Source organism: Myxine glutinosa, chromosome 6 (genome assembly GCF_964187855.1).
Source record: "Myxine glutinosa chromosome 6, kmMyxGlut1.1, whole genome shotgun sequence".
NCBI lineage: Eukaryota > Metazoa > Chordata > Myxini > Myxiniformes > Myxinidae > Myxine > Myxine glutinosa.
The window spans coordinates 3288755-3577112 of record NC_136266.1 but is presented as its reverse complement, the minus strand read 5'-3'; the positions used below and the strand labels follow the sequence as shown (position 1 = coordinate 3577112).

The 288358-nt window shown below is 42.4% G+C and overlaps 3 protein-coding genes and 2 long non-coding RNA genes across 6 annotated transcripts in view; 3 read left to right on the top strand and 2 right to left on the bottom strand.

Moving 5' to 3' along the window:
- LOC137429547 (transmembrane protein 120A-A-like) overlaps window positions 1-21042 on the top strand; it is a 184594-nt gene extending 163552 nt beyond the window's left edge. Inside the window, exon 12 of one of the 2 annotated variants that reach the window (XM_078779564.1) lies at window positions 20818-21042. In XM_078779564.1, coding sequence (XP_078635690.1) covers window positions 20818-20850 — 33 coding nt within the window. In that variant the 3' untranslated portion in view covers window positions 20851-21042. Of the gene's footprint in view, window positions 1-20742 lie in introns of both variants that reach the window. The other variant, XM_078779563.1, reaches the window with a different exon arrangement.
- LOC137429545 (uncharacterized) lies at window positions 2498-25674 on the bottom strand. Its single transcript, XR_013623756.1, has 2 exons — window positions 25591-25674; window positions 2498-2942 (listed from the first exon to the last, which is right to left on the bottom strand). It is a non-coding gene; the product is annotated as an uncharacterized LOC137429545 (long non-coding RNA).
- LOC144892557 (uncharacterized) lies at window positions 10306-16674 on the top strand. The gene is made up of 3 exons (XR_013623755.1): window positions 10306-11669; window positions 12057-16553; window positions 16594-16674. It is a non-coding gene; the product is annotated as an uncharacterized LOC144892557 (long non-coding RNA).
- Window positions 25675-50101: 24427 nt separating the features above from the next.
- On the top strand, window positions 50102-288027 carry LOC137429544 (histone-lysine N-methyltransferase SETD1B). The gene is made up of 20 exons (XM_078779562.1): window positions 50102-50569; window positions 58395-58549; window positions 91472-91570; window positions 99520-99630; window positions 99964-100123; window positions 104397-104506; window positions 107158-107793; window positions 125249-126187; window positions 127216-128178; window positions 128470-128646; window positions 157528-157642; window positions 158769-158923; window positions 217413-217599; window positions 219810-220139; window positions 229682-232234; window positions 262866-263053; window positions 263213-263350; window positions 267778-267897; window positions 283855-283992; window positions 287853-288027. Exons 1-20 carry the CDS (start codon window positions 50497-50499, stop codon window positions 288024-288026), a joined length of 7521 nt encoding a protein of 2506 aa, XP_078635688.1. The 5' UTR covers window positions 50102-50496; the 3' UTR covers window position 288027.
- On the bottom strand, window positions 179252-180599 carry LOC137430981 (uncharacterized). The gene is made up of 4 exons (XM_078779561.1): window positions 180359-180599; window positions 179995-180241; window positions 179741-179896; window positions 179252-179611 (listed from the first exon to the last, which is right to left on the bottom strand). The coding sequence occupies exons 1-4, from the start codon at window positions 180409-180411 to the stop codon at window positions 179375-179377; spliced, it is 693 nt and encodes a 230-aa protein (XP_078635687.1). The 5' UTR covers window positions 180412-180599; the 3' UTR covers window positions 179252-179374.
- Window positions 288028-288358: the final 331 nt, after the last annotated feature.

The following is a 288358-nucleotide window of genomic DNA, read 5'->3' as shown; positions in this document are numbered from 1 at the left end:
GGCCCCCGTACGACGGGCCTTTCCGCGTGCTGGAGACCGGGGCAAAGCACTTCACCCTGGACATCGGCGGTACTCCTGACCGCGTTTCTGTAGACCGCCTCAAGCCGGCCCACCTCGACGTGGACCATCCACCGCCAGTGGCCCGACCCCCGCGTCGGGGCCGCCCCCCTGCGGGCGGACCCCCGGCACCACCCAGCCCCGCCGCCCCCCGGTCCTGCTGCCGGAGGCATCCCAGATGGCATCCCTGCATCCCAGACGCCGCCAGTCGCCAGGGGGCGCTTCGGCCGGGTCATCCGTTTGCCCCGCAAACTGACCCTTCAGGTGCGCGGGGATTCTGGGGGGGCGCGTGTGGCGGACACGAAAGCACTGACGTGGTGACATCACCCCGCACACCAAGTGGGGATGGGCCACGCCAGGGAGAGAGGCGTGGCCTCACGATATACGCGGAGCGCGCAGCCCTGAGCAGCTTAGTGCTGCAGTTTGAGTACTTTGAATAAAGACTCTTTTATGAACCGCGTTGTCTGCTTGCTCTTTGCGTAAGAATTAGCGTGCGCAGCATCGCGCTTTAATATCATATTTACCTACCTTTATCACAAAATCAAAACCAGCATTTTCAGTGTCACAACACCAGTTGGTAATTAAATGTTAACAATGAACAATATTTTGTTACATAACATGTGCAATTGACTTGCTTCAAATGTTTATTCCTATTCATATTGTCGTGTCTGGGGGATTAACACCCCTGCATGACGGATGACCAATCGAGCTTGAACTCCGAGGCGTACCCAAACTATGGCGGTGTTATCTCTTCAACACGCACAAGGGTGGAGGGTGACGAGGCTTACCTGCATGGGTTTCACTTGGCGTCCTCAAACCCACGACAATTAAACAAGACAAACGAGAGATTAAAATTCAACAAGTAATACAACAACAACAACAACAGGCATTTTAAGGCCATTTTCCCTGCTAGAGCGGGGGTTAGCCTTGCGGTGCCCATGACAATCTTCTCCGTTTTGCCCTATTTTCTGCAACTCCCCTTGTTAACCCCCTTGCCCGCATTTCTTCTTCCACCACCTTTAGCCAAGTCTTTCTCGGTCTTCCCCGTCCTCTACTTCCTTCTACAATCATTTCCATCACTCTTCTCAAACAGTCACTTTCATCATTCCTCAACACATGACCAAAGCATCTCAAACTGTTTCTCTTCACAGCATCCATCACAGGCTCCGTTCCCATCATCTTTCGCAATTCATCATTTGTCTTCCTCTCTCTCAACGATACTCTGCACATCCACCGAACCATTCGCATTTCCACCCTTTCCAACCATCGTTGCTGCTCTACGTTCATCACCCATGTCTCGCTCCCATAAATCATAACACTTCTCACACATGACGCATCCACCTTTCCCTTCAACTTCAATGACACTCCCCTCCTTGTCAGCACGCCACTCAGTTCCCGAAACTTCTTCCATGCACATCTCACTCCAGCAACTGTTGCCGAGTCTGATCCACCTTCTCCATTCAGCATGTCTCCGAGGTAACAAAATGTTTTCACACCTTTCAGCTTCACGCCGTCTCCAAGATCAAACTCAACATTTCCTCCATCTGCAGCGCCCTCTGTGCACACCTTACACTTGAAGGTATCTGTCACACTGGTTAATGACCCTCTCAGACCACGACATTTTTGATGAACCCACTCAGCACACATTGTACATTGAATGGAGTTCACTCCGACACCCTTCCTGCACACAGCACATGGCCACTTCCCAGTTCTTTCCACCTCACCACATGCTTTACCACTTGCCATCACCTTCGTCTTTCTGATATTCACCTTCAGACCTTTTGTCTCCATACATTCCTTCCATTTGTTCATCTTCTCCTTCAGTCCATCCATACTTTCTGCCATCAACACAAGATCATCTGCATACAACAACTCCCACGGTAAACCCTCCTTCACGTTCTGAGCCAGCACCTCCATCACAGCTACAAATAGTAGTGGACTTAGTACCGACCCCTGATGCACTCCCACCTTCACCTCAAACTCACCACTGTTCCCGTCCTTCATCCTTACAGCTGTGTGCGCTCTTTCATACATTGCCATCACTACTCTGATCAACCATTCCTCCACTCCTAACTTCCTCAATGCCCATGTCACGACTTCGCATGGAACCCCATCGAATGCTTTCTCCAGATCAACAAACCCAAGAAACAACTTCTTCCTCATCTCCATGTACTTCTCCTGCAACTGCCTTACAATAGAAAGCGCGTCTGTCGTTCCTCTTCCTAGCATAAATCCAAACTGCATTTCGTCGATCTGCACTTTCTTCCTTGTCCTCCTCTCCAACACCCTTTCCAATACCTTCATTCAATGCTCCAATAACTTTATCGCTCGATACGAGCCACAGTCCAGAGGTTCACCTTTCCCCTTGTATAGAGGGACGAGGGTACGCAGTTGCCAATCCACTGGAATGCGGCCTTCTTTCACCACCAGATTACCGATCTCAACAAGTAATAGGTTTAATAAAAATAAATGCCAGGGAACAAAAATGTACGGTAAACTAAGATTCCTAAATTGAGATGTCTCTACATGGACACAGGAAACAGACACAGGGATAAATAAAATAACGAAAGTAAAAATTAATGTGGTGCGTTTGGCAGCTTAGTACTCAGCTTTGCGCAGCCCTCGAGCCCTGTCGGCCCTCGAATGGGTCCACAAGTCCTTGCGCAGGAAAACGGCTTGGCGCAAAGTTGCGTTCCCCACCAGCCGCAGCCGTGAAGCGAACAGCTCCTCGCTCCTTCCTCATCCTACGCTCCACAAAGCACCGAGGTCTCTCCGGTAGACACGGCACGGCACACAGCCGTCACGAAGGCAGCACCACCGGGATCCGAGAAAAGATGCGTCCGCCCCTCCACGCAGCCAGGAACAGAGCGAGCGCGCGAATGCCACTGCCAAGAGAGAGACAAACTGTGAATGCTCGCGATGCCAGCCACGAACTAAGAGCGAGCACGAACTGCGACCGCACGCGATGAATGTCTGAACCAGAAGAGAGAAGAGAGCACAATGCATCCGCTCGTAATGAAAACCCAGCACCCAGAGAGAATCGTGCGCCTGCACGCTATGCCAGCCACGGACCGAGAGAGAGAAAAAAACGCGTCCGCTTTCCATGCAGCCCTCTCTGTCGAGAGCACAGGGAGAGAGAGATGCATCCGCTTGTAATGAATATCCGAACCAAGAGAGGGGAAATGGCGGGACATGTCCTTTTTACTCCTCGGTCTCGAACGTTCTCTGATGACGTCTGCGTGCGCTCCAATCAGCGAGTGCCACTACATCGTTCCACGGCCATGACCAATCATCACCTCTCGGGGTGGGGCCTCACGGCCCTTCTTGCCGGCCCTTGTGGTGACTCGGCTGGTGGCGTCAGTGGTCGTGTTCGAATGTCATGATCCGGTGACTTTATTTAGTGTACTTAGTATAGGTGCGGAGTGCATGGCTGGTGTTGCAAGTGTCATAAGGAACAAAGGGAAAACCCTACAGAGGCAATGAGTGTACCCTCTACTTTTAGCTCTTACACAAGCCTCAATCTTGTATACAAAAAACAAAAACAAACAAACAAAAAAAAAACAGGGAATCTACCCTTATACCCTAACTAATTAGCATAGCTCCACCCCTCGCATGGAGACAAATATACAATCTTACCGGACACACTGAGCCGATTTATTTACACTGAGGTGTTCTTACACGACATTCGAAGGATGGTAATCTATACACTTCTACCTGGTCAAGGTATTTCATTGCCTACCCCCCACAAACGTAACAATATGTTTCAATGTTGTTGTTGTTTCGTATGCAGCCTCTGGCCAGCACCCTAACTATTAAGCCAACACCAGGTTCATATATTGCAATAAAATTTGTTATTATTCCTATATACTCAAGAAATTTGGATTGGAGATCAAAAGATGAATACGAGGCAAGATTACAGAAGGTCCACTTTTATTTCTGATTAATTGACATATGTGGGAAAATTACACGCCGAGACCAGGAATCAAACCCAGGTCCTCTGGTGAACTGTACCAGTGCTCTGCCATCTGAGCTATCCCATTTCTAATTTTCCCATTTTATTTCTCAGTATTTCTATGTATACATGTTTTACCGTTGTGGAACAATAGCACTTTTTAATGTTAAGTGTCCCCATTTTAGATAAGCATAAGTATTGGAGCAGATGACTGACAGGTGTTGCTTGTTACCTCCGCCACTGAAGGAAGATGCATTGAGGTTATCTTTTCACCCCTGTTTGTTTATTTGTGAACAAGATATCTCAAAAAGTTGTAGACGGATTCAGACGAAATTTGGCAGAGTGGTAGTGTATGTGACAAGGACAAAATGATTAGATTTTGGTGAAGATCTGCATATGGATTCGGATACTAGGATTATTTAGTTTTTAAGTGATTCTTCACCATTATTGAGAGATCGGGCGAAAAGCGATATATAACATGATATTTAAAAAGTTATGGACGAGTTATGACTAAACTTGGTGGACGAGTTTATTTGGTGATAAGAACAAACCGATTAGATTTTGGTTCAGGTCCGAATCCAGATCCGGCCCATCAGTGGGATACAAAACAAACTGTTTCGTCTGGCGGAGGTGTGCTCTCTACCAAGTGCCGTTCTAGTTGCTTCGGAGTTTTTATTGCATTGATTGTTTACAAATAAGAGCTGCGAATGTCTAGTGTTGGTTTTACCATTTGCTTTTGCCTTGGGCGTCTACCTTTGGAGTCAGTAGGCGTAAACCAATGTGAAGAGCAGCGAACTGTATGAAAAAAAAAAAAGTGGAGTTTGCGTCAAGTTGCATGCAATGTGGAGTTCACAACATGGAATGTTGCATGCAACATGGGGTTTGTAAAATGGAGTGTTTTCATGCAATGCTTTTCTTGCCCAATCGAGGATGCCTTGGAAAAGACAAAAAACAAAAAGCCTTTTTCTGTCATATCGTTGTTCTTTTGTTGTTTTTTTTCATTATTTCTAAACAAATGTGCAATTTTGACATGAATAACAAGTATATTTGATATTGTGATCTATTAATACATCTTTTGACGCGATAATTTTACAATACCTCAGAGGTAGTGAACAAAACTTGAAAAAAAGCATTTTTCTGTCATATCGTTTTTCGTTTTTTTTTGTATACTGAATCGAGGCTCGTGAAAGAGCTAACATTTACTTCACAAACAAATCAACCAGACAAACAAAATATATAAAAATAGGGAGCGGAAAACAAGATGGGGAGAGAAGGGGAAGCACACAAACACAACATTTGAGAGCAGGGAGATGTGTGGAAGGGAGAGGGCTTGGGGGGAGGAGGCGTGGGAAGGGGGGGGGGGGGGGAGCGAGAAATATAAAACACAAGGACACCAAGGACTTCCAGGACAGAAGTTGGTATTTCAAAAAAGTGGAATTGGGGTGAAATTAGCGGGGGTAGAAAAGATCAAGGTTTTGGATGGGGGAAGATAAGAGATGGTGGTGAACAGCTGTTTTAAAGACCTGGAGGGTGGAGTGGGATTGAAGAGAGTGAGGGAGTTTGTTCCAGATGCGGGAGAAAAGAGGAATGAAGGAGTGAAGGTGAGCAGAGAGTCTTGATTTTGGCAGTTTGACCATAAGAGGGTTGCAGGCAGATCTTGTGCGACCTGTAGGAATATTTGCGGGACAGAGCCCAGAGAGAGCTGGGGGGGCAAGGCCGGAGAGGAGTCGGTAGAAGACGGAAAGACCACAAACCTGCCTGCGGTGAGTGAGTGAGAGGCCCTTGGATTTAGCTTCATCTTGCCCAATTTTTTTTTGTTTTTTTCATTATTTCTAAACAAATGTGCAATTTTGACATAAGTAACAAGTATATTTGATATTGTGATCTATTAATACATCTTTTGACGCGATAATTTTACAATACCTCGGAGGTAGTGAACAAAACTTGAAAAAAAGCCCTTTTCTGTCATATCGTTGTTTTTTTTTGTTTTTTTTTTTCATTATTTCTAAACAAATGTGCAATTTTGACATAAGTAACAAGTATATTTGATATTGTCATCTATTAATACATCTTTTGACGCGATAATTTTACAATACCTCGGAGGTAGTGAACAAAACTTGAAAAAAGCCTTTTTCTGTCATATCGTTGTTTTTTTTCATTATTTCTAAACAAATGTGCAATTTTGACAAAAATAACAAGTATATTTGATATTGTGATCTATTAATACATCTTTTGACGCGATAATTTTACAATACCTCGGAGGTAGTGAACAAAACTTCAAAAAAAGCCTTTTCTGTCATATGGTTTTTTTTTTTTTCATTATTTCTAAACAAATGTGCAATTTTGACATAAGTAACAAGTACATTTGATATTGTGATCTATTAATACATCTTTTGACGCGATAATTTTACAATACCTCGGAAGTAGTGAACAAAACTTCAAAAAAAGCCTTTTCTGTCATATGGTTTTTTTTTTTTTCATTATTTCTAAACAAATGTGCAATTTTGACATAAGTAACAAGTACATTTGATATTGTGATCTATTAATACATCTTTTGACGCAATAATTTTACAATACCTCGGAGGTAGTGAACAAAATTTGAAAAAAAGCCTTTTTCTGTCATATCCTTGTTTTTTTTTTGTTTTTTTTCCATTATTTCTAAACAAATGTGCAATTTTGACATAAGTAACAAGTATATTTGATATTGTGATCTATTAATACATCTTTTGACGCGATAATTTTACAATACCTCGGAGGTAGTGAACAAAACTTGAAAAAAGCCTTTTTCTGTCATATCCTTGTTTTTTTTTTTGTTTGTTTTCATTATTTCTAAACAAATGTGCAATTTTGACATAAATAACAAGTATATTTGATATTGTGATCTATTAATACATCTTTTGACGCGATAATTTTACAATACCTCGGAGGTAGTGAACAAAACTTGAAAAAAAGCCTTTTTCTGTCATATCGTTTTTTGTTTTTTTTTGTATACTGAATCGAGGCTCGTGAAAGAGCTAACATTTACTTCACAAACAAATCAACCAGACAAACAAAATATATAAAAAGAGGGAGCGGAAAACAAGATGGGGAGAGAAGGGGAAGCACACAAACACAACATTTGAGAGCAGGGAGATGTGTGGAAGGGAGAGGGCTTGGGGGGAGGAGGCGTGGGAAGGGGGGGGGGGGGGAGGGGGAGAAGTATAAAACACAAGGACACCAAGGACTTCCAGGACAGAAGTTGGTATTTCAAAAAAGTGGAATTGGGGTGAAATTGGGCTACACAGCTGACTCCGCACGTGAAAAAGCTGAATGCCTCAACTCTGTGTTTGCCTCTAAATCTTGTGTCCCAAACCCATCCCTCTCTGTACCCACCATACCCAGTCGTACCCTGCTGCTCCTGGACTCCGTGTCCTTTCCTCCCGACAAGGTGGAAAAGTTTCTGTCAACCCTCGACTCTGATTCTGCAACTGGACCCGACGGCATCAGCCCACGGGTCCTAAAATCCTGCTCTGCTGCTCTATCTCACCCTCTCTCTGTTCTCTTCACCCTCTCTTTTGCTCAAGGTCAACTGCCATCTGCTTGGAAATCAGCCAACATCACCGCTTTGCACAAAAAAGGTGCAAAAACAGATCCTAGCAACTACAGACCAATCAGCCTTCTCCCAATTATCAGCAAAGTCATGGAATCCATCATTGCTTCGGATATGAAATCTTTCCTCTTCTCCAATGGCTTGATCTCTGATCATCAATTTGGTTTCAGACCAGGTCACTCTACTCTGGACATGCTGCTTCTGCTGTCTCAACAATGGATGGAGGTCCTCAATGCCAAACAGGAAATTAGAGCTGTCTCCCTCGACATATCACGTGCCTTCGACACGGTCTGGCACCCCGCTCTGCTCACCAAACTCTCCTCCTTTGGTATCCATGGAAATCTCCACGCATGGCTGGCGGACTTCCTCTCTAGTCGTTGTCAACGTGTGGCCCTGAATGGGTTTCTCTCATCTCCTCTTCCTGTTCAGGCTGGAGTTCCCCAAGGCAGTGTTCTGGGCCCCGTGCTTTTTCTGGTCTTCATCAATGATCTCTCTGACTCTCTCGAAAATCCTCTCTATCTCTTTGCTGATGACTCCACTCTCTGCCGCTCCATTCCTCTTCCCTCAGATCGGCAGTCTGCTGCCTCCTCACTCTCTGAAGACCTGGACAAAATCACAGACTGGTCAAACAAGTGGAACATGTCTTTCAATCCTGACAAATCTCACACTCTTACTATGTCTCTCCGAAAAGATCGACTGGACAACCCTCCCATCTACTTTCTCAACAATCCTCTCCAAGAAGTTCTGTCGCTCAAGATTTTGGGTCTCACTATCTGCCATGATCTTTCTTGGGAAAACCACATTTCCAAGCTGGCCTCCAAAGCCAGTCGCCGACTGGGCATCCTCCGTCGTGCGAAGTCCTTCCTCGGCACACCTGAGCTCCTCACCACATACAAGGCTTTCATCCGCAGCCCAATGGAATACTGTTCTCCCCTATGGGCCGGTGCTCCTGCCTCACACCTAGCTCGGCTTCACGCTGTTGAAACCAAAGCTTTCAGAATTATTGGAATCTCCCGCGATGAAGCTATCTCTGAGGGCCTTTCACTCACTCACCGCAGGCAGGTAGGTGGTCTTTCTGTCTTCTACCGACTCCTCTCCGGCCTTGCACCCCCAGCTCTCTCTGTGCTCTGTCCCCCAAATATTCCTACAGGTCGCACAAGATCTGCCAGCAACCCTCTGATGGTTAAACTGCCGAAATCTCGGCTCTCTGCTCACCTTCACTCCTTCATTCCTCTTTTCTCCCGCCTGTGGAACAAACTCCCTCACTCCCTTCAATCCCACTCCTCCCTCCAGGTCTTTAAAACAGCTGTTCACCACCATCTCTTATCTTCCCCCATCCAAAACCTTGATCTTTTCTACCCCCGCTAATTCACCCCAGATCCACCTTGTTTGAAATTCCAACTTCTTTCCTGGAAGTCCTGGCAGTGTCCATATGTTTTATACCTCTCCCACCGCCCCCTTCCCACGCCCCCCCCCCCCAAAGCCCTCGCCCTCTCTCAGATCTCTCGATGTCTCCATGTCTCTCGGTCCCTGCTCTCAAATGTTGTGTTTGTGTCCTTCCCCCTCTCTCCCCATCTTGTCTACCGCTCCCTATGTTATATGTTTTTTGTGTCGGTTTGTCTTTCTGTGTGATTAATGTTCGCTCTTTCACGAGCCTCGACCTTGTATACAAAAAACAAAAAAAAAAAAAAAAAAAAAAAATTAGCGGGGGTAGAAAAGATCAAGGTTTTGGATGGGGGAAGATAAGAGATGGTGGTGAACAGCTGTTTTAAAGACCTGGAGGGTGGAGTGGGATTGAAGAGAGTGAGGGAGTTTGTTCCAGATGCGGGAGAAAAGAGGAATGAAGGAGTGAAGGTGAGCAGAGAGTCTTGATTTTGGCAGTTTGACCATAAGAGGGTTGCAGGCAGATCTTGTGCGACCTGTAGGAATATTTGCGGGACAGAGCCCAGAGAGAGCTGGGGGGGCAAGGCCGGAGAGGAGTCGGTAGAAGACGGAAAGACCACAAACCTGCCTGCGGTGAGTGAGTGAGAGGCCCTTGGAGTTAGCTTCATCTTGCCCAATTTTTTTTTGTTTTTTTCCATTATTTCTAAACAAATGTGCAATTTTGATATAAATAACAAGTATATTTGATATTGTCATCTATTAATACATCTTTTGACGCGATAATTTTACAATACCTCGGAGGTAGTGAACAAAACTTGAAAAAAAGCCTTTTTCTGTCATATCGTTGTTTTTTTTCATTATTTCTAAACAAATGTGCAATTTTGACATAAGTAACAAGTATATTTGATATTGTGATCTATTAATACATCTTTTGACGCGATAATTTTACAATACCTCGGAGGTAGTGAACAAAACTTGAAAAAAAGCCTTTTTCTGTCATATCGTTTTTTTTTTTTTCATTATTAGCGCTGAGGAAGCGCCTCTAGCGAATGACTTCCAGCCAGTGTAACGCGAATTCCAGTCACAGGAATTCTGAGATCATATAAGTGTGACGTGGCAGTTCCTGATTGGTTCGTGTTGGGGAACCCCTTCTCGCTGGCGACGTGACGTAAATTCGCGCACGCGCACTGGTGAAGCGCGAGATTCGGCCCAAGGTTCTTATTATTATTATTATTATTTTTGTATACAAGATCGAGGCTCGAACCATGATCGAGGCTCGAAATTCCATGCCCGAACCTCAGCGCAATCCAAGAGGATTCACTTGTTAATACATCTTTTGACGCGATAATTTTACAATACCTCGGAGGTAGTGAACAAAACTTGAAAAAAAGCCTTTTTCTGTCATATCGTTGTTTTTTTTTTCATTATTTCTAAACAAATGTGCAATTTTGACATAAGTAACAAGTATATTTGATATTGTGATCTATTAATACATCTTTTGACGCGATAATTTTACAATACCTCGGAGGTAGTGAACAAAACTTGAAAAAAAGCCTTTTTCTGTCATATCGTTGTTTTTTTTTTTGTTTTTTTTTTCATTATTTCTAAACAAATGTGCAATTTTGACATAGATAACAAGTATATTTGATATTGTCATCTATTAATACATGTTTTGACGCGATAATTTTACAATACCTCGGAGGTAGTGAACAAAACTTGAAAAAAGCCTTTTTCTGTCATATCGTTGTTTTTTTTCATTATTTCTAAACAAATGTGCAATTTTGACAAAAATAACAAGTATATTTGATATTGTGATCTATTAATACATCTTTTGACGCGATAATTTTACAATACCTCGGAAGTAGTGAACAAAACTTCAAAAAAAGCCTTTTTCTGTCATATCGGTTTTTTTTTGTTTTTTCCCATTATTTCTAAACAAATGTGCAATTTTGACATAAGTAACAAGTATATTTGATATTGTCATCTATTAATACATCTTTTGACGCGATAATTTTACAATACCTCGGAAGTAGTGAACAAAACTTCAAAAAAAGCCTTTTTCTGTCATATCGTTGTTTTTTTTCATTATTTCTAAACAAATGTGCAATTTTGACATAAATAACAAGTATATTTGATATTGTGATCTATTAATACATCTTTTGACGCGATAATTTTACAATACCTCGGAAGTAGTGAACAAAACTTCAAAAAAAGCCTTTTTCTGTCATATCGGTTTTTTTTTGTTTTTTCCCATTATTTCTAAACAAATGTGCAATTTTGACATAAGTAACAAGTATATTTGATATTGTGATCTATTAATACATCTTTTGACGCGATAATTTTACAATACCTCGGAGGTAGTGAACAAAACTTGAAAAAAGCCTTTTTCTGTCATATCCTTGTTTTTTTTCATTATTTCTAAACAAATGTGCAATTTTGACATGAATAACAAGTATATTTGATATTGTGATCTATTAATACATCTTTTGACGCGATAATTTTACAATACCTCGGAGGTAGTGAACAAAACTTGAAAAAAAGCCTTTTTCTGTCATATCCTTGTTTTTTTTTTGTTTTTTTTCCATTATTTCTAAACAAATGTGCAATTTTGACATAAGTAACAAGTATATTTGATATTGTCATCTATTAATACATCTTTTGACGCGATAATTTTACAATACCTCGGAGGTAGTGAACAAAACTTGAAAAAAAGCCTTTTTCTGTCATATCGTTGTTTTTTTTTTCATTATTAGCGCTGAGGAAGCGCCTCTAGCGAATGACTTCCAGCCAGTGTAACGCGAATTCCTGTCACAGGAATTCTGAGATCATATAAGTGTGACGTGGCAATTCCTGATTGGTTCGTGTTGGGGAACCCCTTCTCGCTGCCGACGTGACGTAAATTCGCGCACGCGCACTGGTGAAGCGCGAGATTCGGCCCAAGGTTCTTATTATTATTATTATTATTTTTGTATACAAGATCGAGGCTCGAAATTCCATGCCCGAACCTCAGCGCAATCCAAGAGGATTCACTTGTTAATACATCTTTTGACGCGATAATTTTACAATACCTCGGAGGTAGTGAACAAAACTTGAAAAAAAGCCTTTTTCTGTCATATCGTTGTTTTTTTTTTCATTATTTCTAAACAAATGTGCAATTTTCACATAAGTAACAAGTATATTTGATATTGTGATTTATTAATACATCTTTTGACGCGATAATTTTACAATACCTCGGAGGTAGTGAACAAAACTTGAAAAAAAGCCTTTTTCTGTCATATCGTTGTTTTTTTTCATTATTTCTAAACAAATGTGCAATTTTGACATGAATAACAAGTATATTTGATATTGTGATCTATTAATACATCTTTTGACGCGATAATTTTACAATACCTCGGAGGTAGTGAACAAAACTTGAAAAAAAGCCTTTTTCTGTCATATCGTTGTTTTTTTTTGTTTTTTTTTTTCATTATTTCTAAACAAATGTGCAATTTTGACAAAAATAACAAGTATATTTGATATTGTGATCTATTAATACATCTTTTGACGCGATAATTTTACAATACCTCGTAAGTAGTGAACAAAACTTCAAAAAAAGCCTTTTTCTGTCATATCGTTTTTTTTTTGTTTTTTCCCATTATTTCTAAACAAATGTGCAATTTTGACATAAGTAACAAGTATATTTGATATTGTGATCTATTAATACATCTTTTGACGCGATAATTTTACAATACCTCGGAGGTAGTGAACAAAACTTGAAAAAAGCCTTTTTCTGTCATATCCTTGTTTGTTTTCATTATTTCTAAACAAATGTGCAATTTTGACATAAGTAACAAGTATATTTGATATTGTGATCTATTAATACATCTTTTGACGCGATAATTTTACAATACCTCGGAGGTAGTGAACAAAACTTGAAAAAAGCCTTTTTCTGTCATATCCTTGTTTTTTTTCATTATTTCTAAACAAATGTGCAATTTTGACATGAATAACAAGTATATTTGATATTGTCATCTATTAATACATCTTTTGACGCGATAATTTTACAATACCTCGGAGGTAGTGAACAAAACTTGAAAAAAGCCTTTTTCTGTCATATCCTTGTTTGTTTTCATTATTTCTAAACAAATGTGCAATTTTGACATAAGTAACAAGTATATTTGATATTGTGATCTATTAATACATCTTTTGACGCGATAATTTTACAATACCTCGGAGGTAGTGAACAAAACTTGAAAAAAAGCCTTTTTCTGTCATATCCTTGTTTTTTTTTTGTTTTTTTTCCATTATTTCTAAACAAATGTGCAATTTTGACATAAGTAACAAGTATATTTGATATTGTGATCTATTAATACATCTTTTGACGCGATAATTTTACAATACCTCGGAGGTAGTGAACAAAACTTGAAAAAAAGCCTTTTTCTGTCATATCCTTGTTTTTTTTCATTATTTCTAAACAAATGTGCAATTTTGACATGAATAACAAGTATATTTGATATTGTGATCTATTAATACATCTTTTGACGCGATAATTTTACAATACCTCGGAGGTAGTGAACAAAACTTGAAAAAAAGCCTTTTTCTGTCATATCGTTGTTTTTTTTCTTGTTTTTTTTCATTATTTCTAAACAAATGTGCAATTTTGACATAAATAACAAGTATATTTGATATTGTGATCTATTAATACATCTTTTGACGCGATAATTTTACAATACCTCGGAGGTAGTGAACAAAACTTGAAAAAAAGCCTTTTTCTGTCATATCCTTGTTTTTTTTTTCATTATTTCTAAACAAATGTGCAATTTTGACATAAGTAACAAGTATATTTGATATTGTGATCTATTAATACATCTTTTGACGCGATAATTTTACAATACCTCGGAGGTAGTGAACAAAACTTGAAAAAAAGCCTTTTTCTGTCATATCGTTGTTTTTTTTTTTGTTTGTTTTCATTATTTCTAAACAAATGTGCAATTTTGACATAAGTAACAAGTATATTTGATATTGTGATCTATTAATACATCTTTTGACGCGATAATTTTACAATACCTCGGAGGTAGTGAACAAAACTTGAAAAAAAGCCTTTTTCTGTCATATCGTTGTTTTTTTTTTTGTTTGTTTTCATTATTTCTAAACAAATGTGCAATTTTGACATAAGTAACAAGTATATTTGATATTGTGATCTATTAATACATCTTTTGACGCGATAATTTTACAATACCTCGGAGGTAGTGAACAAAACTTGAAAAAAAGCCTTTTCAAACGTTTGTCGCAGCCTAAATATTCCTGTTCTAACGACTTCACCAAAAGTAGCTCACATGACATGGCAATGCGATGGGGCTGCCCCAGCATGCAATGTGTTGCAGGAGCCACATGAAAACCGATTAAAATGTAACATTACACCAATACTTGGGGAGTGCGGGGGAAGAGATAGCTTCAACATCAAATGTACAACATGGGAGTGAATGGACATGCTGGTTTGTTTTACAGTACATGAGCAGCGTTGTTTGTGTGTAAGGTACAAGTTGTGCTTTCACAACAGTAACTCGATCCCAGAGTCAAAATGAATTCATACAGCCTGGGGCGCCATGCTCATTGTTCTGACATTTGTTTTTGTCCTTTTACATTGTTTGTTATCAATTCATTTCCTTCATTGTTATTTGATCGTGAGAAACTGAAGGTGCTCCATTCCTTTTATACTTCATTTTGGCCAAATGATTACACTTTACATTGTAGATGAAGTACCATCTCAAAATATCCTTGGAGTGAGGGCCGTATACGGTAGTCCTGCAACAACTCCGAGCGTTCCCTCACAAGGAACCTCAACGCAGGAGGAGGTCGTTGGGCACATCAAAGCTTGCTCAATGGTTGGTGGTCCGACCTTCCATTGTCAGAGCAGACACCAATTATTAGGCCACAGGATTTGTTACATTGATCAACTCATGTGTTTAGAGATAGACTTTGGCTTGTAAACGGAGGTATAACATCATGCGTCACGGTGGATAACCACCCAAATGGCCAAAACAACCAATGGAGGGCCTTTGGGACATGTCAATAAGAAACGAGACATGAACTAACCAAGAGGGACACGAATGTTGGATCATTCGCGAGAGAATGAAATGTGCCTCATAATCATACAGCAGTAAACAACCATGCCGGGCATGGTGTTTGCAAACAGTCAACCATGCTTCATGCGGTGTAAAGGAAGCAACAAAAACAAGGTATTTGGTGGACGTCCGAGAAGGTAGGCTTATGCTGACGTTCCCTGGGAAAGGTGTGTCCACCAACAAAGAAAGGGAGGTGATCAGGGTTGTGGAATACTTGGCAAAAGGATAAAAACATTTTTTGCTTTCACAAAGAGGACCATTTATTGCTGCAAAGAGGCCAACAGGTAACAGGTAACAGTTTCCCGTTTTGGCTACAGGGAATACCATCAGAGTAGGCAGTGTAATTCTCACAACACAACATCGATGGTGATGCACAGCAGGAAGGAAAAAAACAACAACCGCAGAACGACACTTTTAGATGTCAGACATCGACCGACATGCCTCCGCCTACATTATTACATCATTATACATGTACCAAGTTTCATTTAAATCTCTTCAGCTGTTCTCAACTATCACATTTTTGCCAGACATGACCTCTGACCTTTGACCCCCAAAATCTAATCGGTTTATCTTTACCTCATTATACACACCTGCACCAAGTTTGACTTGGATCCCCTTCAGCCGTTCGAGTTATCGCGATAACGGAAACCTATGACGGACGGACAGACAGCCGGATAACCCAAAAACAATGCCTCCGGCGACTTAGACGGTGTAGGCGGAGGCATGTTTGAGGCCTGCGACAGACTCGGTGGTGTCGTGGTTAGGTTTGCCCTGATTCTGGGAGCTCGGCGGTGCGAATCGTGGCTCAATCACAACAAAGACTTAAAAGATGGTGCGGGCTTCTTCCTTGGGCTTCTTCCTTGCTCAACGCTTAGCATTTAGAGGGCAGAGCATCAACAAACAACCATAAGTTGACAACCATTGAGTAAGCTTGATGGGCTTAATGGTCTCCTCCTTATAAGGGAACTAATCAATAAGAACAGGAATGTTCCCTCGTCTTGGCAACTGCAGAGTGGAATGAACAAATGAACGTGAGAAAGAATGCATTCGAGTGGAGAGCTTGTGCAGGTTGGCATGAATGCCATTAGAGAGAGGAGAGCTTGTGCAGGTTGGCATGAATGCCATTAGAGAGAGGAGAGCTTGTGCAGGTTGGCATGAATGCCATTAGAGAGAGGAGAGCTTGTGCAGGTTGGCATGAATGCCATTAGAGAGAGGAGAGCTTGTGCAGGTTGGCATGAATGCCATTAGAGAGAGGAGAGCTTGTGCAGGTTGGCATGAATGCCATTAGAGAGAGGAGAGCTTGTGCAGGTTGGCATGAATGCCATTAGAGAGTGGAGAGCTTGTGCAGGTCGGCATGAATGCCATTAGAGAGAGGAGAGCTTGTGCAGGTTGGCATGAATGCCATTAGAGAGAGGAGAGCTTGTGCAGGTTGGCATGAATGCCATTAGAGAGAGGAGAGCTTGTGCAGGTCGGCATGAATGCCATTAGAGAGTGGAGAGCTTGTGCAGGTCGGCATGAATGCCATTAGAGAGAGGAGAGCTTGTGCAGGTTGGCATGAATGCCATTAGAGAGAGGAGAGCTTGTGCAGGTTGGCATGAATGCCATTAGAGAGAGGAGAGCTTGTGCAGGTTGGCATGAATGCCATTAGAGAGTGGAGAGCTTGTGCAGGTCGGCATGAATGCCATTAGAGAGAGGAGAGCTTGTGCAGGTTGGCATGAATGCCATTAGAGAGAGGAGAGCTTGTGCAGGTTGGCATGAATGCCATTAGAGAGTGGAGAGCTTGTGCAGGTCGGCATGAATGCCATTAGAGAGAGGAGAGCTTGTGCAGGTTGGCATGAATGCCATTAGAGAGAGGAGAGCTTGTGCAGGTTGGCATGAATGCCATTAGAGAGTGGAGAGCTTGTGCAGGTCGGCATGAATGCCATTAGAGAGAGGAGAGCTTGTGCAGGTTGGCATGAATGCCATTAGAGAGAGGAGAGCTTGTGCAGGTTGGCATGAATGCCATTAGAGAGTGGAGAGCTTGTGCAGGTCGGCATGAATGCCATTAGAGAGAGGAGAGCTTGTGCAGGTTGGCATGAATGCCATTAGAGAGAGGAGAGCTTGTGCAGGTCGGCATGAATGCCATTAGAGAGAGGAGAGCTTGTGCAGGTTGGCATGAATGCCATTAGAGAGAGGAGAGCTTGTGCAGGTTGGCATGAATGCCATTTGAGAGAGGAGAGCTTGTGCAGGTTGGCATGAATGCCATTAGAGAGAGGAGAGCTTGTGCAGGTTGGCATGAATGCCATTAGAGAGAGGAGAGCTTGTGCAGGTTGGCATGAATGCCATTAGAGAGAGGAGAGCTTGTGCAGGTTGGCATGAATGCCATTAGAGAGGAGAGCTTGTGCAGGTTGGCATGAATGCCATTAGAGAGAGGAGAGCTTGTGCAGGTTGGCATGAATGCCATTAGAGAGAGGAGAGCTTGTGCAGGTTGGCATGAATGCCATTAGAGAGAGGAGAGCTTGTGCAGGTTGGCATGAATGCCATTAGAGAGAGGAGACCTTGTGCAGGTTGGCATGAATGCCATTAGAGAGAGGAGAGCTTGTGCAGGTTGGCATGAATGCCATTAGAGAGAGGAGAGCTTGTGCAGGTTGGCATGAATGCCATTAGAGAGAGGAGAGCTTGTGCAGGTTGGCATGAATGCCATTAGAGAGAGGAGAGCTTGTGCAGGTTGGCATGAATGCCATTAGAGAGAGGAGAGCTTGTGCAGGTTGGCATGAATGCCATTAGAGAGAGGAGAGCTTGTGCAGGTTGGCATGAATGCCATTAGAGAGAGGAGAGCTTGTGCAGGTTGGCATGAATGCCATTAGAGAGAGGAGAGCTTGTGCAGGTTGGCATGAATGCCATTAGAGAGAGGAGAGCTTGTGCAGGTTGGCATGAATGCCATTAGAGAGAGGAGAGCTTGTGCAGGTCGGCATGAATGCCATTAGAGAGAGGAGAGCTTGTGCAGGTTGGCATGAATGCCATTAGAGAGAGGAGAGCTTGTGCAGGTTGGCATGAATGCCATTAGAGAGAGGAGAGCTTGTGCAGGTTGGCATGAATGCCATTAGAGAGAGGAGAGCTTGTGCAGGTTGGCATGAATGCCATTAGAGAGAGGAGAGCTTGTGCAGGTTGGCATGAATGCCATTAGAGAGAGGAGAGCTTGTGCAGGTTGGCATGAATGCCATTAGAGAGAGGAGAGCTTGTGCAGGTTGGCATGAATGCCATTAGAGAGAGGAGAGCTTGTGCAGGTCGGCATGAATGCCATTAGAGAGAGGAGAGCTTGTGCAGGTTGGCATGAATGCCATTTGAGAGAGGAGAGCTTGTGTAGGTTGGCATGAATGCCATTAGAGAGAGGAGAGCTTGTGCAGGTTGGCATGAATGCCATTAGAGAGAGGAGAGCTTGTGCAGGTTGGCATGAATGCCATTAGAGAGAGGAGAGCTTGTGCAGGTTGGCATGAATGCCATTAGAGAGAGGAGAGCTTGTGCAGGTCGGCATGAATGCCATTAGAGAGAGGAGAGCTTGTGCAGGTTGGCATGAATGCCATTAGAGAGAGGAGAGCTTGTGCAGGTTGGCATGAATGCCATTAGAGAGAGGAGAGCTTGTGCAGGTTGGCATGAATGCCATTAGAGAGAGGAGAGCTTGTGCAGGTTGGCATGAATGCCATTAGAGAGAGGAGAGCTTGTGCAGGTTGGCATGAATGCCATTAGAGAGAGGAGAGCTTGTGCAGGTTGGCATGAATGCCATTAGAGAGAGGAGAGCTTGTGCAGGTTGGCATGAATGCCATTAGAGAGAGGAGAGCTTGTGCAGGTCGGCATGAATGCCATTAGAGAGAGGAGAGCTTGTGCAGGTTGGCATGAATGCCATTTGAGAGAGGAGAGCTTGTGTAGGTTGGCATGAATGCCATTAGAGAGAGGAGAGCTTGTGCAGGTTGGCATGAATGCCATTAGAGAGAGGAGAGCTTGTGCAGGTCGGCATGAATGCCATTTGAGAGAGGAGAGCTTGTGCAGGTTGGCATGAATGCCATTAGAGAGAGGAGAGCTTGTGCAGGTTGGCATGAATGCCATTAGAGAGAGGAGAGCTTGTGCAGGTTGGCATGAATGCCATTAGAGAGAGGAGAGCTTGTGCAGGTTGGCATGAATGCCATTAGAGAGAGGAGAGCTTGAGCAGGTTGGCATGAATGCCATTAGAGAGAGGAGAGCTTGTGCAGGTCGGCATGAATGCCATTAGAGAGAGGAGAGCTTGTGCAGGTTGGCATGAATGCCATTAGAGAGAGGTGAGCTTGTGCAGGTTGGCATGAATGCCATTAGAGAGAGGAGAGCTTGTGCAGGTTGGCATGAATGCCATTAGAGAGAGGAGAGCTTGTGCAGGTCGGCATGAATGCCATTAGAGAGAGGAGAGCTTGTGCAGGTTGGCATGAATGCCATTAGAGAGAGGAGAGCTTGTGCAGGTTGGCATGAATGCCATTAGAGAGAGGAGAGCTTGTGCAGGTCGGCATGAATGCCATTAGAGAGAGGAGAGCTTGTGCAGGTCGGCATGAATGCCATTAGAGAGAGGAGAGCTTGTGCAGGTTGGCATGAATGCCATTAGAGAGAGGTGAGGTTGTGCAGGTCGGCATGAATGCCATTAGAGAGAGGAGAGCTTGTGCAGGTTGGCATGAATGCCATTAGAGAGAGGTGAGGTTGTGCAGGTTGGCATGAATGCCATTTGAGAGAGGAGAGCTTGTGCAGGTCGGCATGAATGCCATTAGAGAGAGGAGAGCTTGTGCAGGTCGGCATGAATGCCATTAGAGAGAGGTGAGGTTGTGCAGGTCGGCATGAATGCCATTTGAGAGAGGAGAGCTTGTGCAGGTCGGCATGAATGCCATTAGAGAGAGGAGAGCTTGTGCAGGTTGGCATGAATGCCATTAGAGAGAGGTGAGGTTGTGCATGTTGGCATGAATGCCATTAGAGAGAGGAGAGCTTGTGCAGGTCGGCATGAATGCCATTAGAGAGAGGAGAGCTTGTGCAGGTCGGCATGAATGCCATTAGAGAGAGGTGAGGTTGTGCAGGTTGGCATGAATGCCATTTGAGAGAGGAGAGCTTGTGCAGGTCGGCATGAATGCCATTAGAGAGAGGAGAGCTTGTGCAGGTTGGCATGAATGCCATTAGAGAGAGGTGAGGTTGTGCAGGTCGGCATGAATGCCATTAGAGAGAGGAGAGCTTGTGCAGGTTGGCATGAATGCCATTAGAGAGAGGAGAGCTTGTGCAGGTTGGCATGAATGCCATTAGAGAGAGGTGAGGTTGTGCAGGTTGGCATGAATGCCATAAGAGAGAGGAGCGTATCAGGCAGCACTGCACCACGTACGGAGGGCAATGGCTTCTTCCCGATGGTTCAGCACCTGGTTTTTTTTTGGACCCACCGCCACATTGCTTCCTCAGTGCAGGTACATGCTTGGGATGTTGAAACAAAGTTGTGGTTACAGATGATAGAATGGAATGTACTGTTGAAGATTCAAGCAATGAAAACATTCCTTTTGTGCACTTTTCTTTAATGGCTGCCCGATGGGAGCCATTACATGTGTTGAATATCTGAATGGAAGAGGCAAAGGATATTCTATTTTAACATCTTAACTTAAACTCATGTCCTCACTCCCTGACAGGTGCCTGTACAATCCTTCACTTACCTGCTGCTGTTCATGGGAAATGCCTCAACCACGCTGCGTGTGCTTTTCCAGAAGCTTCGAGAGAAACGCCAGAAGACTTCATGATCCTCTCCTGGCTAAATATATCCCTGAACCCACAGGAATCCGATACCTTGCATCACCCATGTTGGCAATCTGTCCAGCTGTCGCGGAGCCCATGCTGAATCTGCTCTCCATTCACACTCCTCCCTCATACTCTTGACCATCTGACTTTCCCTTTCTTGCACATTTGGAAATAAAGAATACTCTCCTCACCAATATTGTTTACACTGGGATTTTCATGAAGCCATGCGCGTTCAGCACACCTTCAATATATTTTAGTAAAAAGAGCTCTCCGTTCAGACACCAGTAATCATGCAGGTACTCTTCAATATCAATATTACATCTCTTCCATAGGTACCACCATCCTGAGCCCACAAACGGAGTTTCCTCTTATCCGCACATGTGCCTTGCATGAGTAACCCGGATCAATAGTGGATCCTTAAACAACCTGAGACAACTATTTTTTTTTTTTTTTTTTGTATACAAGATCGAGGCTCGTGAAAGAGCTAACATTAATCACACAAAAAGACAAACCGACACACAAAACACAAAAAACAAGGGGAGCGGCAGACAAGATGGGGAGAGAGGGGGAAGGACACAAAAGAGAGGGGGAAGAGGGGGAAGGACACAAACACAACATTTGAGAGCAGGGACATCGGGAGGACTTGGGGGGAGGTGGGAGAGGATTAAAACATATGAACACTGCAAGGACTCTGGGGTGAATTACCGGGGGTAGAAAAGATCAAGGTTTTCGATGGGGGAAGATAAGAGATGGTGGTGAACAGCTGTTTTAAAGACCTGGAGGGAGGAGTGGGATTGAAGGGAGTGGGGGAGTTTGTTCCAGAGGCGGGAGAAAAGGGGAATGAAAGAGTGAAGGTGAGCAGAGAGCCTAGACTTTGGCAGTTTAACCAGAAGAGGGTTGCAGGCAGATCTTGTGCGACCTGAAGGAATATTGGGGGGACAGAGCACAGAGAGAGCTGGGGGAGCAAGGCCGGAGAGGAGTCGGTAGAAGACAGAAAGACCACCAACCTGCCTGCGGTGAGTGAGTGAAAGGCCCTCGGCGTTGACTACATCGCAGGAGATTCCAATGATTCTGAAAGCTTTGGCCTCAACAGCGTGAAGCCGAGCAAGGTGTGAGGCAGGAGCACCAGCCCAGAGGGGGGAACAGTATTCCATTGAGCTGCGGATGAAAGCCTTGTATGTGGTGAGGAGCTACTATTTCAGCTCAACTAGTTCATTGCCCTCACAAATTGCAGGAAAACTTCCAAGTCTGCCATGACATGCTCATCGTTTCCTCGTTCTGTATGGTAAACGGGCGCTTCACAAGGAATGATGTTGGGATGGGGAGCTCGCCAAGCTGCACTCCTTCAAACTGGGCAAGCGACACGAGATGCTGCACGTGACATGGTGCCTCTGGAGAACCACCCAAAGTTTCTTGTTGTACCTTATTCGGTTTCGGCAATGCACAGTTTGACACCAAGTTCCGTCTGTTGCGGTGACTGCAGCCAAAATGAAGATTTCCAAACACGCATGGTGTCGAAACAACACCCAGACCGCACCGCTTGTCTGCAGACACAGGACATCTATATCGGAACAAAATGGCAAACGTGGAACCCAAACAGGGGACGATCCGGTGAAATGGGATGAAAAATTAACGGAAATGCAAATCATTCCAAAATGAAGGTCGAGTGGAGGGAGTAAAACGGGGAGGGTTTGGCAGCCGAGGGCCTGGCTACCATGGTGATTTGCCGATTTAGGCTCACATGATTTTCCTGTGCCGTTTCCACGTACCTGCGCTTTCTACCATTGCTTCGACGACATCTCGAACGTCTTTTGCTCTGTACGCGAGGAGCCGCACATTCCAAACCTCAACGAGAACCGATGGACGGTTGAACACGAGACGAGATCAATGGTTTCCGACACGAGATGCAGTCGAACTGGTGGAATTGTATTCTTTTACGATCACTTGGAGGGCAGCAAAACGAGCAGGATCCAATTTGGAATCTTGGCATGATCCCTCTCCAACAAGAAGCCCCTTGAGTCCTGTTTTTGATTTGCAGAGAAACCAGTCACCACACAGCAAATGCTCCATATGCCACGAGTCCTTTTCATCACTTTCTGCTCCAAGGTTGCTGCGAGATCACAATGAAAAACTGCCAATGGAATACTCGGAAACGTGGAGATTAACCGAGTCGGGTTCATGGATGGTGCCGCTCCACATTGCTGGCATGGTAAATATAACCCGAGCCAGCCTCGGGTGGAGCGGCACCCCACCAGCCCGCTCAGAACCGTGGAAATAACCCGACGCTGGTTCGAGGAGCACACTGCGCACAACCTGCACGGAACCGAACCCCCTCTACCCTCCAAAACCCCCCAAAAACAACAACAACAAAACAACCTCAGTTGGGATGGGGAGCTCGCCAAACTGCACTCCTTCAAACTGGACAAGTGACGCGAGTCTGGTTTGGGAAGTGGGTCCCTCCGCCCTACTTGAAGCGATGTTAACTCGAGCTTGAAGATAGCACACGCCACGTCACCTTGCTCAGAAACGTTCAAATTACCTTAGCCGCATCCACCCACCCAATACCTAGAGCAAAATATGAGCAGGTTCCAGGAGCACGCCGCCTACACATACTCAAAAAGGAGTAAATAACTCCGACCAGGTTCTCGGGAGGAACTCTCTCCATACTGATCAGAACCGTGTAAATAACCGAGCCAGGTTCGGGGAGGGACTCTCTCCATACTGATCAGAACCGTGTAAATACCGAGCCAGGTTCGGGGAGGGATTCTCTCCATACCGATCAGAACCGTGTAAATAACCGAGCCAGGTTCAGGGAGGGACTCTCTCCATACCGATCAGAACCGTGTAAATAACCGAGCCAGGTTCTGGGAGGGACTCTCTCCATACTGATCAGAACCGTGTAAATAACCGAGCCAGGTTCGGGGAGGGATTCTCTCCATACCGATCAGAACCGTGTAAATAACCGAGCCAGGTTCTGGGATGGACTCTCTCCATACTGATCAGAACCGTGTAAATACCGAGCCAGGTTCGGGGAGGGACTCTCTCCATACTGATCAGAACCGTGTAAATAACCGAGCCAGGTTCGGGGAGGGACTCTCTCCATACCGATCAGAACCGTGTAAATAACCGAGCCAGGTTCTGGGAGGGACTCTCTCCATACTGATCAGAACCGTGTAAATACCGAGCCAGGTTCGGGGAGGGACTCTCTCCATACTGATCAGAACCGTGTAAATAACCGAGCCAGGTTCGGGGAGGGACTCTCTCCATACCGATCAGAACCGTGTAAATAACCGAGCCAGGTTCTGGGAGGGACTCTCTCCATACTGATCAGAACCGTGTAAATAACCGAGCCAGGTTCTGGGAGGGACTCTCTCCATACTGATCAGAACCGTGTAAATACCGAGCCAGGTTCGGGGAGGGACTCTCTCCATACTGATCAGAACCGTGTAAATAACCGAGCCAGGTTCTGGGAGGGACTCTCTCCATACCGATCAGAACCGTGTAAATACCGAGCCAGGTTCGGGGAGGGACTCTCTCCATACTGATCAGAACCGTGTAAATAACCGAGCCAGGTTCTGGGAGGGACTCTCTCCATACTGATCAGAACCGTGTAAATAACCGAGCCAGGTTCGGGGAGGGACTCTCTCCATACCGATCAGAACCGTGTAAATAACCGAGCTAGGTTCTGGGAGGGACTCTCTCCATACCGATCAGAACCGTGTAAATAACCGAGCCAGGTTCGGGGAGGGACTCTCTCCATACTGATCAGAACCGTGTAAATAACCGAGCCAGGTTCGGGGAACGACTCTCTCCATACCGATCAGAACCGTGTAAATAACCGAGCCAGGTTCGGGGAACGACTCTCTCCATACTGATCAGAACCGTGTAAATAACCGAGCCAGGTTCGGGGAACGACTCTCTCCAGACTGATCAGAACCGTGTAAATACTACCGAACCAGGTTCGGGGAGGGACTCTCTCCATACCGATCAGAACCGTGTAAACAGAACCGTGTAAATAACCGAGCCAGGTTCGGGGAACGACTCTCTCCAGACCGATCAGAACCGTGTAAACAACTCGAGCCAGGTTTGGGGAGCTCGTGCCCCACCCTCCTCCATTACTCGGCCCAGAGCCAGCATCCTGCGGCAAAAGCAGGCCGAGGGGCCACAAGGAGGGGGCGTTTGAAATGTGTCAGAGATAAAATGGCAAAAAACGAATGGCTCTGGAATAAAACGAGCAAACAAAAAAACAATACAAGGTAGATATAGATGGTTGATGACGTAACCACGTGTGCCATGAACACTTCAAGTCGGACAGCATCGTTAAAAAAGAATGTGAACAACATTTGACGTCCGTGGACGTTTGAAAATATTGCATCCGTCGGGTTCATCTGCTTTGTTATCAAATGGAGACCGTTGGTCCATCATGGATGGTCTTGCCACGAACAGAGGTAGATTCCGTGAAACATGGCAGCTCATTATGGCGACGAAGACCAACATTGGCGACCAAGAGCAAGAATGGCGACCAAGACCAAGAATGGCGACCAAGACCAAGAATGGCGACCAAGACCAAGAATGGCGACCAAGACCAAGAATGGCGACCAAGACCAAGAATGGCGACCAAGACCAAGAATGGCGACCAAGACCAAGAATGGCGACCAAGACCAAGAATGGCGACCAAGACCAAGAGACAATCGGCTGAATAATCGTGAAACTGAAAAAATAATAATAATAACAATCCTCACCCTTTGTGCCAAATGTGTCTCCAGTGTCTCCATTAAAGTCACCTCACCCGGAAACGTCATATTCCTTCACCTTTGCTGGTGTGTCATCCATGTCAAGTCATCCATGCCCATGTCCGTGTCCCATTCCTGCTCCTCTATCTAGTGTAATCCCGGGACATCTGAAATGCTCCCTCATAGCAGCAATCTCGACATGGACTGATGCCGGGACTAGCGCCGGCGCAGGCAGAGACCCCACCCTCACCCTCCCCCGCCCCCACCCTCACCCATCCCCCTCCCCCGGCCCCACCCCTCCCCCCGACCTGGGACGGTGTTCGGAAAGAAGGCGACAAATGCACATTTCGAGGCGGGACACGCGAAAAGGCAGGAACAGTCAGCAAATGGCAGCTGCTGAATATAAAGCAAAAGAGACAGAGAGGGAGAGAGAGACCGCCGAGGTATAAAGATGGGGCCGTGAATCGTGACACGGATCACAAGGAAGGTACAGCGGGCGCGAGGCACGGCCGCGGGACACCTGGAATACAGGGGACGGCCGCGGGACACCTGGAATATCGGGGACGACCGCGGGACACCTGGAATACCGGGGACGACCGCGGGACACCTGGAATACCGGGGACGGCCGCGGGACACCTGGAATACCGGGGACGGCCGCGGGACACCTGGAATACCGGGGACGGCCGCGGGACACCTGGAATACCGGGGACGGCCGCGGGACACCTGGAATACCGGGGACGACCACGGGACACCTGGAATACCGGGGACGACCGCGGGACACCTGGAATACCGGGGATGACCGCGGGACACCTGGAATACCGGGGACGACCGCGGGACACCTGGAATGTCGGGGATGACCAAGGGACACCTGGACTGCCAGGGACGACCAAGGGACACCTGGAATGCCGGGAACGACCACGGGACACCTGGAATACAGGGGACGGCCGCAGGACACCTGGAATACCGGGGACGGCCGCGGAACACCTGGAATACCGGGGACGACCGCGGGACACCTGGAATACCGGGGACGGCCGCGGGATACCTGGAATATCGGGGACGACCGCGGGACACCTGGAATACCGGGGATGACCGTGGGACACCTGGAATACCGGGGATGACCGCGGGACACCTGGAATGTCGGGGACGACCAAGGGACACCTGGAATGCCGGGGACGACCGCGGGACACCTGGAATACCGGGGACGGCCGCGGGACACCTGGAATACCGGGGACGACCAAGGGACACCTGGAATGCCGATGACGGGCGACGTACACCTGGAATGCCGATGACGGGCGACGTACACCTGGAATGCCGGGGACGGGCGACGTGCACCTGGAATGCCGATGACGGGCGACGTAAACCTGGAATGCCGATGACGGGCGACGTACACCTGGAATGCCGGGGACGGGCGACATACACCTGCAATGCCGGGGACGGGCGACGTGCACCTGGAATGCCGGGGACGGGCGACGTGCACCTGGAATGCCGATGACGGGCGACGTAAACCTGGAATGCCGATGACGGGCGACGTACACCTGGAATGCCGGGGACAGGCGACATACACCTGCAATGCCGGGGACGGGTGAAGTACACCTGGACAGCCGGGGACGGGCAACGTACACCTGGAATACCGGGGACGGGCGACGTACACCTGGAATGCCGGGGACGGGCGACGTACACCTGGAATGCCGGGGACGGTCGACGTACACCAACCGTTCCGATCGTGTTCTCCAGTCTCACCGAGAGGTTTTCGACGCCGTGTCCGCCATCTTTGTCTCGGATCCGTGGCGGGAACGTTCTCGCCTCCGCAATGGCGCATGAAGTGATAACTCGAAAGAACGTGTAGGAATGATACTCCTGTGGCGGACATGAAAGCTCACTGGCGTGATGGCATCATTCCGCGCACCAAGTGGGCGGCGGCCACGCCCGAGGGGTAGGCGTGGCCGCGGGATATACACCGGGCGCGCAGCCCGGAGCGCTAGAGTGCTACAGTGGAGCTCTTGTAATAAAGACACTTTGAACTTACCGCGTTGTCCGCTTCCTCCTTGCTATACAAGTAGCGTGCGTAGCACCGCGCTTCATTGGTGACCCTCCGACGTTCTGGTCAGCCGTCGCTGACCACCCGAACCCGCCACAGCAATGGCAACCAACGCGGTCCAAATCAAACTCCCCGAGTTCTGGGAGGCTTAAGCTGAAGTTTGGTTCTTGCAGGCAGAAGCCCAGTTCCGACTACGAGGCATCACGGTGGACGAGACCATGTACTGCCACGTGGTCGCCTCCCTCGGGCCCGGCACGGCCGCTCGCGTCGTGTCGGTCCTGAGGAACCCACCGGCCGACGGCAGGTACGAGGCGATCAAGCGTCTCCTCCTCGCCACGTTCGGCCTCACGGTGGACGCACGGGCCGACCGCCTCCTGGACCTCCCCGAGCTCGGTGACACGCGACCGTCGGTCCGCATGGACCATATGCTGTCGTTGAAAACCCCGAACGCTCTATTCCGGGAGTTATTTCGACGCCAGCTGCCGGCACGAGTATGCCTCGCCTTGGCCGGTTCTGCGATGACGGAACCCCGAGCTCTCGCTGCCGAGGCCGACAGGTTCTTCGCGGCTTTGGACACGCAGGCGAGTTTTGGTGCGGCCATCGCGAATCCCGAGGCTGATGCACACCTCGTGGCTGATGCTGATGCACACCTTGCGGCCGCCGCCACACCCCACCCACCACCGCCGCGGAGAAAACCGCGGCCTCCGCCGCCTCCGCCGCCAACCTGGTGTTTTTTCCACGCCCAGTTCGGCCACGAGGCTCGGCAATGTCGCCCGCCGTGCTCATTCGGCAGGTCGGGAAACGCCCGGGCCGGCCCTCGGTAGTGGGACTGAGCGCCGGCCATTCGAACAGCCTACTGTTCATCACGGACACCTTATCCGGGCGCCGTTACCTGTGCGACATGGGAGCGCAGGTGAGTGTCGTTCCCGCCGGTACGTCCGACAAGCAGACTGCGGGCCGGGGCCCCGCGCTGCTTGCTGCCAACGGTACGTCCATTCGAACATACGGAAAACGCTGCCTTTCTCTGCGGTTCGGAGGGCAGGTTTTCCGGTGGTCGTTCGTCACTGCCGACGTGCCTATGGCACTGCTTGGCGCGGACTTCCTCTGTGCCAATGGCCTGTTGGTGGACGTAAAGCACAGAAGGCTTGTCCAGGCTGAGACATTCAGCTCGCTCGCTTGCGCGCTGCCCGCCTCGTTGAGCAGCTCCCGGAGCGGCTCGCCGAGCGGCTTGCTGAGCGGTTCGGTTCCGGCCAGGTTCATCTGTACGCTTCCGGCAGCGAACGAATTCACCCGCCTCCTCGCCGGCTTCCCGGCCCTCACGCGGCCCACCTTCTCGGCGGGGGCCGTCAAGCATGGGGTGGCCCATCACATCCCCACCGTCGGGCCACCGGTCTACGCCCGGGCACGCCGCCTCGAGCCGACGAAGCTGGCGGTGGCAAAAGCGGTGTTCGCTACCCTGGAGCGACTCGGCATCGTGCGGCGCTCCGAGAGTGCTTGGGCGTCGCCGCTCCACATCGTGCCAAAGCCCGGTGGCGGATGGCGACCGTGCGGGGAATACCGGCGCCTCAACGACGCCACCACCCCCGACCACTACCCCGTCCCCCACATTCAGGACTTCTCCGCCCGGTTGGCGGGCATGTCCTTCTTTTCAAAGGTGGACCTCATACGCGGCTACCATCAGGTCCCCGTCAGGCCGGAAGACATCCCGAAGACGGCGGTCATCACGCCATTCGGACTTTTCGAATTTCTTCGGATGCCCTTCGGATTGAAAAATGCGGCTCAGGCGTTCCAGCGACTAATGGACAGCGTCTTGCGCGACTTGGATTTCGTCTACGTCTACCTGGACGACATCCTCGTCGCCAGCGCGTCCTGCGAAGAGCACCTCCACCATCTCCACACGCTCTTCGAACGTCTGGGCCAGCATGGCCTCATCGTGAACCCCGCCAAGTGCCGGTTCGGCGTCGCCGACATCGACTTTTTGGGGCACCGCGTCACCAGGCACGGGGCCGTCCCCCTACCGGCCAAGGTGGAGGTGGTGAAGGGGTTTCCGCGCCCCCGCACGATCAAGGGGCTCCAGGAGTTCCTGGGCATGGTAAACTTTTACCATCGGTTCCTGCCCCGGATCGCCCAGCTCCTGCGCCCCTTGCACGAGGCCCTCCGAGGGAAGCCGGGCAAAGGTGACGTTACCTGGACCGAGCAGATGGACGCGGCGTTCGCGGGCGCGAAGCTCGCCTTGGCTAATGCCACTATGCTCGTGCACCCGGCGCCCGATGCACCGATCGCCCTCTCCACCGATGCCTCGGACTACGCGGTGGGCGCGGTGCACGAGCAATGGGTGCGTGGTGCCTGGCAACCGCTGGCGTTCTTCAGCCGGCAGCTTCGCCCGCCCGAACGCCGTTATAGTACCTTCGACCGCGAGTTGCTCGGGCTTCACCTGGCGGTCAGGCACTTCCGCCATCTGCTCGAGGGCCGTGCGTTCACGGCCTTCGTCGACCACAAGCCACTGGTCTTCGCGATGGGCAAGGTCGCCGAGCCGTGGTCGGCCCAGCAGCAGCGTCACTTCTCGGCCGTGTCCGAATATACAACGGACATCCGGCACGTCGCGGGGAAGGACAACCCGGTGGCGGATTGCCTTTCCCGGTCCGTCGCCCACGCAGTCCACCTTGGCATCGACTATGCCCAGATGGCGGCGGACCAGGCCGCCGACCCCGGCGTCCAGGCCTTGCGGACCGCCGTCACGGGCCTCCGCGTCACCGAGGTGCCATTCGACGGCGCGGGCACGGCCCTCTTGTGCGACGTCTCCCTCGGGCGGCCTCGCCCCATCGTGCCCACGGGCTGGCAGCGCCAGGTTTTTGACGCCATCCACGGCCTGTCCCACCCGGGCACGAAGGCCTCCCAGAGGTTGGTCGCCGACAAGTTTGTCTGGCATGGCCTCCGGAAGGCCGTCCGCGGCTGGACCAGGACGTGCCTCGCGTGCCAGCGCGCGAAGGTGCACCGGCACACCCAGGCCCCATTGGCCCCGTTTACGGTGCCGGAACGTAGGTTCGACCACGTGCACGTGGACCTGGTGGGACCTCTGCCCCCCTCGCGGGGTTTCACCCATGTCCTGACAATGGTGGACCGCACCACCCGGTGGCCGGAGGCCGTGCCTTTGGCGGCGATGACGGCGGCGGACATCGCGCAGGCGTTCATCGCCACCTGGGTCGCCCGGTTCGGCGCCCCCTCGGACATCTCGTCCGACCACGGCCCCCAGTTCACCTCAGAGCTCTGGGGGGGGGGGGGGGGGGGGGTCGCGCGGGGGCTCGGGGTCCAGCTGCACCGAACCACGGCCTACCACCCCCAGGCCGACGGCCTGTGCGAGCGGTTCCACCGCTCGTTGAAGGCCGCGCTCCGGGCCACCCTCCGCGACGGCGGCTGGGTCGACAGGCTCCCCTGGGTCCTGCTGGGCCTCCGGACGGCGTCCAAGGACGACCTACGCGCATCCGTGGCGGAGTTGGTCTTCGGACAACCGCTGCGGGTGCCGGGCGAGTTCCTCCCCGACCCCACGGCACCATGGTCCGCGGCGCAGGAGCGCTCCGCGCTGCAGGAGACCGCCCGGAGGTTCGCCCCGGTTCCGACGGCGCACCACGGGCACCCGCCTACGCACGTCGCCCCGGAGCTTCGCACCGCGGAGTACGTCTTCGTCCGGCACGACGCCCACCGGACACCACTGCGGCCCCCGTACGACGGGCCTTTCCGCGTGCTGGAGACCGGGGTGAAACATTTCACCTTGGACATCGGCGGTACTCCCGACCGCGTCTCAGTGGATCGCCTCAAGCCGGCCCACCTCGACGTGGACCACCCACCGCCGGTGGCTCGGCCCCCGCGTCGGGGCCGCCCCCCTGCGGGCGGACCCCGGCACCGCCCAGGCCCGCCGCCCCCTGGTCCTGCACCCATCCCGGGTGCAGCAGGAGGCATCCCAGCTGGCATCCCTGCACCCCGGACGCCGCCAGTCGCCAGAGGGCGCTTCAGCCGGGTCATCCGTTTGCCCCGCAAACTGGACCTCCAGGTGCGCGGGAATTCTGGGGGGGGGGGGGGGGGGGGGGGCGCGTGTGGCAGACACGAAAGATCACTGGCGTGATGGCATCATTCCGCGCACCAAGTGGGCGGCGGCCATGCCCGAGGGGTAGGCGTGGCCGCGGGATATACACCGGGCGCGGAGCCCGGAGCGCTCCAGTGCCACAGTGGAGCTCTTGTAATAAACTCTTTGAACTTACCGAGTTGTCCGCTTCCTCCTTGCTATACAGGTAGCGCGCGTAGCACCGCGCTTCACTCCACACACCTTTACCTCCATTCTTATCAGGTTTATCAAGGGAAAGAGACAACACACGTACCAAGAGAGGAATGACAACACCACACGCAACATGAGAGGGATGACAACACCACATGCAACATGGGAGGAATGACAACACCACACGTACCATGAGAGGAATGACAACACCACACGTACCATGAGAGGCATGACAACACCACACGTACCATGAGAGGAATGACAACACCACACGTACCATGAGAGGAATGACAACACCACACGTACCATGAGAGGAATGACAACACCACACGTACCATGAGAGGAATGACAACACCACACGTACCATGAGAGGAATGACAACACCACACGTACCATGAGAGGAATGACAACACCACACGTACCATGAGAGGAATGACAACACCACACGTACTATGAGAGGAATGACAACACCACACGCACCGTGAGAGGATGACAACACCACACGCACCATGAGAGGATGACAACACCACACGCACCATGAGAGGATGACAACACCACACACACCATGAGCGGAATGACAACACCACACGTCCCATGAGAGGAATGACAACACCACACGTACCATGAGAGGAATGACAACACCACACGCACCATGAGAGGAATGACAACACCACACGCACCATGAGAGGAATGACAACACCACACGCACCATGAGAGGAATGACAACACCACACGTACCATGAGAGGAATGACAACACCACACGCACCATGAGACGAATGACGACCCCACACGCACCATGAGACGAATGACGACCCCACACGCAACATGAGAGGAATGACAACACCACACGTACCATGAGAGGAATGACAACATCACACGCACCATGAGAGGAATGACAACACCACATGCAACATGAGAGGAATGACAACCCCACACGTACCATGAGAGGAATGACAACACCACACGCAACATGAGAGGAATGACAACACCACACGTACCATGAGAGGCATGACAACACCACACGTACCATGAGAGGAATGACAACACCACACGCAACATGAGAGGAATGACAACACCACACGTACCATGAGAGGAATGACAACACCACACTTACCATGAGAGGAATGACAACACCACACGTACCATGAGAGGATGACAACACCACACGCACCATGAGAGGATGACAACACCACACGTACCATGAGAGGAATGCCAACACCACACGCAACATGAGAGGAATGACAACACCACACGTACCATGAGAGGAATGACAACACCACACGCAACATGAGAGGAATGACAACACCACACGTACCATGAGAGGATGACAACACCACACGTACTATGAGAGGAATGACACCACCACACGTACCATGAGAAGAATGACAACACCACACGTACCATGAGAGGAATGCCAACACCACACGTACCATGAGAGGAATGACAACACCACACGTACCATGAGAGGAATGCCAACACCACACGTACCATGAGAGGAATGCCAACACCACACGCAACATGAGAGGAATGACAACACCACACGTACCATGAGAGGATGACAACACCACACGTACCATGAGAAGAATGACAACACCACACGTACCATGAGAGGAATGACAACACCACACGTACCATGAGAGGAATGACAACACCACACGTACCATGAGAGGCATGACAACACCACACGTACCATGAGAGGAATGACAACACCACACGCAACATGAGAGGAATGACAACACCACACGTACCATGAGAGGCATGACAACACCACACGTACCATGAGAGGAATGACAACACCACACGCAACATGAGAGGAATGACAACACCACACGTACCATGAGAGGCATGACAACACCACACGTACCATGAGAGGAATGACAACACCACACGTACCATGAGAGGAATGACAACACCACACGCAACATGAGAGGAATGACAACACCACACGTACCATGAGAGGCATGACAACACCACACGTACCATGAGAGGAATGACAACACCACACGTACCATCGACACGTACCATGAGGGGAATGACAACACCACACGTACCATGAGAAGAATGACAAGACCACACATACCATGAGAAGAATGACAACACCACACGTACCATGAGAGGAATGACAACACCACACGTACTATGAGTGACCACACATGTACCATCGACACGTACCAAGAGGAAGCATTAATTTGAAGAAAATATTCAGGTGAAAAGAGCAAAATGTTGAAACCGGTAAACCTTTGTTTAAATTGTAAACAAAGGCTGCTTGTTTATTTACAACCTACAACACAAACAAAGGCTGCTTGTTTATTTACAAACTACAACACAAACAAAGGCTGCTTGTTTATTTACAAACTACAACACAAAGAAAGGCTGCTTGTTTATTTACAAACTACAACATAAACAAAGGCTGCTTGTTTATTTACAAACTACAACATAAACAAAGGCTGCTTGTTTATTTACAAACTACAACACAAACAAAGGCTGCTTGTTCACTTACAAACTACAACACAAACAAAGGCTGCTTGTTTATTTACAAACTACAACATAAACAAAGGTTGCTTGTTTATTTACAAACTACAACATAAACAAAGGCTGCTTGTTTATTTACAAACTACAACATAAACAAAGGCTGCTTGTTTATTTACAAACTACAACACAAACAAAGGCTGCTTGTTTATTTACAAACTACAACACAAACAAAGGCTGCTTGTTTATTTACAAACTACAACATAAACAAAGGTTGCTTGTTTATTTACAAACTACAACACAAACAAAGGCTGCTTGTTTATTTACAAACTACAACACAAACAAAGGCCGCTTGTTTATTTACAAACTACAACATAAACAAAGGCTGCTTGTTTATTTACAAACTACAACATAAACAAAGGCTGCTTGTTTATTTACAAACTACAACACAAACAAAGGCTGCTTGTTTATTTACAAACTACAACATAAACAAAGGTTGCTTGTTTATTTACAAACTACAACAGAAACAAAGGTTGCTAGTTTATTTACAAACTACAACACAAAGAAAGGCTGCTTGTTTATTTACAAACTACAACATAAACAAAGGTTTTTTTTTTTTTTTGGTATACAAGATCAAGGCTCGTGAAAGAGCGAACATTTATCACACAGAAAGACAAACCGACAAACCGACACATAAAACAAATAACATCGGGAGCGGTAGACAAGATGGGGAGAGAGGGGGAAGGACACAAAGACAACATTTGAGAGCAGGAACCGAGAGACATCGAGAGATCTGTGGGAGGGAGAAGGTTGCTTGTTTATTTACAAACTACAACATAAATAAAGGCTGCTTGTTTATTTACAAACTACAACACAAAGGTTGCTTGTTTATTTACAAACTACAACATAAATAAAGGCTGCTTGTTCACTTACAAACTACAACATAAACAAAGGCTGCTTGTTTATTTACAAACTACAACATAAACAAAGGCTGCTTGTTTGTTTACAAACTACAACATAAATAAAGGCTGCTTGTTTATTTACAAACTACAACATAAACAAAGGCTGCTTGTTTATTTACAAACTACAACATAAATAAAGGCTGCTTGTTTATATACAAACGACAACACAAACAAAGGCTGCTTGTTTATTTACAAACTACAACATAAACAAAGGCTGCTTGTTTATTTACAAACTACAACACAAACAAAGGCTGCTTGTTTATTTACAAACTACAACACAAACAAAGGCTGCTTGTTTATTTACAAACTACAACATAAATAAAGGCTGCTTGTTTATTTACAAACTACAACACAAACAAAGGCTGCTTGTTTATTTACAAACTACAACATAAACAAAGGCTGCTTGTTTATTTACAAACTACAACATAAATAAAGGCTGCTTGTTTATTTACAAACTACAACACAAACAAAGGCTGCTTGTTTATTTACAAACTACAACATAAACAAAGGCTGCTTGTTTATTTACAAACTACAACATAAACAAAGGCTGCTTGTTTATTTACAAACTACAACATAAATAAAGGCTGCTTGTATATATACAAACTACAACATAAACAAAGGTTGCTTGTTTATATACAAACTACAACATAAACAAAGGCTGCTTGTTTATTTACAAACTACAACATAAATAAAGGCTGCTTGTTTATATACAAACTACAACATAAATGAAGGCTGCTTGTTTATATACAAACTACAACACAAACAGAGGTTGCTTGTTTATTTACAAACTACAACACAAACAAAGGTTGCTTGTTTATTTACAAACTACAACACAAACAAAGGTTGCTTGTTTATTTACAAACTACAACATAAATGAAGGCTGCTTGTTTATATACAAACTACAACACAAACAAAGGTTGCTTGTTTATATACAAACTACAACATAAATAAAGGCTGCTTGTTCATATACAAACTACAACATAAACAAAGGTTGCTTGTTTATATACAAACTACAACATAAACAAAGGTTGCTTGTTTATATACAAACTACAACATAAACAAAGGCTGCTTGTTTATTTACAAACTACAACATAAACAAAGGTTGCTTGTTTATATACAAACTACAACATAAACAAAGGCTGCTTGTTTATATACAAACTACAACATAAACAAAGGCTGCTTGTTTATATACAAACTACAACATAAACAAAGGCTGCTTGTTTATTTACAAACTACAACATAAACAAAGGCTGCTTGTTTATTTACAAACTACAACACAAACAAAGGCTGCTTGTTTATTTACAAACTACAACATAAACAAAGGCTGCTTGTTTATTTACAAACTACAACATAAATAAAGGCTGCTTGTTTATTTACAAACTACAACACAAACAAAGGCTGCTTGTTTATTTACAAACTACAACATAAACAAAGGCTGCTTGTTTATTTACAAACTACAACATAAACAAAGGCTGCTTGTTTATTTACAAACTACAACATAAATAAAGGCTGCTTGTTTATATACAAACTACAACATAAACAAAGGCTGCTTGTTTATTTACAAACTACAACATAAATAAAGGCTGCTTGTTTATATACAAACTACAACATAAATGAAGGCTGCTTGTTTATATACAAACTACAACACAAACAGAGGTTGCTTGTTTATTTACAAACTACAACATAAACAAAGGTTGCTTGTTTATTTACAAACTACAACATAAACAAAGGCTGCTTGTTTATTTACAAACTACAACATAAACAAAGGCTGCTTGTTTATTTACAAACTACAACATAAACAAAGGCTGCTTGTTTATTTACAAACTACAACATAAACAAAGGCTGCTTGTTTATTTACAAACTACAACATAAACAAAGGCTGCTTGTTTATATACAAACTACAACATAAACAAAGGCTGCTTGTTTATTTACAAACTACAACATAAACAAAGGCTGCTTGTTTATTTACAAACTACAACACAAACAAAGGCTGCTTGTTTATTTACAAACTACAACATAAACAAAGGCTGCTTGTTTATTTACAAACTACAACATAAATAAAGGCTGCTTGTTTATATACAAACTACAACATAAATAAAGGCTGCTTGTTTATATACAAACTACAACATAAATGAAGGCTGCTTGTTTATATACAAACTACAACACAAACAGAGGTTGCTTGTTTATTTACAAACTACAACATAAACAAAGGTTGCTTGTTTATATACAAACTACAACACAAACAGAGGTTGCTTGTTTATTTACAAACTACAACATAAACAAAGGTTGCTTGTTTATTTACAAACTACAACATAAACAAAGGCTGCTTGTTTATTTACAAACTACAACATAAATAAAGGCTGCTTGTTTATATACAAACTACAACATAAATAAAGGCTGCTTGTTTATATACAAACTACAACATAAATGAAGGCTGCTTGTTTATATACAAACTACAACACAAACAGAGGTTGCTTGTTTATTTACAAACTACAACATAAACAAAGGTTGCTTGTTTATATACAAACTACAACACAAACAGAGGTTGCTTGTTTATTTACAAACTACAACATAAACAAAGGTTGCTTGTTTATTTACAAACTACAACATAAATAAAGGCTGCTTGTTTATATACAAACTACAACATAAATAAAGGCTGCTTGTTTATATACAAACTACAACATAAATAAAGGCTGCTTGTTTATATACAAACTACAACATAAATGAAGGCTGCTTGTTTATATACAAACTACAACACAAACAGAGGTTGCTTGTTTATTTACAAACTACAACATAAACAAAGGTTGCTTGTTTATTTACAAACTACAACATAAATGAAGGCTGCTTGTTTATATACAAACTACAACACAAACAAAGGTTGCTTGTTTATATACAAACTACAACATAAATAAAGGCTGCTTGTTCATATACAAACTACAACATAAACAAAGGTTGCTTGTTTATTTACAAACTACAACATAAACAAAGGTTGCTTGTTTATATACAAACTACAACATAAACAAAGGTTGCTTGTTTATATACAAACTACAACATAAACAAAGGTTGCTTGTTTATTTACAAACTACAACATAAATAAAGGCTGCTTGTTCATATACAAACTACAACATAAATAAAGGCTGCTTGTTTATTTACAAACTACAACATAAATAAAGGCTGCTTGTTTATTTACAAACTACAACATAAATAAAGGCTGCTTGTTTATTTACAAACTACAACACAAACAAAGGTTGCTTGTTTATTTACAAACTACAACATAAACAAAGGCTGCTTGTTTATTTACAAACTACAACATAAATAAAGGCTGCTTGTTTATTTACAAACTACAACATAAATAAAGGTTGCTTGTTTATATACAAACTACAACATAAATAAAGGCTGCTTGTTTATTTACAAACTACAACATAAATAAAGGCTGCTTGTTTATTTACAAACTACAACATAAATAAAGGCTGCTTGTTTATTTACAAACTACAACATAAATAAAGGCTGCTTGTTTATTTACAAACTACAACATAAACAAAGGTTGCTTGTTTATTTACAAACTACAACATAAATAAAGGCTGCTTGTTCATATACAAACTACAACATAAATAAAGGCTGCTTGTTTATTTACAAACTACAACATAAATAAAGGCTGCTTGTTTATTTACAAACTACAACATAAATAAAGGCTGCTTGTTTATTTACAAACTACAACACAAACAAAGGTTGCTTGTTTATTTACAAACTACAACATAAACAAAGGCTGCTTGTTTATTTACAAACTACAACATAAATAAAGGCTGCTTGTTTATTTACAAACTACAACATAAATAAAGGTTGCTTGTTTATATACAAACTACAACATAAATAAAGGCTGCTTGTTTATTTACAAACTACAACATAAATAAAGGCTGCTTGTTTATTTACAAACTACAACATAAATAAAGGCTGCTTGTTTATTTACAAACTACAACATAAATAAAGGCTGCTTGTTTGTATACAAACTACAACATAAATAAAGGCTGCTTGTTTATTTACAAACTACAACATAAATAAAGGCTGCTTGTTTGTATACAAACTACAACATAAACTAGAATCCGGGCACTCGGTAGAGCGCATACCTTCGCCGCAGCTACTGTTCTGTACTTGGCATGGGAGTGTATGCGATGTGAAACTTTATGTGAAATGCGATCGATTTTTAAAAATCAGAATTTGAGCAAATCTGTTTCATTCGTCTGTTAATATGCCTCCCCGATTGACAAATCTGCAATTTGAATTTCATTTGAGGTTGAAATGATTGCGGGAGATCGCGTTATAGTGATGACGTCTTGGATGGACATCCTCTTCTTCAGTCGCTCATAACTTTGAGTGAAATACGATCGAGTTAAAAATAGTCAGAATTTGAGCAAATCTGTTTCATTCCTTTGTTAATATGCCTCATCTCTTGACAAATCTGCAATTATAATTTTTTTTGAGGTTGAAATGATCGCGGGAGATTGCGTTATAGTGATGACGTCCTGGATGGACATCTTCTTCTTCAGTCGCGCATAACTTTGAGTGAAATACGATCGAGTTAAAAATAGTCAGAATTTGAGCAAATCTGTTTCATTCGTTTGTTAATATGCCTCATCTATTGTCAATCTGCAATTATAATTTTTTTTGAGGTTGAAATGATCGCGGGAGATCGCGTTATAGTGATGACGTCCTGGATCGACATCTTCTTCTTCAGTCGCTCATAACTTTGAGTGAAATACGATCGAGTTAAAAATAGTCAGAATTTGAGCAAATCTGTTTCCCAAAATCTAATCAAATGTGTCCCGTATAATAACCAATCATCCCACCAAATTTCATGCAATTCGGTTGAATACTTTTTGAGTTATGCGATTAACATACACACACACAGACATACAAATAAATACACAGCGATCAAAACATAACCTTCCGCTTTTGCGAAGGTAATAAAGGTTGCTTGTTTATATACAAACTACAACACAAACAAAGGTTGCTTGTTTATTTACAAACTACAACATAAATAAAGGCTGCTTGTTTATATACAAACTACAACATAAATAAAGGCTGCTTGTTTATTTACAAACTACAACATAAATAAAGGCTGCTTGTTTATATACAAACTACAACATAAATAAAGGCTGCTTGTTTATATACAAACTACAACATAAATAAAGGCTGCTTGTTTATTTACAAACTACAACATAAATAAAGGCTGCTTGTTTATTTACAAACTACAACATAAACAAAGGCTGCTTGTTTATTTACAAACTACAACATAAACAAAGGCTGCTTGTTTATTTACAAACTACAACATAAACAAAGGCTGCTTGTTTATTTACAAACTACAACACAAACAAAGGCTGCTTGTTTATTTACAAACTACAACACAAACAAAGGCTGCTTGTTTATTTACAAACTACAACATAAACAAAGGTTGCTTGTTTATTTACAAACTACAACACAAACAAAGGCTGCTTGTTTATTTACAAACTACAACACAAACAAAGGCCGCTTGTTTATTTACAAACTACAACATAAACAAAGGCTGCTTGTTTATTTACAAACTACAACATAAACAAAGGCTGCTTGTTTATTTACAAACTACAACACAAACAAAGGCTGCTTGTTTATTTACAAACTACAACATAAACAAAGGTTGCTTGTTTATTTACAAACTACAACAGAAACAAAGGTTGCTAGTTTATTTACAAACTACAACACAAAGAAAGGCTGCTTGTTTATTTACAAACTACAACATAAACAAAGGTTTTTTTTTTTTTTTGGTATACAAGATCAAGGCTCGTGAAAGAGCGAACATTTATCACACAGAAAGACAAACCGACAAACCGACACATAAAACAAATAACATCGGGAGCGGTAGACAAGATGGGGAGAGAGGGGGAAGGACACAAAGACAACATTTGAGAGCAGGAACCGAGAGACATCGAGAGATCTGTGGGAGGGAGAAGGTTGCTTGTTTATTTACAAACTACAACATAAATAAAGGCTGCTTGTTTATTTACAAACTACAACACAAAGGTTGCTTGTTTATTTACAAACTACAACATAAATAAAGGCTGCTTGTTCACTTACAAACTACAACATAAACAAAGGCTGCTTGTTTATTTACAAACTACAACATAAACAAAGGCTGCTTGTTTGTTTACAAACTACAACATAAATAAAGGCTGCTTGTTTATTTACAAACTACAACATAAACAAAGGCTGCTTGTTTATTTACAAACTACAACATAAATAAAGGCTGCTTGTTTATATACAAACGACAACACAAACAAAGGCTGCTTGTTTATTTACAAACTACAACATAAACAAAGGCTGCTTGTTTATTTACAAACTACAACACAAACAAAGGCTGCTTGTTTATTTACAAACTACAACACAAACAAAGGCTGCTTGTTTATTTACAAACTACAACATAAATAAAGGCTGCTTGTTTATTTACAAACTACAACACAAACAAAGGCTGCTTGTTTATTTACAAACTACAACATAAACAAAGGCTGCTTGTTTATTTACAAACTACAACATAAATAAAGGCTGCTTGTTTATTTACAAACTACAACACAAACAAAGGCTGCTTGTTTATTTACAAACTACAACATAAACAAAGGCTGCTTGTTTATTTACAAACTACAACATAAACAAAGGCTGCTTGTTTATTTACAAACTACAACATAAATAAAGGCTGCTTGTATATATACAAACTACAACATAAACAAAGGTTGCTTGTTTATATACAAACTACAACATAAACAAAGGCTGCTTGTTTATTTACAAACTACAACATAAATAAAGGCTGCTTGTTTATATACAAACTACAACATAAATGAAGGCTGCTTGTTTATATACAAACTACAACACAAACAGAGGTTGCTTGTTTATTTACAAACTACAACACAAACAAAGGTTGCTTGTTTATTTACAAACTACAACACAAACAAAGGTTGCTTGTTTATTTACAAACTACAACATAAATGAAGGCTGCTTGTTTATATACAAACTACAACACAAACAAAGGTTGCTTGTTTATATACAAACTACAACATAAATAAAGGCTGCTTGTTCATATACAAACTACAACATAAACAAAGGTTGCTTGTTTATATACAAACTACAACATAAACAAAGGTTGCTTGTTTATATACAAACTACAACATAAACAAAGGCTGCTTGTTTATTTACAAACTACAACATAAACAAAGGTTGCTTGTTTATATACAAACTACAACATAAACAAAGGCTGCTTGTTTATATACAAACTACAACATAAACAAAGGCTGCTTGTTTATATACAAACTACAACATAAACAAAGGCTGCTTGTTTATTTACAAACTACAACATAAACAAAGGCTGCTTGTTTATTTACAAACTACAACACAAACAAAGGCTGCTTGTTTATTTACAAACTACAACATAAACAAAGGCTGCTTGTTTATTTACAAACTACAACATAAATAAAGGCTGCTTGTTTATTTACAAACTACAACACAAACAAAGGCTGCTTGTTTATTTACAAACTACAACATAAACAAAGGCTGCTTGTTTATTTACAAACTACAACATAAACAAAGGCTGCTTGTTTATTTACAAACTACAACATAAATAAAGGCTGCTTGTTTATATACAAACTACAACATAAACAAAGGCTGCTTGTTTATTTACAAACTACAACATAAATAAAGGCTGCTTGTTTATATACAAACTACAACATAAATGAAGGCTGCTTGTTTATATACAAACTACAACACAAACAGAGGTTGCTTGTTTATTTACAAACTACAACATAAACAAAGGTTGCTTGTTTATTTACAAACTACAACATAAACAAAGGCTGCTTGTTTATTTACAAACTACAACATAAACAAAGGCTGCTTGTTTATTTACAAACTACAACATAAACAAAGGCTGCTTGTTTATTTACAAACTACAACATAAACAAAGGCTGCTTGTTTATTTACAAACTACAACATAAACAAAGGCTGCTTGTTTATATACAAACTACAACATAAACAAAGGCTGCTTGTTTATTTACAAACTACAACATAAACAAAGGCTGCTTGTTTATTTACAAACTACAACACAAACAAAGGCTGCTTGTTTATTTACAAACTACAACATAAACAAAGGCTGCTTGTTTATTTACAAACTACAACATAAATAAAGGCTGCTTGTTTATATACAAACTACAACATAAATAAAGGCTGCTTGTTTATATACAAACTACAACATAAATGAAGGCTGCTTGTTTATATACAAACTACAACACAAACAGAGGTTGCTTGTTTATTTACAAACTACAACATAAACAAAGGTTGCTTGTTTATATACAAACTACAACACAAACAGAGGTTGCTTGTTTATTTACAAACTACAACATAAACAAAGGTTGCTTGTTTATTTACAAACTACAACATAAACAAAGGCTGCTTGTTTATTTACAAACTACAACATAAATAAAGGCTGCTTGTTTATATACAAACTACAACATAAATAAAGGCTGCTTGTTTATATACAAACTACAACATAAATGAAGGCTGCTTGTTTATATACAAACTACAACACAAACAGAGGTTGCTTGTTTATTTACAAACTACAACATAAACAAAGGTTGCTTGTTTATATACAAACTACAACACAAACAGAGGTTGCTTGTTTATTTACAAACTACAACATAAACAAAGGTTGCTTGTTTATTTACAAACTACAACATAAACAAAGGCTGCTTGTTTATTTACAAACTACAACATAAATAAAGGCTGCTTGTTTATATACAAACTACAACATAAATAAAGGCTGCTTGTTTATATACAAACTACAACATAAATGAAGGCTGCTTGTTTATATACAAACTACAACACAAACAGAGGTTGCTTGTTTATTTACAAACTACAACATAAACAAAGGTTGCTTGTTTATATACAAACTACAACACAAACAGAGGTTGCTTGTTTATTTACAAACTACAACATAAACAAAGGTTGCTTGTTTATTTACAAACTACAACATAAATGAAGGCTGCTTGTTTATATACAAACTACAACACAAACAAAGGTTGCTTGTTTATATACAAACTACAACATAAATAAAGGCTGCTTGTTCATATACAAACTACAACATAAACAAAGGTTGCTTGTTTATTTACAAACTACAACATAAACAAAGGTTGCTTGTTTATATACAAACTACAACATAAACAAAGGTTGCTTGTTTATATACAAACTACAACATAAACAAAGGTTGCTTGTTTATTTACAAACTACAACATAAATAAAGGCTGCTTGTTCATATACAAACTACAACATAAATAAAGGCTGCTTGTTTATTTACAAACTACAACATAAATAAAGGCTGCTTGTTTATTTACAAACTACAACATAAATAAAGGCTGCTTGTTTATTTACAAACTACAACACAAACAAAGGTTGCTTGTTTATTTACAAACTACAACATAAACAAAGGCTGCTTGTTTATTTACAAACTACAACATAAATAAAGGCTGCTTGTTTATTTACAAACTACAACATAAATAAAGGTTGCTTGTTTATATACAAACTACAACATAAATAAAGGCTGCTTGTTTATTTACAAACTACAACATAAATAAAGGCTGCTTGTTTATTTACAAACTACAACATAAATAAAGGCTGCTTGTTTATTTACAAACTACAACATAAATAAAGGCTGCTTGTTTATTTACAAACTACAACATAAACAAAGGTTGCTTGTTTATTTACAAACTACAACATAAATAAAGGCTGCTTGTTCATATACAAACTACAACATAAATAAAGGCTGCTTGTTTATTTACAAACTACAACATAAATAAAGGGTGCTTGTTTATTTACAAACTACAACATAAATAAAGGCTGCTTGTTTATTTACAAACTACAACACAAACAAAGGTTGCTTGTTTATTTACAAACTACAACATAAACAAAGGCTGCTTGTTTATTTACAAACTACAACATAAATAAAGGCTGCTTGTTTATTTACAAACTACAACATAAATAAAGGTTGCTTGTTTATATACAAACTACAACATAAATAAAGGCTGCTTGTTTATTTACAAACTACAACATAAATAAAGGCTGCTTGTTTATTTACAAACTACAACATAAATAAAGGCTGCTTGTTTGTATACAAACTACAACATAAACTAGAATCCGGGCACTCGGTAGAGCGCATACCTTCGCCGCAGCTACTGTTCTGTACTTGGCATGGGAGTGTATGCGATGTGAAACTTTATGTGAAATGCGATCGATTTTTAAAAATCAGAATTTGAGCAAATCTGTTTCATTCGTCTGTTAATATGCCTCCCCGATTGACAAATCTGCAATTTGAATTTCATTTGAGGTTGAAATGATTGCGGGAGATCGCGTTATAGTGATGACGTCTTGGATGGACATCCTCTTCTTCAGTCGCTCATAACTTTGAGTGAAATACGATCGAGTTAAAAATAGTCAGAATTTGAGCAAATCTGTTTCATTCCTTTGTTAATATGCCTCATCTCTTGACAAATCTGCAATTATAATTTTTTTTGAGGTTGAAATGATCGCGGGAGATTGCGTTATAGTGATGACGTCCTGGATGGACATCTTCTTCTTCAGTCGCGCATAACTTTGAGTGAAATACGATCGAGTTAAAAATAGTCAGAATTTGAGCAAATCTGTTTCATTCGTTTGTTAATATGCCTCATCTATTGTCAATCTGCAATTATAATTTTTTTTGAGGTTGAAATGATCGCGGGAGATCGCGTTATAGTGATGACGTCCTGGATCGACATCTTCTTCTTCAGTCGCTCATAACTTTGAGTGAAATACGATCGAGTTAAAAATAGTCAGAATTTGAGCAAATCTGTTTCCCAAAATCTAATCAAATGTGTCCCGTATAATAACCAATCATCCCACCAAATTTCATGCAATTCGGTTGAATACTTTTTGAGTTATGCGATTAACATACACACACACAGACATACAAATAAATACACAGCGATCAAAACATAACCTTCCGCTTTTGCGAAGGTAATAAAGGTTGCTTGTTTATATACAAACTACAACACAAACAAAGGTTGCTTGTTTATTTACAAACTACAACATAAATAAAGGCTGCTTGTTTATATACAAACTACAACATAAATAAAGGCTGCTTGTTTATATACAAACTACAACATAAATAAAGGCTGCTTGTTTATTTACAAACTACAACATAAACAAAGGCTGCTTGTTTATTTACAAACTACAACATAAATAAAGGCTGCTTGTTTATTTACAAACTACAACATAAATAAAGGCTGCTTGTTTATTTACAAACTACAACATAAATAAAGGCTGCTTGTTTATATACAAACTACAACATAAATAAAGGCTGCTTGTTTATTTACAAACTACAACATAAACAAAGGCTGCTTGTTTATTTACAAACTACAACATAAATAAAGGCTGCTTGTTTATTTACAAACTACAACATAAATAAAGGCTGCTTGTTTATTTACAAACTACAACATAAATAAAGGCTGCTTGTTTATTTACAAACTACAACACAAACAAAGGCTGCTTGTTTATATACAAACTACAACATAAATAAAGGCTGCTTGTTTATATACAAACTACAACATAAATAAAGGCTGCTTGTTTATTTACAAACTACAACATAAATAAAGGCTGCTTGTTTATTTACAAACTACAACATAAACAAAGGCTGCTTGTTTATATACAAACTACAACATAAATAAAGGTTGCTTGTTTATATACAAACTACAACATAAATAAAGGCTGCTTGTTTATTTACAAACTACAACATAAATAAAGGCTGCTTGTTTATTTACAAACTACAACACAAACAAAGGCTGCTTGTTTATTTACAAACTACAACATAAATAAAGGCTGCTTGTTTATATACAAACTACAACATAAATAAAGGCTGCTTGTTTATATACAAACTACAACATAAATAAAGGCTGCTTGTTTATTTACAAACTACAACATAAATAAAGGCTGCTTGTTTATTTACAAACTACAACATAAACAAAGGCTGCTTGTTTATTTACAAACTACAACATAAACAAAGGCTGCTTGTTTATTTACAAACTACAACATAAATAAAGGCTGCTTGTTTATTTACAAACTACAACATAAATAAAGGCTGCTTGTTTATTTACAAACTACAACATAAATAAAGGCTGCTTGTTTATATACAAACTACAACATAAACAAAGGCTGCTTGTTTATATACAAACTACAACACAAGACCCGTCACTTCGTTCACGGAAATCCCAATCTTTGCAGCGATGGATAATCTATGGGGAAAGGAAAATAAAGGATTCCTGGGAGATCCTGCTCTCCGTGCAGGGATAACCAACGTCACGTGTTGCCATTTGCAGTTTTGACACGTGTGTCCATGTACACAGAAAAAAAAAATGGATCATAAACATTCCCGGGAGTTACCGGAATCCACTGTGGTTGGATTTATTGAAACCCGTTAATCCATTCTCAAGTTACAACTCGACAAACAAACAGACAGACATGGGTCCTTTTATAATATGGATGTCTGTGCATGGAGTGAAGCAGTTGAAACCACAAAAGGGTGGGTACATCCATCATAGGGGAGGGAGGGAGGGAGGGAGAAGAGGTGTGGTTACAACCATCAAAGGGGAGGGGGAGGAGGTGTGGATACATCCATCATAGGGGAGGGGGGGGGGGGGAGGAAGTGTGGATACATCCATCATAGGGGAGGGGGGGGGGAAGGAGGTGCGGATACATCCATCATAGGGGAGGGGAGGAAGTGTGGATACATCCATCATGGGGGGGTGGGGGAAGGAGGTGCGGATACATCCATCATAGGGGAGGGGAGGAAGGAGGTGTGGATACATCCATCATAGGGGAGGGGAAGGAGGGTGGATACATCCATCATAGGGGAGGGGGGTGGGGGAGGAGGTGTGGATACGTCCATCAAGGGTGACGTTTATGGGGGATGGGTGGATGGATCGCCCACGAGTGACGTTTGCCGGGGTTGGGTGGATGGATCCCCCACGGGTGACGTTTATCGGGTTGGGTTGATGGATTCCGCACGGGTGACGTTTACCGGGGTTGGGTGGATGGATGCCCCATGGGTGACGTTTAGTGGGGTTGGGTAGATGGATGCCGCACGGGTGACGTTTACCGGGGTTGGGTGGATGGATCCCCACGGGTGACGTTTACCGGGGTTGGGTGGATGGGTCCCCACGGGTGACGTTTACCGGGGTTGGGTGTATGGATTTCACACGGGTGACGTTTACTGGGGTTGGGTGGATGGATACCCCACGGGTGACGTTTACCGGGGTTGGGTGGATGGATCCCCACGGGTGACGTTTACCGGGGTTGGGTGGATGGGTCCCCACGGGTGACGTTTACCGGGGTTGGGTGTATGGATTTCACACGGGTGACGTTTACCGGGGTTGGGTGGATGGATACCCCACGGGTGACGTTTACCGGGGTTGGGTGGATGGATCCCCCACGGGTGACGTTTACCGGAGTTGGGTGTATGGATTTCACACGGGTGACGTTTACCGGGGTTGGGTGGATGGATCCCCCACGGGTGACGTTTACCGGGGTTGGGTGGATGGATCCCCCACGGGTGACGTTTACCGGGGTTGGGTGGATGGATGCCTCACGTGTGACGTTTACCGGGGTTGACGAATACACATCGATGCAGTGATACAAAAGATGAGAAGGCATCCCGGAGACTTTGTAAATCCATTGAAGAGCCACTTGAGCTCGGTCATCGTCGCCATGTTTGCTCCGTCGATGGTGGCGCGGCTGAGTTGGCGGGTGGGGGCGACAGGGTGACATTGTGTTCATTTGTGGTCTCGGTTTTCACGACAGGTTCAGTTTTCATGTCGCATTCATCACCGGGCGGGTTCATGCGACGGAGGATCCTCGGGTGGATCAGTGTTTAGAGATGGGGACTCATGGAGGATCTGAAACATGGAAAATGATGACATCGTCGCCCATAATAACCACATCCTTCAAATGACTGGATTGAAACCACAAACCGAGGTTCGAAACACGTGAAACATTAATTATTGTTAGAATTCCCAACTAGTGTAAAAAAACGAGGAAAAAGGTTACCTTTGATAAAAACTTTCATTTAGGGTTGCGACACCTTTAAGATCCCAAAGCGGACAGAGACCCACGTTGGGATTCAGCAAAAGCCCCTGAAGACGTTCATGGCCAAAGGCGAATGTATTGGCGAATTGATGCAAAATCCCGGGATCATTTGCGGTGGAAACGGTTCCTTCAGTGGTCAAGCAGAGCCGGGAACAGGGAGAGAGACCACACGGTCCACGGTCCCGGGTCAACCCGAAAACCCCTTATAACCGAAGGACCCGCGACGACCATTCTGGGAAACTTTTTATCAGATTCGACAAGAGCACCGTCGTCCACCCCGCCGGGCTACGGGTCCTGATGGCGGCACCGGGACCTCGATTCGCTCGGATTCCGCCCGCACGTCCCCAACACCAAGAGCGACCCACTGACGGCGTCATCCGACCCAGCGAAGCTTTTATACTCGTCCTGGTAAACAGTCGCGCGCGATTCCCGCGACGCGATTCGCCACGACGGGCCCACGAAGTCGTCTCCACCGGGTACGATCGGCACGGCTCGGCTCGACTCGTCGTCGCCGTCTCACAGAGAGCGTCCGTTTCCTCGACACGAAATGCACATGATGTTGGCGAACACGTCGAGGAAAGTGAAACGTCGCCGAAGATGACAAAGAGAAGGCTGTTGGTGACGAAAGTGCGGGCCCAGAACGGAGGACAGGATATGTTGTTGCCCAAGTGTATCAAGTGAAAGCTCTTGTGACGCTTCGCCTGAAACCTCCGCTCTCGTTTGCTTTGGGAAACGGCCGTCGCTACCTGAAAGGAGTCCAAGGTGCTCCAGACGTTGCTCAGACGAAGCGGTTTGGAAGAAGCACGGGGTAAAAACCCCTCTTGGTTGCACTCCTCCTCTTCCCCCCCTCCACGTCCGTGTCTCCGCGCCGAGAGCACGGACGGGACGGACAGAGAGGGAGACAGAGCGGACGAGCGAGAGGAGGACACGGAGCGGCGGCTCCAATGCTCGTGATCTTCGGGCCCGGCCGCTCACGCGTCCCGCGGCTTCGGTCATGTCCCTCGGAGGCTGGAGACCGGCGGAGAGTTCGCGGCCGATCGACGGGGCTGCCAGAAGAACAGCACCGGGTAGGTGGCGGACGCTTGGCGCCCAAGTGGGACGTTGCTTCTCCCTCTTTGGATTGACGATGTGTATTCATGCCGCGGATACTTCTCTCTCTTCTCTTCTTTTCTCTCTTCAATCTGTTTCTTTCTCTCTCATTGGAGAAGAACCGTCTCTCCCTTTCGTTCCCCATGCTATGTTAGTGTGTACTCTTCGCATTCTGCGTGCTGTACGTTTGACTATGAGTGACATGCTTTTCATACCGCCCCCCCCCCTACCAGCCCCAATCAAGATACTTGTGACATGCAACCCCCTCAACCCCCAAAATAATACTTGTGACGTGCAACCCCCTCCATCACCCCTAAAGGATACTTGTGACGTGCAACCCCCTCCACCCCCTCTCAACCCCCAAAATAATACTTGTGACATGCAACCCCCTCAATCCCCCCAAAGGATACTTATGACATGCAACCCCCTCAACCCCCCTAAAGGATACTTGTGACGTGCAACCCCCTCCATCACCCCAAAGGATACTTGTGACGTGCAACCCCCTCCAACCCCCTCCTCAACCCCCTCCATCCCCCCCCCCTCAACCCCAAAAATAATACTTGTGACATGCAACCCCCTACACCCCCCCATACGATACTTGTGACGTGCAACCCCCTCAGCCCCCTAAATGATACTTGTGACGTGCAACCCCCTCAACTCCCCCCAAAGGATACTTGTGACGTGCAACCCCCTCAGCTCCCAAAATAATACTTGTGACATGCAACCCCCTCAATCCCCCCTAAAGGATACTTGTGACGTGCAACCCCCTACACCCCCCCCCCATAGGATACTTGTGACGTGCAACCCCCTCAGCCCCCTAAATGATACTTGTGACGTGCAACCCCCTCCATCCCGGCAAAGGATACTTGTGACATGCAACCCCCTCCATCACCCCTAAAGAATACTTGTGACGTACAACCCCCTCAATCCCCCCCCCTCAACCCCCAAAATAATACTTGTGACATGCAACCCCCTCAATCCCCCCAAAGGATACTTGTGACATGCAACCCCCTCAACCCCCCTAAAGGATACTTGTGACGTGCAACCCCCTCCATCCCCCCCATAGGATACTTATCACGTACAACCCCCTCAGCCCCCTAAATGATACTTGTGACGTGCAACCCCCTCAACTCCCCCCAAAGGATACTTGTGACATGCAACCCCCTCAGCCCCATAAATGATACTTGTGACGTGCAACCCCCTAACCCCCCTCCCCCAAAGGATACTTGTGACGTGCAACCCCCTCCATCCTCCCCCAAAGGATACTTGTGCCTTGCAACCCCCTCCATCCTCCCCCAAAGGATACTTGACGTGAAACCCCTCCACCCCCCCCCCCACAGAATACTTGTGACATGCAACTTCCACCCGCCCCCCCAAAAGATACTTGTGACATGCAACCTCCACCCCCCCTCCCCCACCAGCCCCAAGCAAGATAATTCTGACATGCAACCCCATCCCTCCACCCCCCCCCCCAAAGGATACTTGCGGCATGCAACCCCCTCACCCCACCCCACAAAGGATACTTGTGACATGCAACCCCCCCCCCCCCACCAGCCCCAAGTAAGATAATTCTCACTTGCAAACCCCCCAACCCCCAAAGGATAATTGTGGCCTGCAACCCCCCCCCCCCACAACCCCACAAAGGATACTTGTGACATGCAACTTCCACCCCCCCCCCCCACGACCCCACAAAGGATACTTGTGACATGCAACTTCCACACCCCACCCCCCCAAAGAATACTTTTAACATGCAACCTCCACCCCCTCCCACCAGCATCAAGCAAGATAATTCTGATATGCACCCAACCCAAAGGATACTTGTGACATGCAACCCCCTAACCCCCCTCCCCCAAAGGATACTTGTGACGTGCAACCCCCTCCATCCTCCCCCAAAGGATACTTGTGCCTTGCAACCCCCTCCATCCTCCCCCAAAGGATACTTGACGTGAAACCCCTCCACCCCCCCCCCCCACAGAATACTTGTGACATGCAACTTCCACCCGCCCCCCCAAAGGATACTTGTGACATGCAACCTCCACCCCCCCTCCCCCACCAGCCCCAAGCAAGATAATTCTGACATGCAACCCCATCCCTCCACCCCCCCCCCCAAAGGATACTTGCGGCATGCAACCCCCCCACCCCACCCCACAAAGGATACTTGTGACATGCAACCTCCACACCCCCCCCCCCCCACCAGCCCCAAGTAAGATAATTCTCACATGCAAACCCCCCAACCCCCAAAGGATAATTGTGGCCTGCAACCCCCCCCCCCACAACCCCACAAAGGATACTTGTGACATGCAACTTCCACCCCCCCCCCCAAAGAATACTTTTAACATGCAACCTCCACCCCCTCCCACCAGCATCAAGCAAGATAATTCTGATATGCACCCAACCCAAAGGATAGTTGTGACATGCCACCCCCCCGCCCCCAACACCCCGTTGCCCCCACGCCCTCAAAGGATACTTGTGTCATGCAACTCCTCTCCCCACAGAATACTTGTGACGTGCAACCTCCACCCCCCCAAAGTATACTTGTGGCATGCAACCCCTCCCTCCCCCCCCACACCACAAAGGATACTTGTGACATGCAACTTCCACCTCCCCAAAGGATACTTGTGACATGCAACCTCCACCCCCCCCTCCCCCACCAGCCCCAAGCAAGATAATTCTGACATGCAACCCCCCCATTCCCCCCAAAGAATACTTGTGACATGCAACCTCCATCCCCCCCACCCCCCACCAGCATCAAGCAAGATAATTCTGACGTGCAACCCCCTCCCCCACCGCCCCCAAAGGATACATGTGACATGCAACCCCCCCGCACCCCCCAAAGGATACTTGTGTCATGCAACCCCTCTCCCCACAGAATACTTGTCATGCAACCCCCCCAAAGGATACTTGTGTCATGCAACTCCTCTCCCCACAGAATACTTGTTATGCAACCCCCCCAAAGGATACTTGTGTCATGCAACTCCTCTCCCCACAGAATACTTGTCATGCAACCTCCACTTCCCCAAAGGATACTTGTGTCATGTAACCCGCCTCCCACAAAATACTTGTCATGCAACCCCCCCAAATAATACTTGCGACCTGCAACCCCCCACCATTCCCCAAACGCTAATTGTGACATGCAACCCCCTCCCCACAGAATACTTGCCATGCAACCACTCCAAAGGATACATGTGACATGAAACGCACCCAAAGGATAGTTGTGTCATGGAATCCCCCGCAAATGATACTTGTCATGCAACCCTCCTCCACACAAGATAATTGTCTTCCACCCCCACCCCCCAACCTTCTGCCTGCAGGGTACTTGTCATGCAACTCCTCCTCCACACCCAAAGGATACTTGTGTCACGCAAGCCCCTCCCCGCAGGATACCTGTCAGGCAGTTCCCCCAAAGGATACTTGTGCTATGCAACCCCCCTCCCCACAGGATACCTGTCAAGCAGCTCCCCCAGAGGATACTTGTGTCATGCAACCCCCCCACCCCACAGGATACTTGTCATACAACTCCCACCATCCCCCAAAGGATACTTGTGACATGCAAACCCCTCCCCACAGGATACCTGTCAGGCATCTCCCCCAAAGGATGGCTGCGTCATACAACACCGCCTACCTCCCCCCACCCAGAGGATGCTTGTCATGCAACCCGATCAAAGGATACTTGTCATTGAAACCCTTCAAAGGATACTTGTCTCATGCAACCCCCATCTCCGCAGGATACTTGTCATTGAAACCCTTCAAAGGATACTTGTCTCATGCAACCCCCATCTCCGCAGGATACTTGTCATTGAAACACTTGAAAGGAAACTTGTTTCATGCAACCCCCCAAAGGATAATTGTGTGAAGTGTCCAGCAACACCCCCCTCCCCCACCCCAAGTGATACTTGTGTCATGTAACCCTTCTCCACGCAAGATACTTGTCAAGCAACCCACCCCCCCAAAGGAAAAGATACTTGTGTTCTGCATCCCCCTTCCCCCAGGATACTTGTCATGAACTCCCCCAAAGGATATTTCTATCAATCAAACTCATTCCCTCCTTCCCATCCCCTATGCAGAGGGTACTTGCCATGCAACATCCCCGAAGGATACGCCCAAGTTGTCATGCAACCACACTCCCCATAGGATACTTGTGACATGCAACCCCTACCCCCCTCCCCCACCAGCCTCAACTCCCCCACCCCCCAAAGGATACTTGTGACATGCAACCTCCATCCTCCCTCCCCCCCCCCCCCAAAGAATACTTGTGACATACCGCAAAGGATACCCCCAAGTTGTGTCATGCTTGTGTTGTGTTGATTTGGGTATTTGGGTAGTTTTGAGTTGTTTCCCCCAAGCAAGTCAGTTGTGACATGTGTCCCTCCCACAGGGTGCTTGTGACATATACCCTCCACTGCAGGGTACTTGTGTCATGTACCCTCCTTGGCCTAACGGGGCACTTGTGTCGTGAACATCCCCCACCCCAGCGCGCATTGCCTCCCCCGGGGTCCTACGCGTCCCACCCACCCCAGAGCCCTGTCCATTTTCCGCTCACCTGGATCCTGCACGTTTTCTGCTCACAGTTGTGCTCCGCAATATCAGCTCACCGGTGTCTGCACATTTTCAGCTCACCAGGGTCCTGGGTGTTTTCAGCTCACCGGGAACCTGCACATTTTCCGCTCACCGGGAACCTGCGTGTTTTCAGCTCACCGGGGTCCTGCGCATTTTCCGCTCACCGGAATCCTGCACATTTTCAGCTCACCGGGGTCCTGCGCGATTTTCCATTCACCGGGGTCCTGCGCGATTTTCCACTCACTGGCACCCTGCACGTTTTCAGCTCACTGGCATCCTGCACATTTTCTGCTCACCGGCATCCTGCGCATTTTCCGCTCATGGCATCCTGCGCAGTTTCCGCTCACTGGCATCCTGCGCATTTTCCGCTCATGGCATCCTGCGCACTGCGCAGTTTCCGCTCACCGGCATCCTGCGCATTTTCCGCTCACCGGCATCCTGTGCGTTTTCCGCTCACCAGCATCCTGTGAGTTTTCCGCTCACCGGCATCCTATGCATATTCCGCTCACTGGCATCTTGCACATTTTCAGCTCACCGGCATCCTGTGCATTTTCCGCTCACCGGCATCCTGCACGTTTTCAGCTCACTGGGAACCTGTGATTTTTCCGCTCACTGGGAACCTGCATGTTTTTTGCTCACCAGCAACCTGCACGTTTTCCGCTCACCAGGAACCTGTGCTTTTTCCTCTCACTGGGAACCTGCGTGTTTCCCACTCACTGGGAACCTGCATGTTTTCCGCTCACCGGGGACTTGCATGTCTTCCGCTCACCAAGAACCTGCATGTCTTCCGCTCACTGGGGTCCTGCGCATCTTCAGCTCACTGGGGTGCTGCGCATCTTCAGCTCACCGGGGTCCTGCGCATCTTCAGCTCACCGGGGTCCTGCGCATCTTCAGCTCACCGGGGTCCTGCGCATCTTCAGATCACCGGGGTCCTGCTCCTTTTCCGCTCACCGGGAACCTGCGCTTTTTCCGCTCACCGGGAACCTGCGCTTTTTCCGCTCACCGGGAACCTGCGCTTTTTCCGCTCACCGGGAACCTGTGCTTTTTCCGCTCACCGGGAACCTGCGCTTTTTCCGCTCACCAGGAACCTGCGCTTTTTCCGCTCACCGTGAACCTGCGCTTTTTCCACTCACCGGGAACCTGCGCTTTTTCCGCTCACCGGGAACTTGCGCTTTTTCCGCTCACCGGGAACCTGCGCTTTTTCCGCTCACCAGGAACCTGCGCTTTTTCCGCTCACCGGGAACCTGCGCTTTTTCCGCTCACCGGGAACCTGCGCTTTTTCCGCTCACCGGGAACCTGCACTTTTTCCGCTCACCGGGAACCTGCGCTTTTTCCGCTCACCGGGAACCTGCGCTTTTTCCGCTCACCGGGAACCTGTGCTTTTTCCGCTCGCCGGGAACCTGCACTTTTTCCGCTCGCCGGGAACCTGCGCTTTTTCCGCTCACCGGGAACCTGCGCTTTTTCCGCTCACCGGGAACCTGCGCTTTTTCCGCTCGCCGGGAACCTGCGCGTTTTCCGCTCACCGGGAACTTGCGCATTTTCCGCTCACCAGGAACTTGCATGTCTTCCGCTCACCGGGAACCTGTGCATCTTCAGCTCACCGGGGTCCTGCGCATCTTCAGCTCACCGGGAACCTGCGCATTTTCAGATCACCAGGGTCCTGCGCGTTTTCCGCTCACCGGGAACCTGCACGTTTTCAGCTCACCGGGGTCCTGCGTGTTTTCCGCGTTTTCAGCTAACCGGGAACCTGTGCGTGTTCCACTCACTGGGAACCTGCGCTTTTTCCGCTCACTGGGAACCTGTGTGTTTTGTACTCACCGGCAACCTGCACATTTTCCGCTCACCGGGAACCGGCGCATTTTCCTCTCACTGGGAACCTGCGTGTTTTTCGCTCACCGGCATCCTGCACGTTTTTCTTCACTCACTGGGAACCTGCGTGTTTTCCACTCACCGGGAACCTGCGTGTTTTCCACTCAGCGGGAACCTGCGTGTTTTCCACTCACCGGGAACCTGCGCGTTTTCCTCTCACCGGGAACCTGCGTGTTTTCCACTCACTGGAAACCTGCGCATTTCCGCTCACCGGGAACTTGCATGTCTTCCGCTTACCGGGACCCTGCATGTCTTCCGCTCACTGGGAACCTGCATGTCTTCCGCTCACCGGGGTCCTGCGCATCTTCAGCTCACAGGGGTCCTGCGCATCTTCAGCTCACCGGGGTCCTGCGCATCTTCAGCTCACCGGGGTCCTGCGCATCTTCATCTCACCGGGGTCCTGCGCATCTTCATCTCACCGGGGTCCTGCACATCTTCAGCTCACCGGGGTCCTGCGCATCTTCCGCTCACCGGGAACCTGCGCGTTTTTAGATCACCAGGATCCTGTGCGTTTTCCGCTCACCGGGGTCCTTCACATTTTCAGCGTTTTACAGCTCACCTGGAACGTGCGTGTTTTCCGCTCACCGGGAACCTGCGCATTTCCACGTTTTCAGCTCACTGGGGTCCTGCGCGTTTTCCGCTCACCAGGAACTTGTGTGTTTTCGGCTCACTGGGAACCTGAACTTTTTCCGCTCACTGGGAACCTGCGTGTTTTTTGCTCACCGGCAACCTGCACGTTTTCCGCTCACCGGGAACCTGCGCTTTTTCCTCTCACTGGGAACCTGCGTGATTTTCGCTCACTGGCATCCTGCACGTTTTTCGCTCACTGGGAACCTGCGTGTTTTCCAATCACCGGGAATCTGTGCGTTTTCCACCAGAGTCCTGCGCCTTTTTCCTGTGACCGATGCCTTCCCTCAACTCCTTTGGTGGTGCTGCGATTTTCCCCCCTGCGGGGTCCTGCCAGTCACCCCTTCCCATGCCAGAGCCATACGTCACACCCCCTCCCCACGCCAGAGCCCTGTGTCACACCGCCTCCCCACACCGGAACCTTGCATCTCACCCCCTCCCCATGCTGCAGTCCTGCGTCTCGCCCTCTCCCCACGCCGGAGCCCTGTGTCTCTCCCCCTCCCCATGCCAGAGCCCTATGTCTCACCCCCTCCCCACGCCGGAACTTCATCTTTATCTCTTCCTTTTTTTCACACCTTCTTTACTCCCGTCTGTCCTCCCTCCCTCCCTCCTCCCCAAAAAACAGATTTTATTTTAATTTCTTTCTTTTTGTTGTTCTTCTTCATGCATTTGCTTTCATGCATCAACCAAATCCATCAATCATTCTCCCCCTCTTCAGTTTTTGGCTCGTGTTCCTTTCCCCATGTGCAGTGAATGGCGTTGCCGATGCAGGCCGTGCAGGAGGCGACGTCCGACGGACCGGTCCGCAGCACCAATGGAGGAGTTACAAACTGTTATTGGATCCAGCGCTCAAAAAAGGACAACACAAGCTGTACCGTTATGATGGCATCCATTTCCACCCTCAGGTGTGCACCTACAGTTCGTTGAAGATTTCTTTATTTACTTATAACACGTTTTAGTTAAGACTGAAATATGATCATTATCTTTGTTTTTATCTGCACCCAAAAGGGTTTTTAATTATGGGATGAATGAAAGATCAGCCAAGTAAATGACATATTTCACCAATAAAGCACTATAACGTTTGCACTTTTATTATTCTATTGTACGACAGAATCTTCACTGGACAAATCAAAATAGGTAACATTGTGCATTGTTTAAGGCTAGTAGAGTATGTACTTATTTTGTTTATCCTTGCCAAGCCGATGCTTTGCTCACGAGAGGAATTGGAGAGTAATATGAGAAGAGTGATCTAGGTCCGTGTGAGGCAAAGAAAATGCCTATAAGAGCCCCCACATCCCATGGGGATGACTATGTGTCGTTGATCTGCGTACCCATATGCAAGAGAAGCCTCATACTCCACCAGAATTATGATGTGTACTTGTGCTGCATACCTAAGTGCAAGAGGAAACGTATGCATACTGAAGGGAATAAGGTACTTAGATGCATTGGAGATAGAAGAGTCCAGAGATAAATAAAAAAATTCAATGTTGGAGGCTCCGGTTACGGACTGTGTAGCCCTCATCGATGCCAGGCCTTAAATAAAAGAGAAGAAAAATGTATGATGAAAAGTGTATGGTGTTTGTTTGTGAGAAATAGAGATCAAAGCTAGTCCTGTAGCGTTAGTTTGAGTGAGACAGAAAGTAAGACCAACAATCCTGACACGGAGAGTGTAAGATGGTTCTGGGCACCACTTTAACACTCCTAAGTCAGGACGGTAGCACCACCCTGGGTGCTTGCTGTCTCCAACCTACTACCTAAGAAAGGCATATCATACCTACTACCTAATGGGCAGGACTTGCCGGTAGTTTGTGTGTGGATCAGTGATAGTATCTGATATTGGTGTGGTGCAGGTATGATATGCCGAATGGCCTCCTCCTGTACCAAAGTTCCTTGTATACCCTTGTACATATCCTTGTATGTGTACCGAGCTGCCCAACCAAGCCACTCAAGAACATTTATTTTCTTCTTATTCGGCCACTCCCGTGTGACTTTAGCTTTGTGCTCCGGATCGTTGTCCTGCTGAAATGTGAATCTTCTACGCAGTTTCAGATTAAATGGCTGACTCGAGCAGATTTTCATCAAGGATTCCCCTGTACTTTGCACCGTCCATTGTCCCTTCTATCCTGACAAGCTTGCCAGTCTCTGCTGATGAAAAGCAGCCCCATAACATCATGTTGCCACCACCATGCTCGACAGTAGGGATGGTGTTGACTGGGTGATGTGCAGCGTTAGGCTTGCACCAGAAGGAATGCTTTGAATTTAGACCAAAAAGTAAAATTTTTGACTCGTCTGACCACAAAAGGTTTCTCCACATGCCTGCAGTATGATTAAGATGCTTTTTCACAAACTCCATACGATCTTTTAGATGCATCTTTTTCAGTAATGGCTTCTTTCTTACAACCTGTCCATGGAGAGCAGCTTTGTGAAGGAAAGGAGACATTGTTGATTGATGGGCACTGACCCCCATCTTGGGCATAGAGTCTTGCAGATCTTTCAGTCATTGTTGGATTTACAGTGACATCCCGAACCAGTTTCCTCCTTGTTTGGATGGGTGACCTTATTGGGGTAGATCTGGGTGGTATGATACGTCCTCCTCTTCTTGATGATGGATTTCACTGTGTTCAAAGGGATAATGAGTGACTTAAATCTTACAACCCTCCTGAACAGTGCTACTCCACCACTTTATGTTTCACTTCTTTAGAAAGATCCTCGGTCTTCATGTTTACGTTGGTGGTTGAATGAGTGAGTTGCACCTTAAAATTCCTTCGATAAGTGGTGGAGCTTAATTTTTCAGTTAAACATCTGATTACACACAAGTCAAACCTATTACACTTATTTTGTAACCTTTCAAACAAAGAATTTGTTCTTGAAGTGATTTAGGGTCAATTCGGCAAAGGGTTTGAATACTTGTTTGAATAATCTAACGTATTTACATTTTATCTGAATTTTTTTTATCATTATCACTATGAGGTAGTTTGTGTATAGTCTACATATTTAGTTTGATTTGAAAGCATCATGAAATAAGCTCAAGTGACATAAAAATGTGAAAACTTTGGAGGGGGTATCTTGAGGCCACTGTACCTTAAGCCGCTCTAAACCGTTAATCACTACAACCTCATTCTTGCAAAGCGAACCTTCTTCAAATAAATCACAAACACTCTGCCTACATGGAGCACGACATACTTGTGCATAATTATTTTATTGAAAAGGAATGTTCTGATACATAGCTGTGTCTTGGTGCTCTGCACTTCTGTATGAAATGCTATATTTATTTTGATATGAGCACAACGTTGGATGAAAAACACAAAGCCGATAGACAAATGTTGTATAATTTGTCTTTGATACGAAATCCAAAGTTGAGAGAAAAAGTTGATAGGTTTTTAGGGAAGAGGATAAAAACAAAAACAAAAACCACCTTTAGAGGCCATTTTTCCCCGCAAAGCGGGGGTTGGCCTTTTTCGGGAACCGTGGTTGTTGTTGTTTTTCGGTCCCCTTTTTGAAGCAATGTTTTACGGCCGGATGCCCTTCCTGACGCCAACCCTTTTTGCCGCCTTTAACGACAAACAGGGAAGAGGATGATAAATGCAAAAGTAAAATTAGGGCTTTGTCACTAGAACGGCACTCGGTCGAGAGCATACCTCCACCTGGTTGGCCATACACTCAATGGTGAAGAATCACTTAAAAATTATACTAGCCGGATCCAGATTCGGATCCTCACCAAAATTGAATCGATTCTTCGTTGTCACACACACAACCTGTCCAACAGGTTTCATCGAAATCCATCCATAACCTTTTGAGATATCCTGCTATGTATCGTTTTTGGCCCTATCTCCCAATGGTGAAGAAACACTTGATAATTAAATAATTCTCCTATCCGAATCGATATTCAGATCTTCACCAAAATCGAATCGAATCGTCCTTGTCAGACACCCAACCGGTCCACCAAGTCTCATCCAAATCTGTCCACAACTTTTTGAGATATCATGCTATGTATCGTTTTTGGCCCTATCTCCCAATGGTGAAGAATCACTTAAAAAATTCTAGTAGCCGGATCCGAATCCGGATCTTCACCAAAATCAAATCATTTCGTCCTTCTGACATACGCTACATCTCTGCCAAGTGTCGTACAAATTCGTCCACAACTATTTGAGATATTTTGTTCACAAACGGACAAACAGACAGACAGGGGTGAAAACATAACCTTCATCCACCTTTTGGTGGTGGAGGTAATAAGCTGTTAGCTGATGAATTACATATGCCAATAATCACAAAGTTTGAAGGAAGGAAGGCTTATTCCAAAGCAGTTGATTACATATGATCTGCTGACTCAATTGAACTTAACAATGAGAAGGGATACAAGTATACCTTAACCGTTATTGATTTAAGGAGTAAATATGCATGGATTGTTCCTTTGAAAATTAAAAAGGTAATACTCTTATGTTAGCCTTTCAACATATCTTCTTTCCATATATATATATATAACAGAAAGTTTTTGTTTGTTTGTTTGTTTGTCTGCATGCGCTAATCTCCTAAACGGTGAAAGATAGGAGGAAACCTCTGAAACAAAAAATGTCGGGACTGGCCCCGGGAAGGTTATAGGCTGGGTGGTGAGGCCGGTCGAGGCCGCCTGGACCGGGCTGGGCCCATTTCACAATTAAAAGCTGAGCTGAATTATAATAGTCAATCTTCTACGGCTGCGGGTAAAAGCTGAATTATAGTAGTAAATTCATTCAAAAAGAACCAAAAATTCTGGGACGGGCCCCGCGAAGGTTATAGGCTCGGTGGCTAGGACGGTCGAGGCCGCCTCGGCCGGGCTGGGCCCATTTTGCAATTAAAAGCTGAGCTGAATTATAGTAGTCAATCTTCTACGGCCGCGAGTAAAAGCTGAATTATAGTAGTAAATTCATTCAAAAAGAACCAAAAATTTCGGGACGGGCCCCAGGAAGGTTATAGGCTAGGTGGCGAGGCCAGTCGAGGCCACCTCAGCTGGGCTGGGCCCATTTCGCAATTAAAAGCTGAGCTGAATTATAATAGTCAATCTTCTACGGCTGCGAGTAAAAGCTGAATTATAGTAGTAAATTCATTCAAAAAGAACCCGGGCAACACCGGGTGCAATCAGCTAGTATTTAATAAAAGCAAAATAAAACCAAAGAAGTTATGGACTTATGAGGGAACAGAAGAGAGTTATATCACAAAATATTTTTGAATTTCCTCAAATATAACGATATTGCATTGTGTAGCACTTTTTGAGGGAAAAGCAGTCGTCATCGAGCGTTTTAATCACTCTTTGAAAGAGAGACGAAACAAAAAATTTACTGATTTTAATTTTAACAAAGATATTTAAACCAAGAACCAAATTCCAACATGCTGTCTATAATAGTAAAAGGGTGTGTGTGTGTGTGTGTGTGTGTGTGTGTGTGTGTGTGTGTGTGTGTGTGTACGTGTGCACGTGTGTGTGTCGTTGGTTGTTATCTCCATTTGTGGGTTTCAGGAGGTGGAACAGATTCCTCCCAGGACCCGAAGTATCCACCTTCTCTTCAGTAAGGGATCCTGGTTCATGGACCAAACTGATCAACATTTTCACTTTTTTTTCCAAGGGATCTTTTCAGGATCGTCACTGAACCCCAGATTGCCTCCAGTTGTAGTTCATTTGTGGTAATATTCCCGGGGATCGTTTTTAAAATCTCTGTGAGGTTCTTCTTCATCATTCCTGTTGCTCCAATTATCACTCGTACAATTTTGATGCTCTTCAGCTTCCAACATCTATTGACCTCATTTTTGAGGTCCTGGTATTTGGTCATTTTCTTGATTTCTGCGTTGTTAAGGCCAAAATCACTGGGTACTGATATCTCAATCATCAATGCTGTCTTTTCCTTTTTGTTCCTGAGTACAATGTCCGGACGCGATGCTATGTTTTCTATGTTCACGCTCAATGGAATCATCAGGTTGTATATGAGCACGTCGTCCTCATTTTCAATGATTGCCCTTTGTTCGTGTTTCCATGAGTTTTCTGGTCCTGGGATGTTTACATTTTTGCAGATTTGCCAATGAATCGCTTGGCATACTTTGTTGTGTCGTTGTGTGTAAAGTTGTTCTGATAATAGTTTTTTGCATCCTGAGAGCAGGTGACTCGTACTTTCTGTTTCTGTCTTGCAGAATCTACACCTGTCCGTCTGGCTCAGTCCCGCCATCTTTTTAAATCCATTGGTGTAGTGTCCTCGATCTTGGGCATTTATTATGATTCGTTCTCCGTCCCCGCTGAGCTGATCTCTTCTTCGCCATTCCAATGAGCCTTCCTTGTCTATCCCCTCTCTGTCCAATTATTTTTTGTATTTTCCTGCTCTTTTGCCATTCTCCCAGTTGTTGGTGTATATTTCTTGATATTTCTGTTGTCTTTTTTTGTTGTTGTTGGGGCTGTATTTGTTACTGTTACATTTTCCTGTGTGGCATCTTCTGTTGACACCTGTTTTTGGAAATTATTTGCAAGGTGACTTTGGGATGCTTTTTCAGGTTTTGTTGTGTTCATGTTTGTTTACAAATTGCATCCGATAGTCTTTTGAGCATTTTACATACTCAGCTAGTCCTACACTCATCGCTCTGTGCACCTGGATGAGTTCCATCAGGCCGCTCCCTCCCTCTCGTCTCAGCAGGTACATTCTCGGGATGCACTGGTTTTTGTAAATAATTTTGTGGATGGTGAGGAGTTTTCTTGTTTTGATGTATAACTTGTTGATTTCTGATTGAGCCCAGTTTATTATTCCGCAGCTATATTGGAACACTCGTACTGCGCGCTGGTTTATGGCTTTGATTTTGTTTCTTGGGGAGAGGTATGTTTTCATGATCAGCTTTGTTCTTCGTAGGTATTTTTGGCGATTATTTTGCGCAATTGTTTGTGACATATTTGGTGGCCCTCTTCTACTCCGAGGTACAGTCGTGGCCAAAAATATCGGCATTCTTGCACTTTTTTTCAAATAATGCACCATTTATTTCAGAAAATTGTTGAAATTAAAAACTATTTTGGGATCCACATATGTATTTCTTTGGTTTGCAGTGGAACAAAACAAAAAAGCTGAAAAAATTATTAAATCTGAGCTTATTCCACATAGACGTCCTAAAATGGCCCGGGCAATATTATTGGCACATTTTAGAAGTTGTTATAAATAATTAGATTTCAAGCAGGTGATTATCCTTTACTTTTGAATTGAACTCACTTGTGGTAAGCTGCAGGTGCCTGCAATATAAAAATCACTCATTCAACCAGTTTAAATAGAGAAAAGGAGTCATTCTGCTGTTTTGTGTCACTGTGTGTACCGCAATGAGCATGGAGACAACAACAACAACAACAACAACAACAGGCATTTTAAGGCCATTTTGCCTGCAAGAGCGGGAGTTCGACCATGACAATCTTCTCCATTTTGCCCTATTTTCTGAATCTCCCCTTGTTAACCCCCTTGCCCGCATTTCTTCTTCGACCATCTTTAGCCAAGTCTTTCTCGGTCTTCCCCGTCCACTACTTCCTTCTACATTCATTTCCATCACTCTTCTCAACCAGTCACTTTCATCCTTCCTCAACACATGGCCATACCATCTCAAACTGTTTCTCTTGACAGCATCCATCACAGGCTCTATTCCCATCATCTTTTGCAATTCGTCATTTGTCTTCCTCTCTCTCAACGATACTCCACACATCCACCGAACCATTCACATTTCCACCCTTTCCAGCCGTCGTTGCTGCTCTACGTTCATTACCCATGTCTCGCTCCCATAAATCACAACACTTCTCACACATGCAGCATACATCTTTCCCTTCAGCTTCAACTACACTCCCCTCCTCGTCAGCACGCCACTCAGTTCCCGAAACTTCTTCCATGCACATCTCACTCTAGCAACCGTTGCCGAGTCTGATCCACCTTTTCCATTCAGCATGTCTCGAGGTAACAAAATGTTTTCACACCTTCCAGCTTCATGCCATCTCCAAGATCCAACTCAACATTTCCTCCATCTGCAGCTCCTCTGTGCACACCTTACACTTGAATGTAGCTGCCACACTGGTTAATGACCCTCTCAAACCACTACATTTTTGATGAACCCACTCAGCGCACATAGTACATTGAATGGAATTCACTCCGACACCCTTCCTGCACACAGCACACGGCCACTTCTCAGTTCTTTCCACCTCACCACATGCTTTACCACTTGCCATCACCTTCGTTTTTCTGATATTCACCTTCAGACCTTTTGTCTCCATACATTCCTTCCACTTGTTCATCTTCTCCTTCAGTCCATCCATACTTTCTGCAATCAACACCAGATCATCTGCATACAACAACTCCCACGGTAAACCCTCCTTTACGTTCCGAGCCAGCACCTCCATCACAGCTACAAATAGTAGTGGACTTAGTACCGACCCCTGATGCACTCCCACCTTCACCTCAAACTCACCACTGTTCCCGTCCTTCGTCCTTACAGCTGTGCGTGTTCTTTTGTACATTGCCATCACTATTCTGATCAACCATTCCTCCACTCCTAACTTCCTCAATGCCCATGTCACTACTTCACGTGGAACCTATCGAATGCTTTCTCCAGATCAACAAACCCAAGAAACAACTTCTTCCTCTTTTCCATGTACTTCTCCTGCAACTGCCTCACAATAAAAAGCGCGTCTGTCGTTCCTCTTCCTGGCATAAATCCAAACTGCATTTCGTCAATCTTCACTTTCTTCCTTATCCTCCTCTCCAACACCCTTTCCAATACCTTCATTCCATGCTCCAATAACTTTATCGCTCGATACGAGCCACAGTCCAGAGGGTCACCTTTCCTCTTGTATAGAGGGACGAGGGTACTCAGTTCCCATCCACTGGAATGCGGCCTTATTTCACCACCAGATTGCAGATCTCTGTCATTCTCTTCACACCCCAATTTCCCGCTGCCTTCAACATATCTCCCACAACTCCCGTCAGCCCTCCCACTTTTCTACTCTTCATTGCTTTTATCGCTTCCTCAACTTCCTTCTCGGTTATCTTCTCTGCCAGTCCTAAAACTGGGTTACTCTCTATGTTGCCATCCCATTCATTCTCTGCATTCAACAGTATTTCCATATATCTCTTCCATCTTCCTTTAATTCCATCTGGGTCCACAACGATTTGTCCCACTTCATCCTTCAAGCAACTCACCCCCATCACATCACACGTCTCTTTTGCTATCTGCTTTGCAATCCTGAATACCGCTCTCTGACCCTCTTCCAAATCCAAGCGTTCTCCGAACATTTTCCTGCATGCCTCCTGCGCCTTTGCTACCTCTTTCTTTGCAGCCTTCTTGGCTGCCTTATAACTTTCATGCTCTGCCTTTTCTGCCCCCATACCCTTTGCCTTCTTCCACTCCTTGAACTTCTTCCTCTTCTCATCAATCTTATTTCCAACTTCATCATCCCACCACCATGTTTCCGAGTGCCTTTTGTCCAGTGGTCCTTTTGTCCATCCACATACCTCACCAACAGCTCCCAACAGACTATCTTTCATTGACATCCAACCACTTTCAAGCTCAACCACATCATCCTCTACCATACTCAGGCTCTCTTTTAATGCCTCCCTCACTGTCACCTCTTTCAACTTCCACATGGAGCATGGAGAAACGAAAGAAAACCAGAGAATTGTCTTAGGAGTTCAGACACAAGATTGTAGTCAAACATGGACAATCTCAAGGCTACAAGTTCATCTCCAGAGACCTTGATGTTCCTGTGTCCACTGTATGCAATGTTATCAGGAAGTTTAAGGCCCATTGCACTGTAGCCAACCTTCCTGGACATGGCCGCAAGAGAAAACCTTATCGAAGATTGCAGCGAAGGATTGTTCAAATGGTGGAGAAAGCACCTCGATCAACTGCCAAACAGATTCAAGCTGACCTTCAGACACAACAAGGTATGACAGTTTCAACTCGCACCATCCGTCGCCAACTCAATGAAAGGGGATTCTATGGTAGAAGACCCAGGAGGACCACACTGCTGAGAGAGAGAGACATAAGAAAGCCCGACTGGAGTTTTCCAAAACACACCTGAACAAGCCAAAAGTCTTCTGTGAGAATGTCCTGTGGATAGATGAAACCGAATTAGAGATTTTGGGTTAAGCTCATCATCTCTATGTTCATATGTTTGAAGATTGCAGCGAAGGGGACCACATCTCTGTTGTGAAAAGAAACCAAGTCCACAACTTTGTCCCATAGGTAGGTTTAATCTCAATCAGATCTTTAGCATCATCCTGTAAAATACAATCATGCTATAGATATCAGGATCTTGGCATCGTATAGGGAGGATCGATTAATTAGTCAATGCAAGCAAGCCTAGAATACATGTGCGGGTACGTACCATTCAGGACTACATGTCATAGTAAAATGTCACAGGAGTGGCTCAGCGTCGCGGACGTCCGAGGTCTTATAGACGCCCCTCTGCGGTTTAAGTGGGCATCACTCCTGGGTTCAACTTTGATATACATTTTCACTACATTCTCCCCGCCGTTAGAACTACACTGCCGCTAGGCAGTAATCAAGCGTGCGTCAGCATTAATTGATTGGGGACGTCATTCCGTGTCAGTCGGTCCATCCGTAGCGGTCAGGGTGGCGAATTACCCTGCCAGCACGGGTCCGGAAACTACCGGGTACGGCCTCCCCAAGCCCAGAGTCCCCTGCTTCGGAGTAGCCGCTGGAGGCAGGTGTCGGAGGGGGCACCTCAGGGCCTTCATGCAGGGGTGTATTTGACGAAGGAAGGGACGGCAGATGTTCCATAGAGGAAGCTTCGGGAGAGTCCATAGACTCGTAGATCGGTTCGTCGATATCCCCATAAGGGTCGATGACCCCACATGGGGCGAGATGGCGTACGGAGACAGTGGACTCGCGTCCATCTGCCGTCATCACACGAGCATGCTCGGGATTAGCCTGGAGTACCTGCACCTTATCCACTAAGGGGTCGTACTTGCTTGTGCGAACCGCACGTTTGAGATAGGCCGGCCCCGGCTCAGCGAGCCAACTGGGTAAGGATCGGATACTACCCGAGCTTCTAGGGTGGTGGAACAGTCTCTCGTGAGGAGTCTGGTTTGTGGCCGTACATAGTAGAGCCCTGATCGAGTTCAGCGCCGCAGGTAGTGACCAAGCCCATTTATCGAGGCCACGGCCGAGGGTCCTAAGACTTAGCATGACGGCCCTCCATATAATCCCATTGAAGCGTTCGACCTGCCCATTCGCCTGGGGCCTGTACGGTGTGGTGTAACTCGAAGCGACATTATTTTGGAGCAAGTAACCTCTCACTTCCTGCGACAGGAACACCGCACCCCGATCGGTATGCACGTAGGCCGGATACCCGAACATAGAAAACAGATTCTGCAGGCACCGTATGACCGTGGCAGCCGTCACATCCACGCACGTGTTAGCAAAAGGGAATCGCGAGTACTCATCAACGATAGTGAGCAGATAACGATAGTTACTCGACACCGGCAGCGGCCCTTTGAAATCCATTGCCAATCTCTCCCACGGTCTAGTAGCCCTAACCAGCGTCCCCATGGGAGGGTTGTTAAAACGCGGTTTGAGTTCCGCACATATAGCGCAGTCGTGGCAGATCCGGCGGATGTCCTCAATCGAGTACGGCAGATTACCAGTACGCACAAAATGAGCGAAACGCGTCACCCCAGGATGACACATAGTGCCGTGCAAAGCGCGCAGACCCTCCAGAGTTATGATACCCGCACACGTAGCTGGCCTCGATAAGGCGTCGGCGACCAGGTTATCCTTCCCCGGGCGATATTTGATGGTGTAGCAGAAGTCGGCGAGTTCGATACGCCAGCGAGTGATTTTCTCATTCTTAATGCGTTGAGCATGTAAGGTGTCGTACATGAACGATACGCTTTGTTGGTCCGTGATGATTTGGAAGCATCGCCCGAGTAAGTACGGTCGCCATCGCCGAATCGACTCAACAATCGCGTAAGCTTCCTTTTCGACAGACGAATGCCTCCGCTCAGTGGAGGTGAGAGTCCGCAAAAAGAAAGCCACAGGGCGCCCCCCCTGGGAGAGTGTCGCCGCTATCGCATGATCCAAGGCATCACTTTCTAAGAGGAAAGATTCGCTCTCGTCGATCGTCGTCACAGCGGCGCCAGCGATGTCGGCCTTAAGGCCCCCGAAGGCTGCCAAGGCGGCTGGGCTCATGGGGAACGTGTCGCAGGCCACAAGGGGGCGGAGCTTTGCGGATAAATTTTGCACCCACTTCGAATAGTGGGCGAACAGCCCAAGAGCGCGCTTCAGCGAAGCTCGATCGCTAGGCGGAGCCATATCGAGCAAAGGTCGCAGACGCTCCTTATCTGGAGCGACAGAGCCATGGGTCATGGTGTACCCCAGAAGATCTATCGTGCGTAGAGAGTAATGACACTTAGCCTCATTAATGGTTAGGCGATACCTCTGCGTGACCTCGAGGAAGCGCTTCAGATTAGCATCATGATGCCCCTGGTCATACCCACAAACCGTAAGATTGTCCAGATATACAAAGACATCTGTCAAGTTCTCCTTAGTAACGAGGTCGTCCATAGCCCTCTGAAAACAGGAGACCCCGTTCGTCACCCCAAAAGGTAGTCGGGTGAACTGGTATAACCTTTGACCCGATTCAAAGGCGGTATAGATGCGATCAGCCCTAGAGATGGGGATCTGATGATACGCACTATGCAGATCGAGAGTGCTTTAGACTGAGTACTGGGCCACCTGTCGTACCAGCGCGTCCATCCCCGGTAACGGGTAGGCGTCCAGCTGTGTAAAGCGATTAACCGTCTGTGAATAGTCGATTACCATGCGTCGGCAATGGGCTTCACATCGCACCACGAAGACCTGGGCCCGCCACGGCGACCGGATAGGTTCTATGATACCTTCCTTTAAGAGCTGGGCCGTTTCCTCCGCAATGAATTGCGCGTCGGCTCGTGAGTAGCGCCGTGACTTCACCGCTACAGGAGTGCAGTCAGTGGTCAGGTTGGGTAACAGCGAAAGAGGCTCAATTTCCATTTTCGTGAGTGCACACACAGCAGGCATGTCAGTCCCACCGAATTCCATTTCCAAACGTCCATGTCGCTTAAGAAAATCATGTCCTAACAGAATGTCAGCACATAAAGCAGGCAAGACCATGAGATGTACATCTGGAAACATGCGTCCCTTTATCACAAGCTTCAATCGACATTCCCCTTTTGTGCTGAGCCTAAGCCCCTGGGAGGCCATGAATATCCGTCGTGTTGTCCCGAGGACCGGCCACCCATGTTTACGCACCAGTCGATGATCGATAAAACTATCCGTAGACCCCGTGTCGACTAAGGCCCGCGCAAAAATGCCTTCGACCATGAGTGGCATAATGGCCTGAGCAAGGCCGGAAGATCCGGCAGGTATTGAGCCATCCGAGCGAGAAGATCACGCCTCGCGTGTGGATCCCACGCCGGCTGCAGTTTTCCGGTCGTTTGAGCAGCCTCCGGAGGGCACTCGTGTCAAAGGCATAGTTGGTCGTGCCAAAGCAGGAGTTTCAGGAGCTTGTAGTCCGTATGAGCAGCCGTCAGAGGGCGCTCGTGTCACGCGAGAAGGATCGCAGCCAATTGTAGTTTCACGTGCTGAGGCAAGAGCGTGTAGTTCGTATGAGCTGCCGTCGGATGGCGCTCGTGTCACGTGCATTGTTTTCCGCGTCAAAGCGGGAGCTTGTCGCTTGTTTGAGTAGCCTTCGGAGGGCGGTCGGATGCCAGTCAAGGACGGTCGCTCCGCGGTCGGTCGTGTTCGCGCCATTTGTTTTGGCGGCCCGATGTATCTCACCAAGGTCGAGCGTGCAGCCAGGGGCCCACGAGGAGGAGGACCGCTCATCAAAGTCGGGTGAGGCGCCCCGCTCTGTGCTCGGTCCGTTGGCTCGGCGATAAGCCCATTCAAGGTCGCGCGAGTTCATGCGCCCCGCGCGGTCTTTCGGCAGACTTTTGCAAAATGTCCTTTCGTCGAACACAAATGGCATATTGCTTCCCGAGCCGGACACGCCGACATGGGATGCTGTCGATTGCCACAGAAGTAACACGTAGCATTTCGTACAGGCCTTGGCCTGGCCGCCGTAGCCGCAGCCAAGCCGGAATCCGAGTCCACCTCGGGATCGGCCAGGGGCTCCGCTAGCGTGGTCGAGTCCGCTCCCGTATCCTCGGCGGTAGCCCTCTCCGGTCGCGCAAGTTGAGAAGTCCCCGCGACGACCCGTGTGTGGTCATAGGCGGTAGATTGTTCCCAGGCCTCAGTGTAGACGTGTGCCACCCGTAGAGCCTCCGCGAACGTCAGGTCAGCTGTCTCCAAAAGTCTTAGCCTGAGAGCAGGAGAGCCGAACCCAGAGACGAAAGCGTCTCGGACAAGATCATCCTGGACTTGCTCGTGAGTGCGGACCTCTTGGGTACTGTCTGCAAGTAGTTGTTGTAGCTCCTGAGCGAAGCGGTCTATCGACTCGGTGGACTGTTGCCGCCGCGATGAGAGCAGATACCTGGTGTACACCACGCTCTGTTTTTTAATGTAAATTCGCTTTAGCTCCGCCACAGCGGCATCGTACGTCGTACGTCGTTCAATGCTCCTGTAGACGTGGTGGTCCACTTTAGTCTGCAGCACGTCCAGTTTAGTTTCAGCAGTGGGAACGGTATCCTGGGCTTTGAACTGGTTCTCCAGTGACCTGAGCCAGTGAGTTAACTCCGAGCCCGAATCCGCAGCTTGTGGATCGGTGCTGAATGTCGGTACATAGATCATCTTGTGTCCCGCCATTTCCGTCGATCTTGATTGAGATTAAATGTTGTGAAAATAAACCAAGTCCACAACTTTGTCCCATAGGTAGGTTTAATCTCAATCAGATCTTTAGCATCATCCTGTAAAATACAATCATGCAATAGATATCAGGATCTTGGCATCATATAGGGAGGATCGATTATTAGTCAATGCAAGCAAGCCTAGAATACATGTGCGGGTACGTACCATTCAGGACTACATGTCATAGTAAAATGTCACAGGAGTGGCTCAGCGTCGCGGACGTCCGAGGTCTTATAGACGCCCCTCTGCGGTTTAAGTGGGCATCACTCCCGGGTTCAACTTTGATATACATTTTCACTACAATCTCTATGTTTAATTATGACGTCATAGGTTACGTGGTACGGGCACCATCTTGGAAAAACCGAAATACTTTGCACCTCTTTATCTCTGAAAGTGCTGAATAGAAAACATTGATACGTGGCTCATTGTAAAGAACTCTTCATTGGGAATAACATATCTTAATGATGATGTCATAGGTGCCTCCATTATGATGTCATAATTCGACAAGTACAAAACTTTATCCAACCTAAGATGAAATTTCGTGAGCATTTATCTAGGGATAAATTGGTGGAGAAAAAAAAAATGACTTCATCAGTCACGTGGTTCGGCTGCCATATTTGTTTTAACACAAAAGCCTTAAAAAAAACACTAAAAACACGTCTTGGTGAGGGTTTGCATTTGGTGAGAAGAGCTTTAAATCATCCATGTATTGTAAATGTGTCACCTTTCCTATTTCTTTGAATGTTCGTCTATTGGTTGTTAAGGTGTAGCCGTGTCCTTGTTCATTGATGAGGTTACTTAGTGGATCCAGAGCCAGACAATACAGAAGTGGGGGCTGGTGGGGGGGGGGGGGGGGGGGGAGACTCTCCCTTGAAGATTCCATGCCATATCCTCACATCTGGGATTTCGATATTTCCATCTGTGTGCTGTAATATCGATGAGGTATTCCAGAGTTCCATTGCTTTCTCAATCAGTTTGATTATTTAAGGATTGATTTTGTATATTTGCATTTTATCATCCACGAATGTGGGACACTGTCAAAAGCTTTCTTATTGTCTATCCAGGCGGTGGACAATTTAGTTCTTCACATTTTGCAATTTTCAAGTTTGGCCTTGTTCAGTAGTAGGTGATCAATTGTTCAATAACACCCTCTCTTACATCCCTTTTGTTCTGCCTCTAAACCTCCTTGCTGTGTTAGATGATGGTACATCATTTATGTGATTATTCCTGTCAGCAGTTTGTATGTTAGTGTTAGTATGTTGGTAGACATGTTATCGGCCGGTATTTGTGGGGAAGTTGGGTTTCCTCCTATTTTGGGGTGAGAAAGTTGTTCCCTTCTACGAGCCACTCATCCACTGCCTTTTCCTCTTGGATCAGTTCATTAAATATCCTGGCGTAGTGATTGTGAAGAGCATCAAGTTTGTTTTAGCCAGAAATTTTGAATTCCATCTGGGCCTGGGCTTTTGAAGTTTGGCATTTTTTGAAGTTGTTTTCCAATTCCCTCTTCATCAATAAATCAATGGGGGAATTTCCTCGAGATGTTGCTTCTTCTTTTCCAAGTTTGGGATCCATTCTGACTCCTTGTTATGTTCTTTTTGATCTTCAAAAATTCATTTCAAGAATTTTTCCAGTTTTTCTTTTTCAGGGGGAGTTGACGCATTCTGCTTTTGTTTCCCCAATTCACGGTAAAATCTCTGTGTTACTTTCAAACATGTGGTTTTATTTTCTCCTGTTGTTTCCTTCATAGTTTAAAAAAATATTATTTGCTCTCATTGATATTTTGAGGTTTTTTTCAGCACCCAAGCACTCGAGGTCTTTGTCTTCGATTTTATGTTTGTTTTTTATTCTTTGGATTCTCTTTTTTAGTTTTGTGTGTCCGTTTCCTTTCCTGAACTGTTGTATTTGTCCTACTTCCTTCCGCAGTTGCTCTCTTTGTGTCTCTAATCTCTGTCTCCAAGATGGAATTTGGGTTCTATTTGTCGGGCCTGTTTTTTTCTCTTTCTGGTGTTGCTTGCCCGTTACTTTTTCTTGAATAAATAGTGCCGCTGCAAAACAGACGACATTGATTTCCTTCAATGTGGATGATTTTGAAACCATTTTTCTAATTGAATGGTTGGTTCATCTCATTAAGATTTCTGTCCGTTTATTGTTTTCTATGCGGCAGATTTCACCCCTGGTTTTGGGCTAGCGGCTAGGGTGCCGGCTTAGGATCCTAGGATCCTGGGTTCGAATCCCGGTCAATCGCTGAATTAACGCCAGGGGGGTTGACTCAGCCTGTCATCCTTCCGAGGTCGGCAAATTGAGTACCAGTTCACTGGTAATTCCCTGCTTGTCGTTAAAGGCGGCAAAAAGGGTTGGCGTCAGGAAGGGCATCCGGCCGTAAAACATTGCTTCAAAAAGGGGACCAAAAAACAACAACAACCACAGTTCCCGAAAAAGGCCAACCCCCGCTTGCGGGGAAAAATGGCGCTAAAGGTGGTTTTATTTTTATTTTTATTGTTTTCTATGCGATAAAGTTTTGGTCTTTCTCTGAGTGTTATCAATTGCATCTCTTCTATTTTGTTGGCTAACTCTTCTTCCAGTCTATGCTGCTCAGCATCATCTTTACCTTCCTCTTCTCCCTCATTCTGATGCTCTCCCTTGCCTTTATGCCCATCACCATCTGCCTTTTATTTTCTCCTTCTTTTGTGCCTGAGTCACGTGGTCCTTGTCTCTGACAGTCTTGCCCCTCTTCAAGGGGGACACCGTCATTATTTTCTTTTCCACACTTTCTTCGCCACCTTTGGACAGACTCTATGTCGGGGTTTGATCTCCCGTCTCTTTGCACAGCTAAAACGTCCTCTCCTGCCATCTTGGCCAAATCCCTGCCATCCCTGTCTTCACCTTCAAGCGAGCACTTAGCTCCCCTCACTCTAATTACCCTCGCCAGAGGAGAGGGTATTGCATTTGAGTCCGTTTGTTTGTCTGTTTGTTTGTTTGTTTGTCTGTTTGTCCGCACAGAATAAATATGATTTTCTCTGCAACTGTTGGTCCGATTGACAGGAAATTTTCACCATAGGTGCAACTCCACCTGTATATTTTTTTAATGATAATTATGACGTCATAGGTCATGTGGCTTGGCCGCCATTTTGGGAAAACCGAAAGACTTTGCACCTCTATATCACCGAAAGTGCTGAATAGATAAAATTGAGACATGACCCATTGTAAAGAACTCTCCATGGGGAATGCAATATGTTCATGATGATGTCATAGGTGCCTCCATTATGACGTCATAATTTTACAAGTACAAAACTTCATCCTATCAAGATGAAATTCCTTGAGCATCATGTAGGCATAAATTGGTGAAGAAAAAAAATAATGATGACGTCATCAGTCTCGTGGTTGGGCCGCCATCTTGGAAAAACCCGAAAAACTTTGCATCTCTATATCTCCGAAAGCGCTGAATAGAAAAAATTGAGACATGGCTCATTGTAAAGAACTCTCCATGTGGAATAACATCTGTGAATGATGATGTCATAGGTGCCTCCATTATGACATAATTCGACAAGTACAAAACGTCATCCGATCAAGATGAAATTGCTTGAGCATAATCTAGGAATAAATTAGTGGAGAGAAAAAAAAGAATGATGACGTCATCGGTCATGTGGTTCGGCCGCCATATTTGTTTTAACACAAAAGCCTTAAAAACCACTGAAAATACATCCTGGCGAGGGTTTGCAATCTCTGATTGCTCTTTTTCTTGTTTAACTTGCCACTTATTGCCTTACCCTAGATGCCATATCTTTTATTCTATCTTGATGTAGATATATTTTAATTGTTGAAAAGACCTCAAATTTATCAATGGGGACTCTCTCTGTCTTAGTGGCCAATTTCGTTTTTTCAGCTGGTTTCTGAACCCTTCACCCTTAACTTTACTCTCCCACGCCTCATGTATGGAATATATTGCATTGGAGGATTATCTTCTTCTCCTCAACACTCCAGGTTGCTGTTCAACACTGTAGTTTTATTGTCTGGAGTATTGTCTTTGATGGTGGTGAGACAGTTATCACCTTTACAGCTTCGGGCTTTGGTGCATAATCATCTTTTCGCAAGGTGATCTTTTTCCTCACTTGAGAAGGTGCAGTCATTATTTTTAACAGCGCACTTTCCTGCTGCTCTGAGTGGCCGCACAGACATAGGGGCTCCCCTATAGGAGGCCTGTGACTCTTTCCTCGAGATATTTTTCTTCTTTTTATCAACACTGATGTTCCGTTGTTTCCCTGTGCCCCATCTTTCTCACCTCCCATTCTATTGAAGGCCCCTCTGCCCGCCATGCAGCTCACCCAAGAGTCTGGACCATGCATGAGTCACATGACATCCCACTCCGCTCACTTTACTCCCACCTTCATTGCCTGGATTGACGTCTGCCGTGAGAGTCGATACCCTGGAATTTCCTGGCTCCTCGATCAACGTATCACCACGGTCCACCTTGCTGCGCCTCCCCGACTCCACATCCCAGTGGGAGCTTTAACCACAGCCATGCCACTCCCATCCCCCTTCAATCCATCGCTTCTGGCGTCCAGAGTTTCCCGCGGTTCATCAGAGCCACGTCTGTTCACAAAGCGCCATCTCAGTATATCAGACCCGGTGTTAGCAGTGCTACGCAGGCATTCACGTTCATGTGTTTCTCTCTATTCACAGCCCCTCCCATCCCCCTTCAATCCTTCGCTTCTGGCATCTGGAGTTTCACGTGGTTCATCAGATCCACATCTGTTCACAAAGCACCATCTTGTCTGTGTGTGTGTGTGTCTCCTCCATAACTACAAAACCATGAAACCTAGTGGCTCCATAATTGGCATGCATACTTCTCAACCTTCAAGAGTGCATGAATGAAAACTGGATGTATGGGTGTGTTTCAACACCCTTTTTGAAGATGACTAACAAGATGATCATAACAAAAAATCAAAAAAAGCCTTACGAAAATGGTGGTCCACCATCTTAGTCAGCCCACTGTGACATCGCTGGGCTCTTAAGCCGCCATTATGTTTCGGCCTATTGAGATTGTTCACTCACTAACGGGGAACATGAGCTGGGTTTAGACCATCATGAGTCTCCCCTCCCCCTTCTCTCTCTCCCCCACTCCTCTTTCCCTCTCCCCTACCCCTCTCAACCCCACCTCCCTCCCCACCCTCTCTCTTCCCCCACAACCGCACCACTCCTCCCTCCTGGAGTGTATATCATAGTCACATGTGGTGAGGCTTCGTTCTCCTCGCCCTCCTTTTTCCGTTCCCCCCTCCCTTCTCTCTCTTTCCCCTACCCACCTCACTCTCGTCCCCCATTCCACTCCCTCACCTCTCCCTCCTCCCTCCTCTATACCCCCCCCCCCCCCCCCGCTCTCTCCCCCCTCCTCTTAATATTCCTGTCACAAAGCGACTCCTCAATACCCTGCAACACCAAGTACCTTTGCTACTTTATCAATATACTCGATGGTGATGATTGTCATAAGAAAATGAAGCTATTTCCTAAAATAGAACATAAACAGATATTCATTGGCACTCTATATAAGTTTAAGGACCAAATATGCTAGGAATATGATTTTGAGATGAAAAAACAAAAGTTTCCTCACATAGGGATTTTACATATTTTATTAAAAGTCTCGTCTGAAGGTACCAAAGATGCTAGGGGAGGGAATATGACGGTGTGAATATGCATCTTCAAAATTAATGCTAAGATTGGAGAGGGAATGAATATGCTAAGATGCTGGAATTGGAGGTGGGAAGAATATGTGAAGGTTTACAATTAATGCGAGTGTGTTAGAGGGGTAGAATATGATGGTATGAATATGTTAAGATGCTATGGGATAGGGAGGAGGGGGAAATGCTAGGAGGAAGAGTAAATATAATTATGTGGTGCAGAATCAAAAGTTTCCATATATATGGATATACATGATAAGAGATGCCTCAGAACCAACATTCTCACACTACTACCAAATAACCACATTTAGGAACTTGTATCACCAAAAACCACATTTAGGAATTTGTATCACCAAACAACCCCATTTTGTTATTTGTATCACTAGGGCGTGCCCGTACGTGGGTGCAAAAAAACATGCGTGCAAACAACAACAACAAAAAAAAAACTTTGAAACCACGTGGCAGTAACGACCACAGAACCCCCCCCTCTATTTACATGAAATGGTTTGGTCCATTCGCAAAGCCAAAGCGAACGGCTTGCGAGTACGGTAGAACCCCCCCCTCTATTTACATGAAATGGTTTGGTCCATTCGCAAAGCCAAAGCGAACGGCTTGCGAGTACGGTGACCATACCTTGGGAACCACTTGTCCGATTAATTTCAAACCTTGAAAAGGCACATCCTCGGGTCCCCAGCAATATACCTGGCAAGTTTCAAGTATATCGGACCCGTGGTTGTCGAGAAACAGCGGTCACAGACAAACACACACACACACACACACAGACACACACACATACACACAGAGATTACTGGAATTATAGATAGACTAGGGCGTGCCCGTACTATATATATATCTAAAATTATATCCCCCCCCCTCTATTTACATGAAATGGTTTGGTCCATTCGCAAAGCCAAAGCGAACGGCTTGCGAGTACGGTGACTATCCCCCCCCTCTATTTACATGAAATGGTTTGGTCCATTCGCAAAGCCAAAGCGAACGGCTTGCGAGTACGGTGACCATACCTTGGGAACCACTTGTCCGATTAATTTCAAACCTTGAAAAGGCACATCCCCCCAGCAATATACCTGGCAAGTTTCAAGTATATCGGACCGGTAGTTGTCGAGAAACAGCGGTCACAGACAAACACACACACACACACACAGACACACACACATACACACAGAGATTACTGGAATTATAGATAGATTAAACAACCACATCTCGGAATTTGAAACACCAAACAACCACATTTAGGAACTTGTATCACCAAATTACTGCATTGAGGAATTTGTATTACTAAAAAAACACATTAGGAACTTGTACCGTGGGATCCCGCTATTTGCAGGAGATACGTTCCTGGTTCCTGGAAAATTCCACGAATTGTGAAACCACGAATGGGGGGGGGGGGGGGGGGGGGCTGTAGGCATTGTTTCAATGGGAAAAGGGGGGGATTGGTTCCCGAGTCGTGAAAATCCGCGAATAGAGAGGAACAAACCGCGAATGGCGAGGCAAAATCTGCAAATGGTGAGGCAAATCCTTAGAAGGTCGATGAAAATCCCGCGAATGTCGACGATAATCCTCGAAAGTCGATGAGCATCCCATGAATGTATGCCGCAGCATTTTTTCAATGGGGAAAAGGGAGATGGGTTATAGGTTCCCAGCGGTTCCTGATTCATAGAGGAAAATAATTTAATTTCAAAATGTTTTCGACCGCAAATGCACATGATTACAGTTTCACAAAAAATGCGTATCAATAAAACAAAAAGGACAACTTGAGGTACCATTTCCAATTTATTGAAGGAATGCGCTTACAGTTTATTAAAAGTGCTTAACCAGCTTAACCATACTGCACCGTGAAACAAAAAACCACAACAACATAATGTACCGTTTTAAAGTTTTATTTTACAAACACACACAACTTTCAAATGATGATGATGGTGTTGATGATGGTGATAAATTAAAATCCCATGAATGCCTAGAACTTTGAGAGCGACCGAAATGGTGGTGCTGCAACATCGTGTACTAAGGGAGAGGCAGGAGAGGCAGGAGAGGTAGGATAGGTAGGAGAAAGTGAGAATACTGGTGAGGACGCTGAGAGGGCAGCATGAGAGGGTGTTGATGGTCTTGAGGTGAAGGCAGCAGGGCTGAAGTAATGTGTGATGGGGAGCTGCCTGACAGATTGCCCAACATTTTGATGCAGCTCTTTGTATGGGAGCAGCACATCATCCAAGCCCCTCTTGACGTTAAGGTACCTCTCCACAACTGGGTCAGTGTCTTGCACCCTGTCGGCAATCGCTCGCATGTCCTGCAGCACCTCGCCCAGGAACCTGACTGTGAGGTTGGACCTCGGCACCTCTTCCTCATCACTGCACGCCGCCTCCTCCTCGGAAACCTTTGGAATAGCCTCCAACTCATCCTCGGTGAGCGGGTTTAGGGAACGGTTCAGCATCATCGGTTTCAGCATGAAGTCCCTAGTCTATGTGTTGTCCTCGATCCATATTCTGAGAGTCCTCTCCATCATTTCTATGTCGACATTCCGGAAATGGGTGACCACCTTCGTACTCAATGCAGCGCTTGCTGAAACTCTCTCACAAATTGCCTTCTCATTCTTCCGTATGTAGCGAACGATGGATTCGTTGACGCCATAATGCCTGCCCATAGAGGCCGTACTCTCTCCTCTCGAAAGGCGGTTGAGAAGATCCACTTTCTGGCTCAGGCTCATCACTTTCTTCTGCCTCTTGGTAGTCGACGCATCTCCGGCACTGGTCTTGTGCTTGGGAGCCATAATTGAATGATGAGCAGAGTACAACACAACACAACGTGCATTTTAAGGCCATTTTCCCTGCGAGAGCGGGGGTTAGCCTTGCGGTCCCCATGACAATCTTCTCCATTTTGCCCTATTTTCTGCATCTCTCCTTGTTAACCCCCTTGCCCGCATTTCTTCTTCCACCATTTTTAGCCAAGTCTTTCTCGGTCTTCCCCGACCTCTACTTCCTTCTACATTCATTTCCATCACTCTTCTCAACCAGTCACTTTCATCCTTCCTCAACACATGACCAAACCATCTCAACCTGTTCCTCTTCACAGCATCAATCACAGGCTCTATTCCCATCATCTTTCACAATTCATCATTTGTCTTCCTCTCTCTCAACGATACTCCGCACATCCACCGAACCATTCACATTTCCACCCTTTCCAGCCTTCGTTGCTGCTCTACATTCATGACCCATGTCTCGCTCCCATAAACCATAACACTTCTCACACATGCAGCATACACCTTTCCCTTCAGCTTCAACGACACTCCCCTCCTCGTCAGCATGCCACTCAGTTCCCGAAACTTCTTCCATGCACAATCTCACTCTAGCAACCGTTGCCGAGTCTGATCCACCTTCTCCATTCAGCATGTCTCCGAGGTAGCAAAATGTTTTCACACCTTCCAGCTTCACGCCGTCTCCAAGATCCAACTCAACATTTCCTCCATCTGCAGCTCCCTCTGTGCACACCTTACATTTGAATGTAGCTGCCACACTGGTTAATGACCCTCTCAGACCACTACATTTTTGATGAACCCACGCAGCGCACATTGTACATTGAATGGAGTTCACTCCGACACCCTTCCTGCACACAGCACATGGCCACTTCCCAGTCCTTTCCACCTCACCACATGTTTTACCACTTGCCATCACCTTTGTCTTTCCTATATTCACCTTCAGACCTTTTGTCTCCATACATTCCTTCCACTTGTTCATCTTTTCCTTCAGTCCATCCATACTTTCCGCAATCAACACCAGATCATCTGCATACAACAACTCCCACGGTAAACCCTCCTTTACGTTCTGAACCAGCACCTCCATCACAGCTACAAGTAGTAGTGGACTTAGTACTGACCCCCTGATGCACTCCCACCTTCACCTCAAACTCACCACTGTTCCCGTCCTTCGTCCTTACAGCTGTGCGTGCTCTTTTGTACATTGCCATCACAACTCTGATCAACCATTCCTCCACTTCTAACTTCCTCAATGCCCATGTCAATACTTCGCGTGGAACCCTATTGAATGCTTTCTGCAGATCAACAAACCCAAGAAACAACTTCTTCCTCTTCTCCATGAACTTCTCCTGCAGCTGCCTCACAATAAAGAGCACGTCCGTCGTTCCTCTTCCTGGCATAAATCCAAACTGCATTTCGTCGATCTTCACCTTCTTCCTTATCCTCCTCTCCAACACCCTTTCCAATAACTCATTCCATGCTCCAATAACTTTATCGCTCAGTTCGGGCCACACTCCAGAGGGTCACCTTTCCCCTTGTATCGAGGGACGAGTGTACTCAGTTCCCAATCCACTGGAATGCGACCTTCTTTCACCACCAGATTACAGATCTCTGTCATTCTCTTCACACCCCAACTTCCTGCTGCCTTCAACATGTCTCCCACAACTCCCGTTGGCCCTCCCGCTTTTCTACTCTTCATTGCTTTTATCGCTTCCTCAACTTCCTTCTCAGTTATCTTCTCTGCCGGTCCTAAAACTGGGTTACTCTCTATGTTGCCATCCCATTCATTCTCTGTATTCAACAGCATTTCCATATATCTTTTCCATCTTCCTTTAATTCCATCTGGGTCCACAACGATTTGTCCCACTTCATCCTTCAAGCAACTCACCCCCATCACATCACACCTCTCTTTCGCTATCTGCTTTGCAATCCTGAATACCGCTCTCTGACCCTCTTCCGAATCCAAGCGTTCTCCGAACATTTTCCTACATGCCTCCTGCGCCTTTGCTACCTCTTTCTTTGCAGCCTTCTTGGCTGCATTATAACTTTCATGCTCTGATTTTTCTGCTCCCATACCCTTTGCCTTCTGCCACTCCTTGAACTTCTTCCTCTTCTCGTCAATCCTCTTTCCAACTTCATCATCCCACCACCATGTTTCCGAGTGCCTCGGTGGTCCTTTTGTCCATCCACATACCTCACCAACGGCTCCCAACAGACTATCTTTCATTGACATCCAACCACGTTCAAGCTCAACCACATCATCCTTTACCCTACTCAGCCTCTCTTTTAATGCCTCCCTTACTGTCACCTCTTTCGACCTCCACACCTTCACTCTCGGTTGGTACTTCACCCGCCGAGCTCTCCTCGCACCTTTCACCCTTATGTCGCAGACAACCAAGTGGTGCTGTGAAACAGCCTCCTCCCCCGGGATCACCTTTGTGTCGACCCATCTGACGTGTATGTAACAAGCTGTTATCCTCTTTCTGGAACTGAGTATTACAAATCAACAAATCAGCTCCATCAGCAAACTCCAAAATCCTTTCACCTTCTCCATTTCTCACACCATATCCGTAACCCCCATGAACTCCCTCAAAACCGTCCATACTCCTTCCCGCATGTCCATTTAGGTCTCCTCCTACCACAACAACTTCCTCATCTTTCACGTTTTCCATCAGCTTCTCTATCGCACACCAGAACTTGTCCTTCTCTTCATCGCTCCGACCAACCTGCGGAGCATATCCCGAGATGACGTTCACCAAGAGCTTTCCAATCATCATTTTCACCATCATCAACCTATCACTCACTCTAGTCACACTCACCACACTGTCTACAAACTCCTCAGAAAAGAGGACACCAACACCATTCACGCCCTCCGGGCACCCTTGCCACACAAACTTGTATTTCTGTCCCTGCCTACCCTTCACCAGTCTCACAAGACTTCCCTTCCATCTCGTCTCTTGCACACAACATATGTCCACTCTTCTTCTGATCAATACTTCCACCACTTCTCCTTATCTCCCTGTCATTGTCCCTACATTCCATGTCCCAAACCTCAGAAACCGATCTCCATTTCGGGCTGTACCCTGCCCATACGTAGTTGTAATTGTCATGGTTCTCTTTTTGAGGCAATGTTTTTATGGCCGGATGCCCTTCCTGACGCCAACCCTCTTAGTCGCCTCTTACGACACGCAGGGATACGGTGTACCTATTCTAACCAGGGTACACACCCGTCCAAGTCAATTCATGTAAAAGCACAAGGATGGCCGAGTCGTCCTCCCAAATACATTACACATACAAGCTCCTCCACAAGCTTGAGATCACCATTGATAACAAAGAAAAGGTTTATTTACACTGCCCATTAAGCAGCTAAGATGGCCAGGCATACAGAATGTAAATGCAACACTTTTGAAGGTGAGATCCTCAGTGAGCAGAAGCACTCAGAGCCCTCAAGCACGTCATGCAAACGAGCCTCAGGAAGCAGGAAAGGAGGCCTCAAGCACGTCATGCAAACGAGCCTCAGGAAGCAGGAAAGGAGGCCTCAAGCACGTCGTGCAAACGAGCCCCAGGAAGCAGGAAAGGAGGCTTCAAGCACGTCGTGCAAACGAGCCTCTGGAAGCAGGAAAGGAGGCCTCAAGCACGTCGTGCAAACGAGCCTCAGGAAGCAGGAAAGGAGGCCTCAAGCACGTCGTGCAAACGAGCCTCAGGAAGCAGGAAAGGAGGCCTCAAGCACGTCGTGCAAACGAGCCTCAGGAAGCAAGAAAGGAGGCCTCAAGCACGTCGTGCAAACGAGCCTCAGGAAGCAGGAAAGGAGGCCTCAAGCACGTTGTGCAAACGAGCCTCAGGAAGCAGGAAAGGAGGCCTCAAGCACGTCGTGCAAACGATGAGCAGAGTGAGAGTCAAAAAATGCAGGTCCAAGCAACCGGACGAGAAGAATGATTGAGACCCAATACACAGTCTGTATTTGTAGAAATGCGAGCATTGTGGGTAGATGCGGGAGGGGTGAATACACATTGTTTGTGGGGGATGTTATCGGATGATGCCATATTGAGCCTATCGGCTAATTTCAATATAATAGATTTAATGAAGCGTTTTCATTCTATAATTCATGAGGTTGACTTGTTTACGCAGCTGGCGGAACATCCCGCAAAGCGTTTTCATTGTGTGACATCTTTGATGATGCTTTACCATAAATTGCAAATTGTAATAGATTCAATGAAGCATTTGCATTCTTTAATATTGCGGGGTTGACTTGTTTACGCAGCTGGCGGAACATCCCGCAAAGCTCTCGATTATAGTGCAGCTAAAACGTGAAACCCAGCAGAGTCAGACAGGCCCGGAGTGTAGCAATGCAAGTGTTGCAGCTGCGAAAGCCATGAAAACGTGAAACACACGGCAGCGGCTGCATAAGCAGGTCAAATTCGCAGCTCATAGAAGATGTTTTTTGCATACGTATATCCAGCTGCTTTATACATGGCTGGTAAAAGATGGGTTTTATAAATGTGTCAAGCTAACGGTTCATGAAAATTTTCTTTTGCACCCCTGAAAAACCACGAATTCGTGGAACACGGACGCTCATAGGGAAAAAAACCCCACGATTTCGTGGAACATGACCATGAATAGAAAAAACCCCACAAATTTGCAGGACACTGTTCCACGAATTGAGAAACATATCGCATTTTATCAACTGTGAATACGTGGAACCCGTGAATAGCGGAACCGCGAATAGTGGTATCCGAATGTATCAACAAATAACTACATTATGGAATTTGCATCACAAAATGAACACATTTGGGAACTTGCTCAAACAAATAACGAATTTGCATCACCAAATAAACACATTTAGGAACTTGCTTCAACAAATAACTACATTATGGAATTTGCATCACCAAATGAACACAATTAGGAACTTGCTTAAACAAATAACGAATTTGCATCACCAAATGAACACATTTAGGAACTTGTTTCACCAAATAACTACATTATGGAATTTGCATCACCAAATAAACACATTTAGGAACTTGCTTAAACAAATAACAACATTATGGAATTTGCATCACCAAATAAACACATTTAGGAACTTGTTTCACCAAATAACTACATTATGGAATTTGCATCACAAAATGAACACATTTGGGAACTTGCTCAAACAAATAACGAATTTGCATCACCAAATAAACACATTTAGGAACTTGCTTCAACAAATAACTACATTATGGAATTTGCATCACCAAATGAACACAATTAGGAACTTGCTTAAACAAATAACGAATTTGCATCACCAAATGAACACATTTAGGAACTTGTTTCACCAAATAACTACATTATGGAATTTGCATCACCAAATAAACACATTTAGGAACTTGTTTCAACAAATAACTACATTATGGAATTTGCCTCATCAAATAAACACATTTAGGAACTTGTTTCAACAAATAACTACATTATGGAATTTGCCTCATCAAATAAACACATTTAGGAACTTGTTTCAACAAATAACTACATTATGGAATTTGCATCACCAAATAAACACATTTAGGAACTTGTTTCAACAAATAACTACATTATGGAATTTGCATCACCAAATAAACACATTTAGGAACTTGTTTCAACAAATAACTACATTATGGAATTTGCATCACCAAATAAACACATTTAGGAACTTGCTTCAACAAATAACTACATTATGGAATTTGCATCACCAAATAAACACATTGAGGAACTTGTTTCAACAAATAACAACATTTTGGAATTTGCATCACCAAATAAACACATTTAGGAACTTGTTTCAACAAATAACTACATTATGGAATTTGCATCACCAAATAAACACATTTAGGAACTTGTTTCAACAAATAACTACATTATGGAATTTGCATCACCAAATAAACACATTTAGGAACTTGCTTCAACAAATAACTACATTATGGAATTTGCATCACCAAATAAACACATTTAGGAACTTGTTTCAACAAATAACTACATTATGGAATTTGCATCACCAAATAAACACATTTAGGAACTTGTTTCAACAAATAACTACATTATGGAATTTGCATCACCAAATAAACACATTTAGGAACTTGCTTAAACAAATAACGAATTTGCATTACCAAATAAACACATTTAGGAACTTGCTTCAACAAATAACTACATTATGGAATTTGCCTCATCAAATAAACACATTTAGGAACTTGTTTCAACAAATAACTACATTATGGAATTTGCCTCATCAAATAAACACATTTAGGAACTTGTTTCAACAAATAACTACATTATGGAATTTGCATCACCAAATAAATACATTTAGGAACTTGCTTCAACAAATAACTACATTATGGAATTTGCATCACCAAATAAATACATTTAGGAACTTGCTTCAACAAATAACTACATTATGGAATTTGCATCACCAAATAAACACATTTAGGAACTTGTTTCAACAAATAACTACATTATGGAATTTGCATCACCAAATAAACACATTTAGGAACTTGCTTAAACAAATAACGAATTTGCATTACCAAATAAACACATTTAGGAACTTGCTTCAACAAATAACTACATTATGGAATTTGCATCACCAAATGAACACATTTAGGAACTTGCTTAAACAAATAACTACATTATGGAATTTGCATCACCAAATAAACACATTTAGGAACTTGTTTCACCAAATAACTACATTATGGAATTTGCATCACCAAATAAACACATTTAGGAACTTGTTTCAACAAATAACTACATTATGGAATTTGCATCACCAAATAAACACATTTAGGAACTTGTTTCAACAAATAACTACATTATGGAATTTGCATCACCAAATAAACACATTTAGGAACTTGCTTCAACAAATAACTGCATTATGGAATTTGCATCACCAAATAAACACATTTAGGAACTTGTTTCAACAAATAACTGCATTATGGAATTTGCATCACCAAATAAACACATTTATGAACTTGTTTCAACAAATAACGACATTATGGAATTTGCATGACCAAATAAACACATTTAGGAACTTGCTTAAACAAATAACGAATTTGCATCACCAAATAAACACATTTAGGAACTTGCTTCAACAAATAACTACATTATGGAATTTGCATCACAAAATGAACACAATTAGGAACTTGCTTAAACAAATAACGAATTTGCATCACCAAATGAACACATTTAGGAACTTGTTTCACCAAATAACTACATTATGGAATTTGCATCACCAAATAAATACATTTAGGAACTTGTTTCAACAAATAACTATATTATGGAATTTGCATCACCAAATAAACACATTTAGGAACTTGTTTCACCAAATAACTACATTATGGAATTTGCATCACCAAATAAATACATTTAGGAACTTGTTTCAACAAATAACTATATTATGGAATTTGCATCACCAAATAAACACATTTAGGAACTTGTTTCACCAAATAACTACATTATGGAATTTGCATCACCAAATAAATACATTTAGGAACTTGTTTCAACAAATAACTATATTATGGAATTTGCATCACCAAATAAACACATTTAGGAATTTGTTTCAACAAATAACTACATTATGGAATTTGCATCACCAAATAAATACATTTAGGAACTTGTTTCACCAAATAACTACATTATGGAATTTGCATCACCAAATAAACACATTTAGGAACTTGTTTCAACAAATAACTACATTATGGAATTTGCATCACCAAATAAACACATTTAGGAACTTGTTTCAACAAATAACTACATTATGGAATTTGCATCACCAAATAAACACATTTAGGAACTTGTTTCAACAAATAACTACATTATGGAATTTGCATCACCAAATAAACACATTTAGGAACTTGCTTCAACAAATAACTACATGATGGAATTTGCATCACCAAATAAACACATTTAGGAACTTGTTTCAACAAATAACTACATTATGGAATTTGCATCACCAAATAAACACATTTAGGAACTTGTTTCAACAAATAACTACATTATGGAATTTGCATCACCAAATAAACACATTTAGGAACTTGTTTCAACAAATAACTACATTATGGAATTTGCATCACCAAATAAACACATTTAGGAACTTGCTTCAACAAATAACTACATGATGGAATTTGCATCACCAAATAAACACATTTAGGAACTTGTTTCAACAAATAACTACATGATGGAATTTGCATCACCAAATAAACACATTTAGGAACTTGCTTCAACAAATAACTACATTATGGAATTTGCATCACCAAATAAACACATTTAGGAACTTGTTTCAACAAATAACTACATTATGGAATTTGCATCACCAAATAAACACATTTAGGAACTTGCTTCAACAAATAACTACATTATGGAATTTGCATCACCAAATAAACATATTTAGGAACTTGTTTCAACAAATAACTACATTATGGAATTTGCATCACCAAATAAACACGTTTAGGAACTTGTTTCAACAAATAACTACATTATGGAATTTGCATCACCAAATAAACACGTTTAGGAACTTGTTTCAACAAATAACTACATTATGGAATTTGCATCACCAAATAAAGACATTTAGGAACTTGTTTCAACAAATAACTACATTATGGAACTTGCATAACCAAATAAACACGTTTAGGAACTTGTTTCAACAAATAACTGCATTATGGAATTTGCATCATCAAATAAACACGTTTAGGAACTTGTTTCAACAAATAACTACATTATGGAACTTGCATAACCAAATAAACACGTTTAGGAACTTGTTTCAACAAATAACTACATTATGGAACTTGCATAACCAAATAAACACGTTTAGGAACTTGCTTCAACAAATAACTGCATTATGGAATTTGCATCACCAAATAAACACGTTTAGGAACTTGTTTCAACAAATAACTACATTATGGAACTTGTATAACCAAATAAACACGTTTAGGAACTTGTTTCAACAAATAACTGCATTATGGAATTTGCATCACCAAATAAACACGTTTAGGAACTTGTTTCAACAAATAACTACATTATGGAACTTGCATAACCAAATAAACACGTTTAGGAACTTGTTTCAACAAATAACTACATTATGGAACTTGCATAACCAAATAAACACGTTTAGGAACTTGCTTCAACAAATAACTACATTATGGAATTTGCATCACCAAATAAACACGTTTAGGAACTTGTTTCAACAAATAACTGCATTATGGAATTTGCATCACCAAATAAACACATTTAGGAACTTGTTTCAACAAATAACTACATTATGGAATTTGCATCACAAAATAAATACATTTAGGAACTTGTTTCAACAAATAACTACATTATGGAATTTGCATCACCAAATAAACACGTTTAGGAACTTGCTCAAACAAATAACAACATTATGGAATTTGCATCACCAAATAAACACATTTAGGAACTTGTTTCAACAAATAACAACATTTTGGAATTTGCATCACCAAATAAACACATTTAGGAACTTGTTTCAACAAATAACTACATTATGGAATTTGCATCACCAAATAAACACGTTTAGGAACTTGCTTCAACAAATAACTACATTATGGAATTTGCATCACCAAATAAATACATTTAGGAACTTGTTTCAACAAATAACTACATTATGGAATTTGCATCACCAAATAAATACATTTAGGGACTTGTTTCAACAAATAACTACATTATGGAATTTGCATCACCAAATAAACACATTTAGGAACTTGTTTCAACAAATAACTACATTATGGAATTTGCATCACCAAATAAACACATTTAGGGACTTGTTTCAACAAATAACTACATTATGGAATTTGCATCACCAAATAAACACGTTTAGGAACTTGTTTCAACAAATAACTACATTATGGAATTTGCATCACCAAATAAATACATTTAGGAACTTGCTTCAACAAATAACTACATTATGGAATTTGCATCATCAAATCAACACATTTAGGAACTTGTTTCAACAAATAACTACATTATGGAATTTGCATCACCAAATAAATACATTTAGGAACTTGCTTCAACAAATAACTACATTATGGAATTTGCATCATCAAATCAACACATTTAGGAACTTGTTTCAACAAATAACTACATTATGGAATTTTGGTTTTACCTCTGTGCATTGATTGCATTTTGATCGTTTGTTTTGAATTGTTCCTCAGATTTACTTTGTTTTTTTTGATTTGTGCAAAATCATTTTTGTGCCAAATTGATAGATTACATTATACAGCACAGGTTTCATGGGCCAAATTGCCTCTTCCTCGAGCAAAATTTCCTAGGATTTCTCCCGATGTGACTTCATTGTCAGTTATGTATTTATTGGAATGAGTTTGATGTATTCTACCTCAATGTTTACATTTTTCGAGACTTTCTTTACTGTAACCTGTGCCTTTGTGACTCAATGTATTGTAGCAAGTGCTTCTGATTAAGCACAATTTAACCACCTTGTGCACCTACATTACATACTTATCCCATCCACTTGTTTTTCTTCATTTATTGTCCTTATTTACAATCACTTTCCTACGTCCTGTTTCACCTCATTTTTTTGACTACTTTAATTTCCTCCCTTTTTACAGTCTGCTGGCTTCCTTCCTGTTACGGGGATGCGTGACCCACGGACCTGGCGACTTTGGTCACGCTCCAGCATGGCTGATCTGCCCCTACCAAAGTTTAAGGTGCAGAGCAGTGTCCCACACACTGTAGTTCAACATCTGATGTCATCATACATCAGACACGTACATTCACAAACCAACAGACACGTAAATGTTCACACATGGAGACACACATACAGTCACGTGAAAAAGTAAGTACACCCCATGTAAAGTTTTGACTTTTTCAACATATTTCAACATACAGCTATTTGATCTTCATTTCAACAATATTGATAGATAAAGGTGATATAATATAACAAATATCATGAAACATTTACATTTTGGGGTCCATTGTATAATTTAAATAAACATAAATGCAAATTTCTCATGTGGAAAAAGTAAGTACACCCTTGGCTCTAATAGGTGGTATTGCCCCCTTTGGCAGAAACAACTTCAAGCAGGCGTTTCTTATAACTGTCTACCAGTCTCTGACATTGACTGGGAGAAATTTTTGCCCACTCCTCCATGCAGAATTCCTTCAGCTGTGCGATGTTTGAGGGGTTTCCTGCATGCACAGCTCGTTTCAAATCCCCCACAACATCTCGATGGGATTTAGATCCGGGCTTTGTCTTGGCCATTCCAGGACCCTCCATTTCTTTCTTTTCAGCCATTCCTAGGTGGATTTACTGGTATGTTTAGGGTCATTGTCATGTTGCAAGGTCCACCTTCGGTTGAGCTTCAACTTTCCGACAGATGGCCTCACATTATCCTCAAGCACCCTCTGGGACAATGAATAATTCATAGTGGATTCTATGATGGTGAGCTGCCCAGGCCCTGATGCAGCAAAGCTGTCCCAAACCATAATATTTCCACCACCATGCTTTGCAGTTGGTATCAGGTTCTTGTGGTCAAATGCTTTCTTTGGTTTTCGCCAAACATGTCTTCTGGTACTGTGGCCAAATAGCTCTACCTTTGACTCATCTGTCCAGAGCACATTGTTCCAGAAGTGCTGGACTTTGCCTTGGTGTTCATTGACAAACTTTAGTCTTGCCCTGATGTTCTTTCTGGACAGCAAAGGTTTCCCCCTGGCACACCTCCCATGTAGATCAAATTTGTGCAGCCTCTTTTAATGGTAGACTCGTGCACTTTGACATCAACAGTCGCAAGAGCTACCTGTAGGTCCCGTGATGACATTCTGGTGTTCTTAGAGACTTATTTCAGCATCTTGCAGTCTGCTCTCAAGCTGAACTTGCTGGAGCAGCCTGGCCTGAACAAGTTGGAAGTTGTTTGGAATATTCTCCACTTGTAGATGATCTTCCGGACAGTCGAATGATTGATTTCAAATTGTTTGGAGATCTTTCTAAATCCCTTCCCAGACTCGTAGGCATCTATAACCTTCTTTCTGAAGGCCTTAAATAGGTCTTTTGATCGAGGCATTGTGACGCCGCACACTTCAACAACAAAGAGCAAACCAAACTAAATGTCTGAGGATTAATTAAGACAGGTTCCTCCAAGATCCTCTCTAACGATGTTCTAATCATTTGCACCTGAGCTGGTGCACCTGATTCTAATTTTAGGTATTTGAAGTAGTGATAAATGTAGGGGTGTACTTACTTTTTCCACATGCGAAATTTGCATTTATGTTTATTTAAATTATACAATGGACTACAAAATGTAAATGTTTCATGATATTTGTTAAATTATATGACCTTTATCTATCAATATTGTTGAAATGAAGATCAAATAGCTGTATGTTGAAATATGTTGAAAAAGTCAAAACTTTACATGGGGTGTACTTACTTTTTCACGTGACTGTATATTAAAGTAGCAGCAGTTTTGTGTCCGGCCATCACGCTGTGTCATTACGTCTGTGATGTCATTACGATGGCTGACTACACCGACCGACATTTTTATTTGCTCGTTCACCCGCTCACTATGGGAGCGGCAGGAAGGGTTATTCCTCTTTGGGGTGTGTACATTACAGTCAATCTATGGTCGGGTCTCAAGAACATTGGGTGTGTGTTCATTTACCAAGTTTCTTGTGGAGAGATCGCCAAGTAGTTTAAGCATTCGAGCAAGCACTCCATTCACAACCATTAAGGAACAGCTGGCTCAGCTTAGAACGAAGTGCAAGCTAGCTGCTTGGTAAATGAGCACATGCTGGTCTTCCTCCCTTTCAGTTTCGTGTTAAACAGCAGGAAAATTGGGTTTCATTGGTGGTTTTCAAAAGGCCGCTACGAAAAACGGCATTTTTACGGCAGGAAGGGTCATGTTATTTACCCTAGCCTTGTGGTGTATATAGATTTCAGTAGATCTTCGCTCAGTTCTGCAAGTAAAACTTACCTCATGTATGTCGGGATTCCTCCAAATTTTTTGTTTAATGTTATAAGCAGCATTAACGACTGTTTAAAAAGCTAATGATGTGTGTTTGTGGTTTATTGTCCCCCGTCGCACTGCGGAGCGAAAGGGGGACTATGGTTTTCCCCTCCGTCCGTGTGTCCGTGCGTGCATGCGTGCATACGTGTGTGCGTGCATGCGTGCGTATGTGTGTGCATGCGTGCATAAGCGAAGGACCGAATTCTAATTTGGTGTGTGGGTGCAACCCACGTCAAAATCCAAGATGGCCGCCGCCATGTATGTCTGACGCCATGTATATCTGAACCTTGTGAGCGGAATATCTTGAAAAATAAGCGAAGTACCAACTTCTAATCTGGTGTGTGGGTGTATCTTGGCATAAGGAAGAACGCTATTGAAAATTGGGTCACCACGTCAAAATCCAAGATGGGCGCCGCCATGTATGTCTGAATCTTGTGAGTGGATTATCTTGAAAAATAAGCGAAGTACCAACTTCTAATCTGGTGTGTGGGTGTATCTAGGCATAAGGAAGAACGCTATTGAAAATTGGATCGCCACGTCAAAATCCAAGATGGCTGCCACCATATATATGTCTGAACCTTGTGAGCGAAATATCTTGAAAAATAAACGAACTACTAACTTCTAATCTGGTGTGTGGGTGTATCTACGCATAAGGAAGAATGCTATTGAAAATTGGGTCGCTACGTCAAAATCCAAGTTGGCCGCCGCCATGTATGTCTGAACCTTTGGTTTGGTTTGTTTTTTGGTTTGAATTTGGTTTGGTTTGAATTTCCTGTAACTCGTAATTAATTAATCGTGTTCTGCTCCTCGTGTGCGGCCTTGTAGTTGTACCCCCGTCGGTGTTTGTTAACTTAAGCGTGTTTTGCTTGGCTCTTAGTTTTTTCCCTTCTACCCCGAACATAATACTCTGTCTAACGTTCTAAATCCCCACACCCCCACCCCCCCAAAAACAAACAAACAAAAAAAAACATTTATTTTCCTTTCTCCACGTGTACTGTTGTCTCATCCTGTATTTTCTGTCCAGGTGTGCTGTTCGCCCCGCCCCCATTATCTCCTTGCCATCCACCGTTTGCCCTGTTCACGTGACTCGTGGTGGTCCCTCTCGGCTCTCCCCCCGTTGGTATTTTGTGCATATAAAATTGTTCACGGTTCTGTTTAAATATTATTTAAATATGTTTAACCTTTCCCCTTCAGTGTTTTACTCAGTGGTATTTTACAACATGCTGTTTTTCTTCCTATTTAAAAGGCTTTTCTCAATTTCCTCTCCAACTCATTCCACTTAAAAAAAAAAGAAATTCAATATCTTATACGTCTCCCTCACTACATGGTCTAAATTCACATTCATTCCATCCCTCCTCCATCGTTCTGAATCGGATTGCTAACTTGAAAATCACAACAAACCCAATTTGTTTTCAATGTTCGTCTTTCATTAATCATCCACTTTCTAAACTCCCCTCTTGCCCCTCCCATCCAAATCCCCCCCCTTGCACCTACATTCCTAAACTCCCCCCTTGCCCCTCCACTCTTAAACTCCCCCCTTGCCCCTCCACTCCTGAACTCCCCCCTTGCCCTTCCCCTCCTAAACTCCCCCCTTGCCCCTCCCCTCCAAATCCCCCCCCTTGCCCCTCCACTCCTGAACTCCCCCCTTGCCCTTCCCCTGCTAAACTCCCCCCTTGCCCCTCCCCTCAAAATCCCCCCCCTCGCCCCTACACTCCTAAACTCCCCCCTTGCCCCTCCACTTCTAAACTTCCCCCTTGCCCCTCCCCTCCTAAACTCCCCCCTCACTCCTCCCCTTCAAAACTCCCCCCCAACCCCTCCCATTCAAATCTCCCCCCATACCATTCCTCTCCAATTCTCCCTCCTCCCCCCTCCTCCTCAAAGCTGCCTCCTCCCCACTTCGTCTCCCTTCTATCTCATACCTCCACCTCCCCCCAACCTTCTACTTTCCTCTGCCCCCCCTCAAACAACCCCTCACTGTGCCTCATCCCTTCACCATCAAACCTTTCATCCTCCTCATCCTTCCCTTTCTTGGAACTCTTCTGCAATCTCTGACACACGATCAACTGCTCTCCCTACCTCCCCCTCTCATCCTTCATCTTAACCTACTCCTCCCCTCCCCTGTCCTGTACCCGATGCTCCCCCTCTCTCTTCATTAACGGTATGGACCTCAAACATCCGGGGCCTTCGCTCAAACCTGACTGATCTCTCCATACAGGTCGCTTCTGACAATCCAGACTTGATCTGCTTAACAGAGACTTTCCTCCTTCAAGATGTCTCTGATTCCTTAATATCTCTTCCTGGTTACTCCCTCCTCCGGTATGATAGACCTGAGCCTCGGCCTGGTGGTGGGGTGGCTATCTTTATCAAAAACTCTCTTCCTCACTCTCCTTGCACTGCCCTCTCTCCTCCTCACCCCCAGGAGTACCTCTGGCTACGGCTTTCTCTCCGCTCCCACCTTTTGTTCATATGTGTTCTGTACCGTCCCCCAAACAGTGATGACTCCATCTACATTTCACTGTCTGACAACATGGACCAACTTCTATCCACTCATCCCAACTCTCTCTTCCTCATATGTGGTGACTTCAACTGTCATCATGCCACCTGGTTGGGTGTGGGTTCCTCTCTCACCAGTCATGGCACCTCAGCAAAGGACTTCTGTGACTCACTGGGATTGACACAATCTGTCAATTTCCCGACCCGGATCTCAGCCAATGGAGTATCTTCTCTTCTAGACTTGGTTATGACAAACTTCCCTGCTAATGTCTGCTGCTCTTCTTCTGCTCCAATCGGTTCTTGTGATCATGTGCTTGTCAAAGTGGACATCTCTCTGGCCATTCTCAGAGAGCCTCCTCAGCGTCGACGAGTCTGGCATTTCACTCAGGCCGACTGGGACGGTCTTCAAGCAGCCATCAATCGTCTGGATTGGTCTCCCATCTCCACTGCCTCTGACATCAATTCTTCCTGGGAATTCTTCCAAAGCAAACTGATCTCTCTCATGCACAGATTTATCCCATCTCGCCTTCAGTTGTCTTACCCTTCCTCCCGTCCATGGTACACTGAATCTTGTGGTGAGGCAGTTGCCCTGAAACAACTTGCCTTTGCCTCTTGGAAGGCTAATCCAACTGAAGGCAATCTCAGTTCCTTCCACCAAGCTCGGAACAAGTGTGTGTCTACCCTCAGGAGTGCCAGGAAGCACTATCTCTCCTCACTCAAGAATGAACTCTCAAACCTGTCTCCTTCCTCCAAATCCTGGTGGCGTCTGGTCAAATCCGTTTCTGGTGTTTGTGCCCCCTCCATCCCCTCCCTTACCTCAAATGGCCACACAGTTGACATCGCACGTGACAAAGCCGAATGCCTCAACTCTGTGTTTGCCTCAAAATCCTTAGTCCCAAACCCATCTCTCTCTGTTCCCACCTTTCCCAGTCGAACCCAACTGCTCCTGGACTCTGTGTCCTTCTCTCCTGACAAGGTGGAAGAGTTTTTGTCAAACCTCGACTCTGATTCTGCAACTGGACCAGACGGCATCAGCCCACGGGTCCTAAAATCCTGCTCTGCCGCTCCATCTCACCCTCTCTCTGTTCTTTTCACCCAATCTTTTGCTCAAGGTCATCTGCCAGCATGCTGGAAATCAGCAAACATTACCGCTTTACACAAAAAGGTGCAAAAACAGATCCTTGCAACTACAGACCAATCAGCCTGCTCCCAATTATCAGCAAAGTCATGGAATCCATAATTGCTTCGGATATGAAATCTTTCCTCTTCTCCAATGGCTTGATCTCTGATCATCAATTTGGTTTCAGACCAGGTCACTCTACTCTGGACATGCTGCTTCTGCTGTCTCAACAATGGATTGAGGTCCTCAATGCCAAACAGGAAATCAGAGCCTGTCTCCCTTGACATATCACGTGCCTTCGATACGGTCTGGCACCCAGCTCTGCTCACCAAACTCTCCTCCTATGGTATCCATGGAGATCTCCATGCATGGCTTGCGGACTTCCTCTCTGGTCGTAGTCAACGTGTGGCCCTGAATGGATTTCTCTCATCTCCCGTTCCTGTTCAGGCTGGATTTCCCCAAGGCAGTGTGCTGGGCCCTGTGCTTTTTCTGGTCTTTATCAATGATCTCTCTGACTCTCTGGAAAATCCTCTCTATCTCTTTGCTGATGACTCCACTCTCTGCCGCTCCAATTCCTCTTCCCTAAGATCGGCAGTCTGCAGCCTCCTCACTCTCTGAAGACCTGGACAAAATCACAGACTGGTCAAACAAGTGGAACATGTCTTTCAATCCTGACAAATCTCACACTCTTACTATGTCTCTCCGAAAAGATCGACTGGACAACCCTCCCATCTACTTTCTCAACAATCCTCTCCAAGAAATTCTGTCGCTCAAGCTTTTGGGTCTCACTATCTGACATGATCTTTCTTGGGAAAACCACATTTCCAAGCTGGCCTCCAAAGCCAGTCGCCGACTGGGCATCCTCCGTCGTGCGAAGTCCTTCCTTGGCACACCTGAGCTCCTCACCACATACAAGGCTTTCATCCGCAGCTCAATGGAATACTGTTCTCCCCTATGGGCTGGTGCTCCTGCCTCACACCTAGCTCGGCTTCACGCTGTTTAAACCAAAGCTTTCAGAATCATTGGAATCTCCCGCGATGAAGCTATCTCTGAGGGTCTTTCACTCACTCACCGCAGGCAGGTAGGTGGTCTTTCTGTCTTCTACCGACTCCTCTCCGGCCTTGCTTCCCCAGCTCTCTCTGTGCTCTGTCCCCCAAATATTCCTACAGGTCGCACAAGATCTGCCAGCCACCCTCTGATGGTTAAACTGCCGAAATCTCGGCTCTCTGCTCACCTTCACTCTTTCATTCCTCTTTTCTCCCGCCTGTGGAACAAACTCCCACACTCCCTTCAATCCCACTCCTCCCTCCAGGTCTTTAAAACAGCTGTTCACCACCATCTCTTATCTTCCCCCATCCAAAACCTTGATCTTTTCTACCCCCGCTAATTCACCCCAGATCCACCTTGTTTGAAATTCCAACTTCTTTCCTGGAAGTCCTGGCAGTGTCCATATGTTTTATACCTCTCCCACCCCCCCCCCCTTCCCATGCCTCGCCCCCAAAGCCCTCTCCCTCCCACAGTTCTCTCGATGTCTCCATGTCTCTCGGTCCCTGCTCTCAAATGTTGTGTTTGTGTCCTTCCCCCTCTCTCCCCATCTTGTCTACCGCTCCCGATGTTATATGTTTTATGTGTCTGTTTGTCTTTCTGTGTGATTAATGTTCGCTCTTTCACGAGCCTCGATCTTGTATACAAAACAAAACAAAACAAACAAAAAAAAAACCTTGTGAGCAGAATATCTTGAAAAAAAGGGAAGTACCAACTTCTAATCTGGTGTGTGGGTGTATCTACGCATAAGGGAGAACGCTATTGAAAATTGGGTCGCCATGTCAAAATCCGAGATGGCCGCCTTTGCGTCTTCCACTTTGTCAACTCACATCACTTCACCGACGGGGGACCAAGGCGTAACGCTTGTAATATTTTAGAAGCCGAGCTACGCCACTGTTAGACTTCCGGTCATGTTTCCTTTGTACCTTTTCAGCATTCCTTATCCCACCCTGATGCACCTTTTTCACATTAATGTTCTCTTCAATTTCATTGACGGCAGGTTGATGAGAACTACGTGGGTCCTGTACCACCCAAGGAGGTGACATTTGCTTGCCTCAATGACAATGTACGTCATGGGTTCTTGAAGAATATGTGTGACAAGTTTGGAGAGGTTAGTGTCTGAACGATGCTCATGGATACAATTAGACTGTCCCATGATTTTGTGTATTTTCCGAAAACCTGAGGTTTTGGGAAGAGTATAGGGGGTGAGCATGGAGGTGAGGGAAGGGGGTCCAGATGACCTTTTGCAGTACAATGATCTATGAGCTAAAGCGCTCAAATAAATGGTTGAAATTAACAGGAAATGTCTATTGACAGTTCCGCTTGATACATCAAAATCTACAAAAAAAAAAATTCTTTTTTGAATACGTGTCACATGCTCTTCCTGACATGACGTGGCGTTTTGTAAAGGCTCAATGTCGCTTGCCTCACTGGGTGTCTGCAGGTCGAGTTTGTGGAGGTGTTGTACCATCCGCGCACCCGTAAACACCTTGGATTGGCACGTGTACTGTTTAGCACAGTACACGCAGCGCGAGACGCCGTCGCCAAGCTGCATGGAACCTCGGTTATGGGCAGCATAATCTCGGTCGTGCTCGATCCCCGGGGTAAGTCATAACGAGGAAGGGTGAGGATGTGTCGTCTATCGAGGGTTCATCATGATTTTAGGGAGAACCCAAAAGGAAATGACGCACGACTCCAAAATAATGTATAATCCAAAGACTATATGATTGGAGAGCAGGTCTCTAAAGGGAAAGCAACTCCAAAGATGTCTGATGATGCACTAAATTGAAAATAAATGTGAAACTGTGAAATGAAAAAATGTTTAATGTGAAACACACTGTATATCAACTGTTGTGTTCTTTACCTCTGCCGCCAAAGGTGGACGGATGTTATGTTCTCACCCACTTTTGTTTGGATGTCTGTCTATGAGCAGGATATCTCCAACAGTTATGGATGGATTCGGACAAAACTTGGTGGACAGATTGGGCATGTGACATGGACAAATTTATTCAATTTTGGTGAAAATCCTGATCCAGATGTGGATCCAGATGTGGTACAAGATCCTATTTTCGCATATTTCACTGTATGTATGTGTGTATGTGTGTATGTATGTGTGTATGTATGTATGTATGTATGTATGTATGTATGTATGTATGTATGTATGTATGTATGTATGTGTGTATGAACCTTGTATAATCGAAAGATGGCCGATCTCCATCAAAGTTTGCATACGTGCTCCGAGGTACCCAAGTCAAAATAACACAAAATAACAGCCTATTCATAGCCTATTCAAAATAACCGCAATAACAGCTATATCTCATGCTGTGCATTGTTGGACTTAACGATCCGCGTAATGTACTGTATTTTTTATCTTTGCGTACTTTACCAAAATAATAATTGAACGATGATTGGTAAACAACCCTCTTCTAGTTAAACTGCCAAAATCAAGACTCTCTGCTCACCTTCACTCCTTCATTCCTCTTTTTTCCCGCATCTGGAACAAACTCCCACACTCTCTTCAATCCCTCTCTTCCCTCCAGGTCTTCAAAACAGCTGTACACCACCATCTCTTATCTTCCCCCATCCAAAACCTTCATCTTTTCTACCCCCGTTAATACACCCCAGATACACCTTCAAATTCCGATTTCTTTCCTGAAAGTCCTCGTAGTGTCCATCTTGTTTATCCAGTGTACCCTGTCCCAGGCCTCTCCCTTCCACAGATCTCCTGATGTCCCTGTTCTCTACTGTTGTTGTCTTTCCCTCTCTCTCCCCCTCTTATCTCCCGCTCCCTTTATTATATGTTCTGTGTGTTAGCTCTTACACGAGCCTCGACTGAGAATAAAAAAATTTAACAAAAACTGGGAGCATGTATGTAAGCGGCAACGCAGTGGTGTAACTCTGGATGTCAAATTAGACGTGGTGAAATGAAATAAGAAGAGTGAACAACCAGCCGTTATCTCTCGCTATCTTGGTTTGCTGCTGATGACTGTTCAAACTATTTTAAAGATCGCCGATGAGGGTGATGATGTGCATCACATAGTGTGATGCACGTCAATGCAAGACATGCCGTTCGGGGTAACTTGGCTCGTGCTGAAAGCACGGCCAAAGTGGGCGTGACGGCCATTGTGGGCGAGGTGACCGAGAGACCTCTTCAGAAGGTCCTGTGTGGACACCACAGAGGGTCGCAACATGAGTGTCAGGTTCTGTGGCACGATGTGTGTGCTTGCACAAAGGCTGGACCCTGGGTCCGTGGAAGAAACCACGTGGACTAGTGACAAGGATAATTTAGAGGGTGAAGGACTGCTGCAGGCAGCTTTTTTATGTTGAAGGTTCCATTCACGGACTATATAGTCCTCATCGAGGTGAGGCCTTAAATAAAAGAGCTGCATTGATAGAATAGTCAAGAAAGAGAGAATAGTGTAAGAGTTTTTGAGGAAGTAAGAAATCTACTTTTTGAAAAGGGGGAGATCATAAGTGTTTGGAAAAACATGGGAAGGTAAATAATTCCGTAGTTTGGCAGTGGAGGGGAAGAAACAAACATCATAATGGCCCCCACCCTTGAGTTGCCAATGGCCACACAATAATCATGAGATGTGGAGGCATGCCGAGTATTCCGTGGTCTTGCTAACGGTGGAGGTACACAAGCAGCAAGTTCTTGGGAGCAGAAACCGAAGTAATATCTGTAGAAAAGAGTAAAGAACCAACTTTGTGGCGTAATTGGAGCGGGTCAAGTGTTGAGGTCAGATTGGGAGAGGTGATAAGTCAAATTACTTTGGATTCAATTCTGTGCAGTAAGTATGTGGAGCTAGAACCTCCCCAGATGTGAGAGAAGTACTCTATACAAGGACGAATCAATCCTTTATATAGTTGAAGCAACTGTTGAGAGAAGAAGAATCTTCGACATCTGAACAGGACTCCTATTTTGTTCGAGGAAGACTTAGTTATTTGTGTAATGTGTGGATTCCAGGATAAATTTTATGTCAGGGTAATACCTAGTAGGTTTGTTGTATCACTTGGTGTAAATGTGGAGCTTTCAAAGGAGATTGGAGAGTTGAGAGGAGTTTAAGAGAGAGATGGGAAGAAATTAAATTTTAGAAACATTAAACTTAACCTGATTACATTTGTCCCACGAGGAAATCTTGTCCAAATCCGAATTTAAAGAGTTGGCTGTGATCAAACGAGATGTAGATTGAGTATTGAAGATGGGGCAGATGTAAAAACCATGGAGGAATGGAATGTCGAGTCATCAGCATACGAGTGCATTTGGTTATTTGTAGAAGAAAGAAGGTCATTGATAAAAAGAAGGAAGAGTGTAGGAGACAAGACAGAACCCTGAGGGACACCGCTGTTGATAGGGAAGGAGGACGATGTTGAACCATCAACATTTACGGAGATAGAGCGGTCGGAGTGAAAGCTCGATATGAGAGAGCGGAGCGAAGGAGGAAAGCCGAAAGAGAGAAGCTTGGATATCAGACCCGATATCAAACTCTGTCAAAGGCGTTTTACATATCAAGGCCTACAACAAAGGATTCCCCAAAGTCTCTCGGAGAAGAGACCCAGACATTCGTAATTTAAGAAAGGATATCACCGGTAGATCTTGCCTTGGGAAAGCCATATTGATAGTCAGATAGAAGACTGTGGGATTCAAGATGCTTGAGGAAATGGGAATTGAGAAGACATTCAAAGACTTGGAAAATAGTATAAATCAAAGCAAGAGGATGGTAGTTGGAAGGCTTTGACCAATCACCCTTCTTTAAATAGGCTGTACTAAGGCATGTTTCCAGGAAAGAGGAAAAGCTTGGGTTTTTAAACAAAAACGAAACAAACGAGCAAGCACGGGAGCAAGTTCTGAAGCACAGTCCTTCAAGACACGAGGAGGAATGCCATCTTGTCCGTATGCCTTGCTTGTCTCCAGAGAGAGGAGTACTTTTTATTACTGCATGAAGCGAGATTATAGAGAGGGGCATAGGATTGGTAAGGGGTGCATCAGAGGGAGATGGAATGTTAGTCATCCATTATGGGATTAGAGGAGAAAAGAGAACCAAAAAGAGTTGCTTTATCAGTCGGAGAGACAATGGGAAGTATCATTGGAACAGAAAAGCGAAGGAAAGGTAGAGTGACAGAGGTTGTTGGAGATACTTTTAGCTAAGGACCAGAAAGATCTATTAGTGGAAGAAGATGAGAGGTTGTCACATTTCATTTGGATAAGGAAATGCTTCACCTCACGAATAACATGTTTGCAATGGTTTCTAGCAGATATGAAAGGTGAATGCGAGTCGGAGGAAGAATAATTTTTCCATGTCCGATATGCTGTATCCATTGCACAAATGGCCGCAGAGAAGGAATTATTGAACCAAGAGTTGGTAAGAGAGATAGACTTGAAAGAGAAGGTGATATAAGCCTCCATTCCTGCAACGATAACTTCAGCTATACGTTCAGCAGCTTGAGGAGATGATTAGAGATTAAAGATTTTCAAGGTGTAAGACCGCTGAATTATCATTGTTAAATAGTTAAAAGATATTGTAAGTAAGATATAAAGTTATTTAGGGTTTTAACATTTGTTTAATTTTTCGTATTTTTCCTCTGTTTTTGTGTGTTTCATCCATATTTTTGATTGCTAGACTTGTTGACTGGTTTTGTATAAGATGTAAACTAAGTGTTGGAACGCATCCCGCTTAATTACACGAATTCTTATGGGGAAAAATTCCCTGCTATCCATCGTTTTATTGTATATCCAACTTTTCTTGAACACATGTTAGACGCATATATTTTTCTTGAACGCATCTTGGACGTTTCATGAGGACCCTCCTGTACTAGTGATTACAAATGGAGGATATAATACACATTAAAGTTCTAGCAAAATGCTTTGTCTTGCAGGGGATTTGCGGCAACGCTTTTACGAACTCATTGTTCGTGGACTCTGCACACCACGCACCTTGCCCGTGGACAAACTTACCCATGAAATGCCAGCAGAGGGAGATTTCCTGGTACGTACGGACCTATGTCAGGTCAGGATCGGTGGAACTGAGATAAGTTGAACAAAGGGGATAACTGGTTAACTCGAATAAACCGCTTGATAGGCTCTCCACAAGGAATGATAAATTGCGGGCACTGTGACTCATCAGCTGTTTACCCCACTTGTATATCAATGAGTACGTGACAGTATGTTCATGGTATTCAGTAATTCTTCGGTAAAATGCCAGGGGCAGAGAAAAGGCCCCTTTATATAAGGGTATGTGCCATGTGGCCAAGTATGGAAAAGAAGGGACATTCCTTAGCTTGTAGAAAAAGTCGAACAATAGAAAAGAAGGGCATTCAAAAAATCTCATGTGTATGCTGGACTACCCTTGTGTTCTTAGGAGGAACCAAGTAATGCTCTAGAAAAGTTCATGTAAAGGGGCATTACTTGGTTCCTCCTCAGAACGGTGAGACGGACAGACACCAATGTGAATTCATGGGTTTTCTTAATAAAACTCAAGAATGCATAAACAGACGTTGCTGAAATTTGGAACATATTACCTCAACATACAAAGCATTTACTTCTGAAATTTGCAGCCGATTTCATCCGGTAGAAGCCGAGAAACATATCTGCAGTCCCCGTGTTAAAGCTCCATACAGAGAAGCGATCCCTTATTTATATATAGGGAGGGGCGCTTTGCACCTCCCTTTGTTTGTGCAACCATTGCGGAAATTTATTTGCACAATCTAATGCTCACAGGTGTGGTGGAGTTGACACGTGTTCATCTAATTATGATTCTTTCATTCGTGGAGTCTGTTTAATGAATCTGCACAAAGGATATATAAATACAAATTGTATAATATGTATGTATAATATTAAATTGTTGAATGCCCAAGAAGCAAACAAACCACCATTTTGACATCGCTGTGCTAAACGTGTGTTCATTAATGTTTCTGGAGGGGTTAAATGAGTCTGAGAAATCGCATCACATCTTGCCAAATGTGGAACATGATTATATTGGAATCTCTTTATAATAAACAGATATTTTGTGGAATGGTCATGCCGCATGAATCTGTTTTACTGATAACACCCTTCCCTTAGAACCCTGACCCTAAAAGGTATAGGATGAATAAATCGATGGGCTCCAGTGTTAAAGATACCATGTGGATCAACATGCAGCCAGTTCACATGACACAACAAATGGAATGCAAGTCAAAATACACAACACAGCTCATTGCAAACCTTACCCAGAAAGTGCACATACCACATGTGCAACATCGAGCACCGCTCAATATCCACTCCACACTGAACGTCCAACACCGCTCCATGTGCCTGTCACACTCGAGGAACTCTACATGTCTTCACTGTGTCCTATGCACAGTGTAAAACATTATTGTACCAAGTTTCCTTCATAATTGCATACTTAGGTAAATGTGGTGCCAGATAGAATCGCACTGCAGTATTTAAGAAGTTTAACATGGCAACATGTAATGAGTAACGTGATAGTCGTTTTACATCACCACTGTGGCACACACGGTGCGAGATTGCCCTGATCTCCTCGCTGTAGTGTGATGAACAACAAGGATTTCCTGGCCTGAGATAAATACAACCGGCATTTTTGTACCTTCCTGGGACTTCTTCAGTACTTTATTCGTTTTTTAAGCACCGTACAGTGTGGCCTCATGCACTGGACAAAGCTTTGCGTGCTCGGTGTTTACATTTAATGGGCCAATCATGCATGTCCGACAGGCTTCCATTAGGAGGTCCATAGCTAGCTAGTTCACTGCATGAAGCTTTACATCCTCTATCTAGAGGTTCCTCACCTCCACGGAAATTTCTGTCCCATGTAGTGAATATAATGTATGGTGCCCATTGGGTTTCAACCACGATGCGCCGATGCACCGTATCTTTACTATATGCAGGCCAATCCTCTTAACTATGGCTGCCTGATCCCATTAAGAAGGCTCTACGGAACTTTGATTGCATGTTTGGACATCGATAATGCTTTCATTGGCAGAAGAGCTTTTAGTTCCTGTATCATTCCTCAGCATGGACAAACATCTAAGCAACAGCAACAACACAGAAACTGCCCATGCAGCTTTCATAAAACATATTTATTTAATTGAACAAGAGAGAAGTGATTAAAAAAGCAACACAGGTGAAATCTTGTAACATGGGAGCTTGAGACGTCAGACTCAAGAAGACAATTCCATAGGTGAGAGAAGGATCAGAAGGATTGGAGGTGAGCATTGAGTTTAGACTTGAGGGGGGGATAGGGAGAGGGAGGGGGAGAGGATAACAAGGAAATAGTTTCATAGCAGAACATGGGTGACCCTGAGGGGCAGGGGCTGGGCAGAGAGGCGAGAGGTCAGGAAGAGTTAGATCAGAATGGCCAGTAGTTGGTAGTTATGGCCTCTCTAATTGCTGTTCATTACAGTGAATTTGTTGATTCATGTCCCAGGACTCTTCTGTATTTTCTAAAGTTTAATTTGGAGTCAACTGATTGATTGACGTGGTTCCAATTTTATTTGTTTCAAAGATGTGTAATTAATTATTCACAAAGTATTCCTACTGCGCTCACCGAGTGCCCATGATCTACGATGTGAAACCCTGCAGACCGTACTTTAAGCTTGAAACTGTGCATAGTTTTTAAGTATTGCCCTTCCCTCTGCTCACCAGCCTTGTGATCCCAGACGTCGAAGCAGCAGTGAGAATGGTTGCGGAGGCCTTCCATCGTCGGGAAGCTCTACAGGTGGAACAACCATTTCGACTACACCTTGTGGGTCGACTCCATTTTCCCAAGATACCGCATATTCCAGCTGCCAGCGTGACACCCCAAGCTCGGTGCAAACTGCAACGCCACTTGGTCCTCCGCATTTGACGCCACAAGCTACCCCCGGCTCCTCACACGATTCCCTCTACTCAAGCCAGCAGACTACGCCGCTCCATCCAATGAGCGATGCATCAGATGTGGTCGGCACAACAGGTCCGGCACCCCTATTGCCGCAACCGCAAGCACTGTCTCAACTCGCTCATTTTAAAGGAAGTGAAACATTGACATTTGGCCCATTGGGTCAGTCCTTAAAACTTGGCCTATCACATGATTCCTGGCCTTCCTTCCCAGCTGACTCCACATCTGCCGTCGCTCAGGGTTTTCCGATGTTCTGCAGCGCCACTCTGCCGAACACCGATGCCCCGGCACTTCCTTGGGCATCTTTTGATGAAAGTGAGGGAGGTATGCCCAGGCATCTGCCTCAGTTATGGACGAACCAAGATGGTGCAGAGAAGGCTCCTACATTTCAGATGAGCATGCAGGTGTGTGGTGCATTCTTCATGAGAAGGGAATAGACACACACGCTTCCACCACAACCATGGGCAATGCATCTTGTGTAGCATTTGGCCTGTTATGTTTAATTTGGACTTGCCAGATTAAATGTATTTCTTGCTATCTTTGTCCTCCTCATTTAGTTTGTGCCATAGACACCGTAAAAGAAGGAAAGCAGGCGCTCATGCTCAGGTCCTGGAAGTTGGGTCCTACGCTGTGAAACAGGCCTGAAAATGAACTTACAAATAGCTATATAATTTGTCAACCAATGGACAGAATTAAACCCAGTTTTCATTTAAATATACCTGAGACATTTGTCCATCATATGTGCTGAAACATTTGCGATGAATGTTGTATACTATGCATTTTGCAACATTGCTTAAACTCTGCAATATCTGGGGGAATTTAGAGCAATTGTCTTCACACAATCCAAGTTAGCTCAGATTCATTATAATTTAAGGTGTCTATGCATCAGTCAATACCCCACATTGATGTTATATGAATGTGATGAGCCAATTTGTTCCTATTTGCATAGAGTTCAACACTTCAAATGAGTTTTATGAGAAAAAACAATTGTGTAATTAAAGCAAATTGCAACAAGAAAGAGCAATCGGAGATTGCAGTCCCTCGCCAGGACGTGTTTTCAGTGTTTATTTTTAAGGCTTTTGTGTTAAAACAAATATGGCGGGCGAACCACGTGACTGATAACGTCGTCGTTTTTTTTTTCTCCACCAATTTATCCCGAGATGATGCTCAAGAAATTTCATCTTGATTGGATGAAGTTTTGTACTTGTCGAATTATGACATCATAATGGAGGCACCTATGGCATCATTAACATATTTTATTCCACATGGAGAGTTCTTTACAATGAGCCATGTCTCAATTTTTTCTGTTCAGCGCTTTCCGAGATAGAGGTGCAATTGTTTTCGGTTTTTCCAAGATGGCGGCCGAACCACGTGACGTATGACATCATCATCATGAAAAAAATTCTACAGGTGGAGTTGCATCTATGTTGAAAATTTCCTGTCAATCGCACCAACGGTTACAGAGAAAATCATATTTATTCGGTGCGGACAAACAAACAGACAGACAGACAAACAAACAAATGAAAAATCACTCCTAGAGTGACACTTGGCAAAACAGAACAAAGTGGAATGACACTCAGTAGAGCATCCTTTTAACCTCAAAAATAGTTGGTGGTTGAATTCAGTTGGCTGATATGAAAATCCTATTCAAATTTCAAGTCAATCGGATAAAAATTGAGGCTTTTAGAAATTTGAAAAAAGCGGTTGACCTTGGGCCTATGTTGACCTTTTGGCCTATGCTGATCTCAAAAGTAATTGTTGGTTGAATTCAGTAAACTGATGTGTATATCCCATTCAAATTTCAAGTGAATCGTATGAAAATTGAGGATTTTAGAAATTTGAAATTGTTGTTGACTTTTGGCCGATGACCACCGTTTAGAGGCCATTTTTCCCCGCAAAGCGGGGGTTGGCCTTTTCGGGGACCGTGGTAGTTGTTGTTTTTTGGTCCCCTTTTTGAAGCAATGTTTTACGGCCGGATGCCCTTCCTGACGCCAACCCTTTTTTCCGCCTTCAACGACAAACAGGGAATTACCAGTGAACTGGTACTCAATTAGCCGACCTCGGAAGGATGACAGGCTGAGTCAACCCCCCTGGCATTAATTCGGTGATCGACCGAGATTCGAACCCAGGATCCTAGGATCCTAAGCCGGCACCCTAGCCGCTAGCCCAACACCAGGGCCGATGGTGATCTCAAAAATAGTTTGTGGTTGAATTCAGTTTGCTGATATGTAAATCCCATTCAAATTTCAAGTGAATCGGATGAAAATTTAGGATTTTAGAAATTTTGAAAAAAGTGGTTGTCCTTTGGCCTATGTTGACCTTTTGGCCTATGTTGATCTAAAAAATAATTGGTGGTTTAATTCAGTTCGCTGATATGTAAATCCGTTTCAAATTTCAAGTCAATCGGATGACAATTGAGGATTTTATAAATTTGAAAAAGGTGGTTGACCTTTGGCCTACGTTGACCTTTTGGCCTAAGCTGATCTCAAAAATAGTTGGTGGTTGAATTCAGTTCGCCGATATGTAAATCCTCTTCAAATTTCAAGTGAATCGGATGAAAATTGAGGATTTTAGAAATTTGAAATGGTTGTTGACCTTTGGCCTATGTTGACCTTTTGGCCTATGCTTATCTCAAAAATAGTTGGTGGTTGAATTCAGTGTGCCGATATGTAAATCCTATTCAAATTTCAAGTCAATCCGATGAAATTTGAGGATTTTAGAAAATTGAAAAAGGTGGTTGGCCTTTGGCCTATGTTGACCTTTTGGCCGATGCTGATCTCAAAGATAGTTGGTGGTTGAATTCAGTTGGCCGATATGTAAATCCTATTCAAATTTCAAGTCAATCCGATGAAAATTGGGGATTTTAGAAATTTGAAAAAAGTGGTTGACCTTTGGCCTATGTTGACCTTTTGACCCCACAAATATATAGGATTTTGTCGGAACACGATCTCGGCCATTTGGTAAAGTTTTGTGAAGATCGGTTTAAAATTGTGACCTGTATGCAAGTATAAGTGAGCGGACAGACTAACACACACACACACACACACACACACACACACACACACACACACACACACACACACACACACACACACACACACACACACACACACACACACACACACACACACACACACACACACACACACACACACACACACACACACACACACACAAACCGGAGTGAGCAACATACTTGCAAAAAAAAAACAAAAAAAATTTGCCAAGTAATGAAAAATCACTCGTAGAGCGACACTTGGCAAAACAGAACAAATTAGCATGGCACTCAGTGGAGCATCCTTTTGACCTCAAAAACAATTAGTGGTTGAATTCAGTGACCTGATATGCAAACCGTCTTCAAAGTTTAAGTTAATCAGATGAAAATTGACAATTTTAGAAATTCGGCCTATGTTGACCTTTTGGCCTATGTTGACCTCAAAAATAGTTAGTGGTTGAATTCAGTTCGCTGACATGAAAATCCTATTCAGATTCCAAGTCAATCGGATGAAAATTGAGAATTTTAGAAATTTGAAATTGTTGTTGACCGTTGGCCGATGTTGACCTTTTGGCCTATCCTGATCTCAAAAATATTGGTGGTTGAATTCAGTTAGCTGAAATGAAAATCCTATTCAAATTTCAAGTCAATGGGATGAAAATTAAGGATATTAGAAACTTGAAAATAGTGGTTGACCTTTGGCCTATGTTGACCTTTTGGCCTATGTTGATCTCAAAAATAGTTGGTGGTTGAATTCAGTTCGCCGATATGTAATTCCTTTTCAAATTTCAAGTCAATCGGATGAAAATTGAGGATTTTAGAAATTTGGAAAAGGTGGTTGACCTTTGGCCTATGTTGACCTTTTGGCCTATGCTGATCTCAAAAATAGTTGTTGGTTGAATTCAGTTAACTGATATGTAAACCTCATTCAAATTTCAAGTGAATCGGATGAAAATTGAGGATTTTAGAAATTTGAAATTGTTGTTGACCTTTGGCCCATGTTGACCTTTTGGCCTATGCTGATCTCAAAAATAGTTGGTGGTTGAATTCAGTTCGCTGACATGAAAATCCTATTCAAATTCCGAGTGAATTGGATGAAAATTGAGGATTTTAGAAATTTGAAAAAAGTGGTTGACCTTTGGCCTATGTTGACCTTTTGGCCTATGTTGATCTCAAAAATAGTTGGGGGTTGAATTCAGTTCGCCGATATGTAATTCCTTTTCAAATTTCAAGTCAATCGGATGAAAATTGAGGATTTTAGAAATTTGGAAAAGGTGGTTGACCTTTGGTCTATGTTGACCTTTTGGACTATGCTGATCTCAAAAATAGTTGTCGGTTGAATTCAGCTAACTGATATGTAAACCCCATTCAAATTTCAAGTGAATTGGATGAAAATTGAGGATTTTAGAAATTTGAAATTGTTGTTGACCTTTGGCCCATGTTGACCTTTTGGCCTATGCTGATCTCACAAATAGTTAGTGGTTGAATTCAGTAAGGTGATATGAAAATCCTTTTCAAATTTCAACCCAATCGGATGAAAATTGAGGATTTTAGGAATTTGAAAAAAGTGGTTGACCTCTGGCCTATGTTGACCTTATGACCAATGTTGATCTTAAAAATAGTTAGTGGTTGAATTCAGTTCATTGACATGAAAATCCTATTCAAATTCCAAGTGAATTGGATGAAAATTGAGGACTTTAGAAATTTGAAAAAAGTGGTTGACCTTTGGCCTATGTTGACCTTTTGGCCTATGCTGATCTCAAAAATATTGGTGGTTGAATTCAGTTAGCTGAAATGAAAATCCTATTCAAATTTCAAGTCAATCGGATAAAAATTGAGGATTTTGGAAACTTGAAAAAAGTGGTTGACCTTTGGCCTATGTTGACCTCAAAAATAGTTGGTGGTTGAATTCAGTTCACCGATATGTAAATCCCATTCAAATTTCAAGTGAATGGGATGAAAATTGAGGATTTTAGAAATTTGAAATTGTTGTTGACCTTTGGCCTTTGTTGACCTTTTGGTCTTGCTGATCTCAAAAATATTTGTTGGTTGAATTCAGTTCACTGATATGTAAATCCCATTCAAATTTCAAGTGAATGGGATGAAAATTGACGATTTTAGAAATTTGAAATTGTTGTTGACCTTTGGCCTTTGTTGACCTTTTGGTCTTACTGATCGCAAAAATATTTGTTGGTTGAATTCAGTTCACTGATATATAAATCCCATTCAAATTTCAAGTGAATGGGATGAAAATTGAGGATTTTAGAAATTTGAAATTGTTGTTGACCTTTGGCATATGTTGATCTTTTGGGCTATGGTGATCCCAAACATAGTTGGTGGTTGAATTCAGTTTGCTGATATGTAAATCACGTTCAAATCAAGTCAATCGGATAAAAATTAAGTATTTTACAATTTGGAAATTGTTGTTGACCATTGGCCTATGCTGATCTCAAAAATAGTTGGTGGTTGAATTCGGTTCACTGATATGAAAATCCTATTCAAATTTCAAGTCAATCGGATGAAAATTAAGGATTTTAGAAACTTGAAAAAAGTGGTTGACCTTTGGGCTATGTTGACCTTTTGACCCCAAATATATAGGATTTTGTCGGACCACGAACTCTACCGTTTGGTGTAGTTTCGTGAAGATCGGTTTAAAATTGTGACCTGTAGGCAAGTATAAGTGAGCGGACAAACGAGCACACACACAAACCGGAGTGATCAACATTCTTGCAATTTTTTTTTTTTTTTTTTGCCAAGTTACAAACGGACTCGAATGCAATAACCTGTCCTCAGGCGAGGGTAATAACATCAAATCACTGAGGCTAGGCCAATGTGTTGCTTTGGACAAATGATTATGATCACTTGAAGTGATTGTTTTTCTCGTTGAAGATTCTCCTTGCGTCCAAGACGGCCAGGTTGTTGTGCCCGATCACCGGCGTTGTTGGTACGAGTCTTGAGTAGCACGTTGGCAAAGTGTGCGATGAGCTTTGGAAGTTTCAGCAAGAGGGGCAGTTGCTCATACATGAAGTATGAGCAACGTTTATTCGTGGGTATCGGAAGGGAAGCAAGGATGCGGATAGCACCATGAACGAAGGATGCAGTGGCCAATGTTTGACCCCTCCATCCAATCCCTGATTACATTCGCTCCACACCACCTTATCCTCTGCCTCGTCTTCAGCAAGTCCGTTTTGGTGCTTTCATGGCAGAAATTCACCGATGGAAACAACTTCATGTTTTAAAGTGTCATTAGAGTCGAGGAGGAGTCGCGTACCGGCCATTGTTATGCCTTCCGAGTGCTCTATGTCCCTCATGTCTGCTGCTGTGCAGAGGGGGGGCAGCAAGGCTCTGCAGCACCCTGGGGAATGATATCTTATTTCAGCAGTTGTTGCAATTACTGTACCTTGGGTTGCTGCGAGAACATGTGCAACATCGATGTAGAAGACGTCTCCTGCACGACGCTCTGTCTGGCTGGCCCGAAAAAACTTTTTCAGGGGATCTTGTGAGAATATTGCAACAAGGACGTATCTGAGGATAATCAAAATAAAGGCAAATTACTGCACTGTAGTCCCAAGAAGGAAGCTGGACATTAAACACACACACACACACACACACACACACACACACACACACACACACACACACACACACACACACACACACACACACACACACACACACACACACACACACACACACACACACACACACACACACACACACACACACTATACATGTATAGTGCATTCTGAAAGTATTCAGACCCCTTAACTTTTTTCACATTTTGTTATGTTGCAGCCTTATGCTGAAATCTTTTAAATTCATTTTTTCCCTCATCGATCTTCACTCAATACCCCATAATGACAAAGAGAAAACAGGATTTAAAAAAGTTTTGTAAATTTATTACAAAGAAAAAACTGAAATATCACATTTACATAAGTATTCAGACCCTTTGCTATGACACTTGAAATTTAGCTCAGGTGCCTCCCATTTCTCTTGATCATCTTGGAAATGTCACCACACCTTGACTGGAGTCCACCTGTGGTAAATTCAATTGATTGGACATGATTTGGAAAGGCACACACCTGTCTATATAAGGTCTCACAGCTGACAATGCATATCAGAGCAAAAACCAAGCCATGAGGACGAAGGAACTGCCTGCAGAGCTCAGAGACAGGATTGTGTCGAGGCACAGATCTGGGGAAGCCCACAAAAACATCTCTGCTGCATTGAAAGTTCCCAAGAGCACAGTGGCCTCCATAATTCTTAAATGGAAGAAGTTTGGAACAACCAGGACTCTTCCAAGAGCTGCCCGGCCAGACTGAGCAATCGGAGGAGAAGGGCCTTGGTAAGAGAGGTGACCAAGAACCCGATGGTCACTCTGGCTGAGCTCCAGAGATCCTGTGTGGAGATGGGAGAAACTTCCAGAAGGACAACGATCACTGCAACACTCCACCGAGCTGGGCTTTATGGCAGACGGAAACCAAACAGATCAATGTTGGTTTCATCAGACCACAGAATCTTGTTTCTCACAGTCTGAGTCCTTTAGGTGCTTTTTTGCAAACTCCAAGCGGGCTTTCATGTGTCTTTCACTGAAGAGAGCTATATATATATATATAAACAAACGTACTTACACATGCACATATAAACGCACATATACAGATATATTATAAACTTGTAAAATCTATTATATTTGAAGTTATAACCTTGACTTAGAAGCAATTGACTGATTTCCCAACATCCGGATCATCAGCTGGGCACCGTTTTTCATCGAGGTTTCGATCCTTTCAGCCCAGAACCCTTCCAAACGGCGGGTCCACATCAGTAGATTACTCGACATCAATGGACCCACAACCTCAAACTTGTGTCCAGACAGTTAGACAACACAGCAATGTAATATCCTTATTTAAACTCATCTAATGACTACATTTATTTAAAGTGTTAACACTAACGAATAAATTAAATCATAAATCACTTTATATGATAATACACGAAGCAATAAACACTTTACCTGATACACACGTCCATTACACAGCAGCTCTATCTAACCTTCGATTCAAACTGTTATTCAAAGATTCAAACTGTTTAACCACACTGTTTATAGTTAACCACAAATATTCAAACTGTTTATAGTTAATCACAAATATTGAAAGTGTTTATAGTTAACCACAAAGATCAAACTGTTTAACCACACTTTATATTTAACCACAAATATTGAAACTGTTTATAGTTAACCACAAAGATTCAAACTGTTTAACCACACTCTTTATATTTAACCACAAATATTCAAACTGTTTATAGTTAACCACAAATATTGAAACTGTTTATAGTTAACCACAAAGATTCAAACTGTTTAACCACACTGTTTATATTTAACCACAAATATTCAAACTGTTTATAGTTAACCACAAAGATTCAAACTGTTTAGAGTTAACCACAAATATTCAAACTGTTTATAGTTAACCACAAATATTCAAACTGTTTATAGTTAACCACAAATATTCAAACTGTTTATATTTAACCACAAATATTCAAACTGTTTATAGTTAACCACAAAGATTCAAACTGTTTAGAGTTAACCACAAATATTCAAACTGTTTATAGTTAACCACAAATATTCAAACTGTTTATAGTTAACCACAAATATTCAAACTGTTTATAGTTAACCACAAATATTCAAACTGTTTATAGTTAACCACAAATATTCAAACTGTTTATAGTTAACCACAAATATTCAAACTGTTTATAGTTAACCACAAATATTCAAACTGTTTATATTTAACCACAAATATTGAAACTGTTTATAGTTAACCACAAAGATTGAAACTGTTTAACCACACTGTTTATATTTAACCACAAATATTGAAACTTTATAGTTAACCACAAAGATTCAAACTGTTTAATCACACTGTTTATATTTAACCACAAATATTCAAACTGTTTATAGTTACCAACAAATATTGAAACTGTTTATAGTTAACCACAAATATTCCAACTGTCTAACCACACTGTTTATATTTAACCACAAATATTCAAACTGTTTATAGTTAACCACAAAGATTAAAACTGTTTATAGTTAACCACAAAGATTCAAACTGTTTAGAGTTAACCACAAATATTCAAACTGTTTATAGTTAACCACAAATATTCAAACTGTTTATAGTTAACCACAAAGATTCAAACTGTTTAGAGTTAACCACAAATATTCAAACTGTTTATAGTTAACCACAAATATTCAAACTGTTTATAGTTAACCACAAATATTCAAACTGTTTATAGTTAACCACAAATATTCAAACTGTTTATAGTTAATCACAAATATTGAAAGTGTTTATAGTTAACCACAAAGATCAAACTGTTTAACCACACTTTATATTTAACCACAAATATTGAAACTGTTTATAGTTAACCACAAAGATTCAAACTGTTTAACCACACTGTTTATATTTAACCACAAATATTCAAACTGTTTATAGTTAACCACAAATATTGAAACTGTTTATAGTTAACCACAAAGATTCAAACTGTTTAACCACACTGTTTATATTTAACCACAAATATTCAAACTGTTTATAGTTAACCACAAAGATTCAAACTGTTTAGAGTTAACCACAAATATTCAAACTGTTTATAGTTAACCACAAATATTCAAACTGTTTATAGTTAACCACAAATATTCAAACTGTTTATATTTAACCACAAATATTCAAACTGTTTATAGTTAACCACAAAGATTCAAACTGTTTAGAGTTAACCACAAATATTCAAACTGTTTATAGTTAACCACAAATATTCAAACTGTTTATAGTTAACCACAAATATTCAAACTGTTTATAGTTAACCACAAATATTCAAACTGTTTATAGTTAACCACAAATATTCAAACTGTTTATAGTTAACCACAAATATTCAAACTGTTTATAGTTAACCACAAATATTCAAACTGTTTATATTTAACCACAAATATTGAAACTGTTTATAGTTAACCACAAAGATTGAAACTGTTTAACCACACTGTTTATATTTAACCACAAATATTGAAACTTTATAGTTAACCACAAAGATTCAAACTGTTTAATCACACTGTTTATATTTAACCACAAATATTCAAACTGTTTATAGTTAACCACAAATATTGAAACTGTTTATAGTTAACCACAAATATTCAAACTGTCTAACCACACTGTTTATATTTAACCACAAATATTCAAACTGTTTATAGTTAACCACAAAGATTCAAACTGTTTATAGTTAACCACAAAGATTCAAACTGTTTAGAGTTAACCACAAATATTCAAACTGTTTATAGTTAACCACAAATATTCAAACTGTTTATAGTTAACCACAAATATTCAAACTGTTTATAGTTAACCACAAATATTCAAACTGTTTATAGTTAACCACAAATATTCAAACTGTTTATAGTTAACCACAAATATTCAAACTGTTTATAGTTAACCACAAATATTCAAACTGTTTATAGTTAACCACAAATATTCAAACTGTTTATAGTTAACCACAAATATTCAAACTGTTTATAGTTAACCACAAATATTCAAACTGTTTATAGTTAACCACAAATATTCAAACTGTTTATAGTTAACCACAAATATTCAAACTGTTTATAGTTAACCCCTCCCCCTACCACGACCACGTGTTGTCTCAATCTGCCCTTTTTCTCTCCTTCCTTCATATCTCAACCCTCTCCAGCCGATACCTTCCAATTCTAGTTTTCACCATACTCCTTCAACCTTTCTCCTTCTTCCTCAGATCCACGTTCACCTAACCTTCAATATATATGTGTGTGTGTATATATATATATATATTAACAAAGAATTTAAAAAGTAGGCCCCTCCTCCCGCACTAAAACAATTGCTTATACACCTCCCTGTTCCTTCGTTCTCTGCTCACCTGGCTGTCAATCTCCTTTTCTTCTGTTCCTGCTTCTGAACCGTCTGGAATCCTTAATCCCCCTTTGCCTCCATGCCCTCACTTCAGGGAATTTCCCAGATAGTTTTCACGGTTTCGTTTAAAAACATTTCAACCTCTCCCCTGCAGTGTTGTATTCTGTTGTATATTATAACACACTCTTCTTCTTCCTCTTGGAAAGGCTTTCTTCAATTTGCTCAACAAATCACTCCATTTCAAAAAAAAAATTCAATCTCTTACAGTTCTTCCTTTCTACATTCCCAAAACTCACCTGCATTCCAGCCCTCCTCTAACGTCTTCAAACAGATCTCTGACATCAAAATCACAAGAAACTCATTTTCCAATAAATGTTCATTTTCCATTAATCATCCAACACTTTCTAAAAACCCAACTCACCCCTCCCCTCCTAAACTACCCTCCTCACCCCTCCCCTTCAAATCTCCCCACCCTCCATTTTTCTCCAATTCTCCCCTCTCACCCCTCCTCATCAAAGCGGCCTCCTCCCCGCTTCCTTTCTCTTCCAACTCAAACCTCCATCTCCTCCAACCTTCTCCCTCGATCTGCCCCCCCCCCCCCTCAAACAACACCTCACTGTGCCTCTTTCAATCACCATCAAACCTTTTGTCCTACTCATCCTTCCCTTTCTCCTCGCTCTGCTGCAATCTCTGACACACTATCAACAGCTCTCCCTACCTCCCCCCCTTCATCATCTTACCCTACCCCTCCCCTCCCCTGTCCTGTATACGATGCTCCCCATTCCTCTTCATAACGGTGTGGACCTCAAACATCTGGGTCCTTTGCTCAAACCTGATTGATCTCTCCATACAGGTTGCTTCTGACAAAGCAGACTTGATCTGCTTAACAGAAACTGTCCTCCTTCAAGATGTCTCTGATCCCATAATATCTCTCCTTGGTTATTCCCTCCCTCCGGTATGATAGACCTGAGCCTTGTCCTGGTGGTGGAGTTGCTATCTTCATCAAAAACTTTCTTCCTCACTCTCCCTGCACTGCCCTCTCTCCACCCTACCCCCAGGAGTATATCTGGCTACGGCTTCCCCTCTGCTCCCACCTTTTGCTCATATGTGTGTTGTACCATACTCCAAACAGTGATGACTCCATTTACATTTCGCTGTCTGACAACATGGACCAACTTCTATCCACTCATCCCAACTCTCTCTTCCTCATATGTGGTGACTTCAACTGTCATCATGCCAGCTGGCTGGGTGTGGGTACCTCTCGTACCAGCCATGGCATCTCAGCAAAGGACTTCTGCGACTCATTGGGACTGACACAATCTGTCAATTTTCCAACCCAGTTCTCCATCAAACACAACAACAACAACATGCATTTTAAAGGCCATTTTCCCTGCTAGAGCGGGGGTTAGCCTTGCGGTCCCCATGACAATCTTCTCCATTTTGCTCTATTTTCTGCATCTCTCCTTGTTAACCCCCTTGCCCGCATTTCTTCTTCCACTATCTTTAGCCAAGTCTTTCTCGGTCTTCCCCGTCTTCTACTTCCTTCTACATTCATTTCCATCACTCTTCTCAACCAGTCACTTTCATCCTTCCTCAACACATGACCAAACCATCTCAACCTGTTCCTCTTCACAGCATCAATCACAGGCTCTATTCCCATCATCTTTCGCAATTCATCATTTGTCTTCCTCTCTCTCAACGATACTCTGCACATCCGTCGAACCATTCACATTTCCACCCTTTCCAACCTTCGTTGCTGCTCTACGTTCATTACCCATGTCTCGCTCCCATAAATCATAACACTTCTCACACATGCAGCATACACCTTTCCCTTCAGCTTCAACGACACTCCCCTCATCATCAGCACGCCACTCAATTCCCGAAACTTCTTCCATGCACATCTCACTCGAGCAACGTTGCCGTTGCCCAGTTCTCCATCAACGGAGCATAATCTCTTCTCGACTTGGTTATGACTAACTTCTGATCATTTCCTTGTAAAAGTGGACATCTCTCTGTCCATTCTCAAAGAGTCTCTTCAGCGTCGACGAGTCTGACATTTTACTCAGGCCAACCGGCAGTCTTCAAGCAGCCTTCTATCATCTGGACTGGTCTCCCATCTCTACTGCACTGACATCAACTCATCCTCGGAATTCTTCCAAAGTAAATTGCTCTTTCTCATGCACAGATTTATCCCATATCGTCTTCAGTTGTCATACCTTTCCTCCCGTCCATGGTACACTGAATCTTGTGGTGAGGCAGTTGCCCTAAAACAACTTGCCTTCGCCCCATGGAGGGCAAATCCAACTGAAGATAATCTCAGTTCCTTTCACAAAGCTCGGAACAAGTGTGTGTCTACACTCAGGAGTACCAGGAAAGAATATATCTCCACTGTCAAGACTGAACTCTCAAACCTGTCTCCCTCCTCCAAATCCTGGTGGCGTCTGGTCAAATCTGTTTCTGGTGTTTGTTCCCCCTCCATCCCCTCCCTTACCTCAAACGGCTACACAGCTGACTCTGCACGTGAAAAAGCCGAATGCCTCAACTCTGTGTTTGCCTCAAAATCTTGTGACCAAAACCCATCTCTCTGTACCCACCTTATCCAGTCGAACCCAGCTGCTCTTGGACTCTGTGTCCTTCTCTCCCGACAAGGTGGAGACGTTTCTGTCAAACCTCGACTGATTCTTCAACTGGACCAGACGGCATCAGCCCACGGGTCCTAAAATCCTGCTCTTCCGCTCTAACTCACCCTCTCTCTATTCTCTTCTCCCTCTCTTTTGCTCAAGGTCATCTGCCATCAGCTTGGAAATCAGCCAACATCACCGCTTTACACAAAAAAGGTGCAAAAACAGATCCTTGCAACTACAGACCAATCAGCCTGCTCCCAATTATCATCAAAGTCATGGAATCGATCATCGCTTCTGATATCAAATCCTTCCTCTTCTCCAATGGATTTATCTCTGGTCATCAATTTGGATTCAGACCAGGTCATTCTACTGTGGACATGCTGCTTCTGCTGTCTCAACAATGGATGGAGGTCCTCAATGCCAAACAGGAAATCAGAGCTGTCTCCCTTGACATATCTCGCGCCTTCGATGCAGTCTGGCACCACACCCTGCTCACCAAACTCTCCTCCTATGGTATCCATGGAAACCTCCACACATCGCTTGCCGACTCCCTCTCTGGTCGCAATCAACTTGTGGTTCTGAATGGAATTCTCTCATCTCCCAATTCCTGTTCAGGTTGGAGTTCCCCACGGCAGTGTTCTGGGCCCTGTGCTTTTTCTGGTCTTCATCAATGATCTCTCCGACTCTCTGGAAAATCCTCTCTATCTCTTTGCCGATGACTCCACTCTCTGCCGCTCCATTCCTCATCCCTCAGATCGGCAGTCTGCAGCCTCCTCACTCCCTGCAGACCTGGACAAAATCACAAACTGGTCAAACAAATGGAACATGTCTTTCAATCCTGATAAATCTCACACTCTCACTTTGTCAACAATCCTCTTGAAAAGTTCTGTCACTCAAGCTTTTGGGTCTCACTCTCTGCCATGATCTTTCCTGGGAAAACCACATTTCCAAGCTGGCCTTCAAAGCCAGTCGCCGCCTGGGCATCCTCCATCGTGCGAAGTCCATTCTGGGAACTCCTGAGTTTGTCACCACATACAAAGCTTTCATCCGCAGCTTGATGGAATACTGCTCTCTCCTCTGGGCTGGTTCTCCTGCCTCACACCTAGCTCGGCTTCATGCTGTTGAAACCAAAGCTTTCAGAATCATTGGTACAGTATCTTCTCCGATGAAGCTGATTCTGAGGGCCTTTCTCTCTCTCACCGCAGGCAGGTAGGTGGTCTTTCTGTCTTCTACAGACTCCTCTCCGCTCTTGCTTCTCCTGCTCTGTCTGTGCTTTGTCCCCCAAATTCTGCAGGACGCACAAGATCTGCCAGCAACCCTCTTCTGGTGAAACTGCCAAAAACAAGACTCTCTGCTCACCTTCACTCTTTCCTTCCTCTTTTCTCCCACCTCTGGAACAAACTCCCACACTCTCGTCAATCCCACTCCTCCCTCCAGTTCTTTAAAAGAGCTGTTCACCACCATCTCTTATCTTCCCCCATCCAAAACCTTGATCCTTTCTACCTGCGTTAAAGCACCCCAAATCCACCTCTTCCAATCTCCAACTTCATTCCTGAAAGTCCTTGTCATGTCCCTCTTGTTTATCCCATGTACCCTGTCCGAGCCCCCTCTCCCTTCCACAGATCTCCTGATGTTCCTCTTCTCTACTGTTGTTGTGCTTCCTTCTCTCGCCTCCCTTGTCTCCTGCTTCCTTTGTTATGCAGTCGTGGCCAAAAATATTGGCACTCTTGCACTTTTTTCAAATAATGCACCATTTCTTCCAGAATATTGTTGAAATTTTAAAATGTTTTAGTATCGACATTTGTATTTATTTGGTTTGCAGTGAAACAAAACAAAAAAAGCTGAAAAAATTACTAAATCTTAGCTTATTCCACACAGAAATCCTAAAATGGCACAGACAATGTTATTGGCACCTTTTTGAAGTTGTTGGAAATAATTAGATTTCAAGCAGGTGATTCTCCTTTACTTTGGAATTGAACTCACCTGTGGTGAGCTACAGGTGCCTGCAATATAAAAATCACTCATTCAACCAGTTTGAATAGAGAAAAGGAGTCATTCTGCTGTTTTGTGTCAGTGTGTGTACCGCAACGAGCATGGAGAAAAGAAAGAAAACTAGAGAATTATCTGCGGAGGTCAGACACAATATTGTAGCCAAGCATGGACAATCTCAAGGCTACAAGTCCATCTCCAGACATCTTGATGTTCCTATGTCCACCCTACGCAATGTTATCAGGAAGTTTAAGGCCCATGGCACTGTAGCCAACCTCCCTGGACGTGGCCGCAAGAGAAAACTTGACCGAAGATTGCAGCGAAGGATTGTTCGAATGGTGGAGAAAGCACCTCAATCAACTGCCAAACAGATTCAAGCTGACCTTCAGACATAAGGTACGTCTGTTTCAAGTCACACCATCCGTCGCCAACTCAATGAAAGGGGGTCTATGGTCGGAGACCCAGCAGGACCCCACTGCTGAGAGAGAGAGAGAGATGTAAGAAAGCCCGACTGGAGTTTTCCAAGACGCACCTGAACAAGCCAAAACCCTTCTGGGAGAATGTCCTGTGGACAGATGAGACCAAATTAGAGATTTTTGGTAAAGCACATCTCTTTGTTTACAGAAAATAAAATGAAGCCTTCAAAGAAAAGACCACCTTCCCTACAGTCAAACATGGAGGAGGTTCAGTGATGTTTTGGGGTTGCTGTGCTGCCTCTAGCATTGGGTACCTTGAATGTGTGCATGGCATCATGAAATCAGGAGATTACCAAGACATTTTGGAGCGCAATGTTCAACCCAGTGCCAGAAAGCTGGGTCTCCGTGAAGGTCGAAGGTCATGGGTCTTGCAGCAGGACAATGTCCGCAAACACACTTGGAAAAAGCACCCAGGAATGGTTCAAGACAAAACACTGAACTGTTCTGAAGTGTCCAGCAATGAGTCCAGATCTAAATCCCATTGAACACCTGTGGGAAGATCTGAAAACAGCAGTTGGGAGAAGGCACCCTTCAAATCTTGGAAAACTTGAGCAGTTTGCACAAGAAGAGTGGGCCACAGTGCCAGTAGGGAGGTGTAGGAAGCTCATTCATGGCTATAGGAAGCGCTTGACTGCAGTTATTTTGTCCAAAGTCTGTGCTACCAATATTAAGTCTTGGGTGTCAATAATTTTGTCAATGCCATTTATTTTTATTTTCTGATTTAAAAGGATAAATTAAGTTCTGAATCCAAAACAAAGATTCTGTAATATTAACAGTGAAATAAAGAACTGGGGAGACCAAATACTTTTGTCAATTTCAACTTATTTTTTGGATTAAATTATGAGTTATTTGGAAAAAGTGCAAGGTTGCCAATATTTGTGGCCACGACTGTATGTTCTGTGTGTTATCTCCGATACAAGCCTTGACTTGGTATACAAAAGAAAAATCATAATTCTTGTATAAGTTTCGGAATGATCAATTGTTGAAGATAAAAAGCATGGATATTGCAGAGTTTTAGCAATATCGCAAAATGCATAGTATGCATTGGTTATCGCAAATTTTCTTTTGCTCATATGATAGAGAAATGTCTTGGCTATATTTCAGTGAATCTGTGTTTACTTCTGTCTATTGTTTGACAAATTGCGTGGCTATATGTAAAGTCATTTTCAGGCCTGTTTCACAACGTAGGATCCGAGTTCCAGACCCCGAGTGTAAGCGCCTACAGTCCTTCATTTCCAGTGTCTATGGTTTGTGCGCATGCAACACTTTTCATACACACAATTTAAGGGTAATTGAAACAATATTTTTGTAACATGAAGTGTGATATTGACAAACCAGGGGTTTTTAAAACTTTTATTTGGTGTGGGGGCCTCGTGGTGTGACAATGGACTGGCATCCCAGAGATTGCGAGTTCACGTCTGGCTTAAAGTAGCATTATTATTTGTATTTTGATTAAAAACTTCTGGAAACCAAGCTTGTCTCAGGAGAATGACCCCGTCGCTTGAATTGTTGGTAAAAACCCAGCTGGCTCATTAAGGGCATTCAGTAAGGTTGTAATAAGCCTGCCCTTTATGGCTTGGTCTGCAATCTTTTTGGATGATTCTGAAATCTGTAGTCTCATGGCAACTTGGGATGGAAACTAAAATGCTGTCTGCAAAGATGCACTAAAAATACTTCTACATAAAAATGAATAAATAAATCTAATCTTCCGAGACAACTTTTTTATCGAGGTCACTAATGTACCGGTAATTGTGTTGTTTATGGGATGTTACATAGGTCGTTGAGCCATAAGAACCATTTTGAATGTTTTATAAACCTGTGATTTTCTGTTCCCATTCCACTACTGGTCATCTCTTCTTTTTCTCTTTCAATAGAAGCCGCCTCGGGTCACAGCTCGAAGCCCATCTCCGTGCACTCCTGCTGTAACCTCATCCCCACCTCTCAACACCAGCCCAATGTCCACGCCCACGTCTGGAGGCATCTCAGGACCAAGCAGCCTCGACTCTCGCATTGCAATGCTGCTTAAGGAGAAAAGAGCAAAGTTCTCATTTCTAGAAGAATCGGGTCCTACGCATCGTGACATGTCACCGCGACACTCTGATCCACCACCGCTTCCACCATCGCCTCCTGCCCCTCCACTTCCACCTTCATTCCCTCAGTTCATCTATGGGTTTTCTCTGGACGAGGTATCTCCAATACCACTGATTCTCCCTTCTTCGCCGTCCTCTTTGGAAGGTGGAATTGAATCTGATGGTGGAAAGGATATTCAGAGGCAAGAACTAGAGAGGAAAGGCGAGTTGAACAAAGTGAAAGATGAAGAACTATGCCTGGCAGACATGCAGAAAAGCAGAAGGACATTGATGCAGGTATCAAGACGAGAGCAAGACGAGTTGGAGTGTACAAGGGCTCGACGAAAGGGAAGCGAGGTGAAAGACAATGCGAACAGGAAAACAGGGACTGACCTGTCACGAGGTATTAATTCTTTATGTCGGGAAAGTGGTGTCGCACGTTCTGCTCGACACGAGTCCACGACAATATCCAGCCCAAAAGGTACTTCAACGATATGGAGGCACGAATTTGGTTCTGCACCAACTACTTTTCCACCAACTCCTAAGGAAGAGCCAGTGAGGCCACCGTCTCCACCTGGTCACCCTTGGAAACAACCGCAGGAAAACCCACCATCACCTGCCTGGGTGCCTCAACCACCCGCAACTTCAGAACCATACAATGCAGCGACACCTCAAGATGAAATGCTTGGTCAGACTAAAGAGAACGAAGATGGGATCGTTACTACCAAGGAAAACACAGGACAGGTAGAATTGGGCTACGAGGTTGCCCAAAAGATGTGTGCCGTTTATAAATCTTTGCCTTTGTTCTTGTTCTTCTTTTCTACAATGATGTAATGCTCATGGCGGAGCTCACATGCAGGACAGAGACAGTTTTTAAAAAAGTTTTTTGTTTTTTTTCTGGCAGTTAGACATCGTTGTACTTTCATATGAATTACAAGTACATGAATCGACAATGGACAAACACATATGGTATATGGGATTTAAACCTGTGATCCCTGCATCATGAGCCAGATGTTCTTACAGGAACACTAACAGGCCAATCCAGGACAATTTTGGTTTCTTTTTATTTGTGTTTAAGATGCTTTCGTTTTACATGTCTGATAAATGTGGGGGTGGGCAGGTAGTGGAGGGGGGTAGGTAGGGTTGGTGTCATGGGCGATGGTGCTGGACCTTAAAAAGGAGATGATTCACAAAGAATCACAGGCATGGGTATGGGCTCATTCCTGTGAATCATTCTCAATCTCCTCTCCTGGCTCGTCAGAGTCTATCAACATATTCCATCTGAGAAAAAACAAAAGAAAAGGGAATTTTATCCTGCTAATCCCCGTTTTTTCCCCAACTGCCTTTGTCTTCCAACTCGATATCCCTTTTCTCCTTTGAATAAATTGCTATGGCCGAGGTTCTAATGTTTGGAACTCAGATCCAAATCCTATATATGGTTGATTTGTCCATTGTCTACTTCCATCCTTGAAATACATGTAAAAGTGCATCAGTATCTCCCAATGTCCTTGTCATGCATGTGCTGCATGTACGAGCTTCTCCGTGATTCTTGGGCCCATCTGTTTCATGAACACTTTCAGTGTTGTTTGTCCCATAGCTTTGAGAGCAGTATTTTGTATTTACTTTATGATATATTTTGGTCAGTGTAGTGTTTATTTTCCAAGGAAACGATCGTTCTCAGTGTACATTTATCTGTTTTACCTTTTGTCCCATGCTATCTTTCCTGTCTGTGACTTTAAGCTGGAACTAACAGCATCTGCCCTAATGTTTAGGTGTCTCCTTCTGATGATGACATGGACATCTCAGCAGATGAAATGAGCTCTCCTCCAGCCATTGAACAGGGTGTGTCTGTGGCAGTGGATGTCAATTCTGTGGCAGTTACCCAATTACCTCCATCGTCCACTGGAGCCCTCACAATCCAGACTGCATCTCTCCCTCATCTTCCATTACCACCACCCCCTGGTTTCCCTCCAGCAGTTATGCCTCATTATTCCATCCATCCACCCCTTCCTCCACCCTGTGTTCCTCCTCCACCTCCACCCTCTCCCATGGTTACACCTCTGCAGTCGATACATCCTTCAGTCCTTGTTCCCCCACCACCACCCAGTACAGTCCATACACCTGTTCCACCAGTACTGCCTCCGCTTCGTCTGCCACCATTTGGCATGCCTGGCCAAGCTGACCTGGTGCAGAGGTTGGCACCGACCTGGCTGTTTGGTGGCACCATGCCACTCCGGACACCGGCTATGTCCTTCCAGATGCAGACGCAAATGCTTAGTCACATACACATGATGCAGCAGCGCTATTCGTCCATTTCGACCATTCCAGTATCGGCGTCCTGTCCATTCCCTCACATGCCCACCACGATGCACACCGCTTCTGTAATAGCACCACCACCCCCTATTCACACCGCACTACTCCCTGCCCCGAATAGACTGCCTAAGGTCCCACCGCCACCAATTCCATGGCCAGGGTCCTTCAACCCTGCTGTGCCTCCACCGGGCTTTCCTCCTCGGCCACCTACTGAGGAATGCCCAGGGATCCAAACTGTCACTGCGATCCCACCTCCTGCAAAAAAGGAAGATCCGCATCGTGCCACAGTGGATGGCGTGCTGGAGGCTGCGATCAAAGAGTTGAAGAACATAATGATCAGGGACGTGACCCGTCGCATGGTCGAGGGATTGGCCTTCAAGACGTATGACTTGTGGTGGGAAATGCACGAGATGAAAGCTAAGGTAGGTTTCTGTGGTAATGTGTGGGGTAATTTTAGAACACCTCGTCCACACTCCCATTTGCATCTCTAGTACAGCATTAAGCAAACTCTGTTAATTTTTACTCTTTTGTTACCAGTTAATGAAATGACCTCTAATCGATGGTATTATTGTACAATTTCGTAGCTTTATGATTGCTCTGTCCCTGTGTGGTGTTGTTCAGCTCTCACAATCTCTTGGCACCATTGCTCAATTTCTGAAACCTCTTTCTTACTAATTTCTTTTGAACCCTCCTTGTGCCATTGGTCCTTAAAGACCAACTTTTTGACACCTACGAAAGATGATGAGGCAAGCCGGGTATCTGGCTCCTTGCCTGTGTCGGCACCTTGTACCTCGGCTATCGACTGCTGGAGCAAAGGAACTGGTTTGGGCTTGGACAGTGTGGGCCTTGGGATGGGTCTGCGTGGTGCACTTCATCTACCTTCGTTTAAGGTATGTTGTACAAACATGTTCCTATTAACCTGAAATCCCAGTCGTCATTATTCTTTACTTTTCCGAATATGACTTGTTTATAATGCAGTAGCAATTTGAAATACAAAAGACAAATCAGGAATTACCTGTTTGCACGTTTTGTGGGATAGCTTCACTTCCTTCCTGGGTTTGATAAATATACAGGATGGTCCAAAATGATGTGCACTTTCCCAAACAGCTGTCATTATTACCTCCACCACCGAAGGTTATGCTTCCACCCCTGTTTATTACTTGCCAGAAAAGATTCCGGCAAGTATGTTGATCTGTTCGTTTCTCTGTCTGTCTGTTTGTCTGTCTGTCTGTCTTTTTGCAGCACTACGTCTACACCGTTGCACGTAGAATCGCCAAACTTTACACACATATTGGTCTTGCCCGGGAATAGACTGTGCCCAATTGATGACGTCATAGGTCACGTGGTTCGGCCGCCATCTTTGGAAAACCGAAAATATTAGCACCTCCATATAGTGAGAAAGTGCTGAATAGAAAAAATTGAGACATGGCTCATTGTAAAGAACTCTCAATGGGGAATATAATATGTTGATGATGACGTCATAGGTCACGTGGTTCGGCCGCCATCTTGGAAAAACCGAAAAACGTTGCACCTCCATATCTCCGAAAGTGCTGAATATAAAAAATTGAGACATGGCTCATTGTAAAGAACTCTCCATGGGGAATAAAATATGCTAATGATGACGTCATTGGTCACGTGGTTCGGCCGCCATATTTGTCCTAAATGGCTGATAAAAAAGTAAATTCCGGCAAGTCCTCAGTCTCTGACCGATTTTTAATTTGTTTGTTTGTCTGTCTGTCTGTGAGCAGTATATGTCAAAAGGTTGTGCACTGATTCGGACGAAACATGGTGGACAGGTCGGTGGTCGGGTGGGTTACGAGGACAAATTCATTAGACCTTATAAAGATCCAGATCCGGAAATAAGAATTTTTTTTCTTTTCTAAGTGATTCTTCACCATTGAGAGATGGCGCTAAAAACGATATATAGCATGACATTTGAAAAAGTTGTGGACGAGTTATGACAAAACTTGGTAGATGAGTTGGGTAGGTGACGCAAATAAGCACATTCAATTTTGGTTCAGGTCCGAATCCAGATCCGGCCTATCAGTGAGATACAAAACGGAAACTGTTGAGCCTGGTGGAATTACAGTTGTGGCCAAAAATATTGGCACCCTTGCACTTTTTCAAATATTGCACCATTTCTTCCAGAAAATTGTTGAAATTAAAAAATCTTTTGGTACCACATTTGTATTTCTTTGGTTTTCAGTGGAAGAAAACAAAAAGAGCTGAAAAATTACGAAATCTTAACCTATTCCACACAGAAATCCGAAAATGGCCCGGACAATATTATTGGCACCTTTTATAAGTTGTTAGAAATAGACATTTCAAGCAGGTCATTCTCCTTTACTTTATAAGTACACTCACCTGTGGTGAGTTGCAAGTGCCTGCATTATACAATCACTCATTCAACCAGTTTGAATAGAGAAAATGAGTCATTCTGCTGTTTTGTGTCACTGTGTGTGGTCCAATGACCATGGAGAAAAGAAAGAAAACCAGAGAATTGTCTGAGGAGGTCAGACACAAGATTGTAGCCAAGCATGGACAGTCTCAAGGCTACAAGTCCATCTCCAGAGACGTTGATGTTCCTGTGTCCACCATACGCAAGGTTATCAGGAAGTTTAAGGCCCATGGCACTGTAACCAACCGCACTGGATGTGGCCGCAAGAGAAAACTTGATCGAAGATTGCAGCGAAGGATTGTTCAAATGGTGGAGAAAGCACCCCGATCAACTGCCAAACAGATTCAAGCTGACCTTCAGACACAAGGTACGACAGTTTCAACTCACACTATTCATTCGTCACCAACTCAATGAAAGGGGTTTTTATGGTAGGAGACCCAGGAGGACCCCACTGCTGATAGAGAGACATAAGAAAGCTTGACTGGAGTTTGCCAAAACACACCTAAGCAAGTCAAAATCCTTCTGGGAGAATGTCCTGTGGACAGGTGAGACCAAATTAGAGCCTTTTGGGAAAGCACATCATCTCTATGTTTACAGAAAACAAAATGAAGCCTTCAAAGAAAAGACCACCTTCCCTACAGTCAAACATGGAGGAGGTTCAGTGATGTTTTGGGGTTGCTGTGCTGCCTCTAGCATTGGGTACCTTGAATGTGTGCATGGCATCATGAAATCAGGAGATTACCAAGGCATTTTGGAGCGCAATGTTCAACCCAGTGTCAGAAACCTTCACCGCCTCTTGAAAACAGCTGCCAGATTCGGCCTGCAGTTCAACAGCGACAAGTGCAGCATCAAAAAGCCACAGATTCATTTTTTGGTCTCATCTTTGACCAACAAGGTGCCCACCCAGACCCAGGAAAAGTGGCCACAATCCAGAGCTTACCAGACCCGAAAAACCTCTGTGAACTTCGCAAGGCACTTGGTAACATTACGTACATGGGCCCCCCTTTATACCAAAGCTGTCTGACCTAACAGCCCCCCTTTGGGAACTGGTGAAATCAGAGCAACTAGAATGGACAGCCAGCCACAGCCAGGCTTTCCAAAATGTCAAGGACGCCATCTGCCAGGAGACCTGCCTAACATACTTTGACCCACACAAACCCACAATACTACAGGTCGATGCCTCCACAAAAGGCCTTGGGGCTTGCCTAATGCAAGATAACAAGCCCATTGCCTTCGCGTCAAAGAGCCTTTCCGAGGTGGAGCAACGGTATGCCAACATTGAGCGTGAGATGCTAGCCGTTGTATTCGGGTGCGAACGCTTCCACACTTACCTATACGGTCGGCTCTTCGTTGTCGAGAGTGACCACAAGCCCCTGGAAATGATCAGCTTGAAAAACCTCACTGCTGCCCCACCCCGACTGCAACGGATGCTACTGCGACTTCAGGGGTATGACACACGCATCAAGTACAAAGCTGGCAAAGACATGCTCCTAGCCGATGGACTGTCTCGCTTGCTGGCACCAACGCAAGCGCCAGCTATCCAGCTTGACGTGAAAGTGGAGCACCTCCAATTCAGCCATCAGAAGACGCAACAAGTGCAGCAAGCCACAGATGCGGATGCCCTCCTAACCATGCTCAGGAGAGTCATCATGACTGGATGGCTGGAAAGGCGCCAGGATCTGCCCAGTGAACTGAGGCCATACTGGAATTATCGCGATGAGCTGAGTGTTGAAGATGGTGTCATGTGGAAGGGGGGGCCGGCTCTTTATCCCTGCCAGTTTACAACATGAAACCCTCAGGAAGCTATATGAGGGCCACCTCGGTATCCTCAAAACCCAGCTCGGGGCATGCAATTGCGTGTTCTGGCCCAAGGTGAACGAGGACATTGAAAACTGGATTGGCTCCTGCCACATCTGCCAGATCCATCAGCGTCGGCAGTCCCAGGAACCAATGATCCCACACGAGATCCCGACCAGGCCATGGCAAACACTGGCTGCAGACTTATTCCACCTGGATGGACATGACTACCTCCTGCTCGCGGATGTGTACTCCAGGTTTCCCATTATTCGAAAACTTCCAACAGGGGCAACGAGTAACGACGTAATTGGTAATCTGCGGCTGGTATTTTCAGAGCAGGGCATGAGCGACAATGGAGGCCATTTCAGCAGCCGCGTTTTTAAAAAAATTGCTGAGGACTGGAGCTTCAACCTACGTACTTCAAGCCCACACTACCCGCAATCAAACGGCTTCATAGATCGCCAAGTGCAAACCATGAAGAACACACTACACAAAACAAAGCTCTCTGGTGCTGACCCACACATGGCCCTCCTCATTTTGAGGACCATGCCCATCGACAGCCACCTCGCATCACCTGCTGAGCTACTGAATCAGAGGAAAATGAAATCCAACCTGCCTACCAAGGTGCCAAACATAGCACCGAATCGGGACGTAACCCTAGAGGCACTTGAACGTCGGCAAGCAACCCAAAAATAATACTTTGACTGCCGGGCTGGCCCCAATCTTGCGCCACTTCAACCGGGCCAACAAGTTCGGGTTCCCGAGGAGGCTGGGCGGTCCCACACTTGGGAACCAGCAATTGTGTCCACCACCCACTCGTAGCCAAGGTCGTACGAAGTCGTCACGGAAACAGAAAACATCCTGAGGCGGAATCGCCGCCACACCCGACACGCTCAACAGACCCAGCCAAGGTGGCCCGGAGCCCGAGATGTTCCAGAATTCCCTCGACGATACTGAAGTTGACCGTGCCATTGCCAAGGGACAACTGGGTGTTGATGAGGAGCCACCATCATCTCCACATACCCAAGCGCCTACCACACCACCAGCATCCCAAGCTCGATCTGGTCGCACGGTCAGACGGCCTGTCAGGCTGGATATTTGATTCCCAGTGGTCTAGCTAAGGTAAATATGTGGGTGGATAGCCATCCTGAACTGCATTGCAATTCACCCGGTAATACTGTGATTTTCTTTTTGTTTTGTTTCTCTCTCTCCTTATGTTTCTAGCCCATTTGATGCTCTGTATGAACTTGTCTATTTTTTTTTTTTTTTTTCATTTTTGGAGAAAGGGGGATATCATATGAATATGTGAGCGGAGGGCGTGGCCTATGCGAAGGAGCGTGGGGGCTGAGAGTCGGGAGGTGGGATACGAGGCCGAGTGACATGGCTTGCTGTGCTGTTCATTAAACTGGTCATCTCCTAAGTTGAGACTTGGATTCATCTTATTACAGAGGGGTGGAATGCAGGTGAGTTTAGGGAATGTAGGAAGGAAGAACTGTAAGAGATGGAATTTTTATTTGAAATGAAGAGATTTGGTGAGCAAATCGAAAGCAACCGTTCAGAGAAGAAGAAGAAAAATGTGTTATAATATACAGTCACGTGAAAAAGTAAGTACACCCCATGTAAAGTTTTGAGTTTTTCAACATATTTCAACATACAGCTATTTGATCTTCATTTCAACAACATTGATAGATAAAGGTGATATAATATAACGAATATCATGAAATATTTACATTTTGTAGTCCATTGTATAATTTAAATAAACATAAATGCAAATTTTGCATGTGGAAAAAGTAAGTACACCCCCACATTTATCACTACTTCAAATACCTAAAATTAGAATCAGGTGCACCAGCTCAGGTGCAAATGATTAGAACATCGTTAGAGAGGATCTTGGAGGAACCTGTCTTATTTAAACCTGACATTTAGTTTGGTTTGCTCTTTGTTGTTGAAGTGTGTGGCGTCACCATGCCTAGATCAAAAGAGCTCTCTGAGGCCTTCAGAAAGAAGGTTATAGATGCCTACGAGTCTGGGAAGGGATTTAAAAAGATCTCCAAACAATTTGAAATCAATCATTCGACTGTCCGGAAGATCATCTACAAGTGGAGAAGATTCCAAACAACTGCCATCTTGTTCAGGCCAGGCCCCCCCAGCAAGTTCAGCCCAAGGGCAGACCGCAAGATGCTGAAAGAAGTCTCTAAGAACCCAAGAATGTCATCACGGGACCTACAGGTAGGTCTTGCCACTGTTGATGTCAAAGTGCACGAGTCTACCATTAGAAAGAGGCTGCACAAATTTGATCTACATGGGAGGTGTGCCAGGTGGAAACCTTTGCTGTCCAGAAAGAACATCAGGGCAAGACTAAAGTTTGCCAATGAACACCTAGGCAAAGACCAGCACTTCTGGAACAATGTGCTTTGGAAGGATGAGTCAAAGGTAGAGCTATTTGGCCACAGTACCAGAAGACATGTTTGGCGAAAACCAAAGACAGCATTTGACCACAAGACAGCAACCTGATACCAACTGTAAAGCATGGTGGTGGAAATAGTATGGTTTGGGGCAGCTTTGCTGCATCAGGGCCTGGGCAGCTCACCATCATAGAATCCACTATGAATTCTTCATTGTACCAGAGGGTGCTTGAGGATAATGTGAGGCCATCTGTCGGGAAGTTGAAGCTCAACCGAAGGTGGACCTTGCAACATGACAATGACCCTAAACATACCAGTACATCCACCAAGGAATGGCTGAAAAGAAAGAAATGGAGGGTTCTGGAATGGCCAAGTCAAAGCCCGGATCTAAATCCCATCAAGATGTTGTGGGGGAATTTGAAACGAGCTGTGCATGCTAGAAACCCCTCAAACATCACACAGCTGAAATAATTCTGCATGGAGGAGTGGGCAAAAAATTCTCCCAGTCGATGTCAGAGACTGGTAGACAGTTATAAGAAATGCCTACTTGAGGTTGTTTCTGCCAAAGGGGGCAATACCACCTATTAGAGCCAAGGATGTACTTACTTTTTCCACATGCGAAATTTGCATTTATGTTTATTTAAATTATACAATGGACTACAAAATGTAAATGTTTCATGATATTTGTTATATTATATCACCTTTATCTACCAATATTGTTGAAATGAAGATCAAATAGCTGTATGTTGAAATATGTTGAAAAAGTCAAAACTTTACATGGGATGTAATTACTTTTTCACGTGACTGTATGACAGAATACAACACTTCAGGGGAAAGTTTAAACATTTTAAAACTAAACCGGAAAACTATCTGGAGAAATTCCCTAAATGAGGGCATGAAGGATTGCTAAGGTGGATTAATGATTTCAGGACAGGTTCAGATGCAGGAACAGAAGAATATGAGATTGACAGCCAGGAGAGCAGATAACGAAGGAACAGGGAGGTGTATATGGGAGGAGAGGCCTACTTATTAAATTCTTCGTTAATATGTTTTTTTGAAGGTTAGGTGAAAGTGGATCAGAGGAAGAAGGAGGAAGTTGAAGGAGTATTGTGAAAATTATCTAGAATTGGAAAGGTGTCTTTTGGCTGGAGAGGATTGAGTTATGAAGGAAGGAGAGGAAAAAACAGAAAAAAACGGGTGGGGTGAAACACGGGTCGAAGAATGAACGAACAAAGAAGGAAATAATTGTTTGTTTGTTTTTAATTAAGATTTTAAACAAAGGGTAAGATGTTCGGGGAAGTATGGGGTGAAAAGAAAGACTGGAAAAAACAGTGAGGGAACGAAAGTAAATGGACCACAAAATACCGCCAAGAGGAGACAACAAGGCTTCGAGGCAGGAAACTGAAAAGACCAGGCCTGAAAAACGCAGCAAGAAACAATAGTGTTTCTATTGTTTCTATAGTGTTTTAGTGTTTCAATAGTGTTTCTAAAACAAAGTGTTTCTAGGAAGATCTCAGTGTAAATCTGCATACCTGTATAAAATCTTCGCATACCTGCATACCTGTATAAAACCTGAACCAATTCAAGTACAGGGTCATTCTGGAAGAAACATTGCTTCCATTTGCTCGTGCAGCCTTTTGAGGAAACTCTGTCTTCCAAGATGACAATGCACGGCCTCATCGTGCTCGCATGATCCAACACTTTCTTGCTGACCGTGGTGTAGAGCATATGGAGTGGCCTGCCATGTCCCCGGATATGAATCCGATAGAGAACTTGTGGGCATGATTAACGCGTCAAATCGACCACTTGGACCAGCAGCCGACCTCTGTGCGTGAATTGCAGCAGGCTATTGTCACTGCATGGCAAGCGATTCCTGTCCAAACCTTGGCAAATCTCGTGAACAGCATGCCTCAACGTGTACATGCTCTCCTGAATGCTCGTGGGGGTTACACGAAGTACTGAACTGTAATTTTACTGTCCGTAATCCCAGTCGTAATTTAACTTTTGTTTTTGTTAAAAAATTATTTTGGCTAATGTGCAAAATAAAGAGATACTTCTGGAAAACGCACAGAAGTTTAACACAGTACTGTCCGTGAATTGAGTTCGATATCAGTTTACATCACTTTCAAGGATCAATTAATTTGTTTTGAAATGTCAAATGTGGTTTTTGTTTCTTTTGAAGGTCACATTAACAAAACCTAGAATAATTTCAACATAATTCCAATGAACTTTTGGTTCTAAGTCATCTTGAAAAGTAAGTTTACCCCCGAAAAAAAAAATATTCCATATTAAATGCCAAGTCTGTATAAGGCTAAGGTGAGGGATTCCCTCCACTCAGGCACAATTACACGACACCGGGAGAAATAAAGAAAATATAATGGTTTGGTGAATCAGCCGATACTCAGCGGATGAGGATGACAGTGAAGGGCACCCGAGTCTCTGCGCGAGAAGCGCACAAGATGGCGCGAATTGCCACATGGCACTGTAGCCACGAAGTGGCGGAAAGTCGTGTCCGGGAGCACCACCGCTCAGGAACACCGTCCTCCCCCCGGCCGTTCCACGCTTGACAAGGCTCCAATCAGTCTCCCTGGCGCACACGGCACGTACCCAGCTGTCATCCAACCCGGCCGGAACAAGTGAGAGAGAGAATCCAAGCGTGACGGCTCGCACCAAAAGCCAGGACCAAGAGAGACAGAGAATGTGACCGCTTCCACCAACGCCGAGAGAGAGAGAGAGAGAGAGAGAGAGAGAGAGAGAGAGAGAGAGAGAGAGAGAGAGAGAGAGAGAGAGAGAGAGAGAAAGAGAAAGAGAAAGAGAAAGAGAAAGAGAAAGAGAAAGAGAAAGAGAAAGAGAAAGAGAAAGAGAGAAAGAGAGAAAGAGAGACAAAAATGTGACCACTGGCACACAAAGTCCAGAACGAGAGCCAGAGAATGCAACCTCTTCCACCAATGCCAGTCCAGAGAGAGCCAAAAATGTGACCGCTCGCCACGAAGCCCAGAACGAGAGAGAGAGAGAGAGAGAGAGAGCGAGGGGGGAGGGGGGGGGGTGTGGGAAGTGCGCATCTTCAACCTTTCCTTGCTGACATCACACCGACGTCACCCCGACCAATCGCCGCACCCCATCACATCAGTCCATCTGCCCGACCAATCATCCCCTTTGGGGCAGAGCCTCACGGCCTTCTTGACATCCATCGACAAAGCTCGTGGCTGGTCTCTCATCGACAATGTTCGGAGGGTGGGTTTACATGCCGATCGGCAAATGTTCGGGTCTCTTTCGGCATGACGGTGTTGTGGGTGATTGGGGCTTTTTATGGCCGTTCTTGTCGTTCGTAATGGCGGCCCTTTTTAGTTGAAATAAACAGAAGGGAAAATCAGAGGAGCCAATACATACTGGGAATTATTAATCTTATGCCCTATCTCACTAACACAAAAACCACCCTCCGTGTGGTGACATGCAAACACTCTTAACCTGAACATTTACCCTGCTTATGTACATCGAGGTGGGCTTCCTCTTCACGTCACATGGTCCACGCTTAACTAAACATTCCGAACTTTCCTAAGGTATTTTATCCCTACCCCCACAAACGTAACACAGAAATGCCCCGATGGACAAGGGACGCCACACTCAACCAGACTCTGCGTGGGATCCGAGTTGTACCACCACACCCATGGTTGGACACCCCATCCAAAACTCGCCAGCGCAGCTCCCCAGCCGCCTGGCACAATCAAATTTCCCTCCAAGGGAAATTCCCTCCAAGGCTGCTCCAAATCAATTTCCCATTTCAATTGAAATTTAATTTTGAAAATTCCAGCCTCGCGTGTCCAACCGCAGCTGCAGGTTAAAATCCCTTTGTCGGGCCTTTCTGCTCCTCCCCTGCAGCTGTTCCAAATTTACTATGGGGATCGCCTTTCCCGAGGCTCTATTCCCCATCTCCCCCATGCCCGAATCCAGCCCAGGGCCAAAACATCCCCCAGCTGGGTATTCTATTTCGGAGCCTCCGGTGCCCAAATGTGGCTCGTGGTGAGGTCCCCGTTGTCACCTTAATCTCGTCTTGGAGATGCTTAACGGACCGACTCACCTCGTCTCGCAGTCTCTGTTGGACTCGAGCAACCTCTCCCTTGATGGTGTTGTCCCAAGTGTTCAGCCGCTTCTGTAACATTTCATCCATCCTCAATCGTGGACCCCACAGGGCTTTATCGATAAACACCTGCGCTTGTTCTGTTACACGGGCCTCCAACTCTTCCACCTCCTCTGCCAAACCACCACCCTGGTGCTTTATAAGTCCCCATTCCTCTATCTGCTGTTGTATTCTGGCATCCACACAGGTCCGATAGCTCTCCAGGTCTTGATTTACTTTGTCAATTCTTTTTTTTGTTGACCCAATTTTTTCTTCCAAATTTTCCCCCATTCAAACAGCCTGGGTTTTACCCTCCTCTATTTTCAATGCCTTTTCTTCCCAATTTAGTTCAAATTCTAATGCAATTTCTTTCTCCATTTCCCCCAAATTGAGTCTCAAATTTTGTCTCGAATTCTCCCAGTCTATACTTAATTTGGTGTTCCATTCTTTCCTCTATTCTATCAATTCGTACCCCCAGTTCCTGTGTTATTCCCTACTTAATTTCGTTCATTTGATCAGTGATGTCTTTTATTTTTCTCTCCAATCGATCACTCATTCTCTTCATATGAGTATTACCCTCCATTCGTTCACTCCAGGCCACTTTTGCATGGCCTGGAGAGTCATCACACCTGTTCCCTGCATCTCGGGCTTCGCTATTGGGGATGGTGGTTTGAACGTGAGGGATGAGGGAAGCTTCTACCCTATCCTTATCAATCAACTCTACCCCGGCTCGCTCCCTTCGTCTTCGCTTCCTTCACGGCGCCACGTCATTTTGTGCACGTACGCCATTACGTGCAGAGCAGCTTTCCCTGCGTGCGAACCTTATTTACCTCAGAAAAAAAATTATCTTTTAAATTTCCTTGCGCTGGTTTTGCGCTCTCCCAATCAACCTCCAATCACCAATCAACTTTTAATTTGGAAACCTCGGTACTACGATCACCTCACTCTGCTGAGAGAGATGATTGTTTTAATTTAAATTCCAAATTTTTCAAGCTCAGCTCGCTTGGATCATGGCTGCCCTGATGGATTCAAATCCACTCTCCTGACACTATTTGTCGTGTCAGAGGGTTCGAATCCCACTCCTTGACAACATTCGTCATGTTTCCAGCAATTGAGATCACCGGTGACAAATAGCCGAATTGGTCTTTAACTCCGAGGCGAGTAGTTGAAATTGGCGGTCAGTTTGTCACGCGCGGATGGTAGGAAACAAAGCATTCACCTGACAAACCACACGGGGTTATACTGAAACCACAAAACATGCAAACATGACCAAGAAAAAAAAAAAAAAAAAAACCTTTAGAGGCCATTTTCCCCCGCAAAGTGGGGGTTGGCCTTTTTCGGGCACTGTGGTTGTTGTTTTTTTTTGTTGTTGTTGGTCCCCTTTTTGAAGCAATGTTTTACGGCCGGATGCCCTTCCTGCCGCCAACCCTTTTTGTCGCCTTTTATGACGAGCAGGCCATTACCAGTGAACTGGTACTCAATTAGCCGACCTCGGAAGGATGACAGGCTGAGTCAACCCCCCTGGCGTTAATTCAGCGATCGACCGGGATTCGAACCCAGGATCCTAAGCTGGCACCCTAGCCACTAGCCCAACACCAGGCTTTAAAAACATGACCAAGAAAATTCAATAATAATTATTTTAATGTAAATAAATGAAGAAATAAAGTGAGTGCTGAGGTAAAACTAATTCCTATGTGAGGTGCCTGCACATACTGACTAAAATACAGACAAAGGGACAGATAATAAAATAAAATAAAATTACCTTTGCAGGCCAGCACTCAGCTCTGGTCTCAAATGGCTTTCTTTCACGCTGGTGGTCGTTGAAGCTCGATGCCACTGCGCTGGAAGCGTACAAGATGGCCACGGAGTCTGCGCTCTTCGGCGCCACAAACATGAGGTGAGTTGTGAGGGTGGTCCTCCTTTGTGTCCCTCTGCCATCTGGGGAAGCACAATGCGGACCCCAGTCCACCACGAGCCCAGCGGTGTCTGAAATCCCCTCAAAATCCAACCGACTCGGCAAAAAGTGTTCCTCACAGGCACACACAAAAGAAGAAACAGCTCCTCCACCAACGTCCGTTTCTCTCTAGCTCCTTCTCCAAGCTTCTTGCTCTGATGTCACCCCGACCAATCACAAAGCTCAGGGGCGTGGTCTGCCAGCTCTGCTCCTCCACGCCCCTCGTGCCACTCTGAAGGCGTGGCCTGCCGACTTTGCTTGGCGTGAGTGTTCATTAAGGCGTGGCTTACCGTATTTTCCGGTGTGTCAACCGCGGTTTTTTACCGACGGGAAAACCCTAAAAAAGGGGGTGCGGTTGATACACAGTAACAAAAATTTGTGCATTGAAAAACTGTCATATCAACGGGATGTAATCTTTATATTACTTTGGGGTTGCGGGGATACAATGATGAATGATCGTCAATTACGTTACTAAGGTAGGTTCAACGCCGATTACTGCTGCCAGTCAAAATACAAGAAAGTTTGAAGTTTGTAATATTTGATTTTTCTATGCGTGTTTGTGAAAATGTGTACTTTCACTAGTTCTCTTTGAATGACAGGTCACATAGTGAATAGAGTGTGCTAAATAAAGACAGGATTAAGTCACAAAACAAAAGCGTCAACATGGTAAACAGGATGTTTTGCATGGGACATTATGACGTACCTATTGTCTAACGAACGCCGCGGTATTACCTATTGAAGTCGGCTTTGATGCCGCCGCATGGGCTGGGCGAATGTATAAAACGGAGAGGTCAACGTGGAGTTTCACCATTCGTTCTATCCTGTTCGAGCTATCAAGACCAAGATTCACCATTCGCTTCTATCCTGACCAAGACCAAGCTTCACCATTCGCTTCTATCCCCTGACCAAGACCACGAGATGGCACCGCAATCATTCACAGCAGCTTTCAAGCTCCGTGCCTGCAGGTTTGCAGAAGAGTTTAGTAATCGGGCGGCCGGCCGACACTTCGGAATCGACGAGTCCGTCATTAGACGCTGGCGGACTAACAAGCAGACGCTGGAGACGATGCCGAAGAAGAAGAAGGCGATGACACTCAAGATGACATCATCTGGGAGGATGAAGTGGCAGTGACCGACGATGGAGAAGAGGATAACGATGGAGAAGAGGATAACGGAGAAGAGGACGATGATCTCGCCTACCCATACTCGGATGATGATCTTCGTAATGTCTTCCCTGAAGAAACAGATGACGAGGATTTCTTCGGATTTTAGAGCCTAAACCCAACGGCCCTTTTCCGACGATGGAGAAGAGGATAACGACGACGAGGATCTCGCCTACCCCGACTCGGATTGGACTGAAGAAACGGATGACGAGGACTTCTTCGGATTTTAGAGACTAAACCCAACGGCCCTTTTCAGGGCCCCACATTGGCAAGAGCCAAAACCCAACGGCCCTTTTCAGGGCCCCACATTGGCAAGAAAGAATAATTATAATGTGTTTAAAATTCTCTTTCAACTCATTTCATGTATTTTCACTCTTTCTCTGTCTTCAGTTTCTCTTTCCTTTCATCATATTTCGCTTTCCATTTTATTTATTTATTCTCTTCTCTTTTTTAAATTTTCCTGATTTTTTTTTTCCCCTCGAAAATCTGATATATTTTTTGATTTTTTTTGAAGTCGAAAATCGGGGGTGCGGTTGATACACGGGTGCGTTTGATACACCGGAAAATACGGTACTTGCCGACTGGCAAAGTCCGGGCACTGTCGGTAGTTGTGGTGGTTTATTGGAGGCTTTGCATGGCTGGCCTTGTGGTTGTTGTAAAACGTAGGGAAAAGGTCACAGAGGGAATATCACATACTGGGGAAAACTAACCTTAATCCCTGACTAGTTCGCACATCTTCACCCCTCGTGTGAAGACACATACACATTCAAAAGCTTCAGTTTCCCTACTTAAATACATGGAGATGTCTCCTACGCATTCACGGTCCATGCTATAACTATACAATCCTATCTTTACTATGGGATTCCATCATCTACCCCTACAAACGTAAAATATTATTATGAATTGAGAAGATAATAATGGGAACGGTTCTCATTCGGTTTGTATTTATAATAGTAAAGCCAAATTTTATTTTGATAGTTATGATCTTCCACCACCTGCTGAAGTAATGAACTTCTTACAGAATGGTGTTTATCAAACATTAGAAGTCCAAGAGTTTAATTCCAAATGTTGTGGTCAATTATGTTTATATGTATTATTTCAACTCAACAACAATGAAAATTTTCATGATGTCATTTTAAATCTAATATAAATGATTAAATTTGTATATGTGGGAAAATTACATGCCCAGACCAGGAATCAAACCCAGCTCCCCGGGAAAACCGTACCAGTGCTCTGGCATCTGAACTATCTGGGCGACCTTGACTGAGCATGAAATTTTCCCACACATACTGTATGATTGGCACTCTCTTTCCGTCAATGCTTCCTGGGCACTCACTGCCAACCATAGGAGCACCAACGGCCTGAACACGAGAGGGTCTTCCTCCAATGTGGGGGACAAATCCATGTCCTCTATTATAAACACCACAGGGGGCGTAGTGAAGCAATTAGATTAATGAACAGGATTAAATAATTTAATTGATATATGTGGGAAAATTACAGTGAGTGCCCCAGAAATTTTCTATTAGGCCGACGAAGTCGCCGGAGGCATTATGTTTTCAGGTTGTCCATCAGGTTGTCCGTCCGTCTGTCCGTCTCTGTCTGTCTGTCTGTCCGTCCATCTGTGATATGTTTTCGTTACTGCGGTAACTTGAGAACGGCTGAAGGGATCATAGTCAAACTTGGTGCAGGTATGTATAATGATGTAAAGATGAAGTGAATAGATTTTGGGGTCACGGGGTCAAATACCAAAGGTCAGAGGTTATGCTAGGTAAGAAATCCTGTTACTGCGATAATTTGTGAACCAGTGATGGGATTCTGACCAAATTTGGTACAATTATGTAGAATGATATAAAGATTAACTCATTAGATGTTGGGGTCAAAGGTCAAAGTCTGTAATAGGCCTATAACTTGAGAACAGCTGAAGTGATCTAATTCAAACTTGGAACAGGTATGTATAATGATGTAAAGATTAACTGATTTAGATTTTGTGGTCAAAGGTCAAAGTCTGTAATCGGTCTATAACTTGAGAATGGCCAAAGGGATCTAATTCAAACTTGGCACAGATATGTATAATAATGTAAAGATTAACTTATTCGATTTTGGGGTCCCGAAGTCAAAGGCAAAAGGTCAGAGGTCATGTCAGGTAAAATTGTAATAACTTGAGAACAGCTGAATGGATTTAAATCAACCTTGGTACAAGTATTATAATGATGTAATAATGTGGGTGTAGGCATATCAGTTGACATTGTGACGTCGCACAGTATTGTTCTAGTTTTATACATAAATTACAGCAAAAAGGCAACAAGAAAAGTATAATTTTTGTATTCAAGGATGCTTACAAGAAAAGGATCCGAGATATTACATTTCTTATGAATTGGAACATATACACAGGACTTTTGTAATGAAGAACTGGCCTTATACTGATGTTGCTTATCTACAAATGGAGATTTAATTAAAATATTAAATAAAAATCAACTTCTAAAAGTGATAAAATATATAACTCTTTTAGAAATCATCAACAAATCTTATTGGTTTCCTATTATGAGAAAAATAATTATGGATACAAGAATATCACAGAATCCAGATGAATATATTGTTGCGGTGGTTCCAATTATCCCACTCCTTAACAACAATTTGTTGTGGGGCCAGGGTTTAAAACCCCCTTCTTGCACAACAATTTTTGTTGCGTGATTCCCCTCGATTAATATCGGAGAATCACGAATACCTTCAAGGTGCACGGATCAAGGTGCACGCGCGTGCCGAAGAACCACGCAATCGAACCCTCGCTTTCACACACCTTATTCAATTGCGTGCCGAGCAGATTTGCATGGTGTGGAAAGCGGCGTTACCCCACGAGATTTATGGATCTGAGTCGAGCCAAATGCGGTCCCGGATGATGCTAGGCCAATGGAGAAAAGACGTACCGAACAGGTTGAAAAGTAACAACAAAATGTACAGCCTTTTATTTTGAAGGCACAGAGAAACAGAGACGAAAATTCAGCTTTTCAATTATTACCTAATAATAACCCGGACTTGGCACCTTCACACTCTGACACACACACACACACACACACACACACACACACACACACACACACACACACACACACACACACACACACACACACACACACAGGGAAAAAGGACACTGGTTAAGGGCGTACCGATGTACGTGCTGGAATTGCCTCGCTAATGACCACGTGGTCTGGTGTGCGCGGCTCGCAGTTCAATACCTGATCCGGACGTGCAGCCTGGATGAGGTAAGGTCCGAAGGACGAACCGCCACCTCGAAGTTGGTACGGACGAACGTCAGCACAGGTTGGACAAGCTTGCAGGTCAGCCGGATGGCGCAAAAGATCGGCGCAGAAGCGATTGGTGTCGACGAAGAACAAAGGCCAAAACCCGTGTCGTTGGAGCTAAAACAAGAGAGTCCAGAGGAGGGTGTCGTCCACATGGCAAAATCCCAGGCAAGGCAAGATCGAACAGAGCAGGAGGTCGTCCTGTGCGCAGCGAAATCCTCGGCAAAAGAGAATGATAATGCGCTCCGCGTGGACCTTTACCAGACCCACTCACGCCCTTCAAAATGTTCCAGAGCCTCCCATTGGCTGAGGCTTGTCGCATCATGGCGAGGTGTTCCCGCCTCCTCACTGGTCACGTGGGCCTGTGCTTCTGGCCATGCCTTCCTGCACATTAGTAATGGCTTCTCCCAGCCACGAAGGCTTGACATCCTGCCTAACTCAACGCATATTTGGTCTTTATTATGACACAATGGGAAAGGGATAATCTTTACATTCAATAAGACATAACTGACTAATGCAGGCTACATGTTGTCGTGCAATTGACTAAAGGGGGTCTGCCCTTTTTTTTTTTGTATACAAGATCGAGGCTCGTGAAACCTCGTGTTAGGGGACCTCGTGTGGCCTTTATGCCACAACCACAACACTACCCCCTTCTCTCACCAAGACTCGACCCGAGTCGTCCACATGGAGCGGCTGGGGTGAGCTGGCATTAATTTAAACATTACTTTTAGTGTGACACGTAGATGTGTTTCCCCTAACATTTAAAACTCTAATCCCAGTGTGACATTTTTAATTTTTTTTAATTTTTTACCATTTAAATGTACATTTTAAAACTAAATATGTCCTTCCTAATGCGTTGAGAAACTAGCTAACAGATTCACACCCACAACCTTATACTGTTCACGTATTGCCGGAATTTTGAAACTAAACACATAACCGGTGGGCAACATTTTTTACATTTTACACTACACAGAATTTATTTACAAAAACTATGACTCAGGACCTGGACTTGAGGAATAAAACTTGGAGCACTTGTTGCTGGAGTCATCTTCTGGCTTCTTGCCTTGGTGGGCGGGCTAACAAAACCGGCTGGCCCTGACCGGCATTCAGGCCATTTCAAAATCAGGGTCATCTAAATCTTCAAAATTCCACACATGGATCTTTTTTTTTTTTTTCTGAGCAGGGCCACTCGACCAGTGGTCCAAATGTGTGGCGTCAGTGCCACCCAACAGATGATCCATGTGTGGCATCAGTTCCACCCAACAGGTGGTCCATATGCAGCAAGATGATGAGGCAGCCAAGAGGTGTAACCATGGAGATGGGTGTGGCCACTGAGCCAGTGGTCCATAAGGTGATGGATGGATGGATGTATGTGAGTTATGGATGGCAGCAAGATGCTGCGACGGCAAGCTGAGTCCTCGTGATGGTCCTGGATCGGGGAGGAAGAGAAGACGCAACGAGCAAAACAGGAAAAGACACGGTGGCACATGCAAAACACAGGTATGACAAGTGGGTGAGAGGAACGCCGGCAGAGTGAACTCGAGCCTGGCCCTACCCGTTCGTTCCCCCCACCGTTAACTACACTACCCTAGCCCTCCTTGTATTTACAATTCGTGTCCACGTCTTGTCTCCCACGTCCCCTCTTTATTCCAAATTCGTCCCCAACTCCCCCCAGATTCTCCCAGGAAGGAAAGGTGGAATGAACACAATGTTTCGTACTCACATCGTGATGCATCTTACTAATCAAACATTGAGCCCCGTGGTGCGAAATCCATCCCCTTGTGGATGGTTGTGGATGGTGCGAAGGGGTCTTCACAAAATCGTAACTTCACTAACATCATTTGCACATTTTAATCTCCCTGGGTTTGTACCCTGCCAATCGGCCTTCTTTAAACTATGTGGTTCTAAGAACCCGAATTCCCATTGCCCACACTGTGGTGCCCTCCTGAATTTGGGTCTAACCCCACGATTTTTCTATCTGTGCCCTCGCACAATTTCGGGGCTGGGTCGTGTGGCTCTACCAGCAGGTCTACCTACCTGCACCCCTCCGTTCACTGGAGCTGCCTCCCGAGCTTGCCTGCTCCTCACTCTAACCTACCTGGGGAAGGCCCTCCCTGGCGCTTACCCCCCTTATGCCCACCTTGGAATTGGGCAACCCGGGTCCTTTCCCTGGATCCTCGGGCCCCACTCACACTAACCTAACTGGCTCCCTGAGCCTACCTGCAGCCTTACCTGGCCGACTAGCTACCAGCGACGGTGTGTCCGAATAACTATTTCTTCTAATAAGCCAGACGCCCAGCCATTCCAACGCCTCATGCACCTTACAAAAATAAAAACGATTTCCACAACCAGCACCACAGGTGTCAATATCCAAGTAATTTACCTGTACCCTCTATCTAACTTTCAACTACCCCACCGGGCCTCCGTGAATGGGTTCCACTCCCCCCCCATTCAATCCGTCGCACCATGCATTCCACACCATGCATTCCACACCAATTATTTTCACTCCACAACACAATTAAATTCCCACTTACACACAGTATCATTTATCTAACTGTATTCCCCTATAACTTGTGCTTCCCCATTGTCCCTTTACACGACGCACACCCTTTGTTAACAACCAGCTAAACTCTCTACGTCCCCACTACTGTTCATTGTCACTACTTAAATCTCAGTCCCTATGGTCTCTCTAGATCCCTAATCATTATCCTAGCCCTCCCTCAGCTAGTGCTTCGGTGCCCCCATGGAGCAACCATTGCTGGCCCCTCCATGGGCCTAACAATGCTATCCCCCTAAACTAGTGCTCATGGGTCCCATATCGTGGGGAATGGTCTCACCACCATACCCCCACGTGGGGGGGGGGGGGGGGGGTGCAATACTCCCCCCAGTCTTCTAAGCCATGAGCCACCATCTGTGGAGGTACTTGATCGCGACTCGGCCTCCAAGGGCCGAGCGATCCATGAGGGTGCCTGCTCGCCTGTATCGGGTTTTATTTGGTCGCCTGTATCGGGTTTTGTCTGGTCGCCTGTATAGGGTTTTATCTGGTCGCCTGTATCGGGTTTTATCTGGTCGCCTGTATCGGGTTTTATCTGGCCGCCTGTATCGGGTTTTATCCGGCCGGCAGAGACGATCCGAGGGGCGTGGATTTGGTGGTCCCAGGTGCCAGGGTCCATCCCTGCGCGGGGCCTTGCGGTCCCACGCACGATGACCCAATCGGCCACGGTTAGAGCACCTCACCTGGTAAGGTGCTTGCCTTTGACAATCCAAATTACCCCTCGAAACCCGCCGATCGCTCTTGCCGCGGTACGGCGCCAACAATACCGTGCGGGTGCCGGAGGTACGAATCACGCACGCTGGTCCTTGCGAGACTGACGCCGCACCGATTCCCTCCGGTCTCCACGGTGCACCACCCATCGGGGGCTCGCGTACTCTATTCGTCTCACTAAGCACTACCCCGGTCGGCGTCGATGCCTGAGCCTGATCATTTCTCGCACTCCATTTTGTACTCGTACACACCGGTGCGCACACTCTCTCCACACACTCCGTACCCGCACACACCGATGCGCACACTCTCTCCACACACTCCGTACCCACACACACCGGTGCGCACACTCTCTCCACACACTCCGTACCATTCATTTCCCTCACACTTGGCCCTTCACGAACTCCCGGGTCTATCCCGACCCCCAAGCTCGCCGAACACCCCATCGCACCGAACACATTCCCAAAATCGCCACTCACCTCGGGACCCATCTTCCTCTGGCTCTCTTCAAGAACCTGTAAACTTTCTATTTGATTAACAGATTCTTCATCACGATGCGAGCACCACTCTTGCATTCATTCCCGCAATTCCTATCCTAATTCATTCCCCGTCTCTTCTTCTGTCTTTTCAATTTCAATTATTCCTCCTTCTACCTTCTCCAGCTTCTGTTTCACCTCTGTTATTTCCCGCTGTGCCCCTACTATTTCCTGCTCGAACTCTACCTTTGTCGGTTCCTCTACCTCCCCCGTCAATACTTCCATTGCCCCAGTCAGTTTGGCCGTGCTGTCCTTCAGCCCTTGCTGGACGCTCATCTCACTCCGCTTTACCTCGTCACGTGCACCCGCGAACGTCTCGCTCATTCTACGCCCAAACTCCTCCCCCATCGTTTTCATATTGCAGTTTGACTCCTCCCTCATGGTGTCCATCCGAGTACTCATTTTATCCATTCCATCACCTATTTTATCCATCCGATCACCCAATCGATCACCTATTTTGTTCATTTCACTTCTTGACTCTTTCATTTGCACTGCAAAGCATGCTCTGATTTGAGTCATGAATAACTCCATGTTAACCCCCGCTTACACAGCGGGTTCGGCCTCCGCCGTTGGCCCTGCGTGCGAAGCGCCGCCATTGTCTTCACTCCCTGCCGTGCTGTGATCAACTCCAAGTTCAATCTGTTTGCCTGTGTCCTGGGCCATTAATTCCTCATTCTCTACATTTTCTATACCCACCGGAACCTGCACGTTGTGGCCCGACATCATCCGAATTTAATTTATTTCTTTTAAATTTGTTTTAAACTAAATTTCCAAACACTCGTAATTTCACAGTACGTTAAACGTACTGCAGGTCCAATCCCACTCCCGGACAACAATTTGAGGCGGTAGGGTCAAATCCCCACTCCTGACAGCAATTTGTTACGGTTGTTCCAATTATCGCACTCCTTAACAACAATTTGTTGCGGGGGCCAGGTTTAAAACCCCCTTCTTGCACAACAATTTTTTTTGCGTGATTCCCCTCGGTTAATACCGGAGAATCACGAATACCTTCAAGGTGCACGGATGAAGGTGCACGCGCGTGCCGAAGAACTGCGTGATCAAACCCTCGCTTTCACACACCTTATTCAATTGCGTGCCGAGCGGATTTGCACGGTGTGGAAAGCGGCGTTACCCCACGAGATTTATGGACCTGAGTCTAGCCAAATGCAGTCCCGGATGATGGTAGGCCAATAGAGAAAAGATGTACCAAACAGGTTGTAAAGTAACAACAAAATGTACAGCCTTTTATTTTGAAGGCACAGAGAAACGGAGACGAAGATTCAGCTTATCAATTATTACCCAATAATAATAACCCCGACTTGGCGCCTTCACACTCTGACACACACACACACACACACACACACACACACACACACACACACACACACACACACACACACACACACACACACACAGAAAAAGGACACTGGTTAAGGGCGTACCGATACGTGCTGGAAATGCCTCGCTGGTGACCACGTGGTCTGGTGTGCGCGGCTCGCAGTTCAATACCCGATCCGGACGTGCAGCCTGGATGAGGTAAGGTCCAAAGGACGAACCGCCGCCTCGAAGTTGGTACGGACGAACGTCAGCACAGGTTGGACAAGCTTGCAGGTCAGCCGGATGGCGCAAAAGACGGCGCAGGAGCGATTGGTGTCGACGAAGAACAAAGGCCAAAACCCGTGTCGTTGGAGCTAAAACAAGAGAGTCCAGAGCCGGGTATCGTCCACGTGGCAAAATCCCAGGCAATGCAAGATCGAACAGAGCAGGAGGTCATCCTGTGCGCAGCGAAATCCTCGGCAAAAGAGAATGATAATGCGCTCCGTGTGGGCTTTTACCAGACCCGCCCACGCCCTTCAAAATATTCCAGAGCCTCCCATTGGCTGAGGCTTGTCGCATCATGGCGAGGTGTTCCCGCCTCCTCACTGGTCATGTGGGCCTGTGCTTCTGGCCACGCCTTCCTGCACATTGGTAATGGCTTCTCCCAGCCATGAAGGCTTGACAGCCTGCCTAACTCAGCGCATATTTGGTCTTTATTACTACACAATGGGAAAGGGCTAATCTTTACATTCAATAAGACATAACTGGCTAATGCAGGCCACATGTTGTCGTGCAATTGACTATAGGGGGTCTGCCTTTATGGCACAACCGCAACAATATGCTTGATATTTTATGGGGAGATGGTTCAAGTGTAGCAAGGGATGAGGAAGGAGGCGAGGGAAGAGAGGGAGAAGGAGGAGAGGTAACTGAGGGAGAAGGAGGAGTGGGAGGAGAGAGCGAGGGAGGAAAAATATAAAAATATGGATATTACTGAGAATAGAAAAAGATTGGAGATATTACAGAAAATAAATGAAACTACGCACAGAAGAGGAAAAGAAAGAATTAACAACCTCGACTTTGATTCTGCAACTGGACCTGACGGCATCAGCCCACGGGTCCGAAAAATCCTGTTCTTCCGCTCTTTCACTCCCTCTCTCTGTTGTCTTCACCCTCTCTTTTGCTCAAGGTCATCTGCCAGCATCCTGGAAATCAGCAAACATTCCCGCTTTACACAAAAAGGTGCAAAAACAGATCATTGGAACTAGAGACCAATCAGCCTTCTCCCAATTATCAGCAAAGTCATGGAATCCATCATTGCTTTGGATATGAAATCTTTCCTCTTCTCCAATGGCTTGATCTCTGATCATCAATTTGGTTTCAGACCAGGTCACTCTACTCTGGACATGCTGCTTCTGCTGTCTCAACAAAGGATGGAGGTCCTCAATGCCAAACAGGAAATTAGAGCTGTCTCCCTTGACATATCACGTGCCTTCGATACGGTCTGGCACCCCGCTTTGTTCACCAAACTCACCTCCTTTTGTATCCATGGAAATCTCCACGCATGGCTGGTGGACCTCCTCTCTAGTCGTTGTCAACGTGTGGCCCTGAATGGGTTTCTCTCATCTCCTCTTCCTGTTCAGGCTGGAGTTCCCCAAGGTAGTGTTCTGGGCCCTGTGCTTTTTCTGGTCTTCATCAATGATCTCTCCGACTCTCTTGAAAATCCTCTCTATCTCTTTGCTGATGACTCCACTCTCTGCTGCTCCATTCCTCATCCCTCAGATCGGCAGTCTGCAGCCTCACTCTTTGCAGACCTGGACAAAATCACAGACTGGGCAAACAAGTGGAACATGTCTTTCAATCCTGACAAATCTCACACTCTTACGATGTCTCTCCGAAAAGACCGACTGGAAAACCCTCCCATCCACTTTCTGAATAATCCTCTCCAATAAGTTCTGTCACTCAAGCTTTTGGGTCTCACTATCTGCCATGATCTTTCCTGGGAAAACCACATTGCAAATCTGGCCTCCAAAGCCAGTTGCCGACTGGGCATCCTCCGTCGTGCGATGTCCTTCCTTGGCACACCTGAGCTCCTCACCACATACAAGGCTTTCATCCGCAGCTCAATGGAATACTGCTCTCCCCTCTGGGCTGGTGCTCCTGCTTCACACCTAGCTCGTCTTCACGCTGTTGAAACCAAAGCATTCAGAATCATTGGAATCTCCCGCGATGAAGCTACTTCTGAGGGCCTTTCACTTAGTCACCCCAGGCAGGTTGGTGGTCTTTCTGTCTTCTACCAACTCCTCTCCGGCCTTGCTCCTCCAGCTCTCTCTGGGCTCTGTCCCCCAAATATTCCTACAGGTCGCACAAGATCTGCCTGCAACCCTCTCATGGTTAAACTGCCAAAATCAAGACTCTCTGCTCACCTTCACTCCTTCATCCTCTTTTCTCCCGCCTCTGGAACAAACTCCCTCACTCTCTTCAATCCCACTCCTCCCTCCAGGTCTTTAAAACAGCTGTTCACCACCATGTCTTATCTTCCCCCATCCAAAACCTTGATCTCTTCTACCCCCGCTAATTTCACCCCAAATCCACTTTTTTGAAATACCAACTTCTTTCCTGGAAGTCCTTGGTGTCCTTGTGTTTATACTTCTCCCACCCCCCCCTTCCAAAGCCGCCTCCCCCCAAGCCCTCCCCCCCCCCCACACATTGCCGATGTCCCTGCTCTCAAATGTTGTGTTTATGTGCTTCCCCATCTCTCGCCATCTTGTCTACCGCTCCCCCTTTTATACACTTTGTTTGTTTGTCTGTTTGATTTGTTTGTGGGATAAACGTTAGCTCTTTCACGAGCCTCGATTCTGTCTACAAAAAAAACAAAACAAGTCTTATGAAAATATTAGTTTCAAGTATGACTTCACCAATGACTTCAATTTTGTGGAGGAGATATAAACGACAAACCGAAGAGGAAGAAGAGGAAGCTTATGTCGTTGATGATGTTGGGGTTATTGGCTTTGGTTAAGACTTTACAATTGTTTCCTAAATAAATGGAATAGAGAGTGAATGCATTTCTAAGCATTCGTCGTTTTAAAAATTAAGATTCAAATGTATATGTTGGAAGCTAGAAAGGTTTTTGCACTCTGTCGGAATTTTTCTCATATATAAATACAATGACGTATCAAAGGTAAAAAGAAAACCAACACTAAAAATATATTGTATGTGAAAAGTAAAAATAATAGGGTAATACAAAAGGGAATATGTTCAGTGTGTGGTACTAAAAAGAGTAAGTTCATCTCCCAAAAAAATGTGAGGGGGGTATACAACAATTTTTATCAGGAAGCAGATTTACAACAACTGGAATTCCAGGGAATTACATGTGCTGGGGTATTCTTTCTGTGGTCTGGGAACAAACTTGGATAAAAGATGAGATGAAGATGGAAAGCCGAAACACTGCTCCAAACCTAAAAATTAGGGTTGATGAAGTGTGTATGAAGAACGATATTAATTATGGGTATAGCATGACATTGGATGAAAAACACGAAGCCGACAGAGAAATGTTGTATAATTTGTCTTTGATACGAAATCCAACGTTGAGAGAAAAAAAAAGTTGATAGGTTTATTGTTGAATGAAGCACCAAGTTACACCATATTGTTTGTTGATATACTCAATGGCGATGAGTGTTATAAGAAAATTAAGCTATTGCCTAAAATACAACATAAACAACTACAGACACATTCAAAGTACACCGCCCCCATGCCAAATAATTAAATATCCTCTGGTGCCCGGCAATACCGCAGTACAGCTTATAGAGACTGCATTGGGAGGGAGAGGTGTACAATAATTGATTGATTAATTGTATAATTAAAATCAATAAAAGATTATCACAAAATATTTTCTTAATCAATTGGCTAATGGCAGCACTAAACCACTAGTGCTTCCTCCGAAGATGTATCTTTTAGAAATTTAATTAAATAAGTCATTAATAAAAAATTAAATAATTAATTGATTAATCAATAAATAATTAATCGATCAAATGATTAATCAATAAATATAAAATATCCTTGATAGCCACATCACCTGGTCACTGTCATGTCCAAATATTATCTTCCCAGCTTAAAAGGTGCCTGAGATATTGGCCAAATGAGAAAGAAAATAAATAAATGATTAATAATGAAAATAAATAAATAATAATCATTAAAAAAATAATTATTAATCAATTCAGTCAGAGAACACATAAACCACCACCATTTCATCAGAATCTGTAACTTAAAAAAAAAAAAAAAATTGTCATTAATCGAATAATTAAATAATTAATCGATGAATTGATTAATAAATAAATCAAAAATAGCCTTTGCAGCCAAATCACCTGGTCATTGGCATGTCGAAATATCAGCTTCCTAATTCAAAAGGTGCCTGAGTTGATGGTCAGAAGAGAAAGGAAATTTGATTAATTAAATAAGTACTTAATTAATCGCTAATAATTAAATAACTCCTCAATTAATTGATTAATCAAAAAACAAAAAAATACAATTTTTGACAAAGAACTTGCTCACTATTGTGCCGAAATTTCAGCTTCCTAGCTCAAAGGATGGCTGAGATATCGCCCGGACAAACAAACAAACAAACAAACAAACAAAGAAAACAAACAAACAAACAACCAGAGTGAAAACTGAGTACTCCCTTTCAGCGTGCGTCACTGCCGAGCCACCGGAGTACTCCCTTTCAGCGTGCGTCACTGCCGAGCCACCTTCGGTGCCCGGCAGTGACGATTTGCAATGCCTGGAGATGGCATAGGAAAGGAGCGGTGTACAATAGCCACATTACTTGGTCACTCATGTCCAAATATTAGCTTCCGAGCTCAAAAGGTGCCTGAGATATTGGCCAAATGAGAAAGAAAATAAATAAATGATTAATAATGAAAATAAATAAATAATAATCATAAAAAAATTAAATTATTAATCAATTCGGTCAGAGAACACATAAACCACCACCATTTCATCAGAATCTGTAACTTAAAAATAAAAAAATAAAAATGTAGTCATTAATCTAATAATGAAATAATTAATCGATTAATTGATTAATTGATTCATGAATAAATCAAAAATAGCCTTTGCAGCCAAATCACCTCGTCATTGGCATGTCCAAATATCAGCTTCCTAACTCAAAAGGTGCCTGAGTTAATGGTCAGAAGAGAAAGGAAATTTGATTAATTAAATAAGTACTTAATTAATCGCTAATAATTAAATAACTCCTCAATTAATTGATTATTCAAAAAACAAAAAATAGCGTTTTTGACAAAGGACTTGCTCACTACTGTGCCGAAATTTCAGCTTCCTAGCTCAAAGGATGGCTGAGATATCGCCCGGACAAACAAACAAACAAGAAAGAAAGAAAGACAAGTACACATACATTCAAAGTACACCGCCCCCATGCCAAATAATTAAATATCCTACAGCACGGCATTGCCGGGGTGCCTCCGGCGCCCGGCAATACTGCGGTGCAGCTCAAAGAGACTGCATTGGGAGGGAGAGGTGTACAATATTGATTGATTAATTGCATAATTAAAATCAATAAAAGATTATCATAAAATATTTTCTTAATAAATTGGCTAAAAGCATAACTAAACCACTAGTGCTTCATCCGAAGATGTATCTTTCAGAAATTTAATTTAAAAAGTCATTAATAAAAAAATTAAATAATTAATACGTTAATCAATAAATAATTAATCAATGAAATGATTAATCAACAAATCAAAAATATCCTTTATGGCCACATCACCTGGTCACTGTCATGTCCAAAAATTAGCTTCCGAGCTCAAAAGGTGCCTGAGATATTGCCCAGATGAGAAAGAAAATAAATAAATGATTAATAATGAAAATAAATAAATACTAATCATAAAAATTAAATTATTAATCAATTCGGTCACAGAACACATAAACCACCACCATTTCATCAGAATCTGGAACTTAAAAAAAAAGAAAAAAAGTCATTAATCGAATAATTAAATAATTAATCGATTAATTGATTAATTGATTAATTAATAAATCAAAAATGGCCTTTGCAGCCAAATCACCTGGTCATTGGCATGTCCAAATATCAGCTTCCTAACTCAAAAGGTGCCTGAGTTAATGGTCAGAAGAGAAAGGAAATTTGATTAACTAAATAAGTACATAATTAATCGCTAATAATTAAATAACTCCTCAATTAATTGATTAATCAAAAAACAAAAAATACTGTTTTTGACAAAGGACTTGCTCACTATTGTGCCGAAATTTCAGCTTCCTAGCTTAAAGGATGGCTGAGATATCGCCCGGACAACCAAGAAAACAAGAAAGAAAGAAAACAAGAAAACAAACAAGAAAACAAACAACCAGAGTGAAAACTGAGTACTTCCTTTCAGCGTGCGTCACTGCCGAGCCCCCGTCGGTGCCCGGCAATGACGTTTTGCAATGCCTGGAGATGGCATAGGAAATGAGCGGTGTACAACAAACAAACAAGAAAGAAAGAAAGAAAACAACCAGAGTGAAAACTGAGTACTCCCTTTCAGCGTGCGTCACTGCCGAGCCCCCGTCGGTGCCCGGCAATGACGTTTTGCAATGGCTGGAGATGGCATAGGAAAGGTGCGGTGTGCAACAAATATGAATTGGCTCTCTATACGAGTTCAATGTAAAGGTGTTAGTATTGTGGAAATGATGTGAAAGACCATCGTAATCACATCAGTAATAATCAACTCCCCACAAGTAATAGGAGAATGTTGCTTTTGAGATGAGACATTGAGCAGGTGAGCGAGCGAGAGCGAGTGAAAACAACCTAAACGAGCATAAGCGAGTGTATGTGAGTGGTCCTGCGAAGATGGTCTTGTCTCAGAACCAACATTCTCTGACTACAATTGTCAATGTGTCAAGTATGAATAAAGTTGGTCCATACATCTCCGAGATATGGTTGTGGACCGACCGACCGACGGACGGACGGACGGACGGACAGATGGAGGAGACCAGGTCCATAAGCCCTTGTTTTGGACTAAGTCCAATGGGGGCTAATAACATCAGATGGGAAGTCAGACTCAGCTGAGTCATCGACTACTTCAGTGTCCATGTGACAGTTGTCATCCAGAGTTGTGGCGTATATATTGCACACTTCATCAATGACTTGTATCGCTCCTCATTGCTTGTTGAAGCATTTTGTTTAGAATGAGGTTGTCTAATTAAAAACTTAACTGATCATGTAGACTATTAAGCGAAAACAAACAAAATCGACCATTAATGAAAAATATTGAACATAAAGTTGCACATCGTTTTGGCCTAACCCTGTATATGATTGCCACTGGTGAAATATGTTTTTGAATACTTGTGTTCATTTACTTACCATGTACTTTTTATAATGTTTGGGAAATTGAGAGATTATCTGGAGAGTGAAGTGTTATCTGGTACAGCAGCTGTTATCGGGAAAGCGAAATGTTACCTGAAAATGGCGGTGTATCTAGCAACCCTCCCAAACCCCACCTCTCATTAACATCCTTTGCTCTGTAGGTAAAACGAAAGGAGCCTCCCGAGCAGACAACAGCGGCAGATGCAAAGAGGTTACGGGCTACTTCTCCCGATCTGCCTGAGGAGGAGGAGGAGGAGGAGGATGACGATGATGAAGGTAAGCTCTGGTGAGCATGTATCTTCTCACTGCTTGCTGTTCATAATTGGCTTGGAACTTGCAGGGTAACACAACATTGAGCTGTAGTATTTGAGTACACTCTCTGATTTAGTTGTGAACAAGGATAAAGATTTCACTGGGTTATTAAAACGACAGTGACGTCCAGTGTATATATGTAAATATTATATATGTATATGTATATGTATTGATAAATTGGACACGTACAGTCACGTGAAAAAGTAAGTGCACCCCATGTAAAGTTTTGACTTTTTCAACATATTTCAACATACAGCTATTTGATCTTCATTTCAACAATGTTGATAGATAAAGGTGATATAATATAACAAATATCATGAAACATTTACATTTTGTAGTCCATTGTATAATTTAAATAAACATAAATGCAAATTTCGCACGAGGAAAAAGTAAGTACCGTTGCACCGTTTAGCCAAACTTGTAAAAATGCGATTTGAACTTGTCATTTTCAATGAACATGTACTCGGTCATGTGTGACAGCAATGATGCATGAAAGGCATCAATGGAAAGCTGAGGATCTCCTCATAATTGGTAACCCACATGTAAATTGTCAAACTAAATAACCTTTGCATGTTAACCCCTTGAATTCGGATTACTTTTTTTTTGATACGCACTGTATATATGTATAGTGCATTTAGAAAGTATTCAGACCCCTTCACTTTTTTTTCACATTTTGTTATGTTGCAGCCTTAATGCTGAAATCGTTTAAATTCATTTTTCCCCTCATCAATCTACACTCAATACCCCATAATGACAAAGAGAAAACAGGATTTTAAAAAGTTTTGCAAATTTATTAAAAAGTAAAAACTGAAATATCACATTGACATAAGTATTCATACCCTTTGCTATGACACTTGAAATTTAGCTCAGGTGCCTCCCATTTCTCTTGATCATCTTTGAGATGTTTCTACACCTTGATTGGAGTCCACCTGTGGTAAATTCCAATTCCAAAATTCCAAAATTCCAAATTCCAAGACGAGGCTCAGTTAATATATACATACATACATACACATATATATATGTATATAGTAAAACTGATTGTTGTTCTTTGGTGTTCAGACCCTTTCACCTGGTTGATGACCTTTTCCAGAATCTGAGGCAAGCAAAGATTTGCGGGAAAATGGCAGTGAGTGTTCAGACGTGGAAGGACACACCATTGTTAAGAGACGGGGTCGTGTGGCGAGACCGCTTGAGCTGGACAGTGAGGGCGGAGAAGAAGAAGAAGAAGAAGAAGAGAGAGACAAGGTAGGCACAGAATCTGACATGAACATGGCTGTGCTAGCAAGATTTTTTTTTACAACTGTACAGTGTTTTGTCTCTCCAATGTTTGCTGAGTGCACATTGTCTAAAATGCAATATTTTTTTTCCATCTTATTTGGCTTAAAGATCCAAGTCAAAAATTCTATAGAAACTAATAGAGACCAGTGGGACATTTATATGGGTCTGTTTTGGAAATCACGGTTTCTATTGCTTTCTACAGGAACCAGTAGAGGTTCCAGTAGAAACCGAACGAGATTCGGTTGAAACCAATAGAAACCATTAGATGCAACTGGTCTGAAACCCATAGAAACCAATAGGAACCTTTAAGTTCAACTGATCCTTTAGAAACCATTGGAGTTAACTGGTCTGAAAATCCATAGATCAACCAAATTCCCTGCATGTCACAAGAGGTGACAAACAGGGTTGGCGGCAGGAAGGGCATCCGGCTGTAAAACATTGCTTCCAAAAGGGGACCACTGTGCCCGAAAAAGGCCAACCCCCGCTCTGTGGGGGAAAATGGCCTCTAAAGGTGGTATACATATATATATATATATATGAGTGCGTCTCCAATACTGCTGAGTTTTTGACACTACAGATATAATTGCCAGTGATTAAAAAAATGTACACCTTTATTTAAATGAAGAACCCAAGAATTGCCTCATTATGTAAGAAAGATATAAGGAAAATAACGTATTCTGTTCACGTATTCTGTTTTTTCGTGATTGATGCCTTCGCGGTCACTCTCTTCAAGAAAACGGACACCAAAACCTGACATAGGAAACCCGGGTTATAACTGAATGATTATACTTTGGATACAAACATCGGTTGTAGTATGATGCTTCCCAAAACCATAATTTAGAGTGTTGTTGCAAATTAGACATGAAAATTGTGATGTAAAGATTTGAATAACAAGAGTCAACAACTCGCAAAAATGGAATAACGATCGTTACCTGTCGTGTCTCTCTTCATGACGATCGTTATTGCATTGGTAGCTCATTACAGCTTCGTGTTTGCACATTAACCGTATTACCTGCAGGAACACCTAAACATAGCCTACAGTTGTAGGGCCGGTTTAATGCAGCTGACTGAAATTAGTTATTAGTAATTTTGATTTGATGTTTAAAAATATGGTGGTGTCCTCATCGTCACGATTGTTATTCAAGAATATAACTGATTTTTTTTTGGTTCATTGCGCTATTTTATTTTAATAAAATACTTATATGAGATAACTTTATACTCTGTAAATTTGCAACGCCATTTTTTTTTTTTTTTTTTTTTTTGTATACAAGATCGAGGCCCGTGAAAGAGCGAACATTAATCACACAGAAAGACAAACCGACACATAAAACAAATAACATCGGGAGCGGTAGACAAGATGGGAAGAGAGGGGGAAGGACACAAACACAACAGTTGTGAGGGACATCGGGAATGTGTGGGACGGAGAGGGCTTGGGGGGAGGCGGCGTGGGAAGGGGGGGTTGGGAGAAGTATAAACACAAGGACACCAAGGACTTCCAGGAAATAAGTTGGTATTTCAAACAAGTTGGATCTGGGGTGAATTAGCGGGGGTAGAAAAGATCAAGGTTTTGGATGGGGGAAGATAAGAGATGGTAGTGAACAGCTGTTTTAATGACCTGGAGGGAGGAGTGGGATTGAAGGGAGTGTGGGAGTTTGTTCCAGAGGCGGGAGAAAAGAGGAATGAAAGAGTGAAGGTGAGCAGAGAGCCGAGATTTCGGCAGTTTAACCATCAGAGGGTTGCTGGCAGATCTTGTGCGACCTGTAGGAATATTTGGGGGACAAAGCACAGAGAGAGCTGGTGGAGCAAGGCCGGAGAGGAGTCAGTAGAAGACAGAAAGACGACCTACCTGCCTGCGGTGAGTGAGTGAAAGGCCCTCAGAGTTAGCTTCATCGCGGGAGATTCCAATGATTCTGAAAGCTTTGGTTTCAACAGCGTGAGGCCGAGCTAGGTGTGAGGCAGGAGCACCAGCCCAGAGGGGAGAGCAGTATTCCATTGAGCTGTGGATGAAAGCCTTGTATGTGGTGAGGAGCTCAGGTGTGCCTAGGAAGGACTTCGCACGATGGAGGTTGCCCATTCGGCGACTGGCTTTGGAGGCCAGCTTGGAAATGTGGTTTTCCCAAGAAAGATCATGGCAGATAGTGAGACCCAAAAGCTTGAGCGACAGAACTTCTTGGAGAGGATTGTTGAGAAAGTAGATGGGAGGGTTGTCCAGTCGATCTTTTCGGAGAGACATAGTAAGAGTGTGAGATTTGTCATGATTGAAAGACATGTTCCACTTGTTTGACCAGTCTGTGATTTTGTCCAGGTCTTCAGAGAGTGAGGAGGCTGCAGACTGCCGATCTGAGGGAAGAGGAATGGAGCGGCAGAGAGTGGAGTCATCAGCAAAGAGATAGAGAGGATTTTCCAGAGAGTCGGAGAGATCATTGATAAAGACCAGAAAAAGCACAGGGCCCAGAACACTGCCTTGGGGAACTCCAGCCTGAACAGGAAGGGGAGATGAGAGAAATCCATTCAGGGCCACACGTTGACTACGACCAGAGAGGATGACCGCAAAACATGCATGGAGATTTCCATGGATACCATAGGAGGAGAGTTTGGTGAGCAGAGCCTGGTGCCAGACCGTATCGAAGACACGTGATATGTCAAGGGAGACAGCTCTGATTTTTTCTGTTTGGCATTGAGGACCTACATCCATTGTTGAGACAGCAGAAGCAGCATGTCCAGAGTAGAATCACCTGGTCTGAATCCAAATTGATGATCGGAGATCAAGCCATTGGAGAAGAGGAAGGATTTGATATCCGAAGCAATGATGGATTCCATGACTTTGCTGATAATTGGGAGCAGGCTGATTGGTCTGTAGTTGCAAGGATCTGTTTTTGCACCTTTTTTGTGTAAAGCGGGAATGTTTGCTGATTTCCAGGATGCTGGCAGATGACCTTGAGCAAAAGAGAGGGTGAAAAGAACAGAGAGAGGGTGAGATAGAGCGGAAGAGCAGGATTTTAAGACCCGTGAGCTGATGCCGTCTGGTCCAGTTGCAGAATCAGAGTCGAGGTTTGACAAAAACTCCTCCACCTTGTCAGGAGAGAAGGACACAGAGTCCAGGAGCAGTTGGGTTCGACTAGGTAAGGTGGGAACAGAGAGAGATGGGTTTGGCACACAAGATTTTGAGGCAAACACAGAGTTGAGGCATTCGGCTTTGTCACGTGCGGTGTCAACTGTGTAGCCATTTGAGGTAAGGGAAGGGATGGAGGGGGAACGAACACCAGAAACGGATTTGACCAGACGCCACCAGGATTTGGAGGAAGGAGACAGGTTTGAGAGTTCAATTCTTGAGTGTGGAGAGATAGTGCTTCCTGGCACTCCTGAGGGTAGACACACACTTGTTCCGAGCTTGGTGGAAGGAACTGAGATTGCCTTCAGTTGGATTAGCCTTCCGAGAGGCAAATTCAAGTTGTTTCAGGGCGACTGCCTCACCACAAGATTCAGTGTACCATGGACGGGAGGAAGGGTAAGACAACTGAAGACGAGATTGGATTAATCTGTGCATGAGAGAGAGCAGTTTGCTTTGGAAGAATTCCCAGGAAGAATTGATGTCAGAGGCAGTGGAGATGGGAGACCAGTCCAGATGATTGATGGCTGCTTGAAGACCATGCCAGTCGGCCTGAGTGAAATGCCAGACTCTCTGAGGAGGCTCTCTGAGAATGGCCAGAGAGATGTCCACTTTAACAAGCACATGATCAGAAGAACCGATTGGAGCAGAAGAAGAGCAGCAGACATTCGCAGGGAAGTTTGTCATAACCAAGTCTAGAAGAGAAGATACTCCATTGGTTGAGATCCGGGTCGGGAAATTGACAGATTGTGTCAATCCCAGTGAGTCACAGAAGTCCTTTGCTGAGGCGCCATGACTGGTGAGAGAGGAACCCACACCCAACCAGCTGGCATGATGACAGTTGAAGTCACCACATATGAGGAAGAGAGAGTTGGGATGAGTGGATAGAAGTTGGTCCATGTTGTCAGACAGTGAAATGTAAATGGAGTCATCACTGTTTGGAGGACATGGAGGTACATAACACATGTAAACAAAAGGTGGGAGTGGAGAGGAAGCCGTAGCCAGAGGTACTCCTGGGGGTGAGGTGGAGAGAGGGCTGTGTAAGGAGAGTGAGGAAGAGAGTTTTTGATAAAGATAGCAACCCCACCACCAGGACGAGGCTCAGGTCTATCATACCGGAGGAGCGAGTAACCAGGAAGAGATATTAAGGAATCAGAGACATCTTGAAGGAGGAAAGTTTCTGTTAAGCAGATCAAGTCTGGATTGTCAGAAGCAACCTGTATGGAGAGATCAGTCAGGTTTGAGCGAAGGCCCCGGATGTTTGAGGTCCATACCGTTAATGAAGAGAGAGAGGGGGAGCATCGGGTACAGGACAGGGGAGGGGAGGGGTAGGGTAAGATGAAGGATGAGAGGGGGAGGTAGGAAGAGCAGTTGATCGTGTGTCAGAGATTACAGAAGAGTTACAAGAAAGGGAAGGATGAGGAGAACGAAAGTTTTGATGGAGAAGGGACGAGGCACAGTGAGGGGTTGTTTGAGGGGGGGCAGAGGAAAGTATAAGGTTGGGGGAGGTGCAGGTATGAGATAGAAGGGAGATGAAGTGGGGAGGAGACAGCTTTGAGGAGGAGGGGGGAGGAGGGAGAAGTGGAGAGGAATGTTATGGGGGGGAGATTTGAATGGGAGGGGTTGGGGGGAAGTTTTGAAGGGGAGGAGTGAGGGGGGAGTTTAGGAGTGGAGGGGCAAGGGGGGAGTTTAGGAGTGGAGGGGCAAGGGGGGGGGGATTTGGAGGGGAGGGGCAAGGGGGTAGTTTAGCAGGGCAAGGGCAAGGGGGGAGTTTAGGAGTGGAGGGGCAAGGGGGGAGTTTAGGAGTGGAGGGGCAAGGGGGGAGTTTAGAAAGTGGATGATTAATGAAAGACGAACATTGATAACAAATTGGGTTTATTGTGATTTTCAAGTTAGCAATCCGATTAAGAACGATGGAGGAGGGATGGAATGAATGTGAATTTAGAATATGTAGTGAGGGAGACGTATAAGAGAATGAATTTATTTTTTTTGAAGTGGAATGAGTTGGAGAGGAAATTGAAAAAAGCCTTTTAAAAAGGAAGAAAAACAGCGTGTTGTAATATACCACTGAATAAAACACTGAAGGGGAAAGTTTAAACATATTTAAATAATATTTAAACAGAACCGTGAATGATCTTATATGCACAAAATACCAACGGGGGAGGGCCGAGAGGGACAACCACGAGTCACGTGAACAGGGCAAAAGGTGGATGGCAAGGAGGTAATGGGGGCGGGGCGAACAGCCCACCTGGACAGAAGTAGTACAGGATGAGACAACAGCACACGTAGAGAAAGGAAAATAAATGTTTTGGGGTTTTTTTTTTTTCGTTTTGGGGGGGGGGGGGGCGATTTAAAACGTTAGACAAATAGTATTATGTTTGAGGTAGAAGGGAAAAATCTAGGAGCCAAGCAAAACACGAAGTAGGGGATTTAAGTTGACAAACACCGACAGCGGTACAAGGCCGCACACGCGGAGCAGAACACGATTAATTAATTACGAGTTTCAGGAAATTCAAACCAAAACTGACTATAAACAAACAATAACGCATAGACGATAAAATAACAAGTTGAAATTTGACAAACACACGAATGAAAAAATAACTTCACTTTGGATGCTCGGAGAGAACCAAGCTTCAAGGTCGGAAGCTTCACCAACTCGGCCGTGCGGCACGAAATACTCAACTATTTTATACAGGTATGAAAGATTAACACCGAGAATCTCCCGAGGGAGACACTATAGGTAGACACACATAAGATAAATACAGTTTCGACAAAAATACAATTGTAACAATTACTTAACTTCGAGCGTGCGTGAAGATCGTGGAACAGCTTCGAAAAACCATGACTGCCCCGACAAGATCTTGCCATAGTAAGTCAGTTTAGCTTGTGAGTCGGCTAGATTCAGCTCCAACGTCTGCCGTGTCCTCCATTTTGCCGCGTCATCCATCGGCGACGATCGTTACTTCTGTGATTAACATCGCTAAAATTTTACTCTTTCATCGAGGCCCCTGACAATCATCTTTCTCGATTTCAAAAGGTTATAATTTTGAAGGATTTTGTTGATGTTTTGATGACTCATATGTGCGCTTATAAGTTTTATGAGATGTTTTCTTTTCCGTTCTTTTCATAAGGTGTCGCTTACTTGTTTTGTCTTCCGGCACGATCGTTATCTTGAAGATCGCATTCTATTTTTTTTTTTTTCACTGGAGCCGTCTACTGCTGTTTGAGAATACGGAGATATTATGAGTTATTAGCCACAGGTTTTACTGATTTAATAATCTTTTCAAATGAAAAGTTAATTTCCGATGTTTACTTGTGAACATGCATGCTAGAAACGATCTTTGTGAGGATACCGAAATCTTAGTGTCATTTATCACGAATTCTACCACATCGGGCGATTTCAACCCATAAATGTCAGCATAATCACTTTTACCAAAAGAAAGGGGAAATTTTGAGCTAGAATTATTCATGTATTTAATTGATGTCGAAAACAAAATGGTCGTCATATGGGTGGAGTTTTTTTGTTGTTAAGCCATTGTAAGCAGTAATTGCTGCAGCTTTAGCAGTGCAAATTATTAACAGTTAGATGTAATTGTTGGATGCCAAGTTGGATCATGTCCCAATGTCAACATCACAGGCAAATGGGAATGGAGTTAAACAACAGATCAGTGCAAAAGGTAATTTTTTGGGGGGGGTACCAAAATTAATCTTAAGACGTTTCCTCCTTTCTTTCTCCTCCACCCCCCCTCGCCCCCCCCCCCCCCCCACAGTAGGTGATAAATGTTGTTCCTGGGACAAAACCATTTAACATGGGAAATCCCTATCTAATGTCGTTTACCCCCCTGTCTTTTCCCACTTTTGGAAAACACCCCTATTAATCCAAAAGACTCTATGAGCCTTTTGACCTTTTGAACCATGAGCTTATTGGCCTTATGAGCCAATTAATCTACTTGGGCTAATACATAATGAAGATATTTTAATTGAGCTAGGGCTGAATGGTAAACCCATCTTGATGTACCAGGCTGAACACTAACAGCTTGGAACCAATCCTTCATTGAACCTCCAAATCTCCATTCACTGACATGTAAATTTTCCTCTCACCATCACTTTTCTTCATTTCCCCTTAACACCTCTATTCCTTCCCCCCTTGGTCTTATGGTACTCTTACTATCAATGATCGTTGTTGTTTAGTAGACCACTCAAACAATGATCCTACAAATATTTGCTCCCTCTCACCCCCCTTGAGGACCCATGATCCTTCTAACCTTATGGACCTATGATCCTTCTTCTACTATTGACACTGAGCCTTATACATATCATCTGGCAGATCATCGAGTAGACCACTCAAACATCGATCCTACAAATATTTGTTTATGCGTAGGAAATAATTTAATTCTCCTACAACTCTCTTCACCATCTAATATATTAACAAAGTATATGTTTGAGTTTGGTTCTTTATCAAGATATTTTAACCTTAGCTAAAATAAAATGATAAACCTCCCTCAATGTCCTTGTCTGAGCGCCTCCAGTGCCACACACCATTTTAAAATTAAAGTATATATTTTCCTGACAACCATCAAAGTTTTCCGTCCACTCAAAAAGATTTCCATCTTTTTCACCCAACTCACCAGTATTTTAATTAATTCTCTTATTTGTTTTGTGAACTTTTTTACCAGTTGCCTTTTCAATAAGTCTTATTTGATATTTTTCACATTCATTATGTTTTCCATTTATATACCAAGGTTGATTACACCTCCACTCTTTAGTCTGGTTGATACTTGGTTCTATCATTTATATAATAGTAAAAAAAGGCGGTGGTAGCCCGTTAAAATCCCTAACCCCCTTTTTAGCTTATCACTTATATATATATCTTATCACTTTTATATATCTTATCACTTACATCTTATCACTTATATATATCTTATCACTTATTTATCTTATCACTTATATAACCATAAGGGAGACTATCAATTCCATTTTCTAAAATAAACCTCTTATCATCAAAAGCCCCCAATGCTTTCTTATTCACCTCTTCTGAATATAATTGATGTTTATAACTTCTTATTCCATTAATCTTTCTAAACTCTTCTTTCTTTGTTGTTAAACAGTTATAATAATCCTTAAAGTTTATTGTTTCTTTAATAACATTTTTCTTTACACCTTTTAACTTCTTATCAGTCTTTTCAACGTTATTCACAATGTATTTATAAGCATAAGCCTTGGACCTCAATCCCACAAATTCACTCATAACATTTCCTCCTAATTCATCCTTGAACTTTCCAATCACCTTTTTATTTTTAGAAGAGAACAACTCACTCTCTGGACTGTAATTACTTGTATCATAGATATTAATGTCCTTTTTCATGTCTGAATAAACATCATCATTTCATCAGTATTAATTTTCAAAATAAAACTATCTGTATCCATATAAAGTAGATTAACATCATTTTGATATTTCTTCCTCAAGTTATTATAAAAGTAATCATACATTAATGACTTTGATAAATCAAGAATTGATGTTCCAATATAAATAGGTTTGTCCATTTCAATACTCTCTTTAACCAAATGGACCGCACAAAAGTTCTCAGTAAAGACCTCGGCTCTTATAAAACTCGGTCTATTAATTAATTTTGATGCTTGTTCCCAAGATGTTGATAGTCTGATATTTTGTCTTTTCCTCACGTTCTTCATGGTCTTACCAAAGACCGCATTATTCATCAATTTATAAAAGTCTTTCTCAAAATCTGTTTTTGACTCTGTTCTTCTTTGTGTATTAAAATCAATGTACTCCTTTAGCCAATGTCTTTGATTGAACTTTAGAACCCTATGGATCTTCTCTACTCTTAGACCTTTTGATAAATATTGTCGCAAATTTTTTGGTGTAGAACATAATTTTTCTTGTTATATAATGTAGTAAGTAATTTTTCTGTTGATTCACCTATATCAAACGATCGTTGATAATCACTCAACCATTCTTTCTTTGGACTTTCTTTCTCACAAGCAAATGGAAGATCTTTATGTTCGATATGAAGTTCTTCAGGATATTTTAAATCGACCTCAAAATAATAACCAACCTTTGAATCATCCAATTCTTTTTGTGTAGAGATACATACATCTTGTAAAACCTTTTTGTAGTCTTTTTCCTTTACCCAGCTAAGTTTTCCATAAGGAAGAGCCTGAGACATTGCCCAGCCATACAGGTTGTTCGCGTCATAGTACATCAAGTAAGAACTCTTTTTCGTTGAATCATAATTTGGAAGATATTTGTTATTTGCTTTTGCGTATCTACTCGAGCAGACTTGTGAAATTCCTCCTCTCTTTGCCTTTTCAATCATCAAAAGCATATCAACATCGGTTATCAAATCCAAAGCTTGTTTTGTCATTTTCAACATCGCACTCCAGGCCAATCCAGGTGCTGTGTAGTAGTGAGCAGGATCCAATCCATATCCAGTGCAACAAACAGATCTAAAGGCTTCAAATACATCGGCCAATAAAAGCACATCAGTTTTGAGATACAAATCGTGATACTCGCCAAGATTCTTGATGTTATATTTTTCCCAAACATTTTGTGCGTGTACATAATCTTTATCAGATATATGACTGTTGTTTAATTTGTTATAGAAATTTTCTTTTGAAGGAAGTTGTGTTCCATTGAATCTCTCAAATGAGTCCATATAGTCATAGGGGTAAATTCCCTTTTGTGTTCGAAAATCTTTATCTGAAAAATACTCTGAAAGACATGGAAACTCTTTTAGATTTTGAACCAAGTTAGCCAATGGACTTGCCATGAATTTAAATGTATCAAGAAATCTGATATGAGTAATAGGAGATGTGTGAATTGTTTTTGTGAATGAAATGTATTTCTGATCCGTGTTAGGAATTGCTGAAATGTGTCCAGATGTCTTTGAAAGTTAATTAATAAATAGATGCGTATCATAATGAGCGTTGTTATGAAGAAAGACGGGAATGAAAGAGGGGAGTTTATAATTAATATTACAACTTTGATGCGCCGGACCTCTATATTTACCAGTGAGATGACAATGATCTCTAACCTTTAGACCTTCACCAATTTTTTCCTCACAAATATGACAAACATTGTTTTTTCTAAATTCCCTTTTCTGTTCACTCGTCAAGGACATTGGTTTATTGGTTTCTCTCATTATCTTGGTTAATCGGACACAGTCTTTTTCTAGTCATTTCACAAACTCCTCTGGGGTATTTGAGCCTCTATACTCCTCTAACTTGTTATATTTATCACCAACGGATGATTTGATATAATAACAAAAACCGCAAGGAGTATGTTTTTGATATTTATTTGTGTATGATTCTTTTGGATCTGGAGAAGCAGTATCTATTTTTTCTAGAATACTTTCAAAATCAGCATATATAACAAATGGATGTTTGATCTTTTTCTTTTCATCTTTGAATGTGATCTTTGAGCCTTCTTTAGGCATATTGATTACCGTTGATTTATGTTCACCACAATAATTTGAATGTTTATCTAATCTTTCTTGTGTATGGAAGAAGTTAAGACAATGCCAACAAATATATATTTTATTTGTTCTTTTACATACTTGTGGTTTTATTAATTTAGCAATATCTTTGATGTATGTATCATGTGAAATTTCCTCTGAATTAAAATATAGAAGATTAATATGAGTTTGTTTACAATTGTCAGAAAGCTTTAAAACCTGAATGTTGTTTGTTTCTGTTAGACCATAAACATTAACTGATAAATTATTCATCTTTTCAAATTTAGGAATATCATTTAAAGCCAGAGGAAACTTTAGATATTTCGTATTTAATGTATTCTCATATTTTTTATAATGAGATACTCTTTCATCATGAAAATGTGGAGGATGTAAGTGTGCTAGAATAGATCAGAGAAAACATTTATTGTCTTTATTTTTGATATTGATAACTGTTTTTCTATTTTTCATAACACTGGGTAAATCAATGTAAGAAGAAGCTTTTAGAGGATCTGATTTAAGAATATGAATGTCTATGTAAATAATTTTTCCTATATTGAATCCACTTCCTACGATTGAATTATCCACATCTTGCTCTTGTTTAATAAGTTCATCATAGACTCCTGATGTTTTAAAATCTTGATATGAAGATATAAAGTGTGGCTCAGTTCTCATGTATGGTGTATCTATAACTCCTTCGTCCTTTGTCATTTCTAATTTTACTCCCATATAAAATTTAAGTGGTTTCATTTCTTTTAGTGTTTTTTCAATCAACGTTTGAACAGCAGGTTTAACTATTTCTACAGCATCAACTATAGACTCTGGTTCAGGAGGTTTGAAGTTAAAGACTCTTATTTTAATATGTCCTTTGAATGCGCCATCAGAGTTTTTAGTTGTGATAAAATTTGATAAATGTAGATTTGTTTTAAGATGTATTTCGAAGCCTTTCTTGAGGATATTTTTATGACAGACAGAACAGTGTTTTGTTTCCTTCTGAATAGGAGCTAGTAGGTGAAGTAGATTAAATGTGTGTTTGTTAGTTTTAAGGTGTCTTTTGTATTGTTTATATTCTTGTTCACAAACGTCGCAATACGTTGCTTTGATCATATTTATATAGCAAAATTATACTTAAAGTAAAACACGTTTTTAGAGGCTTTTTTAAAGATGAAACTGTGCTTAAAGTAAAACACTTATAGAAGAAAGTGCCTTTTTACAGGCTTTTTATATATGAAACTATACTTAAACTAAAACACTTTTTCACTCAGAATCATCTGAGTCATAGCTATCACATGAATACTCAGAATCATACTCAGAGTCATCAATAAAGCTACTCTCATAACTATCATTTGAGCACAAACTATTAGCATCATAACTATCATCTGAGTTCAATGAAATACTATCATCACCATCGTCCGAGTTCAATGAAATACTATCATCACTATCGTCCGAGTTCAATGAAATAGTAAAATCTTCACTGCTGTAATGACTCATATTTAATTAGCAGGAAAAATATTCCCATCAATATCTATATACTTTCTTTCATTAACAGATTCAATCTCTACATTTTTAATATCAAAAGTTATCTTGAAATAATCTCTAACTATCATAGAACGAAATGACATTTCACCAGAAATATTAACATCATTCATTTTACTTAGATCTACACCCTTTGGATTATTAAAGTAAATACAAATTTCTCCACGAGTATTATTCATGGTCTTATCATTCTTTTTCAAAGTATCGTAATCGATCACTTTTTCAAGCTTTGAATAAATTGCCAGGAGTAGAGGAGAAACTTTTGTTAGATTTACTTTAATGGATGTCTTTCCAGGTATAGTTAGAGCTCTTCCTTTAAATGAAATAGAGGGGCTCATGTTATTTTCCATAAGTGGTTTTACCCAAAAATTTCCATATTTATCTTTGTTCAATTTAACATCTTTGACATATTTTTCTATATCTTTCACCGAAGTAGAGATTGATTGAAATTTGTCTTTTGTGCTTTGAAACATTGTATTTATTAATGAATAAACTTGCGTTTAGTTGAAGTAAAAATTTACCATATAAATATGATAAGTTCTGAAGGATATTTAGAATTTCCAGACTCTCCATATGATAAATTAGAGAATTGTCCGGCTTGTGATAGAATAGGGCTTAATAATGAGGGTTCATATAAACAATGTATTTTCTGTGATTTAATTTTAATTAATGATAATAAAAAAATAAATAAATATATAACTCTTTTAAATTAGAACCAAAAATGAATTACTTTACAAGATTAATAAGAGAGATGAATGTTAAGTATTGTGATGATAATACACCATTTCTTTCAAGGAAAGAGACTATTTGTATTGAGGAAATGTATAAGGGTTTAATGATATTTATTATTCAAAATAATTTTAATGGAAATGTTAATACAAGATACTATATAAATAAAATAATGAATTATTTTGAAATTAAACCCGAACTCAGGATAAAATATAGAGTTTCTAAAATAGCTCAAAAAAAGTTAGATGACTTGTTTTCCAAATATATAAATGAATGATTTTTTGCCCATTTGGGAAAATAAGATAAAATTTAATAACCATAAAAACATTCCAAATTCATTGAGATGTCTAATAGTTGGTTCAAGCGGATGTGGAAAAACCTGTTTACTTTTAAAGATGCTCCTTGGTCCTAATTTTTTAGATTATGATAATTTAATAAGTTTTACAAAGTCAAGTTTTCAACCCGAGTATCAACTACTCTCACAGGGTTTTAATGCGGGTCTTAAAAAGGAAGACATTATCGGTTTATTTAAACTTCAAAACAAACTAAATGATTATAATATTGAAGATATAATACAATTATTTTGTGATACACAGAAATCAAAATCGAAACCAAAACCCATAACTTGTATTCTCAGTGATAATATGGATGATATACCTTCACCTCAAGATTTAGATAAATCAAAAAAGAACCTCGTCATCTTTGATGATTGTGTTAATGAGAGAAACCAAACAGTAATGGATAGCTACTATACAAGAGGGAGACATTCTTCTTGTAATTGTATTTATCTTAGTCAGTCATATTTTAAACTCCCTCGGCGCTCAATAAGAAACAATGCTAATACTTTTATTTTATTTAAATTAAATTCAATAGATGTGAATAATTTTTGGAGAGATAATTGCTCTACATTATGGAGTAAAAAAGAATTTGAAAATTATATGAAACACACGATTGAAAAATATAAATATATTGTTGTGAAACAAGATGAGATACTAACTGATATTTTACACACATAAATGACAACAATTATTATTAATCTTGTGGGTAAATCTGCTTCAGGAAAGAACTTTCATAAATCTAAACTCTTGAATTGTAAAAATGAAAAGATTGCAAGTTTTTAAAAAAAACACCCGATGAATTCGTTTTGTAGGTACTACAACCAGAGCAATGCGACCAGGAGAAGTAGAAGGGAAAGATTATTACTACATTTCAATGTAGTAATAGTAGTAATTCAATGTAGTAATTGCAATGTAGTAATTCAATGTAGTTCAATGTTTCATTTCAATGATACAATTATCATTTCAAACTCCACGAAAAAGGAAGACTATTTTAAGGTAAATGCTATAACAGGAACAGACTGGAATTCAAATGGAACAAAAAGTTTTGAAAGAAATAATCAACAAACTTACTTGAATCTCGCTGATAGTTTCTTGCTGTGTAAATTTAAATTCACTAAGGCTGCGAATAACACTAATGCTACACTCGTAAATGATTTCTTCTGGAAAATGTTTGATAGTGTTCGCCTGTATATTGGAACACAAGAGGTTGAAGCGGTTGATTATGTCTCTGCTACATCTGAAATGATGAAATTTACACTATATTCGTTTAGTGATAGAATGGGTAAGGGAGCTGTTGAAGGTTTTATTCCTGATATGTCAACGGGAACAAATGCTGACCCTGGTTATAGTCAAAGGAAGTCAATGTATAATGATGAAACAAAAGTCGAGAATAGTCTTACCGTAGCGGTACCTCTGAAAGGTATATTTGGATTTTATGATTATGATAAAGTTTTGTATGGTCTTAAAATTAGATTTCAACTACAAAGGAATGATAATGTAAATAGGTTGCTTTTTGGGGCTGAAAATGCTTTTGGCGACAATAATAAATTTGTTATTAATGATTTGTGTTGGTATATCAGTGAATATACTCCTAATCTTAAAACGGAAGAGATGTTAAATAAAAGACTTAACTCAAAGACCCCGCTAAATGTATCATACCTTAAAAGAAGATGTCAACACGTTAAACTGGAACACACTACCTACACTTGGAATTTAGGTGTTCTTCAAGGAAAGCCACGATACCTCTGGCTCATTTTAAAAAAACCAGATGGAGAGGACGGTACTAATAAGAATAATGCGCTGTGTGATAATGCTAAGGTGAAACAACTTCGGGTTTCTCTTGATGGAACATTTTATCCGCGAGATAGATTGGAAATTGATTGGGAAAAAAATGATTAAGCGGAAGCCTACAAGTCTTACCAAAAGGTGTGTGAAAGTAATGGTAATAATAACCCTATTTTGGATATGGTTGCGTTTCAAAAACTTTATACAATCTACACAATTGACCTGAGTTCTCAAAAAGAAACTATAAAGTCTAATAGAGTGGACACTTCTCTATACATTGAAAGAGGGGAGAGTGAAGAGGTTAATACATATTGTTTGCTGTTGGAAGAAACAGAATTACAGATTAATACAGATAATGGTGTTATGATTAATATCACATAGGTTTTTTCTCATAAATAAATGGTAGCGGTATATGTTAATCAAATCAATCTTAATAAATTAACATCTTGTATTCAAAATCAAAAGCCTTGTATTATTAATGTTAATACAATTCAAAGAAAAGGAGCTGTAAGAATTGATGTTTTACTCACACACACACAAGTAAAAACACAATGATACTGGTTTACTTAAAATTAAAATGACAAAACCTATGTTAAAGAAATATTCAATAGACGAGTCAAGAGGAGGATTTCTCCCGTTTCTAATTCCTTTATTTGCTGGTTTAAGTGCGGCGGGAGCATTGACTGGTGGTATTTCAGCAGCGGTAAAAACTGCTAACGAAAGGAAGGCACAACTAAAAGCTCAAAAAGAATTGGAAAGACATAACAAGGAGTTGGAGAAACAAATTAGTGGAAGTGGTGTAATTGTAGATTTTGCTCAAAAACTTGAAAGTCTACCTGATAAAGCTAGATTGTTGGTTGGAGATATGCTTCCCTCTATCGCTCAAGCGGGTGTTAAACTAACTAAACGGGGTAATGGATTGTATCTTTCTCATAAATAAATGGATAAATGGTTTAAACAATTTGGAAAGAATACAACGTCAAATATAGAACTAGCTAAGTATTGTAAAACACTAAAAATTGATAATGTGGTTATTTGTATGAGAGATGAATTCATACATATAAATAAGAATACAAAGAATATTATTATGAATTTAGACACACAGAATGGTTCTCATTGGGTTTGTATTCATAATAGTCAGGATAAATATTATTTTGATAGTTATGGTATGCCACCACCTGTTGAAGTAATACAATTCTTACAGAATGGTGTTTATCAAACATTTCAAGTTCAAGAAATTAATTCTAAATGTTGTGGTCAATTATGTTTATATGTATTATTTCAACTCAACAATAATGAAAATTTTTATGATATCATTTTAAATCTAATATAAATGACTTATGTTGGAAAAGATGGTTCTATCTTTGGAGAATCCTCTCAGGATATTGATTTATCAAATTATTATACAAAGGCACAGGCTGAACGACAAAAATATAGTATAAGTAAAAATATTAATATGAAGAATACTTATAAATTAATCAATTATCCAAACCCTACAGATGCGAATGACTTAATTAGATTCAGTGATTTATCACAATATATATTTTTAAAGAAAACAGCACGTTTTGTTAAACAAGTAAAATTTACAACCACAACACCTGGTTATACTGACCATACACCTTTCCTCATTGAATTTAACTACCAGCTTACAATTGAATTTTATAAAGAAGGACATATAGTTAATATGCGAATTAATAAATGTGGGTATGATATGCCTGATTTAGGGTATAATTGGTATTTTTCAATAAACTTAGAAGACCTACATGATTTGAATCAGTCTCGTAAATTGTGTGAATTGTGTGATGCTTTTGGCGTGAATTGTGTGAACCATCTGTGAAGAATCAGCTCTTCGTTTGCAAAAGAAGTCCACAATAGCCTGGAATGGCGCAGCTTTATTAAAGAACCAACTTATACAGATCCGGAGGAGGCCAAGACATCTATAGCAAGAGCCAGTCTCATGCCACGTCAAGCCTTCCTGCCAACGCATTGATTCTCATTCACTTATATACCAAATACGATTTATCAGAAAAATCTCCGAGAGAACGAAGCGACTGGCGAGAGTCCCTCCCACCGTTATCATTCGGGGGAGTCAGCCTTTCCTTTATCATTTGGACCAATTGTTTTTCTGGGCTCCGAGAAAACAGAACTGTAACTCACAAAGAGAAGAGTGTATGCTTAGCCAAACAAACCCATATATTTTATGGGTTTGTGTACATGAGTAATCCAAAGCATGTTTATACAGAGTCATGCGTTGCTGAGATTAAAACAAAATATATATAGTTAACGATAGGTTCATGTCATTCTACTTGCATTACGCAAAAACAAGCGCATGTGGGCGTGGTTTTATGACCAGCCTTGAAAAAAGCACACGTATACCATTGTCCAGCATGACCTCATTTTAAACCTTTCCTCATCCAAAACTAAAACGAAGCAAAAACCCTTTATTTACTTTATGAAATAGCATTTTTAGACATCATATAAATCATAACACATTAGCACCCAACGTCTATAACTGAACTTTAGGCAATAACAAATCTACTACTTGACATTCCTTCCTCTTGTCTCGTCGAGACAAAGTATCTTAAGAGACAACGTGCCACATCGGGCTTTATTGAAAAATAATTGTGTAATGCGGGTATTGAAAAAAATAATTGTGTAAAGAAGAATATTATCCGCTTGGCGAGGATAAGGGTTTATGTGGAAGTACAATTAGTAAACAACAAATACATGATTTTAAGAAAAGAAAAATATATGATAGTATAGCGATGGTTAGCATGACAAAGAAGGAAGGTAATGAGATAAGGATAGAAAGCCGAGGAATACAAACCGAATTGGTAGTGGGAAGATGGGGTGGTATTACCTGTCATAATATTAATCTCACATATATTTCTGATACATAAATGGCAGGAAGAAGACTACAAGAGAATTATAATTTTTGTATTCAAGGATACCTACAAGAAAAGGGTGCTCGGTATTACATACCTTATGATTTGGAGCATATACATGGGAATGTTGTCATAAAAAACTGGCCTTATACTGATATTGTTAAACCCACAAATCGAGACTTGTTTAAAATATTAAATAAAAATGAACTTCTCAAAGTTATGAAATATAAAACTCTTTTAGAAATCATCAACAAATCTTATTGGTATCCTATTATGAGAAAAATAATTATAGATACAAGAATATCTCAAAATCCAGATGAGTATATGTATAATATTCTTTGGGGCTCAAACTCAAGGGTAGCAAGGGATGAGGAAGGAGTTGAAGAAGAGAAGGAGGAAAGAGAGAAAAGGGATGTTGATGAAAAAGAACACGTTAAAATATTAAATGAAGAAGAAATTAATGAAGGGTTAGAGAAATTAAATAAAGAGTTTTCAAGGGTAGATTTAATGATTAAGACGAGTGTTTTGAGTGAAGAAGAGAAAACTTTAAAATTAAACAAGCTGGGTGAAGAATATTTTGAAAAGGTAGTAGCTATAAGGAAAGGAATAGATGTAGATATAACTCTTATGGTTGATAAGGTGTTAAATGAAATGGAAGTAAAAGAAAAATTGAGAAAATTAGATGAAGAATTTTCAAGGTTAGATATTAAGATTAAGATGAGTGTTTTGAGTGAAGAAGAAAAAAACTTTAAAATTAGACAAGTTGGGTAAGGAGTATTTTGAAAAGGTAGTAGCTATAAGGAAAGGGAAAGATATAGATATAACTTTCACTGTTGATTTTAATCCTAAATAAATGGGGGAAGAAAATCTTAAAACTATTCTTAAAGTATTTATGATATTAAAGGTTATATTACAAACGGTAATGGAAAAATCAAAAGAAATATTTTCTTCATGTAAGTCTGTTAATATTTCTGAAAAATAAATATGAGTTATTGTCTCAAATGTAAAAAGAAAACTAAATCTAAAAATATCTCCTATGTTAAAGCTAAAAATAATAGAGTTTATCAAAAAGGAATATGTCAAGTGTGTGGCTCTAAAAAGTGCCAATTCATCTCTCCTAAAAGTGGAGGAGACATACAAAGGTTTCTGTCAGGAAGTAAATTTACAACAACTGGAATTCCAGGGGAATTACACCTTCCAGGGTATTCTTTCTGTGGTCCTGGAACAAACCTGGAGAAAAGATTAGATGAGGCTGACAATCCTAAACCTTGGTCTAAACCTATAAATAGGGTTGATGAAGTGTGTATGAAGCATGATATTGCTTATGGGAATACCACTACATTGGATGAAAAACATGAAGCAGACAGAGAAATGTTGTATAATTTGTCTTTGATACGAAATCCTACATTGAGAGAGAAAGTTGATACGTTTATTGTGAAAAAGATGATAAGTGCTAAATTGAAACTTGGTCTTGGTTATTCACCCTAAAAAAACTATTAGGCTCCAATGATGTTATCAAGACTGAGGAGCTTTTGGCTAATGAATTACACAAACCTATAATCACAAAGTTTAAAAGAAGAAAAGTTTATTCTAAATACACCGACCACATATGGTCCGCTGATTTAATCGAATTGAATAATGACAGGGGATACAGGTATGCTTTAACCGTTATTGATTTGAGGAGTAGATTTGCCTGGGTTGTTCCGTTGAAAAACAAAAAGGGTAATACTCTTATGTTAGCTTTCAGGGGAATATTTTGTAAAAGTAAAAGAAAACCAAAGAAGTTATGGACTGACGAGGGAACAGAGTTCTATAACAAAATATTTCTGAAATTTCTGAAGGGGAAAGGTATTAAATTATACAGCACCTTTAATGAAGGAAAAGCAGTTGTCATTGAGCGTTTTAATCGCACTTTGAAAGAGAAACTATATAAAAAATTCACACAACTCGGTTCTCAACAATGGGTGTATTTAATCCAGAATATTGTCGATAATTACAATAATACAGTTCATTCATCAACAAAATCAAAACCATCAGAAACATTTACAAAATTAGAATATGAAAAGGAGATTAATTTGAGAAAACCCAAGTTCAAAGTTGGTGATATGGTAAGAATATACAAATGGCAAAGCCATTTTGAAAAAGGTTATACAAAGAGGTGGACTAATGAATTATTTAAAATTGTTGATATAATGGATACAGTCCCTTGGACTTACAAATTATATGATATGAATGGGGAAGAAATATTAGGGGCATTTTATTCACAAGAATTACAAAAAACAAAGCTAATAATTCATTAAACAACATTTCTATTCACCCCACCCAGATTAACTAATTTAATTAGTGGTAATAATAATAAATAAATAAAAATAAATAAATAATAATCATAAGCCACGCCCACACAGACCCCGCCCACACAGACCCCGCCCACACAGACCCCGCCCACTCAGACCATGCCCATCATCCCCCACCCCCAGTGCGTCCCCCACCCTTGATCCCCCCTCATCCCACCCCCACCTTCCCCACACACACAAGGGGAGGGGAGGGGTGGGATGAGGGGGGGGGGGTCAAGGGAGGGGGACGCACCTTTCCCTTTTTTCCTTTATTCTCTTTTTGTAATTAATAATTAAATAATTTTGAACAAAGCATATATATATAAATATTAAAAATATAAAAATATTCATATTATTAAAACATTTTTCTTGAGGGATATATTCAGCTTCTTCCGAGCACAAGCCATCAGCTTCTTCCCAGCTTAAGTCAAAAGTATTTTCATCAGATGTCTTTAGGTTTTGAATCTCTTTCTGTTAAAGACAAGGGACAAGGAGAAATATATGTTATAGACGAGGGACAAGGAGAAAAATATGTTATATACCTCAATGATTTAAAATAATGAATATTATGAGTATTATGAATCGCACACCCACGCATACCTCTAAAAAATCGAGCTTGATGTCAAGCTCGTTGAGTTGAAAATGTAGGGTATCGCAGGTTGGTAGTAAATAACCACTCTTTGGGATCTCAAAATAATTCCACTCATAGTTGTGATCATCGATCTCAACTATCATCTCAGCTATTGAAGTAATGTTCTGTTGGAAAACAAAGCGAGAAACTGTAAAATTTGTAATAAGTAAAGTTGAATCTAACAGAGAAATAGAGTTTATCAAGATGGAAATTTTAAACTCACATGGGTAGGGAATGAATTAGCACTCCTCGGAACTTCAAGGTTGTGAAATTCATTGCCAGTCATTTGTTCTGTTGAGACAGCTTTGGGAAATATTAAAGGGTGTGAGAGGCTGTCCAAACACCCAGCCATCTTATTATGTCTCCAAACTTCAGTTAATTCTGTAAGGGTTTCATTCAGATTCTCCCTTTGTTGGTGATAATTATTGGCTTCATTTTCAACATCAACCACCAACTTTGATAAAGAGAGGCTGTTAAAAAAAGAGAAAAAAACAATAATTATTGAGAGGCTGTTAAAAAACAATAATTGTTAATCATGTTCTATATAAAACAATGAATAATTAATCGTTAAAACAAAAAAAACTTACCTGTCTTGCGATAAAGCTTCAAACTCAATGTCATCTCCAACGTTGGAAAACATTTTTCGAATGAAACCACCTCAAGTGAGGTTCAGTTAATATAGCTGGGATGGGGAAATTTAATGACATCATGGAGGCAATGAGTTTCTTGAAAATTCCGGGTGTGTCCCTTCAAGGAAGGGAATTAACATTCTTTATGGGATTTAATGTTTAAAAATATCACTTGACTAAGACATAATATTTTTGCTTCAGGCAAGAGAAGAGTAAAACTGGTTTCTCTGGTAAAACATTCATGTTCGTTGAGTCTCTGTATATAATGAAAAAATGGTGTGTAAGAACATTGAGGGAGGTTTACCATTTTATCTTAGCTCAGTTAAAATATCTTGATAAAGAACCAAACTCAAACATCTTTTTTGTTAATATATTAGATGGTGAAGGGAGTGGTAAGATAATTAAATTATTTCCCACACATAAACAAATATTTGTAGGATCGATGTTTGAGTGGTCTACCCGGGATCATTGATAGTAAGAGTACCATAAGACCAAGGGGGGAAGGAATAGAGGTGTTAAGGGGAAATGAAGAAAAGTGATGGTGAGAGGAAAATTTACATGTAAGTGAATGGAGATTTGGAGGTTCAATGAAGGATTGGTTCCAAGCTGTTAGTGTTCAGCCTGGTACATCAAGATGGGTTTACCATTCAGCCCTAGCTCAATTAAAATATCTTCATTATGTATTAGCCCAAGTAGATTAATTGGCTCATAAGGCCAATAAGCTCATGGTTCAAAAGGTCAAAAGGCTCATAGAGTCTTTTGGATTAATAGGGGTGTTTTCCAAAAGTGGGAAAAGACAGGGGGGTAAACGACATTAGATAGGGATTTCCCATGTTAAATGGTTTTGTCCCAGGAACAACATTTATCACCTACTCCCCACCCTCCCTTAGAAAAAAAAAATCTTACAATCCGTGCAGAAGCGAATAGTACACTTTGAATGTAAAAACGGGTTGATATTTCATGAAATGGAATGATAAGATTACAAGCTGCAAATGCTGATGCTTAAAATAGGGGGGAAAAATGTTTTTAAATGCTCACAAGTTTCTGCTGACCAAATGAGGATTTTTTTTTTTTTTCAAATAGAAAGGGTATGACATTAGATGATGAACCTTCAAGCCTTACTGTTGCTGCTGCGACAACCAATGAAAACAACCAAAGTGATGAATGTTACTCTGAGCATAGGGTTATGTATCCAAGCAATTTTCATGAACTTCGCATTGTGATTTTATCTTTTGCAATGTTTTGTGTATTGTGGCAGTGTTTGAAGATTCTAATAAAGATAAAAGTTATGAGTGAACCTCAATTTGAAATTTTGAACCCATTGTCAGGTTTTTAGTAGAAGTATTGGAGACGCACTCATGTACAGTTTTTTTTTTTTTTTTTTTTTTTTTTTTGTTGTATACAAGATCGAGGCTCGTGAAAGAGCGAACATTAATCACACAGAAAGACAAACAGACACATAAAACAAATAACATCGGGAGCGGTAGACATGATGGGGAGAGAGGTGGAAGGACACAAACACAACATTTGAGAGCAGGGACCGAGAGACATGGAGACATCGAGAGATCTGTGGGATGGAGAGGGCTTTGGGGGGGAGGCATGTGAAGGGGGGGGGGGGGTGGGAGAGGTATAAACATATGGACACTGCCAGGATTTCCAGGAAAGAAGTTGGAATTTCAAACAAGGTGGATCTGGGGTGAATTAGTGGGGGTAGAAAAGATCAAGGTTTTGGATGGGGGAAGATAAGAGATGGTGGTGAACAGCTGTTTTAAAGACCTGGAGGGAGGAGAGGGATTGAAGGGAGTGTGGGAGTTTGTTCCAGAGGCGGGAGAAAAGAGGCATGAAAGAGTGAAGGTGAGCAGAGAGCCGAGATTTCGGCAGTTTAACCATCAGAGGGTTGCTGGCAGATCTTGTGCGACCTGTAGGAATATTTGGGGGACAGAGCACAGAGAGAGCTGGGGGAGCAAGGCCGGAGAGGAGTCGGTAGAAGACAGAAAGACCACCTACCTGCCTGCGGTGAGTGAGTGAAAGGCCCTCAGAGATAGCTTCATCGTGGGAGATTCCAATGATTTTGAAAGCTTTGGATTCAACAGCGTGAAGCCGAGCCAGGTGTGAGGCAGGAGCACCAGCCCATAGGGGAGAACAGTATTCCATTGAGCTGCGGATGAAAGCCTTGTATGTGGTGAGGAGCTCAGGTGTGCCGAGGAAGGACTTCGCACGACGGAGGATGCCCAGTCGGCGACTGGCTTTGGAGGCCAGCTTGGAAATGTGGTTTTCCCAAGAAAGATCATGGCAGATAGTGAGACCCAAAAGCTTGAGCGACAGAACTTCTTGGAGAGGATTGTTGAGAAAGTAGATGGGAGGGTTGTCCAGTCGATCTTTTCGGAGAGACATAGTAAGAGAGTGAGATTTGTCAGGATTGAAAGACATGTTCCACTTGTTTGACCAGTCTGTGATTTTGTCCAGGTCTTCAGAGAGTGAGGAGGCTGCAGACTGCCGATCTGAGGGAAGAGGAATGGAGCGGCAGAGAGTGGAGTCATCAGCAAAGAGATAGAGAGGATTTTCCAGAGAGTCGGAGAGATCATTGATAAAGACCAGAAAAAGCACAGGGCCCAGCACACTTCCTTGGGGAGCTCCAGCCTGAACAGGATGGGGAGATGAGAGAAATCCATTCAGGGCCACACGTTGACTACGACCAGAGAGGAAGTCCGCAAGCCATGCATGGAGATTTCCATGGATACCATAGGAGGAGAGTTTGGTGAGCAGAGCTGGGTGCCAGACCGTATCAAAGGCCCGTGATATGTCAAGGGAGACAGCTCTGATTTCCTGTTTGGCATTGAGGACCTCCATCCATTGTTGAGACAGCAGAAGCAGCATGTCCAGAGTAGAGTGACCTGGTCTGAAACCAAATTGATGGTCAGAGATCAAGCCATTGGAGAAGAGGAAAGATTTCATATCCGAAGCAATGATGGATTCCATGACTTTGCTGATAATTGGGAGCAGGCTGATTGGTCTGTAGTTGCAAGGATCTGTTTTTGCACCTTTTTTATGTAAAGCGGTAATGTTAGCTGATTTCCAGGATGCTGGCAGATGACCTTGAGCAAAAGATAGGGTGAAAAGAACAGAGAGAGGGTGAGATAGAGCGGCAGAGCAGGATTTTAGGACCCGTGGGCTGATGCCGTCTGGTCCAGTTGCAGAATCAGAGTCGAGATTTGACAAAAACTCCTCCACCTTGTCAGGAGAGAAGGACACAGAGTCCAGGAGCAGTTGGGTTCGACTGGGAAAGGTGGGAACAGAGAGAGATGGGTTTGGGACTAAGGATTTTGAGGCGAACACAGAGTTGAGGCATTCGGCTTTGTCACGTGTGATGTCAACTGTGTGGCCATTTGAGGTAAGGGAGGGGATGGAGGGGGAACAAACACCAGAAACGGATTTGACCAGACGCCACCAGGATTTGGAGGAAGGAGACAGGTTTGAGAGTTCATTCTTGAGTGAGGAGAGATAGTGCTTCCTGGCACTCCTGAGGGTAGACACACACTTGTTCCGAGCTTGGTGGAAGGAACTGAGATTGCCTTCAGTTGGATTAGCCTTCCAAGAGGCAAAAGCAAGTTGTTTCAGGGCAACTGCCTCACCACAAGATTCAGTGTACCATGGACGGGAGGAAGGGTAAGACAACTGAAGGCGAGATGGGATAAATCTGTGCATGAGAGAGATCAGTTTGCTTTGGAAGAATTCCCAGGAAGAATTGATGTCAGAGGCAGTGGAGATGGGAGACCAATCCAGACGATTGATGGCTGCTTGAAGACCGTCCCAGTTGGACTGAGTGAAATTCCAGACTCGTCGACGCTGAGGAGGCTCTCTGAGAATGGCCAGAGAGATGTCCACTTTGACAAGCACATGATCAGAAGAACCGATTGGAGCAGAAGAAGAGCAGCAGACATTAGCAGGGAAGTTTGTCATAATCAAGTCTAGAAGAGAAGATACTCCATTGGCTGAGATCCGGGTCGGGAAATTGACAGATTGTGTCAATCCCAGTGAGTCACAGAAGTCCTTTGCTGAGGTGCCATGACTGGTGAGAGAGGAACCCACACCCAACCAGGTGGCATGATGACAGTTGAAATCACCACATATGAGGAAGAGAGAGTTGGGATGAGTGGATAGAAGTTGGTCCATGTTGTCAGACAGTGAAATGTAGATGGAGTCTCACTGTTTGGGGGACGGTACAGAACACATATGAACAAAAGGTGGGAGCGGAGAGGAAGCCGTAACCAGAGGTACTCCTGTGGGTGAGGAGGAAAGAGGGCAGTGCAAGGAGAGTGAGGAAGAGAGTTTTTGACAAAGATAGCCACCCCACCACCAGGCCGAGGCTCAGGTCTATCATACCGGAGGAGGGAGTAACCAGGAAGAGATATTAAGGAATCAGAGACATCTTGAAGGAGGAAAGTCTCTGTTAAGCAGATCAAGTCTGGATTGTCAGAAGCAACCTGTATGGAGAGATCAGTCAGGTTTGAGCGAAGGCCCCGGATGTTTGAGGTCCATACCGTTAATGAAGAGAGAGGGGGAGCATCGGGTACAGGAAAGGGGAGGGGAGGAGTAGGGTAAGATGAAGGATGAGAGGGGGAAGTAGGGAGAGCAGTTGATAGTGTGTCAGATGTTGCAGAAGAGTTCCAAGAAAGGGAAGGATGAGGAGGATGAAAGGTTTGATGGTGAAGGGATGAGGCACAGTGAGGAGTTGTTTGAGGGGGGGCAGAGGAAAGTAGAAGGTTTGGGGGGGTGGAGGTATGAGATAGAAGGGAGACGAAGTGGGGAGGAGGCAGCTTGGAGGAGGAGGGGGGAGGAGGGAGAATTGGAGAGGAATGGTATGGGGGGAGAATTGAATGGGAGGGATTGGGGGGGGAGTTTTGAAGGGGAGGAGTGAGGGGGGAGTTTAGGAGGGGAGGGGCAAGGGGGGAGTTTTTGAGGGAAGGGGCAAGGGGGAAGTTTAGAAGTGGAGGGGCAAGAGGGGAGTTTAGGAGTGTAGGGGCAAGGGGGGGGATTTGGAGGGGAGGGGCAAGGGGGGAGTTTAGGAGGGGAAGGGCAAGGGGGGAGATCAGGAGTGGAGGGGCAAGGGGGGGGATTAGGAGGGGAGGGGCAAGGGGGGAGTTTAGGAGGGGAAGGGCAAGGGGGGAGTTCAGGAGTGGAGGGGCAAGGGGGAGTTTAAGAGTGGAGGGGCAAGGGGGGATTTTAGGAGTGTAGGTGCAAGGGGGGGGATTTGGATGGGAGGGGCAAGAGGGGAGTTTGGAAAGTGGATGATTAATGAAAGACGAACATTGATAACAAATTGGGTTTGTTGTGATTTTCAAGTTAGCAATCCGATTCAGAACGATGGAGGAGGGATGGAATGAATGTGAATTTAGACCATGTAGTGAGGGAGACGTATAAGATATTGAATTTCTTTTTTTTGAAGTGGAATGAGTTGGAGAGGAAATTGAGAAAAGCCTTTTAAATAGGAAGAAAAACAGCGTGTTGTAATATACCACTGAATAAAACACAGAAGGGGAAAGGTTAAACATATTTAAATAATATTTAAACAGAACTGTGAACAATCTTATATGCACAAAAATACCAACGGGGGGAGAGCCGAGAGGGACCACCACGAGTCACGTGAACAGGGCAAACGGTGGATGGCAAGGAGATAATGGGGGCGGGGCGAACAGCACACCTGGACAGAAAATACAGGATGAGACAACAGTACACGTGGAGAAAAGAAAATAAATGTTTTTTTTGTTTTGTTTTTTTGGGGGGGGGGGGGGGATTTAGAACGTTAGACAGAGTATTATGTTCGGGGTAGAAGGGAAAAAACTAAGAGCCAAGCAAAACACGCTTAAGTTAACAAAACACCGACGGGGGTACAACTACAAGGCCACACACGAGGAGCAGAACACGATTAATTAATTACGAGTTACAGGAAATTCAAACCAAAACTAACTATAAATCAAACAATATCGCATGGACGATAAAATAACGAGTTGAAATTTGACAATCTATCTGGGGAAATGGGGGAGAAACACGTGGTCGAAGAACGAACGAACGAATAAGAATGAATAAACGAATGAGCACAGAGAAGGTAATGTCTTTTTTTTTTGTTTTTTTGAGTTGAGTTTTACATAAGGAAGTAGGCTTTGGGGTGGAAAGACTGGGAAAACAGAGAACGAAAGTTATTGGATCACAAACGACAGGCGCTGAGAGAAAAACAAAGCCTCAAGGTTGTACAGTGTACACTGTACAAGGCCTCAAGACGACACGAATTAACACGATTTTCAATACAGGTATGAAAGATTTGCACCGAAAATCTTTGTCGGGACAATATACGTACATACACCATAAAATAAATACAGTTTTAACGAAAATACAAAATGGGAACAATTACTTAACTTCGATTTCGATGGCGAGCGTGTGGAGCTGCGAAAAAACGAACCCTCGCCAGCAAGACCGGAAACGGAAGTCCAAGTCAGTCACGTGAAAAAGTAAGTACACCCCATGTAAAGTTTTGACTTTTTCAACATATTTCAACATACAGCTATTTGATCTTCATTTCAACAATATTGGTAGATAAAGATGATATAATATAACAAATATCATGAAACATTTACATTTTGTAGTCCATTGTATAATTTAAATAAACATAAATGCAAATTTCGCATGTGGAAAAAGTAAGTACACCCTTGGCTCTAATAGGTGGTATTGCCCCCTTTGGCAGAAACAACCTCAAGTAGGCGTTTCTTATAACTGTCTACCAGTCTCTGACATCGACTGGGAGAAATTTTTGCCCACTCCTCCATGCAGAATTCTTTCAGCTGTGTGATGTTTGAGGGGTTTCTTGCATGCACAGCTCATTTCAAATCCCCCCACAACATCTCGATGGGATTTAGATCCGGGCTTTGACTTGGCCATTCCAGAACCCTCCATTTCTTTCTTTTTAGCCATTCCTTGGTGGATTTACTGGTATGTTAGGGTCATTGTCATGTTGCAAGGTCCACCTTCGGTTAAGCTTCAACTTTCCGACAGATGGCCTCACATTATCCTCAAGCACCCTCTGGTACAATGAAGAATTCATCGTGGATTCTATGAGTTGCCCAGGCCCTGATGCAGCAAAGATGCCCCAAACCATAATATTTCCACCACCATGCTTTACAGTTGGTATCAGGTTCTTGTGGTCAAATGCTGGCTTTGGTTTTCGCCAAACATGTCTTCTGGTACTGTGGCCAAATAGCTCCACCTTTGACTCATCTGTCCAGAGCACATTGTTCCAGAAGTGCTGGTCTTTGCCTTGGTGTTCATTGGCAAACTTTAGTCTTGCCCTGATGTTCTTTCTGGACAGCAAAGGTTTCCTCCTGGCACACCTCCCATGTAGATCAAATTTGTGCAGCCTCTTTCTAATGGTAGACTCGTGCACTTTGACATCAACAGTGGCAAGAGCTACCTGTAGGTCCCGTGATGACATTCTGGGGTTCTTAGAGAGTTCTTTCAGCATCTTGCGGTCTGCTCTCGGGCTGAAGTTGTTGGGGCGGCCTGGCCTGAACAAGTTGGCAGTTGTTTGGAATCTTCTCCACTTGTAGATGATCTTCCGGACAGTCGAATTATTGATTTCAAATTGTTTGAAGATCTTTATAATTCCCTTCCCAGACTCGTTAGCATCAGTAGGATAATAATGTTGTTCCTGGACCACCCTCATTTTCCCATTGACTTACATGTTAATTTTTCTCTCACCCTCATTTCCCCAAAACACCTCTATTTCCCCCACCCTGTTCTTTACGAACCTTTTAGCCTTTTGACATACTCTTATTCTCAATGTTGTTCATTAGACCACTCAAACAATGATTCTACGAATATTTGCTCCCTCTCACTCTCTTAATATCAATGATCCCGAGTAGACCACTCAAACAATGATCCTACAAATATTTGTTTATGCGTAGGAAATAATTTAATTATCTTACCACTACCATCACCATCTAATATATTAACAAAGAAGATGTTTGAGTTTGGTTCTTTATCAAGATATTTTAACTGAGCTAAGATAAAATGGTAAACCTCCCTCAATGTTCTTGTCTGAGCACCTCCTGTGCCACACACCATTTTTAAATTAAAGTATATATTTTCCTGACAACCATCAAAGTTTTCCGTCCACTCAAAAATATTTCCATCTTTTTTACCCAACTCACCGGTATTTAAATTAATTCTCTTATTTGCTTATGAAATTTTTTTTTACGAGTAATTAAATTAACTAATCTGGGTGGGGTGGATAAAAGTATGGATGGTTGTTGTTTAATGGCTTATCAGTTTTGTTTTTTGTAATTCTTGTGAGTAAAATGAACCCAAGATTTCTTCCCCATTCATATCATATAATTTGTAAGTCCAAGGGACTGTATCCATTACATCAACAATTTTAAATAATTCATTAGTCCATCTCTTTGTATAACCTTTCTCAAAATGACTTTTCCATCTGTATATTCTTACAATATCACCAACTTTGAACTTGGGCTTTCTCAAATTAATCTCCTTTTCATATTCTAATTTTGTAAATGTTTCCGATGGTTTTGATTTTGTTGATGAATGAACTGTATTATTGTAATTATCTACAATATTCTGGATTAAATATACCCATTGTTGAGAACCGAGTTGTGTGAATTTTTTATATAGTTTCTCTTTCAAAGTGCGATTAAAACGCTCAATAACAACTGCCTTTCCTTCATTAAAGGTGCTGTATAATTTAATACCCTCCCCCTTAAGAAATTTCATAAATATTTTGTTATAGAACTCTGTTCCCTCGTCAGTCCATAACTTCTTTGGTTTTCTTTTACTTTTACTAAATATTCCACTGAAAGCTAACATAAGAGTATTACCCCTTTTGTTTTTCAAAGGAACAACCCAGGCAAATCTACTCCTCAAATCAATAACGGTTAAAGCATACCTGTATCCCTTATCATTATTTAGTTCGATTAAATCAGCGGACCATATGTGGTCGGTGTATTTAGAATAAACTTTCCTTCTTTTAAACTTTGTGATTATAGGTTTATGTAATTCATTAGCCAAAAGCTCCTCAGTCTTGATAACATCATTGGAGTTTAATAGTTTTTTGGGGAATAACCAAGACCAAGTTTCAATTTAACACATCATTTTTTTCAAAATAAACCTATCAACTTTCTCTCTCAATGTAGGATTTCGTATCAAAGACAAATTATACAACATTTCTCTGTCTGCTTCATGTTTTTCATCCAATGTAGTGGTATTCCCATAAGCAATATCATGCTTCATACACACTTCATCAACCCTATTTATAGGTTTAGACCAAGGTTTAGGATTGTCAGCCTCATCTAATCTTTTATCCAAGTTTGTTCCTGGACCACAGAAAGAATACCCTGGAAGGTGTAATTCCCCTGGAATTCCAGTTGTTGTAAATTTACTTCCTGACAGAAACTTTTGTATGTCTCCTCCACTTTTAGGAGAGATGAATTGGCACTTTTTAGAGCCACACACTTGACATATTCCTTTTTGATAAACTCTATTATTTTTAGCTTTAACATGAGATATTTTTAGATTTAGTTTTCTTTTTACATTTGAGACAATAACTCATATTTATTTATCAGAAAAATTCCGACAGAGTATCAAAACCTTTTTGGTTTTTAACATATACATTTCAATCTTTATTTTTAAAACATAAAGAATCCTAAGGAATGCCTTACTAACTAAAGTTAGTAACTTACTTACTAACTTACTAACCTTACTAACTAACTAACTAAAATGCCTTACTAACAAATAAAACTAACTAAAGTCAATAACACCAACATCATCAACCACATAATCTTTTCCTTCTTCTTCTTCTTTATCCCCACTTTCTCGTTTAAATCTCCTCCCTGAAAGTGAAGACATTGACGTTGTTTTTCTTGAAAATTATATTTCCATTAGACTTTTCATTTCTTTATTTTCCTCCTCAGTGCGTTGAGTTTGATTTATTTGCTGTAATCTTTGATTTGATGTATTTGCTTTGATTTGATATTTGATAATTTGATTTATTTGCTGTAATCTTCAATCTTTTATTAATCTCACTGATTTCCATCTTTTTATATTTTTCCTCCCTCTCTCTTTGCTCCCGCTCCTCCTTCTCTCTTTTCTCCCTTTCCTCCCTCTCCTCCTTCTCCTTTTTCTCCCTTTCCTCCCTCTCCTCTTTTCTCCCTTTCCTCCCTCTCCTCCTTCTCCTTTTTCTCCCTTTCCTCCCTCTCCTTTTTCTCTCTTTCCTCCTTCTCCTTTTTCTCCCTTTCCTCCTTCTCCTTTTTCTCCCTTTCATCCTTCTCCTTTTTAATCCCTGGTGTTGGGCTAGCGGCTAGGGTGCCAGCTTAGGATCCAAGGATCCTGGGTTTGAATCCTGGTCGATCGCTGAATTAACGCTAGGGGGGTTGACTCAGCCTGTCATCCTCCCAAGGTCGGCAAATTGAGTACCAGTACACTGGTAATTCCCTGTTTATCGTAAAAAGGCGACAAACAGGGTTGGCGGCAGGAAGGGCATCCGGCCGTAAAACATTGCTTCAAAAAGGGGACCAAAAAACAACAACAACCACGGTCCCCGAAAAGGCCAACCCCCGCTCTGCGGGGAAAAATGGCCTCTAAACGGTGGGTTTTTTTTTTAATCCTTCTCCTTTTTCTCCCTCTCCTCCTCCTTTTTCTCCCTTTCCTCCTTCTCCTCCTTCTCTCTTTCCTCCTTCTCTTCTTCAACTCCTTCCCTTGCTACCCTTGAGTTTGAACCCCAAAGAATTTTATACATATACTCATCTGGATTTTGAGATATTCTTGTATCAATAATTATTTTTCTCATAATAGGATACCAATAAGATTTGTTGATGATTTCTAAAAGTTTTATATTTCATAACTTTGAGAAGTTCATTTTTATTTAATATTTTAAACAAGTCTCTATTTGTGGGTTTAGCAATATCAGTATAAGGCCAGTTTTTTATGACAAAATTCCCATGTATATGCTCCAAATCATAAGGTATGTAATACCGAGCACCCTTTTCTTGTAGGTATCCTTGAAATCAAAAATTATAATTCTCTTGTAGTCTTCTTCCTGCCATTTATGTATCAGAAATATATGTGAGATTAATATTATGACAGGTAATACCACCCCATCTTCCCACTACCAAATCGGTTTGTATTCCTCGGCTTTCTATCCTTATCTCATTACCTTCCTTCTTTGTCATGCTAACCATCGCTATACTATCATATAGTTTTCTTTTCTTAAAATCATGTATTTGTTGTTTACTAATTGTACTTCCACATAAATCCTTATCCTCACCAAGCGGATTATATTCTTCTTTACGAGACTGATTAAAATCATGTAGGTCTTCTAAGTTTATTGAAAAATACCAATTATACCCTAAATCAGGCATATCATACCCCCATTTATTAATTCGCATATTAACTATATGTCCTTCTTCATAAAATTCAATTGTAAGCAGATAGTTAAATTTAATGAGGAAAGGTGTATGGTCAGTATAACCAGGTGTTGTGGTTGTATATTTTACTTGTTTAACAAAACGTGCTGTTTTATTTAAAGATATATATTGTGATAAATCACTGAATCTAATCAAGTCATTCGCATCTGTAGGGTTTGGATAATTCATTAATTTATAAGTATTCTTCATATTAATCTTTTTACTTATACTATATTTTTGTCGTTCAGCCTGTGCCTTTGAATAATAATTTGATAAATCAATATCCTGAGAGGATTCTCCAAAGATAGAACCATCTTTTCCGACATATGTCATTTATATTAGATTTAAAATGACATCATAAAAATTTTCATAATTGTTGAGTTGAAATAATACATATAAACATAATTGACCACAACATTTAGAATTAATTTCTTGAATTTGGAATGTTTGATAAACACCATTCTGTAAGAATTGTATTACTTCAACAGGTAGTGGCATACCATAACTATCAAAATAATATTTATCCTGGCTATTATGAATACAAACCCAATGAGAACCATTCTGTGTGTCTAAATTCATAATAATATTCTTTATATTCCTTGAAAACTTTGTTAATTCATCTCTCATACAGATTACCACGTTATCAATTTTTAGTTTTTTACAATACTTAGCTAGTTCTACATTTGACGTTGTATTCTTTCCAAATTGTTTAAACCATTTATCCATTTATTTATGAGAAAGATACAATCCATTACCCCGTTTAGTTAGTTTAACACCCGCTTGAGCGATAGAGGAAAGCATATCTCCAACTAACAATCTGGCTTTATCAGGAAGACTTTCAAGTTTTTGATCAAAATCCACAATTATACCACTTCCACTAATTTGTTTCTCCAACTCCTTGTTATGTCTTTCCAATTCTTTTTGAGCTTTTAGTTGTGCCTTCCTTTCGTTAGCAGTTTTTACCGCTGCTGAAATACCACCAGTCAATGCTCCCGCCACACTTAAACCAGCAAATAAAGGAATTAGAAATGGGAGAAATCCTCCCTCTTGTATTGAATATTTCTTAAACATAGGTTTTGTCATTTTAATTTTAAGTGATCCAACATCATTTAGTGTTTTCACCTGCTCTCTTGTGAGTAAAACATCAATTCTTACTGCTCCTTTTCTTTGAATTGTATTAACATTAATAATACAAGGCTTTTGATTTTCAATACAAGATGTTAATTTCTTAAGATTGATTTGATTAACATATACCGGTTCTTTCCTACTCATTTATTTATGAGAAAAAACCTATGTGATATTAATCATAACACCATTATCTGTATTAATCTGTAATTCTGTTTCTTCCAAAAGCAAACAATATGTATTAACCTCTTCACTCTCCCCTCTTTCAATGTATAGAGAAGTATCCACTCTATTAGACTTTATAGTTTCTTTTTGAGAACTCAGGTCAATTGCGTAGATCGTATAAAGTTTTTGAAATGCAACCATATCCAAAATGGGATCATTATTACCGTTGCTTTCACACACCTTTTGGTAAGACTTTTAGGCTGCCGCATAATCATTTTTTTCCCAATCAATTTCCAATCTTGCTTGTGGATAAAATGTGCCATCAAGAGAAACCCGAAGTTGTTTCACCTTAGCATTATCACTCAGCGCATTATTCTTATGAGTACCGTCCTCTCCATCTGGTTTTTAAAAAATGAGCCATAGGTATCGTGGCTTTCCTTGAAGAACACCCAAATTCCAAGTGTAGGTAGTGTGTTCCAGTTTAACGTGTTGACATCTTCTTTTAAGGTATGATACATTTAGCGGTTTCTTTGAGTTAAGTCTTCCATTTAACATCTCTTCCGTTTTAAGATTAGGAGTATATTCACTGATATACCAACACAAATCATTAATAATAAATTTATTATTGTTGCCAAAAGCATTTTCAGCCCCAAAAAGCAACCTATTTACATTATCATTCCTTTGTAGTTGAAATCTAATTTTAAGACCATACAAAACTTTATCATAATCACAAAATCCAAATATACCTTTCAGAGGTACTGCTACGGTAAAACTATTCTCTGCTTTTGTATCATGATTATACATTGCCTTCCTTTGACTATAACCAGGGTCTGCGTTTGTACCCGTTGACATATCAGGAATAAAACCTTCAACAGCTCCCTTACCCATTCTATCACTATACAAATATAGTGTAAATTTCATCATTTCAGATGTAGCAGAGACATAATCAACCGCTTCAACCTCTTGTGTTCCAATATACAGGCGGACACTATCAAACATTTTCCAGAAGAAATCATTTACGAGTGTAGCATTAGTATTATTCGCAGCCTTAGTGAATTTAAATTTACACAGCAAGAAACTATCAGCTAGATTCAAGTAAGTTTGTTGATTATTTATTTCAAAACTTTTTGTTCCGTTTGAATTCCAGTCTGTTCCTGTTATAGCATTTACCTTAAAATAGTCTTCCTTTTTAGTGGAGTTTGAAATGATAATCGTATCATCCAAATCATAGATACTATCAATCGCTTCCATACTTGTATTTATATAGCATTAAAATCGTTGAAACCTGACCCAAGTATTTTAATGATTTTTTGTCGTTCTTGTGAAGATAGTTGAGTTTTACCTTTTTTTATTTCTTTGATTGCTTGTAATTTATGAGACTCCTTTTGGGCATCTTTTATACTCTTTATAGCACCCGCAACTGAGCCCAAGGCAGAAGCAGTTGAACCAATTAGGTCTTTATGTTTAAGGATGGTTGAACCAATACCCATTAGAGTATCAATTATCCCATCTCCTTTATTTCTAAATTGATGTCCCACACCCCCATTGTCTCTTTGGTTTATAGTATCCTCTACCAAGAAACATACCTTCACCCTTATAGTATGGTGAAAGGAACATCCCATCCCCTGTAATTATTTTATATTTTCCCAACTCGTGTTTTCTCACAATAACCATTATTTATTTATTGAAAAACTTCACGTAGGTGAATTCTGATGGATATAACTCCATCATTAAAGGATATCATACGATTATCTTGGTCGGTTATCCTAAAATTTACTCTGTATATGGTTTTTCCTGACACAGGTAAATAAACAAGATTTTTTGGTTCAATATTAAATTTATAACCAATCGGGGTTGAGTGTGCGCTGAATGAAAATATTGCATTTGTTCTTATTCCATCGTTATAAGCACCATCAATCAAATCACAATGAATTAATACTGAATTTATACCGGAGGATATTTGAATGACATTATCACTGTAAAACGTCCCGTTAGTTTCAATCTTTTTTGAAGAGAAACCCAATAGCTCTCTAAACGATTTTTCAATCGTGAAATCAACTTTATAATTATTTTTAAGTTTAATAGTTGATTTTGAAGTGTGTTTTTGAATATCTATTACCATATTTTTTGGTTCATCACCTTCTTCTTTCATAAGGCGAGAGACTTCTGAAGATATTTGAGAAATCTCGTAAGCTCCGGGTGAAACGGTTATAGTTTTATATCCACTTCCTGGATTATAACTAAACTTGTTGTTTTTCTCTGTTATATTAAACAAGGTATTATAAGTTTCCATCGACAATAAAGATGCCTCATATTCTTTTGTGGGGTCAAGTTGTAGTGGGTAAGGGAATGATGCTGTGTAATCACTCGTGAAATTAAAACTAAGAATTGTGCTTCTCATCTTATTTAATATCTAATAAAATATCTTTGTATTGACATTTATTAATTATTTTCATATTCATCAACTGGTCTAAAATGGCGGATGTTTCATTGAAACAATTGTTGTTTCCAGCCTTCTTACTACCTAACAACAATAATAACCTATTAACTAATTGTGATGGGTCATTTGGAAGAAAGCTAACGCCCGAACCAAGCTTACTTAAAGCATTAATAATATGTTTCTCCTTCTCATTCTTCTTACTTTTACCAGCAACAGAAACTCCATAATCAAGTGCATTTAGCAACTCAATATACTCTCTATCTTCCTCTCTTTCCATATCAAGTGGTTCCTCAAAATATTTTGAACCGCTGAATCCGGAGTTTGTTCGAAGAAACATTAATCTTGGAGTTAATTCAACATTTGGTTGAGTAGAACTTAAGAACACCAATTTATCATTAAATATCAATAACTTTTCTTTCACAAGATGGAACTGTGCTGGTTCTTCTGTTGGAATGAGACCTGCTCTGGTTTGTGAACCCGCCGAATATTCATTGTTTTGAAGAGCTTCCACAACATAATTAGGGGGTTGATTTACCTCCCCAAGGTTCCAAAATAATCCTTCATCATCATATTCTAATTCTCCAAGTTCTTGCTCTGTCATTTGACTAAAATCTTTGAGCATTTGAAGTTTTTTCAGAGTAAATTCTAACGTGGGAACTGTAGGTGAAATCGTTTGTTGAGTTTTTTAAAGTGGCTTAAAAAATTTCTCTTGTTTCCTTTCAAAGGCTTCTTCACCAGTTAGTTTCTGTCTCCGTTTCTTCTTTATCTCTTCCTGTTGCTTTACAACTTTTGAAACCAACTCTTGATGTTCTTTAAACTTTCTTGCTCTTTCTTCGGTATTCATTTTCTGTATTTATTTATTGAAAAATATCATTTAATGAATTGTAAAGGTCAATGGGAAAATTTTCCTTTTCTTCATCATTATAGTAAATGTGTTGAAATAAATCCTTTTTCTTTAAATATTTCATCAAATTCTTTGTTGGTATTAATACGAGTTGTTATTTCTTCTTCACTAATACTTGTATCTCTGCTTTTCATACGTTTGCGTTGAGTCTCCTCATCGATATCAAAACCGAATGATAAAATCTTAACTCCATCACCACACAAATGTTTAATAATTTGTCTCATTCCTTCAGGATTCGTTTCTAAAATCCCAAGACCATTAGATTTTACTTTATTTAACTCACTCTTACAATGTGAATATTTTGTAGAACCAAGAGAGACCTCCTCAAATAATTGACCTCCGTTCCTCAATCGCATATGTTTCTCCATTGAAATGTAGTAATAATCTTTCCCTTCTACTTCTCCTGGTCGCATTGCTCTGGTTGTAGTACCTACAAAACGAATCATAGGGTGTTTTAAAAAAAAACTTACAATCTTTTCATTTTTACGATTCAAGAGTTTAGATTTATGAAAGTTCTTTCCTGAAGCAGATTTACCCACAAGATTCATAATAGTTGTCATTTATGTGTGTAAAATATCAGTTAGTATCTCATCTTGTTTCACAACAATATATTTATATTTTCCAATCGTGTGTTTCATATAATTTTCAAATTCTTTTTTACTACATAACGTAGAGCAATTATCTCTCCAAAAATTATTTACATCTATTGAATTTAACTTAAATAAAATAAAAGTATTGGCATTGTTTCTTATTGAGCGTCGAGGGAGTTGAAAATATGACTAACTAAGATAAATACAATTACAAGAAGAATGTCTCCCTCTTGTATAGTAGCTATCCATTACTGTTTGGTTTCTCTCATTGATACAATCGTCAAAGATAACGAGGTTCTTTTTTGATTTATCTAAATCTTGAGGTGAAGCTATATCATCTGTATTATCACTGAGAATACAAGTTATCGGTTTTGGTTTCGGTTTTGATTTCTGTGTATCACAAAATAATTGTATTATATCATCAATATTATAATCATTTAGGTTGTTTTGAAGTTTAAATAAACCGATAATGTCTTCCTATTTAAGACCCGCATTAAAACCCTGTGAGAGTAGTTGATACTCGGGTTGAAAACTTGACTTGATATATAGAAAAATATGTCAAAGATGTTAAATTGAACAAAGATAAATATGGAAATTTTTTGGGTAAAACCAGTTATGGAAAATAACATGAGTCCCTCTATTTCATTTAAAGGAAGAGCTCTAACTATACCTGGAAAGACATCCATTAAAGTAAATCTAACAAAAGTTTATCCTCTACTCCTGGCAATTTATTCAAAGCTTGAAAAAGTGATCGACCGCGATACTTTGAAAAAGAATGATAAGACCATCAACAATACTCGTGGAGAAATTTGTATTTACTTTAATAATCCAAAGGATGTAGATCTAAGTAAAATGAATGATGTTAATATTTCTGGTGAAATGTCATTTCGTTCTATGATAGTTAGAGATTATTTTCAGATAACTTTTGATATTAAAAATGTAGAGATTGAATCCGTTAATGAACGAAAGTATATTGGTATAGATAGAAAGGTTTTTTCTGCTAATTAAATATGAGTCAATACAATAGTGAAGATTTTACTATTTCATTGTGTGATAGTGATTCATTGAGTGATAGTAGTATTTCAATGGACTCGGAAGATTTCACTATTTCATTGTGTAATGAAATAGTAAAACCGCAAGCCTGGTGTTGGGCTAGTGGCTAGGGTGCCAGCTTAGGATCCAAGGATCCTGGGTTCGAATCCCGGTCGATCGCTGAATTAACGCCAAGGGGGTTGACTCAGCCTGTCATCCTTCCGAGGTCGGCTAATTGAGTACCAGTTCACTGGTAATTCCCTGTGTGTCGTAAAAAGGCGACAAACAGGGTTGGCGGCAGGAAGGGCATCCGGCCGTAAAACATTGCTTCAAAAAGGGGACCAAAAAACAACAACAACCACGGTCCCCAAAAAAGGCCAACCCCCGCGAAAAATGGCCTCTAAACGGTGGTTTTATTGTGTGATAGTGATTCAGTGTGCTCGTATGATAGTAGCTTTATTGATGACTCAGATGTCTCTGATTGTGAGATTGATTCTAAATATGACGCTGGTTCTGATATGGATTGGGAGATGTAAAGGTGTTTTAGTTTAAGTAAAGTTATATATATATAAAACAAGCCAAAAAGGCGTTTTGTTTTAAGTAAAGTTATATATATAAAACGAGCCGAAAAAGCTCAAAAAGGTGTTTTAGTTTAAGCACAGTGATATATATAAAACACTCTGTTTTCTTACCCTATAAATATGGTCTATTGTGATACTTGCGAAAAGGAAGTAAAACATTATAGAAAACACATACTCACAGTTAAACACACTTACAACATTCTAAATCAATTATCACCACTTCCTAAGAACAAAAAACATTGAAGTCTCTGTAATAGAGATATCCTAAAGAAGGGTTTCAAAGCCCATCTTAAAACAAACAAACACTTGTCAAAATTGTTTACTATTAAGAACACTGATGGTGCTTTCAAAAGACATATCAGAATATGCATATTTGACTTTCATCCTCCTGGCCCCAACTCAATTGTTGAGGCTGTGGATATCATTAAACCCTCTGTGAAAGATTTTATTGAAAAGACTCTTATTGAGTTGAAATCAATCAAGTTCCATATGGGTATTAAAATGAAAATCTCAAAAGAAGATCCATTCACTGGTGAAAACATCACTGATTTAGCTTACATGAGAACAGGCACACACTTTATAACAACATACAATCAGATTAATCCCACTTATGTTGAACTTATCCAGCAAGAACAAGAACTTGAGCATACTATTACTGGAAGTGGTTGGAATATAGATGAGATACTATTTATTGACATTCATATTCTTAAATCAGATCCTCTAAATGCTTCTTCTTACATTGATTTACCAAGTGTTATCAAAAATAGAAAAGCAGTTATCAATATCAAAAATAAAGACAATAAATGTTTTCTCTGGTCTATTCTTGCACATCTACATCCTCAAGATAGCCATGTTGAAAGAGTATCTCATTCTAAAAAATATGAGAATACGTTGAAAACAAAAGATTTAAATTTTCCAATGGCTTTTAATGATATTCCTAAATTTGAAAAGATGAATAATTTATCAGTTAATGTTTATGGTCTGATGGAAACAAACAACATTCAGATTTTAAAGCTTTCCGAAAATTATAATCAAACTCATATTAATCTTCTTTATTTTAATTCAGAGGAAAATTCACATTATACATACATCAAAGATATTACAAAATTAATAAAACCACAAGTATGTAAAAGAACAAATAAAATATATATTTGTTTGCGTTGTCTTAACTTCTTCCATACACAAGAAAGATTAGATAAACATTCAAATTATTGTGGTGAACATAAATCAACGGTAATCAATATGCCTAAAGAAGGCTCAAAGATCTCATTCAAAGATGAAAAGAAAACATTAAAACATCCATTTGTTATATATGCTGATTTTGAAAGTATTTTAGAAAAAATTGATACTGCTTCTCCAGATCCAGAAGAATCATACACAAATAAATATCAAAAACATACTCCTTGTGGTTTTTGTTATTATATCAAATCATCCGTTGGTGATGAATATAACAAATTAGAGGTGTATAGAGGCTCAAATACCCCAGAGGAGTTTGTGAAACGACTAGAAAAAGACTGTGTTCGATTAAGAAAGATAATGAGAGAAACCAATAAACCAATGTCCTTGACGAGTGAAGAGAAAAGGGAATTCATAAAAAACAATATCTGTCATATTTGTGAGGAGAAAATTGGTGAAGGTCTAAAGCTGGGGTGGGGAACTTCCGGCCTCCGGGCCGTATACGGCCCGCGAGACCGTTTGATCCGGCCTGCGAGGCAATTCATCTATCTATAATTTTTATTTTTTTTATTTTTTTTATTTTTTTTGTATACAAGATCGAGGCTCGTGAAAGAGCGAACATTAATCACACAGAAAAACAAACCGACACATAAAACATATAACATCGGGAGCAGTAGACAAGATGGGGAGAGAGGGGGAAGGACACAAACACAACATTTGAGAGCAGGGACCGAGAGACATGGAGACATCGAGAGATCTGTGAGAGGGAGAGGGCTTTGGGGGGGGGGGGCATGGGAAGGGGGGGCATGGGAAGTGGGGGTGGGAGAGGTATAAAACATATGGACACTGCCAGGACTTCCAGGAAAGAAGTTGGAATTTCAAACAAGGTGGATCTGGGGTGAATTAGCGGGGGTAGAAAAGATCAAGGTTTTGGATGGGGGAAGATAAGAGATGGTGGTGAACAGCTGTTTTAAAGACCTGGAGGGAGGAGTGGGATTGAAGGGAGTGAGGGAGTTTGTTCCAGAGGCGGGGGAAAAGAGGAATGAAAGAGTGAAGGTGAGCAGACAGCCGAGATTTCGGCAGTTTAACCATCAGAGGGTTGCTGGCAGATCTTGTGCGACCTGTAGGAATATTTGGGGGACAGAGCACAGAGAGAGCTGGGGGTGCAAGGCCGGAGAGGAGTCGGAAGAAGACAGAAAGACCACCTACCTGCCTGCGGTGAGTGAGTGAAAGGCCCTCAGAGATAGCTTCATCGCGGGAGATTCCAATAATTCTGAAAGCTTTGGTTTCAACAGCGTGAAGCCGAGCTAGGTGTGAGGCAGGAGCACCGGCCCATAGGGGAGAACAGTATTCCATTGAGCTGCGGATGAAAGCCTTGTATGTGGTGAGGAGCTCACGTGTGCCGAGGAAGGACTTCGCACGACGGAGGATGCCCAGTCGGCGACTGGCTTTGGAGGCCAGCTTGGAAATGTGGTTTTCCCAAGAAAGATCATGGCAGATAGTGAGACCCAAAAGCTTGAGCGACAGAACTTCTTGGAGAGGATTGTTGAGAAAGTAGATGGGAGGGTTGTCCAGCCGATCTTTTCGGAGAGACATAGTAAGAGTGTGAGATTTGTCAGGATTGAAAGACATGTTCCACTTGTTTGACCAGTCTGTGATTTTGTCCAAGTCTTCAAAGAGTGAGGAGGCTGCAGACTGCCGATCTGAGGGATGAGGAATGGAGCGGCAGACAGTGGAGTCATCAGCAAAGAGATAGAGAGGATTTTCCAGAGAGTCGGAGAGATCATTGATAAAGATCAGAAAAAGCACAGGGCCCAGAACACTGCCTTGGGGAACTCCAGCCTGAACAGGAAGGGGAGATGAGAGAAATCCATTCAGGGCCACATGTTGACTATGACCAGAGAGGAAGTCCGCAAGCCATGCATGGAGATTTCCATGGATACCATAGGAGGAGAGTTTGGTGAGCAGAGCTGGGTGCCAGACCGTATCGAAGGCACGTGATATGTCAAGGGAGACAGCTCTGATTTCCTGTTTGGCATTGAGGACCTCCATCCATTGTTGAGACAGCAGAAACAGCATGTCCAGAGTAGAGTGACCTGGTCTGAAACCAAATTGATGATCAGAGATCAAGCCATTGGAGAAGAGGAAAGATTCTAGTAATCTGAGAGGAAATAATTCCAGTAATCTCTCCTTTTCAAGGTTTTAAATTAATCGGACAAAGGGTAACCAAGTTATGGCCAAAAACGATTCAACCAATCAGAGAGGAGCGAGCTTTCACGTGTTGTAACAGTCAACGAATGCCGAACGTGGTGAGCAGACGCTGCCTCAGACGGCACATTTGAGAACTTATTCATTTATTTGACGTTGGCAAAATATGTTGGCGCTAACAGAATAATTGCCATCAAATTAAAACTAATTTGCGATTAATCGTAACTGCGATATGCGACCTTCCGGACAGTCAAGTGAGTTCCGGACAGTCGTAACTGCGATATGCGACCTTCCGGACAGTCAAGTGATCGCGTGATCTCATGTCATCATTTCATTCAGTATATGCAAACATGGCGACTAACAAGAAAAGAAAGGTAGACGCGGAATGTCGCGCTTTCCAAGAGAAATGGGCAAACGATTATTTCTTTGTGGAAGTAAAAGGCAAGCCAGTATGCCTAGTTTGTCGGGAAGCGCTCTCGGTGATGAAAAAGGCCGAGCGTCATTACAGCTCGAAACATGCTAAACTGGACGAGTTGAAAGGACAAATGCGCTTGGATAAAGTTAACGTTCTTCGGCGGAGTTTTGGTGCTCAACAAGCAGTCTTCATAAGACCACAATCTGACCGAGACAACACTACGCATGCTAGTTTTGTGGTGAGTGAGCTAATCGCTAAGAAGCTGATGCCGCATTCAGAAGGAGAATTTGTGAAGGAGTGCCTTGTTGCCACTGCGGAGCTGCTCGCACCGGACAAAGTAAAATTGTTCCAAAGTGTCAGTTTGTCTCGAAGAACTGTCTCAGATCGGATTACTGACATGGCACAAGATATTGAGAAAACACTGAAGGACACCGCAAGAGATTTCCAGTTTTTCTCTCTGGCCTGCGATGAGACAACGGACATAACAAACACCGCCCAACTAGCCATTTTTGTGTGGGGGATTACAGCTGAGTTTGATACGAGGGAGGAGTTGCTGTCTTTGCAAGCCATGCATGGCACCACCAAAGGTGAGGATTTGTTTGAGCAAGTTGTTTTGGCTATGAACAAATTCGAACTGCAGTTTGACAAGTTAAGTGGCCTGGCCACGGATGGAGCCCCAACCATGGTTGGCGCGCAAAAGGGATTGACTGCATTGTTAAAAAAAGAAATGAGTCGTCTCAGTCTCGATCCAAGTGAGTTAGTTGTATGCCACTGTATCATACACCAAGAGAATCTGTGTGCACAGTCCCTGAAGCTCAACAATGTGATGACAACTATCGTTTCCACCATAAACGTCATCAAAAGCAGAGGGCTGAACAGCCGCCAGTTCAAGGAGCTACTGAGTGAACTAGAGTCAGAGTACGGAGATCTGGTTTACCACTGTGAGGTGCGGTGGCTGAGTCGCGGAAATATGCTCACACGGTTTTACTCACTGAGAGAAGAAGTGAAACAGTTCATGGAGATGAAGGGGAAACCTGTCATGGAACTCAGTGATAGCAAGTGGCTGTGTGATTTGGGCTTCATGGTGGACATTACCAAGTACCTGTCAGAGCTGAACGTCAAGCTCCAAGGTCCCAACCAGCTTCTCAGCTCTCTGCAATCACATGTGAAATCATTTGAAGCTAAACTAAAGCTGTGGCAAGTGCAACTGGAAAGGGGAAACACTATCCACTTTCCCACTCTGCAAGAACAAAAGCCTGCTGTGACATCTGAATATGCTGCTGAGTGTGCAAAACTCCTCCAGGCATTTGGAGAGAGGTTCCAGGACATGAAAAGTAAACAAAGGGAACTGAACATATTTGCCACGCCGTTTAATGTGGAACCAGCTGATGTGCCTGACAACCTACAACACAAAATCATTGAGCTGCAAAGCAATGACGAGCTCAAAGCTAGGTACAACAACCTCCCTTTGCTCGAGTTCTACAAACTGTATGTACGTGCTGAGGATTTTCCCATTCTGAGGAGACATGCACTGAAGTTTGCATCACTGTTTGGGACGACCTACAGCTGTGAGCAGTTCTTTTCAAAACTGACTCTTGCAAAGACTCGGTTTCGCTCAAGACTGACTGACCCAAACCTGCAAAACCAGCTGCGAGTAGCATCATCATCACTACCACCTGACACCAAACGCCTCGCCAAAGAGAAACAGTTCCAGCCATCGCATTAGGTGAGTCCGATATATGTATTCAATAATTTAGCATGGCCCTCAAAGGATGTTCTAAAAATCGAAATGGCCCTCGACAGGAAAAAGGTTCCCCACCCCTGGTCTAAAGGTTAGAGATCATTGCCATCTCACTGGTAAATATAGAGGTCCGGCTCATCAAAGTTGTAATATTAATTATAAACTCCACTCTTTCATTCCTGTCTTTGTTCATAACAATGCTAATTATGACACTCATCTATTTATCAAGGAACTCTCAAAGACATCTGGACACATTTCAGCAATTCCTAACACGGATCAGAAATACATTTCATTCACAAAAACAATCTTTATAAAAACAGGATTTGACATTAAAAAAAATAAAAATACTTATGATATAACTAATATTAGATTTCTTGATATATTTAAATTCATGACAAGTCCATTGGCTAACTTGGTTCAAAATCTAAAAGAGTTCCCATGTCTTTCAGAGTATTTTTCAGACAAAGATTTACTAACACAAAAGGGAATTTATCCCTATGACTATATGAACTCATTTGAGAGATTCAATGAAACACAACTTCCTTCAAAAGAAAATTTCTATAATAAATTAAATAATAGTCATATATCTGATAAATATTATGTACATGCACAAAATGTTTGGGAAAAATATAACATCAAGAATATTGGTGAGTATCACGATTTGTATCTCAAAACTGATGTGCTTTTGTTGGCTGATGTGTTTGAGGCTTTCAGAACAATCTGTCATTCTGGATATGGATTGGATCCTGCTCACTATTACACTGCTCCTGGATTGGCTTGGAGTGCAATGTTAAAAATGACAAAACAAGTTTGGATTTGATAACCGATGTCGATATGCTTTTAATGATTGAAAACGCAAAAAGAGGTGGAATTTCACAAGTATGCTCGAGCAGATACGCAAAAGCAAATAACAAATATCTTCTGAATTATGATTCAACGAAAGAGAGTTCTTACTTTATGTACTATGACGCGAACAACCTCTATGGCTGGGCAATGTCTCAGGCTCTTCCTCATGGAAAACTTAGATGGGTAAAGGAAAAAGACTACAAAAAGGTTTTACAAGATGTATGTATCTCTACACAAGCTGAATTAGATGAAGAAAAAGTTGGTTATTATTTTGAAGTTGATTTGAAATATCCAGAGGAACTCCATAACCTACACAAAGATCTCCCATTTGCTTGTGAAAAGGAAATTCCAAAGAAGGAGTGGTTAAGTGATTATCAACAATCATTTTATGTAAAGGGTAAAGCGTCAGAGAAGCTTCTAACAACACTATACAACAAGAAAAATTATGTACTCCATCAAAGAAATTTGAGACAATGTCTTTCAAAGGGTCTCCGTGTTGAAAAGATACATAGGATTCTCAAGTTTAATCAGAGTCATTGGTTGAAAGAGTACATTGATTTTAACACACAACACAGGATTGAATCAAAGAATGATTTTGAGAAAGACTTTTATAAGTTGATGAATAACGCTGTATTTGGAAAAACGATGGAGAATGTTATAAAGAGACAAAACATTCGTCTATCAACATCATGGAAACAAGCATCAAAATTAATCAACAGACCAAGCTTCTCGAGAGTAGAAGTTTTTACGGAAAACTTTTGTGCAATACATTTGATGAGAGAAAGCGTTGAGATGGACAAACCTATTTACATTGGTACCTCAATACTTGATTTATCAAAGTCCTTGATGTATGATTACTTTTACAATAACTTGAGGAAGAAATATCAAAATGATGTTAATCTACTTTATATGGACACAGATAGTTTTATTTTGAAAATTAATACTGATGATGTTTATTCAGACATGAAAAAGGACATTAATATCTATGATACAAGTAATTACAGTCCAGAGAGTGAGTTGTTCTCTTCTAAAAATAAAAAGGTGATTGGAAAGTTCAAGGATGAATTAGGAGGATATGTTATGAGTGAATTTGTGGGATTGAGGTCCAAGGCTTATGCTTATAAATACTTTGTGAATAACATTGAAAAGACTGATAAGAAGTTAAAAGGTGTAAAGAAAAATGTTATTAAAGAAACAATAAACTTTAAGGATTATTATAACTGTTTAACAACAAAGAAAGAAGAGTTTAGAAAGATTAATGGAATAAGAAGTTATAAACATCAATTATATACAGAACAGATAAATAAGAAAGCATTAGGGGCGTTTGATGATAAGAGGTTTATTTTTAAAAATGGAATTGATAGTCTCCCTTATGGTTATATAAGTATATAAGTGATAAGATATATAAGTGATAAGATATAAGTGATAAGATATATAAGTGATAAGATATATATAAGTGATAAGATAATGGGGTTGGGGATTTTAAGGGCTACCACCGCCTTTTTTATAAATAAATAAATGATAGAACCAAGTATTAACCAGACTAAAGAGAGGAGGTGTAATCAACCTTGGTATATAAATGGTAAACATAACGAATGTGAAAAATATCAAATAGGTATAATTGAAAAGGCAACTGGTAAAAAAGTTCACAAAACAAATAAGAGAATTAATTTAAATACCGGTGGGTTGGGTAAAAAAGATGGAAATATTTTTGAGTGGACGGAAAACTTTGATGGTTGTCAGGAAAATATATACTTTAATTTTAAAATGGTGTGTGGCACAGGAGGCGCTCAGACAAGAACATTGAGGGAGGTTTACCATTTTATCTTAGCTCAGTTAAAATATCTTGATAAAGACATCAAACTCATCAAACTCAAAGATGGAAACTCAAACATCTTCTTTGTTAATATATTAGATGGTGATGGTAGTGGTAAGATAATTAAATTATTTCCTACGCATAAACAAATATTTGTAGGATCATTGTTTGAGTGGTCTACTCCGGATCATTGATATTAAGAGAGTGAGAGGGAGCAAATATTTGTAGCATCATTGTTTGAGTGGTCTAATGAACAACATTGAGAATAAGAGTATGTCAAAAGGCTAAAAGGTTCGTAAAGAACAGGGTGGGAGAAATAGAGGTGCTTTGGGGAATGAGGGTGAGAGAAAAATTAACATGGAAGTCAATGGGAAAATGAGGGTGGTCCAGGAACAACATTATTATCCTACTGGCATCTATAACCTTCTTTCTGAAGGCCTCAGAGAGCTCTTTTGATCTAGGCTTGGTGATGCCGCACACTTCAACAACAAAGAGCAAACCAAACTAAATGTCTGAGGTTTAAATAAGGCAGGTTCCTCCAAGATCCTCTCTAATGATGTTCTAATCATTTGCACCTGAGCTGGTCCACCTGATTGTAATTTTAGGTATTTGAAGTAGTGATAAATGTAGGGGTGTACTTACTTTTTCCACATGCGAAATTTGCATGTATGTTTATTTAAATTATACAATGGACGACAAAATGTAAATGTTTCATGATATTTGTTATATTATATCACCTTTATCTATCAATGTTGTTGAAATGAAGATCAAATAGCTGTATGTTGAAATATGTCGAAAAAGTCAAAATTTTACATGGGGTGTGCTTACTTTTTCAGGTGACTGTATATAACCAAATACGGTTTTTTTTTTTTTAGCCGCGTCGCAGACGCTGCTCATAGAGTGCCCTCTGCTGTTGTTGTTGTTCTTCTTCTTCTTGTTCTTCTTGTTCTTGCAGAGAAGACAAAACCTCAAAGCTCCACCCATTCTGGGAACCATAGCTCCACCCATTCTGGGAGAGCCTTCATATAAACAAATATCCACCATTTTATTAACTCGCATAGCTTTGAGGTCTGTTTTGTAGGCCCGTGGTGTTCCTCTCTCACACAGTTTTATTTCAAATCAAATTCGATATATCATTTCATTTTTCACAGTCGCTAACATAGTTTTAGACTCGGTTGAAAAAAAACGGGAAGAAAATCCGATGAAAGTTGCCCTTTATAGAACAAAATGAATTCTCAAAGGCCTGTAACTTCAAGTCCATTGAGATATATTTTTTTTAAATCGCAGCATGGTCAGTCATACACCGCCCGAAATAAGAGACGGGAAAATGCCGAGATATATATATTTTGTTTAAATCGCGGCATGGTCAGTCATACACCGCCCGAAATAACAGACGGGAAAATCCCGAGATATATTAAAAATTCGTCCATTTGATGACAATCGTCACGATGAAATATTTAATTTATACGTCGTCACAATAATGTGGAGAGAGGAGCATAGCTTCGTTCACGTGTCGCCACACACGGGAAATTGCCGAGATATTTTTTTTAAAAATCGCGGCATGGTCAGTCATACACCGCCTGAAATAACAGACGGGAAAATGCCGAGATATATTAAAAATTCGTCGCCACACATGGGAAATTGCCGAGATATATTTTCACTTTGCACAAAAATAACATCAAGTAATCGAATCAATAGGAATGTCCTGTGCCTATAACATCGACGTTATAGGCACAGCTGCATTTAGGCATTGTGTAACATCGACGCGGCTTTTGTTTTCATTAAAACTTTTTGTACTTGTTGTTATAAACAAATGCAAAACAAACAAGCACAACACACTTCCATATATAATTGAGTTATAGCCATGCTCTTTATAACAAGGTTTCCTTGTACAGTCTTTGTTGTACATGTGAATGCAAGTTGTTTGCCATCCAGGAGTCAGATATCTCAGATAGCAGAGCCCTGGTACGGTTCACCAGAAGGACCTGGGTTCAATTCCCAGTCTCGGCATGTAATTTTCCCACATATGTCAATTAGTTATTTTTAATCCTGTTATTTTGTATATCGGCATTCTATTGGTCCGCCCATTGACCTACTGTTTTTTTTATTGGTATCTTATGCTGGTCCAGTATTTCACTTTCCTTATTGAATCCAGTAGATCCTACTGGTCCCCAATTTCCTCTGGGATTTTTATGGAATTTGTGCTGTTGATTTGCTATGGGATGTTTTACCTGGGTTTGCATACTATATCGAGTGAGTCAGGCCGTAGTATCATGTGAATCCATCGTTTAAATTTCTGCCTTAAAAACATTGTTTGAAATATAAAGGCCTCTAATTCAGCCGAAAGCTCTGCTGCAATGATATTTAGCTAATAAAGGTGCTTAAATGAGCTGTAATGCATGAATGATGTTTCCCATTGCCTGTCCCATTTTTCTAGGCATCACCCTTTTTGTGGACTGCATATGAATTGTTTATTGTGGCCTCATATGTGATTTCTCCTGGGCACAGCTTCAAGTGTGATGTGCGATATTGACCCGGACACCCTTGCAGCCCAATTATGATCTTTTTTCGACACATTATCACATTCCTAATGGTTGCAAGCATTGTTGAATACTCACCTGAAGGAAATTTGGAGAAAATTGGACATAATTGTGATGAAATTTAATCACAACCTCTTCCAAGATATAGAGCTTTATTGAAATCGAAATCTCCACATCATCGACAACAAAAGGATCATCACACATTAGAAGTCTTTCATAGTATACAACCCTATCTCAAGCAATCCGTAAAAGATGCATCATTTTAACTCACCAACTCACGTCCAGTCACCTGTAAGAAGAGCGAGCAATCCCCTCGCTCTCAGACCATCCTTCTTCGCTCTCGCTCTCGCTCTTATCCCCGCGCTCTTATCTCACCACTCGAGAGGGAATTACATCGGATATTCACCTTTATTTCATTACATTCTCCCTCCAATAAAATTTCCAGCAAGCTGGCATTGATATGATATGAAACTACAGAATATAAATCACAGCAAATAATCCAACGTTCACTAGCTGAGGAGAAAGCAACCTACCATCCCAATCAAACCGGCCTTCAACTCTCATGGCCGGCTCGCGTGTGATAACTGTCAGAACCGGTTTCAGAATCAGCAATGTTGGGCAATACCGGAATAGGAGTATCTGCTCTAAGCCCAGGCCCCGGCGGTTCTACTCGAATTGGAACCCCATCGGGCAACGCCGGACCCGAAAAAGAATAACAAGAAGGAGACACTGCAGCCGGCCCCAATGCTGGCGGCTCGGGCTCGATAAGCTTTATCCGGTCACGCCACATTGCCATCGCTCGTACCTGGACATGGACCCTCTCCACAGAGAGCTAGATGTCACACCAAAACGGTCGCCACCCGCCCGTCCGCCATCAGAATATGGGCATATTCCGGGTTAGCTTCCAGCACCTGTACCCGATCTACCAGTGGTTCATACTTGTTGTGTCGTACCATGCGTTTCAAGAAAGTGGGCCCTGGTTCGGAGAGCCAGCCTGGCAAAGATTGACCAATCGCGCTGCGTCTTTGATAACGAAACATTCTGTCGTGCGTAGTTTTGTTGGTGTTGGTGGAAAGGAGGATACGCATAGCATGTAACGCTTCGGGTAAAACCAGACTCCACTGATGAGGTGCTAACCTCCGAGTCTTCAAATCCATTTCCACAGCCTTCCAGACAATTCCATTAAATCGCTCGACCTTGCCGTACCCTCGGGGGTTATACGGAGTCGTCCGACTGGCAGCGATGCCACGTTCTAGTAGAAAGGTCTGAGAGGCCCCTTAAAATCAATACCCAACCTCTCCCAAGGACGCACAGCTTGAATCAAAGTCCCCATAGGCAGTTTATAAAAACGTGGCTTTACTTCTGCACACACAGAACATGAACGGCACAAGCGTCGGACATCCTCCACCGAGAAAGGCAAGTTACGACAACGAACAAAATGGGCGAGACGCGTCACTCCAGGATGACATAGAGATTCGTGAATGACTCGCAGATCGTCGGACGTCATGCCCGCACAGGTCAAGACAGCGCATCGGCTGCCAGGTTATTGCATCCCGGGCGATAGATTATCTTAAAACAATAATCTGCCAATTCTATCCTCCATCTCGATATCTTTTCATTTTAATGCATTGTGCATGCCGATTGTCATACATAAAGGCCACGGACTGTTGATTGGTAATGAGTTGAAATTGTTTGCCAAAGAGAAAATGTCGCCATCGCCTGACTGCTTCAACGATAGCGTACGCCTCTTTCTCGATAGCGGAATGCCTTCGTTCACTCTCCGTCAAAGTGCGTGAGAAGAAGGCCACCGGTTTCCCCACCTGAGTGAGCGTCGCTGCGATAGCGCAATATGAGGCGTCTGTCTCGACCAGGAATGGTATTGTCTCGTCAATGGAGGTCACGCAGGCACCTGCTATGTCTTCCTTCAGCTGTTGAAAGGCGGCCTTGGCACTCATCGTTAGAGGAAAAGCCTTACAATCCACAAGAGGGTGGATCTTCTCGGAGTAGCTTTGCACCCACCGAGAGTATTGGGCAAATAAGCCCAAGGCGTGGCGTAAAGACGCATGATCACATGGAGCCGCCATGTCGAGCAAGGGTCAAAGTCGCTCAGCATCCGGCTTTATCTTGCCCCCGGTCACCGTGTAACCGAGAAGGTCTAGCGTCTTGGCCGCATATTTACACTTGTCCTCGTTGAAGGTCAAATTATACTGTTGTACTACCCACAAGAAACGTCGCAAGTTAGCATCATGGTCCTCCTGATTGTGGCCGCAAACCGTCACATTATCGACATACACAAAAATGTCTTTCAAGTGCTATTTAGCAATAATGTCATCAATGGCACGCTGAAAGCAAGATAAGCCGTTTGTTACGCCGAAAGGAATGTGACAAAATTGATATAGCCTTTGGCCAGATTTGACCCCGTATAGGGCCTGTCAGACTCACGTATTGGAATCTGATGATACGTACTCCTAAGATCCAAAGTACTGAATACGCGATATTTAGCCACCTCGCGCACCATATCATCCATTTGGGGAAGTGGATAAGCGTCCAGCTGTGTGAATCTATTAATAGTTTGAGAATAGTCCACTACCATATGCTTCCGATGATTAGCCGTATGAACCACAAGCACCAGGGCTCTCCACAAAGAGCTACTCGGCTCTATAATCCCCTCCCGCAGCAATCGCTTAGTTTCATCAGCAATGAACTGTGTGTCAGCGCGCGAGTATCTTCTAGACTTCATGGTTTGCGGTTTGCAATTGGCAGTCAAACTGGGAAACAAAGCAAGTGGATCGATAGCCATTTCAGCGAGCCCGCAGACAGAGAGAGAGTGTTCTCCCCTCCTCCGAATTGCATCTCCAATCGGCCATGTCGATGCAAAAAAATCCTGTCCGAGGAGCACATCGGAGCATAGATTAGGCATGACCATAAGTTTCACATCAGGATACACGACATAATTGACAACCATATTAACTATGCACACTCCCTTGGTGCGCATCCACAGGACAGCTTCTTTTTTCTTTAAAAAAAAATGTATACAGGATCGAGGCTCGTGAAAGAGCGAACATTTATCACACACAAAAAAAAACAGACACACAAAACAGATAATAAGGGTAGCGGTAGACAAGATGGGGAGAGAACGGGAAGCACACAAACATTTCAGAGCAGGGACATTGGGAGATCTGTGGGAGGGCTTGGGGGGAGGAGGCGTGTGAAGGGGGGGAAGGGGTGGGAGAAGTATAAAACACAAGGACACTGCAAGGACTTCCAGGAAGGAAGTTGGTATTTCAAAGAAGTGAATCTGGGGTGAAATTAGCGGGGGTAGAAAAGATCAAGGTTTTGGATGGGGGAAGATAAGAGATGATGGTGAACAGCTGTTTTAATGACCTGGAGGGAGGAGTGGGATTGAAGGGAGTTTGTTCCAGAGGCAGGAGAAAAGAGGAATGAAGGAGTGAAGGTGAGCAGAGAGTCTTGATTTTGGCAGTTTAACCATAAGAGGGTTGCAGGCAGATCTTGTGCGACCTGCAGGAATATTTGGGGGACAGAGCCTAGAGAGAGCTGGGGGAGAAAGGCCGGAGAGGAGTCGGTAGAAGACAAAAAGCCCACCAACCTGCCTGCGGTGAGTAAGTGAAAGGCCCTCGGAGTTAGCTTCATCGTGGGAGATTCCAATGATTCTGAAAGCTTTGGTTTCAACAGCGTGAAGCCGAGCTAGGTGTGAGGCAGGAGCACCAGCCCAGAGGGGAGAACAGTATTTCATTGAGCTGCGGATGAAAGCCTTGTATGTGGTGAGGAGCTCAGGTGTGCCAAGGAAGGACTTCGCACGACGGATGATGCCCAGTCGGCGACTGGCTTTGGAGGCCAGATTTGAAATGTGGTTTTCCCAGGAAAGATCATGGCAGATAGAGAGACCCAAAAGCTTGAGTGACAGAACTTCTTGGAGAGGATTATTCAGAAAGTGGATGGGAGGGTTGTCCAGTCGGTCTTTTCGGAGAGACATCGTAAGAGTGTGATATTTGTCAGGATTGAAAGACATGTTCCACTTGTTTGACCAGTCTGTGATTTTGTCCAGGTCTGCAGAGCGTGAGGAGGCTGCAGACTGCCGATCTAAGGGATGAGGAATGGCGTGGCAGAGAGTGGAGTCATCAGCAAAGAGATAGAGAGGATTTTCAAGAGAGTCAGAGAGATCATTGATGAAGACCAGAAAAAGCACAGGGCCCAGAACACTGCCTTGGGGAACTCCAGCCTGAACAGGAATGGGAGATGAGAGAAACCCATTCAGGGCCAAACGTTGACTATGACTAGAGAGGAAGTCCGCAAGCCAAGCGTGGAGGTTTCCATGGATACCATAGGAGGAGAGTTTGGTGAGCAGAGCGGGGTGCCAGACCGTATCGAAGGCACCTGATATGTCAAGGGAGACAACTCTAATTTCCTGTTTGGCATTGAGGACCTCCATCCATTGTTGAGACAGCAGCAGCAGCATGTCCAGAGTCGAGTGACCTGGTCTGAAACCAAATTGATGATCAGAGATCAAGCCGTTGAGAAGAGGAAAGATTTGATATCCGAAGCAATGATGGATTCCATGACTTTGCTTATAATTAGGAGCAGGCTGATTGGTCTGTAGTTGCAAGGATCTGTTTTTGCACCTTTTTCTGTAAAGCGGTGATGTAGGCTGATTTACAAGCTGATGGCAGGATGACCTTGAGCAAAAGAGAGGGCGAAGAGAACAGAGAGAGGGAGTGAAAGAGTGGGTAGCAGGATTTTAGGACAAGTGGGCTGATGCCGTCAGGTCCAGTTGCAGAATCAGAGTCAAGGGTTGACAGAAACTTTTCCACCTTGTCAGGAGGAAAGGACACAGAGTCCAGGTACAGGTGGGTACAACTGGGTATGGTGGTTACAGAGAGGGATGGGTTTGGGACACAAGATTTAGAAGCAAACACAGAGTTGAGGCATTCAGCTTTTTCACGTGCGGAGTCAGCTGTGTAGCCGATTGAGGTAAGGGAGGGGATGGAGGGGGAACAAACACCAGAAACGGATTTGACCAGATGCCACCAGGATTTGGAAGAGGGAGACAGGTTTGAGAGTTTGGTCTTGAGAGTGGAGAGATATTATTTCCTGGCTCTCCTGAGGGTGGACACACACTTGTTTCGGGCTTTGTGAAAGGAAATGAGATTTCCTTCCGTTGGATTTGCTTTCCAGGAGGTGAAGGCAAGTTGTTTCTGGGCAACTGCCTCACCACAAGATTCCGTGTGCTCTGGATGGGAGGACGTGTATGACAACTGAAGGCGAGATGGGATAAATCTGTGCATGAGAGGGAGCAATTTACTTTGGAAGAATTCCCAGAATGAGTTGATGTCAGAGGCGGTAGAGATGGGAGACCAGTCCTGGTGATTGATGGCTGCTTGAAGACCGTGCCAGTTGGCCTGAGTGAAATGCCAGACTCGTCGACGCTGAGGAGGCTCTCTGAGAATGGTCAGAGAGATGTGCATATAAATCTGAAGCCATATAAATCCGTCGAGCAGCTTGGCTGATCGTCCAACCGTTCCACTGTACCAGAGCTTGATTAATATAGCTCGCGCTACTGCCCATGTCTATCAGCGCATCCGCAGATTTCCCCTCAATGAGTACCGGAAGCACCGCACTAGCAAGACTGTGAGGGGCCAGCGCTGGCTCCGCGGAGCGGGAAGCACGCGAAGTGCTGGTTTTCATCGAGCGACAAACTTTCGCAAAGTGTCGTTTTGCAAAGTGTCCTCGTTTGCCACAAGTTTGACATGTCGCTTCCCGAGCGGGGCATAGAGCACATGAGTGCCGACTATTCCCACTGAAGTTACACTTTGTGTTCTCAGTAGGGGAAGTAGCCGCCGTAGTACTCGGGCCATCCTCTTCCAGCACCGGCGGAGTGTCGGTCGGTCCCGGAGCAGCCGCAGCGCCCACAGGAGGTCGTTCAGCAATAGGAGCCAGCTCCACACGAGTCTCCGTGGTGGCTCCAGCCATTATGTACGGGCGCCCATACGCTTCCGAGTGAGTCTGCGTGAGCTGCAGGACGCGGGCTTGGTCGTAAGCCTCCTGGAGGGTCATGGCTGCATTCTCGAGTAGTCTCAGCCATATTGTGGGTGAAGAGAGGCCAGTCACAAAGGCATCCCACATTAAATCATCAGTTATCTCAGCGGCCGTCCGAGTCTCCACCATACAGTCCTTGCCAAGTCTTCGCAATTCCTGAAGAAGCTGTTCTAGAGGCTCTGAGGGGTCTTGTCGTCGTGTAGCAAGCATATGTCTCGCATAAATGGCACTCCGAGGTCTTACGTATATTTCTTGCAGTGCATCCACAGAGGTCGCATAAGTCTCACAGTGCGCGATATAGTCGAACACGGTATTGGACACGTGACAGGTGAGTACCAAAAGTTTCTGCTCCTCAGTAATACCTGGCACGGTAGCGATATAATTCTCCAAAGCACGATGCCAGTGACTCCATTGGCTCGTGGCATCTGTCGCTTGAGGGTCCCCGCAGAACTCCTTGAATCTCAGTATCTTGTCCATGGAATTCAAGTGAAGGAGTCAATTTCAATAAAATGTGATGAAATTTAATCACAACCTCTTCCAAGATATAGAGCTTTATTGAAATCGAAATCTCCACATTATCTTCAACAAAAGGATAATCACAAATTAGAAGTCTTCCATAGTATACAACCCTATCTCTGGCAAGCCATAAAAGATGTATCATTTTAACTCACCAACTCAACTCCAGTCAGATGTAAGAAGAGCAATCCCATCGCTCTCAGACCATCCTTTTTATAGGCAAATCTCACCACTAAAGAGGGAATTACATTGGATCTTCGCCTTTATTTCATTACAATAATTACACATGGGCGATGTATTGGCTAAACGTTGCTGGTCTGCACATCTACCGGAAGTAAAAGTTGTTATAACCATAATTATTATAACCAGTGGCCGACTTCTGGTGATATTCATGATCAGGTATCTCCAAACATCAACATCCTGCACTGCTTCCTGAAGCTCTGGCAGAGTGAGCTTGGTTGCAGCTTTTATCCCATCCATCCAGCACATACAAGATCTACCTCTTCCTCTTCTTTCATCAACCATACCCAGATTGGTTTGATTTCTCCAGACCTTCGTTTTCTGCACCCATGATGAGTCCAAAGTATGACAGTTTCTGTTTTTGCATCAGCTCTTCTAATGTATGCTGCCTTCAGAAAGTATTCACACCCCTTGACTTTTTCACATTTTGTTGTTACAACCTGAATTTAAAATAGGTTAAATTGAGATTTTTTTTTTTGGTCTCTGATCTGCACATAGTATCCCATAATGTCAAAGTGGATTATTTTTCTTTAGAAAGTTTTACAAAACAACTAAAAATGAAAAGCTGAAATGTCTTGAGTCAATAAGTATTGAACCCCTTCTCTACGATATTCCAAATTGAGCTCAGGTGCATCCAATTTCCTTTGATCATCCCTGAGATGTCTCCACAACTTGATTGGAATCCACCTGTGTCCAATTCATTTGAATGGACATGATTCAGAAAGAAACCCACCTTTCTATATAAGGTCCCACAGTTGACAGTGGATGTCAGAGCAGAAACTCCACCATGAATTTCAAGGGACTGTCCATAGAACTCCGAGATAGAATAATTGTGAGGAGGCATCGATCTGGGGAAGGGTATAAAACAATTTCTAGTGTTGTGGAGACATCTCCTTGGGACATCCATGGGACATTAAACAGACATCTCGTTTACCAACATTCCTTGGTGGTCGTTAAAGATCTCAATGCGTCCTGATGAAAAGTCGGCGAGCTATCGCCTACACCATGAACAATTATAAACTAATGATGCAACCTACAGGGGATACTGCGTCAATGGCACACCTGCACCTCCAGTAATGACGCAAAACAGTAGCCACGTGCTACAGACAAAATGATGTTGACCTATCTGCTTCATTCTTCTTCTTTTTTACACATCAGAAGGAAGAGAATGATGGTGAAAACGACGATGGAGAAGAAGAAGCAATTGAAGATGAAATGAAAGAAACAGAAAAAGAATGGGAAACTTCTGACATGAGAAGGGATTTGTCTGAGCGAGCAGACGAGGAGGATGAGAATATAACTGAGGTAGAAGAGGAAAAGCCTTCACAACAAGAAGTATCGGATGGTATGTTCCACTGTTGGTGTCGCATTTTACTGTAAATGATGAATAATACTTGTAGACTAAATACGAAGTACATCATTGCATTAAATCAACATAACAGTTGAATGGATTTCATTGTTCATTTACATCTTACTATGGTCTTATTTATTTAAGTCTTATCTTACTATAATTCAACAAATGTCCGTCCATCCGTCCGTTCGAAGGTACCGCAAAAACGGCTGAACCGATCGCAACGATATTTTGGGTGGGTAATCCTGGGACCCCCTGGAGTAAAATAGGCTATATTGTTTTTCAAATTTTTCCTATTTTTCCAATTTTCCAATTTTCCAGTTTTTCCTCACACAATGGAATAATATTTACCGATATGAACAGTAATGTGGCTTTTATTGAAATTCTACAAATACTGTTTAGATTTTGATGAGAATTATGAACCTGCCGTGAATGCAGAAGTGGACAGATGACGGCAATGCGCGGATTTGATAATATCCCAATACAACCGTCATTCAATCGTAATGTTAAATCGTTAAACGTTAATCATGTTAATCGTTTTGTTAAAGTATCAATTGATGATTGGAATTGAGTGAATACAATTACGATTTTGAATTCGTAATTGTGTTCACCCAACCGTACGGAACTTCACATCAGGATTTAAATATTTGTTTATGTCACGAATGTTGTTAAAAGTTTATTACTTGCAAAATCGAAGATTTTTCAAGTATATTGGTCAGTTGCGTTTGTGGTTCTGTCTGTCTGTCTGTCTGTTTGTCTGTCTGTTTGTCACCGGCCTACAGGTCACAATTCAAAAGCGATCGTCACGAAACTTCACCAAGTTGTATAGGTCGTCCCAATTGAGAAGCCTTTTGATTTTGAGGTCAAATGTCAAAGGTCATCTTGAGGTTAAATTTCTAAAATCGCCATTTTAAATCCGATTGACTTGAAAATTGAATAGCATTTGTATATTGTCACTAAATTGGGAAATGAACTGTTTTTGAGGTCAAAAGGTCAAAGATCAACTCAAAGTCAATTTTTAAAAATAATCTATTTTCGTCTAAAAAGCTGTCAATTCTCAACCGATTGACTTGACAATTGAACAGCATTTGCATATCGAGTCACTAAATTGGGAAACATACTATTTTTGAGGTCAAAGGTCAACTCAAGGTCAATTTTAAAAAATCATCAATTTTCATCTAAAAAGCCGTCAATTCTCAACCGATTGACTTGAAAATTGAACAGCATTTGCATATCGAGTCACTAAATTGGGAAACATACAATTTTTGAGGTCAAAAGGTCAAAGGTCAACTCAAGGTCACATTTTAAATATCATAAATTTTCATCTAAAAAGCCGTCAATTCTCAACCGATTGACTTGAATATTGAACAGCATTTGCATATCGAGTCACTAAATTGGGAAACATACTATTTTTGAGTTCAAAAGGTCAAAGGTCAACTCAAGGTCAACCTTCCAAAATCATCATTTTTCATCTGAAAAATCGTCACTTTTCTTCCTATTGACCCGAGCTTGATCAAGGTTGTCAATTTTAATCTTGATGAAATGGACAATTTGCTGTATCAATGGAATTTTTTTCTTGGGGAGGGGGTGGGGGGGGGGGGGGGGGGCATTTTGCAAGTATCATGCTCCGCATGATGTCGTCTTGTTTTTTTATATTAATGTTATTTAATTTGTGATTGGAGTTATGCTGTTTGGAATGAAAAAAGAGATATCGAGTTCAAGTGAATGATGCAATTCCGTGCTTCACAAACTTGCTGTCCATGTCTGATGTGCGACTGAAGGTGCTACAGTCATGTGGAATTTATTGGTTTCATGCTTTAGCATTCCCAATTTCTGCATTGTCTGTTTGCTTCTGGCCTCCCACCGGTGCGCAGCACGGGTACCTCACTAGTTTATTTAATTACACTGTCTCTTCCATTGAACGTTTTCATTTAATTACACAGTTCTCTTTTGAAATGTTAATAAACGGTTAATGTTTTTGTCACCAATTGTTTCGTTTTTATCATTGAATGATTTCCACAATGACATTATCACTTGAGGCCTTTTGTGAGGCTGAGAAACCCAAAATAACTTGTATCTATAAGTTGTAAAATAATGAGTACAACAGTACAGTTTGTTTGTTCTTCATATGAGTTCTCATTGAAATAGTGTATGTTTTCTTTTTCCTTCCAACTCTTTGACTTGTTTTATTTTCTGGTGAACAGCCCAAACGGCCAGTGAAGTTCCCTCAAAGTCAGCTTCTCGTTGTGATTCCTCCGAGGATTCTGGTTCCGAATCAGAATCTTCCGATTCAGAATCTGTGACTCAGACTTCTTACTCCGAGGGGAAGAGCAAACTGTCATCTCGCAGCCGCTCTGGGTCATCGTCGTCGTCGTCGTCATCTTCAGATTCCTCCTCTGAATACGAGAGCAGCTCCGTTGAACGATCAGACGTGGAAACGGAGAGCAAAAATCTGGAGATGCCTGTACCTTGCTTTGAAATCGAAGAATCCATGTTTGATGCTGACGACGAGCTGGAGGATGTGATATCCACAGGTAAACCGTGTTCACTGTACTCGTTTTACCTTTCAAGTACCTCGTTGTGCTTCATAAATAATGTTGTTTGTATAAATTACCTGTTTGGAAGGATGAGGTCATAGGGCACAGTCCGGACCAGGTCAAAGTGGTCCTAAAAAGCGATTGGTTTTATTAACCGTGGTTTTATTAAACGGTGTCTTCTGTACTTACTTCACCACACAATCTCATAATCATCAAATTAATGATACCGACTTCATCACACATTGTAATCATCAAATTATTAATACCTACTTCATCACACATCGTAATCATCAAATTAATAACACCCACTTCATCTCACAACGTCGTAATCACCAAATTAATAATACCTACTTCACCACACAACCTCATAATCATCAAATTAATTATACCTACTTCATCACACAACCTCGTAATCATCAAATTAATTATACCTACTTCACCACACAACCTCGTAATCATCAAATTAATTATACCTACGTCATCACACAACCTCGTAATCTTCAAATTTATTATACCTACTTCATCACACAACCTCGTAATCATCAAATTAATTATACCTACTTCACCACACAACCTCGTAATCACCAAATTCATAATACCTACTTTACCACACAACCTCGTAATCATCAAATTAATTATACCTACTTCATCACACAACCTCGTAATCATCAAATTAATAATACCTACTTCATATATTAATAATATTAATAATACTCCATCTCCGAATGATTGGCCTCAAAATCACAATCATCGTTTTTAAATTGATTATTGAAAGAAAACATCAAATATCCTCTTGCCAAAAGCTCGCTGAAATACCTGATTTCATAATGCATTACATGTCATCACGATGCACATAGTCCGACTTCCCTTTTCAGTGTGAACCAACTTAAGATGACTTTTAATTTTGTTTAGATTCCCCCGAGGGGTATCAACAGGCACGTTCAGTGTCCGTGTCGTGGATTTTACCTTTACCCATTACCTTGGAAAGCACTTTTAGAACTCCGGACAATGTACAAGATAATTTATTCAAGATAAGGCTTACATGCAAGGAAGATTGCTGAGTCCCCACGACTCTCGCATATTAGGGAGCCACCAAGTCACACTGGCGTTAATATACTTTGCCCAAGGTCGGTATAACTGTCAACATGCATTGTGTTCATTCCTTCAACCGATACGGATTGCTGTCTCGCAGAGAGAAACAGTATATAGTTGACGAGGCGAGGTTAAATCAATGCAATGCTGTTTTAAACATAACCAGAGCCACACATTCTGACTCCAGTCAAATAGGGCACAGTGTGACACAATCTGGCCCCATCAGTGTGAGGGGTCAATGAAATCCCCTTCAGTCGCCTCTTTGATAGTCAAATATCTTTTAGGAAAGAAAGAAAAAGGAAAGAAAGATATTTCTTTATCACGCTTTGTCCCACTAGGGATTTTCATAGAAGTATTTGCTTACTATCTGTGATATTGTCTTAGGGTGCATGAAGTATTGAAGGGGTGCGCGAAATTTCTTGACAAATGGAAGACACGCTAGCTGCATTCGGGTGGGTCAAGTCCTCCCCATGAAGGTTGGGTGATAAATCCCAGATGGTAGTCAAGTACCTCTTAGGAGTCCCTTACCCCTTATAATCGTTTAGACCTAGAGAGGAATAAAGAGAGAGATATAGATAAATGATTGAGTAAATATTGACCTCCCTATATGATTTTGAGGCTATGTAAAAAGATTACAAGCATTGAAGAATAAAGTCATTTGAAATTAAATACAATGTGGGCCGAAGCCTCCCATACAAAATCAAACGCAAAAAGCGATCAGAAACCCATTACTTAGGATGGGCCTTTCAAAGCAAATCTCAGGTTAGCAGCAGGCATTCATTTTGCCTTTATTTTCAGTTGAAGCGAGGTGTTAATAAAGCTCTTGGTTGAACAAGGTAGTGCAGCATATTGAAGTACCGTTTTTACCATTGACATCATTGTTAAGACAAAGCACTCTTCTTGACGTTTTCCGCTCCTTTTGGCAATCAAGGGGGCAATCCTCCGGCTCATGCAAGGGGCAATCTTCATGTTCGCTCTTCCGAAACGCGCATGGGGTACTGGGTTTAGAGTTCAACACTACGCCATCATTTCCACTCACGCCCGCCCGAGTCGAAATCTTCAGCTTGCTCCAGAGTGGTTCTTAGTCCGCGCATGGTTTGTGAAGTTAACTCTTTGATTCGGGTCGTCGTGCCAGCTCTGCAAGATTCAATCACAGGGCAGGGGGTAGGGTTTAAGGGGTAGAGGGTTTGTAGATAGGGAGATGGCGGCTCTCGTACGGGGGTGAATGGAGTTCTCGTACAGGGGTTGTACAGTGCAACCGTTTCCTGCTTTATGCGGGAGTTTACCAGCTCGCTTTGCAAGTTGTCCTTAGTCGAGGCATCTAAGTCATGCTGCATGTTCTGGTGCTCCTGCTGTGGCTGTTTATTTCTGGACTTCAACTCATAGTACCACTCCTGCTCGTCATGTGGCAAGGTCCAGCCCAAGCCATTGGTGACCTGCTGCTGACGCTTTATGTATGCTTCCATCTCCTTCTTGTGCCCTCCTCTAAATGAAGCATCCAGGTCCTCAGCCTTGCAATCATTATGGACTTTCATCACCTCGTAATCCTGTGTGATTTCCTCTATATCCGCATTCACCTTCAGTTTGTCAACAAGCCAATTGTAAACAGTCAGCTCACCCGGCAAGTCCTTGATTTCTTTCATTGTATGCATGGTACGCTCTGTTATCTTGGTCAAAAGCTTCCACCAATCTCTGCAGATTGCTGTTTCCGGCAGCAAGCTCAGCCATTTTACTCCTCAACTGAACCATAAAATATGACTTGTCAATGTACTGCCTTTGAGGACCTTTTGCGGAAGTCATTCTGATGCTAAGGCCTTCACAAGTCATAGGGTTGTCAGCAGCAATAGGAGCCCCAAAGGAGCTAGGGGACATGCCAATGAAGACTTATCTTGAAGTAGTCGGCCTGGCTGTATTGGGCATCGGAGTGCTCTTACGACTCAAGGATGATCACAACGGTGTTCGTGGAGGTCTGCTAAGTCCACTGACGCTTGAACGAGCGATGGGCCCTACCAGACTGGACCCGGATCTGCAGCCACCACTGGTATCTGGTCGAAGGTCACTCTCGTGCATCTATGATTGCAAACTTACTGACACACATGGATCAACACTTCCCAACCCCCCCGCCTCCCCCCAATGACAATGATGATCGATATGAGGAGGCCCATGAACTATCCTGGCTCCCAATTCTCCGAATTGGCATTTATTTCCTTCATCTCTTAGATGGTTGGCTATTTTTGGCTGCACTCCCTGCGTCGTGTCTGGAATCTAAATGCCACATCTATCTTCAGCAATTTCGGAATCCCCCCCCCCTTACCGCTAAAAGTAAGTCAAGTGCCACTCTGTTTTGCATAATCATTCCTCGCATCTAACAATGCATGATCTGCCAATCATTGACTCATTAATCACCATCTCTCACCATACCTGCCATAGGAGAAACTCACCGCATCTTCTCCATCCTGCCCCATACATCCCTGCATCGTAAACATCTTCTTTTTATTTGTAAACACAAGCATTTGTAAACATGATCCTGCATCACTGCCATTCCTGCAATGTCGTCTCATTCCTGCAACCTAAGTCTGAAGCACATATTTCTCATATACACTTGCATTATTTCACCACCATATTTAAATCTCTCAATAATATTTTTCCATGCAAAAATATTACACATTAAATCACAACACATCACATCACAACTGGTAGTCATCAACAACAATCAACTGGTATTGATCCATTGATAAAACGCACACTCATCCCATCAATAATTGTGGCACACTCATCTGCTGTCTCCTGGACAGCCAATCAAAACACTGGAAATTGTCTGAAAATTAAAAAATCATCTCCCAGTTGCCAGGTCTAACTGACTCCACTTAATAAAAAACTGACACGAGCAGATTTTAATACCGAAATTAATTATTTTCCCTGAAATTAATTATTTAAATTGCTCGGGTTAATTGTACACATCTTTATAACACTTCAGCCTACCGCCCCCTCCCAGCCGTCAAGCGGCTATTTTTACCTGTCACCAAACCCCGAGCGCTTATCCTTTTGTAACCTGGTTCTGTTCCATTAATTCTCCTGTTCTCGAAATCCAAATCCAATGCAGCCCGACTCCGCAGTCCGTTAGTTAAAAAGGGGGTGCCTCTTATCCGGCTTCTCCCAACTGACGGATGCACAGAGACACTAAAGGTGTTTCTGTCTTTCCTTCCTAGCAGAGTTCAGCGAGCATACGAGCGTGCAGGTCCAACCTGCCCCATAAATAGACGCATCATCACACATCCAGCTGACACTCCTGCTGGGACCTTCACGTCGCGCAAGCGTACAGATTGTCCTGAAAACCTGCCATAAATACTCCCCCATGCGCGACGCGACCGAGTGCCCAGCTTGTCTCTCAAAGCTGCTTCGTTGAAGCACTCCACAAGTGCTCGGGCCCAAGCCACCTGTATCCCCTTATCTTCAACAGATCTCTGTGTACCGTGTCCGTCCTTTTTACCTAGAATTTCGTTTATCCATGCCTGAGGTCAAGCCGAGACAGGATCCTCCCAATGATGGCCAAAACTTCCACTATCAAGAAAGTTCTCACCTCATTAATGGGCACCTGGAACCTCTTTGGCCATCATGGGTCAATCAGTCTCTGTTGCCTCTGAGCGGACATCATCCTCGTCGCCAAGATTGTCGTGGATTTTTCCTTTACCCCCTTACCTATCTAGGAAAGCACTTTTAGAACTCCGGACAATGTACAAGATAATTTAATCAAGATAAGGCTTACATGCAAGGAAGATTGCTGAATCCCCACGACTCTCGCATCTTAGGGAGCCACCAAGTCACACTGGTGTTAATATACTTTGCTCAAGGTCGGAATAACTGTCAACATGCATTGTGTTCATTCGTTCAACTGATACGGATTGCTGTCTCGCAGAGAGAAACAGTACATCGTTGACGAGGCGAGGTTAAATCAATGCAATGCTGTTTTAAACATAACCAGAGCCACACAATCTGACTCCAGTCAAATAGGGCACAGTGCGACACAATCTCGCTCCATCCGTGTGAGGGGACAATGAAATCCCCTTCGATCGATAGATGAGGCGCCTCTTGTATTCCCCTGAGGGGTATCTCCAGGCACGTTCAGTGTCCGCACGTTCGTTCATGCTGCCGGACCTTCACCCCGCACACGTGCCCCCCTAATCCCGTTTGTTGCGGGATTCAAACCTCATCTACGTAAATTTATTTAGCTTCATACGATCTCGTCGCACTCGTCAAATTGCAAGCTCGATGCTAGCTCTGTCCCATGTAGTCTAAAACGCAAGATGCCGTGCTTCGAAGCGATACCCCACAAATTACTTTGGTACGTTCAGCCCATTTACGTATTACGTACACAGGCTGGCGAACGACAGCTTTGAGGGCGAATCGGGGTTCACATCTGAATACACAGCGAATAAACACACGTTAATTTCTTCTTTTTTTCGCGAGTCCCTGCGGGATCATAGCTCTTTACCAAGGGAACCCGACTGTTCATGAGATATATGGTGTATGTTCACGAGATAGCCGCGCGTTTTGTTGTTCAGCGTGTGACAATAGCACGTTCAGTGCGAACGCTCAAGTGCTCCCGACCATCGCGCACTGTAAATGGAGTAGCGCTAGACCATCACGACCACCCAATCCTAAAATGCAGCCTATCCTAACCCGACGTACGGCCAACCTCGATGCGACGGTCCACATATCCAGACGTGTAATTAACCAGCGCATGTCAATCCTTACCTCGACCGCTCGCTGAACCAGCCTAGACCAGATAGATCCAGACCGATTGATCAATACTCTTTGATCATTCATATATCTTATTATAATAGAGCAAACGTATATGGTTATGTCGTTGTGTATGTTTATATGCGACCAAAACGTCTTCTTCTTCAAGTAAAAAATTAACACCCTCTTAATTACGTTTAGACTGCTGAGACCCCTCAGACCTTTGACGACCCTTTATACCCCAAAGATCCAAAACACACCAAAATGCTCAAAGATGCCTATCCTTCTGAAACGACGGGTGGTGACGCGCGCAGAGCGTGCCGAATCACACTAGTTAACAGAATTCACCAAATACGAACAGAATTTTAATCGTACAATGTAGGACACACGAAACACCTGTCTGTACTCAAACAACGCAAACTTAACCCTTCTAAATTTGACATCGCGATCTCTTTAGCTGCAGCACCTGCGCTGCAGTAGTACAATTGCATTCATGATCCACTCACTATTCTGTGTGGTCCCATATGTGCAACCACAATACCTCTAACTTGTTTGATCGATGCGTTTCAGATCCAACCTTCTTACCCCAGGTGATAACCCCCAGGTGCATTTCCCCCACTTGGTGCACGTGGCACTCAATTACTACATCCTCCAAGAGGAGCACCATAGTTGCTAACAATTCCTGGATGGGTTCCTGCAGATGTTAAGAATTCTCAAGGATCCTCGCGAATCACAGGGGATATATCTTCATTCCAGTCCCCATACTTCTAGTCACAGTGATATTAGGTGTATGCCGTACCTGGTTCTTACATGTGGGGAGGCCTCCTCTGTCTTCATGCTTCATGGGGAGGGACCTCCTCTGTGTAGCACGTGTCTTCACTTGTGACCACTTACCCATTCCCGTCTCTCAGGAACATCATGCATCAGCCACCTAAATATCTCACTCAAAACTTTGGACACAGATCATAAAGTTTTCATTGATACACCATAGTTTAGCAGTGACTTCCACGTGTACCCCTAATGACAAATATGACATTTTTGGTCCCATCCTCATTTTTGGACATTTTTGGTCCCATGGCCCAGCGACCAGGATTCTCCTGAACATCATGTTTCCAAAATATCCAAAACCTACCTCACGTTTAATTTGAGTGCCCGATCCGACTGAATCCCCTGTTATAATTACCTATCGTGCTGCCGACAGCATCCCCTGCACCTCTTTTGTTGCAATACTTCACGCAAGTTCTTAATGCATTCGCGCTTAAACGTTCCCTCCAGCGGGAACATTAATTTTCTCTTTTTGCCTTTACGCGTCTATGCGTTCCATATTTCCACATCTCTTATTGCTATCTCCCCATGTTTCTTTAGCATGTACTCCACATCTGGTCCCTCCTCGGGAGGGTCCAGGTCGCCTGATCTTCCCTGTCCATTACCCATTTTCGCGCGCGTTATTTAACTTCCAATGCGTAATTCGCAACCCGTGAGCCTACGGAGAGACCTCTCTAGACTTTGTCCCTGCTACTGACAGGTGCATGCAACATTCCTCAAAGCAGAGTGTATCGAGCGTCTGAGTGTACAGGTACCATCTTAAAGAGACACTCGCAACGCATCTGAATGTAACATTCCTGCCGGACCTCCACGTGTTTGAGTGTGCAGACTCTCTTTCAATCCTGGCTTCATTGAAACACTCCGCAACGCGTCTCGAGTGTCCAGGCTGTTTTGTCCAGCCTCCCTGGAACACTCGCAAGTGCTCGGATCCAAGCTACATGATTCTAACCCGTATCTTTAATAACAAATTCTCCCACACTCTGTCCGTGTCCCTGTTACCTTATCGTTTGATAAGTGCCGGTGTTTCGGGTCGAGGCAGTCATTCATTCGAGAGCAGCAAGATATCATACTACCGAGAAAGGTCTCACGTTTCACGTGGCGCCGATGATCTTGCCGCCCCCCAGCAGTGAACTCTCCTCTCCCTCCTCTGGGCATATCCTGCCCATGACGCAAATTTTGTCGGAGATTTACCCCCCCAGGAATGATCATTTGACCAGACTCGGACAGTTACAGGAGAATTTATTATTAAAGATAGGACATTTACATGTACAGTGCATTCAGAAAGTATTCAGACCCCTTCACTTTTTCACATTTTGTTATGTTGCCGCCTTATGCTGAAGTCGTTTAAATTCATTTTTCCCCTCATCAATCTACACTCAATACCCCATAATGACAAAGAGAAAACAGGATTTTAGAAAGTTTTGCAAATTTATTGAAAAAAAAAAACGGAAATATCACATTTACATAAGTATTCAGACCCTTTGCTATGACACTTGAAATTTAGCTCAGGTGCCTCCCATTTCTCTTGATCATCTTTGAGATGTTTCTACACCTTGACTGGAGTCTACATGTGGTAAATTCAATTGTTTGGACATGATTTGGAAAGGCACACACCTGTCTATATAAGGTCTCACAGCTGACAATGCATATCAGAGCAAAAACCAAGCCATGAGGTCGAAGGAACTGCCTGCTGAGCTCAGAGGCAGGATTGTGTTGAGTCACACATCTGGGGAAGCCTACACAATTTTTTTGCTCCATTGAATGTTCCCAAGAGCACAGTGGCCTCCATAATTCTTAAATGGAAGAAGTTTGGAACAACCAGGACTATTCCAAGAGCTGGCCGCCCGGCCAAACTGAGCAATCGGGGGAGAAGGGCCTTGGTAAGAGAGGTGACCAAGAACCTGATGGTCACTCTGGCTGAGCTCCAGAGATCCTGTGTGGAGATGGGAGAAACTTCCAGAAGGACAACCATCACTGCAACACTCCACCGATCTGGGCTTTATGGCAGAGTGGCCAGACGGAAGCCTCTCCTCAGTGAAAGACACATGAAAGCCCGCTTGGAGTTTGCAAAAAAGCACCTAAAGGACTCAGACTGTGAGAAACAAGACTTGTGAACCACTGGTGTGATTTTGACCAAAGTTGGTACAAGTATGCATTATGATGAAAAGATGACATGAATTAATTTTTTGGTCAAGTGTTCAGTGGTCAAAGGTCAGAGTCTGTAATAGATTTTTGTTGCTGTGATAACTTGAGAAAGGCTGAAGGGAACGAAGTCAATCTTGGTACCAGTATGTATAATGATGTAAAAATAAATGGATAAGATTATGGGGTCTAGAGGTCAACATTGGTCAGATGTCTCATTAGATAAAAATTCTGTGACTGCTCTAACTTGTAAACCATTTTGGCATTTTCACCAAACTTTGTATAAGTATATATTATGATGAAAAGATGAACGGATTAGATTTTGGCATCAACGGTCAAAGGTCAGAGGTCATGTCTAGGTAAAAATGTGATACTTGAGAACTGCTGAAGGGATTCAAATCAAATTTGGTACAAGTATGTGTTATGATGTAATAATGTGAGCAGAGGCATATCGGTCGAAGAGCGCAGTTCTAGTTTTTACAGCTAGGTGCACTTTGTTCACGTGTTAAATGCACTAATTGTATCCCAATCTTCTGCAAGCCTGTAGATATCATCAACATCATCCTTTGGGTTATCTTTTCCAAGGAAAAAGAAATGTACCTTTACTTACCTTTGTATTATCTCTTCTTGTTTGTGAAGTCTTTATATTTATTTATCCTTTCCCAATTTATTTGCCTAGTTTTATATTTTGCAATGTACATGGCAATCCTCTTCACTCCAATCCCTCATTCTCTTCACAGACATGCGGCCTCCTTGTGTAACAAAAACCGATGTCTCGAGCAATATCTCTTCACTTGGAAAAAGGCCGACTGACATAGTTCCCCCGTCCACCAGTGCTCCTGGTCCGTTCTCACCATCTCGGCTCTTTCCTCGTCCACCCACTCCCCGTGGGATCGCCTCCTTTGGTTCAGACCCGAGTGACTTTGAATCTTTATGCAGTGAGGTTGAGGTACCCCTCACACCAGGCCGAACTGTGCAAGCCTCAGATGATGAGCGTGGGGTTCCATGTGTTTCTGCTTTATCACCAAGCCAGTTGTCGAAAACTCAAAATATATTTGATAGGAGGGCCACTGAAGATGGAGGCTTTGATGCTATGTTGGCACGTTCCCACAGTGGCTGGGCCATACGCGGATCATTCTCCCATGTACCACCTACCCCATCTCCAGGACATTGTCCGGTTGCTACCTCTCCTTTTATGACATCACCCTGCCTTGTTCCCAGCACTCCTGGAGCTTCATACAGTGTTCGACACCTGGTGCCCTTTTCACCTTTTGATGGGAACCTGACAATGGAGGCTACGTCCAGTTTGCAAAGGGTCATGGGTGCACAGGCACTATTGCAGGATAGGGTAGGTGAGGAGTCAACAGGAATGGATGGTTCCTTTGGATTGGAGTGTGAGACCTCCTCTGATGAGGAGTTGGAGAAGACTGGGGCGGTAAAGGCAATTCTTTCATTTCTTGATGCTGATGCCGACACTGCCACAACCCCCACAAAAGATCTCGGTTGCATCGAACAAGAGACAGTAACCATCAGTGAGGAAGGACAGGCTGAAGACATTGAAACTGAGGAAGCATGGACAGTGCCTCCAGATTTTGAGGAACATGCTGACCCCAAAGAACTAGATAATGAGCCTCGAGTGCGCCCCGTCTCAGCTGACAACCGAAGGAGAGTGGCCGAGGTAATAAAGGTGGTGTCAAACTCTGGGCGACAAGGAACAGATAAACTTAAACTTAATGCAGTAGTTGAGCTGCCTCTGTGCAGTTGGGAACACTTAGAACGGATCGGTTATCGTGATGAGGAGCGTAGACAGAAATTTGTGACGCTGCACCGTGATTCTGCGTTGCAGCGGAGAGAAATTGGAGAACGCCGATGGTCGGAATCTGGCCCAGCTCCTGGTAACACCAGTGGTACTGATATTGAAAGGGCTGAGTCAGCTCCTGTCAGTCCTGTGGGATCCTGGAATTGGGCAGAGAATGCAGAGAAGAAAAAGAAGCAGGAAGATGAGCAACATGAGAAATTGGAAGAGACTGAGGAGATAGTGGAGGAGGAGGAGGAGGATAGGGAGGAGAAGCAGAAGAAGGAGGAGGAAGAGGAGGAGAAGGAAGAAGAGGAAGAGAAGGAGGAGGTTGTGAAGTCACCATGTAAGACAGAAGATGTTGCAAAAGTAGAAATTACAACGGTACCTCCACCAAGTGTATCTGCTAATGATTGTACATCTCACTTATTGCAAGCTATCACATCACCCAAAGATATGGAGAACCAGCTTCACTCCTCCGAGCTTCAAGTTAGACAGATATCGCACACACTTTGCCCTCGAGTAGACACGGTGATTGTGGGTCGGAGTCTTGGTCCGCGAAATGCCGAGGTTGTTCGGATTGAGGTGCCACTTGGCCCTCCAGCCAATATTCCACGACTAACAGTAGCTCCACTCTGTTTGACTTCAACACCACCATGTGCCACCATCGCTCCACTACACGTGTTTGCCACTCACCCCTGTGTAACCGTTTCTCCACTGTGCGTTAGCACAACCCTTCCTTGTGCAGCAGTTGCTCCGCTCAACATGGTTTTGGCTTCGACTTTGGCCCCCACACTGTTCACTGTTGCAGCTGCCGTTTCATCCACACCTTGTCCTGCTCCTTATGTTATCGGTTCCCATGCTGTTGGGTCCGCCACGCCAACCCTACCGCCTCCACCAACACCATCTGGCGATCGCTACTGGGAACCTCGACTCACGCCGGAGCCCCCTCCAACACCACCTGAACCAGAAAACCTTCGACCTGAAAGGCACGATGCAATCGCTGATGAGCAGGTTTTGACGGGTGACCGGCCAGAGGAAAAGACACCTTTGGTTGAGAAGTCCTCTCATCAAAGAGATGGAACTTCAGTGGAGCATAAAGCACTCTCGTCTCTTGAGCTGCCAGTTAAACCTAACCCGGTTGTGGAAGAGGATCTGTTCTCACCTTCAACTCGTGGTTTACCTCAGGATACAAAAACGTGCATCACAGCTGAGCCAGTAATTCGCCCGACCAAAGAAAAGCCCCGTAAGGATCGCCGACACATGGTCCACGAGGTCGAAGGCCTCACTTCTCCTCTACCTACTCCTCCGCCGTCTCCACCAGAGTGGCAGTGGCGCCAGCGGAGTCAGTTTGAAGAGATGGCCATCCTATATGACATCTGGGATGCAGGCATAGACAACGAGGACGTGGAGTTGTTGCGTGTAATGTACAGCAGCATGCTACAGCAAGATGGTGGCAAGAGCTGGCTCAACGATACTCACTGGGTACCACACTCAGATATCCTTAATAGATGCTGGTATTACCGAAGTGATCCTGAATGCTTAATCGAAACATTACCCTGTTTTTTCCCATCTGAGCACTTCCTTAATGATGCTGGGATTCGAGGTTCATATGTTATATCATGTGTTGATATGTCATTCTATTGCCATTGTCCTGCGTAGTACAAGCTTTCCCTTGAGGCTTACCTGTAGGGGGGAAACACGTTAGTAGGGAATAAATGTTAGTTCTGGGACACTCACTCTCATTTCCCCCGTTGACTTACATGTTAAGTTTCTTTAATTTTCTTCAAATAATCATCCATTTACTGATTTTTTAGGCTATATATCGACTTTTTAAACTCCCCTATTTCTCTACTCCCCTTTTCCCCCCATTGACTTCCATGTTAAATTTTTTCCTCTCACCGTCATTCTTTTTAGCTATTACAGCATCCCAAAACGCCACTTTTCTCCTACCCTTATGAACCTATGATCTTCTGATCTTATAAACCTATGATCCTTCTAGCCTTATGAACCTATGATTATAAACCTATGATTATAAACCTATGATCATAGCTTCATAAGGGTAGAAGGGGTGTTAAAAAGTCAATAAATAGCCTAAAAAATCAGTAAATGGATGATTATTTGAAGAAAATTAAAGAAAATTAACATGTAAGTCAATGGGGGAAATGAGAGTGAGTGTCCCAGAACTAACATTTATTCCCTACTAAACCTTTTACTCTTAATATCAATGATCCCGAGTAGACCACTCAAACAATTAATAAAGTATATTTTAACTGAGCCAAGATAAAATGTTCTTGTTTGAGCGCCTCTAAATTAATTCAATAAGTCTTATTTGATATTTCAGCAAGACACCTAGTCTGACCGAGTGAACTCTGCCCCCTACACCACCATCTCCATCTAGGATATTTATGATCTAAGAGACCTTGTTTGAAAATCATTATCATCCCACTCAAAATCCCTTCTATATTTAACCTCATATATGTTTTAAGAACCTTTTTACCTATTTGGTATATTCTTATGACCATAAGGAAGACTATCAAATCCATTTTCTAAAATAAACCTCTTATCATCAAAAGCTCCTAATGCTTTCTTATTTATCTCTTCTGAATATAATTGATGTTTATAACTTCTTATTCCATTAATCTTTCTAAACGCTTCTTTCTTTGTTGTTAAACAGTTATAATAATTCTTAAAGTTTATTGTTTCTTTAATAACATTTTTCTTTATACCTTTTAACTTCTTCTTAGTAATTTCAACGTTATTCATAATGTATTTATAAGCATAAGCCTTAGACCTCAATCCTACAAATTCACTCATAACATTTCCATCTAATTCATCCTTAAACTTTCCTATCACCATTTTATTTGTTTCAGAATACAACTCACTCTTTTCATTGTATTTACTAGTGTCATAAGTATCAAAGTCCTCTTTCATATCATTATAAACATCATCCGTCTTAATTTCCAAAATAAAACTATCTGTATCCATATAAAGTAGTTTAACATTATTTTGATATTTCTTTTTCAAGTTATTATAAAAGTAATCATACATCAAGGACTTTGATAAATCAAGTATTGAGGTACCAATGTAAATAGGTTTATCCATCACTACGCTTTCTTTCATCAAATGTATCGCACTGAAGTTTTCCGTAAAAACTTCTTCTCTGGAGAAGTTTGGTCTGTTGATTAATTTTGATGCTTGTTTCCATGTAGTAGTTAGATGAACGTTTTGTCTCTTTCTAACATTCTCCATCGTCTTTCCAAATACAGCATTATTCATTAATTTTGCGAAGTTTTTCTCAAAATCATTCTTTGATTCAATCCTACGTTGAGTGTTAAAATCAATATATGGTTTCATCCAATGACTCTGATTGAACTTGAGAATCCTATGTATCTTTTCAACACGGAGACCCTTTGAAAGACATTGTCTCAAATTCCTCTGGTGAAGAACATAATTTTTCTTATCATAAAGTGTAGTAAGAAGTTTCTCTGTTGATTTACCCTTTATATTAAATGATTGTTGATAATCACTTAACCACTCCTTCTTTGGAATTTCCTTTTCGCAACAAAATGGTAAATCTTTATGAAGATCATGGAGATCCTCTGGATATTTCAAATCAACTTCAAAATAATAACCTGTATTAGAGGTATCTAATTCAGCTTGTGTAGATATACATACATCTTGTAAAACCTTTTTGTAGTCTTTTTCCTTTACCCATCTAGGTTTTCCATAAGGAAGAGCCTGAGACATTGCCCAACCATACAAGTTATTCGCGTCATAGTACATAAAGTAAGAACTCTCTTTCGTTGAATCATAATTTGGAAGATATTTGTTATTTGCTTTTGTGTATCTACTCGAGCAGACTTGTGAAATTCCACCTCTTTTTGCTTTCTCAATCATAAGGAGCATATCAACATCTGTTATAAGATCCAACTCTTGCTTAGTCATTTTCAACATCGCGCTCCAAGCCAATCCAGGAGCAGTGTAATAGTCAGCAGGATGCAATCCATATCCAGAATGACAGATTGTTCTGAAAGCCTCAAACACATCAGCCAACAAAAGCACATCGGTTTTTTGATACAAATCGTGATATCCGCCAAGATTCTTGATGTTGTATTTTTTCCAAACGTTTTGCGCATGTGCATAATTTTGATCTTTTAAATGTTTGCCATTTAATTTGTTGTAGAAATTTTATTTTGAAGGAAGTTGTGTCTCATTAAACTTCTCAAACGAATCCATATACTCATAGGGATAAATTCCCTTTTTTGTAAGCAAATCATTGTCAGGAAAATATTGGGAAAGACATGGAAACTCTTTAAGATTTTTAACCAAATCCTTCAGTGAACTAGCCATGAATTTAAATGTGTCAAGAAATCTAATATTAGTTATATCATAAGTATTTTTTTTTCTCAAAGTCAAATCCTGTTTTTATAAAGATTGTTTTTGTGAATGAAATGTATTTCTGATCTGTGCTTGTAATTGCTGAGATACTTCCAGGGGTCTTTGAAAGTTGATTTATAAATAGATGAGTGTCATAATTAGCGTTGTTATGAAGAAAGACGGGAATGAAAGAAGGGAGTTTATAATTAATATTACAACTTTGATGAGCCGGACCTCTATATTTACCAGTGAGATGACAATGATCTCTAACCTTTAAACCTTTACCAATTTTTTTTTCACAAATATGACAGACTTTGTTTTTTCTAAATTCTCTTTTTTCCTTACTCGTCAAGGACATTGGTTTATTGGTTTCTCTCATTATCTTGGTTAATCGAATACAGTCTTTTTCTAGTCGTTTCACAAACTCCTCTGGGGTATTTGAGCCTCTATACACCTCTAACTTGTTATGTTCATCACCAACGGATGATTTGATATAATAACAAAAACCACAAGGAGTATGTTTTTGATATTTATTTATATATGATTCTTTTGGGTCTGGAGAAGCAGTATCAATTTTTTCTAAAATACTTTCAAAATCAGCATATATAACAAATGGATGTTTCATCGTTTTATTTTCATCTTTGAATGAGATATTTGAGCCTTTTTTAGGCATATTGATTACCGTTGATTTATGTTCACTACAATAATTTGAATGTTTATCTAATCTTTTTTGTGTATGGAAGAAGTTAAGACAACGCTTACAAACAAATATTTTATTTGTTCTTTTACATACTTGTGGTTTTATTAATTTTGAAATATCATTGATGTATGCATATAGGTATGCTAGCGGCTAGGGTGCCGGCTTAGGATCCTAGGATCCTGGGTTTGAATCCCGGTCGATCGCTGAATTAACGCCAGGGGGGTTGACTCAGCCTGTCATCCTTCCGAGGTCGGCTAATTGAGTACCAGCTCACTGGTAATTCCCTGTTTGTCGTTAAAGGCGGCAAAAAGGGTTGGCGTCAGGAAGGGCATCCGGCCGTAAAACATTGCTTCAAAAAGGGGACCGAAAAACAACAACAACCACGGTTCCCGAAAAAGGCCAACCCCCGCTTTGCGGGGAAAAATGGCCTCTAAAGGTGGTATTTATTGATGTATGCATAATGTGAATTTTCCTCCATATCAAAATATAGAAGATCAATATGAGTTTGTTTACAATTGTCAGTAAGCTTTAAAACCTCAATGTTGTTTGTTTCTGTTAGACCATAAACATTAACTGATAAATTATTTATCTTTTCAAATTTAGGAATATCATTTAAAGCCATCGGAAACTTTAGATCTTCCATATTTAATGTATTCTCATATTTTTCATAATGAGATACTCTTTCATCTTGAAAATGTGGAGGATGTAAATGTCTCAGAATAGACCAGAGAAAACATTTAGTGTCTTTATTTTTGATATTGATAACTGCTTTTTTATTTTTGATAACACGAGGTCAATCAATGTAAGAAGAAGCGTTTAGAGGATCTGATTTAAGAACATGAATATCAATGAATAGTATCTGATCTATATTCCAACCACTTCCAGTAATAGTATGCTCAAGTTTTTGTTCTTGTTTGATCAGTTGACCATAGACTCCTGATGTTTTAAAATCCTGATACGAAGATATAAAGTGGTTTTCAGTTAACATGTAAGCTTTTTCATTGCAATATTCACCAGTGAATTCATCTACTTTTGAAATTTTAATTTTAATACCCATATAGAACTTCATTGATTTCAACTCAATAAGAGTCTTTTCAATATAATCTTTCACAGAGGGTTTGATGATTTCCACAGCCTCAACAATTGAGTTGGGGCCAGGAGGATGAAAGTCAAATATGCGTATTCTGATACGATTTTTGAAAGCACCATAAGTATTTTTAATAGTAAACAATTTTGACCAGTGTTTGTTTGTTTTAAGATGAGCTTTGAAACCCTTCTTAAGGATATCTCTTTTACAGACTACAATGTTTTGTTTTAGGTTTAAGAGGGGAAAGTTTGTTAAGAATGTTGTATGTATGTTTTGCGGTGAGAATATGGCACTTGTAATATTTTACTTCCTTCTCGCAAGTATTACAATAAACCATATTTATAGCGTGAGAAAACAATGTTTTTATATATGAAACTATACTTAAACTAAAACACCTTTTGACAGCTCATTTTATATATGAAACTATACTTAAACTAAAACACCTTTTCACATGAATACTTAGAATAAGTCTAATAGTTTTTTGAGGAATAACCAAGACCAAGTTTCAATTTAACACTTATCATTTTTTTTCCCCCTATCTAACCCCCACTTTTCAATACCTTTTCATCAAGGTCCTGAGAGTATTCCTCCCACTCTTTCATACACCCAACAAACACCTTTCCACCTTCACTTCCTTCCAACCCCTGATCCCATCTCCATCTAGGATATTTACGAATGCTACCAACTCATCAGTATTTTCTTTTGAGCTTCTATAAAATGATATACTTCTCTAAGAGACCTTGTTTGAAATCCTCCTCTTCCACATATCATTTTCAAATTATAATAAACTGTTATTCCATCAATTATTTGAAAACCATCAAAGTTCTCCGTCCACTCAAAATCCCTTCCATAGCCAAAGAAACCAGTCTTAATATTTAACCTCATATATGTTTTAAGAACCTTTTATTTCATTATCATCTCCAACTGTTTAATTTGGTATTTTTCACACTCATTATGTTTTCCATTAATATACCAATCCTGTTTCATTCTCCACTCCTTTGTTTGCTTCTTAAAGTGGATAACATCAACATTACAGGTATCGCAATGGATAGTTTTCTTTGGAAGTAGATGTACCCAAGTCATCTCATGTCTGAGAAAACTTTTAAGTGTCTTAAAATCTATGTTGCATTTTGTACAATACATTTGATTCATTTTATCTATGTATTTTTACTTAAACATAAATCTGGTTCATCACTTTCTTCCATACTATTAGCATCAGAGTCTGAATCATCACTAAACTCATCAGAGTCATCACTAAACACAACATCATCATCATAACTAAATTTAACAATAAAATTATTACCAATAAAGCTACCATCACAAAATTCAGCAATAAGATCATCAATACTATTACTCATTGATTTACTATCATCATCAATAAAACTACTCTCATAACTATCATTTGAGCATAAACTATTAGTATCATCTGAGTTCAATGAAATGCTATCATCACCATCATCCGAGTTCAATGAAATAGTAAAATCTTCACTACTGTAATGGCTCATATTTAATTAGCAGAAAAAATATTCCCATCAATATCTATATACTTTCTTTCATTAACGGATTTAATCTCTACATTTTTTACATCAAAAGTTATCTTTAAATAATCTCTAACTATCATAGAATGAAATGACATTACACCAGAAATATTAACATCATTCATTTTACTTATAGTAAGGGAAACATATGAAAATCTGTTAACTAAATTGTTACCAAAAAATTTCTTCACCAATATGTTTGTAAAGGTGTGTAATAACATGTGTTAAAATGTTGAAGGTCAACTCCCGTGGGAAACCCAGAAAAAAAGCTGTTGAATTCGGGTACCGAAAAATTATTTTCGAGAATTTTTATTTTTTTTAATCGGCCCTTAAGTAACTTATGAGGGGTCAAATAAGGGTTTTTCATGATTCTGAGTTGATTGTTAACATTTATATTTCACCACAGACACTCCTTTGTGGAAAAACTAGGGCATTGCCCGTACTATATCTATATCTAAAATTATATCCCCCCCCTCTATTTACATGAAATGGTTTGGTCCAAAGCGAACGGCTTGCGAGTACGGTGACAATCCCCCCCCTCTATTTACATGCAATGGTTTGGTCCAAAGCGAACGGCTTCCGGAGTTTGGTAAAGAAATCGCCATCGCGTGCACAAACGCGCAGGAAAGCGAATGAATCGCAAATTCGGTTTTATTAGTTTTAAAACATAGTTTAACGCCAACATAGTTTGCAAACGTGAAATAAATGAATACGCTCTCAAATGTGCCATCCGAGGCAGAGTGTGTCCTCCACGTTCGGCACACGCGATCGTTCGCTGCTCTCTGATTGGTTGAATCGTTTTTTGGACATAGCTCGGTAAGTAATTGTCCGATTAATATGAAACCTTGAAAAGGCACATCCTCGGGTCCCCAGCAATATACCTGGCAAGTTAAAAGTATATCGGACCCGTGGTTGTCGAGAAACAGCGGTCACAGACAAACAGACGTACAAACGTACAGAGATTACTGGAATTATAGATAGATAATTTCTAAATATATCTCATTTTCTACTTTGCCGGACATGGAGTCTAGCAATATGGATGAAGACGTTACTCCACCTGTGCTCAATTGCTTCATCTGTGCACGCTCGGATACACCAGCTGAAAGGCTCATACAGGCAACTCCAAAGGGATACTCAACTTTATTGAAACAAGCAGAAACTGTCGAAAATGTTACTGTTGTGGAACGTATGAAGGAGGCTCAAAAGGAAGGAAAACTGAGGTACCACCAGAAGTGTAAAAATGATCTGTACAACAACTTTGTTGCAACCACCAATAAGTCAGCTCAAGCATCAAAGGCAGAGAAAGAGTCATCAAAGTTGAAGAGAAGACGCACTACTTGTGAGTTCAGTTCATCAACTGGCTGCAGTTCTAGAAGATCACAGTCAGTTGACCTCCTGTATAAGGATGTATGCATTCTTTGCAACCAACCAGCCCAGCTCTACAAAAATAATCCAGCACAAGCTAGAAAGAAATACAGAGTGCCAGATAATTTGACTGCAGATACACTGAAGGCAAGCTTGCTGAAGACAGCACGGAGTCGCGGGGATGACTGGGGCACTGAAGTCACTGGACGCCTGGAAGGGATCAACGACTTGGTAGCAGAAGAAACACTGTACCATTTGCGATGCAAACTTATGTTTGCGAGAGGTGACAGTTTGTCCAAGACTGATGAGGAAGGAAAAAGGAAGAGAGGACAGAGGAGTATTGATGAGGAGCGAGAGGCAGTTTTTATTGAATTCTGCGAATGGTTAGACTCAGAATTAGAGCATGGGGTAATGAACATGGACCAGGTCCATGAAAAGCTGCAGGAGTTTGATCAGTCACCAGAGAAGAGCCCTTCTTATTCAAAGCGTTGGCTAAAGATAAAACTTCTAGAGAAATACGAAGACACCTTGTATTTCACAACACAGGAAAGAAGGGCAGATGTACTCTGTCTCAAAGATGGCACCAACAATATTCTGCGAGGGCATCATGCTAATCTTGACCATGGAGATGAGAAGACTCAGATCATAACGACGGCACTCAAGTTCATATCCAATGATATTGCCTTGATTGATTTCGGTCCAAAGTCATACCCCACCACACACAGTATGACTGACATCGATAGTCAGCTGACACTTGTTCCTGCAAGCCTTCAGATGTTCTTGAGACCGATTGTCAAGACAGACGAAAGAGTTGCCATTTGGGGGCAATAAGGCCTGTCGACCTCGGTCTGGAGTATTGCCACACCAAATGGGGCTTGCCATACAACTTGATCATAGATTTGGGTCAAAATGGATGCTCAACAAGTTCCACCGGCTGGGATACACTGAGTCTTACACGGAGACACAAAACTACAAATACTGCTTCCTTAATAGTAGGAGTGGAGATGATGTTCCAGATACTTCTGGCACTCTTGACACCATTGTGGAGGAAACCGATGAACAGATCAATGATGAGGTTGCGCTTGATGCTGCGCTTGAGGATCAATCAGTGATGACAGCCAAAGTGCCAGCCAGTGAAAGTGAATTGTCAAGTAATGATCAGGTGGTCTTTATGGAGGTTGGGGAAACAAACAATGCAGTCACTCAGTTTGGTGGAGACAATATAGATTTAAACATTGTCTCTATTCACGGAAACACTCCCTTTCACTCAATGGGTTGGATCGAAGTCACCTCTCCGGCACCACCTTTGCCAGATCCACAGACAACAGCAGCTTTCCCCCGGGTGAAGTTGAAGGCACTCGACAAAGCTAAGATCCTGAGAGGAACTGAAGTAAAGATTATTCCATTTACGAACAGGAAACAGATAGGCAGCGGCAGAAGTGATCAAACCAGAGACTCTACCTCCAACAGAGGGTGCAGCTGCACAACATTCACTCCGTGCCTACCTGCAGACCCGGGACTGGATCCTTCTACAGAGCATGTCTCTGAACCCCAGTGACTATGGATGGACAATAGGTGTGCATGGGTATGAGCCAGTTCCAACACTGGACCCCACGGCTCCTGAGGAGCTATTGCAGTTCACGAGCTGTAATTGTCATGGAGATTGCAGCAACCGGCGATGCAGCTGCAAGAAGAATGGGGTCACGTGCATCTCGGCCTGTGGAGTCTGTAATGGCATTACATGCAGAAACTGCAGTCATGATGTTGTTGAGTCTGAAGAAGACATAGACAATGACTGTTGAAACTTCTGACATTGTGAATGAGAAATAACTCTTGAGTATTATATATGTATGTGAAATAAAAGCTACTTTGTGTGTAAATGTAAAAATGAAAATATAAATGTTAACAATCAACTCAGAATCATGAAAAACCCTTATTTGACCCCTCATAAGTTACTTAAGGGCCGATTTAAAAAAATAAAAATTCTCGAAAATAATTTTTCGGTACCCGAATTCAACAGCTTTTTTTCTGGGTTTCCCACGGGAGTTGACCTTCAACATTTTAACACATGTTATTACACACCTTTACAAACATATTGGTGAAGAAATTTTTTGGTAACAATTTAGTTAACAGATTTGTGAAATATCTCATAAAATGCCCTTACTATTAGGTCTACACCCTTTGGATTATTAAAGTAAATACAAATTTCTCCACGAGTATTGTTGATGGTCTTATCATTCTTTTTCAAAGTATCGTGGTCAATCACTTTTTCAAGCTTTGAATAAATTGCCAGGAGTAGAGGAGAAACTTTTGTTAGATTTACTTTAATAGAGTTATTAATTAACATAGCTTGTCCTTTAAATGAAATAGAGGGGCTCATGTTATTTTTCATAACTGGTTTAATCCAAAAATTTCCATATTTATCTTTGTTCAATTTAACATCTTTGACATATTTTTCTATATCTTTCACCGAAGTAGAGATTGATTGAAATTTGTCTTTTGTGTTTTGAAACATTGTATTTATTAGCTAAAAAAACTTGCGTTTAGTTTAAGTAAAAATTTACTATATAAATATGATAGAATTTCCAGACTCTCCATATGATAAATTAGAGAATTGTCCGGTTTGTGATAGAATAGGGCTTAATGATGTGGGTTCATATAAACAATGTATTTTCTGTGATTATCTTCTTATTAATGATAATAAAAAATATAGAAAAAAATATAACTCTTTTAAATGAGAACCAAAAATGAATTACTTTACAAGATTAATAAGAGAGATGAATGTTAAGCATTTTGATGATAATACACCATTTCTTACAAGGGAAGAAACTATTTGTATTGGGGAAATGTTTAAGGGTTTAATGATATTTATTATTCAAAATAATTTTAATGGAAATGTTAATACAAGATACTATATAAATAAAATAATGAATTATTTGGAAATTAAACCAGAACTCAGGATAAAATATAATATTTCTAAAATAGCTCAAAAAACGTTAGATGACTTGTTTTCTAAATATATAAATGAATGATTTTTTACCTGTTTGGGAAAATAAGATAAAATTTAATAACCATAAAAATATTCCAAATTCATTGAGATGTCTAATAGTTGGTTCAAGCGGATGTGGAAAAACCTGTTTACTTTTAAAGATGCTCCTTAGTCCTAATTTTTTAGATTATGATAATTTAATAATTTTTACAAAGTCAAGTTTTCAACCCGAGTATCAACTACTATCTCAAGGTTTTAATGCGGGTCTTAAAAAGGAAGACATTATCGGTTTATTTAAACTTCAAAACAAACTAAATGATTATAACATTGAGGATATAATACAACTATTTTGTGATACATACAAATCAAAATCAAAACCCAAACCCATAACTTGTATTCTCAGTGATAATACGAATGATATACCTTCACCTCATGATTTAGATAAATCAAAAAAGAACCTCGTTATCTTTGATGATTGCGTTAATGAGAGGAACCAAACAGTAATGGATAGCTACTATACAAGAGGGAGACATTCTTCTTGTAATTGTATTTATCTTAGTCAGTCATATTTTCAACTCCCTCGACGCTAAATAAGAAACAATGCTAATACTTTTATTTTATTTAAGTTAAATTCAATAGATATAAATAATTTTTGGAGAGATAATTGTTCTACGTTATGTAGTAAGAAGGAATTTGAAAATTATATGAAACATACGATTGGAAAATATAAATATATTGTTGTGAAACAAGATGAGATACTAAATGATATTTTTCAATACTAAATGAATGCCGAAGAAAGAGCAAGAAAGTTTAAGGAACATCAAGAGTTGGTTTCAAAAGTTGTAAAGCAACAGGAAGAGATAAATAAGAAACGGAGACAGAAACTAACTGGTGAAGAAGCCTTTGAAAGAAAACAAGAGAAATTCTTTAAACCACTTTTAAAAACTCAACACCCTACAGTTCCCATGATAGAATATACTCCCAAAAAACTTCAAATGCTCGAAGATTTTAGTCAAATGACAGAGCAAGAACTTGGAGAATTAGAATATAATGATGACGGATTATTTCGGAAACTTGAGGAGGTAAATCAACCCCCTAATTATGTTGTGGAAGCTCTTCAAAACAATGAATATTCAGCGGATTCAAAAACCAGAGCATGTCTCATTCCAACAGAAGAATCAGCAGTGTTCCATCTTGTGAAAGAAAAGGTATTGATATTTAATGATGAATTGATGTTCTTGAGTTCTACTCAACCAAATGTTAAATTAACTCCAAGATCAATGTTTCTTCTCACAAACTCTGGATTCAGCGGTTCAAAATATTTTGATGAACCACTTGATATGAAAAGAGAGGAAGATAGGATATATATTGATTTACTAAAAACACTTGATTATAGAGTTTCTGTTGCTGGTAAAAGTAAGAAGAATGAGAAGGAGAAACATATTATTGATGCTTTAATTAAGCTTGGTTCAGGTGTTCGTTTTCTTCCAAATGATCCATCACAATTAGTTAATAGGCTATTATTGCTGTTGGGTAGTAAGAAGGCTGGAAACAACAATTGCCTTAATGCAGCATCCGCCATTTTAGATCAGTTGATGAATATGAAAATAATTAATAAATGTCAATACCAAGATATTTTATTAGATATTAAATAAGATGAGAAGCACAATTCTTAGTTTTAATTTCACGAGTGATTACACAGCATCATTCCCTTACCCACTACAACTTGACCCCACAAAAGAATATGAGGCATCTTTATTGTCGATGGAAACTTATAATACCTTGTTTAATATAACAGAGAAAAACAACAAATTTAGTTATAATCCAGGAAGTGGATATAAAACTATAACCGTTTCACCCGGAGCTTACGAGATTTCTCAAATATCTTCAGAAGTCTCTCTTCTTATGAAAGAAGAAGGTGATGAACCAAAAAATATGGTAATAGATATTCAAAAACACACTTCAAAATCAACTATTAAACTTAAAAATAATTATAAAGTTGATTTCACGATTGAAAATTCGTTCAGAGAGTTATTAGGTTTCTCTTCAAAAAAGATGGAAACTAACGGGACGTTTTACAGTGATAATGTCATTCAAATATCCTCCGGTATAAATTCTGTATTAATTCATTGTGATTTGATTGATGGTGCTTTTAACGATGGAATAAGAACAAATACAATATTTTCATTCAGCGCATACTCAACCGATTGGTTATAAATTTAATATGGAACCAAAAAATCTTGTCTATTTACCTGTGTCAGGAAAAACCATATACAGAGTAAATTTTAGGATAACTGATCAAGATAATCGGATGATTTCTTTCAATGATGAAATTATATCCATCAGAATTCACCTTCGTGAAGTTTTTTGATAAATAAATAATGGTTATTGTAAGAAAACACGAGTTGGGAAAATATAAAATAATTACAGGGGATAGGATGTTCCTTTCACCATACAAAAAGGGTGAAGGTATGTTTCTTGGGAGAGGATACTATAAACCAAAGAGACAACGAGGTGTAGGAGAACAATTTAGAGGAGGTGGGATAATTGATACTCTTATGGGTATTGGTTCAACAATTCTTAAACATAAAGACCTAATTGGTTCAACTGCTTCTGCCGTGGGAAATGTAGCGGGTGCTATCAAGAGTATAAAAGATGCTCAAAAGGAGTCTCATAAATTACAGGGCAAAACTCAACTATCTTCACAAGAACGGCAAAAAGGTAAAACTCAACTATCTTCACAAGAACCAAAAAACTCAGTAAAATACTTGGGTCAGGGTTTAAACGATTTTAATGGTTTAAACGATTTTAATGCTATATAAATACAAGTATGGAAGCGATTGATAGTATCTATGATTTGGATGATACAATTATCATTTCAAACTCCACTAAAAAGGAAGACTATTTTAAGGTAAATGCTATAACAGGAACAGACTGGAATTCAAACGGAACAAAAAGTTTTGAAATAAATAATCAACAAACTTACTTGAATCTAGCTGATAGTTTCTTGCTATGTAAATTTAAATTCACTAAGGCTGCGGCTAATACTAATGCTACACTCGTAAATGATTTCTTCTGGAAAATGTTTGATAGTGTCCACCTGTATATTGGAACACAAGAGGTTGAAGCGGTTGATTATGTCTCTGCTACATCTGAAATGATGAAATTTACACTATATTCGCTTAGTAATAGAATGGGTAAGGGGGCTGTTGAAGGTTTTATTCCTGATATGTCAACGGGTACAAATGTAGACCCTGGTTATAGACAAAGGAAGTCAATGTATAATGATGATACAAAAGCAGAGAATAGTTTTACTGGAGCAGTACCTCTGAAAGGTATATTTGGATTTTGTGATTATGATAAAGTTTTGTATGGTCTTAAAATTAGATTTCAACTACAAAGGAATGATAATGTAAATAGGTTGCTTTTTGGGGCTGGAATTGCTTTTGGTGAAGATAATAAATTTGTTATTAATGATTTGTGTTGGTATATCAGTGAATATACTCCTAATCTTAAAACGGAAGAGATGTCAAATAAAAGACAACTCAAAGACCCCGCTAAATGTATCATACCTTAAAAGAAGATGTCAACACGTTAAACTGGAACACACTACCTACACTTGGAATTTGGGTGTTCTTCAAGGAAAACCATGATACCTATGGCTCATTTTTTTAAAACCAGATGGAGATACTGCTACTGATAAGAATAATGCGCTGAGTGATAATGCTAAGGTGAAACAACTTTGGGTTTCTCTTGATGGTACATTTTATCCACGAGATAGATTGGAAATTGATTGGGAAAAAAATGATTATGCGGAAGCCTCCAAGTCTTACCAAAAGGTGTGTGAAAGCAACGGAAATAATGATCCTATTTTGGATATGGTTGCGTTTCAAAAACTTTATACAATCTATACAATTGACCTGAGTGCTCAAAAGGAAACTATAAAGTCTAATAGAGTGGATACTTCTCTATACATTGAAAGAGGAGAGAATGAAGAAGTTAACGCGTATTGTTTGCTCTTGGAAGAAACAGAACTACAGATTAATACAGATAATGGTGTTATGATTAATATCACATAGGTTTTTTATTGTAAATAAATGGTAGGGGTATATGTTAATCAAATCAATCTTAAGAAATTAACATCTTGTATTGAAAATCAAAAGCCTTGTATTATTAATGTTAATACAATTCAAAGAAAAGGAGCAGTAAGAATTGATGTTTTACTCACAAGAGAGCAGGTGAAAACACTAAATGATGTTGGATCACTTAAAATTAAAATGACAAAACCTATGTTGAAGAAATATTCAATAGACGAGTCAAGAGGAGGATTTCTCCCGTTTCTAATTCCTTTATTTGCTGGTTTAAGTGCGGCGGGAGCATTGACTGGTGGTATTTCAGCAGCGGTAAAAACTGCTAACGAAAGGAAGGCACAACTAAAAGCTCAAAAAGAATTGGAAAGACATAACAAGGAGTTGGAGAGAAGAGGAAGTGGTGTAATTGTAGATTTTGCTGAAAAACTTGAAAGTTTACCTAATAAAGCCAGATTGTTAGTTGGAGATATGCTTTCCTCTATCGCTCAAGCGGGTGTTAAACTAACTAAACGGGGTAATGGGTTATATCTTTCTCATAAATGAATGGATAAATGGTTTAAACAATTTGGAAAGAATACAACGTCAAATGTAGAACTTGCTAAATATTGTAAAAAAAACTAAAAATGGATATCGTGGTAATCTGTATGAGAGATGAATTAACAAAGTTGTCCAAGAATACAAAGAATATTATTATGAATTTAGACACTCAGAATGGTTCTCATTGGGTTTGTATTCATAATAGTCAGGATAAATATTATTTTGAGTTATGGTATGCCACCGCCTGTTGAAGTTATACAATTCTTACAGAATGGTGTTTATCAAACATTTCAAGTTCAAGAAATTAATTCTAAATGTTGTGGTCAATTATGTTTATATGTATTATTTCAACTCAACAATAATGAAAATTTTTATGATGTCATTTTTAATCTAATATAAATGACATATGTTGGAAAAGATGGTTCTATCTTTGGAGAATCCTCTCAGGATATTGATTTATCAAATTATTATACAAAGGCACAGGCTGAATGACAAAAATATAGTATAAGTAAAAATATAAATATGAAGAATACTTATAAATTAATCAATTATCCAAACCCTACAGAAGCGAATGACTTGGTGAGATTAAGTGATTTATCTCTAAAGAAAACAGCACGTTTTGTTAAACAAGTAAAATTTACAACCACTACACCTGGTTATACTGACCATACACCTTTCCTCATTCAATTTAACTATCTGCTTACAATTGAATTTTATAAAGAAGGACATATAGTTAATATGCGAATTGATAAATGGGGTTATGATATGCCTGATTTAGGGTATAATTGGTATTTTTCAATAAACTTAGAAGACCTACATGATTTGAATCAGTCTCGTAAAGAAGAATATTATCCACTTGGTGAGGATAAGGATTTATGTGGAAGTACAATTAGTAAACAACAAATACATGGTTTTAAGAAAAGAAAAATATATGATAGTATAGCGATGGTTAGCATGAAAAAGAAAATATTAATATAGGGTGAAGTAAAAGGATATATTATATAAGATATAAGATATGTGATATACATACACAAGGATATGAGGATATGGGGATACATACCTCCAAAAAATCGAGTTTTATGTTCAAGTCGTCAAGTTGAAAATGTAGGGTATCGCAGGTTGGTAGTAAATAACCAGTCTTTGGGATCTCGAAATAATCCCACTCATAGCCGTGGTCTTCGAGGTTAATACTGTAAACAAAATAAAAATTACTGCGCTGAAGTATTCATTTCTGTTCCTCACAATTCGATTTCTCTTATTCACACATCATACCTTTCACATGAATCTTCTGAGAACGATGAAACATTGAATTCATTCAAATCCAGTTCGTTTTGAAACTCTTGAGGAATAGTTTGAAATTCTGCCAGGATATTCACAATATTTGAATTGCTGTAAAAAGAGAGACAGAATCATGAGTCATAAAATTACTCACTTACAAAGCTCACATTAAACACTTTTATTCTGAATGAACTTACCAAAGTCCTGGTGAGTTGATATAATCTTCATCAGAGTAGAGATTGAAATAAGACATGTTGATGCTCATCTTCTTCGGTTCATAATGTTAAAAACGACACGGCAACACGGCTTAAATACTGAATAAAATGTATTTTCGGGAACAGAACTCAGTATTAACATTTTGAGGAAACAGGAAATAAGACAATGGAATTCGTTCCTGGAATTTATCCAAGTGTCATTTCTCCAAAGTGCAAAGATTTAAAGAAAAACGGTTTTTTGTATGGTAATATCTTGAAAAAGAACCAAACTCACCGGTATTAATGCTAATGTTAGTGTTAAAAAAGTTAATGAAAAAATTAAATTATTTCCCACTGATAAAGTGTTTCTCGGGCAGAGTTCACTCGGTCAGACTAGGTGTCTTGCTGAAATATCAAATAAGACTTATTGAATTAATTTAGAGGCGCTCAAACAAGAACATTTTATCTTGGCTCAGTTAAAATATACTTTATTAATTGTTTGAGTGGTCTACTCGGGATCATTGATATTAAGAGTAAAAGGTTTAGTAGGGAATAAATGTTAGTTCTGGGACACTCACTCTCATTTCCCCCATTGACTTACATGTTAATTTTCTTTAATTTTCTTCAAATAATCATACACTTACTGATTTTTTAGGCTATTTATCGACTTTTTAACACCCCTTCTACCCTGATGAAGCTATGATCATAGGTTTATAATCATAGGTTTATAATCATAGGTTCATAAGGCTAGAAGGATCATAGGTTTATAAGATCAGAAGGATCATAGGTTCATAAGGGTAGGAGAAAAGTGGGGTTTTGGGATGCTGTAATAGCTAAAAAGAATGAGGATGAGAGGAAAAAATTAACATGTAAGTCAATGGGAGAAAAATGAGAGTAGAGAAATAGGGGAGCTTAAAAAGTCGATAAATAGCCTAAAAAATCAGTAAATTGATGATTATTTGAAGAAAATTAAAGAAAATTAACATGCAAGTCAATGGGGGAAATGAGAGTGAGTCGATAAATAGCCTACAAAATCAGTAAATGGATGATTATTTGAAGAAAATTAAAGAAAATTAACATGTAAGTCAATGGGGGAAATGAGAGTGAGTGTCCCAGAACTAACATTTATTCCCTACTAACGTTGGTTTGTAAAGCTCTCTTTACCTGGATATCTACTAATGATAAACACAAAATGGTTACTTTTTGGAACCTTTGCCCCAACATGTATGTCACACATTCCCTCCCATCTTCCAATCCAAATATCCTCATTACCGCACACACGAATCTGAAAGTGGGATTAAGCAATTGGTTCACTTCTGTCTGTTTGTCATTCTATCTACAATCTACTTCAGTTTACGATTGAGGAACAACTGAATTCAAATTGAATGTTATGATGTGAACATGAATCAGAACATGGACACCTGTAGTTTAACTGCATTGGCTCTGAATTTGTCCCGATCGCACAATCCCAGATTTGAGTTTTTGTTTGTTTGCTTTTTGTATACAAGATCGAGGCTCTTGAAAGAGCCAACATAATGACACAAAAAGTCAAACCGACACAAACCAACACATAAAACACAAAAGAAGGGGAGCGGTAGACAAGATGGGGAGAGAGGGCGAAGGACACAAACACAACATTTGAGAGCAGCAACATCGAGAGAACTGTGGGAGGGAGAGGGCTTGGGGGGAGGTGGGAGAGGTATCAAACATATGGACACTGCAAGGACTTCCAGAAAAGAAGTTGGAATTTCGAAAAAGTGTATCTGGGGTGAATTAGCGGGGGTAGAAAAGATCAAGGTTTTGGATGGGGGAAGAAAAGAGAGGGTGGTGAACAGCTGTTTTAAAGACCTGGAGGGAGGAGTGGGATTGAAGGGAGTGGGGGAGTTTGTTCCAGAGGCGGGAAAAAAGGGGAATAAAAGAGTGAAGGTGAGCAGAGAGCCTAGATTTTGGCAGTTTAACCATAAGAGGTTTACTGGCAGATCTTGTGCGACCTGTAGGAATATTTGGGGGACAGAGCACAGAGAGAGCTGGGGGAGCAAGGCTGGAGAGGAGTCAGTAGAAGACAGAAAGACCACCAACCTGCCTGCGGTGAGTGAGTGAAAGGCCCTCGGAGTTAGCTTCATCGCAGGAGATTCCAATGATTCTGAAAGCTTTGGTTTCAACAGCGTGAAGACGAGCTAGGTGTGAGGCAGGAGCACCGGCCCAGAGGGGGGGAACAGTATTCCATTGAGCTGCGGATGAAAGCTCTGATTTCCTGTTTGGCATTGAGGACCTCCATCCATTGTTGAGACAGCAGAAGCAACATGTCCAGCGTAGAATGACCTGGTCTGAATCCAAATTGATGATTGGAGATCAAGCCATTGGAGAAGAGGAAGGATTTGATATCCGAAGCAATGATGGATTCCATGACTTTGCTGATAATTGGGAGCAGGCTGATTGGTCTGTAGTTGCAAGGATCTGTTTTTGCACCTTTTTGTGTAAAGCGGGAATGTTTGCTGATTTCCAAGATGCTGGCAGATGACCTTGAGCAAAAGAGAGGGTGAAAAGAAGAGAGAGAGGGTGAGATAGAGCGGCAGAGCAGGATTATAGGACCCGTGGGCTGATGCCGTCTGGTCCAGTTGCAGAATCAGAGTCGAGGTTAGACATAAACTCCTCCACCTTGTCAGGAGAGAAGGACACAGAGTCCAGGAGCAGTTGGGTTCGACTGGGTAAGGTGGGAACAGAGAGAGATGGGTTTGGGACACAAGATTTTGAGGCAAACACAGAGTTGAGGCATTCGGCTTTGTCACGTGCGGTGTCAACTGTGTAGCCATTTGAGGTGAGCGAGGGGATGGAGGGGGAACAAACACCAGAAACGGATTTGACCAGACGCCACCAGGATTTGGAGGAAGGAGACAGGTTTGAGAGTTAAATCTTTTTTTTTTTTTAATTTTTTTTTGTATACTGAATCGAGGCTCGTGAAAGAGCTAACATTTATTTCACAAACAAATCAACCAGACAAACAAAATATATAAAAAGAGGGAGCGGAAGACAAGATGGGGAGAGAAAGGGAAGCACACAAACACAACATTTGAGAGCAGGGAGAAGTGTGGGAGGGAGAGGGCTTGGGGGGAGGAGGCGTGGGAAGGGGGGGGGGGGGGTAGGGACAGGTATAAAACACAAGGGGACCAAGGACTTCCAGGACAGAAGTTGGTATTTCAAAAAAAAAAGTGTAGGATTTTGGGTGAAATTAGCGGGGGTAGAAAAGATCAAGGTTTTGGATGGGGGAAGATAAGAGATGGTGGTGAACAGCTGTTTTAAAGACCTGGAGGGAGGAGTGGGATTGAAGAGAGTGAGGGAGTTTGTTCCAGAGGCGGGAGAAAAGAGGAATGAAGGAGTGAAGGTGAGCAGAGAGTCTTGATTTTGGCAGTTTAATCATAAGAGGGTTGCAGGCAGATCTTGTGCGACCTGTAGGAATATTTGGGGGACAGAGCCCAGAGAGAGCTGGGGGGAAAGGCCGGAGAGGAGTCGGTAGAAGACGGAAAGACCACCAACCTGCCTGCGGTGAGTAAGTGAAAGGCCCTCAGAGGGAGCTTCGTCACGGGAGATTCCAATGATTCTGAACGCTTTGGTTTCAACAGCGTGAAGACGAGCTAGGTGTGAGGCAGGAGCACCAGACCAGAGGGGAGAGCAGTATTCCATAGAGCTGCGGATGAAAGCCTTGTAAGTGGTGAGGAGCTCAGGTGTACCAAGGAAGGACTTCGTACGACGACGGAGGATGCCCACTCGGCGACTGGCTTTGGAGGCCAGATTTGAAATGTGGTTTTCCCAGGAAAGATCATGGCAGATCTTGAGACCCAAAAGCTTGAGTGACAGAACTTCTTGGAGAGGATTATTCAGAAAGTGGATGGGAGGGTTGTCCAGTTGGTCTTTTCGGAGAGACATCGTAAGAGTGTGAGATTTGTCAGGATTGAAAGACATGTTCCACTTGTTTGCCCAGTCTGTGATTTTGTCCAGGTCTGCAGAGAGTGAGGAGGCTGCAGACTGCCGATCTGAGGGATGAGGAATGGAGCGACAGAGGGTGCAGTCATCAGCAAAGAGATAGAGAGGATTTTCAAGAGATAGTGAGATAGAGAGAGTGTGGAGAGATAGTGATTCCCGGCACTCCTGAGGGTAAAGACACACTTGCGCAGAGTTTGGTGGAAGGAACTGAGATTGCCTTCAGTTGGATTAGCCTTCCAAGAGGCAAAGGCAAGTTGTTTCAGGGCAACTGCCTAACCACAAGATTCAGTGTACCATGGACGTGAGGAAGGGTAAGACAACTGAAGACGAGATGGGATAAATCTGTGCATGAGAGAGAGCAGTTTGCAAAGTGAGAATGTGTGTTCTCAAAGTGAGTGTGAGAGAATGTTTCAAATCTACTGTCTGTTCGGCAGTCAAACAAAATCGAAAACATTCCAAACAGGAAACCTACTGTTTTAAGGATAGTATAAAGGACACAACCAACACACATGAACAACTCATGTATCATGTTAAATGAGGTGTTGTAAAAGGCGCTGCATCAACTGCGGTAAAGTTCGGAATTTTTTTTCTCCAGTCTTTAAAATGTTTACTTTATTTCAATTGAACATTGAAATTGAATGATATACTTCAACACGGTAGAACACAAATCACATTTTTGGCAATTTCAAAAACCTTCTGGTTCGCAGTACTTGGACAAATCGTATGGCGTTTTACATCATCTCGGCCAATCAAATTTGCCGCACGTAGACCCCGCCCATGTCGTACTGTATTTTTACTCTTGTTTAAGTTATTATATTTATCCCAAGACTGCGCGAAGTTTGGGGTGTTCGACCAACTTTCTATTATACAACTGTCATTCGTCCCAGTTGGTTCACCTGCACACCTTCCCGTTTGTGCACTCACGACCTCTTATTACATACCACCGACCCAGCTATAAACTGTCATCCTGGTGTTTCATCAATGTGTGTGCCGTCCCTCGGATGGACGTTAAACGGGCATCCTTTCTGTCTGCATTAGTTGGTGGACGTTAAACGGGCATCCTGTCTGTCTGCATTAGTTGGTGGATGTTAAACGGGCATCCTGTCTGTCTGCATTAGTTGGTGGATGTTAAACGGGCATCCTGTCTGTCTGCATTAGTTGGTGGATGTTAAATGGGCATCCTGTCTGTCTGCATTAGTTGGTGGATGTTAAACGGGCATCCTGTCTGTCTGCATTAGTTGGTGGATGTTAAACGGGCATCTTGTCTGTCTGCATTAGTTGGTGGATGTTAAACGGGCATCCTGCCTGTCTGCATTACTTGGTGGATGTTAAACGGGCATCCTGTCTGTCTGCATTAATTGGTGGACGGTAAACGGGCATCCTGTCTGTCTGCATTAGTTGGTGGCTGTTAAACGGGCATCCTGTCTGTCTGCATTAGTTGGTGGATGTTAAACGGGCATCCTGTCTGTCTCCATTAACTGGTGGACGGTAAACGGGCATCCTGTCTGTCTGAATTAGTTGATGGACGTTAAACGGGGCATCCTGTCTGGCTGCATTTGTTGGTGGATGTTAAACGGGCATCCTGTCTGTCTGCATTAGTTGGTGGACATTAAACGGGCATCCTGTCTGTCTGCATTAGTTGGTGGATGTTAAACGTGCATCCTATCTGTCTGCATTAGTTGGTGGAAGTTAAACGGGCATCCTGTCTGTCTGGATTAATTGGTGGACGTTAAACGGGCATCCTGTCTGTGGGCATGAGTTGGTGGACGTTAAACGGGCATCCTGTCTGTCTGCATTAGTTGGTGGACGTTAAACGGGCATCCTGCCTGTCTGCATTAGTTGGTGGATGTTAAACGGGCATACCGTCTGTCTGTTTTAGTTGGTGGATGTTAAACGGGCATCCTGTCTGTGGGCATTTGTTGGTGGACGTTAAACGGGCATCCTGTCTGTGGGCATTCGTTGGTGGACGTTAAACGGGCATCCTGTCTGTCTGCATTAGTTGGTGGTGGTTCAGCTGGCCGTCCCTTCTGTCTGCATTAGTTGGTGGACGTCAAACGGGCATCCTGCCTGTCTGCATTAGTTGGTGGCGTTAAACAGGCATCCTGTCTGTGGGCATTAGTTGGTGGACGTTAAACGGGCATCCTGTCTGTCTGCATTAGTTGGTGGATGTTAAATGGGCATCCTGTCTGTCTGTATTAGTTGGTGGCGTTAAACGGGCATCCTGTCTGTGGGCATTAGTTGGTGGACGTTAAATGGGGCATCCTGTCTGTCTGCGTTAGTTGGTGGATGTTAAACGGGAATCCTGTTTGTCTGCATTAGTTGGTGGACGTTAAACGGGCATCCTGTCTGTCTGCATTAGTTGGTGGATGTTAAACATACATCCTGTCTGTCTGCATTAGTTGGTGGACGTTAAACGGGCATCCTGTCTGTCTGCATTAATTGGTGGACGTTAAACGGGCATCCTGTCTGTTGACTTCCGTTTCCGGTCTTGCTGGCGAGGGTTCGTTTATTCTCAGCTCTCCACGCTTCTCATCGAAATCGAAGTTAAGTAATTGTTCCCATTTGTATTTTCGTTATAACTGTATTTATTTTATGGTGTATATATTGTCTCCCGACGAAGATTTTCGGTGCAAATCTATCATACCTGTATTGAAAATCGTGTTAATTCGTGTCGTGTCTTGAGGCCTTGTACAGTGCACACTGTACAACCTTGAGGCTTTGTTTTTCTCTCAGCGGTCCGTCGTTTGTGATCCAATAACTTTCGTTCTCTGTTTTCCCAGTCTTTTCACCCCATAGCCTACTTCCTTATGTAAATCTCAACTCAAAAAAAACAAAAAAAACATTTCCTTCTCTGTTCTCATTCGTTTATTCATTTTTATTCGTTCGTTCGTTCTTCGACCACGTGTTTCTCCCCCATTTCCCCAGATAGATTGTCAAATTTCAACTCGTTATTTTATCGTCCATGCGTTATTGTTTGATTGTAGTTAGTTTTGGTTTGAATTTCCTGTAACTCGTAATTAATTAATCGTGTTCTGCTCCTCGTGTGCGGCCTTGTAGTTGTACCCCCGTCGGTGTTTGTTAACTTAAGCGTGTTTTGCTTGGCTCTTAGTTTTTTCCCTTCTACCCCGAACATAATACTCTGTCTAATGTTCTAAATCCCCCCCCCCCCCCACCACCCCCCCCAAAAAAACAAAAAAACCCCAAAAAACATTTATTTTCCTTTCTCCACGTGTACTGTTGTCTCATCCTGTATTTTCTGTCCAGGTGTGCTGTTCGCCACGCCCCCATTATCTCCTTGCCATCCACCGTTTGCCCTGTTCACGTGACTCATGGTGGTCCCTCTCGGCTCTCCCCCCGTTGGTATTTTGTGCATATAAGATTGTTCACGGTTCTGTTTAAATATTATTTAAATATGTTTAACCTTTCCCCTTCAGTGTTTTACTCAGTGGTATTTTACAACACGCTGTTTTTCTTCCTATTTAAAAGGCTTTTCTCAATTTCCTCTCCAACTCATTCCACTTCAAAAAAAAGAAATTCAATATCTTATACGTCTCCCTCACTACATGGTCTAAATTCACATTCATTCCATCCCTCCTCCATCGTTCTGAATCGGATTGCTAACTTGAAAATCACAACAAACCCAATTTGTTTTCAATGTTCGTCTTTCATTAATCATCCACTTTCTAAACTCCCCTCTTGCCCCTCCCATCCAAATCCCCCCCCTTGCACCTACACTCCTAAACTCCCCCCTTGCCCCTCCACTCTTAAACTCCCCCCTTGCCCCTCCACTCCTGAACTCCCCCCTTGCCCTTCCCCTCCTAAACTCCCCCCTTGCCCCTCCCCTCCAAATCCCCCCCCTTGCCCCTCCACTCCTGAACTCCCCCCTTGCCCTTCCCTCCTAAACTCCCCCCTTGCCCCTCCCCTCCTAAACTCCCCCCTCACTCCTCCCCTTCAAAACTCCCCCCCAACCCCTCCCATTCAAATCTCCCCCCATACCTTTCCTCTCCAATTCTCCCTCCCCCCTCCTCCTCAAAGCTGCCTCCTCCCCACTTCGTCTCCCTTCTATCTCATACCTCCACCCCCCCAACCTTCTACTTTCCTCTGCCCCCCTCAAACAACCCCTCACTGTGCCTCATCCCTTCACCATCAAACCTTTCATCCTCCTCACCCTTCCCTTTCTTGGAACTCTTCTGCAATCTCTGACACACTATCAACTGCTCTCCCTACCTTCCCCTCTCATCCTTCATCTTACCCTACTCCTCCCCTCCCCTGTCCTGTACCCGATGCTCCCCCTCTCTCTTCATTAAAGGTACTAGGGCATGCCCGTACTATATATATATCTAAAATTATATCCCCCCCCTCTATTTACATGAAATGGTTTGATCCAAAGCGAACGGCTTGCGAGTACGGTGACAATCCCCCCCCTCTATTTACATGAAATGGTTTGGTCCAAAGCGAACGGCTTGCGAGTACGGTGACAATCCCCCCCCTCTATTTACATGAAATGGTTTGGTCCAAAGCGAACGGCTTGCGGAGTTTGGTATGGACCTCAAACATCCGGGGCCTTCGCTCAAACCTGACTGATCTCTCCATACAGGTTGCTTCTGACAATCCAGACTTGATCTGCTTAACAGAGACTTTCCTCCTTCAAGATGTCTCTGATTCCGTAATATCTCTTCCTGGTTACTCCCTCCTCCGGTATGATAGACCTGAGCCTCGGCCTGGTGGTGGGGTGGCTATCTTTATAAAAAACTCTCTTCCTCACTCTCCTTGCACTGCCCTCTCTCCTCCTCACCCCCCAGGAGTACCTCTGGCTACGGCTTCCTCTCCGCTCCCACCTTTTGTTCATATGTGTTCTGTACCGTCCCCCAAACAGTGATGACTCCATCTACATTTCACTGTCTGACAACATGGACCAACTTCTATCCACTCATCCCAACTCTCTCTTCCTCATATGTGGTGACTTCAACTGTCATCATGCCACCTGGTTGGGTGTGGGTTCCTCTCTCACCAGTCATGGCACCTCAGCAAAGGACTTTTGTGACTCACTGGGATTGACACAATCTGTCAATTTCCCGACCCGGATCTCAGCCAATGGAGTATCTTCTCTTCTAGACTTGGTTATGACAAACTTCCCTGCTAATGTCTGCTGCTCTTCTTCTGCTCCAATCGGTTCTTCTGATCATGTGCTTGTCAAAGTGGACATCTGTCTGGCCATTCTCAGAGAGCCTCCTCAGCGTCGACGTGTCTGGCATTTCACTCAGGCCGACTGGGACGGTCTTCAAGCAGCCATCAATCGTCTGGATTGGTCTCCCATCTCCACTGCCTCTGACATCAATTCTTCCAAAGCAAACTGATCTCTCTCATGCACAGATTTATCCCATCTCGCCTTCAGTTGTCTTACCCTTCCTCCCGTCCATGGTACACTGAATCTTGTGGTGAGGCAGTTGCCCTGAAACAACTTGCCTTTGCCTCTTGGAAGGCAAATCCAACTGAAGGCAATCTCAGTTCCTTCCACCAAGCTCGGAACAAGTGTGTGTCTACCCTCAGGAGTGCCAGGAAGCACTATCTCTCCTCACTCAAGAATGAACTCTCAAACCTGTCTCCTTCCTCCAAATCCTGGTGGCGTCTGGTCAAATCCGTTTCTGGTGTTTGTTCCCCCTCCATCCCCTCCCTTACCTCAAATGGCCACACAGTTGACATCGCACGTGACAAAGCCGAATGCCTCAACTCTGTGTTTGCCTCAAAATCCTTAGTCCCAAACCCATCTCTCTCTGTTCCCACCCTTCCCAGTCGAACCCAACTGCTCCTGGACTCTGTGTCCTTCTCTCCTGACAAGGTGGAGGAGTTTTTGTCAAACCTCGACTCTGATTCTGCAACTGGACCAGATGGCATCAGCCCACGGGTCCTAAAATCCTGCTCTGCCGCTCTATCTCACCCTCTCTCTGTTCTTTTCACCCTATCTTTTGCTCAAGGTCATCTGCCAGCATCCTGGAAATCAGCAAACATTACCGCTTTACACAAAAAAGGTGCAAAAACAGATCCTTGCAACTACAGACCAATCAGCCTGCTCCCAATTATCAGCAAAGTCATGGAATCCATCATTGCTTCGGATATGAAATCTTTCCTCTTCTCCAATGGCTTGATCTCTGATCATCAATTTGGTTTCAGACCAGGTCACTCTACTCTGGACATGCTGCTTCTGCTGTCTCAACAATGGATGGAGGTCCTCAATGCCAAACAGGAAATCAGAGCTGTCTCCCTTGACATATCACGTGCCTTCGATACGGTCTGGCACCCAGCTCTGCTCACCAAACTCTCCTCCTATGGTATCCATGGAAATCTCCATGCATGGCTTGCGGACTTCCTCTCTGGTCGTAGTCAACGTGTGGCCCTGAATGGATTTCTCTCATCTCCCCTTCCTGTTCAGGCTGGAGTTCCCCATGGCAGTGTGCTGGGCCCTGTGCTTTTTCTGGTCTTTATCAATGATCTCTCCGACTCTCTGGAAAATCCTCTCTATCTCTTTGCTGATGACTCCACTCTCTGCCGCTCCATTCCTCTTCCCTCAGATCGGCAGTCTGCAGCCTCCCCACTCTCTGAAGACCTGGACAAAATCACAGACTGGTCAAACAAGTGGAACATGTCTTTCAATCCTGACAAATCTCACACTCTTACTATGTCTCTCCGAAAAGATCGACTGGACAACCCTCCCATCTACTTTCTCAACAATCCTCTCCAAGAAGTTCTGTCGCTCAAGCTTTTGGGTCTCACTATCTGCCATGATCTTTCTTGGGAAAACCACATTTCCAAGCTGGCCTCCAAAGCTAGTCGCCGACTGGGCATCCTCCGTTGTGCGAAGTCCTTCCTAGGCACACCTGAGCTCCTCACCACATACAAGGCTTTCATCCGCAGCTCAATGGAATACTGTTCTCCCCTATGGGCCGGTGCTCCTGCCTCACACCTGGCTCGGCTTCACGCTGTTGAATCCAAAGCTTTCAGAATCATTGGAATCTCCCGCGATGAAGCTATCTCTGAGGGCCTTTCACTCACTCACCGCAGGCAGGTAGGTGGTCTTTCTGTCTTCTACCGACTCCTCTCCGGACTTGCTCCCCCAGCTCTCTCTGTGCTCTGTCCCCCAAATATTCCTACAGGTCGCACAAGATCTGCCAGCCACCCTCTGATGGTTAAACTGCCGAAATCTCGGCTCTCTGCTCACCTTCACTCTTTCATTCCTCTTTTCTCCCGCCTCTGGAACAAACTCCCACACTCACTTCAATCGCACTCCTCCCTCCAGGTCTTTAAAACAGCTGTTCACCACCATCTCTTATCTTCCCCCATCCAAAACCTTGATCTTTTCTACCCCCACTAATTCACCCCAGATCCACCTTGTTTGAAATTCCAACTTCTTTCCTGGAAGTCCTGGCAGTGTCCATATGTTTTATACCTCTCCCACCCCCTCCCTTCCCATGCCTCCCCCCAAAGCCCTCTCCCTCCCACAGTTCTCTCGATGTCTCCATGTCTCTCGGTCCCTGCTCTCAAATGTTGTGTTTGTGTCCTTCCCCCTCTCTCCCCATCTTGTCTTCCGCTCCCGATGTTATTTGTTTTATGTGTCTGTTTGTCTTTCTGTGTGATTAATGTTCGCTCTTTCACGAGCCTCGATCTTGTATACAAATCCTGTCTGTCTGCATTAGTTGGTGGACGTTAAACGGGCATCCTGTCTGTCTGCATTAGTTGATGGACTTAAACGGGGCATCCTGTCTGTCTGCGTTAGTTGGTGGATGTTAAACCGGCGTTGTGTTTGTCTGCATTGGTTGGTGGACGTTAAACGGGCATCCTGCCTGTCTGCATTAGTTGGTGGATGTTAAACGGGCATCCTGTCTGTCTGCATTAGTTGGTGGACGTTAAACGGGCATCCTGTCTGTCTGCATTAGTTGGTGGATGTTAAACGGGCATCCTGTCTGTTTGCTTTAGTTGGTGTACGTTAAACGGGCATCCTGTCTGTCTGCATTAGTTGGTGGATGTTAAACGGGCATACTGTCTGTCTGCATTAGTTGGTGGATGTTAATCAGGCATACTGTCTGTCTGCATTAGTTGGTGGATGTTAATCGGGCACCCTGTCTGTCTGCATTAGGTGGTGGATGTTAAACGGGCATCCTGTCTGTCTGCATTAGTTGGTGGACGTTAAACGGGCATTCTGTCTGTGGGCATTAGTCGGTGGACGTTAAACGGACATCCTGTCTGTCTGCATTAGTTGGTGGATGTTAAACGAGCATACTGTCTGTCTGCATTAGTTGGTGGATGTTAAACGAGCATACTGTCTGTCTGCATTCGTTGGTGGATGTTAAACGGGCATCCTGTCTGTCTGCATTAGTTGGTGGACGTTAAACGGGCATCCTGTCTGTCTGCATTAGTTGGTGGATGTTAAACGGGCATCCTGTCTGTCTGCATTAGTTGGTGGACGTTCAACGGACGTCCTGTCTGTCTGCATTAGTTGGTGGATGTTAAACGGGCATCCTGTCTGTCTGCATTAGTTTGTGGACGTTAAACGGGCATCCTGTCTGTCTGCATTAGTTTGTGGACGTTAAACGGGCATCCTGTCTGTCTGCATTAGTTGGTGTACGTTAAACGGGCATCCTGTCTCTCTGCATTAGTTGGTGTACGTTAAACGGGCATCCTGTCTGTCTGCATTAGTTGGTGGATGTTAAACGGACGTCCTGTCTGTCTGCATTAGTTGGTGGATGTTAAACGGGCATCCTGTCTGTCTGCATTAGTTGGTGTACGTTAAACGGGCATCCTGTCTGTCTGCATTAGTTGGTGGATGTTAAACGGACGTCCTGTCTGTCTGCATTAGTTGGTGGATGTTAAACGGGCATCCTGTCTGTCTGCATTAGTTGGTGGATGTTAAACGGGCATCCTGTCTGTCTGCATTAGTTGGTGGACGTTAAACGGGCATCCTGTCTGTCTGCATTAGTTGGTGGACGTTAAACGGGCATCCTGTCTGTCTGCATTAGTTGGTGGACGTTAAACGGACGTCCTGTCTGTCTGCATTAGTGGGTGGATGTTAAACGGGCATCCTGTCTGTCTGCATTAGTTGGTGGACGTTAAACGGGCAGCCTGTCTGTCTGCATTAGTTTGTGGATGTTAAACGGGCATCCTGTCTGTCTGCATTAGTTGGTGGATGTTAAACGGGCATCCTGTCTGTCTGCATTTGTTGGTTGATGTTAAACGGGCATCCTGTCTGTCTGCATTAGTTGGTTGATGTTAAACGGGCATCCTGTCTGTCTGCATTCGTTGGTGGATGTTAAACGGGTATCCTGTCTGTCTGCATTAGTTTGTGGACGTTAAACGGGCATCCTGTCTGTCTGCATTAGTTGGTGGACGTTAAAGACCCCATGGTGCCCTTCGCGAAGAGAAGGCGACCTATCGCCGGCACCCTGAACATATTCCTGCCCAAACCAGCAGAGGGCGTTACATCAGGGGCCCAGCCGCGTCATCAGCCCGTGATGCCACCCCGCAGCTTTGTGCCGCATACAAACCAAGAACCATGTACCTAATGCTCGACTACACCTTTGACAAATTGAATGAAGTTTTCAAATTGTTTGTTGATGAAATGGTAATGCACAATAATATATAATGAGCTCAAGAAAGTGTTTAAGTTTACCATTATTTTGTTGTAAAGTGAGGCGGTAATATTTTTCACATCACCTGTAGTGGAGGCGGTATCCTTTTCGATTTCACATCACCTGTAGTGGCAACCTGCTGTCCCGAATCGTATCGAATGTTATACCATAAGCAGCACGAGCATTTTAAACCACTTTCACATCTGATAACATGTAAGTTGTACATCTTTTGCTTTCTATGCACACCTGTCCTTTGTGGCCAAAGCGTGCACAACATCCCGGTTTGGACATGTTAATGGGGATTGGTCTGCTGTATGTTGGGGGTGCCGACCTGAAAGGGAGTTTGAGGTGTCCTTTACAACACCGCACCCACCTACATCCCCCGTGTGGGGAGGACGCGCGCACGTCGGAAACGTGTGACCAGTGACGGGCTGCGAGAGCACGCGACGGGGTGTGCGCGGAGTGAGGGTTACTACAAGCTGAGTGTGCGTGAGAAGGCCAGGTACCGCACCCAGCGTCTCGTGGCGCTCGACGAGCAGATACCTGTGGACACGCAGGTGAGCACGTTAGCGGTACGAGGCGTGCGCTCCTTGCGCATTTGTCCTCGATATCGCACTTCGCCCTTTTAGTTTTAGTTATTTCCACGGTAAACGGTATTTGATTTTCCAGGTGACGGCACAGGTACCGTCCCTCCCTTTTCTGTCCTCCCTGCACAGGGAATGAGCATCCCGGCGCAACCTTCGGCGTCAACTCGAGCAGGTTCGGAGCGTCGCTCCGAGCAACGTCGTCTCCTCGCTTCCTTTGGGGCCGGAGGGCACGCAGACAGTGACCTTTTCAAGTTCAACCAGCTAAAGGTGCGAAGTTGCACGTGGACCGATACTTGAGGATGAAATGTGATTTGATTGAGGTCTTCGTTTTACACAATACCTGTTATAAAAGTGTAAGCTGCCAACTTTGATTTGTTCATTATTAAAGCTCTATTATCCAACAGGTGTCCGTTTGTGAAGTCTAAAATAATCGTGACTCTGGCACCTCAATGTGGTTCTCGTTGTTGTTGGCTCTCGATGTTGTTAACTCTCTGTGTTGTTCGCTCTCGTTGTTTGCTCTCTGTGTTGGCTCTTGTTGTTTTTAGCTCTCGTTGTTTTTGGCTCTCGTTGTTTGCTCTCTGTGTGTTGGCTCTCGTTGTTGTTAGCTCTCGTTGTTGTTAGCTCTCGTTGTTGTTAGCTCTCGTTGTTGTTAGCTCTCGTTGTTTTTTGTCTGTGTGTTGGCTCTCGTTGTTAGCTCTCATTGTTGTTGGCTCTCATTGTTGTTTGCTCTCTGTGTGTTTGCTCTCATTGTTGTTAGCTCTCGTTGTTGTTAGCTCTCGTTGTTTGCTCTCGTTGTTGTTAGCTCTCGTTGTTTTTTGTCTGTGTGTTGGCTCTCATTGTTAGCTCTCATTGTTGTTGGCTCTTGTTGTTGGCTCTCTGTGTGTTTGCTCTCATTGTTGTTAGCTCTCGTTGTTGTTAGCTCTCGTTGTTTGCTCTCTGTGTGTTGGCTCTCGTTAGCTCCATTGTTGGTTCTCATTGTTGTTGGCTCTCATTGTTTGCTCTCTGTTTGTTGGCTCTCATTGTTGTTAGCTCTCGTTGTTGTTAGCTCTCTGTGTTGTTTGCTCTCATTGTTGTTGGCTCTCATTGTTTGCTCTGTGTGTTGGCTCTTGTTGTTTTTAGCTATTGTTGTTGGCTCTCGTTGTTAGCTCTCTGTGTGTTGGCTCTCATTGTTTTTAGCTCTCGTTGTGGGCTCTCATTGTTTGCTCTCTGTGTGTTGGTTCTCGTTGTTGTTGACTCTCGTTGTTGTTAGCTCTCATTGTTTTCTCTCTGTGTGTTGGCTCTCGTCGTTAGCTCTCGTTGTTGGCTCTCGTTGTTGTTAGCTCTCTGTGTTGTTCGCTCTCGTTGTTTGCTCTCTGTGTGTTGGCTCTCATTGTTAGCTCTCATTGTTGGCTCTCATTGTTTGCTCTCTGTGTATTTGCTCTTGTTGTTTTTAGCTCTCGTTGTTGTTGGCTCTCGTTGTTTGCTCTCTGTGTGTTGGCTCTCGTTGTTGTTCGCTCTCATTGTTTTTAGCTATCATTGTTGTTGGCTCTCGTTGTTTGCTCTCTGTGTGTTGGCTGTCGTTAGCTCTCATTGTTGTTGGCTCTCATTGTTTTCTCTCTGTGTGTTGGCTCTTGTTGTGTTTAGCTCTCGTTGTTTTTAGCTCTCGTTGTTGTTGGCTCTCGTTGTTTGCTCTCTGTGTGTTGGCTCTCGTTGTTGTTCGCTCTCATTGTTTTTAGCTATCATTGTTGTTGGCTCTCGTTATTTGCTCTCTGTGTGTTGGTTCTCGTTGTTGTTGGCTCTCTTTGTTGTTAGCTCTCTGTGTTGTTAGCTCTCTGTGTTGTTCACTCTCGTTGTTTGCTCTCTGTGTGTTGGCTCTCGTTGTTAGCTCTCATTGTTGTTGGCCCTCATTGTTTGCTCTCTGTGTGTTGGCTCTTGTTGTTTTTAGCTCTCGTTGTTGGCTCTTGTTTGCTCTCTGTGTGTTGGCTCTCGTTGTTGTTCGCTCTCGTTGTTGTTAGCTCTCGTTGTTTGCTCTCTGTGTGTTGGCTCTCGTTGTTAGCTCTCATTGTTGTTGGCTCCCGTTGTTTTTAGCTCTCGTTGTTGTTGGCTCTCGTTGTTTGCTCTCTGTGTGTTGGATCTCATTGTTTTTAGCTCTCATTGTTGTTGGCTCTTGTTATTTGCTCTCTGTGTGTTGGCTCTCGTTGTTCGCTCTCATTGTTGTTAGCTCTCATTGTTGTTTGCTCTTGTTGTTTGCTCTCTGTGTGTTGGCTGTCGTTAGCTCTCATTGTTGTTGGCTCTCATTGTTTTCTCTCTGTGTGTTGGCTCTTGTTGTGTTTAGCTCTCGTTGTTTTTAGCTCTCGTTGTTGTTGGCTCTCGTTGTTTGCTCTCTGTGTGTTGGCTATCGTTGTTGTTAGCTCTCGTTGTTGTTAGCTCTCATTGTCCGTTAGCTCTCATTGTTGTTGGCTCTCGTTGTTTGCTCTCTGTGTGCTGGCTCTTGTTGTTTTTAGCTCTCATTGTTGTTGGCTCTCCTTGTTTGCTCTCTGTGTGTTGGCTCTCATTGTTGTTAGCTCTCGTTTGCTCTCTGTGTGTTGGCTCTAGTTGTTGTTAGCTCTCGTTGTTGTTAGCTCTCGTTGTTGTTGGCTCTCGTTGTTGTTAGCTCTCATTGTTGTTGGCTCTCATTGTTGTTGGCTCTCATTGTTTGTTCTCTGTGTGTTGGCTCACGTTATTGGCTCTCGTTGTTGTTGGCTCTCGTTGTTTGCTCTCTGTGTGTCGGCTCTCATTGTTTTTAGCTATTGTTGTTGTTGGCTCTCGTTGTTTTTAGCTCTCGCTGTTGTTGGCTCTGTGTGTTGGCTCTCAATGTTGGCTCTCGTTGTTTGCTCTCTGTGTGTTGTCTCATTGTTGTTGGTTGTTGTTGTTGGCTATCATTGTTGTTTACTCTCAATGTTAGCTCTCGTTGTTGGCTCTCGGTGATGTTGGTTCTCATTGTTGTTGGTTCTCATTGTTGTTGGTTCTCATTGTTGGCTCTCGTTGTTGTTGGCTGTCATTGTTGTTGGTTCTCATTGTTGTTGGTTCTCATTGTTGTTGTTTCACATTGTTGGCTCTCAGTGTTGTTGGCTCTCGTTGTTGTTGGCTCTCATTGTTCGCTCTCGGTGATGTTGGTTCTCATTGTTGTTGGTTCTCATTGTTGTTGGTTCTCATTGTTGGCTCTCGGTGTTGTTGGCTCTCCTTGTTGTTGGCTCTCATTGTTGTTGGTTCTCAATGTTGTTGGCTCTGTGTTGTTGGCTCTCCGTGTTTGATCTCTGTGTGTTGGCTCTCGTTGTTGTTAGCTGTCATTGTTGTTGGTTATTGTTTTTGGCTCTCAATGTTTGCTCTCATTGTTGGCTCTCATTGTTGTTGGCTCTCTGTGTTGTTGGCTCTCGTTGTTTGTTCTCTGTGTGTTGGCTCTCGTCGTTAGCTCTCATTGTTGTTCGTTGTTGTTGGCTATCATTGTTGTTGGCTATCATTGTTGTTGGCTCTCGTTGTTGGCTCTTGGTGATGGTGGCTCTAGTTGTTGTTGGCTCTCATTGTTGTTGGTTCTTGTTGTTGGCTCTCATTGTTGTTTGCTCTCATTGTTGTTGGCTTTCAATGTTGGCTCTCATTGTTGGCTCTCATTGTTGGCTCTCGGTGATGTTGGTTTTCATTGTTGTTGGCTCTTGTTGTTGTTGGCTCTCATTGTTGTTGGTTCTCATTGTTGGTTCTCATTGTTGGCTCTCAGTGTTGTTGGCTCTCATTGTTGTTGGTCCTCATTGTTGTTGGCTCTGTGTTGTTGGCTCTGTGTTGTTGGCTCTGTGTTGTTGGCTCTCTGTGTTTGATCTCTGTGTGTTGGCTCTCGTTGTTGTTAGCTGTCATTGTTGTTGGTTATTGTTGTTGGCTCTCAATGTTTGCTCTCATTGTTGGCTCTCATTGTTGTTGGCTCTCTGTGTTGTTGGCTCTCGTTGTGTGCTCTCTGTGTGTTGGCTCTCATTGTTAGCTCTCATTGTTGTTGGCTCTCGTTGTTGGCTCTCGTTGATGTTGGCTCTAGTTGTTGTTGGCTCTCATTGTTGTTGGTTCTTGTTGTTGGCTCTCATTGTTGTTGGCTTTCAATGTTGGCTCTCATTGTTGGCTCTCGGTGATGTTGGTTCTCATTGTTGTTGGCTCTTGTTGTTGTTGGCTCTCATTGTTGTTGGTTCTCATTGTTGGTTCTCATTGTTGGCTCTCAGTGTTGTTGGCTCTCATTGTTGTTGGTTCTCATTGTTGTTGGCTCTCGATTTTGGCTCTCGTTTTTGGCTCTAATTGTTGGCTTTCTGTTGTTCGCTCTCTGTTGTTCGCTCTCGTTTGCTCTCGTTGTTACTAGCTCTCATTGTTGTTAGCGCTTGTTGTTGGCTCTCTTTGTTGGCCCTCATTGTTGTTGGTTCTCATTGTTGTTGGCTGTCGGTGTTGTAATGATTCTTTTTTTTTATCGGATTGTTTATAGTTGTCGGCGTTGCTACGACAACATTTACACATGTGATGCGACCTTAGCCCCCTTTGCTAGCTGGTGGTGTTTTTCATCGCAGCTGGAAGACTCCACAACTGTGGCCTCAAATACAAAACAAACTACAAAACTTACTTTACCTACATTTATATTTGCATTCACATAACCTTTGACCTCTGATCCAATGTCTCATTATGTTCCATGCCATATTGATGCCATCCTACAGTTCCGTAAAAAGAAGTTAAAGTTCACAAAGAGCGGCATCCACGACTGGGGCCTTTTTGCACTCGAGCCCATTGCTGCGGACGAGATGGTCATCGAATACGTGGGAGAGGACATCAGACAGGTGTGACTGCACTCTCTAACCAGTGAGGTTCCTGTCCTTGTTCAACAACTGCTAGTTACTAGGTCATCAGGATATGTTGTTGTTTCAATTGCAATATTGTACACCACACCTTTCCTATGCCATCTCCAGGCGCTGCATAACGTCATTGCCGGGCACCGAAGGGGCTCGGCAATGATGCACGCTGAAAGGGAGTACTCAGTTTTCACTCTGGTTTCTTGTTGAACACGGCACCTTTCCTATGCCATCTCCAGGCATTGCAAAACGTCATTGCCGGGCACCGAAGGGGGCTCGGCAGTGACGCACGCTGAAAGGGAGTACTCAGTTTTCACTCTGGTTGTTTTCTTGTTTGTTTGTCCGGACCATATCTCAGCCATCCTTTGAGCTTAGGAAGCTGAAATTTCGGCACAGTAGTGAGCAAGTCCTTTGTCAAAAACGGTATTTTTTGTTTTTTGATTAATCAATTAATTGAGGAGTTATTTAATTATTAGCGATTAATTAAGTACTTATTTAATTAATCAAATTTCCTTTCTCTTCTGACCATTAACTCAGGCACCTTTTGAGTTAGGAAGCTGATATTTGGACATGCCAATGACCAGGTGATTTGGCTGCAAAGGCTATTTTTGATTTATTAATTAATCAATTAATCAATTAATCGAATAATTATTTAATTATTTGATTAATGACTAAAAACTTCTTTTTTTAAAGTTACAGATTCTGATGAAATGGTGGTGGTTTATGTGTTCTCTGACCGAATTGTTTAATAATTTAATTTTTTATGATTATTATTTATTTATTTTCATTATTAATCATTTATTTATTTTCTTTCTTATTTGGCCAATATCTCAGGCACCTTTTGAGCTCGGAAGCTAATATTTTGACATGAGTGACCAAGTGATGTGGCTATCAAGGATATTTTTGATTTATTGATTAATCAATTAATCAATTAATCGATTAATTATTTAATTATTCGATTAACTACTATTTAAAAAAAAATTCAGTTAAAGATTCTGATGAAATGGTGGTGGTTTATGTGTTCTGTGACCGAATTGATTAATAATTTAATTTTTTAATGATTATTATTTATTTATTTTCATTATTAATCATTTATTTATTTTCTTTCTCATTTGGCCAATATCTCAGGCACCTTTTGAGCTGGGAAGCTAATATTTGGACATGACAGTGACCAAGTGATGTGGCTATCAAGGATATTTTTGATTTATTGATTAATCATTTAATCGATTAATTATTTATTGATTAATCGATTAATTATTTACTGATTAATCAATTAATTATTTAATTTTTTATTAATGACTTATTTAATTTAATTTCTAAAAGATACATCTTCGGATGAAGTACTAGTGGTTTAGTTATGCTATTAGCCAATTGATTAAGAAAATATTTTGTGATAATCTTTTATTGATTTTAATTACAGAATTAATCAATCAATTAGTGTACACCTCTCCCTTCCAATGCAGCCTCTATGAGCTGCACTCCGGCGCCCGGCAATGCCACGCTGTAGGATATTTAATTATTTGGCATGGGTGCGGTGTACTTTGAATGTATCTGGACTTGTCTTTCTTGTTTTCTTGTTTGTTTGTCCTGACGATATCTCAGCCATCCTTTGAGCGAGGAAGCTGAAATTTCGGCACAATAGTGAGCAAGTCCTTTGTCAAAAACGGTATTTTTTTGTTTTTTGAATAATCAATTAATTGAGGAGTTATTTAATTATTAGCGATTAATTAAGTACTTATTTAATTAATCAAATTTCCTTTCTCTTCTGACCATTAACTCAGGCACCTTTTGAGTTGGGAAGCTGGTATTTGGACATGCCAATGACCAGGTAATTTGGCTGCAAAGGCTATTTTTGATTTATGAATTAATCAATTAATCAATTAATCGATTAATTATTTAATTATTCGATTGATGACTAAAAAAAATTTTTTTTTTAAAGTTCGATTCTGATGAAATGGTGGTGGTTTATGTTATCTGACCGAATTGATTAATAATTTAATTTTTTTATGATTATTATTTATTTATTTTCATTATTAATCATTAATTTATTTTCTTTCTCATTTGGCCAATATCTCATGCACCTTTTGAGCTCAGAAGCTAATATTTGGACATGAGTGACTAGGTGATGTGGCTATCAAGGATATTTTTGATTTATTGTACACCGCACCTTTTCTATGCCATCTCCAGGCATTGCAAATCGTCATTGCTGGGCACCGAAGGGGGCTCGGCAGTGACGCACGCTGAAAGGGAGTACTCAGTTTTCACTCTGTTTGTTTGTTGTACACCGCACCTTTCCTATGCCATCTCCAGGCATTGCAAATCGTCATTGCCGGGCACCAAAGGGGGCTCGGCAGTGACGCACGCTGAAAGGGAGTACTCAGTTTTCACTCTGGTTGTTTGTTTGTTTTCTTGCTTTCTTTCTTTCTTTCTTTCTTGTTTGTTTGTCCGGGCGATATCTCAGCCATCCTTTGAGCTAGGAAGCTGAAATGTCGGCACAATAGTGAGCATGTCTGTTGTCAAAAACGGTATTTTTTGTTTTTTGATTAATCAATTAATTGAGGAATTATTTAATTATTAGCGATTAATTAAGTACTTATTTAATTAATCAAATTTCCTTTCTCTTCTGACCATTAACTCAGGCACCTTTTGAGTTAGGAAGCTGATATTTGGACATGCCAATGACAAGGTGATTTGGCTGCAAATGCTATTTTTGATTTATTAATTAATCCATTAATCAATTAATCGATTAATTATTTAATTATTTGATTGATGACAAAAAATTTTTTTTTTTAAGTTACAGATTCTGATGAAATGGTGGTGGTTTATGTGTTCTCTGACCAGATTGATTAATAATTTAATTTTTTTATGATTATTATTTATTTATTTTCATTATTAATCATTTATTTATCTTCTTTCTCATTTGGCCAATATCTCAGGCACCTTTTGAGCTCAGAAGGTAATATTTGGACATGAGTGACCAAGTGATGTGGCTATCAAGGATATGTTTGATTTATTGATTAATCATTTATTGGTGAATCAATTAATTATTTAATTTTTTATTAATGACTTATTTAATTAAATTTCTAAAAGATACATCTTCGGATGAAGCACGAGTGGTTTAGTTATGCTATTAGCCAATTGATTAAGAAAATAATTTATGATAATCTTTTATTGATTTTAATTGTACAATTAATCAAAGAATTAGCGTACACCTCTCCCTCCCAAAGCAGCCTCTATGAGCTGCACTGCGGTATTGCCGGGCGCCAGAGGCGCCCCGGCAATGCCGCTCTGTAGGATATTTAATTATTTGGCAACGGGGCGGTGTACTTTGAATGTATCTGCACTTGTTTTCTTTCTTGTTTGTTGTACACCGCTCCTTTCCTATGCCATCTCCAGGCATTGCAAATCGTCATTGCTGGGCACCGAAGGGGGCTCGGCAGTGACGCACGCTGAAAGAGAGTACTCAGTTTTCACTCTGGTTGTTTGTTTTCTTGCTTTCCTACTTTCTTGCTTTCTTTCTTGTTTGTTTGTTGTACACCGCTCCTTTCCTATGCCACCTCCAGGCATTGCAAATCGTCATTGCCGGGCACCGAAGGGGGCTTGGCAGTGACGCACGCTGAAAGAGAGTACTCAGTTTTCACTCTGGTTTCTTGTTTGTTTTCTTGTTTCCTTGGTTGTCCGGACGATATCTCAGCCATCCTTTGAGCTAGGAAGCTGAAATTTCGGCACAATAGTGAGCAAGTCCTTTGTCAAAAACGGTATTTTTTGTTTTTTGATTAATCAATTAATTGAGGAGTTATTTAATTATTAGCGTTTAATTAAGTACTTATTTAATTAATTAAATTTCATTTCTCTTCTGACCATTATTAACTCAGGCACCTTTTGAGTTAGGAAGCTGATATTTGGACATGCCAATGACCAGGTGATTTGGCTGCAAAGGATATTTTTGATTTATTAATTAATCAATTAATCGATTAATTATTTAATTATTCGATTAATGACAAAAAAATTTTTTTTTTTAAAGTTACAGATTCTGATGAAATAGTGGTAGTTTATGTGTTCTCTGACCAAATTGATTAATAATTTAATTTTTTTATGATTATTATTTATTTATTTTCATTATTAATCATTTATTTATTTTCTTTCTCATTTGGCCAATATCTCAGGCACCTTTTGAGCTGGGAAGCTAATATTTGGACATGAGTGACCAAGTGATGTGGCTATCAAGGATATTTTTGATTTATTGATTAATCATTTCATCTATTAATTATTTATTGATTAATCGATTAATTATTTATTGAGTAATCAATTAATTATTTAATTTTTTATAAATGACTTATTTAATTAAATTTCTAAAAGATACATCTTCGGATGAAGCACTAGTGGTTTAGTTATGCGATTAGCCAATTGATTATGAAAATATTTTGTGATAATCTTTTATTGATTTTAATTATACAATTAATCAATCAATTAGTGTACACCTCTCCCTCCCAATGCAGCCTTAATGAGCTGCACTGCGGTATTGCCGGGCGCCGGAGGCGCCCCGGCAATGCCGCGCTGCAGCATATTTAATTATTTGGCATGGGGCGGTGTACTTTGAATGTATGTGTACTTGTTTGTTTGTTTGTTTGTCCGGGCGATATCTCAGCCATCCTTTGAGATAGGAAGCTGAAATTTCGGCACAATAGTGAGCAAGTCCTTTGTCAAAAACGGTATTTTTTGTTTTTTGATTAATCAATTAATTGATGAGTTATTTAATTATTAGCGATTAATTAAGTACTTATTTAATTAATTAAATTTCATTTCTCTTCTGACCATTAACTCAGGCACCTTTTGAGTTAGGAAGCTGATATTTGGACATGCCAATGACCAGGTGATTTGGCTGCAAAGACTATTTTTGATTTATTAATTAATCAATTAATCAATTAATCGATTAATTATTTAATTATTTGATTAATGACAAAAATGTTTTTTTTTTTAAAGTTACAGATTCTGATGAAATGGTGGTGGTTTATGTGTTCTCTGACCAAATTGATTAATAATTTAATTTTTTAATGATTATTATTTTTTTTTTTTCATTATTAATCATTTATTTATTTTCTTTCTCATTTGGCCAATATCTCAGGCACCTTTTGAGCTCAGAAGCTAATATTTGGACATGAGTGACCAGGTGATGTGGCTATCAAGGATATTTTTGATTTATTGATTAATCAATTAATCAATGTATCGATTAATTATTTAATTATTCGATTAATTACGCAAAAATTTTTTTTTCCCCCAGTTACAGATTCTGATGAAATGGTGGTGGTTTATGTGTTCTGTGACCGAATTGATTGATAATTTAATTTTTTAATGATTATTATTTATTTATTTTCATTATTAATCATTTATTTATTTTCTTTCTCATTTGGCCAATATCTCAGGCACCTTTTGAGCTGGGAAGCTAATATTTGGACATGGCAGTGACCAAGTGATGTGGCTATCAAGGATATTTTTGATTTATTGATTAATCATTTAATCGATTCATTATTTATTGATTAATCAATGAATTACTTATTGATTAATCAATTAATTATTTAATTTTTTATTAATGACTTCTTTGATTAAATTTCTAAAAGATACATCTTCGGATGAAGCACGAGTGGTTTTGTTATGGTATTAGCCAATTGATTAAGAAAATATTTTGTGATAATCTTTCATTGATTTTAATTATACAATTAATCAATCAATTAGTGTACACCTCTCCCTCCCAATGCAGCCTCGATGAGCTGCACTGCGGTATTGCTGGGCGCCGGAGGCGCCCCGGCAATGCCGCGCTGTAGGATATTTAATTATTTGGCATGGGGGCGGTGTACTTTGAATGTATGTGTACTTGTTTTTGATTTATTGATTAATCATTTAATCGATTAATTATTTATTGATTAATTGATTAATTATTGATTAATCAATTAATTACTTAATTTTTTATTAATGACTTATTTAATTAAATTTCTAAAAGATACATCTTCGAATGAAGCACGAGTGGTTTAGTTATGCTATTAGCCAATTGATTAAGAAAATATTTTGTGATAATCTTTTATTGATTTTAATTATACAATTAATCAATCAATTAGTGTACACCTCTCCCTCCCAAAGCAGCCTCAATGAGCTGCACTGCGTATTGCCGGGCGCCGGAGGCGGCCCGGCAATGCCGCGCTGTAGGATATTTCATTATTTGGCATGGGGGCAGTGTACTTTGAATGTATCTGTACTTGTTGATTAATCAATTAATCAATTAATCGATTAATTATTTAATTATTCGATTAATTACTAAAAAAAAAAAAAAAAATTTCAGTTAAAGATTCTGATGAAATGGTGGTGGTTTATGTGTTCTGTGACCGAATTGATTAATAATTTAATTTTTTAATGATTATATTATTTATTTATTTTCATTATTAATCATTTATTTATTTTCTTTCTCATTTGGCCAATATCTCAGGCACCTTTTGAGCTGGGAAGCTAATATTTGGACATGACAGTGACCAAGTGATGTGGCTATCTCGGATATTTTTGATTTATTAATTAATCTATAAATCAATTAATCGATTAAATATTTAATTATTCGATTAATTACTAAAAAAAAAAAAATTCAGTTACAGATTCTGATGAAATGGTGGTGGTTTATTTTTGATTTATTGATTAATCGATTAATTATTTGTTGATTAATCAATTAATTATTTAATTTTTTATTAATGACTTATTTAATTAAATTTCTAAAATATACATCTTCGGATGAAGCACGAGTGGTTTAGTTATGCTATTAGCCAATTGATTAAGAAAATATTTTGTGATAATCTTTTATTGATTTTAATTCTACAATTAATCAATCAATTAGTGTACACCTCTCCCTCCCAATGCAGCCTCTATGAGCGGCACTTTGGTATTGCCGGGCACCTGAGGTGCCCCGGCAATGCCGCGCTGTAGGATATTTAATTATTTGGCATGGGGGCGGTGTACTTTGAACGTTTCTGTACTTGTTGTACACCGCACCTTTCCTATGTCATCTCCAGGCATTGCAAATCGTCATTGCCGGGCACCGAAGGGGGCTCGGCAGTGACGCATGCTGAGAGGGAGTACTCAGTTTTCACTCTGTTTGTTTTCTTGCTTTCTTGTTGTACACCGCACCTTTCCTATGCCATCTCCAGGCATTGCAAATCGTCATTGCTGGGCACCGTAGGGGGCTCGGCAGTGACGCACGCTGAAAGGGAGTACTCAGTTTTCACTCTGGTTGTTTGTTTTCTTTCTTGTTTTCTTTTGTACAGCGCACCTTTCTTATGCCATCTCCAGGCATTGCAAATCGTCATTGCTGGGCACCGAAGGGGGCTCGGCAGTGACACACGCTGAAAGGGAGTACTCAGTTTTCACTCTGTTTGTTTGTTTTCTGTCTTGTTGTACACCGCACCTTTCCTATGCCGTCTCCAGGCATTGCAAATCGTCATTGCCGGGCACCGAAGGGGGCTCGGCAGTGACGCACGCTGAAAGAGAGGACTCAGTTTTCACTCTCGTTGTTTGTTGTACACTGCTCCTTTCCTATGCCATCTCCAGGCATTGCAAATCGTCATTGCTGGGCACCGAAGGGGGCTCGGCAGTGACGCACGCTGAAAGAGAAGACTCAGTTTTCACTCTGGTTGTTTGTTTTCTTGCTTTCTTGTTTGTTTGTTTGTTTGTTTGTTTGTTTGTTTGTCCGGGCGATATCTCAGCCATCCTTTGAGATAGGAAGGTGAAATTTCGGGACAACAGTGAGCAAGTCCTTTGTCAAAAACCATATTTTTTGTTTTTTGATTAATCAATTAATTGAGGAGTTATTTAATTATTAGCGATTAATTAAGTACTTATTTAATTAATCAAATTTCCTTTCTCTTCTGACCATTAACTCAGGCACCTTTTGAGTTAGGAAGCTGATATTTGGACATGCCAATGACCAGGTGATTTGGCTGCAAAGGCTATTTTTGATTTATTAATGAATCAATTAATCAATTAATCGATTCATTATTTAATTATTCGATTAATGACTAAACGTTTTTTTTTTTAAGTTACACATTCTGATGAAATGGTGGTGGATTATGTGTTCTCTGACCGAATTGATTAATAATTCAATTTTTTTATGATTATTATTTATTTATTTTCATTATTAATCATTTATTTATTTTCTTTCTCATTTGGCCAATATCTCAGGCACCTTTTGAGCTCGGAAGCTAATATTTGGACATGAGTAACCAAGTGATGTGGCTATCAAGGATATTTTTGATTTATTGATCAATCAATTAATCAATTAATCGATTAATTATTTAATTATTCGATTAATTACTAAAATAAAAAAAAAAATTTCATTTACAGATTCTGATGAAATGGTGGTGGTTTATGTGTTCTGTGACTGAATTGATTAATAATTTAATTTTTTAATGATTATTATTTATTTATTTTCATTATTAATCATTTATTTATTTTCTTTCTCATTTGGCCAATATCTCAGGCACCTTTTGAGCTCGGAAGCTCATATTTGGAGTTGAGTGACCAAGTGATGTGGCTATCAAGGATATTTTTGATTTATTGATTTATCATTTAATCGATTAATTATTTATTGATTAATTGATTAATTATTGATTAATCAATTAATTATTTAATTTTTTATTCATGACTTATTTAATTAAATTCCTAAAAGATACATCTTTGGATGAAGCACTTGTGGTTTAGTTATGCTATTAGCCAATTGATTAAGAAAATATTTTGTGAAAATCTTTTATTGATTTTAATTATACAATTAATCAATCAATTAGCGTACACCTCTCCCTCCCAATGCAGCCTCTATGAGGTGCACTGCGGTATTGCCGGGCGCTGGAGGCGCCCTGGCAATACCGCGCTGTAGGATATTTAATTATTTGGCATGGGGGCAGTGTACTTTGAATGTATGTGTACTTGTTTGTTTTCTTGTTTGTTTGTCCGGGCGATATCTCAGCCATCCTTTGAGCGAGGAAGCTGGAATTTCGGCACAATAGTGAGCAAGTCCTTTGTCAAAAACTGTATTTTTTGTTTTTTGATTAATCAATTAATTGAGGATTTATTTAATTATTAGCGATTAATTAAGTACTTATTTAATTAATCAAATTTCCTTTCTCTTCTGACCATTAACTCAGGCACCTTTTGAGTTAGGAAGCTGATATTTGGACATGACAATGACCAAGTGATTTGGCTGTAAAGGATATTTTTGATTTATTGATTAATTAATTAATCTATTAATTATTTAATTATTCGATGAATGACTTAATTAATTAATTTTTTTAAGTTACAGATTCGAATGAAATGATGGTGGTTTATGTGTTCTTCGAGCCAATTGATTAACCATTTAATTTTTTTATGATGATTATTTATTTATTTTCATTAATGATTTTTTTTTTTTTTTCCTCATCTGGGCAATATCTCAGGCACCTTTTGAGCTGGGAAGCTAATATTTGGACATGACAGTGACCAAGTGATGTGGCTATCAAGGATATTTTTGATTTATTGATTAATCATTTAATCGATGAATTATTCATCGATTAATAAATTAATTATTTAATTTTTTATTAATGACCTTTAAAATTAAATTTCTGAAAGATACATCTTCGGATGAATCACTGGTGGTTTCGTTATCCTATTAGCCAATTGATTGAGAAAATATTTTGTGATAATCTTTTATTGATTTTAATTATGCAATTAATCAATCAATTATAATTGTCCACCTTTCCCTCCCAACGCAGTCTCTAGCATGGGGGTGGTGTACTTTCAATGTATTGTTACGGAACCCGACGTCGGCCTCAGTTCCCGTTATCGAGGGGGGATTAAGCCCCTCGTCTGTTACTGACCGACGTGGTCCCGGGGGTATGACGCCACGCCCGGTCGGCGCTGGGTAGGGTTTTAGGCCCACAAGTCCTATGACCTAAATACCAGCGCTTCCCGGTTCGCGAAGGAACACCCCCCGCTCACGGCCGCAGCGTAATGGATGTTGCGCCGAGCGAAGCGAACTGCGGCGTGAGCCGTTTACCAAGACTAGACCCGATTCCTTAAACGTTGGCCAAATCGTGCCACCGGTATTCAATTGGGAAATCACCAAAACGACAAGGATGTGAAGAAGAGGAAGACGAAGGCAAAAGGGTTGGAAATGCTACTATATTTATTACTATTATTTACACAATGAAAGGAACCAAGGAGAAGGAAGGATAATAAAGTAAAAACAGAAGAAGAAGAAGAAGCGGACACAGTGCACCTTAGCTTACCGATGCAGTCTTAATTAATACCCCAGGACAAGACAAAAGACAGACTACAAGCACACTTACACGGGGGATGATGACAGGAATGGCAGGAGGTGGATGGCTGGAGGGAGAGGAAGGCACGGAGCTGGCTGGAGCTTGACCCCGCACGGGACGTCGGGCTGGACCTCGACGGCCACCGATGCCACCGATCCTGGTTCCCACGGGGTAACGGGTCGGAGCTGCCTGGTGGAGCCAACGCTGCCTGGTGGAGTCAAAGCTGCGTGGTACTGCTCCTGCTTGCTCTCAGGACTCTCTCTCAACTCTTGCTCTCAGGACTCCCTCTCAACTCTTGCTCTCAGGACTCTCTCCGTACCTCATCTCCAGCGCATCTGGACTCATCTGAGGTGGGGGCATCTCCCGCGGTTTATATCAGCCCCACCCTCTAACCTTTACGAACCTCCCCGATCGCTCTTCCTCCGCCCTCTCAAGCCAAACCCCTCATGCTTGGTTGGTTGTTCGGGGCTGGCTCACTCCTCTCCTCTATGACGAGGTGGAGACACGCCTTTCCTTCCCAACTTGACCGCGTGCGTAATGGAGGTTTTGGGGCGATTCGAGCGAGCCCCAGCCAAAGGGCAGCAGTGGCGAATGCAGCAAACCGCCCAGTGCAGTTGGCAATGGATGCTTTGGGAATGGGAATGAAAGGGAATCTATCTATTTGAATTCGGTGCAATGGAGTATTAATTAATGGAAGACAAAGCCTTAACCTAATACACAGAATAAGGAAATAACTACCAACAAGGAGGAAATCTATGATTGGCTAACGTGATTGTATATGACCTAACTAAGGGACGCCCTTTGACCTTTATACACAACAACTGGAGGAAGGAGGGTGATATTTTTTACAACAATAAAAAAACACAATTCTCATTTCCACAATAGTATCTTTACTTGTTTTTCATTTCATTTTCCTACATGCACATTAACTTCTGGGTGGTTAACTGGCGCACAAGCTTTGAACTTTTGGGTGGTTAACTGGCGCACAAGCTTTGAACTTTTGGGTGGTTAACTGGCGCACAAGCTTTGAACTTTTGGGTGGTTAACTGGCGCACAAGCTTTGAACTTTTGGGTGGTTAATTGGCGCACAAGCTTTGAACTTTTGGGTGGCTAACGCGCACAAGGTTTGAATTTTTGGGTGGTTAACTGGCGCACAAGCTTTGAACTTTTGGCTCATTAACTGGCGCACAGCTTTTAACATTTTGGTGGTTAACTGGCACACAAGCTTTGAACCTTTGGCTGGTTAACTGGCGCACAAGCTTTGAACTTTTGGGTGGTTAACTGGCGCACAAGCTAGGATCTTTTTGCTGGTTAACTGGTGCACAAGCGTTTAACTTTTAGCTGGTTAACTGGCACACAAGCTTTGAACTTTTGGGTGGTTAGATGGCGCACAAGCGTTGAACTTTTGGCTGGTTAACTGGCGCACAAGCTTTGAACTTTTGGGTGGTTAACTGGCGCACAGGCTTTGAACTTTTGGGTGTTTAACTGGCGCACAAGCTTTGAACTTTTGGCTGGTTAACTGTCGCACAAGCTTTGAACATTTGGGTGGTTAACTGGCGCACAAGCTTTGAACATTTGGGTGGTTAACTGGTGCACAAGCTTTGAACTTTTGGGTGGTTAACTGGTGCACAAGCTTTTAACTTTTTGGTGGTTAACTGGCACACAAGCTTTGAACTTTTGGCTGGTTAACTGGCGCACATGCTTTGAACTTTTGGGTGGTTAACTGGCGCACAAGCTAGGATCTTTTTGCTGGTTAACTGGTGCACAAGCGTTTAACTTTTAGCTGGTTAACTGGTGCACAAGCTTTGAACTTTTGGGTGGTTAGATGGCGCACAAGCGTTGAACTTTTGGCTGGTTAACTGGTGCACAAGCTTTGAACTTTTGGGTGGTTAACTGGCGCACAGGCTTTGAAGTTTTGGGTGTTTAACTGGCGCACAAGCTTTGAACTTTTGGCTGGTTAACTGTCGCACAAGCTTTGAACATTTGGGTGGTTAACTGGTGCACAAGCTTTGAACTTTTGGGTGGTTAACTGGCGCACAAGCTTTGCACTTTTGGCTGGTTAACTGGTGCACAAGCTTTGAACTTTTGGCTGGTTAACTGGCGCACAAGCTTTGAACTTTTGGGTGGTTAACTGGCGCACAAGCTTTGAACTTTTGGGTGGTTAACTGGCGCACAAGCTTTGAACTTTTGGGTGGTTAACTGGCGCACAAGCTTTGAACTTTTGGCTGGTTAACTGGCGCACAAGCTTTGAACTTTTGGGTGGTTAACTGGCGCACAAGCTTTGAACTTTTGGCTGGTTAACTGGTGCACAAGCTTTGAACTTTTGGGTGGTTAACTGGCGCACAAGCTTTGAAATTTTGGCTGGTTAACTGGCGCACAAGCTTTGAACTTTTGGCTCATTAACTGGCGCACAAGCTTTGAACTTTTGGGTGGTTAACTGGCGCACAAGCTTTGAACTTTTGGCTGGTTAACTGGCGCACAAGCTTTGAACTTTTGGCTCATTAACTGGCGCACAAGCTTTGAACTTTTGGGTGGTTAACTGGCGCACAAGCTTTGAACGTTTGGGTGGTTAACTGGCGCACAAGCATTGAACTTTTGGCTGGTAAACTGGTGCACAAGCTTTGAACTTTTGGGTGGTTAACTGGCGCACAAGCTTTGAACTTTTGGCTGGTTAACTGGCGCACAAGCTTTGAACTTTTGGCTCATTAACTGGCGCACAAGCTTTGAACTTTTGGGTGGTTAACTGGCGCACAAGCTTTGAACTTTTGGGTGGTTAACTGGCGCACAAGCTTTGAACTTTTGGGTGGTTAACTGGCGCACAAGCTTTGAACTTTTGGGTGGTTAATTGGCGCACAAGCTTTGAACTTTTGGGTGGCTAACGCGCACAAGGTTTGAACTTTTGGGTGGTTAACTGGCGCACAAGCTTTGAACTTTTGGCTCATTAACTGGCGCACAAGCTTTGAACTTTTGGCTGGTTAACTGGTGCACAAGCTTTGAACTTTTGGGTGGTTAACTGGTGCACAAGCTTTTAACTTTTTGGTGGTTAACTGGCACACAAGCTTTGAACTTTTGGCTGGTTAACTGGCGCATAAGCTTTGAACTTTTGGGTGGTTAACTGGCGCACAAGCTAGGATCTTTTTGCTGGTTAACTGGTGCACAAGCGTTTAACTTTTAGCTGGTTAACTGGCGCACAAGCTTTGAACTTTTGGGTGGTTAACTGGCGCACAAGCTGGGATCTTTTTGCTGGTTAACTGGTGCACAAGCGTTTAACTTTTGGCTGGTTAGCTGGCGCACAAGCTTTGAACTTTTGGGTGTTTAACTGGCGCACAAGCTTTGAACTTTTGGCTGGTTAACTGTCGCACAAGCTTTGAACATTTGGGTGGTTAACTGGCGCACAAGCTTTGAACATTTGGGTGGTTAACTGGTGCACAAGCTTTGAACTTTTGGGTGGTTAACTGGTGCACAAGCTTTTAACTTTTTGGTGGTTAACTGGCACACAAGCTTTGAACTTTTGGCTGGTTAACTGGCGCACATGCTTTGAACTTTTGGGTGGTTAACTGGCGCACAAGCTTGGATCTTTTTGCTGGTTAACTGGCGCACAAGCGTTTAACTTTTAGCTGGTTAACTGGTGCACAAGCTTTGAACTTTTGGGTGGTTAGATGGCGCACAAGCGTTGAACTTTTGGCTGGTTAACTGGTGCACAAGCTTTGAACTTTTGGGTGGTTAACTGGCGCACAGGCTTTGAAGTTTTGGGTGTTTAACTGGCGCACAAGCTTTGAACTTTTGGCTGGTTAACTGTCGCACAAGCTTTGAACATTTGTGTGGTTAACTGGCGCACAAGCTTTGAACTTTTGGGTGGTTAACTGGCGCACAAGCTTTGCACTTTTGGCTGGTTAACTGGTGCACAAGCTTTGAACTTTTGGCTGGTTAACTGGCGCACAAGCTTTGAACTTTTGGGTGGTTAACTGGCGCACAAGCTTTGAACTTTTGGGTGGTTAACTGGCGCACAAGCTTTGAACTTTTGGGTGGTTAACTGGCGCACAAGCTTTGAACTTTTGGCTGGTTAACTGGCGCACAAGCTTTGAACTTTTGGGTGTTTAACTGGCGCACAAGCTTTGAACTTTTGGCTGGTTAACTGGTGCACAAGCTTTGAACTTTTGGGTGGTTAACTGGCGCACAAGCTTTGAACTTTTAGCTGGTTAACTGGCACACAAGCTTTGAACTTTTGGCTCATTAACTGGCGCACAAGCTTTGAACTTTTGGGTGGTTAACTGGCGCACAAGCTTTGAACTTTTGGGTGGTTAACTGGCGCACAAGCTTTGAACTTTTGGCTGGTTAACTGGCGCACAAGCTTTGAACTTTTGGCTCATTAACTGGCGCACAAGCTTTGAACTTTTGGGTGGTTAACTGGCGCACAAGCTTTGAACGTTTGGGTGGTTAACTGGCGCACAAGCATTGAACTTTTGGCTGGTTAACTGGTGCACAAGCTTTGAACTTTTGGGTGTTTAACTGGCGCACAAGCTTTGAACTTTTGGCTGGTTAACTGGCGCACAAGCTTTGAACTTTTGGCTCATTAACTGGCGCACAAGCTTTGAACTTTTGGGTGGTTAACTGGCGCACAAGCTTTGAACTTTTGGCTGGTTAACTGGCGCACAAGCTTTGAACTTTTGGGTGGTTAACTGGCGCGGAAGCTTTGAACTTTTGGGTGGTTAACTGGCGCACAAGCTTTGAACTTTTGGGTGGTTAACTGGCGCACAAGCTTTGAACTTTTGGCTGGTTAACTGGTGCACAAGCTTTGAACTTTTGGCTGGTTAACTGGCGCACAAGCTTTGAACTTTTGGGTGGTTAACTGGCGCACAAGCTTTGAACTTTTGGGTGGTTAACTGGCGCACAAGCTTTGAACTTTTGGAGGGTTAACTGGCGCATAAGCTTTGAACTATTGGGGGGTTAACTGGCGCACAAGCTTTGAACATTTGGGTGGTTAACTGGCGCACAAGCTTTGAACTTTTGGGGGGTTAACTGGCGCATAAGCTTTGAACTATTGGGGGGTTAACTGGCGCACAAGCTTTGAACTTTTGGGTGGTTAACTGGCGCACAAGCTTTGAACTTTTGGGTGGTTAACTGGTGCACAAGCTTTGAACTTTTGGCTGGTTAACTGGCGCACAAGCTTTGAACTTTTGGCTGGTTAACTGGCGCATAAGCTTTGAACTTTTGGGTGGTTAACTGGTGCAAAAGCTTTGAACTTTTGGGTGGTTAACTGGCGCATAAGCGTTGAACTTTTGGGTGGTTAACTGGCGCACAAGCTTTGAACTTTTGGGTGGTTAACTGGCGCACAAGCTTTGAACTTTTGGCTGGTTAACTGGCGCACAAGCTTTGAACTTTTGGCTGGTTAACTGGCGCACAAGCTTTAAACTGAGGGTATCCCATTTTATCACAAGGTAACGAGAAGGTAAACAGGGTTTAATGTTTTTTGTAATGAACGGTTTCACTCCTTTGATTCTCTCTTGGTTTGTCGTGTCTGCGAGCTCCGACGATACACACGAAGCCATTCTCGAAGCGCTGCGATCGGCCTCTCGTACGAGCTGTGTAAACGCAGACCGCCGTGCTCATTTCTCTTCGACAGGTGATCGCCGATTACAGGGAACGACGCTACGAGCACGAAGGAATCGGCAGCAGCTACATGTTCCGCGTCGACCACGAGCACATTATCGATGCGACCAAGTGCGGCAACCTGGCGCGCTTCATCAACCACAGCTGCAATGTGAGCACTTGTTGCACCTACAGGTCCTCGTTTTCTTGTTGCACCTCTAGGCCCTCGTTTTCTTGTTGCACCTACAGGCCCTCGTTTTCTTGTTGCACCTACAGGCCCTCGTTTTCTTGTTTCACCTACAGGTCCTCGTTTTCTTGTTTCACCTACAGGTCCTCGTTTTCTTGTTGCACCTCTAGGTCCTCGTTTTCTTGTTGCACCTCTAGGCCCTCGTTTTCTTGTTGCACCTCTAGGCCCTCGTTTTCTTGTTGCACCTCCAGGTCCTCGTTTTCTTGTTGCACCTCTAGGCCCTCGTTTTCTTGTTGCACCTCTAGGCCCTCGTTTTCTTGTTGCACCTCTAGGCCCTCGTTTTCTTGTTGCACCTCCAGGCCCTCGTTTTCTTGTTTCACCTGCAGGTCCTCGTTTTCTTGTTGCACCTCTAGGCCCTCGTTTTCTTGTTGCAACTACAGGCCCTCGTTTTCTTGTTTCACCTACAGGTCCTCGTTTTCTTGTTGCACCTCTAGGCCCTCGTTTTCTTGTTGCACCTACAGGTCCTCGTTTTCTTGTTGCACCTCTAGGCCCTCGTTTTCTTGTTGCACCTCTAGGCCCTCGTTTTCTTGTTGCACCTACAGGCCCTCGTTTTCTTGTTGCACCTCTAGGCCCTCGTTTTCTTGTTGCACCTCCAGGTCCTCGTTTTCTTGTTTCACCTACAGGTCCTCGTTTTCTTGTTGCACCTACAGGTCCTCGTTTTCTTGTTGCACCTCCAGGGCCTCGTTTTCTTGTTGCACCTGCAGGCCCTCGTTTTCTTGTTGCACTTGCAGGCCCTCGTTTTCTTGTTGCACCTACAGGTCCTCGTTTTCTTGTTGCACCTCTAGGTCCTCGTTTTCTTGTTGCACCTCTAGGCCCTCGTTTTCTTGTTGCACCTCTAGGCCCTCGTTTTCTTGTTGCACCTCTAGGTCCTCGTTTTCTTGTTGCACCTACAGGCCCTCGTTTTCTTGTTGCACCTCCAGGCCCTCGTTTTTTTGTTGCACCTGCAGGCCCTCGTTTTCTTGTTGCACTAGCAGGCCCTCGTTTTCTTGTTGCACCTCCAGGCCCTCGTTTTCTTGTTGCACTTGCAGGTTCTCGTTTTCTTGTTGCACTTGCAGGCCCTCGTTTTCTTGTTGCACTTGCAGGCCCTTGTTTTCTTGTTGCACTTGCAGGCCCTTGTTTTCTTGTTGCACTTGCAGGCCCTCGTTTTCTTGTTGCACTTGCAGGCCCTCGTTTTCTTGTTGCACCTCCAGGCCCTCGTTTTCTTGTTGCACTTGCAGGCCCTCATTTTCTTGTTGCACTTGCAGGTCCTCGTTTTCTTGTTACACCTACAGGTCCTCATTTTCTTGTTGCACCTACAGGCCTTCGTTTTCTTGTTGCACCTCTAGGCCCTCGTTTTCTTGTTGCACCTCCAGGCCTTCGTTTTCTTGTTGCACCTACAGGCCCTCGTTTTGTTGTTTCACCTACAGGTCCTCGTTTTCTTGTTGCACCTACAGATCCTCGTTTTCTTGTTGCAACTACAGGCCCTCGTTTTCTTGTTGCACCTCCAGGCCCTCGTTTTCTTGTTGCACCTCCAGGCCCTCGTTTTCTTATTGCACCTCCAGGGCCTCGTTTCCTTGTTGCACCTCCAGGCCTTCGTTTTCTTGTTGCACCTCCAGGCCTTCGTTTTCTTGGTGCACCTCCAGGCCCTCGTTTTCTTGTTATACCTCCAGGCCCTCGTTTTCTTGTTGCACCTACAGGCCCTCGTTTTCTTGTTGCACCTCCAGGCCCTCGTTTTCTTGTTATACCTGCAGGCCCTCGTTTTCTTGTTATACCTCCAGGCCCTCGTTTTCTTTTTGCACCTCCAGGCCCTCGTTTTCTTGTTATACCTACAGGCCCTCGTTTTCTTGTTGCACCTACAGGACCTCGTTTTCTTGTTGCACCTACAGGCCCTCGTTTTCTTGTTGCACCTCCAGGGTCCTCGTTTTCTTGTTGCACCTCCAGGCCCTCGTTTTCTTGTTGCACCTGCAGGCCCTCGTTTTCTTGTTGCACTTGCAGGCCCTCGTTTTCTTGTTGCACTTGCAGGCCCTCGTTTTCTTGTTGCACCTACAGGCCCTCGTTTTCTTGTTGCACCTCCAGGCCCTCGTTTTCTTGTTATACCTGCAGGCCCTCGTTTTCTTGTTATACCTCCAGGCCCTCGTTTTCTTTTTGCACCTCCAGGTCCTCGTTTTCTTGTTATACCTACAGGCCCTCGTTTTCTTGTTGCACCTACAGGACCTCGTTTTCTTGTTGCACCTACAGGCCCTCGTTTTCTTGTTGCACCTCCAGGGTCCTCGTTTTCTTGTTGCACCTCCAGGCCCTCGTTTTCTTGTTGCACCTGCAGGCCCTCGTTTTCTTGTTGCACTTGCAGGCCCTCGTTTTCTTGTTGCACTTCCAGGGTCCTCGTTTTCTTGTTGCACCTCCAGGCCTTCGTTTTCTTGGTGCACCTCCAGGCTCTCGTTTTCTTGTTATACCTCCAGGCCCTCGTTTTCTTGTTGCACCTACAGGCCCTCGTTTTCTTGTTGCACCTCCAGGCCCTCGTTTTCTTGTTATACCTGCAGGCCCTCGTTTTCTTGTTATACCTCCAGGTCCTCGTTTTCTTTTTGCACCTCCAGGCCCTCGTTTTCTTGTTATACCTACAGGCCCTCGTTTTCTTGTTGCACCTACAGGCCCTCGTTTTCTTGTTGCACCTCCAGGTCCTCGTTTTCTTGTTGCAACTACAGGTCCTCGTTTTCTTGTTGCACCTACAGGTCCTCGTTTTCTTGTTGCACCTACAGGTCCTCGTTTTCTTGTTGCACCTACAGGTCCTCGTTTTCTTGTTGCACCTACAGGTCCTCGTTTTCTTGTTGCAACTACAGGTCCTCGTTTTCTTGTTGCAACTACAGGTCCTCGTTTTCTTGTTGCAACTACAGCTCCTCGTTTTCTTGTTGCAACTACAGGTCCTCGTTTTCTTGTTGCACCTACAGGTCCTCGTTTTCTTGTTGCACCTACAGGTCCTCGTTTTCTTGTTGCAACTACAGGTCCTCGTTTTCTTGTTGCACCTCTAGGCCCTCGTTTTCTTGTTGCCACTACAGGTCCTCGTTTTCTTGTTGCACCTACAGGTCCTCGTTTTCTTGTTGCAACTACAGGTCCTCGTTTTCTTGTTGCACCTACAGGTCCTCGTTTTCTTGTTGCAAGTACAGGTCCTCGTTTTCTTGTTGCAACTACAGGTCCTCGTTTTCTTGTTGCAACTACAGGTCCTCGTTTTCTTGTTGCAACTACAGGTCCTCGTTTTCTTGTTGCACCTACAGGCCCTCGTTTTCTTGTTGCAACTACAGGTCCTCGTTTTCTTGTTGCACCTCTAGGCCCTCGTTTTCTTGTTGCCACTACAGGTCCTCGTTTTCTTGTTGCACCTACAGGTCCTCGTTTTCTTGTTGCAACTACAGGTCCTCGTTTTCTTTTTGCACCTACAGGTCCTCGTTTTCTTGTTGCAAGTACAGGTCCTCGTTTTCTTGTTGCAACTACAGGTCCTCGTTTTCTTGTTGCAACTACAGCTCCTCGTTTTCTTGTTGCAACTACAGGTCCTCGTTTTCTTGTTGCACCTACAGGACCTCGTTTTCTTGTTGCACCTCCAGGCCCTCGTTTTCTTGTTTCACCTCCAGGCCCTCGTTTTCTTGTTTCACCTCCAGGCCCTCGTTTTCTTGTGCCACCTCTTTTTGTGCATTTCCATGTTCTCCTTTCTTCCTCTCTTCGTGAATATATTTTGTTTATTTTTATTCTTGCGCATTCATCTCTCCGCTACTCGGCCCGTGTCTTACGAGTGCGTGATGTTATCTCTGTCTCCAAACCAGCCAAACTGCTACGCCAAGATCATCACGGTGGATTCTCACAAGAAGATCGTCATCTACTCTCGGCAACCCATCGCGGTCAACGAGGAGATCACGTACGATTACAAATTTCCCATCGAGGACGAGAAGATCCCGTGCCTCTGCGGTGCTGAAAATTGTCGAGGCTCGCTCAACTAGCGTCCTGCACCGTACGACCGCAACCGTGAGAGCAGGCCGAGCCTTTAATGGATTTGTCGTCGCACAAACCGCAAACTGCCAATCCTTACTTTTGTTTTGGTCTTGCAATGGTTTCTTTTTCAAATCGTCGTGCTTTATTCCCCGACTTTCTTCATTCCTGCTCTTCTGTAATGTCAGACTGTGGAACGTAGCACACCGTTTGGTTTCATTTTTTAATGAGCCCCTACTGCCCACGCCTCTTCCCTATGAATCGGTATTGAAAACGTGTTTCATCTTGAGTGGCCATATATTGCAAGGTTGTGAAGGTGTTAAAGTAGTGTACGGAAGGTTGT

What these genes read in the sequence shown, in the direction of transcription:
- LOC137430981 (XM_078779561.1), bottom strand. Translation starts at nt 180,411, where the DNA reads ATGTTTTCCAACGTTGGAGATGACATTGAGTTTGAAGCTTTATCGCAA. An exon ending in CTAATTCATTCCCTACCCAT is followed by an intron (nt 179,897 to 179,994) that starts GTGAGTTTAAAA and finishes GTTTTCCAACAG; the next exon opens with AACATTACTTCAATAGCTGA. An exon ending in TCAAGCTCGATTTTTTAGAG is followed by an intron (nt 179,612 to 179,740) that starts GTATGCGTGGGT and finishes TGTCTTTAACAG; the next exon opens with AAAGAGATTCAAAACCTAAA.
- LOC137429544 (XM_078779562.1), top strand. Translation starts at nt 50,497, where the DNA reads ATGTCCCTCGGAGGCTGGAGACCGGCGGAGAGTTCGCGGCCGATCGAC. An exon ending in TGCCAGAAGAACAGCACCGG is followed by an intron (nt 50,570 to 58,394) that starts GTAGGTGGCGGA and finishes CCCCATGTGCAG; the next exon opens with TGAATGGCGTTGCCGATGCA. An exon ending in TGCACGAGATGAAAGCTAAG is followed by an intron (nt 128,179 to 128,469) that starts GTAGGTTTCTGT and finishes TGGTCCTTAAAG; the next exon opens with ACCAACTTTTTGACACCTAC.